The sequence below is a fragment of the Rutilus rutilus genome (assembly GCF_951802725.1).
Source record: "Rutilus rutilus genome assembly, chromosome: 10".
NCBI classification, from domain to species: domain Eukaryota; kingdom Metazoa; phylum Chordata; class Actinopteri; order Cypriniformes; family Leuciscidae; genus Rutilus; species Rutilus rutilus.
In genome coordinates this window covers 43,301,479-43,558,004 of record NC_140215.1, presented here as the reverse complement: position 1 = coordinate 43,558,004, position 256,526 = coordinate 43,301,479, and the positions used below count along the sequence as shown (strand labels likewise).

At 41.7% G+C, this 256,526-nt stretch overlaps 4 protein-coding genes and 1 long non-coding RNA gene across 11 annotated transcripts in view; 1 reads left to right on the top strand and 4 right to left on the bottom strand.

Moving 5' to 3' along the window:
* LOC311297896 (high-affinity choline transporter 1) overlaps positions 1 to 6,576 on the bottom strand; it is a gene marked incomplete at its 3' end in the record, with an annotated part of 19,632 nt that extends 13,056 nt beyond the window's left edge. The window contains exons 1-2 of the mRNA XM_084420370.1: positions 6,495 to 6,576; positions 5,354 to 5,546 (exon numbers count right to left, since the gene is read on the bottom strand). Of these exons, the coding sequence (XP_084276496.1) occupies positions 5,354 to 5,537 (184 nt within the window). The 5' untranslated portion in view covers positions 5,538 to 5,546; positions 6,495 to 6,576. The remainder of the gene's footprint in view (positions 1 to 5,353; positions 5,547 to 6,494) is intronic.
* Positions 6,577 to 30,026: 23,450 nt separating this feature from the next.
* On the bottom strand, positions 30,027 to 133,137 carry LOC311298388 (RANBP2-like and GRIP domain-containing protein 5/6). 4 transcript variants are annotated; one of them, XM_084421243.1, is made up of 26 exons: positions 132,942 to 133,137; positions 110,822 to 110,889; positions 110,624 to 110,735; positions 109,739 to 109,891; positions 109,343 to 109,573; positions 102,663 to 102,805; positions 100,302 to 100,497; positions 99,244 to 99,544; positions 73,375 to 73,556; positions 72,778 to 72,959; positions 72,574 to 72,697; positions 72,011 to 72,172; positions 71,806 to 71,943; positions 71,560 to 71,691; positions 71,161 to 71,355; positions 70,991 to 71,074; positions 70,071 to 70,209; positions 43,550 to 43,744; positions 43,202 to 43,279; positions 41,484 to 41,704; positions 41,285 to 41,402; positions 39,955 to 40,044; positions 36,136 to 36,299; positions 33,844 to 34,117; positions 32,597 to 32,931; positions 30,027 to 30,560 (listed from the first exon to the last, which is right to left on the bottom strand). In XM_084421243.1, exons 1-26 carry the CDS (start codon positions 133,011 to 133,013, stop codon positions 30,255 to 30,257), a joined length of 4,395 nt encoding a protein of 1,464 aa, XP_084277369.1. In that variant the 5' UTR covers positions 133,014 to 133,137; the 3' UTR covers positions 30,027 to 30,254. The 4 variants fall into 4 exon arrangements, with proteins under 4 accessions (XP_084277369.1, XP_084277370.1, XP_084277371.1 ...); XM_084421244.1 differs by having other exon boundaries at positions 39,955 to 40,041; XM_084421245.1 differs by having other exon boundaries at positions 41,484 to 41,677.
* Positions 133,138 to 158,719: 25,582 nt separating this feature from the next.
* On the bottom strand, positions 158,720 to 217,426 carry LOC311298386 (E3 SUMO-protein ligase RanBP2-like). 4 transcript variants are annotated; one of them, XM_084421238.1, is made up of 24 exons: positions 217,063 to 217,426; positions 208,813 to 208,880; positions 208,615 to 208,726; positions 207,681 to 207,833; positions 207,347 to 207,577; positions 206,908 to 207,050; positions 203,998 to 204,193; positions 192,567 to 192,867; positions 187,517 to 187,698; positions 186,878 to 187,059; positions 186,672 to 186,795; positions 185,840 to 186,001; positions 185,635 to 185,772; positions 183,847 to 183,978; positions 183,460 to 183,642; positions 183,290 to 183,373; positions 181,891 to 182,029; positions 181,329 to 181,423; positions 177,493 to 181,222; positions 166,185 to 166,378; positions 165,995 to 166,103; positions 165,030 to 165,119; positions 164,122 to 164,282; positions 158,720 to 160,104 (listed from the first exon to the last, which is right to left on the bottom strand). In XM_084421238.1, exons 1-23 carry the CDS (start codon positions 217,129 to 217,131, stop codon positions 164,155 to 164,157), a joined length of 6,945 nt encoding a protein of 2,314 aa, XP_084277364.1. In that variant the 5' UTR covers positions 217,132 to 217,426; the 3' UTR covers positions 158,720 to 160,104; positions 164,122 to 164,154. The 4 variants fall into 4 exon arrangements, with proteins under 4 accessions (XP_084277364.1, XP_084277367.1, XP_084277366.1 ...); XM_084421241.1 differs by having other exon boundaries at positions 166,185 to 166,351; XM_084421240.1 differs by having other exon boundaries at positions 208,813 to 208,877.
* Positions 217,427 to 225,220: 7,794 nt separating this feature from the next.
* Positions 225,221 to 226,331, bottom strand: LOC311297895 (uncharacterized protein; the record flags this gene model as incomplete). Its single annotated transcript, XM_084420369.1, has 5 exons — positions 226,200 to 226,331; positions 226,027 to 226,109; positions 225,750 to 225,926; positions 225,514 to 225,603; positions 225,221 to 225,301 (listed from the first exon to the last, which is right to left on the bottom strand). The coding sequence occupies exons 1-5, from the start codon at positions 226,207 to 226,209 to the stop codon at positions 225,221 to 225,223; spliced, it is 441 nt and encodes a 146-aa protein (XP_084276495.1). The 5' UTR covers positions 226,210 to 226,331.
* An 11,758-nt stretch (positions 226,332 to 238,089) lies between these two features.
* On the top strand, positions 238,090 to 253,998 carry LOC311298402. The gene is made up of 2 exons (XR_014628950.1): positions 238,090 to 238,191; positions 253,146 to 253,998. It is a non-coding gene; the product is annotated as an uncharacterized lncRNA (long non-coding RNA).
* Positions 253,999 to 256,526: the final 2,528 nt, after the last annotated feature.

The window sequence follows — 256,526 nt, the reverse complement described above, 5'->3', positions numbered from 1 at the left end:
AAGGTCAAGGCGGGCTTGGACTGGCCATTACCCCAAACTGTCAAAGAACTACAACGTTTCCCTGGGTTTGCAAACTTTTACAGGCATTTTATCAGAAACTTCAGTGCTGTTGCCGCTCCCTTAACCGCTATGACTAAACGTCACACTGCCCGTCTGAACTGGTCCACAGAGTCACTTCAAGCATTCAATGAGCTAATAAGTAAGAACACGATTCACGTCAGCTCCCATTCTACGACATCCAGATCCCGAACGACAATAAATTGTGGAGGTAGATGCCTCCAACACAGGGGTAGGAGCAATATTATCACAACGTCAAGGTAATCCAGCGAAGATGTACCCATGTGCTTTCTTTTCCCGAAAATGAACATCCGCTGTAACTACGACGTGGGCAATCGTGAACTGTTGGCCATGAACCTGGCCCCTAGAAGTGTGGCGACGCTGGAGGGAGCAACTCAACCATTTATCATTCTCACTGTCCACAAGACTCTCGAGTATCTCCAATCAGCCAAACGTCTGAATCCCTGTCAAGCCAGATGGGCATTGTTTTTCACAAGATTTCATTTTACTGTGACCTATCGACTGGGCACCAGGAACATTAAAGCCGACGCTCTCTCTCACCAAAGAGAAGAGACAGTTCAAACCTCCACCAAAGATAACATCATTCCAGAAAACGTACTCGGTTACCTAACGTATCCTCGGTTCTCTCTAGAAGAGGGAACGAGTATTGCGTAAGTTGGCTACGCTACGGGTAAAGTTGTCTTTTCTCGAGATCTGAAGCCAAAAAATTATCCTTAATTTTGTATTTATTGTCAACGCAGTGCGGCAGCCAGCAGACCATAGCAGGCTGTATAAGCGTGCTCATTGGCTGTCCTGCGGCAACTGCAGCAGCCTACCAGTGAGCCCTGCGTGACGTCACGCCCAATGAGGGCGTTATACTGATAACAGTTTAGCCTGCAAGGCGGGAACTTCCAGGTTAAAAAATCTCACGAATGTAGAGGGGGAGGCCCAGCCTGCCGCCATACAAATGTCGTGAATAGAAATCCCGCTGGACCAAGCCCACGATGAGGCCATGCCTCTAGTGGAATGAGCTCTGATGCCCATGGGGCACTGCAGGTGTTTGGACGCATAAGCTGCTGCAATAGCGTCCACTATCCATCTGGACAGGCTCTGTTTCGAGGTGGCGAGACCCCTGGTGCGCCCACCAAACGAAACAAAGAGCTGCTCAGAACGCCTAAAGGCGGCGGAGCGTGTGATGTAAACTCTCAGCGCCCTGATGGGGCATAAGAGGTTATCACTGTCCTCGCTATCGGATGCTGGCAGAGCCGACAGGGAGATGATCTGCGCCCTAAAGGGAGTGCCAATCGCTTTGGGGACGTAACCGTGTCTCGGTTTGAGGATGACTTTGGAGTCATTTGGTCCGAACTCGAGACATGCGGGGCTAACAGACAGTGCGTGTAGATCCCCCACGCGTTTTACTGACGACAGAGCTGTCAGAAAAACGGTTTTGAGCGAAAGGTATTTCAGATCCACGGATTCTAACGGTTCAAAGGGAAACGCTTTCAGGGCCTCTAGGACCAGAGAAAGATCCCAAATAGGAACCGAGGGGGGCCGCGGTGGGTTCATCCTCCTGGCTCCTCTAAGGAAGCGGATGATGAGCTCGTTCCTTCCTATTGCACGGCTGCGCGTCGTCTCCGCGAACGCTCCAATAGCCGCAACGTACACTTTGAGCATGGAGCGGGACCTGCCCTTGTCCAACAGCTCTTGTAGGAAGGAGAGCACCCGTGAAACCCCACATGTGCGTGGATCCAGACTCTTAGTAGCGCACCATTTAGAGAACACTGACCATTTAGACGCGTAGAGCCTTCTCGTGGAAGGAGCTCTAGACTGCGTGATCGTGTTTACGACCCCTCCTGGCAAATCAACGGGTATCCGTTGATTATCCACGCATGCAGAGACCAGCGCTCTGGATGGGGATGCCAGATTGATCCACCGGCTTGATAGAGAAGATCTTTCCTCACCGGGATCGGCCATTCCTCAGGCGCTTCCTAAGCTTGCTGGTCGCTGAATTCAACAGCGGCGGCTCTCAAGATCCAGCGATGCGAAGAGCTTCGCTGAAGACATGAAAATCAGAATTTCAGCCTGTGAGCCCCTCTTTTATACACGCTAGCCACACCCATTCTAGCATGCTGAGGCGCGTGGAGGGCGCGAATAAATACAATAAATACAAAATTAAGGATAATTTTTTGGCTTCAGATCTCGAGAAAAGACAACTTTACCCGTAGCGTAAGCAACTTACGCAATACGAGAGAACCTCTCGTAAGAGAACCTGCTGGTGGCCCCAGTACAATGGGATATCATCACAGAGATCGAACAATCCAACCTGCAAGTGACACCTCCCTCCGAATGCCCAGCAAACCTCCTTTTCATCCAACCTCCTGCGTCCACGACTCCTCAATCAGGTACACTCAACACCCAGCTCAGATCATCCCAGAATCAAGGCTACGACCCATTTACCGCTTCTGGTGGCCAACCGGCTGACCAAGCACGTTTAGAACTGCATCAACTGCAACACCTCCAAATCTCCCAGACAACTATCTGCAGACAACTCCACTGCCGACACCTCATCGACCCTGGTCTCAAATTGCCATAGACTTTATCACCGACCTACCCAAACTCACAAGGACACACTACCATACTCACTATTGATGATCAATTCTCCAAGGCTTGCCGGTTAATCCCACTGCCCAAAACGTCCCACAGCACTTGAAACAGCTGAGCTCCTCTGTAACCACGTGTTCTGCTTCTATGGCTTAACCGAGGAAATAGTGTCAGTTCACATCCAGGGTTTGGGCCACGTTCTTCAAACATCTTAACGTTAACATCAGTCTCACCTCCGGTTATCACCCCCAATCCAATGGACAAACTGAGCGTCTGAACCAGGACGTCATCTGATTTCCTTCGTTGTCAACAACAACAACAATCGGAGTGGAGCAGATACCTGTTTTGGGCCGAATACGCCCAGATCTCTCTTGTCAAACCCGCCACTGGCATGACCCCTTCAAACGTATTCTGGGCTTTCAACCTCCACTATTCCTGTGGAATAGTATTCCCAATATACTCCACTAGTCTAGGAAACCTAATGATCTACCATCCATCACTGAATGGCTGCAAAAGAGCGAGGAGGTTTGGGACCCGGCTCACACTCACTTTTTTCATGCAGTCAGATGTCAGGAACAACAAGCCAACTGTCACCGTCGTCCTGCTCCGAAGTACAACCCCGGCCAATGGGTTTGGCTTTCCACCAGAGACCTAAGACTCCGACTTCCATGCCGCAAACTCAGTCCCAGGTATATTGGCCCGTTCCAAATTATTAGACAGATTTCTCCTGTAGCATTTCGATTAGACATACCCGCCAATTACCGTATTTCTCCCACATTCCATGTTTCCCTACTGAAACCTGCCGGTGGTCCAAGAGGAGTGCCGGAGGAGGGAGCCATATCACAGACTCCCCCACCTATCCTGATTGACAAGGAGGCATATCGTGCGCACGAGTTGCTCGACTCCAGACGCCGGGGCAATATTCTCCAGTACCTGGTCGACTGGGAGGGTCGACGGGTCCGGAGGAGCGATCCTGGGTCAACTCTGGGGATATCTTAGACCTAACACTCACTGAGGAGTTTCACCGGACAATTCCGGAGAAACCGGCCCCTCGACCTCACGGAAGACCCCGGCGTCGTCTGCCTCCTCGCGTCAGGAGCCGCTCGCAGGGGGAGGGCTCTGTTACAGAGGAGTTTCCTTGTTTATCTCGTTTCTGATTGTTCTCCGCCTGCCCCGACCTGGATTGTTTATTGGACCTTGCTTCTTGCAGCCTGCCTCGACCTCTGCCTGTCATTCTGGATTGTCTCTGCATTGTCTCCATTGCCCTGTCTGCTGTTGATTATCCTGCCTGTTTGACTATTCTTAAAGGGGTGATAGAATGCAAAACCAAGTTTACCTTGGCATAGTTGAATAACAGCAGCTCGGTGGGTAAAATGGCCATACACAGAATCTCAAAATCCTATGTCACCTCCTCAATATGAAAATCTACAAACTTGAAACTGCAGCTGTTAAACGGTCGGATCTCAAATCAGCTCAGATGTTACGTAACACTTGGGGGATTTCCTTATTTGGATCTGGTCTGTACCTTTGTCATGCCCCTAAATTTGCATATACACAGCCCAAAACTCTGTCCGTGCCCCGTGGGAGCATGCACACCGTCACTTGGCTGAAGTCGCTGCCGTGCATTGCTTAAATGCGCTGCATGCTTGTCTAACCGCACTACCGGTGAGATATATAAATAATATAAAGGCCTATTCCTCCCCTCACTTAAATTTATATGTGATAATACCACACATCAATAGCACACATTGTGTTTTAAGGTGCTGATTCAGGCTCAAACATATATGGTTGCACACCTAACGTCTCCAGTGCTGCCAATCTTCATTGGGCATGTTGCGTCTTTGCTTTGGAGATTCCTCGTTGTAAACCAACCAATCAGCGTGCAGCTCATCTAAATATTCATGAGCATACCATAAAAGGGAGCTTGTTTCATTCTGGGGGTATTTCTCAGGATTGCATTAGGGCGTATAAAAGAGCCACCGGGCATTTTCAGCCCAACCAATGTTACATACCCTATAAGGAAATCTTAAGGAACAGTGTGAAATACCCTATAAAATGATTCTATCACCCCTTTAATAAAAGCTGCAAATGGATCTCGCTGAGTCTGATGATTCGCAACAGTATGAATATCTGTAACCACAGTTACAATAAATTATAATACTCATCCAATCACTGTTACAGCTTTAGAAAATAAAACGCATTAAAACACAACAAACAACCACATTCAGAATCTGCTAATATTATAATGCATTTTACCTTTGGTCATAATTATTTATGAACAGATATATTGAATTATAGAGTACATTATGAATATGATGCATAATACATAAAGGCTTTAATTAAAGTTTTATCATAATTCTAAGAAGAAACAATTTTCTTTAATAAAGTCAAATAAGAACCAAAATAACAAAAGGATTTACATTTTAATGTTGTATTCCTTGTTCAAAACAAACAACTTTAGCAACTTCCTTTTTATTACCAAAAATTAATAAACAGTTTAACACACAACAGAAACACATAACAGTTTATAATACATAATTTCAGCAGTTTTGTATCTCAGCGCTGTTTCTGTATTATTGAGTAAAACATGGCATCATATTCGCATGATCAGCAAACAGCTCTAAAGTGATGAACGACGTTGGGGTTAAGGTTAGGGTTAAAGGTTAAAGGTGAAAGGTTAGAGAGGAACCCTCACCGGTCATGGTGAATCCTCCCACGAACAGGCCGATGTCTCTTCCTCCGACCATGATGGACTCGCTGCGGTCCGTTCCCGCTGAGATCCCGGAGTTCTTGTTCTTCCACGCCGCCCAGATCCCGACCGCCAGGATCAGCAGATAGAAGATGATGATCGCTAGCAGACCGTCCACGTGAATGGCCATCGTTCACTCCTGCACACACACACACACACACACACACACACACACACACATGCACTAATCAAATATAGTCTTTATTCAGACTCCTTCAACATTTCTCACATTATCACAGTTTATTCGCTATAGTTTAGAAAATGGTAATAAAATATGAGCAGAACTCAGTTGATATTTGACTGGTTTTGTCCGTCCTTCTGTTAGACTGTCTCACACATGAATTATGTTGAATATCTGTCAGCTGTTAAATTTAACTACACAATTAGATAATACCAGTTTAGCTCAACCAATCACCAAGAAATGCTTCATTTTGGTCAGTCTGTGTGTAAAAAGAATATTAGCAATTAAAGAAAACACACTTCAGCAAAACATGGTCAGGTCAAAGAGTCTGAAATATTTTGGTCCCAAATTATTCTACATTTTACTGGTAGTCACTGTATGAAGAATATTTGGGTATAATATGTTCTTTTGCTCTCCTCACTTACATAAATGAACTATAGTGTCCTGCACACACTAGTAGAAAAATACCAAAAATTATATCTGGTGTCTGAATAATTTTTGGTTTGACTGTATATAAAGATTAATGCTGTTTATATCAGGTTAATGTTTAACTGTCTATATCAAATCAACTGTTTTAATGTTTTTACATATAAAACACACATTTTACATACACAGAAAAAAAAATACACTACATAATACCCTATAGGATGAATATTTATTTATTTATTGGAAATAATTGAATCTGTTTGCGTCTACAAAATGTTTTTGAGCTGTCATAACACTTTAGTGTAATCAATAAAATTATTTAATCTTTGCATCCAAATGCAACTTGCTTTATTTTATTAGAAAAACAATTTAATTTCAAATTAAACAACAGTAAGAAGCAACAAGTAGGGATACAGTGCACTGTATTTCGACTCTCTCTCTATAGTTAATAAACAGATAATCGTGATAATGTTTCTGTACCTGTGCAGAAGCTGGAGCTGAGCTCATCACTGGAGGATCTGATGTGCAGAAGCTGGAGCTGAGCTCATCACTGGAGGATCTGATGTGCAGAAGCTGGAGCTGAGCTCATCACTGGAGGATCTGCGTGTCTGGAGGAAACAGAAGAACTCTCCGGGAACTGCTTTATACCGGGGCGCGCGCGCGGGCGCGGGGGCGAGCGCGGAGAACAGCATCCCGATCAATAAAGATAAATAACAGATCATACTAGTTAATTTAGTGAACAGCGTTCTCTTCTTCTTGTTATAACTACAGAAACATGATCCAGTCGTTTAGTCTATCTCTTTACCCGATCTTGTCTCCACCTAAAGGCCAAAAGGTAGAAGACAGTTTCTCTCAAGCTACTCAACTTTTTTAAAATTATATTTACATAACATACAAATAGGATCACAATATAATCACAGTTATAATCATAGTAGCTCAAAGGAATAAAAAAAGAGAGCAAAGAAGAGAGAGAGAGAGAGAGAGAGAGAGAGAGAGAGAGAGAGAGAGAGAACAAACTGTAAGGGGAATAACTAAGGGAATTAAAAGAGAAAATGATTCAGAAATTCTATATTCTGTTTTGCCTTTTTGTTTCTTGCATCTTTTAGGTTCTCAATATAAAGCATTAGTTCAGTTTTCAATTATATGATGTTAGGTTTATTATTTGCCCATTTTTGTTTGTGTTTATGGTTTTTTCCATCAGAATTATTAAATTAATCACCAAATTTAGCTCTAAACTCTTATTTTTATACAATAAAAAATATCTTTAACAGATAGCCGAATCTTTTATTTTGTGTGTCTAAGTATTCAATATTTAATATCAATCCAATAAAAACTGTGTAAATACACGATCATAGAATAAATGTTTCATGGATTCTTCCTCCAAGTGACAAAAGACAAATGTATACTCCATTTCTCCAAATCTTGACTCAGGCTTCTCAACTTTGGGATCTTAACAATGACTTTATGCCACTTTATGTTATCATGTCAGCATGTCACCTTATGACGTTGAAAGGCTTGAAATACACTGATTTCTTAATGTGACGTAGGGTGAAATCAGAGACAAATAATGTTTATTAAAGATATAATAGAAGGGTCAATGACGTGACGCCTAAATTTTCTGTCCGACTGTATTTTTTCAGGCAAAAACGGGTTTAAATGCATAAAAAGATACTGTATATTTGTAGAACCTCTCCCCCTTTGTCCGATGATGTCCATTTAATGAAATATCATGTGGTGCGACCATCAAGGAACTACCATTTTGGGACTTTTATGTTGAAAACTAAGTAATAGACAGTAGGGAACTCCAGGAACAGATAAACAAAACAGAACTGAGCACACCAACATAACAGCCTGGGAAAGACAAGACCTGACAATGAGAAAAGGAAACAATGGGGTTTATATACACACAGGGTAATAGACTAACAAGACACACCTGGACACAATCAAGGAACTAATCATCAAGGAAACTACAAAGGACTACAATAGGTGGCACAGGAAACAGAAATAGAACAGGGTAGAATGGAATATATAACAGAGACCCCCCAGAGTAGAGAGTCAGGGCAGAGCCAGCAGAGTAGGGAGCCAGGACAGAGCGAAAGAGTAGAGAGCCAGGGCAAAGCTTACAGAGTAGAGAGCCAGGGCAGAGCAGACAGAGTAGGGTGCCGACAGAGTGGGGAGCCAGGGCAGAACCGGCAGAGTAGACAACTAGGACGGAGCCGACAGAGTAGAGAGCCAGGGTGAAGCCGACGGAGTAGGGAGCCAGGGGAGAGCCAGCAGAGTAGGGAGCCAGGGCAAAGCCGACAGAGAAGGGAGCCAGGGCAGATCCGGCAGAGTAGACAACCAGGACGGACTCAGGCAGAGTAGGGAGCCAGGGCAGAGCCGACAGAGTAGAGAGCCAGAGTGAAGCCGACAGAGTAGAGAGCCAGAGTGAAGCCGACAGAGTAGGGAGCCAGGGTAGACCCTGGCAGAGTAGGGAGCCTGGGCAGAGCCAACAGAGTAGAGAGCCAGGGTGAAGCCGACAGAGTAGGGAGTCAGGGCGGACCCAGGCAGAGTAGGGAGCCAGGGTAGAGCCGACAGAGTAGAGAGCCAGAGTGAAGCCGACAGAGTAGAGAGCCAGAGTGAAGCCGACAGAGTAGGGAGCCAGGGCAGACCCTGGCAGAGTAGGGAGCCTGGGCAGAGCCGACAGAGTAGAGAGCCAGGGTGAAGCCGACAGAGTAGGGAGTCAGGGCGGACCCAGGCAGAGTAGGGAGCCTAGGCAGAGCCAACAGAGTAGAGAGCCAGGGTGAAGTCGACAGAGTAGGGAGCCAGGGAAGAGCCGGCAGAGTAGGAAGCCAGGGAAGAGCCAGCAGAGTAGGGAGCCAGGGCAGAGCTGAGAGAGTAGGGAACCAGGGCAAAGCCAGCAGAGTAGGGAGCCAGGGCAGAGCCAGCAGAGTAGGGAGCCAGGGCAGAGCAGACAGAGTAGGGAGCCAGGGCAGAGCAGACAGAGTAGAGAGCCAGAGTGAAGCCGGCAGAGTAGGGAGCCAAGGTGGACACGGGCAGAGTAGGGAGCCTGGGCAAATCCAACAGAATAGAGAGCCAGGGTGGAGCCGACAGAGTAGAGAGCCAGAGTGAAGCCGACAGAGTAGGGAGCCAAGGTGGACACGGGCAGAGTAGGGAGCCTGGGCAAATCCAACAGAATAGAGAGCCAGGGTGGAGCCGACAGAGTAGTGAGCCAGGGCTGAGCCGACAGAGTAGAGCGCCAGGGCAGAACCGACAGAGTAGGGAGCCAGGGAAGAACCAGCAGAGTAGGGAGCCAGGGCAGAGCAGATAGAGTAAAGAGCCAGGGCAGAACCGACAGAGTAGGGAGCCAGGGAAGAGCCAGCAGAGTAGGAAGCCAGGGCAGAGCCAGCAGAGTAGGGAGCCAGGGTAGAGCAGACAGAATAGGGAGCCAGGGCAGAGCCAGCAGAGTAGAGAGCCAGGGAGAAGCCGACAGAGTAGGGAGTCAGGGTGGACCCGGGCAAAGTAGGGAGCCTGGGCAGAGCCAACAGAGTAGAGAGCCAGGGTGAAGCCGACAGAGTAGGGAGCCAGGGAAGAGCCGGCAGAGTAGGGAGCCAGGGAAGAGCCGGCAGAGTAGGGAGCCAGGGAAGAGCCAACAGAGTAGGGAGCCAGGGCAGAGCTGAGAGAGTAGGGAACCAGGGCAAAGCCAGCAGAGTAGGGAGCCAGGGCAGAGCCAGCAGAGTAGGGAGCCAGGGCAGAGCAGACAGAGTAGGGAGCCAGGGCAGAGCAGACAGAGTAGAGAGCCAGAGTGAAGCCGACAGAGTAGGGAGCCAAGGTGGACACGGGCAGAGTAGGGAGCCTGGGCAAATCCAACAGAATAGAGAGCCAGGGTGGAGCCGACAGAGTAGAGAGCCAGAGTGAAGCCGACAGAGTAGGGAGCCAAGGTGGACACGGGCAGAGTAGGGAGCCTGGGCAAATCCAACAGAATAGAGAGCCAGGGTGGAGCCGACAGAGTAGTGAGCCAGGGCTGAGCCGACAGAGTAGAGCGCCAGGGCAGAACCGACAGAGTAGGGAGCCAGGGAAGAACCAGCAGAGTAGGGAGCCAGGGCAGAGCAGATAGAGTAAAGAGCCAGGGCAGAACCGACAGAGTAGGGAGCCAGGGAAGAGCCAGCAGAGTAGGGAGCCAGGGCAGAGCCAGCAGAGTAGGGAGCCAGGGTAGAGCAGACAGAATAGGGAGCCAGGGCAGAGCCAGCAGAGTAGAGAGCCAGGGAGAAGCCGACAGAGTAGGGAGTCAGGGTGGACCCGGGCAAAGTAGGGAGCCTGGGCAGAGCCAACAGAGTAGAGAGCCAGGGTGAAGCCGACAGAGTAGGGAGCCAGGGAAGAGCCGGCAGAGTAGGGAGCCAGGGAAGAGCCGGCAGAGTAGGGAGCCAGGGAAGAGCCAACAGAGTAGGGAGCCAGGGCAGAGCTGAGAGAGTAGGGAACCAGGGCAAAGCCAGCAGAGTAGGGAGCCAGGGCAGAGCCAGCAGAGTAGGGAGCCAGGGCAGAGCAGACAGAGTAGAGAGCCAGAGTGAATCCGACAGAGTAGGGAGCCAGGATGGTCACGGGCAGAGTAGGGAGCCTGGGCAAAGCCAACAGAATAGAGAGCCAGGGCGGAGCCAACAGAGTAGAGAGCCAGGGCAAAGCTGACAGAGTAGTGAGCCAGGGCGGAGCCGACAGAGTAGAGAGCCAGGGCAGAACCGACAGAGTAGGGAGCCAGGGCAGAACCGACAGAGTAGGGAGCCAGGGAAGAGCCAGCAGAGTAGGGAGCCAGGGCAGAGCTGACAGAGTAGGGAACCAGGGCAAAGCCAGCAGAGTAGGGAGCCAGGGAAGAGCCAGCAGAGTAGGGAGCCAGGGCAGAGCAGACAGAGTAGGGAGCCAGGGCATAGCCAGCAAAGTAGAGAGCCAGGCCAAAGTCAGCAGAGTAGGGAGCCAGGGCAGAGCTGACAGAGTAGGGAGTCAATTACGGAGCCGACAGAGTAGAGAGTCAGGGCAGAGCTGACAGAGTAGGGAGTCAGGGCAGAGCCGACAGAGTAGGGAGCCAGGGAAGAGCCGACAGAGTAGGGAGCCAGGGCGGTGCCGACAGAGTAGGGAGTCAGGGCGGACCCGAGCAGAGTAGGAAGCCAGGGCGGAGCCAACAGAGTAGGGAGCCAGGGCGGAGCCGACAGAGTAGGGAGCCAGGGCGGAGCCGACAGAGTAGGGAGCCAGGGCGGAGCCAACAGAGTAGGGAGCCAGGGCGGAGCCGACAGAGTAGGGAGCCAGGGCGGAGCCGACAGAGTAGGAAGCCAGGGCGGAGCCAACAGAGTAGGGAGCCAGGGCGGAGCCGACAGAGTAGGGAGCCAGGGCAGAGCCGGCAGTGTAGAGAGCCAGGACGGACCTGAGCAGAGTAGGTAGCCAGGGCGGAGCTGACAGAGTAGAGAGCCAGAGTGAAGCCGACAGAGTAGGGAGCCAGGACAGAGCCGGCACAGTAGACAACCAGGGCGGACTCGGGCAGAGTAGGGAGCCAGGGCGGAGCAGGAGGAGCAGAAGGTGCAGTAGATCAACATGACAGAGCTGAAGACCACGATGGAGCCGGCAGAGCTGAGAGAGAGTGACCATTATTAAAACATTGTATGACTTGTGTCGCAGTAGACCTTCTGTTGGCTCGGATCAGACGGGATAGCCTTCATTGCCCTCATGCCTCGATGAGCACAACAGCCTGCCGCTGGGTTGTGGTGTGTTCCTCCTCGGACACCATTGGTAAATTCTCACCTCTGCAGCCTGAGAGCAACACACAAGCCTTGAGTTTCAGAGATACTCTGACCCAGTCGCAAATCAGCTCTTGTTAAAAGTCGCTCAGATCTTCATTCCTGCCCATTTCTCCTGCATCCAAACACACTGATTGATTGTTTGATTGTTTCTTCTTTTTCTTCTTTTTCTTCTTTTTTTTCTTTTTATCTGAATATCAACATTTGTGAGATTTAGTCAATTACAACAGTTTTGAGGTTAATTGATCAAATTTTTGGGGTCTCTGGAATATATTGATAGATGATGTTGTATTATGTTGAATTTCAAAGTTTTTGAAAGATTTTTAGAGTAAAAAGATACAGTTTTTATTTTTAAGTAAAACGGTAAAATTAGACCCCAGATTTGACACAGAGGTGCCCTGACGAGTGATGTGGTTGTTACTGGTGTTATTTTTATTTATTTAATACTTATTATTAATATATTTTTTTAAATCCATGAATTAGATGTATATTTCAGAAATATTCACTTTTCATTAAAACCTGTAGGCTAAGTGAATGAAACTTTAAATTGAATTTGAAATCATTAACATTTATTATTCATTAATATGCTAAAACTAATTTGAGAGTTGTCATGAGTTAAATATGTTTATATTCATATGCCTGTATATAAATATAAATACATGTACAGTTGTGGTCAGAATTAATGGCACCCCTGGTAAATATGATCAAAAATGGCTGTAAAAAATAAATCTGCATCCTTTTGATCTTTCATTAAAAAAATTCACAAAAATGTAACCTTTCATTGAAGTAAAAGAATTGAAAGTGGGGGGTAAATCACATTATAAAATAAATGCTTTTCTCCAAAACACGCTGGCCATAATTATTGGCTCCCTGTTATTAAATACTTTCTGCAACCTCCTTTTGCCAGATAACAGCTCTGAGTCTTCTCCTATAATGCCGGATGAGTTTGGAGAATAACTGACCAGAGATCAGAGACCATTCCTCCATACAGAATCTCTCCACATCCTGCAGATTCACAAGTTCATGTTGGTGCTTCTCCTCTTCAGTTCAGCCACTCCTCTCCTATAGGGTTCAGGTCAGGGAACTGGGACGGTCATGGCAGAAGCTTCATTTTGTGCTCAGTGACCCATTTGTGTGTTGATTTTGATGTTTGTTTGGACCGTTGTCCTGATGGAAGATCCAACCACGGCCCATTATAAGATTTCTAGCAGAGGCCGTCAGGTTTAGATTTTTGATCTGTTGATATTTGCTAGAATCCATAATGCCATGTTTCTGAACAAGATGTCCAGGACCTCCAGCAAATAAATGGGCCACAACATATAAGATCCAGCAGTGTATTTAACCGTAGGCATGGGGGACTCTTCATCCCTGTTTGCTCCAAACACATCTGCTGGGTTTGCTGCCGAAAAGCCCTTTTTTGTTTCATCTGACCACAGAATCCGGTCCCTTCTGAAGATCCAGTCGTGTCTGACAACTGAATATGTTGGAGTTTATCTTTGGAGGAGCGAGGAGGATTTTTCCTGAAACCCTCCTAAACATCATGACAGATTCATAACATCTTTAGTTCTTAATTATTGTCCTGATGGTCAAAATGGGGATTTTCAATTCTTTAGCTGTTTTCTTACATCCACTTTCTATTCTGTGAAGCTCAACAATCTTTTGCTGCACATCAGAACTATATTCTGTGGTTTTACTCATTGTGATGGATGATTAAGGGAATCTGGCCTTTGTGTATTCATCATATTTAAACTCCTGTGAAACAAGAAGTCATAGCTGGACAATGTCATGTTTCTAGTCACCCTGGTGTGCTAAATAAAGGTAAATATTAATGGGAATATACTTCAGAGATATTTTACTCGTAAAAAATTCTAGGGGTGCCAATAATTGTGGCCGACGTGTTTTGGAGAAAAACATTTATTTCATAATGTGATTTACCCCCCACTTCAATTCTTTTACTTCAATGAAAGGTTAGATTTTTGCCATTTTTTTGGATGAAAGATCAAAAGGATAAACAATGCAGATTTATCTTTTACAGCCATTTTTGATCATATTTACCAGGGGTGCCATTAATTCTGACCACCACATGTTTACCAGATGAATCTCTTTGACAGGGATTTTGTGACCGGTCATTCTGCTGTGTTTTGAATCATTTGTAGAGGTTTGATTGCACATGATGGAAGTCCAGCCAGAAGAGCATTTAACCCATTTGAAAGCATCACCAAATATGAAACCTTGGACACTAAATAACTGAATTAAATGTAAATCAGTTCAAATTGCATCAAATGTAGTTGTGTCCAAATCATCATATCATTCTACCACAGGTAATGTGTGTAAGAGAAATAATAGAACAATAAAACAAAAGACAACCCTATAAATAACCGACCCAAAGGTAGGTTTCACAACATCACTGTCATTTTTAAACATTTTTACATGATTGCTAATAATAATAGACCAACAAATTTATGTTTGATTACATACAGTATAATCAATGTAATCCAATGCTATTATTTCAGATGTCAGCCTGTCGTATGGTGAAGCTGCAAAGCTGACAGAAAATGATGTACATCTTAGAGACGCTTCGACATCTTTAGCTGTGACTCCTGTCCACCTGAGACACAGAAGCTGTGGACCATGAAGAGGACCTATGAAGTATTTCTCTCCTGTCCTGGAAAGGTACAGTCCTCCCTTTACTCACAGGACACAACCTGTGTGCCAAACCCAAACCACTAGGGGGCGCCGTGAGCTCAAAGATGATTTAACTAGCGTCACAGAAGCTTTAAAGCAAGCCTCCTAATGCTGCCCTGAGTAGGGAAGGAGACCCTTTTTATCTTGTTTAATGTATGTCAATAGAGGACAGACTTATGCTGAATACACTGACCTTGTGGGAAATGATCATATCTGAAATGATCATAGCTGAATCGACAGATAAACTTCAACATGCTTATATATATTATAACAGTTTTATTAATCTCATCAAAACGTCTTTCAAATCCCTTCACTGATATTTTTGTTTAGTACCTGTATATAATATTTATCTTATTTTCCACATTTATATCTCTTTACACAATTAATGTTCTGTATTGTCTATTTTAATAGGCCTACTTAAATACCATACATGTTTTGTATATGTTTTGTAAATACCATAAATGCCCAAAAATCATGCAAATAAAGCTTTGATTCTATATGACTCTATTAGGTGGCAATTAATGAATCAATTGAACATGTTGCACTGTATTATTTCATTTTGGCAAGTCATTAAAAGGCTACTGTAGAGGTTCAATAAATGGGGTGAAGGAAGAGGACGGGATAGGCAGTGCTGGGTCTCTTTATTCAGATCACGCTGATCTCCCGACAGTTCCTCCGGTTGCAGACCACGCAGACCACGCCCCCTCTGCTACAGCTATATTAGTAAGTATAATTATAAAGATGTAATTAGAGGTGCTGAAATGATAATAATAGATAATCCGAAATGTTAACCAGGTAAAGAGATGCATGAAATGAAAGGGAAAATAAAGCAAATATATAACAATGAATAGAATAATATAACCATTATTATTACTCATTTATGTTCTTATTCTTTTAACATATACTGATAAACTATTCAAACTTGATTTTCAATGCTGTCTATTAGGGCTGGGTATTGATACAGATGTCCCGATTCGATTCCGATTCACAAGATTCAATTCAATGAGTTCAATGATTACATTTGCACTGGCCCCACCACACAAAAGTAATAAATGAATAAAATAGTTGTTGTTGTTTTTGACCCATGTATCCTTGTACTGTAAATAAGGTTATGACACCGAAAATTTTAGATACCAGTGAAATTGAACAAAACCTAAACCTAGACAGAGTGAGCCTAAGCGATGGGCCACACGATGGGCTAATGAAGCCCTGGAGCTCTGCCATCTTAAGCCTTCAAAACCTGTTCTCCAGAACCGTGATGGCCCGTCTGCACTCCTTACTGGAATCCTCCTCCTCCAGATACTCCATATAGCACACACTCGTCCAGCTCCACTGTCGATCTCCAGCTGACTGAAACAGGCCTTTTCTAATTCCTAATTTAAGACATTTCAGTCGCATCATTACTGTGTTCTCTGCTCTTTCCTATAGTGATGGATGATACAGGAATTTGGCCAGTGTTACACAACAGGACATCATAGTTTACCACTTTACTGTACTAAATCACTGTTAAACTTGAATGGATAATATATATAGCACTGTATAGTTAAATTTTTACTCATATGCATTTCTAAAGGTGCCAATAAGTGACATGGTTTGCAGAAAAAAAACGATTTTCTCTTTTCTTTTCAAATATACTTAATTTAAAGATTGGATTTTTGTGAATATTTTGAATGAAAGATTAAAAGGAAAATAATTGTGCTTATTTTCAACAGCATAATTTAAAGTCGTCATGAAAGGGAAGTTGCACTGGTCTTTTCTCCTCTATTGTGTCGCTTATCCGAATGAAACGCTTCTGGAACAAGAACAAATGTGGGCGGGGCTTGATTTTGTCCATGGGGAATTGATTGGATGGTTGTGGTTTGCTCTTGGCTGATCTCATGTGAGTGACAGGTTATAGCCACACCCTCGTCATCAGAGAAGAGTTGCTGCAAGAGGAAGTTATTCTGATTCAAGATCACCAGGAACATTGCCGTACATCTGCTTGCCGTAGCTCGATTCAAAACAGTAAGTTTTGTCTGTCCACATAAAGTCACATCTATACACATAAAGTCACATCTGTCCACATAAAGTCACATCTATACACATAGTCACATCTGTCCACATAAAGTCACATCTGTACACATCTGTACACATAAAGTCACATCTGTCCACATAAAGTCACATCTGTCCACATAAAGACACATCTGTACACATAAATACACATCTGTCCACATAAAGTCACATCTGTCCACATAAAGACACATCTGTACACATAAAGTCACATCTATACACATAAAGTCACATCTGTCCACATAAAGTCACATCTATACACATAAAGTCACATCTGTCCACATAAAGTCACATCTGTACACATAAAGACACATCTGTCCACATAAAGTCACATCTGTCCACATAAAGTCACATCTGTACACATAAAGAAGAGTCTCGGCTAGTCGGCTATGAGTGTGAGGATGTTGGAGGTGGAGATTTATAGCCTTTTCTCGCAGCACTTGATATAATTAAACTTATCAATTTGATGGCAGATCCAGAAAGGTTCAAACGACAATCACCAACTGGATATTCACTCGTTGTAAAATGCAAAAGACTTCAGACTTCGGAGTGGCTACAGAAATAAAGAGACTGACACCGGTCCATGTGAAAACAAGGATAGATAATGTAGTCACGCAATGCTGATGTTTTTGAGAACAAAGTATAATTTGCACGGTTTGACATGATATGAAGCGATCGTTAGATTTAATCGGCGTGATTTACTGCAATGCTTTTTCCCCTTAGTTGGTCAGAACAAAAGTGGATGTTACTTGGTCAGAACATTTTCCAGTGAAAACTCTTATGTTGGTCATACTTCCCAAAAGTAGAATCTGTGATTGCGAATGCCAGTATCCACACCAGCGGCGACTGACAGCCACGTTCTCCTCAAAACATACAATTGAGATTTCTTATTGTAGTTCAGTCACTTCAGTGGTGTGTTCATGAATATGAAGATATGCAGTCTTATGTTCTGTTTAATTCCTCACTTGAGGTCTATAGAATTGTATTTTCTGTGTGGATGTTTATATTGTTCAGCAGCAAAAACACAATAAAAAGTTTTACTGTAAGAACTTCATTTTGTCTACTATCACACTGATAACACAAGTGCTAAATGTACAGACCTGGTTGAGTGTAGAAGAGAAGATACATCTACAGTTTACCCTTTTGATCATTCATTCCAAAAGTTCCAAAGATATATCCTTTCATTGAAGGAAAACAATTAAAAGTGGAGGGAAAATCTCATGGAATTAATGTTTTATTCAACACTTTTTTCAACCTCCTTTTGCCAAGATAACAGCTCTGAGTCTTATATAATGGCTGATGAGTTTTGAGATCAGAGACCTTTCCTTCATACAGAATCTCTCCAGATCCTTCATTCCTTCATACAGAATCTCTCCAGTTCCTTCATTCCTTCATACAGAATCTCTCCAGATTCTTCATACAGAATCCCTCCAGATCCTTCATTCCTTCATACAGAATCTCTCCAGTTCCTTCATTCCTTCATACAGAATCTCTCCAGTTCCTTCATTCCTTCATACAGAATCTCTCCAGTTCCTTCATTCCTTCATGCAGAATCTCTCCAGTTCCTTCATTCCTTCATACAGAATCTCTCCAGTTCCTTCATTCCTTCATACAGAATCCATCCAGATCCTTCATTCCTTCATGCAGAATCTCTCCAGATCCTTCATTCCTTCATACAGAATCTCTCCAGATCCTTCATTCCTTCATACAGAATCCCTCCAGATCCTTCATTCCTTCATGCTGAATCTCTCCAGTTCCTTCATTCCTTCATACAGAATCTCTCCAGATCCTTCATTCCTTCATACAGAATCTCTCCAGATCCTTCATTCCTTCATACAGAATCCCTCCAGATCCTTCATTCCTTCATGCTGAATCTCTCCAGTTCCTTCATTCCTTCATACAGAATCTCTCCAGATCCTTCATTCCTTCATGCTGAATCTCTCCAGATCCTCCATTCCTTCATACAGAATCTTCATACAGAATCTCTCCAGATCCTTCATTCCTTCATGCAGAATCTCTCCAGATCTTCCATTCCTTCATGCAGAATCTCTCCAGATCCTTCATTCCTTCACGCAGAATCTCTCCAGATCCTTCATTCCTTCATGCAGAATGATCCTTCATTCCTTCACGCAGAATCTCTCCAGATCCTTCATTCCTTCATACAGAATGATCCTTCATTCCTTCATACAGAATCTCTCCAGATCCTTCATTCCTTCATACAGAATGATCCTTCATTCCTTCATACAGAATCTCTCCAGATCCTTCATTCCTTCATGCAGAATCTCTCCAGTTCCTTCATTCCTTCACGCAGAATCTCTCCAGATCCGTCATTCCTTCATACAGAATCTCTCCAGATCCTTCATTCCTTCATACAGAATCTCTCCAGATCTTCCATTCCTTCATGCAGAATCTCTCCAGATCCTTCATTCCTTCATGCAGAATCTCTCCAGATCTTCCATTCCTTCATGCAGAATCTCTCCAGATCCTTCATTCCTTCATACAGAATCTCTCCAGATCCTTCATTCCTTCATGCAGAATCTCTCCAGATCCTTCATTCCTTCATACAGAATCTCTCCAGATCCTTCATTCCTTCATGCAGAATATCTCCAGATCTTCCATTCCTTCATGCAGAATCTCTCCAGATCCTTCATTCCTTCATGCAGAATCTCTCCAGATCCTTCATTCCTTCATACAGAATCTCTCCAGATCCTTCATTCCTTTATACAGAATCTCTCCAGATCCTTCATACAGAATCTCTCCAGATCCTTCATTCCTTCATACAGAATCTCTCCAGATCCTTCATTCCTTCATACAGAATCTCTCCAGATCCTTCATACAGAATCTCTCAAGATCCTTCATTCCTTCATACAGAATATCTCAAGATCCTTCATTCCTTCATACAGAATCTCTCAAGATCCTTCATTTCTTCATACAGAATCTCTCCAGATCCTTCATTCCTTCATACAGAATCTCTCCAGATCCTTCATTCCTTCATACAGAATCTCTCCAGATCCTTCATTCCTTCATGCAGAATCTCTCCAGATCTTCCATTCCTTCATGCAGAATCTCTCCAGATCCTTCATTCCTTCACGCAGAATCTCTCCAGATCCTTCATTCCTTCATGCAGAATGATCCTTCATTCCTTCACGCAGAATCTCTCCAGATCCTTCATTCCTTCATACAGAATCTCTCAAGATCCTTCATTCCTTCATACAGAATCTCTCCAGATCCTTCATTCCTTCATGCAGAATCTCTCCAGTTCCTTCATTCCTTCACGCAGAATCTCTCCAGATCCTTCATTCCTTCATACAGAATCTCTCCAGATCCTTCATTCCTTCATACAGAATCTCTCCAGATCTTCCATTCCTTCATGCAGAATCTCTCCAGATCCTTCATTCCTTCATGCAGAATCTCTCCAGATCTTCCATTCCTTCATGCAGAATCTCTCCAGATCCTTCATTCCTTCATACAGAATCTCTCCAGATCCTTCATTCCTTCATGCAGAATATCTCCAGATCTTCCATTCCTTCATGCAGAATCTCTCCAGATCCTTCATTCCTTCATGCAGAATCTCTCCAGATCCTTCATTCCTTCATACAGAATCTCTCCAGATCCTTCATTCCTTCATACAGAATCTCTCCAGATCCTTCATACAGAATCTCTCAAGATCCTTCATTCCTTCATACAGAATCTCTCAAGATCCTTCATTCCTTCATACAGAATCTCTCCAGATCCTTCATTCCTTCATACAGAATCTCTCAAGATCCTTCATACAGAATCTCTCAAGATCCTTCATTTCTTCATACAGAATCTCTCCAGATCCTTCATTCCTTCATACAGAATCTCTCCAGATCCTTCATTCCTTCATACAGAATCTTTCCAGATCCTTCGTTCCTTCATACAGAATCTCTCCAGTTCCTTCACTTCTTCATACAGAATCTCTCCAGATCCTTCATTCCTTCATGCAGAATCTCTCCAGATCTTCCATTCCTTCATGCAGAATCTCTCCAGATCCTTCATTCCTTCACGCAGAATCTCTCCAGATCCTTCATTCCTTCATACAGAATCTCTCCAGATCCTTCATTCCTTCATACAGAATCTCTCCAGATCCTTCATACAGAATCTCTCCAGATCCTTCATTCCTTCATACAGAATCTTTCCAGATCCTTCATTCCTTCATACAGAATCTCCCCAGATCCTCCATTCCTTCATACAGAATCTTTCCAGATCCTTCATTCCTTCATACAGAATCTCTCCAGATCCTTCATTCCTTCATACAGAATCTCTCCAGATCCTTCGTTCCTTCATACAGAATCTCTCCAGATCCTTCATTCCTTCACGCAGAATCTCTCCAGATCCTTCATTCCTTCATACAGAATCTCTCCAGATCCTTCATTCCTTCATACAGAATCTCTCCAGATCCTTCATACAGAATCTCTCCAGATCCTTCATTCCTTCATACAGAATCTCTCCAGATCCTTCATACAGAATCTCTCAAGATCATTCATTCCTTCATACAGAATCTCTCCAGATCCTTCATTCCTTCATACAGAATCTCTCAAGATCCTTCATTCCTTCATACAGAATCTCTCCAGATCCTTCATTCCTTCATACAGAATCTCTCCAGATCCTCCATTCCTTCATACAGAATCTTTCCAGATCCTTCATTCCTTCATACAGAATCTCTCCAGATCCTTCGTTCCTACATACAGAATCTCTCCAGATCCTTCATTCCTTCATACAGAATCTTTCCAGATCCTTCATTCCTTCATACAGAATCTCTCCAGATCCTTCGTTCCTTAATACAGAATCTCTCCAGTTCCTTCATTTCTTCATACACAATCTCTCCAGATCCTTCATTCCTTCATACAGAATCTCTCCAGATCCTTCATACAGAATCTCTCCAGATCCTTCATTCCTTCATACAAGAATCTCTCCAGATCCTTTGTTCCTTCATACAGAATCTCTCCAGATCCTTCGTTCCTTCATGCAGAATCTCTCCAGATCCTTCATTCCTTCATACAGGATCTCTCCAGATCCTTCATTCCTTCATACAGAATCTCTCCAGATCCTTCATTCCTTCACGCAGAATCTCTCCAGATCCTTCATTCCTTCATACAGAATCTCTCCAGATCCTTCATTCCTTCATACAGAATCTCTCCAGATCCTTCATACAGAATCTCTCAAGATCCTTCATTCCTTCATACAGAATCTCTCCAGATCCTCCATTCCTTCATACAGAATCTCTCCAGATCCTCCATTCCTTCATACAGAATCTTTCCAGATCCTTCATTCCTTCATACAGAATCTTTCCAGATCCTTCATTCCTTCATACAGAATCTCTCCAGATCCTTCGTTCCTTCATACAGAATCTCTCCAGTTCCTTCATTTCTTCATACACAATCTCTCCAGATCCTTCATTCCTTCATACAGAATCTCTCCAGATCCTTCATACAGAATCTCTCCAGATCCTTCATTCCTTCATACAAGAATCTCTCCAGATCCTTCATTCCTTCACGCAGAATCTCTCCAGATCCTTCATTCCTTCACGCAGAATCTCTCCAGATCCTTCATTCCTTCATACAGAATCTCTCCAGATCCTTCATTCCTTCATACAGAATCTCTCCAGATCCTTCATACAGAATCTCTCCAGATCCTTCATTCCTTCATACAGAATCTCTCCAGATCCTTCATACAGAATCTCTCAAGATCCTTCATTCCTTCATACAGAATCTCTCCAGATCCTTCATTCCTTCATACAGAATCTCTCCAGATCCTCCATTCCTTCATACAGAATCTTTCCAGATCCTTCATTCCTTCATACAGAATCTTTCCAGATCCTTCATTCCTTCATACAGAATCTCTCCAGTTCCTTCATTTCTTCATACACAATCTCTCCAGATCCTTCATTCCTTCATACAGAATCTCTCCAGATCCTTCATACAGAATCTCTCCAGATCCTTCATTCCTTCATACAAGAATCTCTCCAGATCCTTCGTTCCTTCATACAGAATCTCTCCAGATCCTTCGTTCCTTCATGCAGAATCTCTCCAGATCCTTCATTCCTTCATACAGGATCTCTCCAGATCCTTCATTCCTTCATACAGAATCTCTCCAGATCCTTCAAAGAGAATCTCTCCAGATCCTTCATTCCTTCATACAGAATCTCTCCAGTGCAGCCCACTCAAACTCAGAGGCCGTCAGGTTTAGATTTTTCATCTGTTGGTGTTTGCTAGAATCCATAATGCCATGTATCAGAACAAGAAGTCCAGGACCTCCAGCAGAAAAATAAGCCCACAACATTAAAGATCCAGCAGTGTATTGAACCGTGGGCATGGGCTACTCTTTATGTTCCCCATCGTGTCTGACAACTGAATATGCTGGAGTTTTGGGATTTTTTTATTTTTCTTTAAACACTCCCAAACAACATGTGATGTCAGAGCAGTTTGATATTTGTTCTGATGCTTTCTGACCCCAAGAAAAAACAATCCATCCAGACAGGTTTACAATATAAACAATTTTGATAAGCTTATCTTATGGAAGATGGATTCATGATCTCCTCGCTTATTTAAATTCACAATTGTGAAAAAAAAATGATATAGTGTACTTTGAAATTCAGTATGCTTTGATATTTAATCAATACATTTTTGGTCAATTTCATGTAGGTCTTACCTATGAAGTACAGAGAGAAAAAATGAGTGGATTTACTGAACAAATAATGACTCCTGACCTCTGCTGGTTATACAGCGGTATATTAAATACTGGTTACCAGTTTTCTTGAAACAGTGAAACTCTTCTGAATAAAGTGAAGCCAAGCTGCTCTATTTCTCCTGTAGTTGTATTCAATGTTTTATCATCAGTAATGACACTGTATAACTAGTGAAACGCAAGCTGGCAGATGTTTATTTATGTTCAAAGCCAACCTTGAGAAAGTCCCTGTAAACTCAATCCACATCGAGGTAACTCTGGGGTAAACTCAATCCACATCGAGGTAACTCTGGGGTAAACTCAATCCACATCGAGGTAAATCTGGGGTGAAAAAGTGTTCATAATAAAAGTAACTTCTTTTTTGCAAAGCATACATTTTATTGTCAACTAATGCAATCTAATATAAACAGGACAAAAGTAAACCCACTGCATGTACAAGATCTCACACATTTACACAAAAGTTCCGGGAACATAATGTCTACACTGTAAAACCCAACAAGTTAAGCTAACTCATTTCATTTGAGGAAACCGATTACCTCAATTCAATTAAGTTTATAAAAACAATAGTTATGAGTACTCTGAACTTATTTTAATCGAGTTCACTAAAACAATAATATTTCTTAATACACAATTAAACTTTACACTGCATTTAAATACTTTATATAGCTGAAAGTCAAGTCAAGTCAAGTCATTTTCATTTATATAGCGCTTTTAACAATGTAGATTGTCTCAAAGCAGCTTTACAGAGATAAATGTATAATTTAACGTAAGATTGTTTTGGCTTTATAGCGGTTCTTTAATAAAGTTATTTTCCGGCTAAAGTTAGTTTTGATTGATTCGCTTCCGTCGCAACGATCATTTGTTTTTAAATTAGGGGCCGCCAAGACGACACCATTCTCTCTACACAGACTTTAAACGCGAACCTGTGAGAAACGCTGATGGCGTTCAGATGCGCATTAAGAACGGGTTCTATAGTTATGTGCGTTTGAATATATGTGTGCAGGTTTGGAATTCCCTACAAACCAAACCTAAACAAATTACTGGTGTTTCCTTATAGTTTTGATTCAGAATTTTATTTTATTTTATCAATTCGGGGTAGATACGCAAATTGAGTTTTCCCGACGACGCGTTATCTGTAGAGTGGGAAAGGGATCCTCCATAGGGAGAGACTAGTTGGCACTTCAGCACTGCGTTGACACCGGGTCCAGGCGAAGGTCCTTCATCAGATCTGGAAACGGCCTGGATCCGGCAGGCTGCGGGAAAACCTTGGGATAAACAAAGACACTAAAATTAGCGTAGATGCCATTCTTCTCATGATGTAACAAGTACATCAGGATTTATGGGAAGTGTTCCCGGTTCCAGCTGACCTAATCTATGCAGCCTAACATTGAATTATAGAAGTCTATAATGTATTATGTGAACGCTATGTCAAAGAGATGTGTCTTTAATCTAGATTTGAACTGACAGAGTGTGTCTGCTTCCCGGACAATGGTAGGAAGGCTGTTCCAAAGTTTTGGTGCTAAATAGGAAAAGGATCTACCGCCAGCAGTCGATTTAGATATTCTAGGTATTATCAACTGGCCGGAATTTTGAGATCGCAATAGACGTGAAGGAGTATAATGCGTTAAGAGCTCGCTCAAGTACTGCGGAGCTAAACCATTTAGTGCTTTGTAAGTAATCAGCAATATTTTAAAATTGATGCGATGTTTAATAGGGAGCCAGTGCAGTTTTGACAGAACCGGGCTAATATGGTCATACTTCCTGGTTCTGGTAAGAACTCGAGCTGCTGCGTTTTGAACTAGCTGTAGTTTGTTTATTAAGCGTGCAGGGCAACCACCCAGTAGAGCATTACAATAATCTAGCCTTGAGGTCATGAACGCATGGACTAATTGTTCCGCATTTGTCAATGAGAGCATATGACGTAATTTAGATATATTTTTAAGATGGAAAAATGCGGTTTTACAGATACTAGACACGTGACTTTCAAATGAAAGATTGGTATCAAAGAGCACACCCAGGTTCCTAACCGACGACGAAGACTTAACAGAGCAGCCATCAAGTGTTAGACAGTATTCTAGGTTATTACGTGAGGAAGTTTTTTGTCCAATAATTAGAATCTCTGTTTTTTCAGAATTTAGAAGTAGGAAATTACGAGTCATCCAATTTTTTATATCAGCTATGCATTCTGTTAATTTAGTGAATTGGTAAGTTTCGTTAGGTTTTGAAGAAATATAGAGCTGAGTATCGTCGGCATAACAGTGGAAGCTAATTCCATGTTTCCTAATGATATCTCCTAATGGTAGCATGTACAGAGTGAACAGCAGCGGTCCTAGTACTGAGCCCTGTGGTACACCATACTGAACTTGTGATTGATAAGACATCTCTTCATTTACTGCTACAAACTGATAACGGTCAGATAAGTATGATTTAAACCATGCTAGTGCAATTCCACTAATGCCAACATAGTTTTCTAGTCTATTTAAAAGAATGTTGTGGTCAATGGTGTCAAACGCAGCACTAAGATCGAGTAACACTAATAGAGAGACACAACCACGATCGGATGATAAGAGCAAATCATTTGTGACTCTAATGAGAGCTGTCTCAGTACTATGGTACGGTCTAAATCCAGACTGAAAATCCTCGCAGATATCATTTCTTTCTAGAAAGGAACATAGTTGTGAAGATACTGCCTTTTCTAGTATCTTTGACAGAAAAGGTAGATTCGAGATCGGCCTGTAATTGACTAATTCTGAAGGATCAAGTTGCATTTTTTTAACAAGCGGTTTAATCATAGCCAGCTTAAAGTTTTTTGGTACGTATCCTAGAGACAAAGAGGAATTAATGATATTAAGAAGAGGATCTATGACCTCTGGAAGCATCTCTTTCAGTAGCTTAGTCGGTATAGGGTCTAACATACATGTTGTAGATTTAGATGATTTAACGAGTTTAGTAAATTCTTCCTCTCCTATAGCAATGAATGAATCAAATTTTTCCTCAGGGAGACTACAATGCACTGCCTGATGCGATACTGTAGTAGACGGTTGCATAGTTATAATTTTATCCCTGATATTATCAATCTTATAAGTGAAGAAGTTCATAAAGTCATTACTGCTGTGCTGCTTGGAACCTTCTGTGTTTGAAGCTTTCTTTTTCGTTAGTTTAGCCACTGTTTCAAATAAATACCTAGGATTATGTTTATTTTCTTCTAATAGGTTTGAAAAATAAGCAGATCTAGCAGCTTTTAAAGCCTCTCTGTAAGCAATCGAGCTCTCTTTCCATGAAATGCGAAATACCTCTAATTTTGTTTTCTTCCAGTTGCGCTCCATTTTTCTGGCTGCTCTCTTAAGGGCCCGAGTGTGCTCGTTGTACCACGGCGTTGGATTATTTTCTTTAATCTTCTTTAAGCGCAAAGGAGCAACTGTGTCTAAAGTGCTGGAAAAGAGAGAGTTAAAAGTTTCTGTTGCAATATCAAGTTTTTCTAAGCTATCCGGGATGCTGAGATGATGAAACTGATCAGGAAGATTATTAATAAAGCAATCTTTAGTAGCAGAAGTGATAGGTCTAACATATTTGTAACACGGAGTCGGCTTTGCAGCCTTGGCTAAATGTAATTTACACGAGACTAGATAATGATCTGAGATGTCATCGCTCTGCTGCAGAATTTCAACGGCATCAACATCTATTCCATGTGATAATATTAGATCTAGAGTATGATTACGACGATGAGTAGGTCCTGACACGTGTTGTCTAACTCCAATTGAGTTTACAATGTCTTTAAATGCCAAACCCAATGCATCTTTTTCATTATCGATGTGTATATTAAAATCACCAACAATTAGTACTTTATCTGCAGCCAATACTAACTCTGATAGAAAGTCCGCAAATTCTTTGATAAAGTCTGTATGGTGCCCTGGTGGCCTGTATACAGTAGCCAGCACAAATCTCAAACGTGATTTATCATTTTTACTATATATTTTTACATTAAGCACTAACACTTCAAAAGAATTATATTCGAAACTTGATTTCTTAGTGGTTTTGAAAATATTACTATAAATTACAGCAACACCACCCCCTTTGCGTTTAAGACGAGGTTCATGTTTATAACAGTAGTCTTGCGGGGTGGACTCATTTAAAGTAATGTAATCGCTTGGTTTTAGCCAGGTTTCTGTCAAACACAGCACATCTAGGTTATTATCTGAAATCATATCATTAACAATGAGTGCTTTTGAAGTAAGCGATCGAATATTCAGCAACCCAAGCTTTAGCATTTGCTCATCTGTATTATAGCTGTTTTTTATTTGTTGAACATCAATTAAATTTTTAACCTTAGATGGGTTTAAACATTTTTTGGATTTCCAAAATCGGGGAACAGACACAGTCTCTATATGATGATAGCTAGGTGAAAGAGGCTCTATGTGATAGGATTTATCTGACCTGGGTGACGCGAGGCCGCTGGCAGACGGTTGGTTTAGCCAGTCTGTCTGCTTCCTGACCTGGTGCCCAATTTGTCATGTTTGAGCTCTAAGACTATGAGCCATATTACTAGATAGAAGAGCAGCACCATCCCAGGAGGGATGAATACCATCTCTTTTCAACAGGTCAGGTTTGCCCCAAAAACTTTTCCAATTGTCTATGAATTCTATATTATTACACGGACACCACTCAGACAGCCAGCGATTCAGTGAACACAATCTACTAACTATCTCATCACTCCTGCGAACAGGAAGGGGGCCAGAGCAGATTACAGTGCCTGACATCGTACTTGCAAGTTCACACACCTCTTTAATATTAATTTTGGTGATCTCCGACTGGCGGAGTCGAACATCATTAGTGCCGACATGAATAATGATCTTAGAGAATTTACGATTAGCATTAGCCAGCACTTTTAAATTTGCTTTGATGTCAGGCGCTCTGGCTCCCGGCAAACATGTGACTATGTTCGCTGGTGTCTCTATTTTCACGTTCCGTGTGATCGAATCACCAATTACTAGGGCACAATCAACAGAATTCTCAGTGGGTGTTTCACTGAGCGGGGCAAATCGATTTGTTGTGGTAATCGGAACGGAAGAGTGGTTTTTTGATCCGCGACTAACTTTACTTTGAAACTTTACTTTATTGAGTAAAAACAGTGAAATGACAAACTTTAAATGAACTCAGAGCACTTGCAGTTACTGTTAGCTCACAATGTCACACACAAAGTCAAATTCAATAAGTTAAGCTAACTTATTACATTTGAGGAAACCGATTGCCTTAATTCTTTTAATTTTAAAAAACAATAGTTATGAGTATTCTGCAATTATTTCAGTTGAGTTTAATAAAAGTAGATTTACATTGCAGTCAAGAAATTAAGTGATTAATTAAGTGATTATTGAGCATTAGTGATTAACACCTGCTGTTAACGAGCAGAATCAATGAAGGAAAGAGAAACACAAGAACTACAACTGACTTCCAGCCACAGACTTAGATGAAATCAACTCAAAATAAAAGACGTTTAAATCTCTAAAGATCTCAGCAGAGGAGGATTAAACCACTACACAAGCAGCATTACCAGCTTCACTTATTACTAAACAGTTTGACTTTTGTCTTGTGTCTACAGAAGTTGTTATTGAGAATGAACAGAGGGTTAGATGATAATGATTTATTGAGTTTCATTTAAAGACACCATGATAGTGATCAGTGTTTGCTTTAGTTGGGCTCTTGACCCTTGACTTTATAACACCAGTTTTTCCTCTGGCTGCTGTAACTGAGTGTTTAAAAAACACATTTGTTATGGCACATACGCCAAAAGAAAATATGAGCATGTGGTTATGTTTGAATGATAAAAATCATCATTTAGTGACTTGATTCTCTGATCTTTTCCAGAGCCTAATCTCTGATTAGACAGGTGATGTATTACTTGTATTATTCATTATAATATAACTGATTCTGCTGTAAGGCCCATTGTTGTGACAATCAGATTTTAATAACCTCTATGGTATCATGCTGACTTACACAGTAATCAAGAATCAGCATATGAATCTCAACAATGGTAACCATTAAAAAAGTGATTTATGCCACAATGCATGCTGGGAGCCATGGATAAGTTTTGTATTATGGTAGTACCCAGCATGCATTGCAGCATGAATCATTTTTTAATGGTCACCATTGTTGAGATTCATATGCTGATTCTTGATGTCTGTGTGAGTCTTAGTAATGCAATACCTTTTCTGTGAAACTTTTTGTGCACAACTATTTGTAAAATCCCTCATATTATCTGACGGTCACAACATGGCTAGCTCTTATGCTGTAGAATCACAGTTTTGAGTAAAACTAATAAGTTGCCCTTTTAATCAGAGATCAGACTCTGAATGAAAGCAGTGAATCAAGTCACTAAATGATGATTGTCATCATCAGTCCTTCACCATCAACACCCAATCAGACTTTTCCTTGCCTTTTGTGCCATAACAAATATGTTTTATAAACACTCAATTATAGCAGCCAAAGAAAGTCTTACGTGTCCAATAGTCAAGGGTCAAGAGCCCAACTAAAGTAAACGCTGATCTCCATCATGGTGACCTGAAATGAAACTCAAATCATCAACTTCTAAACCTTTGTTAATTCTAATAAGAACGTCTGTAGACGAATGGCAGTAATAAAGTCAAAGTGGTTAATAATAAGTGAAGCTTGTAATGCTGTTCGTGGAGTTGTTTAATCCTCCTCTGCTGAGATCTTGAGATATGTAATGTCTTCTTTTATCTCCCGTTGATTTTGCTGTGGCTGGAAGTCAGTTGTAGTTCTTGTGTTTCTCTTTCCTTCAGTGATTCTGCTTGTTAACAGCAGGTGCTCATCACTAATGCTCAATCATCACTTAATTAATCACTTAATTATACAATTATCATTCTGGGATCTAGAAATGTTCTATAATTCATTCAGTTTGAGTTCTGTTTCAGTCATTCAAGTTTCGGTAATATTTGAGTGCTGTGAACTCAATTGTATTTAGTTAATATTACTGTTAGGTTTTACAGTGTAACATGAACAGAAGTTTGCTAAACGTAGAAGTTTACAACTGTCCACAGTCTGAGACGGTGATGGTTTTAGTGGGTTTGCCGTCCTTAGTGCCCAGCTCTGCTATTCTCTTCACCACATCCATGCCTTCTTTGACGAAGCCGAAAGCCACGTGCTTGAAGTCCAGGTGTTCTGCTTTCTTGAGTGTGATGAAGAACTGCGAGCTGTTGGTGTCTCTGCCGCGGTTGGCCATGGACAGCAGTCCCGGACCCGTGTGCCTCACGTCGAAGTTCTCGTCCTCAAACTTTCCTCCGTAGATGGACCGTCCTCCCGTCCCGTCCCCGCTGGTGATGTCGCCTCCCTGAGAGACAACAGAAGATAATTCACCTTTAATTCACCTTTGTGCGTTAACAGCCAGCCTATAATGGGAAAATCCACCCACTCATTTTGTTATATTCTCCATATAACATCCCACTACAGTTCCCACACCTGTACAACAATTCACAGATGATCATGACAGAACATGCTAATCCATAAGTGGAATTTAAGTTCACTCCACAACAACTACAGTACATAAATTCTCTCCATCAGTGACCCCGGTTCGAACATGTAAGGCTGAACATCGCTACTGACAAGTTTCTGACATTTTGGCTACTATGAGATTCTCCAGTTTTGTTATTGTGTAACCGAAGCATGAACTGTACAGGCTCCGCCCTCTCCTGGAAAGGGGGCAGGGAGCAGCACCTCATTTGCATTTATTATTGCATGTGTTTTCCCCCAAATGATCTGTGGGGTATTTAGAGCTGAAACTTCACAGACACATACTGGGGACACCCGAGTCTTATATTACATCTTGTAAAAAGAGACATAATAGGTCCCCTTTAAAATCAAATTGAATGCTTTTTTTAAGAATCTAAGAAAAAACAAATGTTTATGAAACATCCAAAACAATAAAATAACAGTAAAAACCACAATTTCAACCGTCACAGTTCAAATAACGCAATGAATGATAATGCAGACTCGCTCTCTGACAGTAGATGGCGCTTATGAAACAGCAGAAATACAGCGGTTACCCCGGTAAACACAGCATCATGATTACAGTTTTTTCGTCCCCAAATTTAAGACCTCTTGAAACGATAACTAAGACTTTTCTTTTACATTTAGTGAGAACATATGTGACCAGTCACGGAAAGTATGGACACAAGTCGGTTCTGGGGCATTTTGATTTATTCACATATTCTGAAAGTGTAGTATTCAAGCTTTCCAACGATGTGTAACATATGGAAATCTGATAATATTTGGAGAAGTTGTGGCCATTTGAAGGTAGGCACTCAAAAAAACTGAAATGGTAGAAATCTGCTTCTAAAGATTGGCAAGTTCTCACCCTTCTGGGAATGACAATAGGGCTCATTTACATCTCATTTAGATAAGTCATACCCCCTGTAAAGCTCCCCCTCCCCCTCCCCCCTGAATGTACCAATTCTACAAATTCTCTAAATAAAACATCTCCAGTTAACTGGCAGAGCATTCTTTTCGTTCGTTTTTTAAATAAGATACTAGCGCTGAAATGTGTTTTTTTTTTAATCAAGTGATCAAAGTGCTCGTTGCCGCGGCGCAGATACAGTGTTTACTCGTGTGGCTCGCGCACACACTGCATTGTCTTCACTCGACGCGCGCTTCAATCCGTTGCGTTGCGGATACTCTCTCTTCGTTCTGTTGAAATAACAAAATAATTCAAACGTTTGCGTGTCCCTGCTTGATATACAACCACTGATGAACATAATCGTTTTGATGAGAGAAAAAAAACTATACGAGAAAAAAAAAAAACCTATACAAGGGCGGATTATACACATCAATAATATAGGCGGATCTATGTATTGGCACTGACAACATGTATTAGGCTACATCTCATTAAACGACAAATTAAACCCCATGTAACCTACTATTTAAATCGATTGCTGGACATCGTAATGTTATTGGCGTCCATCTTCATTGAATTTTGAAATCAGATAGAGCGGCCAGAGCGCTGCATAATAAGTAGCCACGCCGGCTTATTCAGTATGGAAATACACACCGACAATGACACGCCCCTACTGCGTGCTAGAATCTCAGAAAAACAAGCCGATTTCAACATCAAAATGTACGCTTTTAAATATACCAATACTGCTATCTCAAACATGGAGAGGCTTCTTCGTGATCTCAACTAACAGATTCTGCAAAAAAACGAAAATCACCAATTTTGAAAAAAAAAGCTTCTTTCTCATTTTGCTCGAAAGTTGTGCTGCCGACTTGTGTCCCTGGTTTCCGTGATGGGTCACATATTTGAGGCCATAAAAAGGCTTAAATGTTATGACTTTTTAAGGAGACATGCAGTGTTTTCAGATGGTGCGGCCTCACCTGACACATGAAGTCAGGGATGATCCTGTGGAAGACGGAGCTCTGGAAACCGAAGCCCTTCTCGCCCGTGCAGAGAGCCCGGAAGTTCTCCGCCGTTTTGGGAACGATGTGAGCGAACAGCTCCATGACGATTCTCCCAGCCGGCTCGCCATCGACAGCCATGTTGAAGAACACCACAGGGTTGGAGTCTCGTGAGTGCGCCTCGGCCACGGACACCTGAGCGCAGTCGGCCCGTGACATGAGGCTCTGGCAGTCGACGAACGCTCGTCTGAAGGACTCGGCCAGCTCTGGAGTCTTGAACTTGGCCGCGAGCTGCTCCACCTTCCCGTCTCCCTCTGTTAGTGGGAACACACACATGTGAACAACACTGCCCAGCACAGTTTACACTAGGGCTGTCAAATAAAAATAAATTTTTTGAATATTCATAGAATAAAAAAAAATACTGCACATTCTAATTTTGGTGTGTCGAGAGGCCCGCGAGACATGATGACGGCGTTACTGATGCGGTTTGTGTTTGTTAGCTTATCCAGTACACAGCGCAGTGAGGCTGCGGTGTTAATCTGAAACATGGCAGGAAAAGGCTTCCTGCTGACGACAACCCACTCAGTTGGAGGGAAAAATCGTGCAACAACACACTTACACATCGGTCAGAGCTGTGTGTGTGTGTGTGTGTGTGTGTGTGTGTGTTCATCAGCTGGAAGCATTGCCAACAGAAAGCGCTCAGCACTCGCTCAGATCAAGTGGAGCGTCTGGTGTTTTTGATGAACAATATGTAGATGTAGTGAGTAGAAGTGGATTGTTTCTGAATGACAGTTTGCTATTGTGTGGTTATGTTATTCATTACGCTGTGTGTTGAAGTGTTTTCTCTCTCAGGTTACTGATGCACGAACAGTTTTATGCACTACTGTAATCTAATTTTCCTTGCATGCACATTAAGGAAATTATACTTTAAGAACAATTGTTTCAAAAGTTAATGCACTTTAAAAAGTTATTACTTTTTTACAGTAATTTAATTTCCAAAAGTTGCAATGCTCGATTTGGTTTATAATTGCTTATTGCGCTCGCTTGCGCCCTCTTGTGGGCATAGGAGACAATACAGTACTTTTTTCCTGGAACATTAATTATTGCCTAATAATAATAATAATAATAATAATAATTGCCCCATATTAAAGGAAAGAAATTCAAGTTTATCTTTTCAGCCATTCTGCCAGCCCTAGTGTCCAGCGGATGCGGTGCGAGGGCTGTACCTGAGTAGTCGGTGGCGGTCCACACCAGCGCGTTGGCCGAGGTGTTCATGGGCTTGAGCTCGATGCTCTGGCTGATGGTGTGGTTAGCACAGACCTTCAGCACCTGCTCGCGTCTCATCAGCACACGGTAACACTTCTTGACGGGGTGGAAGAGGATCTTGATGTCTCCCACGCCGCGCTCCTTCCACTGGTTGAGCTCGCGGTCCCAGCGGTAGAGTTTGGTTCTTTCTTTGAACAGGATCTCCTCATCCTCCTCGCCAGACTTCACCTCCACCTGCAGGAGTCACGTCAACACGTCAAGTCAGCTACCTGTATAATACCCATCTAAGAGGGAGGCTAGTGCCCCCTAATGGCGAGGAGAAGCATAACCTCGAAGTGTAACCGTTACTGTTGCTACAAGCTCAAACGCAGGCTCTGACAAAAACAGTTTTATGAATGTTAACCCTCTGGGGTCTGAGGTGTTTTTGGGGTCCTTGAGATGTTCTGACATGCCCTGACATTTGTGTTTTTTTTCAGTTGCTTATAAACATATTAATGGCAAAAAAAAATTACACACTATTTAGCACAAACAGGGCTACCATAATATGTGAGCAACAAGAATGTACATGTCTGCATTTTTGAGAGAATAATGTTTATGCGTGGTTATTGAAAAAACTAAAGTTTCTAAAATAATAAGGCCATAAAACACATACTAAATATGTGCCAATAAGACTTTTGTCTAATAGATGTCATTGCCTAGTGTTTTTTCTTCAAAATGATGTGAAAATCACCCTGCCTAATCATTCACATAACACAATACATTGATTTGAATTTTGCAAAGCACTTTCTGTTTGGAAAGGCAATATGCGGAGTGGGCGTCACAGATCATGCATATTTAGTGGTTCACACCTTAGGAGACAATGGGGCCTGCATACTTAATTAGCCATTCATTCAGGTGAGTCACTGAGCCACAAGAATGCAAGAGCAACAGTTGGAAGCATCTCAATTCTTTTTTATTTTTCCACATATTGTGCTTGCAATTTGGCCTATAATATCCAAGGAAAACATGTCTAGTAATTGTGCAGTTAATTCTCATACTGTATTTTCAGTTTTGGAATATTTATCCTCTCCCCAAATTTGTCACTAATAAAACACAATAAAAATTATTTAAAGAAAAGGCTTATATTTACCTTTTAAAAGTTTGTTTACATCTACCTTGTAAATATATTTTTTTATTAAAAAGGTTACAATTACAACAACAATTCAAGTGTAATCTTTCTTTGTAAAAACTAAAGTATACATTTTATCATACATATTTCAAAGTTAAGGATTTGATTGATTATTTGATTACTTTATTTTTGACAAAACATACTATATTTAACATGAGCAAATATTGGCAAACAAAAGCTTATTTGAGTTGGCAGATATTTTATGTCTTATATGTCTGTAACATAGGTCTTTCATTTTTATTATAAGAAATATAAATGTTAATTTGCAGTTTAATACGTTGCTTATACAAATACATTTTATTTCAACATATTTCAGTCGATTTTTACTCAGTATAGCAATACAGTTTGCTAAAACCGAAACATTCATTCACAAACAGAAACGCCTGACTGTACTTTTTATGAAATATTAGGGCATATAAATGTTAATTTTCAGTTTAATACGTTGCTTATACAAATAGCCTACATTTTATTTCAACATATTTCTGTCGATTTTTACTCAGCTCAGTATAGCAATACAGTTTGCTAAAACATCATCATTCATTCACACAGAGACGCAATTTAAATTTAAACTGTCTTTTTGCGAGCTGTGATAAACAGAGGGTTAAACCTTTAAGAAAAGGGATGAGACAAAATTATTAATTATATTTAGATTCATTTTAAAATGTATGCTTCAGATGTTTAGATGTTTAGAAAACTCACTCTCTTAGATGGCGCATGTGGAACAGCAGAAATACAGTGGTTAACCTGGTTAGATCTGTAAACTAAACAGCGCCGCGCTTCTTAACACGATTTACACATTATACAGAGGGAAAATGGGAAAAAATGCCATCAAAACTTTCTGAATACATCATATAACTGTGAAAGCCTGGGCCTGTAGAAGGAGCGACAGCATCATGTTTTTACTGTGAAACGTGCAGCGCTCACATTTAAGTAAATCATAGCCGTATTAAATCATAGCCTCTTCTCCTTCACTGATGTTTCATAAGCAATAACATTAAACAATGTGCTGTGCTTTAGCAAACACACTGCGCATATAAAACTCCGGTTAATCGTGCGGCCCTGGATCCACCTCACACACACTCACCTCTGGCAAGGACACGATCGGCTCAAAGTGGATCTCCTCATTACGGGGAGATTCGTCATCACTGCCCTCCTCTTCTCCTTCATTGTGTGCTTCCCCTCCTTCATTTCGCACTGGTGCGCTACCGAAGACCGTGGCACCGGCGTTTGACCACGCAAAATTAGCATCTACAGAAATAAACATGAGCATGTGAAAACACTAAAAACATTACACTGCCAAAAGATATACTGACAGCAGCATCTCCCCCATCTTGAAAGAAAAAACACATTATGAAACACATTATGAAATGTTTTTTCTCCAAAACACGCTGGCCACAATTATTGACACCCATTATTGTCTTAATGCGGTGAGGAGGAGAGTTTGAGTGGACAAAGACTCTCCAAGGGTCACAGATGGAGAATTGCAGAGATTACTGGAGTCTTGGGGGTCAGAAAGCCTAAAAATATATATCAGACAACCCCTACATCCCCACATGTTGTTCAGGAGGGTTTCAAGAAAAATATATACTGACAGCAGCAGTGTGGACATCACATATGAGTGGCTTATAAAAACACAATGAGAGAGAGAGAGAGAGAGAGAGAGAGAGAGAGAGAAAGAGAGAGAGAGAGAGAGCCTGCTCTTGCCAGCTGACCCGAAGTGTTTGAGGGCAAAAGACACTGCAAGAGCTCCAGACAATTTATCTGCATTACTTTGACTGGTTCGGCCCACGCTCCATTCACAGGGTCACTCCCCAACCCGGTCTGTGGTAACTACCCTGCAACTTGAACTCACTCCCATTATCACCCCTTCCAACAGGAATTCCCTGTGAAGAGATCGGTGCCTGTAATGGTGCCTGGGCATGCTCTGGGCAATAGTGAATCCACATCCACCATCTCGAAAGAGTCCGGATCCCCCAGGGCAAGTGCGAGAAGGTGCTCTGGACTTATACTTCATAGAAGAAGCCATGTTCAACTGGTAAGATGAGAAAACTTATTTTCTTGGTAAAGCATTGCACTATGCTTAATGTTTCATTTGGCCTGACGCCCTATGACAACTGGTAACTTGTCTTTTGGACAGTTTAATCTTGCCAAACTAACACGAAGCGTACTGAAAAGGGCTTGTAGCCTGGATGCCGCGAGTGAAGTGATGTAGGATGGGTAACACTTTAAGTTGACATAGTTACATGTTACTACATGCATTTACTCCAGTAATAACAGTAAATTATACATTGTTAGTACAGTTGTGGTCAGAATTAATGGCACTCCTGGTAAATACGATCCAAAATGGCTGTAAAAAATAAATCTGCATTGTTTATCCTTTTGATCTTTCATTAAATTTTTTTGCAAAAATCAAACCTTTCACTGCAGTAAATGAGTGAAAGTAAAAAAACAAAAAACAAAACACATTATGAAATGTTTTTTTCTCCAAAACACGTTGGCCACAATTATTGGTAGCCCTAGAGTTTTTCACAAGTAAAATAATAAATAAATATTTACATTTGTTTAGCACACCAGGGGGACTAGGAACATGAAATTGTCCAGCTATGACTTCTTGTTTCACAGGAGTTTAAATATGAGGAAACACAAAGGCCAGATTCCCTGAATCATCCGTCACAATGAGTAAAACCACAGAATATAGTTCTGATGTGCAGCAAAAGATTGTTGAGCTTCACAGAATAGAAAGTGGCTGTAAGAAAACAGCTAAAGAATTGAAAATCCACATTTTGACCATCAGGGCAATAATTAAGAAGTTATAATCAACTAAAGATGTGACGAATCTGCCAGGAAGAGGCCGTGTGTCTATATTGTCTTAATGCGGTGAGGAGGAGAGTTTGAGTGGCCAAAGACTCTTCAAGGGTCACAGATGGAGAATTGCAGAGATTACTGGAGTCTTGGGGGTCAGAAAGCCTAAAAATAATATATCAGACAACCCCTACATCCCCACATGATGTTTAGGAGGGTTTCAGGAAAAATCCTCCTCGCTCCTCCAGAGATAAAGTGGTCAGACACGACTGGATCTTCAGAAGGGACCGGATTCTGTGATCAGATGAAACACAAAAAGGGCTTTTTGGCATCAAACCCAGCAGATGTGTTTGGAGCACACAGGGATGAAGAGTCCCCCATGCCTACGGTTAAATACACTGCTGGATCTTATATGTTGTGGCCCATTTATTTGCTGGAGGTCCTGGACATCTTGTTCAGAAACATGGCATTATGGATTCTAGCAAATACCAACAGATCAAAAATCAAAACCTGACGGCCTCTGCTAGAAATCTTATAATGGGCCGTGGTTGGATCTTCCATCAGGACAACGATCCAAAACAAACATCAAAATCAACACACAAATGGGTCACTGAGCACAAAATGAAGCTTCTGCCATGACCGTCCCAGTCCCCTGACCTGAGCCCTATAGGAGAGGAGTGGCTGAACTGAAGAGGAGAAGCACCAACATGAACTTGTGAATCTGCAGGATCTGGAGAGATTCTGTATGGAGGAATGATCTCTGATCTCTGGTCAGTTATTCTCCAAACTCATCCGGCATTATAGGAGAAGACTCAGAGCTGTTATCTGGCAAAAGGAGGTTGCAGAAAGTATTTAATAACAGGGAGCCAATAATTATGGCCAGCGTGTTTTGGAGAAAAGCATTTATTTTATAATGTGATTTACCCCCCACTTTCAATTCTTTTACTTAAATTAAAGATTACATGTTTGCAAAAATGTTTTTAATGAAAGATCAAAATGATAAACAATGCAGATTTATTTTTTACAGCCATTTTTGATCAGATTTACCAGGGGTGCCATTAATTCTGACCACCACTGTAACTAACCCTAAACCAAACCCTAACTCTATATATAAGAACATGTAGTTACTGAACATTACTCAGTACCTAGAGTAAGTACAATGTAACCGTCACCTTAAACTAAAGTGTAACTGTTTAGGGCCAGCGCTGCTGTTTATACAGGAAGGGGCGGGGCTTCCCGGGAGCTCTGCCGGATAGGCCTGACTGTATAGGGCTTCATGGATGACCACACAAGAGTTTCCCATAGTGAGACGGAGCGAGTCGACCGAAAGAGAACCTGAAAAACACTGTTTCATTTGTATCTTTGTTCTATTGTTTTAATTTGTACTTGCTAGTAATTCTATTATTTGTCCTCATTTTATTACTGACTGATTACTTGTCTTTTATAATGTTTTACATTTAAATTTAATTAGGCTAGTAGTTTTTGCTGTTGTATCAAAATCGGTAAAATACAGGTATCAGTGAGCAAAAGAGAAAAAAAAAACCTTTAAGTAGGGCTGTAACGATTCCTCGATTAAAGTCGAGTCCTCAATTTAACAAAATCCTCGATTTTACCCGTGTGGAGTAACCAGCAAAATACCGGAAGAGGCGCTTTCCAGACGAGAATCCATGAACCGCATTATTACACCGTTTTCTAAGGCTCCACGATCTCTGTTAACTAATGACCCATATTGTAAAGTGTTAGCTATTTGTATTTTAAGTCATTTTATTTTAAAGGCTGTTGTTCACTTGGATCTATTTTTATTACCACAATTTTGTTATCCGATTTCTCGATGGAATAATCAGTAGACTACTCGATGACTAAAATAACCGATAGCTACAGCGCTAAACGTTAGCATCGGCATCAGTGCATCCCGAACTGAGACGTCCTGTCCATGTGTGTTGATGAGAGCAGCAGTTCACCCCTCAGACAGTACGTGTGTCCCTCTCTCTCCTGAGCTCTGGCTGGGACTACACCTTCAGGCTAGATTTCTCATTCTCAATATGGAATAGTTGGAATATGGAACTGGTTTAACACGGGTTAAGATGTAAACAGAACTCACCTTTTTTGCCAAAAGCAAATTCTCCTGAAGTCTTTGCCAGGTCTGCAAATGTAAACGCACTCTCAGATGCAAAAGCAAAAGGAAGACCTGCTGGAGAAGAGCAAAGACGTCAGACGAGAGCGAACACAATCATTCAGACTTTGAATGAACGTCCCTGAGCTTCACTCTCTGACCCCGGGCTGGACTCCCACATGTCAGAGAAGCGGTGGTTATTATATTAGCCCACTTCCCCAAATACAGCATATCCTGTCTGATTAGGGCTTACAGATGATGGTGTATTATAGAGAAGAAACTGGTTCAGCTGATATCATGGTTTCAGTGATGTTTTATCATTTCTATCCACCTTATTCTTCTCTAAACAATGGGCGCTGCCATAACGACGACTCCGGTTCGTAGCGCTTGACCTGTACTAGTAGCGAGAGAAGTTCAATTTCAACGCTAACCACTCTAAACGTTTACTTTATTGAATGTATCTGATACGGAACCGGACATGGGCATTATCTTATGCTCGAAACACTCAGTTTCTTAAAAGTTTGAAATCTTCTTTGAATTGTTAAAACAAATAACAACAGCACACGAGGAGCTTGAACTCATTCTCTCGCTGCTAGTACAGGTCAAGCGCAACGAACGGAAGTAGGAAACCGGAGTCGTCGTCATGGCAGCGCGCATTGTTTAGACTGAGCAGAAAAAGGTGGATACTGAGGAAAGAAAAAGCAGCATCCAGTTCTAATAATAAAAATGTTCCTTAGTTTTGGTTAGAAACACTTAACTTGCATTAACCTGAACCAAAGTAATAACGGTCTTATCGTCGTGTCAGTGTGTTTTCATTTAGTGAGTTCTGCTCTCTTGTTATAATCAATGACCGTCTATGCTGCAAGATGAACCTCTTATTTATATGGTGTTTGCACTGTGTTATGATTAAAGCATTCGGGAGAGTTTGCAGACATGACTGTGATTGGCTATCTTTTATACAACAAGAGATGATCTAAATCTAATGCTGTAATCAACACCGTTCACAATAGATCATCTCTGCAGCTGTAAGAGTAGAAGTTTAGTTTTCAGAAGAGCTCCACGTGTAGAACTTATGTCATATGCAAAGTTGTCAGCCAATCACAGGCGTGTCTCCTTTCAGTTATCAAACGTGTCAGCCAATCACAGGCAGTTATCAGTGTTCTGGAAATGGTTTTTCATGTCAGAATCCTTCTTTAATACGACAGATAAACGGCCCTCTGCTGCTCTGCTCTTATAGTCAGACGTTAAATGGAGTGTGTCCAGGGCAGCGCTGCTGTAGAAGTGAGCGCTGACCCGAGCATCGGAGGAACACCTGTACCTGCAGTGGAGCTGGACTCGCTCTCGCTGCTCCTCTTCGTGGAGAGGTCAATGGGGTCAATGCTGCCGTCCGCAGGAGGCTCTTCCGCTGCTGCATCATGGGAAGGCTTCGGCTTCACCTGTGTATCCAGAACAAGACACATGAGTCAAACCGGTGCTGCTAATCACGTCTCATGTCAGTGTTCAGAAAGTCCTCTGACCTGAGCGTGCTGCAGTGTGTGTAGCTCTGCGCTGAAGTCGTCGGGTCGCTCGGAGTCGGAGTCGCTGCTGACGCCGCAGAGGAAGGTGGGCGGCAGCTTCAGGCGTCTGGCTCTCTGCTCCTCGTCTGCAGTCGGCTGCTTCTCCCACACTAGTGTGACCTCAGAGTCTGCAGACACACACTCTCCATCAGTGTCTGCAAACACACACTCTCCATCAGAGTCTGCAGACACACACACTCGCTCTCAGCGCTGATAATCCATGACAATAGCTACTTATGGCACACATTCTAAAAACACACTTTGGGATTAGAAAGTAGTTGTGTTTTAACACCCTGAAGTCGACCGTAGCGCTGGCGCAATAGCCTCGCTTTTTTTCTTATCAGTGCGAATCTTTGCAGCTGTATCATACAAATAAATAGTTTAAAAAAATCATACATTGTGATTTCTGGATTTTTTTTTTTAGATTATGTCTCTCACAGTGGACATGCACCTACGATGACAATTTCAGACCCCTCCATGATTTCTAAGTGGGAGAACTTGCAAAATAGCAGGGTGTTCAAATACTTATTTTCCTCACTGTAATTCAAAACTGTTAAATGTCTACTTTTACTTGTGCACACAAAAACAAAATGTTGTGATTTTCGCAAAATAAAGAAAATAAACATGAAGCGCGTTTACCGTCTCTCTCATATTTATAATTTATTTGTGTGAATTTTAACTAGAAAAATCACAATTAGATTCTTCCCCAGATCAGGCCGTTTACAGTAGTTGTTTTATACAGGGACCAGATGCCACTGATGAGTCCTGCTGACTTCAACATTCACACGAGTCTCTGTACATGAACATGGTAAAGTGAAGCAAACACCTTGGATATGACAGGTATGGCGATCAGGAACTGTTTCAGGAAAGGCACGAAGGTGTGTGACTGTTCATGTCTCGGTTTAGATCAGCCTGTTCAATAATGGGCCTTTTTGTCCTTTGTATCTTAGGACTGTGTTGTGTTGTAAATAAATCTAAACAATCAAAAAGCCATTCTTTTAATCTCTCCACATTATTTGTGCAAGTTCCCTCACATTCCCACCTGATAGGGCCATTATGGGAGGGTCTTTGTCTTTCTCAGGTGTGAAACACATCAATATTCATGATGATTCACACCTCCTCGCATACAGCTTTCTTACTCAAAACTTACAAAACATGTCTTACAAATTTTAAATCATTATGTTTTATGTGATTGAGTGGGCACGATGATTTTCAGTTTTTAAGCAAAAATTCAAGGCTACATGATACAATTTTCAAAAGTCTTGTGAACAATCAGTAGAGAAATGTGTAACATTTTACCATTTATTTGATCCCCACTAAATAATTTTTTTCACTTAAATGCTCAGATTTTATAAAATTGTGCACTAGTGATTTTTCTAAATAACTTTTGCTGCTCTATTATCCTCTAACCTAATTTATAATAGTATTTTTTAGATTATGAATAGATTTATTATTAGATTATGAATATAGCCTTCTCTTACTGTGGCAGTTTAAATCTTTGCAAATAAACATCTTAAGAAATTTGTTTTTTCAATTCCCCTTAAGAGGCCTGTGTGTGAGTGCACGACTCTTGGGTGAGGTTTAACCACCGGGGGGCGTGGTCAACGGGAAATCACCCAGAGGTGACGCCCCCCACCCCTGTGGAAATAGGCCTGCCACCACAGCTGGAAAAAACCTACGGTGATCCGACGCCCCGTCAGCTCCGTCTGGATACAGCTTTCCTTTCAGATTCCTCACTGCGGTTTCAAAATCTTCATCTGTGCGACACAGAGAGAAAACAAACGTGAAGCACGATTAACCACACGGTCGAGGCCCAGACACCTGCACACTGATCTGACAATCATTCTTTACAGCCGTTTCAGAGTTAGTCAAACTTTAACAGTATTCACAGCTTCTAATTAAACAGAAGCACAGACCCCGATAGTTCTGGACAGATCTGTTCTCAGAGCATCTGCAGCTTCAGACATGTGCTTCACTGTTACAGGGGACAGAAACCAGACTTTACTTCAATACAGTTTAGATCTTACCATCACTGTCATCGTCACTGACGTATCCTGGGACGTTTTTGTAACAGAAGAACGCAGGAGGAAGCATCAGTCGGGCGGCCAGTTCTGCCTGCTCTCTCGTTGGCTCACATTCAAATATAATCTTAACATCATCATCATCATCATCATCTTCATCACACGCGTCCGGAGCGTTCTTCTGTTCTGACCCAGACAAAACTGTGTCAAAAAGAATACGAAAAAGAATAGTTTCAGCTAATGCAACAACAGATGTTCAAGACAAAGTTTGGAACAACACGACTGAAGCTTTCAGAAACAAGTCTTTTACAAATCTGAAACCGAAGAGCATGTAACAGACGCCACAAAACCCCTCATACGTCTCATCTAGCGTCTGCAGTGACGACATTTCACACCAAACATTAGATCAATAATAAAGACACACACACATGCAAACACTCATGCTCCTGATCAGACTGTGTGAAAAAAAGAGCATCCAGCCAGAAATGTAATCCACACATTTTTTCTTAACTGCTCAATTACATACAACTCTGAATCAAACTAAATCAAGGCATCAACAGCCACTGCTGCCATTTAACGTCATGATGTAACGGAAGCAGCATCACATCTTTTCTTCCATATTGTGATGAATGTCATATTTGCTCAGATTATTAGAAAGAAATAAAAAAAGTAGGGCGGTGCTTGGTTCTATTCACTGGTTGTTGACTGGATGTTGAGATGTGGGCGTGGCTCTCAAGTGTATGCAGATGAGCGGGAGCTGATTGGAGAAGACCTGTGTACGTCACCAGAGCTACACGTAAACTACAGCATAAGAATGAGGTAGGAAGCAACGACAGGTTTAGTGAAATCAAATCTCACTCACCATAGCATGCAGATCCACACACAATTTGTTAGCTGGTTAGAAGACTCACAACATCCAACTTGTACTTAAAGCCAAAAGAATACTTGAGTTAACCGTTTGCCATCTGAGCATGTGATGGGAACTGAGTGTGCTAACTGATAACAAGTGTGTTCAGAAGGTCCAAGTCAAGAAGCGTTTGTCCTGAACTTGATTTTGAAGGAGTATAGAAGATGACTCCTGGTCAGTGGAGTTTACTCAGGCCATGTCCACACTAATACGTTTTTGTTTGAAAACATCTTTTTCTCTCCGTTTTGGCCTTAAAGGGATACTTCACCTCTGGGAAGATGAATGTGTATTTAAAATGGGTCATTTATGTAGTAGAAATGTGAAATTATTTTTGAAGTTGGTGCCTTCTAGACTGAGAAAGACAACAACTCCCAGAATGCACTTGCTTCGCTGCCCTACAAGGCCACTCCCAAGCCATGCCTACCGGTTACAGAGGGTAGCTACTAGTTGACACGAAACTGAAAAGACGCCGTTTTATCGTGAGTCTCCGTGACGAGTCTGCCCGGGATTTCAAGATCGCCCAAAATGTCTGGGATTCGGGTTCTACAGTCACCATTCATTATGTTTACTGTGGCGAGCAGGACGAGGCTGAGGGCCGCGGGTGAACGGCGTGAGGCCGGTGGCGTGATTACTGATGAGCAGCACCTGTGAGACGCACCGGTCTCGTATCTCTCACAGAGGAGCGGGAATCTCTTAGCAATGCTAAAACGCACATCAACTTATCACTTGTTTAGCGTTCATGTAAACACTACATTCAGATTCACCAATCGTAAAGAATTCAGTTAGATTGAAACTAAAGGTGTGCATGTAAACAATGAATGGCGACTGTAGAAAGCAAAAGGTGAAAAAGAGGATGTAACCCCTACTACTCAGCTTTCTCCACAGAACAAGAGCCTGTTAGCTTAGCTTCCAAAAAAAGATGGCTGACACTATTTGTAGCGTCATCTGAGGATTTTTTCCAGACAAAAAAATACATAAATCTCTCGTCTCAGGGGGATATGAGGGAGGGAAGCACGGTAATTCAAAAATACTACAGGTTTTCTACTGATACAAAGCTTAATGCTAAATGCTGAAGTATCCCTTTAATGAAAACTAAGTTTTTTGAAAACGCACTCCAAAGTGGATAAATTTCCGTTTTCGCGTTGTAGTGTGGACTGTGAAGCCGGAGGTATTTGAAGAACGATGACGTAAGTTTAGTCACGTGACTCATATCGTACCAATAGATATTTATGTTTATACCGGCGGTTTTGTGCCTGCTATTCACTTTCACACTGTTGCTAAAATATGTTACTTTGCAAACTCTTCATATCACAGTCCTGCAAACATGACAGAATTTACTCACATTTGCTGTCCTGCGGCAAAACATGAGAGCAGTTTAGTTTTAGACCAAAACATATAATGGTGAGTGAGAGCGACCTGGACGCATCAGTGAATGGTGAGATATTTTGCTAAAATAAAATTATCCTGTAAGAAGAATTGCGCAATAACTGTTATTTATTTTTACGTCTGTATCATCTCAGTGAGGTTTTACCAAGTGGCAACCTCCCCGTCTCTCTATTGAAGCCAATACAGAAGTGACTTAAACAGCAATTCATCGACTGGCTGCTAGAGACAGGCTCCAAAAAGGAGTTAATTCCATATATCCCCCATATTAAAATGCCCAACTTTACAGCAGAAAAAAAATATATGTTTACAGCCTGCAACAAAAATTGGTTTTGGTCTATATAGCTAATTTTGCCCTTCATGAAAACTGTGAGGGGGAGATTTTTTTATAACTCACCCGTTTAAATTATATTAAGCCTTAAAGTTCTGCATAATTAAGGGCGTGGCAACTTGAGTGACAGGTGCATTGCCGCTGATGTCACTGCTAGCCGTTTGTCTGCTGTTAGCTGTCACTTCACCTCAGCTAATGTCAGCTGCTGAACTTGCAATCTCTGCAGTGTTTGTGCTTTTTTTCGGGATTATTTCATTCAATTTAATACACACATTACTTCGCCCACGGCTTTGGATTCCGTCGTTGTCGTTGAGTATCGTTCGAGAGAACACCCAGCGCTGGAATCCTCTGTGAACATGCACTAATGGATGTCAGACAATTTCGTTGCTTTTTGGAGTTTTCAGATTTAAAAACGTCTATAGATATAAAGGCTACACTCGTTCTGCAGTACCGTTGCTCTTCAGGAACATATAGACTACAATATGCTTATGTACCGTCAGATGCAATCCTGCAGGTGTCTGTGCTTTCTCAGTCCATGCAATAAATTCAAATCCTTGAATGAGCACGGACTTCTAGCACATTTACTTCAACTTCATAGGTAATATCTATGGTTTGAACCATTTGAGAGGTGGCCAAAATCAGAATTTAAAAAGGACTGAATAAAACTCTACGAACTTGACAAACGATGCCGCGCTGACGGACCATAGACTGTAAAAAAGATTGACTGGCATGTATGCACATAAATAACTGTCATTATCATTATTAATCCTCAGCTCCACTCACGCCGCGCCTCTTTGCCCAGTTTCCGTTATCCGGGAGTGACGCGGGGTGACACGAGGCCAAGATGGCGACAGCCGGCTCCGCCCACTTTAGGCTTCAAAAATACTCTTCAGAAACCTATGGGTGACGTCACGGACACTACGTCCATATTTTTTTACAGTCTGTAGATTTTATGCATGCGCAGTAAGGTAAATTTAGGGTTTTCAGCCGTTTTCAAAAACTTTCTCATCCACCTTGAAACATCGGAAAAAGCTAGTGTGGACGGAGAGAGTTTTTAAACGAAAACGTACTCAGTTACTAACGTAACCTCGGTTCTCTCTAGAAGAGGTCTCTCGTACTGCGTAATCTCTTACGCTATGGGGAAAACCTCTTTTCCGCGAGATTTTGAAGCCAAAAAATTATCCTTAATTTTGTAATAATGTATAACGCATTGCGGCAGCACGCAGACATAGGCGAGACAGCTCGCGCGCCTATTGGCTGCCCTGCGGCAACTGCAGCAGCCTATCGAGAGAGGCCCCTCGTGACATCAGATCCAATGAGGGCGCTTCGCGCCCACTGCGTCACGTCCCGCCGAAACGGGCGTGGCTTGGGCCTATAAATATAGCTCGACAGGCTGTAGAATCTGTTTTTTCATTGCTGAAGCGAACCAGAGCGTGATGCATGCACGGCAAAGATACGCAGTACTCGTTCCCTCTTCTAGAGAGAACTGGTTACGTTAGTAACCGAGTACGTTCTCTTACGAGAGGTCTCTCGTACTGCGTAATATCTTACGCTATGGGGAACACAGTGTAAAACGCCGTGCGTGCTGAGATCCAACACCAAAGTCCCAAGGGCAAGTGCCCGGGGCTCATATAGTGCATGATCATCAGGGACTCGCAGAGAGTCCGGGAAAGAGGGGCTGGAACAGCATCATTCCTGTAATAAGTAGCGTCCTGTAAGGAGCAATTATATAAATAGTGTTCCACACAGTCAGGGCGAAGACTCGGCCTGGTCTAATGAATATTACGGGTCTTACACACTGCCCATGGAGTTATTTAATCGATCAGCGAGCGGTGCTCGAGCAATTTCAGTATTCTGAGCCAATAGCATCGTGCATGATCATCAGGGACTCGCAGAGAGTCCGGGAAAGAGGGGCTGGAACAGCATCATTCCTGTAATAAGTAGCGTCCTGTAAGGAGCAATTATATAAATAGTGTTCCACACAGTCAGGGCGAAGACTCGGCCTGGTCTAATGAATATTACGGGTCTTACACACTGCCCATGGAGTTATTTAATCGATCAGCGAGCGGTGCTCGAGCAATTTCAGTATTCTGAGCCAATAGCATCGGGCAGACAGTACTGATTTTAGACCGAAAGCAGCTTAGCCTGCAAGGCAGGAACCTCTAGGTTATAAAACCTTATAAATGTAGACGGGGAGGCCCAGCCTGCCGCCATACAGATATCTTGCAAGGCAATCCCACTAGACCAAGCCCACGATGAGGCCATGCCTCTTGTGGAGTGTGCTCTGACACCTAACGGGCACTGCAGGCCCTTAGAAGCGTAAGCCAGCGCAATAGCATCAACTATCCACCTGGATAGACTCTGTTTCGACACAACAAGTCCCTTAGAACGTCCGTTGAACGAAACGAAGAGCTGCTCCGTCTGTCTGAAGACAGTCGAGCGAGACACATAAGCCCTTAATGCCCTGACCGGGCAAAGGAAGCTTGCGTCCTCCTCCTCGTTGGAGACCGGCAGGGCCGACAGGGAAATCACCTGCGCCCTAAACGGTGTGTTGAGGAATTTTGGAACATACCCGTGCCTTGGTTTGAGTATGACTTTCGAGTCATTTGGCCCAAACTCCATACACGTCGCGCTCACTGAGATCGCATGCAAGTCCCTCTACACGCTTTACTGAAGCGAGAGCCAGAAGAAACGAAGAAATTGAAAGACAAGTGTTTGATATCTATCGATCTGATTGGCTCGAATGGGGCACCTTTCATGGCTTCCAAGACCGTAGAAAGGTCCCACATGGGAACTGAGGGAGGTCTGGGAGGATTCAGCCTCTTAGCTCCTCTAAGGAAGCGGATGACCAGATCGTTCCTTCCGAGTGACTGGCCAAGCGTCGGTTTAGTGAACGCTGCTATGGCCGCCACATAGACCTTGAGCGTGGATGGGGTTCTGCCCTTATCCAGTAGCTCTTGCAGGAAGGAGAGAACATCCACAGTCTGAGGGGGAAAAGCCACGAGCTTTGCACCAGCTTGTGAAGCCCTTGGCTTGAGAGAGGAGGTCCTTCCTCACTGGTATTGGCCATGGGGCAGTGCTCGTCAGCTGCATCAGAACCGGGAACCAAGCTTGGTTCGTCCAGAACGGAGCCACAAGTAGCACTGAGCATCCGTTTTCCCTGATTCTCTCTAATACCTGAGGTAGGAGCGCAACGGGGGGAAAGCATAGAGCGGGCAGCGGGGCCAGACGTGGGCCAGCGCATCTCTGCTCTTGGAGAAAAACTCTGGACAGTGAGCGTTTTCCTGAGACGCGAACAGGTCTACCTTCGCTCTGCCGAATGTTTTCCACAGCAGTTGGACTGTCTGTGGGTGTAGAGACCATTCTGCTGCCGGAACATTGTTCCTGGACAGTCTGTCTGGTCCTGTATTCAGAAGGCTTGGCACGTGTGCTGCTCTCAGCGAGCGCAGATTGTGCTGAGCCCAGACCAGGAGGCGCTCCGCCAACCTGTGGAGGTTCCGTGACCTGATACCTCCCTGGCGATTTATATAGGCCACCACCGACGTGTTGTGTGAATGGACCAGAACGTGGTGTCCTTTTATCTGGGGACAAAAACGCCTCAGCGCGTTGTCGACTGCCATCATTTCCAAGCAGTTTATGTGTAGAAGCTTCTCCCGTTCTGACCACTGGCCGAAGAACGGTCTGCCCTCGAGCAGCGCTCCCCATCCCGAGGTGGAGGCATCTGTAGACACCACCTTCACACTCGAGGAAATCCCCAGGCTTACACCTGACCGGTACCAATCGGTCACCCTCCACGGTTTCAGAGCTGAGACGCATTTCTGATCGACCTTGAGGTGGAACAGACCGGAAGCCCATGCTCTGCGCGGTACTCACGCTTTTAGCCAGAACTGCAGTGGGCGCATGCGAAGCAGGCCCAACTGGAGTACAGATGACGCTGAGGCCATGAGACCCAGCATTTTCTGAAACTGTCTGAGCGGGACTATAGTGCTGCAGTGGAAGGATTCAGTCATGTGCTGAATGTCCAGTCTGCACTGTGGCGATAACTGTGCTGTCATAGACAGCGAGTCCAGTTCTGTGCCCAGAAAAGATATTCTCTGGCTGGGAGACAGTGAACTCTTCGCCCAATTGACTTTGAGACCTAGATTCTCAAGATGCTTGAGTAATATGGTCCTGTGTTCTATGAGCTCTGAGTGAGATTGAGCTAGAATCAGCCAATCGTCCAAGTAATTCAAAACTCGCATGCCCCGAAGTTTCAGGGGTGCGAGCGCCGCGTCCATGCACATTGTGAATGTACGGGGTGCTAGGGACAGGCCAAACGGAAGGACTGTGTATTGATATGCCTGGCCCTCGAAGGCGAATCTCAAAAATCGCCTGTGACGTGACGCTATTTGTATTTGGAAATATGCGTCCTTCAGATCTATTGACATAAACCAGTCCCCTTGGCGGATTTGCGAGAGGATTTTCCTGGTTGTGAGCATTCTGAACCGGCGTTTCGAAAGCGCTTTGTTCAGCTGTCTTAGATCTAGAATGGGTCTGAGACCCCCGTCTCTTTTCGATACCAGAAAATATCTGCTGTACAGACCCCCTTCGCTCTGAGCTTGAGATAAAGGCTCTATGGCCCCTTTGCTGAATAGTTTCGCAATTTTGGCTCAAAGTAGATGTGCTACTTCCTCTTTCACCGTAATTTCGATTCTCGCGTAACGGCGAGGGCGTCGAGCGAACTGTAGCGAACAGCCTCTCTTTATAATGTTCAGCACCCATTCTTTGCCCATGCACTGGCATGAATAGCTAGGGGTTGAATGAGATCTGTGCTCTGGTCGCGACATGGTGGCGACCGGAGAGCTTTGGTGTGCTGTAACATAGATGCCGTGCTTGCAGCGTTCGAGGCGGGGGGCGCACTGATGACAGCGGGCAGCCTGCCCGCGCTCGACTCTCCTATAGCGGTCTGCTGAGAGAGAACGAGCGAGGCGAGCCCCGTAGGGCTTGTCATGTCTGTGAGTGAATGTGGGCGCGGGACAACGGGCACATTTACTACGCTGAAAACACCGTCTGCTTGAACAGACTGTGTGCGCGTTGGTTTCGTTTTACAGAAACCATGGGACATGCAGTGTGTAGTGTTTGTGGGCACTGGGACGTGGGCACATTCACTACGTTTAATGCACAATCGACATGGGTCGATTTTATGTGTGCGAGCCCTGTGTGGCGGGCTGTGCTTGAGTATAGGAATGAGCACTGGGCTGTGGGCATTTTTACTACACTCATAACACCATCGGCCGTGGCCGGAATACCAGAAAATACACTCTTTCTGAGATTTATCTGGGTCACCGTAAGAATGGCGTTTGCGTGCAGGCAAGCGGGTTGAAGTACCGGCTTGTTTTCTGCTAAATACACTGGGACAGTCGCATTTACTGGAACTGAATGAGCGAGAAGTTTTGGTGGAAGCCTGGCCGCAGCGGGACTTGAACACGGTCGTTTTCCTAGGCGGGCTAGGAAGACTTTGAGGCCTTGGGCTTTACCTCAATCTCAACCTCAAAGGGCAAGATCCGTCGCGCTCCTCAGATCCGGCACGCTGATAGCCTCCGGTCCTTCCTCATCCAACTTACGAAGAAGGTTGGCCTGGAAGATTTGGAGGATGGCCATGGAATGCAGCACCGACACAGCCTGCCCGGCGGCGGTGTAAGCACGACCATGCATAGCTGAAGTCATGCGGCAGGCTTTAGACAGTAGCGCCGTCTTAGCACGCCGTCCAGCAGAGGGCGGGCAAAGATGGGCCGCTACGGCTTCTTCCACGGGGGGAAGAGAATGGTACCCCTTGTCTTTAGCACCGTCCACCTGGGAGAATGCCGTTGAGACAGAGGAACGCATTCTGGCTGAGGAGGGAGCTTTCCAAGACTTTGCGACTTCTTCATGAAGCTCAGGAAGAAAGGGCGCGGGTCTTGAAGACGGCGAAGCGCGGTCTCGCTGTAGAAAGCAACCCTTGTGCGCAGGCTCCTCGGGCGCAGACCACTCGAGGCCGAGGCTTGAAACGGCCGGCTCGAGCAGACGCATGAGCTCTGCCTCAATACTCGCTCTTTTTCCAGCCGCGTTTTTACGGCGCGGCGCCGCAGCGGGCAGAGGTGCAGACTCGGTGAAAGATGCCAAGCGAGTCCTCAGAGTCACCATGGGCATCAGCTCGCAGTGAGGGCAGCCGCCGTCAGTGAGCGCGAGAGCTGCGTGATCCTCACCCAGGCGGGAAACGCAGATGACATGGCAGTCCCCGTCGCTGATTGGGCTCGGCACGAGCCACAGCAAGAATGTGAGAAAGTGAACCTCACTTCTCACTGTTACGCACTCCCGCATTGACTGTGAATGGCGTTACACGCGAGAGCGATAGAGACTCTGGACATTTACACACGCACACACATACACCCACACGCTCCTTTATAAAAATTATGCCTTGCTTAGGCTAATTGTGTTATTTTGTGAAGGTATATGGATGGCTAATGAACACGGGGGGGGGGGGGGGGGGTTGTGTTTAAAGAGAAGGCTGGCGCGGGGCTATGCGCCATTAACGCATTCGCGTTGATATGTTTGTAGCGCGGTTAGTCCGCGATTTCATTCACTACACTCAAAACTAATTTGTCACTGCTTATATCTTCCTACTTTACCACCTCCATGACATGTAGTGCGGTACCCACTAGTTCATGTCCCATTTACTCCCTGTTTCTGTCTAAAATCCTAGTTAATTCATACATATTATGACTCACGCATTTCCTGCATCCCGGTCCGATTCGACTGCTCCTATGCGGATGCGCGCGCCGCTGTAGGGGCGGTATTTATCCCTGTCACAGGGCAGAGGGTGCAGAGCATTGTTCACAGGGGTGTTTGTTTGTAATAATGTTTTGTATGTATATGTGTGGTGTGAATAGGTGGAGTAAATGTTGTATTAAATGTAATGTAATGTTTATTTTCTACTTAGCTTATAACTTATTTATGGCGTTAGGCTAAAGATAATACCCTGAATGTTGGTATGGGCCAATTTGGCTTAATGCTTTGGCCTATTTAAGATGGCCTCATTCTGCATTAGAGAGAGAGAGGGTGAGTACTAGCTTGATGTGAGGCTAAGTACAAAGTGTTTGCTATACTATTGTTGGAAGCTAAAATCATTGTGCTATTTTGATTTATTTTTGATTATTTTGATTTCTTGACTTCTGAGTTAAAATATAAATAAACTTTATTTTATTTTTGGAACAATTGAGATCTGGTAGCCATCTTTTCCACCTCCACCATCGCAAGCCAGTGAGCCTACACATCCCAATACTTGGGGTGACGCTCGGTACCCCACATTTGGTGGCAGCGGTAGGATGGTACGCTGACCGACATTGGCTAATAGAGGAGGAAAACGGCGCCAGTCCCGGGGGAGAATGGCATATCGGCGGATAGCCAAAGGTGACCTGAAGGAGGTTGAGAAGGAGACAGATGAACTCCCAGATGGCGATGCTGGGGCCCAAGCATTGGGCGGAGACCAGACAGAGGGGACTGACCTAGCAACCCTGCGTCATCTCTTGAGAAGACTCTGCAGACACATGAGAGGGAGGCGTATAAGCAGGAGCAGCGCTGGAGGAGTGTGCAGATACAGCTGAACCAGTTAAGGGATGATGTGGAGGCAGAGAGGAGGCATCCGCTTACAGCTCCACCAGGGCCTCAACCAGGAGTGCCAGTTCAGCCGGCAGCACAAGCACCAGCAGCGCCGGTGGCACCAGCACTGGCACCGGCACCAGCAGCTCCAGTTCCAGCTCCGATTCAAGCTCCAGTGGCGCCGGTGGCACCAGCAGTACCTGCATCTCCAGTGGCCTGGGCCAGATTGGCCATTCCAAGGTTCGAGGAAGGGGACGACATCGAACAGTACCTCACCACGTTCGAGCGGCTGGCCACAGCTTACCGCTGGCCTAGAGAGGACTGGACAGTGTTTCTGGTGCCATACCTCACTGGGAAGGCCCGCAGCGCCTATGTGGCCATGGGTATGGACCGGTCGATGGAGTACGACAGTGTGAAGGAGGCAATACTGCACAAGTATGAAATCAACGAGGAGGTGTACCGGAGGAGGTTCCGTGAACCTGATGTCAGGCCAGGAGAGACCCCCTGTGAGCTGTACATCCGCCTCAGGGATTTATTTCAGAAGTGGATTAGGCCGGCAAATACGTCAGTTGAAGAGATCGCCGAGATGCTCATAATGGAACAGTATCTCCGCACTCTGACACCAGACATTCGAGTCTGGGTGAAGGAGCACAATCCCCAGAATGGTCAGAGGGCGGCGGAGCTGGTGGAGAACTTCATGGCGGCCCGACGGGGCCACAAACACTTCCGTCTGGAGTCACAGCCAAGACCAGCGGCCCGTGGTAGGTCTGAGGGCTTTGGTCAGGGGAGTGGTGCAAAGGCTAGTGAGCCCAGTAGAATGCCTGCCCGTAACTATTTTGTCCCAACCAAGCCCAGAGATAGCCTAGAGCCAAGAACCGGAGGTCCGGTGGTATGCTATTTTTGTGGTCAAGAAGGACATATAAAGCCTGAATGCCCGAACAGGAAGCCCAAGCACTCCAGCCATAGCTGTATTCCCCGTCCAGAAGAGGGCGAGATAGGTTTTAAGGGAAGGCTACAGACAATGCCGGTCCTAGTTAATGGGAAAGATGCTACTGCCCTGCTAGACACAGGAAGTACCCAAACACTTGTGCAGCCCCACCTAGTGGAGAAGAGGGACTTTGTGCAGGGTAGGAAGCTGAAGGGAGGCTGAGCCATCCTGTTGTAATAGGCCAGGACATTATTGTGCTACCAGAATTAGTGCAGTCCAGCAGGCCAGTGAATATGGTTGTTACTCAATCCCAGAGCCAAGCACAGGGCCCTGAGAAAGAGGAGACAGATGAGTCGACTGAGCCAAATAGCCTGTCAGAGTTGCCTTTTCCAGAGGGGGAGAATACCCCTCCAGCCAAAACATGGTGCCGAAAGACCAGAAGACAGCGGAGGCAGGCTAGGCTAGTGGGCGCCATGGAGAGAAATGAAGAGCTACAACTTACCCAGCCAGTGGATGATTGGGGTGAGGTCCCAGATAATTTTGAGCAGCTACAGAGAGAGGACCCCACTTTGCAGAAAGCGTATGACAGGGTCACACAAGTAGATGGTATGTCCACTGAGATGCCTACTTCACTGTCTGGAAAAGGCTATGTAGTGAAGGAGGGATTGCTTTACCATGAGCCAGGAGAGGGCAGAGCAGAGCAACTGGTGGTTCCTAGGCAGTTGAGGGAAACGGTGTTAGCCATGGGGCATACCATCCCTTGGGCAGGTCACTTGAGCAACACCAAAAGCTATGAGCGTATTGCAGCCAGGTTCTATTGGCCAGGGCTTTATAGTGAGGTGCAGCAATACTGTAAATCCTGTCCCAAGTGCCAGTTTACCAGCAAGAGGAAAACTAGCCCTTACCCCCTTCAGCCACTGCCGATCATAGAAGTTCCCTTCTCTCGCATAGCCATGGACATTGTAGGGCCCCTGGAAAGAACCCAAACAGGGTTCAAATACATATTAGTCATTTGCGACTATGCCACCCGCTACCCTGAGGCGTTTCCTTTGCGCAAGGTTACGGCTGGTCCAATTGCGCAGGCCCTGTTGCAGCTATTTTCCAGGGTAGGCATTCCCCAGGAAGTTCTAACCGATCAGGGCACCGCCTTCCTGTCAAAGACATTAAAACAGGTATATAGCTTGCTAGGCATCAAAGGCATCCGGACCACCCCATACCACCCTCAGACAGACGGGCTGGTTGAACGCTATAACCAGACTTTAAAGGGCATGTTGAGGAAGTTTGTAGCGGCCAATGGTAAAGACTGGGACCGCTGGTTGCCTTACTTGCTCTTTGCCTACCGGGAGGTACCCCAGGCCTCCACCGGCTTCTCGCCGTTTGAACTTCTGTATGGGAGACAGGTGAGGGGGCCTTTGGATGTCCTGAGAGAAGCCTGGGAGGGACCTCAGACCCCCAAGTCCCACAGTGTCCTCATGCATATCCTCAAAATGAGGGACAAGATGGAGGAAATGACCGAGCTGGTGCGGGCTAACCTGGAGCAGGCCCAAATGCTCCAGAAGGCCTGGTATGACAAGACTGCCAGGCAGAGGCACCTCAACCCAGGCCAGAAAGTTTTGCTTTTTCTGCCCACCTCGGAAAACAAACTGCTTGCTAGGTGGCAGGGTCCGTACGAGGTGGTGCGGAAAATGGGTCCGGCCACCTATGAAATTGACCTTCCTGGGAGAAGAAAACCCAGACAGACCTTTCATGTCAACCTCCTGAAAGAAAGGCATGAGAGGGCCGTACAGCCATCATTACAACTCCGGGTGCAGGCAGTGATGGAGGAAGAGGAGAGTCCTGAGCAATTTTTCCCCACCAGTCAGCCAGCATCTACCCTGGAGGTATCCCACTTGACCTCCCAACAGCAGAGGGAGCTACAGATGGTGGACAACCAAAATGCCTATTACCGCCGCGCCAGCTGCCGCGGCGAAATCACCGCGGCGAAAATAAACCAGCCGCATTTCAAAGTCGTTCCCGAAATGACCGCCAGGTGGCGCAAAGGGACATTGTGCAAAACAGCAGCAATTGCCGTATTTTAAAATGTAAGTGGGTTAAATATAAAACCCTAAGCCTAATATGCATATTTTTCATATATAAATAGGCCTATTAGGCTACAACAGAATAGAACCAAAGATAGAATAAATTTTAGAACTGAAAAAATAGAATCAAAAGTTAAAAATAGAGACGATATTAGGAGCAATGACACGGAATATTTTTACTATTCTATTGAGGAATTAGATAAATGAAGAGCTCTCGTGAGTGATACAATTACATAGTAATTTATAGTGATTTCAAAAGCAGTCCTTAAAAAAAAAAAAATAATAATACATGGAGTAGTGTGGCATAATTTTTGAGAGATTACTCGGAACGCGTTTTAGTTAAGATCCTGGTTTCAATGCCCTTAATGTATATAGGCTAGGCTACTGCTTTAAAAAAATGTCACAACGCGTTTTGAGATTGTTTTGGATTAAACATTGAAGTTTAAAATGTAGTGTTTTGGCACACCAGGCCGAGTGGCGTTATGCATTGTTCAAAAATCAGGTTTTATTCTGGCATGTTGAATTGGCGTTAGATTATTATTATTATTATTTTTTTTTATTTATTAGATTTAGATTTTAGATTTCGTTAGATTTATTTTTCTCATAACTAAAATAGCTAAAATAACTAATATATGCCTTGTCTTAATATGACCTACTTAATATAGGCAATAGGCATATAATAGCCTATATAATAAATTAGCAAAACTTGGCCACTAAATATTTAATTTTCAATTATTTTAATTATCACAATTAAGTTTTAATTTTATTAAATTGAACAAGCGCAACAATCAGCATTTAATCAAATATTATAAAAGATGTATTATTAATAATAATGTTATTTCAACATAATATTTCGTTTTTTCGACATAATGTGTGCCTGCAACAAGCAAGATGTGTATTTGTAAATCCGGTGATGCGTGCATTGATTTTTATCAATAAACTAGTGTTTTCTGACAGTGTCGTCGACTGCAAAGATGAAGTTGACGATCGCCATATTTGTAGTGAACGCACCTAGAGAGAAATGCACATAAAGACATAATCAGAGAGTAGCCTTTTTCTTTTCGTTTTGAATTATTTCGTTTGAAGACATTTCAAGCTTTGTGTATTTGATGTATTTATCGTGTCTGTGTGAGGCATACGCTGAGTTTCGTTAAGTTAGGAGGATGAGATGCGCTCCAGCTGACGTGCAATGCAAGTGACCGTGCGGGCGCCTCCATGATTAGTGTCTGTTATATTTGCTTCTCTTACTTATTAAATCCAGGCAATTTTGATGATTTTTTTTTTTAAATTAAGATACAATTTATAGAAAACGAAATTCACTTTAAAGAAAGGTTTTCTACTAAACAAAACTTAATGAAGTGGTCAAAATCATGTCTGACCCACTCCATATCCATCTCTCGATATAATGCATCCTATCTTACTCGTGCTGTTCACTTTTCATATTCAACATAGATGGAAAAAAATAACATTATAATATTTTAACAAATATGATACTAAATTAGATTATTTAATGGCTACAACAGTATAGTAGGCCTATAGACTCTATTTGTACAAATTGCTGCACATTAATTTAATTAAATGAAACCTTGTAACGAATTCACATTGTAGGGTAGACTGTGTACAGTTGAGACACCTTAAATAACTTGCGTTCGCAGCAAGCACAAGTTGTGATTTTTGCTGTGCACTTGCATATTAGTGTCAGCTGGGAAGGAAATATAGAGACTAGACCTCTTGGAACTTTAATTGAATACATAGCGTTGGTAAAGCATACTGAAATTACATCCCTACAAATTTATTAGGCCCTACTGAAAATAAATGTATCGAATTTAAGCAAAGTAGCCTAAATGTTAAGACTGTAAGCCCTTTGCTTTTTTACGTATAGCCTATAAAGGACTCTTATAGCCGACTTTGTGTTAATTTAATTTGTAAAGGATTTTTTAACTCAAACATTAACACTGAAATAAATGAAACTAAATTATTGTAAAAAAATTTGGCACACCACGACGAGTGGCGCTATGCATTGTTCTAAAGCCAGGTTTTATTCTGGCATGTTGAATTAGTGTTGGACAAACGCGGCGGCACGTTCATTTGAATGAAGAGCGCTTCTCGCTCGTGTGAGCGAACACACACTGGAACGTTAGGCCATGAAGCAACGAGTGAATCGTGGCCGAGTGGTTGAATTTACGATACGATCATTTAGATGACACGGGTTCGAATCCCGAACTAACTTGGACTACTGATATTTTTATATTAGCCTATTAATGCATTTTATAGTCTATTGTTGATGCAGAGAGATTTGTCTAGTTCTAAAACATAGTTTTTTTGCTTATAGCCTATTTACAAAATAAAATCACCATGCATTTCCATTTTATACTAAGGAACAAATATTATACAATGACTTTACTTCTGTAGCCTATAATAATTCCAATCGTAATTTCAAAAGCAGTTCCGTTAAAAAAAAAAAAAAAAATATATATATATATATATATATATATATATATATATTAGTGCTGTCAATCGATTAAAAACTTTAACTAGATTAATCACAAATTTTTTCTGTGATTAATCGCAATTAATCGCAATAAAAAAAGAAATGTTTTTGTACGTTTTTAATATATTTTATAATGTAATAATTTCACAGTTAATCAAATTAATGTAGAAACAACATAAAGACAGTATATTTTAAATACTTGTTTAATGGCATCTTTTTATGAATGAAGGCCAGTATTACTGATATTAATACAGCTAATGATTTTTTTTTCTTTTTCACATTTATTAGGCTTCAAAAATATAACAGTTTTTAATTTAAGTGAACTTAAAACAATGCTAACATAAACCCATAATAAATGTCATATTTATTCGTGCCCTTCCTGTCTTAACAGTTAGGAAATATACAGAAATTTAATAAAGTTATCAAAGTTATATGCAGTCTGCACTGCATAAACTATAAATTAAATAGTTAATCCTTATTAAAGCTACAAAAGTTATTTAGTCAACAGCAGTGAGTCATTTTCTCTGTTCCCTTTGTTCTTTAACTTTACTGACAGGAAGCTTTATTGGCTGCTGTCCCTTTAAGAGCAGACACACACACACACACACGCGGATCTCACCGTTTATATACTGTCTATGGATCTCACACGCGCGCCTCATTCTCTCGCAACTCTTTGTTCATTTTAGACTTTATATAAATCATTTAAGACTGCTCTTATGAGGATAATCGACAAAACGGACATTTTGGGATTGTTATTGTTATTGTTAGTTCAAGCGCGAAAGAGAACTGGATTCTGGCGCCCTGTCTATGTGTGTGTGTGTGTGTGTGTGTGTCACATAAGGACATTCACAGACAGCGCATTCTCTTTTGTCTTGCCGCGCTTGAAATGTTTAAAAGCATTTAAATGAATAAGAGCGTGATCATAAAATGTAAAGCTAGCCAACGGATGGCAGAAAAGACGGATGCTGCGTTAATTGCGTTAAATATTTTAACACGTTAAACCAGACAAAAATTAATCGCATGCGTTAACGCGTTAACGTTGACAGCACTAATATATATATATATATATATATATATATATATATATATATATATATATATATATATATATATATATATATATATATACATATATATATATGACGTTTAAACGACAAACAATAAAATCAGAACCAGTATTCTTTTTCGTTCATGGTTCCAGTGGCAGTAATGCATCCACGGCTTTTCAAAATGTCACAAAGCCTTTTGAGATTGTTTTGTATGAAATATTTAAGTTTATAATGAAGTGTTTTGGCACACCACGACGAGTGGCAAACTCTTTGTTTTGTTTTGCAAACTCAGCTAGCCTGTGGGGGGTTTGGAGAAGGCAATAGTTGCTTTATCGTGGGGGTGCAGGACAGAGGTGTTAATGTTCCGTCTTTCATATGGAGAGTGTCGGAGCCAGCCTGATGAGCAGGCAAAGGCTAAATTCTTTTAAGGATTAATTAATCTCAAAATCTCCAAAAGTCCATAGCCTATGTACAGTAGGCCCTATATCTTATTAAATTATATATTGTAGTTTTATTGATTGTATTTAAAGATTTTCCACACACAATTTCAATTTAGCAGATAGAGCTCTTTAATTCGCGACCCACCTCGTTTTATTGTAAGGTGAATTCAGCAAGGCATGTTGTATCTTTGAAGGAACAAAAGCTATTTGTTACAGTTTTTTCTTTCGTGATTTGTGTGGATGACACACAGCGACATATACAGTATTATCAGCTGTATGGTGTTTTTTACGCTGAAATGCTTAATTTCGAGAAAGACCCGCCGTGCGCAGTGAGGGAGACCAAACTTACTAAAAAAATACCCAGCGCGAGAGAGGCAAAGAAAAACGCCTGTTCTTAATTTGTTGCTTTGAACTTTTTTCGTTTTGTACCGTTTTAATTTTATAATTTAGCTGCAATTTCTTTGACAATAGAAATTTAAAATGTTGCAAGAATAAGATTCTGTGTTTCTTATTTTGCATCACAAAGGGAATAAACTCTATCGATGCAACCCTGTTTAAATAAATAAACTGTCCCGACACTTTATTCATACCTTGAAATGTGCGATGGGTTTTCAAACTTAATTAATTTTCTTTTTCTTTTACATTTCCATTGTTTATTTTTTAATTGAAAACAATACTGTATTGAAAGTATTTTTCTGATTTGTTCGATCTGTTTTGAAAAATGTCTTCCGTTGCTTTGGCCGGGTATTACTGTCAGTCATCTCAATCTCGTGAATGATTCACACACACAAAAAAATAATTTAGCAGATTAAAGACGAGCTTCATCATCTTCATTTTCTGGTGCAATCGGCTGACAGTCTTCCTTCATCAGATTCATCAGTGTCGTCTTTGCAGCGGCTCTGGAATGCAGCAAATTTATGTTGTAATGTACAATTGATAATTAAACAAGACGATTGACTTTAATAAACAGATGCATATTTAAGCATCAAGAACGGAAAAACATCAACACTGTCGGCTACACTGAGATTCGATCTCAGATCGTTAGAAGCTCCGAGAGGCTATTGTTAATGCATTGACCACAGAGCTATCGTCTGAATAGCCTAGATCAACTACTGTTTGTTCGGGATTTGAACCGATTTGAATTCGGCCACGAAACACTAATGTATTTTTACATATTTTGCTTTCGTTAATGTTAACCAATTCTGTTGTAGCATAATAGGCCTATATATTTTCCCTAAAAGTTTGTTTTATTCTCTGCTTTGTTTGTTTATATTTTTACATATTCAATCAGTCTGATTTTTGTTCAAATAATGAAAAAAGTTTTTTTTTTTTTTTTTTTTTTTTTTTTTAAATAAACAGATAGGAAACTTACCTTTTAAAATGCCGCAGTTGCTGCTGTTTTGCCCTGTCACTTGCGCCACCCGGTATAGCCTAGTCATTTCGCGAACGACTTTGAAATTCGACTGGTTTATTTTTGCCGCGGCAGTAATAGGCATTGTGGTTGATTCTTTATTAATTAATTCAATTGATAATCATAACAACATGTAAGCCTATTTAATTCTGAATATAACAAAGAATGCTTAAACCGACTAACATCGGTTAGTAACTGCAAGTCCTGAAAATGTTTTAATTTTACGGTAAATTATTTTAATTTATTTCACTGTTATGTTTCAGTTAATAAATCTACAAACACATTAAAATAACACGAAGTAAATGACAAGTAACCTATTGACATAGCCTTTCTAAATTATAGAAAAACTGGGCACACAATGTTAACGTGTGTCTACTTTGTTTAAATTTAATGAATTTGAATTCGTTTAACCACAATATTTATCTTGAATTTATCTGTGACCTCAGCTCAGATTACTGCCGCGGCAGATTACGTCATAAAGAGAATAAACTGACACTTTTCAAAGTCTGTGATTACAGCGCCACTCAGCGGTAAAAGGCAGCAAATACACATCCCAATTTTGCCGCCGCGGGAACGGCGGCGGTAAAAGTCTCATTCTGGTTGTCCACCATCTGTAGAAGGAATTATCCCTCCTGACCTATTTCCAGAGGTGGGTAGTAACGAAGTACATTTACTTCGTTACATTTACTTGAGTAGTTTTTTGGAAAAATTGTACTTTTAAGAGTAGATTTGAATGTGGGTACTTATTACTTTTACTCGAGTACATTTCTAATGAAAAAAATGTACTTTTACTTCGTTACGTTGGGCGATGTTCCTCTCGTTACTTTATTTTAATGCAATATGTGTTGTTAAATGCGTAAGTGCAATGTATCTTTTTTCTGGGCTTGAGCGATGCTCAATTCACAAATGAATCACTCTTTTGAGTCGATTCTGTTCAAAGACTTCATCAAACAAGTTGGCAGAACTGTCTAAATCGGTTCGCGAATCAGTTTGAATGAACTGTTCAGTTCCTGCACGCACTGAATCGTCTGAAGCGATTTCAATTCACACTCGACTCTGAGTCGTAACAGGAAGATTTAAGGACATCAAGAGCGTTGGATGAAGTGGCCGTGGACCTACAGTACAGTCAAGTGAGAGCAAATCTGCAAATGCATCATATATTTGCCAGCGATGAAGATCTTTATTAGTTGAACATCTTCGTAAGCTGTCTGTGAATGAATGATTCCACAGGACGATATATTCGATTTCATTTCACTCAGGTAATACATTTTACAACCAAACAGATTATTACGCCATGATAGCACTACTAGAAAGTATGACATTACCCGTTTTTTGGACATATACATTAATTTATACATTAAATAAGATACCATTGCCCACCGTTTATGAACACCCGCCATCCCGCGGTAGTTTGTGTGTATTGTTGCGCAGTGGCGTGCGAACTCGACTTGAAAACGAATGCCTTTAATTGCCTGCCGTAGACACAGGTAACCAGTTTAAACATGCTTGCAGAAATATACATTTGATTATATTTTGGAGAACCGACAGAAGAAGATTCGTCGATGTACTTTTTTTATTTTTTTATTTTTGTGTTCAGATATTCAGTAGCAGTCATGAGCGCGAGCACATGTGAAGAGTTTTATCTCTTTCTTCTCTGTGTCAATTGCATGCCTTTGAATGCAACACTCTGCAGATTCACTTTATTTCGACATTGTCTAATAATCCAAATGTAGTTGTATAGTTATATTACTATTATACAAACCAAAGGACAGGCAATGATTTTCTTTTTCGGGCTACAGATGGGAGAAAATGCTTTTTGTTGCAAAGAGAGCCAATCTACTTATGAAAATAATAGCCTAGTCATTTAAATAAAAATAAATAATCGAAATAATATAATTTTATATATATGACGACTTCAAATGCAAAAGCCTCTAAGTACCATCTGAAATTTTCTTCTAAAAGAGCATTTTTATCAAGCTTGTACGTTTATGTTCAGTTATTTCACTTAAATGGCAATGAAAAGTACCTATTAATTGTCATTAAAGTGAAATTACTGAACTTAAATATACAAGCTTGATAAAAATGCTTGTTTTAGAAGAAAGTTTCAGATGGCACTCAGAGGCTTTTGCATCTGAAGTCTTCTTCATATATATATATATATATATATATATAAAATCCGAAGTAAGTTACTCGCTACTTGAGTAGTTTTTTCATTGGATACTTTTTTACTCTTACTCAAGTAACTATTAAGATTATTACTTTTACTTTTACTTTGAGTAAATATTTCTATAAGTACTTGTACTTTTACTTGAGTACAGTTTTTGGGTACTCTACCCACCTCTGCCTATTTCAGGAAAAGCTGGGATTTACTTCTGTGGTGGAACACTCCATTCCACAAAAAAAAACACTACCCCAATACGCCAAAGGATGTACCGGGTTCCTGAGCGTCTTCTGCCGTCTCTCAAAGCCGAGGTGGAGGAGATGCTGGCCTTGGGGGTAATTGAGCGCTCTTCCAGTGAGTGGAGTAATCCTGTGGTGCTAGTGCCCAAAAAGGATGGCACTATGCGCTTTTGTATTGACTTTCGGCGGGTGAATGCCCAGTCTCACTTTGACGCTTACCCCATGCCTAGGCTCGAGGACTTGATCGAGCGCCTCGGCAAAGCATCCTTCATCACTACCTTGGATTTATGCAAGGGATACTGGCAGGTACCTTTGGCCAGGACAGACCGCCCGTACACTGCATTCCGGACCCCGCAGGGTCTGTTTCAGTTTGTGGTGATGCCATTTGGCCTGCAGGGGGCGCCAGCCACTTTTCAAAGACTTATGGATATTGTGTTGGCATGGACAGACTCTTTTGCTGCTGCATACCTGGATGACATAGTGGTGTACAGCGCCACCTGGAGGGAGCATCAGCATCATCTAGGTGAGGTGTTGCAGCGCATTCAGCGAGCAGGACTGACCATCCACCCAAAAAAGTGTACCATAGCCAGTTCGTGAACGGATCATTGTTTTGAACCGGTTCTTTTTAGTGAACCAGTCGAACCAGTTCACCAAATCAGACTGAATCGAACGTATAGGTACAGCGGTTCTCGAGTCAACAGTTTTTGAGTCAACAGTGCACAAACGGTTTCTTTTGGACACATTCGATACTGAGAACAGATGAGCTGCAGATACTGATCATGCGCGATAGCACCATCTGAACCGAACGGTTTCTTTCGTACAACTGATGCTGTGCTGATACTATAAGCTAGTGTTGTAGTCAAGACCACCTAAACCAAGATCAAGTCATGACCAAGACCAAGACCGATCTCAAATATTACAACACTACTATAAGCACGGGTGAACCAAGGTCTTGAATGAGCGGGCGAATTTGGCGAAATGTACGTTTATTTAGTTTTAACTAGTTTTATTAACCCTCTATTAACCCTCGCCCGCGCGTTTTGCTCGTTTTTTTTTTTTTTGCAATGAAAAATAAACACAAAATGCTCTGTTAATTTTGATCTTTAATTTTCGTGTTATACATCAATCAATCCTGTTCAGTTTCTATTTTTTTTCTGTATACTCACAATAAAAACAAAGTGTTTTGCTTTTTGACAAATAAAGAAACTTTAACATGATGCGATTTCTGCCTTCTCTCTGTCAGTAAACTCCCATTTGAAACGCGTTCGAAAATGATCTATAACTCCGCGAAAATTCAGTCATACAGGCAAACAGACCCACGGGCATAAAGCTTGAGATCGCAGCTTTTAAATGAAGTCATTTATATAAAAAACAAATATTATCAGCTTCTGTAATCTGTATAAAAAGAGAGCGATTCCAGTCGAGCTCATTACGAGCTCATTGACTTTAATTCGTTCACGCCTACTCACGGAGCGCGCTATTCACAAGATAATGTGCTAAGCCATCTATGCAAAACAGGTAAACGCCCCCAAGCAAATGCATTAAACGCTTCAAGTTTCATCATTCAGTCACCTGCGCGTTGGGAAGATGACACGATACACCGGTGCGGAAGCCCTTCAGCTCGTCCTGGATACTAGCGACGAAGAGTCCAGATTTTCATCAGAAGAGGAGCGCGACTACTCTGATGACGACCGTTTGTATTTTGAAGAGCGAATTGATCCAGCCGTGGATAGAATTTCGGATGAGTAAGTATTTATTCTTACTTGCATTAGTTGACAAGCTATTCAAAACATGAGCTTACATATTATACTGGGTGGACTTGCCATCCAGAGTATTAACATTTGATATCTACCTATATTCAACACGATCTAATGAAAGTGCATATCTATACCATGAATTTAATATATCGTACCATTTCAACGTCAAAAATGTTTTGTTTTGTTTTTTTTGTGTACATATGCTACACCCCTTGGTTAGGAAATTTGTATTTGTATGTGTAGCCTAAATGATATGTTTAGATCATTATGTATGAAAGATAGAATTTAGAAATTATTTTAGAAAGTAGGCCTAGTAGGTGTTTAGATTATATTTTGACTATATAAATGCTGAATCATTATCATTAACGATGCATGCTCGCAAATATCAGTTGTAAATGTGTGTAAATGTGCTGAAATGTGTAAATATACCCAGTTAATGAAGTGCACAAATGTGTTAGGCTAATGTTTGCGGTGTGCCTCTCCGGTAATGGCCCATTGACACGCATATAGGCTTATTGCACGCGTCTAAAATTATTTACATCAGTTATTCATTATAGACTAATGCTACTATAGTTATATTTATGTAATAATATTTTTCAACTTTTTTAAAAGGAATGTAGCTTCATCACTACCTCCGCCTGCAACTCGGAGTGCGCTTAGCAACACAGTCAGAAATCAGAAAGAGTAAGTACATATTTACCTACTATTTTACAGATGTTAGTTACATTTTGTTTATATACTTAGTGATGATACAAATGTAGCCTATATGTGCCTGTGTGGCTTTGCAACAAATGTGTTGTTATATGCACAATATAACAATTATAAAAGAGCTTATATTGTGTTGCTTTATCAGCATTGCTAAATGTCCATCAGTTATGCATGTGCTGGAATAGTACTCTGTAAAATATATGATAAAAATAGTTTTCAACTTTAAACAAAATTACAATAAAACAGATTGAAAAACAAAACATTTGAATCTCCTCATTCTTTGTTAAGGCTGCCTCACTTGATGGCCCATTAGCACTTGGGGGAGCGTCTATGTCACACCCCTGGTCTGAATCTCATTAATATTGATGACCCATTACCACTCCCACGCATAAACCTCTTCTGACAAAAAAACTGTTTTACAATGTTTAAATCAATGTAGTGTTTTATGTGAACAATTAGGCAGGATGATTTTCACATAATTTTGAAGCTAGAACTCAAAGGGACAACATCAATTAGTCAAAAGTCTTGTGGACACATATTTAATATGTGTTTTGTGTTCTTAAATCAGCAACTTTCATTTTATTTTTTTCCAATAACCACGCATAAACATTATTCTCTTAAAAATACAAACATCTACATACACGTTGCTCGCATATTATGGTAGCCCTGTTTGTGCTATATAGAGTGAATTTACACCTTTGCCATTAACATGTTTATAAATAACTGAAAAAAAAGCACAAATATCAAGGCATGTCAGAACATCTCAAGGACCCCAAAAACAGCTTGGTCCCCAGAGGGTTAAATCTCCTCATTCTTTGTGCAAGGTTGCTCAGAATGATAGGGCCTGATAGCTCCTAATAGGGCCGTTAGGGGAGGGTCTTTGTCTTTCTCAGGTGTGAAAGCCATACATATTAATGATGTGTTCACGCCTCCCGCATAAAGCTTTCTTACACAAAACATGTCTTGCAAATTTTAAATCAATATATTGTCTTATCTGAATGAGCAGTCAGGGTGATTTTCACATAGTTTTGGAGCAAATATTCTAGGCTACGTGATACAATTTTCAAAAGTCTTGTGAAGAAATAATCAGTATGGGTTTCATGGCCTTATTTCAGTGACAATTTTTTTTTGTGTTTTCACAAACCACGCAGAAATGTAATTATCTCAAAACTACAAACTTTTACATACATGCTGCTGATATATTATTGTAGCAGAGTTTGTGCTGAATACAGTGTAATCAGACTTTAGCCATGAAAATGTCACAAGTAACAGAAATAAGCACAAATGTCAGAGCATGTCAGAACACCTCCAGGGCCAGAAAACACCTCAGACCCCAGAGGGTTAATTATGTCTTAAATATTGTATACACAAGTGGTTCTAATTTTTTTGGTGATGTCACCATTTAGAAGTGGAACTTTTTTTTTTTTGCAGTAAACCAGAGGGTCTACCATGCGCATAGTAAATCGATCACCAACAATCTTTTTGGGTGGAAATTAATGTAAACACAGATATCAGATACCAGTTGTGTCTAAAGGGAATATAAAAAGGCGGGCCAAAACAATGTAATAGGAATTAACGAGAATGACCCTTCATTGGTTCTCGCACGTCAAGGGAACATGGTTGAGCTTCCATTTACCACAACTGATGTGAGAGTTGATGAATATTTATGTGAGAATAAAAGCCTAAATTAAATCTCTTCATCATAAAAAGTGATCAAGTCTCTTCATATAATTTGGACTAAACCACACAATTCATATGGATTAGTTTTACAATCTCTTTATGAACTTTTTGAAGCATCACAGTGGTAGTTGCATAGCTGTCATTGAGGGATAGAAAGCTCTCAGATTTCATTTAAAACATCTTTAATCTTACATTATCCATGAAACCCAAAGATGAGAGGATGAGGATTGTAAACTTCAAGCTCAAATGGCACATAAAAGCACCATAAAATGATTTAATTTTAAAATTAAAAATTGAGTCTTTTGTATTCAGTTGGTTGCTTTGTGGAAACATCGCAATTTGAAGTCGTTTTCACTCAAATTCTTATCCTCTCTCTTCAAATCTGGTGTGCCAGCAAGAACATTTGTTTGGTTGAATAAGCACACTGAAAAAAACTGCACAAACCTCATTGGTTCGCATGTGTCGTAGAAAATTTAAACTGTATATTAAACTAACCATGTTTCTAACATCTAACCTTATTTAACATCTAACAATGGAATAGGATGTACTGTACGAAACCAATGGAAAACTTGTGTCTTTGACTATGTGCGTATGTATGTAAAAATAACACAGTTTTGGGAAATTAAACTAGACAGTCTGTTAGAATCTTGTGATTACAGATGAAGTCACCGCAAGATCAGAGTTTGCTTTACCTAGTAACAGAGGGGTTTGCATATGAAGAACCAATCAAATAGTGGGGATATTATGTAATGCAGCCTGACATTATGTCATACCTCTATACTATAAAAACTGTTGTATATGTGTTTTACGGTGGGATGTCTCAATGGAATTTGTCTGAGATCCTCCGGCCTTGATTCTTCTTGGGAGAGTTTCTCTGAGAACTGCTCGAAGACTCTCCCGGCCGTTATTAAAGCATTTAGAGGACATTTGCTGAAAGTCTGTCTGTTCATTTCTGCTGCGCAGCAGGTCAGTTTAGGGAATCAAGTAAGTTAGAGTAAGAAACTCGGCCAGATGTCGACTGAAGACGCAAGAGCTGGAGTATAAAGGTTATTAAGTGTCGATTGTAGACGCTCTGTGTCGATGAGTAGACGCAACAGTTTTATTATTTATTAAGTGTCGATTAGTAGACGCTCTGTGTCGACAGTAGACGCAACAGTTTTATTTCAGATAGTCAGGATAGAGGAAATTCCTTTAAACATGTCTATTGCTGTGAGATTGTTGGTATATGTGAATGTTGAAAGTGAACAAGATTTGAGATGTGTTGGGGGGGCACACATTGAGAATCACTGGTATACACAAATTTAAAAGACGGCAGATTTGGGGAATAAAGCAACTAATTGAACTGACCAGTAAGAGGAGCACCATGGAATGCCTGTGCTCCAGGAAATCCATCCTGAAGTCCTTCTGCAGGATAACTATCTCTGTACGTCCTATATGAGGATGCTGTCGCTTCAGGGGAATTAAGGCGCAGGTCATGAACCTCATTCTGTGAGACGGAAAACAAAACAGAATGTTACAAACCCTAAAATCTGAAACTTGTCTGTACCAATTTCACAAAGAGCTGCTGACCAGTTTCACATGGCTGAATTTAAAACCACCAGAAAAATAATCAAAAACTAATTTCTAAAACAACACTTGCTTACAGTATTTATTAGACAGGACCGCATAGATGAAACAGGAAACAATGGGGAGCACAGAGAAGGGAACAGGAAAGACAAACAACCTCGAGCCGGGTCTCAAAGTTGGGTCGTCTGAGGCACAGCTGCACTATATATACCAGAGTGCCACTTACTTAATACTCAGCAATATTATTTATCTGACTGCACTGACACTATTGGATGAGAGCTGAACTCAGCTGGACGATAACATTACTGCTTTCTGCAGAGATGCTTTATAGATGAATTGAACTCATTTCATAATTGATGCACTTTCACAGTTATTGAACTGAATCAACACTGAACTGATTTCATCTCAATAATGAACGTGCACTTAATTCTTCTTAAAGCTGCTTTACAGTAGAATTTAATTCTGTTTGCATCTTTGATCATTATTTTTCTGTTTATCACTTTAAAGCAGCTTTGAAACAATATGTATTGTGTAAAGTGTTATAAAATAAAGGTGACTTGACTTTGATTCTCATTCTGACTTTGGAGATACACAGAGCACAAGTAATGTTCACAGTATAGAAGATAAATTCCCATTAGTCAGTGGCAAAGCAAAAGCAAACACAGACTGATTTTGCTACAAGCGGTGGATGTGCGACTGACCTTCAAGGACTCGACCTGCTGGCACAGGATCTGCAAGAGGGACTTTTGGTCCTCGGCCCAGTGTGGAGTCGTTTTGGGCGAGAACTAGAGAAGGAAACAACAGTCAGGAACCGAAACGCCATGTAAACAGCAAGCAAAGCTTCTGCAGAAGCACCAGTGCCATGACATACCATGGATCTTTTAGAAGGAGACGTGGCACTTTTGGATGGAGACGGAGTGGAGAACTTCACATGTGGCTCAGTGGGCTGACCGGGGCTGGACGTCAGCGGATAGTCCACCTGATCTTCATCCCGCTCGTCATCTTCTGAAAGCTGCTGGTTGACCTCGTTCAGCAAATCCATCACATCCTCCATAGATATAGGCAACTTAAAACACGAAGAGACGGGATTAAAGGACTAGTTCATTCAAAACTCAAGCTTTCCAGCAATCCTGAAGACCTTGATTAACTTCTTCAGCTGTGTTTGTTTAATACTAGAGCTGAACTCTGCAGGACAGTGGCCCTCCAGCATCAGATCTGAGGAACCCTGGAGTAAAGTGAGCAGCACGGACATCAGAGGTGTTTAACATACCTTGTCCATGTCCTCTGGACTGGCCTGATAAATCTTTGTCAGGTATTTCCTGAACTGCAGGAGGAAGTTGATGCTCCTGTCCTGCGTCTCCTCCATCCCGTTTCCCGCCTCCTCCGACAGCCTCTGATAGATCTGACAACACACATCCACAAACTCATCAGGTCAGGGTCATTCGCAGACCGATGTTGCTCACTTCACTTCTGAAGCTGAGCCAGTGTGACTGTCATCCAGAGAAAGCACTGTTACCTTAGCAAGATGCCAGTTAGACGAGATGCTGTTGAGCTTTTCCAGCTTTGCGATGGCCACGTCGGTGTTGCCCTCGATGTCAAGCAGTGTGGCAGAGCTTATGGCGGCCTCTTCCTCATATACTCGTACTTGAGAAGGCTGAAGACAAAGAGACCATTAGAGACAAAACCACCATATGAAACAGAAGCAGGAAGAGAGTACATACCTGTATGTCTCTACTGTGAAAGTGCATGAACATCGGCTCCAGAGGTTCAGGAATGCTGCGTTTGTTTCGGATTTTCTCAAGCAAGGGAAGCACAACTTTCCAGTAGTGCACACTGCGGCCTGCATAGTCCTTCTGGTCATAGTAAGAGTTCACCCGTTCCCCCTGTCAAACACACATCGACATCAAGACACACCTACTCAGTACTCTCACACTTACGAAGTCATCAACACTACGAACAAAGCATGGGAATCAAACAGATGAAAACGCTCTAATTCATCCAGCTCTGCTCATTCCCTCGACCGACTGCATGAGCTGCTTCCTGATGTTTACAGACATACTATCTGAGAAACAATGTGCGCTTTATTACTGAGACACAGCATAATAACTGGCCTAATCAGAGGCATATTTACACATGCATGACATCAGGTAAGAACAGAGGTATGACAGTGAACTCGCTTTCCTATCACGTCTTTACTTAATTGATAAATGACACTTTTGTCTGGAGCATCCCATAATTCCTGGCTCAGAACGAGCATCATGAGGACGGCTGTGAGCAGACGTACCACGTCAGTGAGATGCTGAGCCCAGTGGATGAGCAGCGCCGGCTGAAGGCCGTGTTTCTCTCCGGCACGCAGCGTGCTGAGACCGTGCTGAACCAGAATCTGCAGTTTAGCCGACGTCCCCGACCTGTCACACACACACACCAGAAAACACTGTCAGACAGAGCCGTGCGTCAGGCCTTCACTCACAGCAGAGCGATCACTCACAGCGCTCTCTTGTGGATCAGGCGGTAGACGGCATCCCACCACTCGCGCTGCTTGGTCGAGGACAGGAGCCTGATGATGTGCAGAGGCAAACACCGGGGCTGATGCGGCGAGGAGCACGAGGCCATCCGTGCCGTCTCCTGCAGCTGCGTCTGACTGCTGAACACAACGCCGCACAAGAACACCTGCAACACATCACATATACACAGAGTTACAGCTGAGGTGCTTCATCAGGTCCGCTGAGATCCTTCTACTTCCAGTCCTTTACCGACAGTATGACAGTCAGGATTTTAATCCCAAACGTGCTGTGCTTATGAACTACAGCCTTAAGAAATACATTTGATTTCCTAAATTTCATTAATACATCAATCTTCAAAAAATGCCATCAGCCAAACTGTAGAGCCAAACATGTATGTTATAACAGCTTTACAGCATTATATAATCACAGGCATTAAATTACTGCGTTAACTAAAACACAGCATTTTAGAGGCTACATCACCTATAATAGCATCTAAAACAATCATCAGACATGAATGCATGTGCAAATGTGGGTGCATGTTTCCCCCGTGCCTCATTGAGGATGAGGAGGGGTGGACGCACCTCCAGGTCGAGCAGGCAGATGGACTCGGGTGAGTTGGTGTCTAGTTTGGAGGTCTCGAGCGTGAGGCGAGGGAAGAGCTGCTTGAGCCAGCGCTGCAGGCTGACACTCTGCTCCATCAGCGCCCACTGCAGGCCGAGCCACGCCAGGTGCTGAAGATCGCCCGCGTGCAGCAGCACCGCACCTGTGTGAACACACACACACACACCCCGCCATCAGCACTAGTGCTGTTATGGATCACAGTTCTGTATGCATCAGGCCCCACGTTTCGACAGGCATATGACCCGTGGATTATTGCAAAATGTAACCATCATAGAACAAAAGTTTATTATTTGCGTGTTTGTAAATCTTGTCAATTTAAACCAAGTAGACACGAAAAACAACTCAATTTGACAATATGTAATCTGTGCACACACCCGAGAGAGGCACATTTCAGACAGCATAGCTTCTGTACTCATAAAACGAGGCATTGGAAAGTTTGTAGGTACATAAGGAGTTTATTTAAATAACACTTTCCTGATGGCTTATGCTACCACTAACTCGGACGTCGAGGTCACTTCCGTGATTTGGGAATCCTAGGTTCCATTAGCACTTGAACTAAGCCAGTGGTTCCCAAACCTGTCCTGACGTACCCCCAACACAGCACATTTTCTTTGTCTCCCTAATCAAACACACCTGATTTAACTCATCAGCTCATTAACCCATGTGATAATGAGCTGATGAGTTGCGCCCCCCAGGTCCCACCAACCCACTATTTGTCCACTTACCCATTAGAGTGACCAAATGACCGCTTGACTCCAGGGCTGACCATTGCCCCGCCCCGGGGCCCCATCCCACAAACCTAATATTTTTCTACTTTCCCACTGGAGTGACCAATTGACCCCGCTGATCAATGCTGACCATTTCTTCACCCTAGGCCCGCTCCCAAATCCCCCAAATCCACTATTTGTCCGCTTACCCATTAAACCGATCCCATTCAATGAGATGCAAATGGCATATGGGTCCAGTTGCAATGTATTGAATGGGGATTGCTTTAATGAGTTAGTGGGATGATTGTGCTCGACATGGCTCTGCAGAGATTAACCCACTGGGGTCTAAGGTGTTTTTGGGGTCCTTGAGATGTTTTGACATGCCCTGACATTTTATGGAATTATTTTTGTGCCAATAATAATGAACGTAACTTTTCAAGAAACTAATGAAAATATAAATTGAAACTGAATAAAATATCTTTGAAACTGAAAAAGAATAAATCGCAGGCAAATTTTTGGACTTCGTTTTTAATACACTGTATGTTTTGCTAACTATTTCTCATATTTCAATCGCTGATCTGAACTTGCAAATGCGCTTCCAGAGTTTTCATTTACGCTTCTGAAGTTTTCGCTTACGCTTCTGGAGGTTTCGTTTACGCTTCCTGAGTTTTCGTTTGCTGTTCTGACACATTTATCTCGTGGGGGCGGGGCTAGGGACAGTGTGTTCTCATTGGCTACTGAGTTTTTGATTGACAGCTTCTTCACCTGGAAGTGAAGACGTCAGTGGTGTGTTTATGTGTGGATTTGAGCATCTGTAATCGCAGCTTTCTATTTCATTTGAGTGATATTAAGTTTATATCTGTATTTATTTGCTGCTACACTATATTGTTGAGATGATTTCTTATAGAAGGAATAGTACAGACGAATGATATCATTATCATTAGTCATCGTCGCTATACTGGATAACGTTAGCCTACTCGTGGGAAGTCTTTTTTTTTATTTTTTTTTTTTAAACACATTTTATTGTTTTTAAACATACAGAAACGATAATAATGATAATATGTCCCTCTTTCTAAGTTGCACTTTGTACATAAAGGGGAAATGGAGACATCAATTTTGTTTAAAATAACGGGAGTAATATGCAGCCTATGAAGTATTTTGTACTGAGTTTCTCTCAGCCGGTTACAGGTAAAAGTAGACCTGATCAGGCGTATAGTCGCCAGCCAGTCATCCTCAATATATTCGTTATTCAGGTCTTTTTCCCATTTATGAGATATATCTGGTAAGTGGTACATGACGGCAGAACCAAGGAGCAAGTAAAATTTAGCTACAAGATGTTTTCTGTTTTTGCACTTTAGAAGAAGACTCTCCACCTCACTGAAAGAAAAGTTAGCAAGGAAAGAGGGTGATTGTGATGACACAAAATGCCTAATCTGTAAATACCCCAAAAAATGGTGCTTGGGGATGTTGAATGTCTCCTGTAACTGCTGGAAGGATAGCAAAGTGCCATCTTTGAGTAAATTGCCGAATATATGAATTCCCATGTCCCTCCAAGAGAGGAACATGGGTGAACTAACACCAGCGGGAAAGTCAGGGTTTTGAGTTATGGGAGACAGTAAAGATTTTACATTTCTCCTTCCTAGGTATTTAGATATATCATGCCATATCCTGATACTGTTGTAAATAATAGGATTGCGTTTTATTTCCGAGTTTATCTTCTTTGCCTCACATGTAATTAAGCTCCATGGGGAATGTGGGTGGCAGGGCCAGGAGTCAATACAGGTCTCTCTGTTAATATATGAGTGTAACCAGAGCCAAAAGTGACGTGCGTGACAGGCCCAATTGTAAAACAGAATATTAGGCATAGAGAGACCACCCATGTCTGTAGGTAATTGTAATATCTTAAGCTTCTGCCTTGGTTTTCTGCCTTGCCAAATAAATTTGGAGAGCGTCTTTTCTAAATCTAGGTTTATTTTCTTTGTTATATATAAAGGGAGGATTTGCAAAGGGTATAAAAGTCGAGGGAGCACATTCATCTTAATTAGACTGATTCGACCAAACAGTGAGAGAGGTAAGTTCTGCCATCGCTCCAGGTCTCTTTTGACTGAAGTGCAGATTGGGGCAAAATTGAATTTTCGGAGATCCTTTAAGTCTGAGGACACTTTAATTCCCAAATAAGTAAAGCCCGATCTCGACCATTTAAAAGGAAAACTCTCCTGAACATCCGCAGTATTTAGGGCTCCAAGTGGCATAGCTTCAGATTTATAAAAAATTATAGCCTGATATAGTACTGAACTCATTGAGAATATCCATAATTGCATAAATTGATCGCTGAGGGGAAGACAGAAATATAAGGATATCATCTGCGTATAAGGCAATTTTGTGTTGTTTACTTCCTATTGTTATTCCCTTTACATCAGTGTGAAGTCGGATGGTTTCAGCTAACGGTTCCAATGCTAAGGCAAAGAGAAGCGGACTAAGAGGGCACCCCTGACGGACACCCCTTGCTATTGGGAAGGGTTCGGAACGCCGCCCATTAGTTATGACAACAGCTGTAGGTGAATGATATATGGTTTTGATCCATTTAAGAAAGTCCCCCCCTAAGCCAAATCTTCCCAGAACATTGAATAAATAGCCCCACTCAACCCTGTCAAAGGCTTTTTCCGCGTCTAAGGAGACAGCCAGTGCCTTCTGTTTGTACTGTGAGGTAAATTGTATAATATTCAAGAGCCTTCTCACATTACTGGATGAATAGCGTCCATAAACAAAGCCAGTCTGATCAGAATTTATAAGTGTGGGGAGTAATTTCTCCAGTCGCCTGGCAAGGAGTTTTGATAGCAGCTTGCAGTCCACAGAAATTAGACTAATCGGTCTGTAAGAACCACACATATCAGGGGCTTTATTCTTCTTCAGAATAACCGATATATTAGCAGTGCTTAGAGTAGGGGGGAGAAAACCACTATTAAAGGAGTCCAAGTACATATCTGTAAGAGGGCCGACTAGTTCCTGACTGAAAGTTTTGTAAAATTCAGGGCCAAAACCATCCGGCCCTGGAGCCTTACCTCCCTTAAGTGCGTGTATGGCTTGTAAGACTTCTTCTTTACTAACTGGTTTGTATAAGTCTGCTTTCTGTACATCTGAAAGAGATGGTAGTTTTATCTTGTTTAGAAATGTTGCCATGTTCTCGGAGGAGGCTGTGCTTCCAGAGCTATAGAGGTCTTTATAATACAATTTCATTTCTTTATTTATGTCAGATGAGGTGAAGCGCCTGACTCCATTTCTGTCCATAAGAGACGGGATTACATTCGGCTCAGTTTTACCGCGAGCAAGGCGAGCTAGTAACCTGCCTGGTTTATTGCCCGATTCAAACAGTCTATGTTTAGCAAAAAAAAACGTTGTCTCTGCTTTTCTGGTTAGGAGCTGATTTAAAGCAGAGCGAGCTGCATCCAACTGTTTTGCCAATGAGTTACTATAGGATTTCTTGAACTGAGCTTCCAGAGTAGCAATAGTCTTCTCTAAATCCAGTTGTTTTTTAAGGGCATCTTTCCTTTGTGCTGACGTATAGGACATAATAGCCCCACGTATATATGCTTTGCCAGCTTCCCACAGCGTAGAAGGGCTAATATCTGGGGTTTTATTTATAGAAATAAACTGCCGCCACTCAGATGTGATATGCTCAGTAAAAGAATGATTACTTAATAGGGTAGGGTCAAGCCTCCAATGTCTGCAGTTTGGATCTCTGTAAGGAGGAGAGATAGTCACGCTGATAGGGGAGTGATCAGAAAGAACTTTGGTAGCAATTGTACAATCCATTATTCTGCCCAAAACTGTCCTTGAAGACAGAAAGTAATCTATTCTGGAAAAAACCTGGTGGGGGATTGAGAAGAATGTGTAGTCCTTATCTAGGGGGTGTAGGACCCGCCAAACATCATATAAATCTAAATCTTTACAAAATTCACCCGTTTTTATACTTTTCTTGGAACGAGTAGATTGAGGGGGGGACACATCAATATTTGGGTCAGATGTACAATTAAAGTCACCTCCTAAAAGTAAATATGGAGAAGAAAATGGTGCCAAATCTGAGATAAGCTGTGGAATAAAAGAGGCTTCATATATTGTTGGAGCATAGATACACCCAAAAACGACATGTTCCCCATATAGGTAGCCAGACAAAAGTACATAACGTCCTTCCTTATCCGATATTGTTTTATTAAGGGTAAAAGGCAGGGAGCGATGCAGAAGAATTGCAACCCCTCTACTTTTCGAGTTGTAAGAAGAATAGAATACCTGGCCTACCCAGCTTCTCCTCAATTTTATATGTTCCAGATCTGAGAGATGGGTTTCTTGGAGAAAGGCAATTTGGCATCTCTCTTTTTTAAGGAAGGACAGGATTTTCTGTCGTTTAATGACATGGTTAATGCCCTTCACATTAAGTGAAACAACCTTAAGGTCACTCATGTAAAGCTAAACCCTTCATATAGTTGGAAACATTCTATACAGTCATTAATGAAACACAGAAGAGAAAAGGCAGCAATCGATCTGGTAGTCAATAAAAGACTGGAGATAAACATACATTGTAAAATCAAAAACACAAGAAACACAGAAAATGAAGCTGTCTGTGGGAACCGCTCCCGGAACAGTGGCTCAGAACCTTGAACAAAATAGAGCCCCCCAAATAAGAAAACAAGAAAAAAAAACAACCCTACAAGGGCGTTAAAAGTCTCAGGGTAGGTGAGGCAGAGAGGTATCCTCCCACCTGTGGGAGAAACCACACCAGCAGCAGGAATGGCCACTAGCATCCCACCGCCAATACCCGTTCCCCGCAACCCTCCCACACCCTCAGCCAAACAGCCGGTATGATTAAACCGTAAACTCTAAGTGGTTAAATATCATCAGGAAACAAAACGCGGACACATTACCTGCGCATGTGTCTATCACAGCAATGAGTGAGCAAGTGAGTATGACAGTAATAACAACAACAATGAATAATAATAATACTAATACTACTACTACTAATAATAATAATAATATTAAATATAATAATAATAATAAAAAAAATAAATAAAAAAAAGGGTAAGCTGCACCGGTATATGTAGCAGGGCCGGTCAGAGCCAAAATATCAATAGATTGTGTATATCCAGAATATCTAAATAAAAATAAAATCAAAACAGAAAATATAAGTTAACAATTAGGGACAGATACCTGTAACAAATCAGGAGAGAGGTCTACGTTCACATCTTGTAGCTCTGAAGATAAACTCCCAAAAGATAAGGCTCGTATAAGTGGACCAATTAGCAAACCAGTTAAATAAGAAAAAATAATCGCCCAGTATCCATCTCTTCTGATGCAGTCCCCATGTCAGTCACAGACGGTATAGCCTTTCATTCCTCATCTTCCGTTCGGCAAAAATTCAGTCACTGTCTACTGTATAAATCAGGTGAAAGAAGATTGAATAAAATAAAATAAGATAAAACAAAGATATTTAAAGTTATCCATATGTTCCACGTGCGGAATTAACCATTCTTGCTCAGGAATTCCTCTGCTTCTCGTGGGCTTTTAAAGGAGCGTTCCTCTCCGTTGAAGATGAAGCATAAGCTGGTCGGGTAGCGCATCTGGAAACGTAGTCCTCTCTGGATGAGGCGTTCGCAGACTCCGTTGAACTGACGCCGGGATTCCCTCACCTGGGTTGATAGGTCCTGACGGATGTTAATCTTGTCGCCTTGGTAAATGATCTCACCTTTCTTTCGGACTGCGGCGAGGATTTGTTGTTTGTCACTGAAATTCTGCAGCTTGATGATAACTGGTCGATTATAGTTTTTCTTCGGCGGGCCCAAGGCTCTATGTGCCCGGTCAATTTTAATCGAGCCTCGCTTGGTTTCCAGACCCAGCACATCTGGAAGCCAGGACCCAAAGAACCTGACGGCCTGATTCACAGCCATGGATATACAGTATGTTTATATATAGGGCTATACAGCCATCTACTGGTTACACAACAGTATTACAAATGATAAATGCTGCATGACTCCAAGGTAAATATTTAGTACTGTAAAATCCCTTAAATATATAATATTTTAAGTCTGCAACTTGTTACTGTATGTGGGAGTTCAAAGCAGTTTGTGTTGTTACATTATAATACATTTCCTCTCTCATTTTCCAGGGAGTGGAGCAACTTTTCCATAAACAAAATTCTGATGCTGACACAGGATGGAGTGATAGTACCAGAGATCCACTGTCCCTATCAGACAATAATCTTACTTTGTTCAGACACATCATCTTTGAATGATCTTGATCTTCAGACACCTGATTTATTTTATTTTAATAAAAAATAGCAAATATTTTAATTTCCTATAGATTAAAACAAACACAGTTCACAAGTACACAAGAGGTTGCACTTTATTCTTATTAATCTATGCTGATCTTGGATTAGCATACCAACAGCATATGAATGTTGAGGGGATAGTTCACCCAAAAATAAAATTATCTCTTATTTTACTCACCCTCATGCTGTCCCAGATGCATTTTACTTTCTTTCTACAGATAAACACGAATTAAGATTGTAAGGAAAGTAATCCATCTCTGCGAGTCCTAAAGACGCTTTAAACCACACATAGTGAGTGTGACGGTAATCCATGCGACCTCAGTGGATGAATCAATGCCTTCTGAAGTCAAACAATAGGCTAGATAAAAGAAATACTAATAATATGATTGTTTTAACTATTAAAAATCACTTCCGACCAACTGTCTTACTTACATGGGTTACAATCCACTTGTATTATGGACTCACAGAGATGGATTATTTCCTTAAAAATCATTGTCTATGTTTACGTGAAGAAGAAAGTCATATACATCTGGGATGGCATGAAGGAGAGTAAATGATGAGAGAATCCTCATGTTTTGGGTGGATTATCCTTGTACTGCTTTTGTCCAGTCACTGCTTTGCTATTGTACTGCAACAGGAACTGCTCAAAGAGTCATTGCATCATTTAAAATGTATATGAATTTTAAATATGTATTCTGTATTTGTAATTGTGCATTTTGTATAGTAATGTATATCATGAGAATACTTTGCATTACATGTATAGTATGCAGTTAATGTTTTGTGGATTCTGGTCTTTCCGGTCACAACATAATTCCATCCAAGACTTTCACTCTGATACTTGTGTAAATGCTTTAGTGACAATAAAGAATGTACATTTATTTGAATTTATATTTTCAATTACATTCATTTAACTGGTTGTATAAGGCACAATTGAAACGGTTGATGATTGTTAAAATATATTTACAATTTTAAATTTTAGAAGATAGTATTAATTAAATGAAATAACTAAATACAATTATCAATAAAAAAATGGCAACAAGAACATTCTTTGTGTGACATATGTAGTGAAATGCCCTTTGAGGTCTGTATCTGACAGCAGGCCATGACTGTAATTTTCATATTATTTAAATTCCTCTTATTTAATTGATCATTCATTTTGATGGTGTAAATGTATATCATGCTAACAATGAGTAGTGTGATGGCCATGGTTGCCAACCTTGATGACCTGGTTGAAGTTTGACTTTCTTGACGGCTGAATATATCACACACGTTTGCTAGTATTCTCTTTAAATTATAACAGCTGAACCTAATCAGAGCCTAACATGCAAAAGAATCATCATAAATAATCAAATATTCTCCGAAAACATTGGACACTACAATATTTTAAGTATTATACAATACTTTAACGTAGGCCTACAATTACACCTGAATAGACTGAATAGATCTCTTGTGGTCCTAAAAGCTTCTGTCGACTAAGTAGTAGCAGCAGGTAAATACAGATCAAATTAAAAAACAAACATAACTTAATATCACTAAAATGAACTGGAAACCTGCGCTTACAGACGCTCAAATCCACACATCCACACAAATAACACACACCACTGACGTCTTCACTTCCTGGTCAAGAAGCTGTCAATCAAAAACTCAGTAGCCAATGAGAACACACTGCTACTAGCCCCGCCCTCACGAGAGAAATGTGTCAGAACAGCAAACAAAAACTCCAGAAGCGTAAGCGAAAACTTCAGAAGTGCATTTGTAAGTTCAGATCAGTGATTGAAATATGAGAAATAGTTAGCAAAACATGCAGTGTATTAAAAACGAAGTAAAAAAATTTGCCTGCGATTTATTCTTTTTCAGTTTCAAAGATATTTAATTTAGTTTCAATTTATATTTTCATTAGTTTCTTGAAAAGATACGTTCATTATTATTGGCACAAGAATAATTTAATAACATTTGAACTTTTTTCAGTTGCTAATAAACATATTAATGGCAAAGGTGTAATTACACTCTATTTAGCACAAACAGGGCTACCATAATATGTGAGCAACATGTATGTACATGTTTGTATTTTTGAGAGAATAATGTTTTGCATGGTTATTGAAAAAACTAAGAATGAAAGTTTCTGAAATAAGGCCACAAACACATACCAAATATGTGTCCACAAGACTTTTGACTAATGGATGTCGTCGCCTAGAGTTTTTTCTTCAAAATGATCTGAAAATCATCCTGCCTAATCATCCACATAAAACGATACATTGATTTAAATTTAGTAAGACACTTTTTGTTTGGAAAGGCAATATGAATGGGGGTGTGAATGATCATGAATAATGCTATGACTCACACCTGAGAAGACAATGACCCGCATAATGAGCTGCATAATGAGCTGCATAATGAGCCTTTCATTCAGGTGTGTCACTGAGCCACAAGAAAGAATGTGAGGACAAAAGGAGTATATACATACATACATATATTCTACAGAATTGGTTCAAAGTTAGAGTTGGAAACATCTTGAAAAAGGTTTGTCTTTTTTCCACAAATTTTGTATGCATGCAAATTGTATAATATCCAAGGTAAACATTTCTAGTAATTGTGCAACAATAAAATTAATTTAATGAGAAGGCTTGTACCTATTAAGATTTTGTTTACATTTACCTTGTAAATATATATGTTGCTATTTTATTAAAAAGGTTACAATTACAACAATAATTATTCACAATCCTCAGCTGGATCTGTTGCATCCTCGAAGTGAAACTAGACCAGCACTTCTGAGGTATATTTCCCAGGATTATTATTACGATAGTATTATTCCTCACAGCGTAGAAAGACGATGTAAAGTACATGATTCTTATTAAACTTTATTATGTTTTATCGAGCTGATGTGGGCATTGATACGTTTCCATGGATTGCCTCAGATTATTTAAGCTTGAATAGCGCGAGCTGATAATGAGCTGAAATGAGAACGACTGACATCTCTCTTTTTTCATACAGATTACATAAACAGAGAATATTTGTTTTCTTATTGAATTAGATCATTTAAAAGTACACACTTAAATGATTATAAAGATATATAGCTCATGCCTGGGTGAACAGTATTTGCTGAGTTTTGTGTAAGTTTAGAGACAAGCTCCAGAAAAAAGTTCACGGAGACGCAGAAAACACACCCTATTTATTTTCTGTATTTTACAAAAGCACGTTTTGTTTCGATTGTAAGTGGACACATACAAAATTTGACATTTTACAGTTCCCTTTCGAGGACGGTCACTTCGTATTGCGCAGCTAATACGCAGTGGGGAAACTCCTTTCCTCGAGAAATATTGAGGCTAATAATTTAAAACGCAATGCAGCTGCACAGCGAACACAGCAGATCGCCCATTGGCTGTGCTGCGGCAACTGCACATTCTATGGCCAAGCGCCTCTGACGCGTGACCCAATCAAGTGATGTAGCGAATTATCTCAAATGAGGGGAATATATAATTAATCATACTGGTTATGATCAATTATTACCTACACATTTTAAATCACCCAAAAAGGGAATACATAGCCCATGTGTTGGTATCTATATATAGATAATTAACAACAACGAATTACAATCAATTATGAATATACAGATAGGCTATTGATCAAATTTCAGAATAACTTTTTACATAATTAATTTCACATCGAATAATCCATTCGCTTAGTGGGAGAGGGGAGTTAGGGTGATTACGATCTGTTCGAAGCTCACGAAGGAGCTTGGAGGCGTTTCTGTTTAATTTCTACCATGACACTAACATGTCAATGGAGCAATTTGATCCAGACTCATTGGCGCTAGACCAGTGAGTTACATGAAGGAGTCCAATAGGTTAAAAGCTTTCTGAAGCTTAGAATGAAAAGGCCATCATGATTTCGTCCAGACGCTACAGTGACTTGGCGCCAAGTACGTCAGAGCACGCCCAAATGAGCGTGGCATAAGCCTATAAAGAGAGCCCATTCTGGCCATATAGCAGATTTTCTCTCCTTCAGCGACTCTTCACGTCTCTGACTCCTCTGAAGCCTTCGCCGTCGAAACAAGCCAAAACAGCTAGAGCAAGCCTTTGCATGCAGCGGACAGCGCCTTCAACTTACCTCGAAACCACTTCTCTTCTATCGCTGCTCTCCTGACGCCATATGGCGAGAAAATGCTTATATCCTTTACAGCTACTGTTGTGTTCACCGCTGCAACACTCAGTTTCATAAAAGAGCAAAATTAGCAAGATCTGTTCCAAATGCCTCACTCCTGCACCTCATGCGGATCACGTCTACATAAGGAAGATGGGCACACGGAGTGCGCCACGTGCCTGGGACCCGCCCACGCTGAAGCTGCACTCTCTGCCGCGGGTTGCTCTCACTGCAAGAGCCTGCCCATCTCGACACTGCGAACGCGCCTAGCTCTCTTTCGAGATGGCAACACCTCTCCTCCTGTACTTCCCTTTCCGGCACTACTTCAGCCACCAAAGAAGAAGCACCGTAGCCAACGGCAGCCCGAGTACATGGAAAAAAGCGAGCCCACGCCACAAGCGGCGGGTCTCATCTCCTTCGGCGGAATGGACGAAGAACACAACGACAGCCTCTCCATTGCTGCGTCTGAGGAAGAGTGATCGGGCTCGGTTGACACCGCCCTCTCACAGTCTGGTGCTAACGCTGCTGCTACCAGAACTAATTTGGACGCCGATATGCTGCGCATCCTCACTACGGCCGTTTCAGACCTCGGTCTCGAATGGACCTCGCCTGAGGAGCCAACTAGGAGCCGGCTGGATGGATGGTTTTTGCCAGGGTGCCAGCAGGCCCCCCGTCACAAGCCAGCTCCTTTCTTCCCTGAGGTCCACGATGAACTCACGAAGTCATGGTTCAGTACAGAGTACTTCTACTTCCGCTACGCTCTCCTCTGTTGACGGCGCAGCGGAAAAAGGTTATGAGAAGCTGCCACCGCTTGAGGAAGCAGTCACCGCCCATCTATGCCTGCCCACTGCTGTTGGCTGGAGATCTAGAGCGGTACACCTCTCAAAGCCCTGCCGAAACACTTTAGTCCTCGCAGGATGCACCTTCTCTGCTTCCGGTCAGGCTGCATCGGCTCTGCACACCATGGCGGTGTTGCAGGTGTTTCAGGCCAAGCTTCTCCAGACAATAGACGAGTCTGGCCTGAACCCTGAGGCGTTCCGTGACCTGCGCAGCACCACGGACCTACCGCTGCGCACTACAAAGGCTACTGCCCAAGCGATCGGCAGAGGTATGGCGACCCTTGTCGTGCTCGAGCGCCACCTTTGGCTGAACCTCACGGACATCAAAGAGGCAGATAAAACGGCTTTCCTCGACTCACCTATCTCCAGCACCGGCCTCTTTGGCCCGGCTGTGAGGGGTTTTCACTGAGGCACAGAAGTCTTTACAAGCTATGAAACACTTCCTGCCTAAGCGCTCCAGCTCTGCCTCAAGCTGCCACAAGACCACGCCGCCTCCTCAGCCAGCGGCTGATACCTGTCATCTCTCAAGATCAGCAAAGCGCTACCCGCTGCCCCAGCGCCAGGGCCCCCGACCCCGCGTTGTGTTGGACCCTGAGCCGCCGAAGCCTTCCTAGCCACAGGAGGAAAGATAGAGGGTCTGAGTCTCGCTCTAGCCAGACCGCCCTCGAAAAGAGCTAATCTAAATCTCACAGCTCCCTGTTCAGCTCAGGCGGCTGGAGATTTTCATACTGTAGTCAATGGGTCCGTTGCTCTACATGCACCCCTACAAACAAACGCTGTTTTCACAGCGACCCAAATAAACCACAAAATGAGTATGTTTCACCACACAACACCCGGGTAATCAGTCCCCCTTCACTAAAATGTGCACAAAACACAACACAAGGGTATTAGGTCCCCCTATGCTAGTCGGCCCAGCCCTAATGTATATTCAAACCCTAGCCACAAGGGTCCAGGCCTGGCAAGCCATCCCCGGAGTGTCGAACTGGGTTTTAAACATTATAAAGCGTGTCTACTCGCTCCAATTTGCTCCAATTCGCTCGCAGACCCCTGAGGTTTCAGGCAGTCGTCAAGACCTCGGTGAGAAGCAACGTGGCTCACCAGCTTCGCACCGAAGTGCAAAATCTGCTAACAAAAGGGGCAATAGATTTAGTCAAATCCTCGCGCAGGTTCGCCCGGGGGATTGTTTTTTTACTGTGGATCTGAAAGATGCTTACTTTCACATTCAGATAATGCACAATCACAGGCCATTCTTGAGATTTGCCTTCAAGGGGCAGGTTTATCAATACATGGTCCTACCTTTCAGTTGGTCCCTAGCACCTCGTACTTTCACGAAGTGCATGGACGCAGCACTTTCTCCCCTGAGGCAACAGGGAGTGAGCGTTAGAGACCTGCATGGGTTCGGGTGACCCGCAAATTTTGCGCAAACGGGTGAGAAATATCCAACTGTGTCGGATACGGGTGCGGGTCGGGTCGGACACGGAGGAAACACGGGTTTAAAACAATCACGTGCAAACGTAAAAAATATATATATGCATATTTTTAGGAACACACTTACAAAAATATGCCTGTATTTCAAGTTGATAAAATAATTTAAAATCCACATCAGTTTATTTGTGCCCACGCCCTCTCAGGAGTCTGTCTCTATACCTACTTTCACTTTGGAAAAAAAGACGTCATAACCGCGCGCGCGATCTGCTTGCAGTCGGCGAGATGGATGCTGAAGAGTTGGAGAAAAGAGTTGGAGAAAAGAATAGCTAGGACTAGGAGATTGTAAAGTTGTCGACAATACGTTATCAAAAATCAAGTCCATTGTGTGGAAGAAATTTGGAGATATCTGAAGAAAACAATATTGTGAAAGGATTTGCTGCATGCATTTTCGTGTTGGATAGCCGCAAATGTGGATTCATCGCCGAGGAAGCACGCAGTAAGCAGTTCTATCGAACAGTATTTTTCACATTTAACACTGTTAAATATGTGTTGTGTGCTGGCAGGGCGTGTTTGAACCCAAAATTGTCAGATGTAAGCTAGACAAAATTGCGTGGCAGAAAATGGTGTTGTAGCCGCGTCTGTTATTAGGCTACTCGAGTTTTGTGGTAACGTTGGCTATGTTCTTCATGTACCGGCCATTTGACAGATTCGGCTGAAGTTGTCCTTGTGTTAATGGTTGTGTAATAACTTCTGTATGACCGGACAATAAACATTTTTGTAAGTGTGTCTATAATGTGATTGTCTAAACTGATTTTATTTCGGGTGCGGGTCGGGTGTCGGTTCTATTTTAAGCGGGTCGGGTCGGGTGCTGATTTGAATTAGTGCTGCTGTCGGAAAATGGGTCGGATTTGGTTTTAAGCACTGCGGGTACGGGCGGGTGCGGATTTTAAAAATTGGACCCGTGCAGGACTCTTGTGAGCGTGCTGAACTATCTCGACGATTGGCTCATTATGCCTCAGTCGAAGACCGAATTACTGACACACAGATCCATGCTCCTCAACCATTTGGAATGTCTGGGGTCAATTTCTCCAAGAGCAAACTGTTACCCATCCAGAACGTAATCTTTCTGGACACAGTTATCGACTCAATGATGAGAGCGCGGCTCACACCAGAGCGCGCTCTCTCTATCCAACAGCTGATAGCCTCCTTCAGGGTAGGTGCGTGCATGCCCCTCAGGAAGTTTCTGAGGCTTCTCGGTCTCATGGCCGCTGCATCGTCAGTACTCCAGCTAGGTTTACTGCATATGCGCCCCCTTCAGCACTGGCTAAAGCACCGTGTGCCAGCCCATGCGTGGCGGTCAGGACACCTGCATATTACGGTGAACCAGCGCTGCAACAGAGCTCTGGTTCCCTGGAAAGCCCAGAACTGGTACCAGTCGGGCGTACTCATGGGTGTGGCCTCCAAGAGGAGAGTAATTTTTACAGACGCCTCCAACCAGGGTTGGGAGCGCTGTGCGAGGGCAAATCTGTCTCCAGCCTCTGGCTGAGCCCGGAGAAGAGCTTACATATCATCTGCCTGGAAATAAGAGCAGTTTGGTTGGCCCTGAACGCATTTCTGCCAGACCTCAGGGGACACCACATCTTAATCCACATGGACAACATGTCTGTAGGGTCCTATATAAATCGCCAGGGTGGCCTCAGATCAGGCAACCTGTATGTCATGGCCAGAAATCTCCTCTGGTCGCATGCCAACCTGCGCTCTCTGAGAGCTGCTCATGTCCCGGGAGTCCACAATTTGGGCGCGGACATAGGGCTGTGTATTGGCAAGAATCTGGCGATACGATACGTATCACGATACATGGGTCACGATTCAATATATTGCAATATATTTCGATACTGTGCATAAGGCGATATATTGGGATTTTTTTTAAGTAGGACTATAATTTTAGAAAAAGCAATATTTAAAAAAAGACATGATGTGCATAAAAGTCAAAGAAGTTTACTTTAGGTAAACAATTGAGTTGCCTACACAGAAAATCAAACTGCCAGTTTGGGATTGTGGTTCACAGGTTCTTAGTGAGCAAATTTTTATATGCTCAAGTAGGCCATAATAAAAGAAAATACATAGCCCCGTCATAATACAAAACAACAACGTGAACTGGACGAAAATGAATAAAAGTGGATGAATGTGAACAAAATGAATGTGTCAAATATTGAAGTCAAGTTTTATGTGATAAAGATTTTAAAAGAACTGGACGCGCGAATGAGGTGAGCCGCGCTAAAACGCCTCATTCGCGCCGCAGGACCTCCAGACGCGCGTAAACGCGTCTTTGCATTGACTTAACATTGAAACCAGCATAAACTCCTGCAGAGTTTAGATAGGCCTATGTTTAAACTCTCAAGACAGACCTCACATCCCGAACCTCACAGCAATTGGCTGCCGACCGCGTTTTTCGCTTGATATTTGCATAAAGTCGAGAACTGCCCAACTTTTTGACTCTCTCTGTCGCTCTCTACGCTTTCTCCGGACCGCTGTCAATCCCAAAATGTCCAGTGGACACGCACCGTTCGGCGAGCCTGGCGAGGACACTAGTGGTGCGTCTCAGCATAGCCATCTAGTGGTAGGGATTTAAACAACATAAACGTGAACCACTGTCTTATGCCGGGCGTACACCAAAGGATTTTCACAGTCCCAGACTAAAGACCGGCATTTTTTAGGAATCTTACTGGAGTCTCGGCGCGCTCCCGTCGTCTCGATCGTTAAATGTGAGGTGATAATCTGCAGTCGGCGACCCGATTTATGCCCGTCTTTCTCTAGTCTTTCATATCAAACATGTTTGATATTATCGCAAGTCGTAGCGTAGTCATAGTGACGTAAAACAATCAACAGCCAATAAATTCGTTCTCAGAAAACCGGAAACAGGACTTTCTAAAGCCATTTGTCACCCCCCGCAATGCTGAGACTACCCTTGCTGTGAGTATTGTCCATTCTCTGTATTCTACAGTAGATATGTATCTTTTCTTGTATTATGTACCCTCGAATATTCACTGTGAAACACTTGTTCATAATTTCAACACAGCATTTAAAATTATACCCTTTCAAGATATTTAGTTCAAACTATTGTTCTCATCATATAATGATATAGATTCATAACCCCCATATACAGTCATGTGAAAAAGTTAGGTCATCCCATTAAATAGTCAACTCTTTATTAAGAAATGTTCACATAACAATGTCTAATTTGATTTTTTTCATTCCTGGAAAAGAAAGTGATTTATTGTAATTAAACAATATAAATTAACATTTTTACTCATCAAACAAAAAAATATGCATAAAAATGCCTATTTTAATGGAGGAAAAAATTAGGACCCCTAATAACTAGTGATACCCCCCTTTATTGAAATTACTTCAGTGAGGTAAAATGGTGGAATGGCTGATGTCAAAGTCCTTTGATATCTTTTTAAATCCTTTTCCACACTCATAAGCAGTGTGGGGGAAATATATGGGGGGGGGGTCCTAATTTATTCCTCCTCAAATATTGCATTCTTTTAAAATTACATTTCACAGAGAGTCTTAAAAAGGCCTTCCTTATTTTTAAATAGTTTAGTTAAATCACTGGGTCCTTCAGTATTGTTCAAATTGTTATTACATGTCCATATGTTGAAAAATAGACAGGCTTTCATGGTGTCCTATTTTTTTCACATGACTGTATGGTTGCCTTTATATAATTTAATAATAATGATAATTTATTAATTATTTTAATTATTATTTAATGATGATAATAACATAATTTGGACAGTGACTCCCACCCCCTGCAGAACACCATCACTGCACTGAGCAGCTCCTTTAGCGATAGACTCCTTCACCCCAAATGTGTGAAGGAGAGATATCGCAGGTCCTTCCTTCCTGCTGCAGTCAGACTGTTTCACACTAGCACTGCTCCTTGTAGACCACTCACACACCAAGGACTCAGTTTAATATTGTTCATATATTGTTTATTTATTGTATATATTGTTTATATTATTATTATAATTATTTATTGTTTTTTTAACTATCCACTGTGCTGCTGCAACACTGAGAATTTCCCAATTGTGGGAATGTAAGGTCTATCTTATCTTATCTTATCTTATCTTATCTTATCTTATCTTATCTTATCTTATCTTATCTTATCTTATCTACCACCACTGTAGGCCTACCTTCAGAAATATTTTGGATCATGCAACATAATGTGATACATGTTGATATCTAACTGTAGCTGCTTCTCCTCCATTTGTTAAATCACTGCTGAGCATGATAGGAGGAATTTGGTGGGAATAAAAAGCTAAAATAATCTAGTTGTAGTCTTGTAAAAAGTGTCACTACAAGATTCAGTGTTTGTAAAATCTTTAGTCTGAGACTAAAAACTGTGAACCCAAGTCTTTAGATGTGAGCTGATAATCTTATAAAGTCTTTTCTAAATCTTTTCAAAGTCTTTAGGTATACAGAAAGCATTACCATGAATATTTTTGGACGTAAAAAAAAAAAATTTAAAAAGAAAATCGATATTGCGTTTTTGAAAATCGATACAGTATTGCAAAATAAAATATCGCGATACTCAAGTGTATCGATTTTTTCTTACACCCCTACGCGGACATGCTATCAAGAAACAACACTCCCCCAGGTGAGTGGTCTCTCAACCCACAGACGGTTCGTCTGATATGGAGTATATTCGGCAGGGCAGAGGTCGACCTCTTTGCCTTCGGAAAACAACACTCATTGCACAACTCTCAAGGCCTTCTGAAGTGAAGCGATGCGTTCGTGTAAGAAAAATATCCATATTTAAAATTTTTCGACTAAAATAACTAGCTTCCGGCATACAGCCGCATGCATTGATTTACGCCAAAAGAGTAACCCTTGAACTTGACGCACAACGTAATGATGTTAATTGACGCCTCTCGCGGTTCAGACAAACAGGGCTGGGCAACCACGTTCGTCATTATGTTGTGCGCCAAGTTCAAGGGTTACTCTTTTGGCGTTAATCGATGCGTACAGCCTTCTGCTGGAAGCTAGTTATTTTAGTTCAGAAAGTTTTAAATATGGATAGTTTTCTTAAACAAATGCATTGCTTCACTTCAGATGGCCTTTATTAACCCCCGCAGACCTGTCGAGCACTTTAATAATGAATAGATGTGCTTTAATGGACTTCTAAGGTCAAACAGCCATTCACTTCCATTATCAGGCTTGGAAGAGTCAGGACATTTTTTAATATAACTCCGATTGTATTCGTCTGAAAGAAGAATGTCATATACACCTAGGATGGCTTCAGGGTGAGTAAATCATGGGCTAATTTTCATTTTTGGGTGAACTCCCTTTAATCCATTCCCATTCAATCCATTGCAACTGGCTTTGTGTACATTTTAATTCAAGTTCCTGTCATGATAAAAACTATATTACTGCACTCAGCAGGCCTCCCTGAGTCCATAACACCAAGTTTCGTCGCAAAATTCCACTGTCCACGAACCCAGTATTTTACATAATGGGATAAATCTCCATATATCCATATCTAAGCTCTGGAGAGGTCTGGAGAGCCAGGGCTTGTGGTTCTGTCTACGTGTAGGTGCCCTCTATAAGAACGTAGAGTTTCAAGAAGATCTAAAAAAAAAAAAAAAAAAAAAAACGAACATTTTCAACTGAAAAACTCATACCCCTTGCAGATTTTTTGGGTTAAAAAAAACATTTCTCCAATCTTCTTGAAACACTGGATTCTGATATAGGGCACTGAGACATAGACATGAGTGCAGGTTTGGTGGCTCTAGAGCCTCCCAGAGCTGAGATAGGTTTCATCTGAATATCTCGACAGGAAAGCTTAAAAACCACAGTCTCTACGAAGCCACTATCTGAGCCTCATTAAATAAGTTGGAATTGACACATTCCACTAACTTTCAAGTCATTTAGGACCTTCCTGTATGACGATGCAGAAAACAAAAAAACGTCCTAGTTCCAATCTATTTAGTGGCCACCAAATAGTGGGTCAATGAACACTGCATTTATAGATGATATTTCACATTTAATATATTTTTTTATTCATTAAACCACATCTACTGTACTAAGCACACTCAACTGGACACATTCCACTAACTTTCAAGTCATTTGGGATCTTCTTGTACGACTTGGAGCAGAAAACACAAAAACGTCCCAGTTCCAATCTATTTAGTGGCCGCAAAATAATGGGTCTGTGAATACTGCATTCATTGATAATATTTAACATAATTTTTATTGATTAAACCACCTTTAGAGTACTAACTATACACCATTCAACACATTCATCAGACTTTCAAGTAATTTCAGTGCTTAATTTGCATAAAAAAATGCAGTGTCCACACAACCACTATTTGGCAGCCACTGAAAACATTGCAGCTGGGAGCTCCCTTCTGTTTCAGTGAATAAAAATCTTAAATTTGGGGTTAATACCTAGGGGTGTCGAATGCTTGTTCATGGGGCCCTCAGTTACAACATATTAAAAATGGGGGGTTGGATTGGGGAGGTGCAGGTGAGCATCCGTAGGTTGTGTGCACCTGCCCCTTGCCTTAAGACCATGTAGGCGTGCTTTTTGTAATCTTAGTAGGTAAGCAGACAAATAGTGGGTTTGTGGAACGATTGCTGATCATCACATTGCTGATCGATTGCTCCTGCTGCAGCTGTTTGTGTTGGTGTGTGTCTGACAGCTTCGTATATCTTTCTGTTTTGAATCATTATTTACCATCATTCCTTGCTGTTTATACTGCTAAATATAACTTACTCAACATCACACATTAACCTGACATCGCTAGCTTCAATCTAAATCGTTACTGCTAGCACAACATGCTAGTAATTCGCTAGCCTGTTAGCGTGCCATCTGTGCGCACTTTATTTATTTATTTATTTATTTATTTTTCTCTCGCGCCTTTTACGACTCCATCAAACAACTTAGGTGAGTAAGATCTGTCAACAAACATGGTAAGTCATGTCATCTTCTCCTTTTATTGTTACTTGCATTTCATGTAACATGTTAAGCATATCCTTCTCTGTCAGCACAGGATTTACATGTGATAAATGCAGGGAGATAGTAAAGCTGACAGGGAAGATTTCAGAACTAGAGACACGCATCCAAGCTTTAATTGAGGTTAATTGTAAGAGTGCAAGGGTTTTAGATACTGCTTTGGATGTGAATAGCTTAGTGAACTCTTTACATTGTTCGGTTCCGGCTGTAGTAGAGCCCGTGCAGCAGGGCAACTGGGTGACGGTGAGGCGCTGTAGTCAGGGACAAAACACCGCTCTTCCGTTCTGATTACAACTTCAAATAGATTCTCCCCTCTCAGTGAAGCCCCCATTGAGAATCCTGTTGAATGTGCCCTAGTTATTGGCGATTCTATTACACGGGCCGTGAAAATAGGGACACCAGCCACCATAGTCACATGTTTGCTGGGAGCCAGAGCGCCTGACATCAAAGCAAATTTAAAAGTGCTGACTAATGCTAATCGTAAATTCTCTAAGATTATTATTCACGTCGGCACTAATGATGTTCGACTCTGCCAGTCGGAGATCACCAAAATTAACTTTACAGAGATGTGTGAACTCGCAAGTATGATGTCAGGCACTGTAATTTGCTCTGGCCCCCTTCCTCTTCGCAAGAGTGATGAGATAGATAGATGAGCAGACTGTCATCACTCAATGGCTGGTTGTCTAAGTGGTGTCCGCAAAATAATATAGAATTCATAGACAACTGGAAAAGTTTTTGGGGCAAACCTGACCTGTTGAAAAGAGATAGTATTCATCCATCCTGGGATGGAGCTGCTCTTCTCTCTAGTAATATGGCACATTGTCTTAGAGCTCAAACATGACAATCTGGGGCTCAGGTCAGGAAGCAGACAGACTGGTTAAACCGAACTTCTGCTAGCGGCCTCGCGTCACCAAGGTCAGATAAATCCCATCACATAGAGCCTCTTTCACCTAGATATCATCATATAGAGACTGTGTCTGTTCCCCGAATTAGGACATACAAAAAACTTCCAAACCCATCTAAGGTTAAAAATTGAATTGATGTTCAACAAAAATGATGCTCGCCTGAAAGGCAAAGGGGGAGGTGTTGCTGTAATTTAAAGAAATATTTTTAGTTTTGCTAATAAGTATAGTTTCAAATATAATTATTTTGTTTAATATAGCAATATATAGTGTAAATGATAAATCATGTTTGAGATTTGTGCTGGCTACTGTATACAGGCCACCAGGGCACCATACAGACTTTATCAAATAATTTGCTGACTTTCTATCAGAGTTAGTACTGGCTGCAGATAAAGTCATAATTTTTGGTGATTTTAATATACATGTAGATAACGAAAAAGATGCATTGGGATTGGCATTTAAAGACATTCTGAACTCTATTGGAAATAGACAACATGTGTCAGGACCTACTCATTGTCGTAATCATACTCTAGATCTAATATTATCACACGGAATAGATGTTGATGCCGTTGAAATTCTGCAGCAGAGCGATGAAATCTCAGATCATTATCTAGTCTCGTGTAAACTTCATTTAGCCAAGGCTGCAAAGCCGACTCCGTGTTATAAATATGTCAGACCTATCACTTCTGCCACTAAAGATTGCTTTATCAATAATCTTCCTCATCAGTTTCATCATCTCAGCATCCCGGATAGCTTAGAAGAACTCGATATTGCGACAGAAACTTTTAACTCTCTCTTTTCCAGCACTTTATGACACAGTTGCTCCGTTGCGCTTAAAGAAGATTAAAGAAAATAGTCCAACGCCGTGGTACAACGAGCACACTCGGGCCCTTAACCCTCTGGGGACCAAAAACGCGCCTGCGTGTTTTGCTCGTTTTTTTTTTTTAGCAATGAAAAATAAACACTAAATGCTCTGTTAATTTTGATCTTTCATTTTCGTGTAATACATCAATCGATCCTGTTCAGTTTCTATTTTTTTTCTGTATACTCACAATAAAAATAAAGTGTTTTGCTTTTTGACAAATAAAGAAAAATGAACATGATGCGATTTCTGCCTTCTCTCTGTCAGTAAACTCCCATTTGAAACGCGTTCGAAAATGATCTATAACTCCGCGAAAATTCAGTCAAACAGGCAAACAGACCCACGAGCATAAAGCTTGAGATCGCATCTTTTAAATGAAGTAATTTTTATAAAAAACAAATATTCTCAGCTTCTGTAATCTGTATAAAAAGAGAGCGACTCCAGTCGAGCTCATTACGAGATCATTCAAAAGTAATTCGACCACGCCCCGGAGAGCGCGTGCTATTCAAACGCAAATTCTGAGAACGCCCACATCAGCTGTAAACAGCGCGTCGCGAGTGAAGCATAATATAGCCTACCTTATGGAGAAAAGTTTCCTCAGAACAGTGCTGATATGAGGAGCAATATCTCCTGATATGAGGAGCAGATCCTGCTGAGGAGTGAGGTAGGCTGTTATCTTTTCTCAAGTGTTAATGTGGAATAACGTTAGTGTAGGCCTATGTAAACCGCAAAAAGATGAATCGCATTTCTATAATATGACTCGCCTTTTCTGTGAGATGAATGAAGGGTACATATTTGTAAAGACTGTTTAGCCTAAATATGAATCGCGCGTCTGTGTGTGAAAGAATAAACTGCTTTGCTATAGCCTACTGAGATGAGTAAAAATCGACTGAAATATGTTGAAATAAAATATCTAACGTCATATATATATATATATATATATATATATATATATAAAAAATACTATTTTTGTCAAAAATAAAGTCATAGACTAAGATGTTAGATGTTCCAATGTTGGCTATATTCAAACTAATGAATACATATGATAAAATGTAGGCAAATAATCTTTTTTTTTTTTTTGACAAAGAAAGAGTACACTTGAAATATTGTTGAAATTGTAATTGTTGTAATTGTAACATTTTTAATAAAATAGCAAAACATATTTACAAGAGAGATGTAAGCGAAATCTTACATGGTCAATATAAGTCTAAATACATCTTTTGTCCTTGCATTGTGGCTCAGTCAATGTCACACCTGAATGAATGGCTCATTATGCAGAGTGGGTGGGACATTGTAATCTAAGGTGTAAACTACTCCTCCCCCTCGCATATTGGCTTTCCAAGCAAAACCTGTTTTACACCATTTAAATCAATGTAATTTTTTTTTTGTGAACGATAAAGCAAGACTATTTTCACATCATTCTGAAGCTAGAACTCAAAGGGACAACATCCATTAGTCACTTGTGGACACATATTTAATATGTGTTTTGTGGTCTTAATTCAGCAACTTTCATTTTATTTTTTTCCAATAACCACGCATAAACATTATTCTCTTAAAAATACAAACATGCTCGCATATTATGGTAGCCCTGTTTGTGCTATATAGAGTGAATTTACACCTTCGCCATTAACATGTTTATAAATAACTGAAAAAAGCACAAATGTCAGAGCATGTCAGAACATCTCAAGGACCCCAAAAACAGCTTGGTCCCCAGAGGGTTAAGAGAGCAGCCAGAAAAATGGAGCGAAACTGGAAGAAAACAAAACTAGAGATATTTCACATTTCATGGAAGGAGAGCTCGATTGCTTACAGAGAGGCTTTAAAAGCTGCTAGATCTGCTTATTTCTCAAACCTATTAGAAGAAAATAAACAAAACCCTAGGTATTTATTTGAAACAGTGGCTAAACTAACGAAAAAGAAAGCTTCAACCCCAGAAGTTTCCAAGCAACACAGCAGTAATGACTTTATGAACTTCTTCACTTACAAGATTAATAATATCAGGGAGAAAATTATAACTATGCAACCGTCTACTACAGTATCGCATAAGGCAGTGCATTGTAGTCTCCCTGAGGAAAATTTTGATTCATTCAATGCTATAGGAGAAGAAGAATTTACTAAACTCGTTAAATCATCTAAATCGACAACATGTATGTTAGACCCTATGTTACACCCCTAGGGGTGTAACGATACATCGATATGGATCGATGCATCGATATAACGTCTAACGATACGATGCATCGATTCCACACTTAAAATATCGATATACACCTTTATTTTGACACTCTCCACATTCTCACGTAACATCCTTCCACCAAAGCACATTTTCGTTTACTCACCAACCAAAAATAATAATAACAATAACCTATAGCAGGCGGCCTATAGATCGTTAAAAAAGGAACAGTTTTTTTTTCTTTCAGTAACACTACACTAGAGAAAAATATATAGATTATCATATGTCACTTCAAATGTTTCCATTCATTATGATGTTATGAAATGAGATTGGAATAAAAACATGAAGCCTAATGTTTGGTCCAGCGAAGCGATCGAGCAAACTATGAAACATTATGGTTACGGTATTATACATATCTACGTTTGAGCAGATATTGAGCTGTTTATCCTGAGGTTTACCGCAGTCCGCCGGATCCAGGCCGTATCCAGATCTGATGAAGGATCTGCGACTGGACGCGACGACAGCGCAGTCCTGAAGTGTCAACTAGTCTCTTCCCTGTGAAGGCCTCCCTCCCCTTCCCTCAAAGGGTCATTCAGCCACTTTAACCCACTAAATGTGCTTCCTCAAGAACCAATGAGGTTCATTCTCATGTTATGCAGCACGCTTGAGCTTTGGCAAAAAACAATGAGGTTCAGTCTTGTATGTTACGCAGCCCGTTTGAGCTTATTGGCTCTTGCTGAAGAACCAATGAGGTTCATTCTTGTGTGTTGCGCAGCACACAAGAATGAACCTCATTGGTTCTTCAGAAGCTCAAACGTGCTGCATAACATGAGAATGAACCTCATTGGTTCTTCAGAAGCTCAAACGTGCTGCATAACATGAGAATGAACCTCATGGGTTCGTCAAAGTGGTACTTGCATGGACTGTCAATGGAGGGACAAAAATCTCTGATTTAATTTAAAACATCTTAATTTGTGTTTAGAAGAGAAATTAAAGTCTTACAGGTTTGAAAAGACATGAGGGTGAGTAAATGATGAATTTTCATTTTTGGTTGAACTAAACCTTTAAAGTAACAGCAGCAAATAAATACCTGCTTCTGTCTGTGTCAATGTTAATCAAACAACAAAACACAGCTTTAACAAAAATCTACATTTTACTAAATACTAAGTTTCAGTAAACCTTTATTTCTCCTATCTTTGGTCTATTGTATTGATCTATGGTTGTAATTGGTTTACTTTTTTATTATTGACTGTTCACTTGCTTTAATAATGTTCTAACATTAAAGTTTTTGCTATCAAATAACCTAAAGTGCTCTTTACATAATAAACAGAAAGCAAAGTTTTCTCCCCCTTTTTTCTGATCTGAAAAATTCTCTGATCTGAGACTCAAAAAACATAAAATGATTGCAGAACTAGACCGGACTGGATCTAGAGTGTGTGACACTCACCGCTGTCCCACTTGGCCAGATCGTCGGTGCTGGGCACGTGTGTGCTGACCATGTGCATCTCGTCGTTGTAGATGAAGGAGAGCTGGTCGTGCGCCTGTGAGTCGAAGAGCTTGTCGAACAGAAGACTCGGCCCTTTCCGGTTCCCGAACGCCTTCTCCACCTCCTTCAGCAGCTGCTCCACGTCCCCGCTCAGATTCAACAGCATGTGACCCGCCTGGCTCTGGCGGTCCGAAGCCAGCAGCTCCAAAGGCTCACGGGACGCATGCTCACTTTTCAAGCTCTTGACTTTGGGTCTCGGGGCCTGAGGAGAGCATGAACATTACACTGTACAGTGGCTGATCACATGAGCTTGTCGTGGAAATTTTAAACTGTATATTAAACTAACCATGTTTCTAACATCTAACCTTATTTAACATCTAACAATGGAATAGGATGTACTGTATGAAACCAATGGAAAACTTGTGTCTTTGACTGTGTGCGTATGTATGTAAAAATAACTTAGTTTTGGGAAATGAAACTAGACAGTCTGTTAGAATCTTGTGATTACAGATGAAGTCACCGCAAGATCAGAGTTTGCTTTACCTAGTAACAGAGGGGTTTGCATATGAAGAACCAATCAAATAGTGGGGATATTATGTAATGCAGCCTGACATTTATGCCATACCTCTATACTATAAAAACTGTTGTATATGTGTTTTACGGTGGGATGTCTCAATGAAATTTGTCTGAGATCCTCCGGCCTTGATTCTTCTTGGGAGAGTTTCTCTGAGAACTGCTCGAAGACTCTCCCGGCCGTTATTAAAGCATTTAGAGGACATTTGCTGAAAGTCTGTCTGTTCATTTCTGCTGCGCAGCAGGTCAGTTTAGGGAATCAAGTAAGTTAGAGTAAGAAACTCGGCCAGATGTCGACTGAAGACGCAAGAGCTGGAGTATAAAGGTTATTAAGTGTCGATTGTAGACGCTCTGTGTCGACAGTAGACGCAACAGTTTTATTTTAGATAGTCAGGATAGAGGAAATTCCTTTACAAGCTGCATGAAGCAGAGGAAACACATCATACCTGATAGGCCACTAGATAACAGAGCGCGGCTAAATCCTGCACGGCCCTCCACGTCTGCTGCTCATCCTGCGCCGTCTTCAGCAGCTGCGTCCCGGCGTACAGGTACAGCTGAGCCCTCGTCTCCGTGAACACCTCCGACAGCTCGTCCAGAGTGTTCGTGGCCGTGTTCTTCAGAGACTGCATCGCACAGTCCAAGCTGCAGCAGAAACATGGCATGAACATTTCATGAACGTGTGAGTCTGCTGACTGAAGCAGTGATGTTATCTAGCAGGCTAACATTGAAGAAAAGACATCTAGGAGTCTGGGTGAAAACTGCTACCTTCATTTCCCAGCCAAAGTGGCTTTATGAACTTATTTCTGTCAATTAAAAACCGAGCAAAAAACCCCAAAAAAACTAAAACAGAAAGACTAGAAGTGGTAGCGCAGACAAGCGTTACTGATACTGCTACAATATAGTGATGCTCGTTAGGGTTAGGCCTGAGCCGTAGTTCACTGACAAGCTGAGCCATATCGCATTAATTATCGCAGGCGATACGTCCGTGATCATCTAAGATCACCGTGAATCATCTTACCCAAACATTGGAGTGTCCGTGCTCAACTAAAGCAGAGGCGGCATCTATGCCGGTGAACCGAACAATGGTGTAATGATTCAGTTCGACTCCCCAGACAAGACGATGCTCACCCGACTGGCCAATAGGAACGTGGCCCCGCCCATGACAGTTTTCACAGAGAAAGCAAAATCCTGACACGAGAGCAAGAAATTGCATCGAGAGCAAAGAAAAGCGTTTTGAGAGAAACACTTTTTTTTTAGAGAAAATGTTTTCACACTGATAGCAAAAAATATATATATTTAAGAGTTTTTTTTCAAAGTATTTTGAGAGAGATTTTTTTTCTCAGAAATAATTTTTAAAAATTCGAATTTATATCTTTTTATGTTCTATGAGAAAATACTTTCTCTCAAAACTTTTTTTAGTCTCAAATATTATTTTTTGCTATTGGTATGAAAACTTTTTCTCAAATATTTTTTTCTCTCATGAAATGCTTTTTTGCTATCAGTGTGAAAACTTTTTCTCTCAAACTTTTTTTTCTCTCTCAGATCATTTATTTTTCTCGCATGTAATAAAGACACAATTCTAGCTCCATATAAATCCAGGGCTGCATAATCGATGGAGATTACAGATTCAGTCTACCTGTCCATGTGTGGAAAATGTTTGTTTATCTATTTCTTAGCCAAAGAGAATCACTCAACCTGAAGCGATGACATAGCTTAGACCTTGAAGGGTATAACTGCTGTCTGTCTGTCTGTGTGTCTGTGTCTGTGTGTGTGTGTGTGTGTGTGTGTGTGTGTGTGTGTGTGTGTGTGTGTGTGTGTGTGTGTGTGTGTGTGTATAACTGCTGTGATCTTTGTAACTGTAAGAGGAGCCTACAAACACCTTGAGAGTCTTGAAGCTGACTTCTGCTGATGAAACTGCAAACTATCTATCTATCTATGCAAACTCTTAAAAATCTTCAATTTATTATAATTCTGAATCTTGTCTTAAATTGGCTGCACTTCTAACTCCTGGTCTTCATTAATCATATCTGGTCCTTTAAAGGAGAACTCCGGTCAATTTTAACATTGAGCTCATTTTTTTGTACATTTGGAGTGCTGTCAGTACAGAGAACAACGACAAAAATCGGTGTTGCCTACACCGTGTTATCCTCTTTTTAAAATTTGCACCCTCTTGACTTCAATGGGGCAAGTTTTAAACCTGCTTTTAGGCTCTTAACATCCTTGATGTGTCATTACAAGTGCACAGGTCATGTGAGTGATTCCTTCGGAGTGAACGCGGGTGAATCTGACTGCAGTAGATGTGAAAGAAATATATAAAAAATGATGTTTATTCAGCCAGCGCGCATACCTGTATTTACATCCTGTTTTCGGTCGAAGTCCATAGTAATCGGTTGTCGAGTTCATGCGCGTGATCACCAATGCCACAAATGTACAAAATGTACCACCAAATGTACAAAAAATTTAGCTCAATGTTAAAATTGACCGGAGTTCTCCTTTAACTGTATTATCTCCTTACAGTGGCATTATTGTTCTCTAGTTGTTTTATTGGCGTCTTTCCGTGGTTGAAACACTGATTGATTGATTACATGAGGCATGATTGATTTCAGTAAGTTGTTCCTTCTGATGTTCACTGATGTTTGTTTGCTGCTGTAAATAGTAGTATAGAGGAAGAGATGATCGGTCCCACAGTGATCTGTCTCCACACATTAAATGGATAATACGATTTGTGCAAATACGTTGAGCTGGTGAAATCTTGGCGCATGTGTGCTGTGTTGTGGTAGTGTCCAGACAGGCTGGTGTTGCCGTACCTCCAGAGAGCATCAGCGCTCTCCTCGCAGCTCTTCTCCTTCAGCGTCAGTCGGACGCGGCTGCAGAGCGCTAACAGCAACTCTTTGTGAAACTTGCGCGACGCCTGCTCGTTCGGCGCCACGCTCGGCCGGCAGAGATGCTCCTGAAACACAGAAGACTGATCACTCTCTCGATATCACCAACTTCCCCATATCTGCTCAAACCTTTCATGGTCACATCAAAACAGACAGAACGCAAAACATCCTTCTCTGTCCCAGAAGAGCAAGTACTGACACTAGAGCTGCATGATTACATCGTCAAAAGATTTGTTTTTTATTTAATATTTTATAATTTCAGGGGATTGTATGGTACTAAATTAAATTTATTTAAATTAAAAAATTTTCTAAAGTTATAATAATTTATTCACTTCTTTTTTTAGCACAGACCTAAAAATATAATTTCCAACTTAAACTGTTGTAAATGTCACATTAGAGCACAGACTTAAGTTTGATCTCTTTTCAAAGACAAAAAAAAGTTACAGAATTTAAAATGTATTGTAATGAAAATGGCACAAAAATCCTGTTCCCTTTCAAGGGAACTCACATTGCGTCAAGATTGACGCTATGGGAACGCTTCGCGTGATGACGTTTTGAAGCACATGTAAAATCAGTCCAATGGTGTGACGGAACGTCAGATGCGGGTGACGTCACGAACCAGAAAGCTATGAAGCCTGCTTGAAAAAAGAGAGCATCAGCTTCTGTGTCTTTTGTAGCACTCTTTGTGAAATCTGTCCAGTCTTATTTGGTGTTGTCTGTCTTTATATCATATTAAGTTATGGCGAGAAAGCAGCAGTTTAGATCATGTGTGCACCCCTGCCCACGTTATATAACGGGTAGGGACACACACGTTCTTTGTGTAGCTTGTTTGGGTGAGGAGCATGCCCAGTCAGCATTCGAGGGTGCTAGCTTTGAGCATTGCGATCTGCTTCCCATGCGGATGCTCCGATCCCACCTGGCGTTCTATCGCGAGGACGCTCAGGCTTGCATTCCCCAGGGCTCTGGTCCCGCTGCTGCCGAGGCACAGCGGCGATCGCTGTCTTGGGGTTCGCAAATGGATCTATCAGAGGGGTTTGAGACGGGCCCAGCCTTATCTCTACTTTCACCTGATAGATCCAGTGCCTTCTCTCAGGGTTTGGAAGCACACGTTGCAGTTCCTTCCGCCCCAATGGAGGCACCAACATTGCAATTATCCAGGTCTGAGGAGCTGGATGTTGTCAGTGTTGATGTTGAGGCTGAGGATTCACCACCTCTGTCTCATGCATTCGAAGAGCTGATAGAGGTTGTGACCAGAGCTGTAGAAAGATTGAGTATTGACTGGCCAGCTGATAAACAGGACGTTCGCTCAAATAGCAAATTCGACGAACGTTTCCTGCCATCCAGATCACAACCTCAACGCCGGAGCCTACAGTTTTACCCTGATCTCCACACTGAGGTGTCGAGATCGTGGGAGAAACCGGTCTCCTATTGAGTATTTAGTTCACAGACATCAAACTATTTCTCTATATCGAACTACAGAGAGCACGGTTATGGGGAGATGCCAGAGGTGGAAGAGATGATTGCGAGCTATCTCTCTCCAGCGGCGGGATCTTCCCTAAAGGCTCCGGCACTGCCCACCAAGCCAGTCAGGGGTGCATTTCCCAAAAGCATCGTTGGCCAACTATGGTCGCAAGTTCATCGCAATGTCCATTGAACTCTATTGGTAACGACGGAACTTGCAACCATAGTTGGCCAACGATGCTTTCGGGAAACGCACCCCTGAACTACATATTCGCTGGTGGGCAAACCTTATTCAGGCCTGCAGGCCTACCAGGCTGAATTATTAGGAGATCTAGATGAGGGCGGGGGAAATCGGACCTGAGGTAGTTTGCGAACTAAGTAGAGCCACAGATTTATCCCTCATGGCCACCAAGGAGACGGCAAAATCTATCGGCCGGTCTATGGCAGCCCTGGTGGCCACTGAGAGGCATTTGTGGCTCAACCCCAGCAATATAAAAGAAAAAGACAAATATTTTCTTATGGATGCACCTCTGTCAACTTCTGGCCTCTTCAGTGCCACCTTTAATTCAGTTGTCGAGAGGTTTCAGGAGGCATCGAAACAGACAGCCGCCTTTCAGAAACTCCTCCCCCGTCGCTCTCATTCTGGGGCTGCTGAGCGGGAGCAGCCCAAATCTTCTAAAGCTAGCTCTTCCCACCGTGCCACCCAAAAGCAGAGCATTGCCTCCCGTGCTCCCCCACCATAGTCCTGGGGACACGGAGAGCGCTCTCAGCCACAGCCTTCGAAGGGTAAAGCAGATTTGAGGACCGTTATTATTGCTAAGAAGGCTGCGGGGAAAAGGTCCTGATGCCCGAGGGCTCAGGCCAGTAAGGGCAGATCAGATCCGAGGACTGGTTTGTCACGATAGAGCTCAAGGACGCATACTTCCATATTTCCATCCTTCCATGTCACAGGAAGTTCCTGAGATTCGCTTTTGGGGGCAAAGCTTACCAATATCAAGTTCTTTCATTCGGCCTAGCATTATCACCCCGCGCTTTCACCAAATGCGTGGATGCAGCTCTGGTGCCCCTGCCCCTTCAGAGTATTCGCATTATGAACTACATCAACGTTTGGTTGATTCTAGTTCAGTCGCATCAGTTGGTGGTTCGGCATCAAGATGTTGTTCTCGCCCACATGAAAGAGTTGGGGTTACGGCTAAACGCCTAAAAGAGTGTGCTTTCTCCACTTCAGAGGACCACTTTTCTAGGCGTGGTTTGGGACTCAATGTCAATGCAGGCACGCCTGTCACCGGAACGTATAGAAACCATCCTTTCAGCTGTGCAAAGTATAAAGCTAGGCCAGTCACTCACTGTCAAACAGTTTCAGAGACTGTTGGGTCTGATGGCAGGAGTTTCCAACGTGATACCTTTTGGACTGCTGTACATGAGGCCCCTGCAGTGGTGGCTCAGGACCAGGGGGTTTTCCACGAGGGGCAACCCCTTTCATACCATCAAGGTCACGCGGCGATGCTTACGTGCCCTGGTTATGTGGAAGAAACCGTGGTTCCTGTCCCAAGGTCCCGTGTTGGGAGCTTCTTGTCGTTGCAAGTTGCTAACAGCGGAAGCCTTTCTCACGGGCTGGGGAGCAATCCTAGAGCAATCTGTGGAAGGACCATTATCTTTCATGGCACATCAACCGTCTGGAGATGTTGGCTGTATTTCTTGCTCTAAAGAATTTCCTCACACATCTCAGGGGACACTATGTTCTTGTCTACACATCGGTAGTCGTCTATTTAACCCTCTGGGGACCAAGGTGTTTTTGGGGCCCTTGAGATGTTCTGACATGCCCTGACATTTGTGCTTTTTTCAGTTATTTATAAACATGTTAATGGTAAAGGTGTAAATTCACTCCATATAGCACAAACAGGGCTACCATAATATGTGAGCAACATGAATGTAGATGTTTGTATTTTTAAGAGAATAATGTTTATGCATGGTTATTGAAAAAAATTTAAATGAAAGTTGCTGAAATAAGACCACAAAACACATACTAAATATGTGTCCACAAGACTTTCGACTAATGGATGTTGTCGCTTCGAGTTCTGGCTTCAAAATTATGTGAAAATAGTCTTGCTTTATCGTTCACGTAAAACAATACATTGATTTAAATTGTGTAAAACAGGTTTTGCTTGGAAAGCCAATATGCGAGGGGGGCGTGAATGAGGAGTGGTTTACACCTGAGAATACAATGTCCCACCCACTCTGCATAATGAGCCATTCATTCAGGTGTGACATTGACTGAGCCACAATGCAAGGACAAACGATATATTTAGAAGAAGACTTATATTGACCATGTAAGATTTTGCTTACATCTATCTTGTAAATATGTTTTGCTATTTTATTAAAAAGGTTACAATTACAACAATAATTAAAATTTCAACAATATTTCAAGTGTACACTTTCTTTGTAAAAAAAAAAGATTATAGGCCTACATTTTATCATATGTATTCATTAGTTTGAATATAGCCAACATTGGAACATCTAACATCTTAGTCTATGACTTTATTTTTGACAAAAATAGTATTTTATATTTAGATAGATAGATAGATAGATAGATAGATAGATAGATAGATAGATAGATAGATAGATAGATAGATAGATAGAAAGAACATATGAGCAGAAATTGCAAAACAAAAGCTTATTTGATGTGGCAGTATATTCTACAGTAAAAACTGTACCCAAATCTAGTCAACAAAATGTTGTCTTTCTTATTTCGCCTGACTGTAACGTTGTTTTTTTTAAATATTAGGGCATATAAATGTTAATTTGCAGTTTAATACGTTGCTTATACAAAGACATTTTATTTCAACATATTTCAGTCGATTTTTACTCATCTCAGTAGGCTATAGCAAAGCAGTTTATTCTTTCACACACAGACACGCGATTCATATTTAGGCTAAACAGTCTTTACAAATATGTACCCTTCATTCATCTCACAGAAACGCAATTCATATTATAGAAATGCGATTCATCTTTTTGCGGTTTACATAGGCCTACACTAACGTTATTCCATAACGTTATTCCATAACGTTATTCCATAACGTTATTCCACATTAACACTTGAGAAAAGATAACAGCCTACCTCACTCCTCAGCGGGATCTATTGCTCCTCATATCGGCACTGTTCTGAGGAAACTTTTCTCCAGGATTATTAGGTAGGCTATATTATGTCTCAGCCTCACTTGCGGCGCGCTGTGTTTACAGCGTTTCACAGGTCTGAATGGAAGCTCCACCCCGAGGTGGTGGAGCAGATATGAAGTGAGATCCATTCCCTGGGCCTCAGTCCCTGTCTCGACAATTTTTGAGTCTCGAGAGACGTCTCACTGTCCACTTTGGTTCTCCCTCACACATCCACCTCTGGGACTGGATGCTATGGTACAGACGTGGCCGAGTTCTGGAGAGAGTTCGCAGGGACCAGGTTCGCACTTTCGACAGATTTTACTCTCTGGGCTTGGACTCTACACCAGGGTCTCAGGTGCTGTCGTCCTAGTGCTGCTAGCTGGATTTCATACTGGACAGACACTCGTAGCTATGGTGCCATTGGTATAGACTTCCCATAGCTTCAATCTCACACAATGCAAGTTCCCTTGAAAGGGAACACCTAGGTTACAACTGTAACCTCGGTTCCCTGAAGAGGGAACGAGTGTTGCGTCACCTTGCCATATCTCCTTCATGCCTGTCAGCGACAACTTCAGACTGTACGAAGCTGACGCTCTGTTTTCGAGCAGGCTTTATAGCTTCCTGGTTTGTGACGACACCCGCATCTGACGTTCCGTCACACCATTGGACTGATTTTACATGTGCTTTAAGACGTCATCACGCGAAGTGTTCCCATAGCGTCAATCTCGAGGCAACGCTCGTTCCCTCTTCAGGAAACCGAGTATGGCTGAACGATTAATATCAATTTACATGTAATCGCACTTAAATCCAGATGGCTTATCGCGATTTTAAAACCGCAAAGGCTGCGATTATTTTTTTAAGTGCAGCTTGTCATTCATGTACGGCTCTGTAAACGCTGCTCCATCTGAAAGCACTGTGAGTTTGAGTCATTTATAACGTGCATTTGAATAAACAACATGCGTCAAACATCCTTCCAAAACATGAGAAGCATTTATGAACCTCTTGTCCAACAACAGACAACATTTAATAACATGCATTTACTCCAAACTCACTTAATAACGACAGTTCAGTGTCCTTCTGTGAGATGATTACACAGAATAAGGCAGTCATGTATTTTTAAGTCATGTTTAATCAAACCGTTTCAATTTTCTGTTTATTCAGCTACAGCGATAGGGATTTCCTGGAATGATGCTCACTACTGTACTTCTGCGGCGGGGCATATTTATCGTGTTTGCATGAAAGCGCCCTCTGGCGTTCAAATGGGGCAGTATTTACTACCAGTCAGCCGCACTCCACTGACAAGCTGCGCATAAAATAATCGCAGCCTTTGCCAAATCGCTTGCGGTTTTATTGCGATTAATCGTGCAGCCCTAGAACCGAGGTTACAGTCGTAACCTAGGCGTTTTCAATTTTTAGACGTTTAGCTCTAAAACTGCAAAAAAAGAACAAAAATAAGATGAGATAAGCCTTTATTGTCTCCAATTGAAGAAATTCGTCTTGGGCCACATTCTTTCAAAAATCTAAATAAGTTGTGTTACAAATTGAGCTTGACATCTAAAAAAATTAGCTTTCAGCAAGATTTTGTTTTGCAGCAGTGCCAAATGTTTTCACTAGATAAAATTAGTCTCCCATTAATTTCCAATACACTCATTTTTGACCGCGAGGAACACAAGTGTGATGATTTTTTCAGGACCATTTAGCCTTTTCGTATCATATCCATGATTTATTTTTTGTGTTCACATAGCAAGTGCCAAAACCTTTACCAAGTTTCAAACCATTCCACAAAAGTAAAAATTCTAAATAAACTAAGCGTAATATTTTTCTGTCATAAATGACTGTAGAGCACAAGATGAAGTACAGTTTTGTGGATTTAATGAATGAAGGGGAATAAATTAGCAAATTGTCAAGTTTTGGGTAAACTCTCCCAAAAAGCAACCTAGTTAAGAGTCAGCTCGTCTAACATAAGAGGAGATGAGATGATCACTGACCTGAAGGGTGCTGACCAGAAGCTCGTACCACTCCAGACGGTCCCTCAGAAGGCCCGTCTTCTCCACCTCCAGACAGTGCTTCACCGCCTCCTCGTGCCGGCCGTCTGCGCTGTACAGACGCACCAGCCGCTCATTGATGTAGGAGTCGTCGGGCCGCAGCTTGAGCTCAGACTGAAGCAGCTCGTACAGCTGGATGGAGCCGTTCTGTCCTCGTGTGCTCAGAAGCTTCTCCTGCATCAGAGAGAGAGAGGGTGAACTCGAGGACAGCTGGTGTGTTCAGAGCAGGTGATGTGATGTGAATGTGATGTGATGGGATGGGAATGAGATGTGATGGGATGGGAATGAGATGTAATGGGATGGGAATGAGATGTAATGGGATGGGATGTGTGAACTGACCCTCAGGTTGAAGACGTTGGGATGTCCCGGCAGCAGCTTGGCAGCTTTCTCCACCCAGAACTCGGCCCGGTTGTCAGGCTCTGGTTTCCCACACAGCAGCTCCGCCAGCTTCAGAACCAGGTCTGGCTGAGCCGGATTCAGATCCACTGAACGCTGGAGTTCAGAAACAAACATCAGTATTACATGCTTAAACTTTAAAAGTGCATTAGAAGTTCAACAATACAACAACCTTGGAAAGAAAGGGCAGAATAATCTTGATGTGCTTCTCCTGGACTAACTGTGTTATAACTGAATGTGAGAAACTGATTCCCACGAGATAAACCAACACGGGTTATGATCAACAAACTTCCATTTCTGTACAACAGGTCACATCGCTTCCGGATCAGGTGTTTAGTAAGCGCTTCAATATAGAGCAGTTTCACTCAAGATAGAGTTACTAAAGATGAGCATAACCGATGTTTATCACATACGCAGAATGATATCTAAAAGGTTTTTTATTTTTCTTACTATTATTTGGTTATTAAAAGGTAATAACAGCTTGAGCTGATGAACCAGAGCAGGCTTGGACTGGCAGCTCACGTACAGATGGAGTTCACTGCATTCACTCGCTGCTCCGAGATGCTAAAAACACACTGTATCATGAGATGATGGCGTGTAAATGAACACAGAGCCGTGCTTCACTCACAGACTGCAGTGTGTGTGAGAGAGGAAACGCAGGAGTTACCGGTGTATCGACACTGCGGAAAACCAGCATTGAAAACCTCTCAGATATATTTGTATGTATATTTTTCCAGCACTATTATCGTTAAACTCCACAGCTGAAGTGTGTATTCAAAGACCACTGCCGTAGGGAAACATGTCAGAGTAAGTGAAGGGAATTCAAACCTTGTAACATCCCACAGCTTTGTCCGTTTCCCCGTCCCGTTCCAACAGCTGCCCGAGGAACTTGTGCGCTTTAGGATCCTTCGGCTGAACAGTCAAATACTCCGAAACATGCCTATGACCCAATGGTGTGAGAGAAACACATCACTTCACAGAGAAACCAGGCATTAGACAGAAGACAGAGCAAAGGAGTTAGCCTACCTTTTAGCAAGCTCATATTCTTTAGCCTCAAAGTATAGTTTGGCAAACAGAAACCCTTTCGCTGACTTCTGCAAGACACAAGACAGGTTAGTGTCACAATTAAACAATATCTGTGTAATAATGTATATATGAACTGTATACCATATAATATTCAGCTTAAATCTTTAACACTGTAAACCCTAAAGCTGAAAGTTATTAACTGTACAGAGCAGAGGAAACTATTATACTTCAATTAAATTGAAATGAATGAATCTCAATGAGTATTTAGTACAGAGTTCATGAATCTGGCACATCTGATGAACAGAGTTTCTGGAAAAGCTGCTGAACTCAAGGTTCAGTGCACAATGAGAAATACTGAGCGAGATCACTCATACTATTTGATTGCATTCAACACAGTCTAGGTGGGGCTCAGTTCCCATCATGCACTGCGACTCAACTGGATAATTCAGGGTTCGTACACATTTATACCAATACATTTCCATGACTTTTGCATGACGTTTGAGGCAAATATTCATGACCTAATGTTCCATGAAACATCTCTGTATGTAAAATAATATCGATAAAATAAATAGATAAAATCCATGTTCAAACAGCATATCTTAATTAATTAATGATAAGCTATGTGGTTTAATAGAAAAACGCTGACACACCAGTAAGAACTTCACTTTGTAGCAATCGATAAACATACATCAATGGGAGACAACAATGTTAAATAAGGAAATAAAAGTGTCCAGTAACACTGACAGTAACTTTACAAGGTGGCATTGGAATTGGCAATAACAAAATAGAGTAACTAATAACGTTAGTGCGATATGTACAAACACTACCACTACGCAACTACCACTTTGACAAAAAGTTCATAAAGAGATCGTAAAACTAATCCAAATAAATTGAGTGGTTTAGTCAAAATTTTCTGAAGAGACTTGATCACTTTATATGATGAACATATTTAATTTAAACTTTTACTCACATATAAACACTGATCAGCAAACATAAACAGAAGCTCAATGATTCTGCTTGACGCTCTGCGTAACACGAGGATGAACCTCATTGGTTCTTGCTGAAGCTCAAACGTGATGCATAACACGAGAATGAACCTCATTGGTTCATGCTGAAGCTCAAACGTGATGCATAACACGAGAATGAACCTCATTGGTTCTTGCTTAAGCTCAAACGTGATGCGTAACACGGGAATGAACCTCATTGGTTCTTGCTGAAGCTCAAACGTGATGCATAACACGAGAATGAACCTCATTGGTTCTTGCTGAAGCTCAAACGTGATGCATAACACGAGAATGAACCTCATTGGTTCTTGCTGAAGCTCAAACGTGATGCATAACACGAGAATGAACCTCATTGGTTCTTGCTGAAGCTCAAACGTGCTGCGTAACACGAGAATGAACCTCACTGGTTCTTGCTGAAGCTCAAACGTGATGCGTAACACGAGAATGAACCTCACTGGTTCTTGCTGAAGCTCAAACGTGATGCGTAACACGGGAATGAACCTCATTGGTTCTCGCTGAAGCTCAAACGTGCTGCGTAACACGAGAATGAACCTCATTGGCTCTTGCTGAAGCTCAAACGTGCTGCGTAACACGAGAATGATCCTCATTGGCTCTTGCCGAAGCTCAAACGTGCTGCGTAACACGAGAATGATCCTCATTGGTTCTCGCTGAAGCTCAAACGTGCTGCGTAACACGAGAATGAACCTCATTGGCTCTTGCCGAAGCTCAAATGTGCTGCGTAACACGAGAATGATCCTCATTGGCTCTTGCTGAAGCTCAAACGTGCTGCGTAACACGAGAATGATCCTCATTGGTTCTCGCTCAAGCTCAAACGTGCTGCGTAACACGAGAATGAACCTCATTGGTTCTCGCTGAAGCTCAAACGTGCTGCGTAACACGAGAATGAACCTCATTGGCTCTCGCTGAAGCTCAAACGTGCTGCGTAACACGAGAATGAACCTCATTGGTTCTCGCTGAAGCTCAAACGTGCTGCGTAACACGAGAATGAACCTCATTGGCTCTCGCTGAAGCTCAAACGTGCTGCGTAACACGGGAATGATCCTCATTGGTTCTTGCTGAAGCTCAAACGTGCTGCGTAATACGAGAATGATCCTCATTGGTTCTCGCTGAAGCTCAAACGTGCTGCGTAACACGGGAATGATCCTCATTGGTTCTCGCTGAAGCTCAAACGTGCTGCGTAACACGGGAATGATCCTCATTGGTTCTCGCTGAAGCTCAAACGTGCTGCGTAACACGGGAATGATCCTCATTGGTTCTCGCTGAAGCTCAAACGTGCTGCGTAACACGGGAATGATCCTCATTGGTTCTCGCTGAAGCTCAAACGTGCTGCGTAACACGAGAATGATCCTCATTGGTTCTCGCTGAAGCTCAAACGTGCTGCGTAACACGAGAATGAACCTCATTGGTTCTTGCTGAAGCTCAAACGTGCTGCGTAACACGAGAATGAACCTCATTGGTTCTTGCTTAAGCTCAAACGTGCCGCGTAACACGAGAATGATCCTCATTGGTTCTCGCTGAAGCTCAAACGTGCCGCGTAACACGGGAATGATCCTCATTGGTTCTCGCTGAAGCTCAAACGTGCTGCGTAACACGGGAATGATCCTCATTGGTTCTCGCTGAAGCTCAAACGTGCTGCGTAACACGAGAATGAACCTCATTGGTTCTTGCTGAAGCTCAAACGTGCCGCGTAACACGAGAATGATCCTCATTGGTTCTCGCTGAAGCTCAAACGTGCTGCGTAACACAGGAATGAACCTCATTGGTTCTCGCTGAAGCTCAAACGTGCCGCGTAACACGGGAATGAACCTCATTGGTTCTTGCTGAAGCTCAAACGTGCCGCGTAACACGAGAATGATCCTCATTGGTTCTCGCTGAAGCTCAAACGTGCCGCGTAACACGAGAATGAACCTCATTGGTTCTTGCTGAAGCTCAAACGTGCTGCGTAACACGAGAATGAACCTCATTGGTTCTCGCTGAAGCTCAAACGTGCCGCGTAACACGAGAATGAACCTCATTGGTTCTCGCTGAAGCTCAAACGTGCTGCGTAACACGGGAATGAACCTCATTGGTTCTTGCTGAAGCTCAAACGTGCTGCGTAACACGAGAATGAACCTCATTGGTTCTCGCTGAAGCTCAAACGTGCTGCGTAACACGGGAATGAACCTCATTGGTTCTTGCTGAAGCTCAAACGTGCTGCGTAACACGAGAATGAACCTCATTGGTTCTCGCTGAAGCTCAAACGTGCTGCGTAACACGAGAATGATCCTCATTGGTTCTCGCTGAAGCTCAAACGTGCTGCGTAACACGGGAATGAACCTCATTGGTTCTCGCTGAAGCTCAAACGTGCTGCGTAACACGGGAATGAACCTCATTGGTTCTTGCTGAAGCTCAAACGTGCCGCGTAACACGAGAATGATCCTCATTGGTTCTCGCTGAAGCTCAAACGTGCTGCGTAACACGGGAATGAACCTCATTGGTTCTCGCTGAAGCTCAAACGTGCTGCGTAACACGAGAATGAACCTCATTGGTTCTTGCTGAAGCTCAAACGTGCCGCGTAACACGAGAATGATCCTCATTGGTTCTCGCTGAAGCTCAAACGTGCCGCGTAACACGAGAATGAACCTCATTGGTTCTCGCTGAAGCTCAAACGTGCTGCGTAACACGGGAATGAACCTCATTGGTTCTCGCTGAAGCTCAAACGTGCTGCGTAACACGGGAATGAACCTCATTGGTTCTCGCTGAAGCTCAAACGTGCTGCGTAACACGAGAATGATCCTCATTGGCTCTCGCTGAAGCTCAAACGTGCTGCGTAACACGAGAATGATCCTCATTGGTTCTCGCTGAAGCTCAAACGTGCTGCGTAACACGAGAATGATCCTCATTGGCTCTCGCTGAAGCTCAAACGTGCTGCGTAACACGAGAATGATCCTCATTGGTTCTCGCTGAAGCTCAAACATGCTGCGTAACACGAGAATGATCCTCATTGGCTCTCGCTGAAGCTCAAACGTGCTGCGTAACACGAGAATGATCCTCATTGGCTCTCGCTGAAGCTCAAACATGCTGCGTAACACGAGAATGATCCTCATTGGTTCTCGCTGAAGCTCAAACGTGCTGCGTAACACGAGAATGATCCTCATTGGCTCTCGCTGAAGCTCAAACGTGCTGCGTAACACGGGAATGAACCTCATTGGTTCTCGCTGAAGCTCAAACGTGCTGCGTAACACGAGAATGATCCTCATTGGTTCTCGCTGAAGCTCAAACGTGCTGCGTAACACGAGAATGAACCTCATTGGTTCTCGCTGAAGCTCAAACGTGCTGCGTAACACGAGAATGAACCTCATTGGTTCTTGCTGAAGCTCAAACGTGCTGCGTAACTTGAGTTTATCACAACTGATCTGCGAGTTGATCAAACTTATATGTGAATAAAAGCCTAAATTCAATGTTCTTCATGTAACGTGATCGTGTCTCTTCAGAAAGAAATTGGACTAAACCACTCAATTCATGAACAGTTATGAACAGATTTATTGTTTTGTGAGCTCTTAATGAACTTTTTGAAGAGTCAAAGTTTCAGTTGTGTAGCTGTCAATACAGGGATAGAAATCTCTCAGATTTCATCAAAAAAATCTTTGTGTTCTGAAGATGAACGAAAGTCATATGGGTTTCGAACGACATGAGGGAGAGTAAATGATAACAGAATTTTCATTTTTGGGTGTCTTGCTTGGTACCATTGCGTGTTTCTGTTCATAACTTGATTGAAATCTGTGTAAGATGTGTCATTCTTATTTTAAGAAATCATGTCTGAACTGTACTCTCTGCTTAGAGCTGGAGACCACAGATAACGCATGATTACAGAGAGGGGAAGAACCACCCACCTCTGAACTAAAGACAGTGTCTAATTGGTCAGAACTCATCCAGGAGGCTGGACAAACATTTGAGTTTAAAATCTTAGACGAGACATGTAGATGGTTAGACGAGCCGATGAAGAGGCAGATCAAGATCAGAAGAACATGAGTTAAACAATTTCATTCAAGCCATCTAGCTACTCGTTTCACTTTTTTTTTTCTCTTACGTAGAACCGAGACTCTCAGCGTAAAAGAAAATAAACTAGGTTTTGCTGCAAAGTTTCGGTCAACGATTCAACAGCAAAGCCTGCTTCCAGCTTCCAACTTCATTCACAAGACTTTCCATCCATCCGCAAACACACCACGTGATTGGCTGCCCAACACATCAATCCAGACACAACAACACCACCAGCCAATTAACACACCCGGGAAACCCCCTTTTCAAGCAACACTGACAAAGGGAATCCTTAAAGGAATGCAAAGATAAAAGCAAGTAGCCTCCAGACTCTAACTGAACTGGTGCATTTAATAACCCACCCAAGAAACGATAGGGTTAAATTAATTGTTGATGGTTCGTTCAGGTCTGGGGCCTGTACCATGAAGGTAGTTGAACAAACTCGGGGTTACAGGATTGGTTTTGAGTCGACAAAACCAAACCGATGCAATCAGGCTTTATTGGTACCATGATGCAGCTCATCAACTTTCTCTGTCAACTCAGGCTTTGATCCTCAAGCTATGATTACTCCACGCGCGCGTGCACATAAAAGAGTGACGTCGACACTGAACAACCAATCGCGGGTAGAGCGAGAGCGATATATTTTTCCGCGGAGGAGCAAGAGATAATCATTCATAATTACGATGAATTTAAATATGTATTTCAAGCTCGAAACAATACAGTCTCTGCTGCCAAAGCAAGAGAAGACTGTTGGAGAAAGATTGCTGATTGTTAATTTGTAAGTTAAACAAATACGTTCTATATGTACAATTTATGTGTATATACACATAATATAATATAATATAATATAATATAATATAATATAATATAATATAATATAATATAATATAATATAATATAATATAATATAATATATGTGTGTAGCCTGTGTAATATAGCCTATAGCCTATTTTTATAATATATATAAAATGTGCATGTACTAAGAAAGATTAATATTCATTGATTTTTAGATGCAACCCAAACTCCAAATGTTCTTGGCAGCAGATAAAGACAAAATATAAAAATATAATTCAAAGCGGTGAGTATTTACCACAACCTTTTATTACTTTTGTGAACATTTTATCACAAACACTTGTTTGCAGCAAACAGAAATAAAGAGTTAAATTCAGAAAACCAGAATACACTGTGGCGGAGGAGTTGGCTCTGAGTAGCAATAAGGGACGGCCGATTATGGATGTGATTACAGGTGCTGTACAGTCTGACCCTGATGCTGGCTCCTCTTAGCAAGTAACACTGGGTACGTGTGCAATACATTACTACTTTAAGTTGTAAATATGGCTGACTGTATGTTCTGCAGTAGAGTTAATACAGTGTCCCTGTTGAAGCCAGCACACACACACACAGTCTCCCACACAGAGGTCAGTATGCAGCAGATAGAACACCAAACATAACAGTTATGCTTTACATTAGCCTTTTATTTATTAGGGTGGAGGAAATGAAGACACTCTGTCTGTGTGTTCTCAGACAGTTGCTGATGTGAATGCACTGGGCTTTTTATTATGGCAAACATTTGAATGTGTGGCATAAAAAAGGGACTGGCCCTTACACATCTCTTTTATTGTAGGATTGTTCACAACCTGCCACAGAAACTGAAGCCTCTACCTCAATGGGCTTCAGAAGAAATGTGAACAAAGATTTAAAACCCTTGACATAAATTACAGTCAGTCCTGTGTTTGTAGGAAGTCAAGGAACTTTTTGTGATTTGATGAGCCTCCAGAAAACTTGTAATGATCATGTTTGTGGTGGAATTATGTTTCAGGTGGAAACGTATGGGATTAATATCCTGCCATGATTCAAAACTGAAAATAAAGTTCTGAAAGGTTGAAACTAAGTGTTCGAAAACTCAAAATCTTACAAAAAAAGTTTTGCAAGATCGAAAAATAAGATTTGCAAGTTTGCAAAATGTAAAAAAATAAAAATATCTCTGCAAACATTATGATGTTTTTGAGATTTCCTTCTTCAGAACTGCAAAAAAAAAAACGTCTTTGCGCAAACAATTTTTCAGAGTTTCAAATTTGTCAGTGTTCTCCCACTGTATTAGTTTGTTTTCCAGGTTTGAAACCTTGTAAATGGTGATCTGAAAACTGGTGTGCGAATGTGTGAAAAAAAGTTTTGAAACTCTGAAAACATAGTTTTGCAGGCTTGCAAAGTGGTAAAAAAAAAAAAAATCTGTGCAAACATAATTTTGTTTTTGAGTTTTCCTCCTTCAGAAGTGCAACCCTCTTTTTTACAGTGTTGTGCAATCATTTTTTCAGAGTTTCGAATTTGTCAGTGTTCTCCCAGTGTATTAGTTTGTTTTCCAGATTTGAAACCTTGTAAATGGTGATCTGAAAACTGGTGTGCAAATAGGTGAAAAAAAGTTTTGAAACTCTGAAAACTGAGGTTCGAAAGGGCGAAACTTATTACATTACATTACATTTGCACTCCCATTGCAGACTATTTTTTCAGAGCTGAGTTTACAACACCCACTTTGCGGAGATACGCACACACAGTTGCGAGTTTGCGACTCACGTGATTTGTGGCAGCGTTGTCACGCAGCTCTGCTCTGAAACTCTGAAACTCAGACTGAGCGAAAATGAAGCTTCGCAACTTCGCAACTTAAAAAAAGCCTGGAGGGAGGGCCTTCTGCTCTTGGCCAATGCTTTGCTGTCTGCTGACGTACAGTCCAATCACAAGTCGTATTTACTGGAAAGGTGGGATTTGACCGACTGCTCCGCCAATGACGAAAGAGCACAGGATACACAAACAGGATGCACAGCTTTTTTAAAAGTTTATTTTATAAATCATCTTTAAAATAGAATATTCTGAAAATGTGACTTTTTGCTGATTCACATTGGTATCAAAATAGGTAAAACACATTTCAATGTTTTATTATAATATTAGGCCAATGTACATGACTGAGTCGCTCGCTGCGTGAGGAGAATGAGTCGCTCGCTGAGGAAAGTGAGTCGCTCGCTGTGTGAGGAGAGTGAGTCGCCATCTGAGGAGAGTGAGTCGCCAGCTGATGAAAGTGAGTCGCTCGCTATGTGAGAAGAGTGAGTCGCCATCAGAGGAGAGTGAGTCGCCAGCTGATGAATGTGAGTCGCTCGCTGTGTGAGGAGAGTGAGTCGCCAGCTGATGAAAGTGAGTCGCTCGCTGTGTGAGGAGAGTGAGTCGCCAGCTGATGAAAGTGAGTCGCTCGCTATGTGAGAAGAGTGAGTCGCCATCAGAGGAGAGTGAGTCGCCAGCTGATGAAAGTGAGTCGCTCGCTGTGTGAGGAGAGTGAGTCGCCATCAGAGGAGAGTGAGTCGCCAGCTGATGAAAGTGAGTTGCTCGCTGTGTGAGGTGAGTGAGAGTGAGTCGCCAGCTTAGGAAAGTGAGTCGCTCGCTGTGTGAGGAGAGCGAGTATGAGAATTTCGAGAGTGAGAATTTCGTCATTGGCGGAGCAGTCGGTCAATCCCACCTTTCCAGTAAATACGACTTGTGATTGGACTGTACGTCAGCAGACAGCAAAGCATTGGCCAAGAGCAGAAGGCCCTCCCTCCAGGCTTTTTTTAAGTTGCGAAGTTGCGAAGCTTCATTTTCGCTCAGTCTGAGTTTCAGAGTTTCAGAGCAGAGCTGCGTGACAACGCTGCCACAAATCACGTGAGTCGCAAGCTCGCAACTGTGTGTGCGTATCTCCGCAAAGTGGGTGTTGTAAACTCAGCTCTGAAAAAATAGTCTGCAATGGGAGTGCAAATGTAATGTAATGTAATAAGTTTCGCCCTTTCGAACCTCAGTTTTCAGAGTTTCAAAACTTTTTTTCACCTATTCGCACACCAGGTTTCAGATCACCATTTACAAGGTTTCAAATCTGGAAAGTAAACTAATACACTGGGAGAACACTGACAAATTCGAAACTCTGAAAAAATGATTGCACAACACCGTAAAAAAGAGGGTTGCACTTCTGAAGGAGGAAAACTCAAAAACAAAATTATGTTTGCAGAATTTTTTTTTTTTTTACCACTTTGCAAGCCTGCAAAACTATGTTTTCAGAGTTTCAAAACTTTTTTTCACACATTCGCACACCAGTTTTCAGATCACCATTTACAAGGTTTCAAACCTGGAAGACAAACTAATACAGTGGGAGAACACTGACAAATTTGAAACTCTGAAAAATTGTTTCCGCAACATCGTAAAAAAAGCGTTGCAGTTCTGAAGAAAGAAATCTCAAAAATAACATAATGTTTGCAGAGATATTTTTATTTTTTTTACATTTTGCAAACTTGCAAATCTTATTTTTCGATCTTGCAAAACTTTTTTTTGTAAGATTTTGAGTTTTCGAACACTTAGTTTCAACCTTTCAGAACTTTATTTTCAGTTTTGAATCATGGCAGGATATTAATCCCATAGAAACGGACTCAGTCAGGGCCCTGTACAAAAGGAGTCTTGAGCTAGACTGCACACTAAAAGAGTCTTGAACTAGACTGCACAATAAAGGAGTCTTGAACTAGACTGCACACTAAAGGAGTCTGGAACTAGACTGCACACTAAAAGAGACTTGAACTAGACTGCACACTAAAGGAGTCTTGAACTAGACTGCACACTAAAGGAGTCTGGAACTAGACCGCACACTAAAGGAGTCTAGAACTAGACTGCACACTAAAGGAGACTTGACTAGACTGCACACTAAAGGAGACTTGAACTAGACTGCACACTAAAGGAGTCTAGAACTAGACCGCACACTAAAGGAGTCTCGAACTAGACCGCACACTAAAGGAGTCTGGAACTAGACTGCTCACTAAAGGAGTCTGGAACTAGACCGCACACTAAAGGAGTCTGGAACTAGACTGCACACTAAAGGAGTCTGGAACTAGACCGCACACTAAAGGAGACTGGAACTAGACCGCACACTAAAGGAGTCTGGAACTAGACCGCACACTAAAGGAGTCTGGAACTAGACCGCTCACTAAAGGAGCCTAGAACTAGACCGCACACTAAAGGAGTCTCGAACTAGACCGCACACTAAAGGAGTCTCGAACTAGACCGCACACTAAAGGAGTCTGGAACTAGACCGCACACTGAAGGAGTCTTGAACTAGACCGCACACTAAAGGAGTCTGGGAGTCTAGAACTAGACCGCACACTAAAGGAGTCTGGAACTAGACTGCTCACTAAAGGAGTCTAGAACTAGACCGCACACTAAAGGAGTCTAGAACTAGACCGCACACTAAAGGAGTCTGGGAGTCTAGAACTAGACCGCACACTAAAGGAGTCTAGAACTAGACCGCACACTTAAGGAGTCTGGAACTAGACTGCACACTAAAGGAGTCTAGAACTAGACCGCACACTAAAGGAGTCTAGAACTAGACCGCACACTTAAGGAGTCTGGAACTAGACTGCACACTAAAGGAGTCTGGAACTAGACTGCACACTAAAGGAGTCTTGAACTAGACCGCACACTAAAGGAGTCTGGGAGTCTAGAACTAGACCGCACACTAAAGGAGTCTAGAACTAGACCGCACACTTAAGGAGTCTGGAACTAGACTGCACACTAAAGGAGTCTGGAACTAGACCGCACACTAAAGGAGTCTGGAACTAGACTGCACACTAAAGGAGTCTAGAACTAGACCGCACACTAAAGGAGTCTGGAACTAGACTGCACACTAAAGGAGTCTGGAACTAGACTGCACACTAAAGGAGTCTAGAACTAGACCGCACACTAAAGGAGTCTGGAACTAGACTGCACACTAAAGGAGTCTGGAACTAGACTGCACACTAAAGGAGTCTGGAACTAGACTGCACACTAAAGGAGTCTGGAGTCTGGAACTAGACCGCACACTAAAGGAGTCTGGAACTAGACTGCACACTGAAGGAGTCTTGAACTAGACCGCACACTAAAGGAGTCTGGGAGTCTAGAACTAGACCGCACACTAAAGGAGTCTAGAACTAGACCGCACACTAAAGGAGTCTAGAACTAGACCGCACACTAAAGGAGTCTGGAACTAGACCGCACACTAAAGGAGTCTGGAACTAGACTGCACACTAAAGGAGTCTGGAACTAGACTGCACACTAAAGGAGTCTGGAACTAGACCGCACACTAAAGGAGTCTGGAACTAGACTGCACACTAAAGGAGTCTGGAACTAGACTGCACACTAAAGGAGTCTTGAACTAGACCGTACACTAAAGGAGTCTGGAACTAGACCGCACACTAAAGGAGTCTGGAACTAGACTGCACACTGAAGGAGTCTTGAACTAGACCGCACACTAAAGGAGTCTGGGAGTCTAGAACTAGACCGCACACTAAAGGAGTCTGGAACTAGACCGTACACTAAAGGAGTCTGGAACTAGACTGCACACTAAAGGAGTCTCGAACTAGACCGCACACTAAAGGAGTCTAGAACTAGACCGCACACTAAAGGAGTCTGGAACTAGACTGCACACTAAAGGAGTCTGGAACTAGACTGCACACTAAAGGAGTCTGGAACTAGACTGCACACTAAAGGAGTCTGGAACTAGACTGCACACTAAAGGAGTCTGGAACTAGACTGCACACTAAAGGAGTCTTGAACTAGACCGTACACTAAAGGAGTCTGGAACTAGACCGCACACTAAAGGAGTCTGGAACTAGACTGCACACTGAAGGAGTCTTGAACTAGACCGCACACTAAAGGAGTCTGGGAGTCTAGAACTAGACCGCACACTAAAGGAGTCTGGAACTAGACCGTACACTAAAGGAGTCTGGAACTAGACTGCACACTAAAGGAGTCTCGAACTAGACCGCACACTAAAGGAGTCTAGAACTAGACCGCACACTAAAGGAGTCTGGAACTAGACTGCACACTAAAGGAGTCTGGAACTAGACTGCACACTAAAGGAGTCTGGAACTAGACTGCACACTAAAGGAGTCTGGAACTAGACTGCACACTAAAGGAGTCTAGAACTAGACCGCACACTAAAGGAGTCTGGACCTAGACCGCACACTAAAGGAGTCTGGAACTAGACCGCACACTAAAGGAGTCTGGAACTAGACCGCACACTAAAGGAGTCTTGAACTAGACCGTACACTAAAGGAGTCTGGAACTAGACCGCACACTAAAGGAGTCTGGAACTAGACTGCACACTGAAGGAGTCTTGAACTAGACCGCACACTAAAGGAGTCTGGGAGTCTAGAACTAGACCGCACACTAAAGGAGTCTAGAACTAGACCGCACACTAAAGGAGTCTGGAACTAGACCGCACACTAAAGGAGTCTGGAACTAGACTGCACACTAAAGGAGTCTCGAACTAGACCGCACACTAAAGGAGTCTAGAACTAGACCGCACACTAAAGGAGTCTGGAACTAGACTGCACACTAAAGGAGTCTGGAACTAGACTGCACACTAAAGGAGTCTGGAACTAGACTGCACACTAAAGGAGTCTAGAACTAGACCGCACACTAAAGGAGTCTGGAACTAGACCGCACACTAAAGGAGTCTGGAACTAGACCGCACACTAAAGGAGTCTTGAACTAGACCGCACACTAAAGGAGTCTGGAACTAGACCGCACACTAAAGGAGTCTGGAACTAGACCGCACACTGAAGGAGTCTTGAACTAGACCGCACACTAAAGGAGTCTGGGAGTCTAGAACTAGACCGCACACTAAAGGAGTCTAGAACTAGACCGCACACTAAAGGAGTCTAGAACTAGACCGCACACTAAAGGAGTCTGGAACTAGACCGCACACTAAAGGAGTCTTGAACTAGACCGCACACTAAAGGAGTCTTGAACTAGACCGCACACTAAAGGAGTCTGGAACTAGACTGCACACTAAAGGAGTCTAGAACTAGACCGCACACTAAAGGAGTCTGGGAGTCTAGAACTAGACCGCACACTAAAGGAGTCTAGAACTAGACCGCACACTTAAGGAGTCTGGAACTAGACTGCACACTAAAGGAGTCTGGAACTAGACCGCACACTAAAGGAGTCTGGAACTAGACCGCACACTAAAGGAGTCTAGAACTAGACCGCACACTAAAGGAGTCTGGAACTAGACCGCACACTAAAGGAGTCTGGAACTAGACTGCACACTAAAGGAGTCTAGAACTAGACTGCACACTAAAGGAGTCTGGAACTAGACTGCACACTAAAGGAGTCTGGAACTAGACTGCACACTAAAGGAGTCTGGAACTAGACTGCACACTAAAGGAGTCTTGAACTAGACCGCACACTAAAGGAGTCTGGAACTAGACCGCACACTAAAGGAGTCTGGAACTAGACTGCACACTGAAGGAGTCTAGAACTAGACCGCACACTAAAGGAGTCTGGGAGTCTAGAACTAGACCGCACACTAAAGGAGTCTAGAACTAGACCGCACACTAAAGGAGTCTAGAACTAGACCGCACACTAAAGGAGTCTAGAACTAGACCGCACACTAAAGGAGTCTGGAACTAGACCGCACACTAAAGGAGTCTGGAACTAGACTGCACACTAAAGGAGTCTGGAACTAGACTGCACACTGAAGGAGTCTTGAACTAGACCGCACACTAAAGGAGTCTGGGAGTCTAGAACTAGACCGCACACTAAAGGAGTCTAGAACTAGACCGCACACTAAAGGAGTCTAGAACTAGACCGCACACTAAAGGAGTCTGGAACTAGACCGCACACTAAAGGAGTCTTGAACTAGACCGCACACTAAAGGAGTCTTGAACTAGACAGCACACTAAAGGAGTCTGGAACTAGACTGCACACTAAAGGAGTCTAGAACTAGACCGCACACTAAAGGAGTCTGGAACTAGACTGCACACTAAAGGAGTCTTGAACTAGACCGCACACTAAAGGAGTCTGGGAGTCTAGAACTAGACCGCACACTAAAGGAGTCTAGAACTAGACCGCACACTTAAGGAGTCTGGAACTAGACTGCACACTAAAGGAGTCTGGAACTAGACCGCACACTAAAGGAGTCTGGAAGTAGACCGCACACTAAAGGAGTCTAGAACTAGACCGCACACTAAAGGAGTCTGGAACTAGACTGCACACTAAAGGAGTCTGGAACTAGACTGCACACTAAAGGAGTCTAGAACTAGACCGCACACTAAAGGAGTCTGGAACTAGACTGCACACTAAAGGAGTCTGGAACTAGACTGCACACTAAAGGAGTCTGGAACTAGACTGCACACTAAAGGAGTCTTGAACTAGACCGCACACTAAAGGAGTCTGGAACTAGACCGCACACTAAAGGAGTCTGGAACTAGACTGCACACTGAAGGAGTCTAGAACTAGACCGCACACTAAAGGAGTCTGGGAGTCTAGAACTAGACCGCACACTAAAGGAGTCTAGAACTAGACCGCACACTAAAGGAGTCTGGAACTAGACCGCACACTAAAGGAGTCTGGAACTAGACCGCACACTAAAGGAGTCTGGAACTAGACCGCACACTAAAGGAGTCTGGAACTAGACTGCACACTAAAGGAGTCTGGAACTAGACTGCACACTAAAGGAGTCTAGAACTAGACCGCACACTAAAGGAGTCTGGAACTAGACCGCACACTAAAGGAGTCTGGAACTAGACCGCACACTAAAGGAGTCTGGAACTAGACTGCACACTAAAGGAGTCTGGAACTAGACTGCACACTAAAGGAGTCTAGAACTAGACCGCACACTAAAGGAGTCTGGAACTAGACTGCACACTGAAGGAGTCTTGAACTAGACCGCACACTAAAGGAGTCTGGGAGTCTAGAACTAGACCGCACACTAAAGGAGTCTAGAACTAGACCGCACACTAAAGGAGTCTGGAACTAGACTGCTCACTAAAGGAGTCTAGAACTAGACTGCACACTAAAGGAGTCTGGAACTAGACCGCACACTAAAGGAGTCTGGAACTAGACTGCACACTAAAGGAGTCTGGAACTAGACTGCACACTAAAGGAGTCTGGAACTAGACTGCACACTAAAGGAGTCTTGAACTAGACTGCACACTAAAGGAGACTTGAACTAGACCGCACACTAAAGGAGACTTGAACTAGACTGCTCACTAAAGGAGTCTGGAACTAGACCGCACACTGAAGGAGTCTGGAACTAGACCGGGAGTCTTGAACTAGACTGCACACTAAAGGAGACTTGAACTAGACCGCACACTAAAGGAGACTTGAACTAGACTGCTCACTAAAGGAGTCTGGAACTAGACTGCACACTAAAGGAGTCTTGAACTAGACCGCACACTAAAGGAGACTTGAACTAGACTGCTCACTAAAGGAGTCTGGAACTAGACCGCACACTGAAGGAGTCTGGAACTAGACCGGGAGTCTTGAACTAGACTGCACACTAAAGGAGACTTGAACTAGACCGCACACTAAAGGAGACTTGAACTAGACTGCTCACTAAAGGAGTCTGGAACTAGACTGCACACTAAAGGAGCTGGACTGTGAGCTGAGGAGCGTCCAAAAAAAAAAAAAACTGGAGATCAAACAGCTGGATTAAACTGATCTCAGTATGTGAACTTATTTAACCAAGTAACACTTTAGTATGAATATTTATTAATGCAACTTTCTCTTGCTCTCTTTCTCCCTCCCATCCCACAAAACCAATAAAACAGTGTGAGACCTATCTGCAGTTTCAATGTGCTTTTATTAAGTGTAATATTGTATGGTGATTGCATCTACATCTGCATCAGCTGAGTGGTCAAGTGTGATCGGGTCAGTTTCATCGGGGGGGGAGAAGCTGGTTTTGTGGTGTTTCTCGCTCCTTTTTACTGGTGGCTATATTGTGCAGAATGGCACATGCAGCCACTATCTGTGATGCCCGCTCTGGTGACTCTTAAGGGCTGAACACAGTTGAAACGTGCCTTTAGGAGGCCAAAGGTCATCTCGATCTTCACTCTAGTTTTACTGAGGGCCACACTGAAGCGGTGCTGTGGCCCTGTCTGAGGGTCATGATAGGGGGATATTGTGTAGGTTTTTCTAGCTCCGTTCAAATTAACAGTGTTTTGCACTGTACCAAATTTAACTTGCTTTCCTCAAAGCGCTGATACAACACAGACTCACGGAAAATTTGTGAGACAAGCACTGGAGCCAGGCCATTTGGCATCCAAACTTAACGTGATCATACGTTCATGTGACCACTAGTCGTCTGCAGATGAAATGTTTAGTAGATCATTGTTATATATGTTAATGTTACTATTAATTTAAAGATTCATCTCACAGAAAATAATCATCTCACATATTCACATCATCTCTACCTGAACATTAAGGCTGTGAACATAATCTGCCTCATGTTCCCCTAGAGCAGTGGGGATTGGAGCAATAGACTGCATACATGTTGCAATAACTCTTGGGAATCCTATCATAAGATTAACAGAATAATAATAAAAAAGATTTAAAATAATTCTTAACATGTATTATATTGTATAGTACATTTGTGAAATTTGCTTAAAAAAAAAAAAAAAAAGGTGTTCATGTGATGTTACCCTATCAATATCTCTTACTGGCAATTTTATGAAAGCCCTCTTTTATGGACATGGTCGATAAATGTCCGGGGAACACTATGAAACTATTAATGCACTCCTGCAGAGCGAGGACCCTTGCGTTCGACAAACCGTGTTTTCCCTATAGCTTCTGTGTGTCACCCACCATCACCGTGCAAGTAGGCTATCACTTGGAAAAAAACGCAACGCAATACCATTTGCGGTACAGTAAGTGCATGAATTCGACGTGTTAAATTCTTTATGTGCGGCTCAAGAAGTTCGCAAAGATAAGACATTCCTTCCGCGGAAAGAAAAAAAACTATCAGGAAAGGCAATTGGGATTTTGTCTGGCTAAAAACTCTTTCTCTACGAAGTGCTCGTCAAACAATTTGCGCTGAGATGTCCAACAGAACAGACACTGGGAATAAGTTACGTCACTGGGAATAAGTTACGTCACCTATATGTTTCTTTGCTCACAGCTGATTGGTCTAACTTCAGTCTGAGATCTTGAATCCAGAACATAACCAGCCCTGGAGCAGGTTAGCCGTGCAGCGTAAGATACCATGGCGACGAACACCGATTAAAGCCGAGCTACTTTCATAGTACCTAAAACCCAGGGTTGGTGGAAACTAAACTGAAACATAGCTGGCTAGCCACCTAATCCGGCTTCATGGTACAGGCCCCAGGTCTTATAAGCGCATATATTGCTAGAAACCTTTTAGTTTATTTTAATATATTTTATTTACTTCAATATTTATTCATATAAATTAGTAATATTTAGTAATATTCATATTTATTAATATATAATTAATATATTTATATATTGATTTCATGTAGCACATTTTCATGATTCAGCAATATTTTTTATGTTTTTTTTGTAATAAAGTTCAGCACTGTTTACTGTGGAGTGTAATGTTAGTTTTTTTATCCAGTATCTTTAAAAAAAAACTATCGGTTGATTAATCATTATTGGCATGTACGGTCCAACCCAGTTATCGGTATCGGTAAAATCCACTATTGGTAGACCTCCAATGAAAACATTTTACCAACATGAGGTCTCGTGTCACAGTCAGTCTTTTTACATCAGTGCAAAACTAGGGTACGCAGATTAAGACAACTATTCATCAGCATGCACTGATTAATACCATGTTGAGAAATCTATTATTTTTCCCCAGCCCTACAGGTACATCATCCGTAAGTGTTCAGAGAGAGGACATTACAATAACACAATCAATCAGTTCATCAACATTCATCATTTCTCCATTTATTAGAGACGCGCTCCAAAACTGTACGAGTTATGATCTTATTAAACACTTCAAATCGTGCAATTAACAAAATCTAAATCTGAAAATAATCTAAGTTTATAAACTTGATAATTGATGTAACTTATTACCTTAAATGTTGAGTTCTGCTCAATTATATGGGTTTACAGTGAACAAGTAGACATCTACAGTACATTTATTAACTTAGCAGACACTTTTATCCAAAGCGAGGAACAAGAGATTGATCTGAAATAATAAACACGTGCTAGTAATAAAGTTTTAAACATGGTTCAGAATATGATGAGCTAGAACAGGCAAGGATTAAACGTTTTGTTCTAGTTAAAGATCAACTTCAGCTAAAGCAGTAAAAGAGAGTTTCTCTTCAGGACAGGATAAAGTACAGGACAGAACAAACACCGAGTGAAAGGGCCTGTTACACCTGGTCACACCATGAGTTGTCTGTGATCTGATAGCAATCCGATCGTGAAAAGATCAGGTGTAAATGCCCTCTGAAACACATTCGAGAAGGATTCACTCAAACCACATCAGTAAAAACTCTAAGGCTGTGTTTACACTGGCACTAAAAATCAGATTTTTTACTCGCATCTGACACAGATCGGAATTTGTTGCACACGTGTGAACGCAAATATACGCACGAGATCCGGGTTTTTTTCCACATTTGATCTGAGCAACTTCCAAATGTGTTTTTAAATCAGATACATGTCCGATATCTGGACATCCAACCTACATCTAAACACGCATAATCGAAAGCCCACGGATATCTCCAGACGTCTCAGCAGGACGACTAAATCAAATGCAGCACTCAAATCTAATAAAACTAAAGCCATTGATTTCCCAGAATCAGTTTCTGTGAAAATATCGCTTGAAACTCTTAAAAGGGCAGATTCAGTACTGTGTAAAGCTTTAAAACCAGATTGAAACGTTTCGTGGAGAGAATTTACAGACAAGTATGATTGTAATTGAGTCAGTGCAACTCTCTCAAGGATCTTCGAAATAAAAGGTAAATTAGAAATAGGACGGAATTTAGAGAGAGAGGAAGGATCCAAATTAGTTTTTTTTAAGATATGGCGTCACCTCAGCAACTTTAAGACTGTTAGGGAAGGAACCAGTAGACAGGCATTAGTTAAAGGGGGGGTGAAACACTCAGTTTCAGTCAATCTCATATTAATCTTGAGTACCTATAGAGATTGCATCCTTCATATCTCCAAAAAATAGTTTTAGTTTTATTATATTTATAAAAGAAAGATAGGCTGTACCGAGTCTTTCCGGAAAAAAACGTGAGACGGGCAGTGAAATGGGGGAAAAACACAAGGTCTCGAGAGTTTTTTAAAAGTAGAAATGATTTTAACTTGAGCGCAGTGTTTTTAGAACACCATGTCATGCGCGGGTTTTACAACATTTGTGTGTGTTTACCGGTACTCGTGGTTTATGAGGACATGGATTATTGTATGTGACTTAGCAGTAGCAAGCGGAACAGGTTTGCACATCAGACTAGTATTTTCATAGAAAAACAATGGAATAGTAGCGCATTTCAATGAAGAAGCGCGCTTTGTGTGAACGGCCCAGGTTTATTATGAAATAATTCATTTATTTCAACATATTTTCACACTCTTTGTGTATTGTTGTTTGGAGTGGTTTTACAATAAACAAACAGACACCTACAGTGGCCAGCTAAACAAATGTATTTAAACACACACACACACGTAAAAAATAAATAAAATAAAAAAGTATGTTTTTCACAAGAAGTGTATGTTGTAAGAGCTTAAGGGGGGAAGAATGTGGTATATGGGGAAGGTTGTCTCTGTCATATTAGAATTGTCCCCTAGGTGGCAATAGCAGTTCAGCAGTTAAAACGGGATGTGTAGAGCTAGCTGAAGAAGAGTCTGTCAGCCTGTTATGCTCTGTGTTTGCTCAGTCATGCCAGTGTGAAGTAAAGCTATCTGATAAACCTCGCTGTCCATCTTCCTTTTATGAGGATACTACAAGGACGCAAATGAAAATGAAATTTGATATTTGTGATATTTAAACTGTGTATTATTAATAAATAGTTTCATATCTTGTTTCTGCTTTATAAATTTTAACCAGTGCTAATTTAAATAAAATGAATGAATATAAATGGATGAATTAACAAAAATGTTATGAAACCACATATGGGTACAGCTGAGACAAAAAGCACCTTATTTTTATGAGCTAATTGTGGAAAATATAAACTACTTGTGGGTATTATTGATTGATAATATCTTAGTCTACAAGCTAATGAAATGTCCTGTGGAAATTCACTTCTTTTCAGTATCTATTTTTGTGTGAAAAATCAACACGCAAAAAGTGTCTCAACTGTACTCCGTCTACCCAGTACAGTAAATGTAGTCTACTTTATTACTGTCCACCTCTGGAGGCGACATTGAGAGTTGGTTATTTAATGGTAATGAAATTACGGTCATGCGACGTCGTAGTTAGGTTGTCAATTCGCAAAGTCATGAGGATTGAATGTTTTGGATTTTAAGACCTCTAATATGATATTTAAAATAAAATGGCTTCAAAATTATTTAAAATATAAGCAAAAGTATATGGTATACGGTACCTAATTTTATCTTTCAAAAAGTAGGTGGTATAGAATTTATACTAAAATGTGATTATGATGTTAACAAAATACCCATTAAACTTGCAAGTTTCCACAAACAAGCATTACTTTCATGGACTCTTATGTATAGTCATAATCCCCCCCCCCCCCCCCCCCCATAAATGTACCATATGGAACAACAGATGTATAAGGGTTAGAAACAAATCAATATTTTTTTGAAAATTGGTTTGAAAAGGGAATTATTTGGGTTAAGCAGTTGATCAAAAATGATGGTGTTTTATACAATTATAATGAGTTTGTTCATATTTATAACTTTTCAGTTGATCCTGTCCAATATTTTTTGGTTTTACATGCAATTCCCAAGGACATTTTGAGATTATTAGAAGGTCATAATAATTGTTATCTACAAACAACAGTAGAAGAATTTACCTCTTGTATTAAGTTGCAGGGTAAGGATTTCACAAGTTCTGGATGTAATAATATTTTTTTGCGGTCCCTTCTTCAATCTAAATGTTTACTTGCAGTTACTACTCACTGGAATTCTTTATTTAAGAAACATATTGAGTGGGGCAAAGTTTGGATGACACCTCATAAGTATTGCATTACAAACAAAGTAAAATTTTACAAATACAAATACAATTTTTTGTAAAATTACCCCTGAGACTATTAAGCATTTATTTTGGGAGTGTCCCAAGACCCAAATGTTTTGGAAAGAACTTAGTAATTACTTGCAAAGTAAAGTTATGATTCTTGTTAACTTTGAAGAAATTGATGTTATGTTAAAATGTTTTTCATTTGAGGGTGATAAAAATCTTTTGTTTATATTTGATTTAATTGTAATAATTTCCCGTTACTATATTCATAAGGTCAAATGGAATGGAAAGATACCAAATTTTGAACATTTTAAAATTGATGTTAAGATATATTTAGAAACTATATCCAAAAGTAAAAACCTGAAAGCTATGAAAACTACACAGCTGTTTGACAAGTAGGCCTACAAGCTTTTTTTGTAAAAAAAAACAAAAAATCTATTTCTTTTTTTCTCCCCTCTTATTTATTCTCTACCCCTGACATGTATGGTTATGTGTACTCTTGTATATAAAATGTTTTGTTATTATTGTAATTCATTAAAAATAATAATAATAATAATATTCGCAAAGTCATGATATGACCAAAAAGTACGAATACATTACGTAACTGTTACGTCGTGTGTTACCCGTAGGTTTCTTAAGCGAACTCGCAAATGAAAGTGAAAGTAAGTTACAATAAGTCGCAGTTGTTCAATACACAATCATCATCATTAAAAGTAAAGAAACTAAATGATTTAAGCAGTGCTGTTGCCGCTCTCTCCTATTACAGTTTTTGATTTTTAAATTAGCTGTTGAAAAATACATTCCAGCTCTTATTTGTTTCTTTCGGTGAACTCCATTAAATCTGCATATCCTAAAGCGCAGGAATTGAAGGTCGGATTTATATCCATTTTGCGGAGACACATTTAAATGTGACCAAGTGTAAATAAAATATTTTTGATAAATCAGCAAAAAACGCATGAAGTGAACAGGTGTACTGTAAACAGAACCGAAGACAACAGCTCTCTGAAAGCCACTTCACTGAGGCGTTTCTGACAACATTTGCGTGGAAAAGAGAAAAGCGAAGCTGAGTGACTTTGAAACAATGACCTACTAAAGGAAAGTTCATACGAGATAACACTGAAGACATCGTCGTCTTATTCCTGACATCGTCATCACTTACCGCTATCTGAGAGGGAGAGGCGCTTTGAACTACAGAAATGTATCTCTCCACCTCCGCTTTATTCCTCTTCATGTCTGCTGTCACACTCTCTCCTTCTCCGTCGCTGTTTTAGCTGAGTAACATTAAAACACGGAGCAGCGTCTGTGATGATTGACACACTATTGCGCAATGGCACAACTTAGGGAAAATTCCAAGCGGAAGTGATAATCCCTATGCCCTCCTCCTTTCCAAGGGAGTCCTTGGAGTGGGCACTTTGTAGTGAGCATGACATGTATAGCCGTTCGAAACGCACTTGGCGAAGGCAGCGATGAAAGACAACGTGATTCCTCATTATCTTCACCTGGGAATGTTCCGATGAAAACGCAGCACGGTGTCCATCAGCTGTCCTTACGACAGGAATTTCTTTATATTGCCTTTAACCTAACTGTTGCAAATTAATATAGATTTTATATTAAAAAAAGTTTTTTTTAAATATGCGATATTATATTATATAGCCTATATATAGGGCGTTTCTTCAACTAGGGCCTCGTGAAGTTGAATAAAAAAAAACTTGTTCAAAAGTCACGTAACACAGTCTCATAAGTTTAATAATTTGTCTAGTTTTAAGGTCTAGCTGTTAGAGGACAAACTTAGATTACAAGAGAAATTGTTAATATAAAAAATAAAAAATCCGACCTGCAATGAACAAATGTCATTTCCACCACAGCTCAATATACTGTTATTTAAAAATAGAATAACTTATGCCACTCAAGAATTGTCTAAGATCGTTTTTGTAATCAGGGTTTTTCCACAATGTACAATAATTATACATTTGTCAATGAGATAAATTAACTGCCCTAAGGACAAAATGCTGAACTGTACATCTGTCACACTCTGACATTTTATATTGGTCTGGGCAAGAGCTTATTACAAAATACATAACTTGAATTTTTATATTAAGTAGAGCATGATCTCATAAATTGTGGATACATTTTTAATGTGTGATGAGATCTTTTAAAATATTTTTTTAAAATGTGTGTGGTGATGGAAATGACAGGGTGGTGGTGGAAATGACAATGAATTAATGTGAATGTATAAAAACAGTATAGATATTTATTAGAAAAATAAAAATTAGAAATTTAAACTCATCACACTCATTAAACTCAATTCACAAAGTCATTAAACATAACCACCAGATTTTAGTGTACTGCTGAGTTTGATGTATAAAACTGATTTGTCTCACAGATGAACGGTTACAGTGCATACTTAAATAAAAATAGATACAAATGAAATCAATTAATATTAAAGTAATATAATTTAGCAATAAAAATAGTATCATAATCCATCCATCCATCTTCCGCTAATCCAGGTCCGGGTCGCGGGGACAGCAGTCTAAGCAGAGACGCCCAACTTCCCTCTCCCCAGACACTTCCTCCAGCTCTTCCGGGGGATTACCGATGCGTTCGCAGGCCAGCCAGGAGACATAATCCCTCCAGCGTGTCCTAGGTCTTCCCCGGGGTCTCCTCCCGGTGGGACATGCCCGGAACACCTTGCCGGGAAGGTGTCAAGGAGTCACCTGGAACAGATGCCCGAGCCACCTCAGCTGACCCCTCTCGATGTGGAGGAGCAGCGGCTCTACTCCGAGCTGCTCCCGAGTGTCCTCATCCTATCTCTAAGGGATCGCCCAGCCACCGGGGCCGGACAGCCCTTAGCAAAGGGCCCCGGACCCCATACTCCCAGAGCACCTTCCACAGGCCGCCGCGAGGGACACAGTCGAATGCCTTCTCCAAATCCACAAAGCACATGTGGACTGGTTGGGCAAACTCCCATGAACCCTCCAGCACCCTGTAGAGGGTATAGAGCTGGTCCAGTGTTCCACGGCCGGGACGGAAACCGCACTGTTCCTCCTGAATCCGAGGTTCTACTATCGGCCGGATTCTCCTCTCCAGTACCCTGGCATACTTTCCCAGGGAGGCTGGATAGTTGGAGCACACTCTCCGATCCCCCTTCTTAAAAAGAGGGACCACCACCCCGGTCTGCCAGTCCAAAGGCACTGTCCCCGACCGGCACACGATGCTGCAGAGGCGTGTCAGCCAAGACAGCCCCACAACATCCAGAGACTTGAGGTACTCAGGGCGGATCTCATCAACCCCCGGTGCCTTGCCATCCGAGGAGCTTCTTGACTCCCTCTGTGACTTCAGCCCGGGTGATGGACGAGTCCGCCTCCGAGCCCTCAGCCTCTGCTTCCTCAATGGAAGACGTGACGGCGGGATTGAGGAGATCCTCAAAGTATTCCTTCCACCGTCCGACGACATCCCCAGTCGAGGTCAACAGCTGCCCACCTCTACTGTAGAAAGCGTTGGTAGGGCACTGCTTCCCCCTCCTGAGGCACCGGACGGTTTGCCAGAATCTCTTCGAGGCCAGCCGATAGTCCTTCTCCATGGCCTCACCGAACTCCTCCCAGGGGCATTTAGCCCCGGACAACATAGCTCCTAGGATCATTCGGGTACTCAAACCCCTCCGCCACAATAAGGTGGCAGCTCAAGGAGGAGGGGGATATATATACATAATATCATAATATAAATATAAATATAAAAAGTATTGTAATACATTATAATATAATCAATCAATTGTACTTTATAACCATAAATGTAATTTCCACCACATGCTGTCATTTCCACCACAGAGGGCAGTGTGCTGGAAATGACTCTTATTTAACTTAAAATGTGTAACTTTTTAAAGAAACCCTTGAAGGTACAGCATGTTTGGAAATGACGTAGAATAAATATATTAACTGATCAGGCAATATTTACCTTGATTTTCTTTCCTTTGTTCTTGATGAAAATTTAAATTGCCTCCATGTCCAACATGTGCTCTGATGTCACTGAACATTTCCATAGAAACCACCTAAACAATCTTTCACACAAACTTTTTAAAGGGACATTACAGTGTTGTGGTGGAAATGACATCAATACTGTGCGACAGCTATATTTTGTATAAATTGAGCTTTCCTTGCAACGCTTGCAACATCAAGGTCATGGGTTCAATTCCCAGGGAAAGCAAGAACTGATAAGAATGTAAATGTGTAGCTTGAAATGCAATGTAAGTCGCTTTGGATAAAAGTGTCTGCCAAATGCATAAATGTAAAAAGTAATATTGATAGTGGTCTCACATTAAATACTATCATCTATTTTAATTATTTTACTAGTGCTTAATTTAGGTATATTCATAGTTACCAGATAAGTCATATTTTTAAACTGTATTTTCATTGTTGAAGTTAAAAGTCTGGGTCTGGGACAAGGAGAAAACAGTGATTTTGACACCTATAAGGAGGTTGAAAAGTATGAAAAAATCATAATAGAAAGGTGGTGAAAAGGTTTTAAGGTGGTTTTATTGTTAGTTTGACAAAGAAAGTGGAACTTGTCCAAAATTATATGTATTTTTTAAAATATGACCAAAGTACATAAAAGTGCCCATAGTCTAAGAATCACCCATATATATATATATATATATAGGGGGAGAGCAGGGCACAACATAACGCTTTTTGAATTCCTCAGTTTGTGTAAATCTACTTTGGATCTTCAGAGTAGCCTATTCATTTTTTGCCACATTAATTTCACACATCTAGTACAATTAAGTGGTTTTGTTTTATTAATACAGTATTTACTTTTTTCTTGATGTACCCCTAAAAAATGGAAGTGAAATGTGACAACATGCCCCATAGGTTGGGCACATTGTGACATGACCATATGACAGATTAAAATGTTATCTGATCTAAGTCCAAAATGTGTAATTTTGAACTCCCCCGGAGAAGCATGTTTTTTCAATGTTTTTTTAAATCCTCCTGACTCTAGGCATCTAATTTCTAAATGTGTTTGTTTATTTGAAAGCTGTCTTTCAGCTACTGTAAGATTACTGTAAGAAAGAGGCCTGAGAGTTGAGCTCTCCGTGGGACAAGTGCTTGGCTACGAGACAGTCAACAGCAGACTCCAACTGATCCAAGTTAAAGTTATTCACCGCTTACACTACTCTAAAGCCAAACTGCATAAACGTATCCCCACTGTTTCATCAATGTGTGACCGGTGTAAGGTGGCAGAGGATACAGCTTCTCATGCTTTCTGGTTTTGCCCTTTATTGTCTGGATTTTGGTCAAGCATTTTTGACTGGTACTCCAAGGCTCACAATAATACTCTCTTTCACCGGATGCTGAACTCGCCATCTTTCAGGAGCATTACAACAGGCTCTAATGATGGGTATGGTCATGGCTTAAAAACTGGAAATCACCCTCACCCCCTTCCTTCCAGATGTGGATTTCGTTGTTTGAACGAAAACAACGACAGTGTTGTTTGTTCTGTTTTAACTTGAAAAATCCTTAAAATAAACTAGTAAAACAAAAGGTGATCTAATAAAAAAATATATATACGAGACAAACTAAAATATTTCCTCAATAAAATACAATTATTAACTTTTTTATATAAAATAATGGCATTTTTTTATAATTAAAAATAAACTAACCACAACAAACACACCACAAACCAGCTATACAGCATAGTTCAAAACATAATAATAATGAATCATTCATTTCTGTGTGTATTAAATTAGACGAATTCAAGTGTTTTCATGCAAAGAATAAAATTGTCATTACACTGATTGTTGTTGATTGTTGGTGTATTAAAACTTCAGAATTATATTCGTGTAGACCTGCAACAGTGATAAGGTAAAGCTAAGAGTGGTTCAGAGCAACCTTCCAAACGCATGACTTACAGAAGGTATCCTTAACTAAGAACGTTTCGGGAAACACGTATTAACGATAAGGTACAGCTTAAAGTCTAACTTAAGAACGACGTAGCGTTAAGAAGGTTTCAGGAAACCCAGCCCTTATCACTGTCTCACAGTGTGAGTGTGTGTGTGTGTGTGTGTGTGTGTGTGTGTGTGTGTGAGAGTGAGTGTGAGTGCATATGCGTGTGTGTGAGTGTGTCTGTGTGTCAGTGTGTGTGTGTGAGTGTGTATGTGTGTGTGTATGTGTGAGTGTGTGTGTGTGTGTGTGTGTGTGTGTGTGTGTGTGAGTGTGTGTGTGTGTGTGTGTGTGTGTGTGTGTGAGAGTGTGTGAGTGTGTGAGTGTGTGTGTGTGTGTGTGTGTGTGTGTGTGTGAGTGTGTGTGTGTGTGTGTGTGTGTGTGTGTGTGTGTGTGTGTGTTGATGATTGTATCAGTGTATGTGTGTGTGTTGATGATTGTGTGTGAGTGTGTGTGTGTGTGTGTGTGTGTGTGTGTGTGTGTGTGTGTGTGTGTGTGTGTGCAAGTCCGCGTCTTTACATGCATCGTTAACCCGCGTCTTTACCCGCTTTGTGTTTTATGGTGCTTAATTTAACCCCTTGTTTGGGTATTAAATATAGACACCTTCTACCTTATTTTGTTTATTCTCAGGTTAGGTAAAGTCAGTCGAATTCGTTCTAAACAGTAAGTATATACATTTCCATACTCACAATCCAGTCGAAAGACTGCTCCGTGGTTTAGTTCAGCTCAATATTTGGTAAGACAGAGACTAAAGGCAGGCGAGCTTCTTAATTTCAATTAAATGTAATTTTTATTAAATACAGGTTAACTAGTTTACATAAACGGTACTAATATATAAAATAAAAATAAAAGTAAATCAAAACCAAATAATTTACAAGCTTTCATCTTCATGAGGCGCAATGGCAAGGCATCTAACACCGGAGAGGCCGTCCTTGGTGAATCAGCGTCTGACTGGACATGTCATTCCAGCTCTTTTAAAGTCCATCAACTTTTGGACATCTTCAGAAATCTCCTCCTGGAAACTCCCTAAAACTTGTTCATTGGTCATCCTCTCCTGGAAACCCCCTAGGACTTGGTTATAAAGCCTTTGTCTCTCCGTCCTCCTTCTTCTGGACCTCCTCTCCATCGCTGCATCCCCCGTGTCCCGTCCGCAACACATAGACGGTAATGATTGCATTTTTCTTCTTTCTTTGGCAAAGCTCTTTCTAATACATTTTCAATTTCTCTCTACTCTTCCATATGTTTAAGAAATGCTTACAACATTCAGTGTGATCTGTTTTTCTTTATAAACCATCTTCTCAATAAATGACTTTACAAACAACAGTTGTTGTGTCTTTTCTTTTTAACCAATCAATAAAACAATTTTTAAATGAAACATGTCTCAGTGTCTTTTCTATAAACCAATAAAACAATTTCAAATAAAAACTCTTTACAGTGTTTTTCTTAATATAAGGTTTCTTATAAAAACCTTTTACAGTGTTTCCTTATAATAAGGTTTCTTATAAAAACCTTTTACAGTGTTTCCTTATAATAAGGTTTCGGTAACCCTTTATTTTACAGTCCCCTAATTACTAGGTATTTACCTAGTAAATACATGGTAAGTTATAGTTGTTTATTGGTAATTACCACAGGTAACAAGTATGTAAATGCAGAGAAACTACAAACTAATTACTAGGTATTTACCTGGTAAGCATATGGTAAATTATAGTATTTTAGTGTGTAATTACTTAAGGTGATTAGTATGCAATTACAGAGAAACTACCAGGGAAAAAAACACCACTGTTAAATATCAACTCAACAAAGTACTGTGTACTTGTTACCTGTTTAGGTTGGTAATAACTCCGATTTAATTGTGTACTTCCTCAGAATGTAGGCAGCCAATTTTTAGAAACACCTCCAGTATTACTCATCAATTCAAGTTAGGTTTGTAGTTATCCTAGGGTTATGTTGGTAACAGTCCATGTTTATTTATTACTATCTTGAAATTAAGACGTAGTTTCCAATAAATTACCTTGTCTTACATAGTTGTTGTTCATTGCTACACCCATTTATAGAGGGTTTATCAAATAATTTACCTTACACTTACCTGGTAACTACCCCGCAGGAACAGTTTTTCATAATGTCATGGCACATCTTAAATACTGGGTATGTTCTTGCAGATGTTTTCACAATTTACTCAGTAAGTAAAGTGCAACAAATGAAGCCTTGTTTATTTCCATGGTATTACCGGAATTGTACCATATAACTTGATCATTCCCTTTTCCATATAGTCAAATTTTTTTACCTCGTATGTCCTGCAACGTTACCAAGGAAAACATGACAATTTACTCAGTAAGTAAAGTGAAACTGTACTGTAAAATGAAGCCTTGTTTATTTCCATGGTATTACCGGAATTGTACCATATCATTCCCTTTTCCATATAGTCAAAAAATTTTACCTCATATGTCCTGCAACGTTACCAAGGAAAACATGACAATTTACTCAGTAAGTAAAGTGAAACTGTACTGTAAAAGGAAGCCTTGTTTATTTCCATGGTATTACCGGAATTGTACCATATCATTCCCTTTTCCATAGTCACATCTTTTTTTTTTTTTTACCTCATATGTCCTGCAACGTTACCAAGGAAAACATGACAATTTACTCAGTAAGTAAAGTGCAACTGTAGTGTAAAAGGAAGCCTTTTTATTTCCATGGTATTACCAGACTCTTACCACATCCTTTGCTACTGCTTAAACATTTTTGAAATCACAAACTTTTACCGTGTGTTCTGCAACTTAACTAAAACATTCCAGCCTGGTCTCATTGTTAATACGTAGTATTAACACGTAATTTTCAAAGATAGAAAACTACATAGGCTACAGTTATGAAGAAAAACAACATACGTGTAATCACAATAATTTATTTATTGCGAAAATGTCAAAACCGGTACCAAAAGTCGTTCACATGACGATGTGTTGCAGTCACAGTCCTCTCTTTCAGTATATAATAATTTTGAATGAGGTAATTTACAGAGCAGAATTTAAATGATTAATCCATGAAAATGTTAATCCGGCTTCGCTCTGTGTGAAGGCGCGCGCGGCGTGCTTCTCCATTTCAAATATAGTTTACCGACTGAAATACGACATGTCGCAATCTGTGACGAACATAGACGAACAGACGAGAGCCAATGAGCGTTTGATATCACTGCCGTAAAACATGTCGTAACGCTTCTTGAGGGCGCAATTTTTGAATTTGAATTCATCAACGAGCGCGGGTCCGCGGGATTTGACAGTTACAGACTGCGCTGTTGTTAAAGCCTGTGGAATGGAGATGAAGATCACTCACTGGATAAAGGGCTGAATTTGGATCTCTTTCTTGCAAACGTATGGATTCTAAAGATTTGGATTATATCAAGTAGGCTATAATAAAATTGATGTCTTTTGTGAATTTATGTTGGGTTTTGGTGTATTATTGTTCTATTGGAAAAAAACGCATTTTGTGTCTCACTGTAAATAAACTAAATATTAAAATGGTTAAACGATTAAATAAGGTACTTTTAAGGTTTTAAAGTGTATTCTTGTTTAACTGCATGTATGCTAATCCTCCGAAACGAGTTTGCAGCAGAAGGCACGAACAGAGCGAAATGTTATTAGTCTATTTCTTGAGTAAACTGCATAAATGCGACTGAAAACGTAATTGATAAGACATTTGAATGCAATAGAGTCAAAACATTAATGCCACGATTTTAATATGCATAAATAAGAATGCGTACAAATACGTCGGTATAGAGTTGTTCATACGTAAATAATTTATGTTTTTGTGCTGTTAATGTAAACATTTTACGTTTTAGTGCTGTAAATACTATACGTTTCTGTGTGTATAAAACGTAAGTAAATGTACGTATGGTAGAATTACACTTTACGTAAAAATACACACGTATTCTCATGAGATCACGTTGAACATTCTCAGTAAGTAAAGTGAAACTAGAACGTTACTGTAAAAGGAAGCCTTTTTATTTCCATGGAATTACTGGGATCTTACCCTATAATCTGTAATAGGTACAGTTACGTAGCTATAACAGATTATAGGGTAAGATCCCAGTAATTCCATGGAAATAAAAAGGCTTCCTTTTACAGTACAGTTTCACTTTACTTACTGAGTAAATTGTCATGTTTTCCTTGGTAACGTTGCAGGACATACGAGGTAAAAAATTGTGACTATATGGAAAAGGGGAATGATCAGGTTATATGGTACAATTCTGGTAATACCATGGAAATAAACAAGGCTTCATTTTACAGTACAGTTACACTTTACTTACCAAGAAAATTGTCATGTTTTCCTTGGTAACGTTGCAGGACATACTAGGAAACCAAATAAATAAAAATGTGACTATGGAAAAGGGAATGATATGGTACAATTCTGGTAATACCATGGAAATAAACAAGGCTTCATTTTACAGTACAGCTGCACTTTACTTACTGAGTAAATTGTCATGTTTTCCTTGGTAACGTTGCAGGACATACTAGGAAAACAAATAAATAAAAATGTGACTATGGAAAAGGGAATGATATGGTACAATTCCGGTAATACCATGGAAATAAACAAGGCTTCATTTTACAGTACAGTTTCACTTTACTTACTGAGTAAATTGTCATGTTTTCCTTGGTAACGTTGCAGGACATACGAGGTAAAAAATTGTGACTATATGGAAAAGGGGAATGATCAGGTTATATGGTACAATTCTGGTAATACCATGGAAATAAACAAGGCTTCATTTTACAGTACAGTTACACTTTACTTACCAAGAAAATTGTCATGTTTTCCTTGGTAACGTTGCAGGACATACTAGGAAAACAAATAAATAAAAATGTGACTATGGAAAAGGGAATGATATGGTACAATTCCGGTAATACCATGGAAATAAACAAGGCTTCATTTTACAGTACAGTTTCACTTTACTTACTGAGTAAATTGTCATGTTTTCCTTGGTAACGTTGCAGGACATATGAGGTAAAAAAGTGTGACTATATGGAAAAGGGAATGATCAAGTTATATGGTACAATTCCGGTAATACCATGGAAATAAACAAGGCTTCATTTTACAGTACAGTTGCACTTTACTTACTGAGTAAATTGTAAAAACATTTGCAAGAACATACCCAGTATTTAAGATGTGCCATGACATTAGGGAAAACTGTTCCTGCGGGGTAGTTACCAGGTAAGTGTAAGGTAAATTATTTGATAAACCCTCTATAAATGGGTGTAGCAATGAACAACAACTATGTAAGACAAGGTAATTTATTGGAAACTACATCTTAATTTCAAGATAGTAATAAATAAACATGGACTGTTACCAACATAACCCTAGGATAACTACAAACCTAACTTGAATTGATGAGTAATACTGGAGGTGTTTCTAAAAATAGTCTGCCTACATTCTGAGGAAGTACACAATTAAATCGGAGTTATTACCAACCTAAACAGGTAACAAGTACACAGTACTTTGTTGAGTTGATATTTAACAGTGGTGTTTTTTTCCCTGGTAGTTTCTCTGTAATTGCATACTAATCACCTTAAGTAATTACACACTAAAATACTATAATTTACCATATGCTTACCAGGTAAATACTTAGTAGTTAGTTTGTAGTTTCTCTGCATTTACATACTTGTTACCTGTGGTAATTACCAATAAACAACTATAACTTACCATGTATTTACCAGGTAAATACCTAGTAATTAGTTTGTAGTTTCTCTGCATTTACATACTTGTTACCTGTGGTAATTACCAATAACCAACTATAACTTACCATGTATTTACTAGGTAAATACCTAGTAATTAGGGGACTGTAAAATAAAGGGTTACCAAGGTGGCTTATAAAAACCTTTTACAGTGTTTCCTTATAAAAACCCTATACAGTGTTTCCATATAAGGTTTCTTATAAAACAGTGTTTTTCTTATACAACACTTTTCTTACACAAAGTTACAGTTACTACCCTATTATAAGCCTATACATATGAGTCATAAAAGAACAAATTGCATGTTTCACACAACAGTTGTTACCTGTGTCATTACCCGCGTTGTTACATGCATCGTTATCCGCGTCTTTAACCGCGTTGTTACCCGTGTCGTTACCTGTGTCATTACCTGCGTTGTTACCCGTGTCTTTACCCGCGTTGTTACATGCATCGTTATCCGCGTCTTTAACCGCGTTGTTACCCGTGTCGTTACCTGTGTCATTACCCGCGTTGTTACCTGTAGCGTCCTTACCCGCGTTGTTACCCGTGTCGTTACCCGTGTCTTTACCTGGCACTCTCTCTCTAGTTAATAAACAGATAATCGTGATAATGTTTCTGTACCTGTGCAGAAGCTGGAGCTGAGCTCATCACTGAGCTCATCACAAAAGACAGATGTATACTCTCCAAATCTTGACTCAGGCTACTCAACTTTGGGATCTTAATAATGACCTTAAGCCACTGTTATCATGTCAGCATGTCACATTATGACGTTGCAAGGCTTGAATTAGAGCCGTAGGCAGAGTTTATAACCACAGAGGTCCCACATTTCAGCTAGTTATGAAGAAAATGTAGATTTCTCTGATCTACATGATGTGCATTTCAAGACGTTTGAAGGCCAAAACAAGTGGATAACAATTTTTCAAACCATGTCAGTGGGCAGTAGATTATTTGTTAATAATACCTGCTCTTTTCTCATCTACTGTATATCACTCGTTCATCTCTCAGTCTCCTTTCTTGCCCTGTCTCTTCCCCTCCTAAAGCTGAGCTTTTTCCTCTATGTCAATGAAGAAAGAAAACATGGAGCCAACTAATATTTATATGTTTATTAATTATTTTCTAAGACAAGTTAATGTACTGAAGGATACCAGGAAAGCTAGGTAACTAAGTTTATTAAATTAATTCATAATATGTACAGTACACATTCATTATTTATCTTATGAAAACGGCTTTGTTAATGTTACTTGTCCCCACCCTCACATAGACACTTACTAATTATTGCATTACATAAATCATGTAAATTATAGGCCTATTTTCAATTCAAAATGGCGAAAGTGTATTAGTTTTTTGACGTGCCTGTTGTGTTTTCGGAGGTGGACAGGAGTCAGCATAGGCACTCTGAAGAGTCAGAGACAATTATTTCTCAGTAACATTAAGAGTACGTCTCAGGTTACGAATGTAACCTATGTTCCCTGAGAACAGGGAACGAGACAATACGTCATAACGACGCTATGGGGAACGCCTCAGGCGTGACAGGTGTCTGAAATCAAGTATCAACTCACAGCAATCATGTTGACCGGCGACAGCCCGTGCATCATCAGCTTGAATGATGAGCGCGCAACCTGTATGTATAAAAAGGGCGCCTTGAAACCGTAACAACATCCTATCATCTGAAGGGACTGTTGCAGGCAGGCCCCGAGGCATGGCAGGGAGACGTATTGTCTCGTTCCCTGTTCTCAGGGAACATAGGTTACATTCGTAACCTGAGACGTTCCCTTTCGAAGGGAACTCAACAATACGTCATAACGACGCTATGGGGAATGATATACCAACGTCACCATGCTGAGGGGAGTGCATGCCCAAAGGCAGTGACAACTGTCAGAACCAGCAATTCAATGAACGCTAGAACCACTCACCCCTAGGTCACATCGGGCTGTCAGTGACAGCACTCCCTACCGGTCATAGCCCAAGCTAATGAACCAAGAAAACCGCCAGAACATAGTTAATGGAGGGTATATCTGGGCCAGCTCAAAGGCTTTGGACCACAACTTCCAAAAGAAGGGGTCCCTTCTAGGGAGTGTGGCTAGGGGACCCAAGGGACTCCCAGCCAGTCACTATTCAGGGGAGCATGCCTCCTGAAATACCACCAGGCTGGCCTGGTGATGTATACTAAGACACACAGTCTGGCCATTGCCTGTCTGTCCGAGACAGAACCTCTGGAAGTTGCCTTGGATAAGACATCAAAAAACCGAAGGCCTGCAAAGCTGGCAGAAACCATTCAGTTCCGGATCACAGAGACGGGATCTCCCGGAGAGTGTGACTCAACCTCAAGAAATGACGGAAATCGTCCACTCAATCCACGGGTCTACCCAGTGCTCGCTCCGAACACTGGGGAAGTAAGAGAGGGTTCAAAACCAGGAAGGTCTACTGAGACCTAAGACCTGATGACCCCCTCATGTGGGGAGCTCCAGTACATGAGGGCTCATATCAGGAAGGCCGGTGAGGCCTGTAACCTGGCGACCACAGTATGTGGGAGCTCATACTCAGGAAGGCCTGTGAGGCCTGAAACCTGGTGACCACAGTTTAAGTGGGAGCTCGTATTCAGGAAGGCCGGAGAGGCCTGTAACCTGACAGCCACACAATGTGGGGCTACCTTCAGAAAGGCCTAACGAGGCCTGTTACCACAAAATGTGGGAGATAGCTTGAAAGGGAGGCGCTTGTTGTAAAACATTGCGACAGAAGACGCATCTAGAGTGGGACCCAAGGTGAAGAACCGGATTCTGAGCCACGTAAAAAAAGGGAACGAAGCGGAAGCGTATAACCCTTACCACAAATATGGATTTTAAAAAGTACACGAAACGAAAGTGCGTATACTTATGCTAGTCCGAATCCAGGAAGGCCTGATGAGGCCTCTAACCTGGCGACCACAGTATGTGGGAGCTCATACTCAGGAAGGCCTGTGAGGCCTGAAACCTGGCAACCACAGTAAGTGGGAGCTCGTATTCAGGAAGGCCGAAGAGGCCTGTAACCTGACAGCCACACAATGTGGGGCTACCTTCAGAAAGGCCTAACGAGGCCTGTTACCACAAAATGTGGGAGATAGCTTAAAAGGGAGGCGCCTGTCGTAAAACATTGCGACAGAAGACGCATCTAAAGTGGGACCCGAGGTGAAAGACCGGGGTCAGAGCCACATAAAAAGGGACCGAAGCGTACAACGCATGACCCTTACCATAAAAAAGGATTTTAGAAAGTACACAAGACGCTCAGTCGTGTGACTTAACATAACATAAGAAGGTTTAAGAAGGTACAGAGCATACGTACCAAAAAGAAAAATAGATGAAGTAAAGGTGCATGTACTTCATCACTCTATATTCAGGAAGGCCTAGTGAGACCTATAACCTGACGACCACAGTAGGTGGGAGCTTATCATCAGGAAGGCCGCTGAGGCCTGTGACCTGACGACCACAGAATGTGGGAGCTCGTATCCAGGAAGGCCGGTGAGGTCTGTAACCTGGCAACCACAGCATGTGGGAACCCATGATCAGGAAGGCCAAACGAGGCCTGTAACCTGATAGTCACAATGCATGGGAGCTCACATTCAGGAAGGCCTGATGAGGCCTGCAACCTGACATGTGGAAGCTCAAAACCAGTGAGGCCTATACCCTAGCGACCACAGTGAGTGGGAGTTCACATTCAGGAAGGCCTGACGAGGCCTGTAACCTGACATATGAAAACTCATAACCAGGGAGGCCTGAAGCCTGGTGACCACTGAATGTGGGAGCTTAACACTCAGGAAGGCAGTAAAGCCTGTAACCTAGCGACCACAGCGTGTGGGAGCTCATATTCAGCCACTGTATGTGGGAGCTCTCAATCAGGAAGGCCTAGTGAGGCCTATGACCTGATAACCACAGTATGTGGGAGCTTATAACCGGGAAGGCCAGTGAGGCCTGTAACCTGGCGACCACAATAGGTGGGAGCTCATAACCAGGAAGGCCGGTGAGGCCTGTAACCTGATCACCACAGTAAGTGGGAGCTCACATTCAGGAAGGCCGGGTGAGGCCTGTAGCCAGGCGACCACAGAATGTGGGAGCTCATAACCAGGAAGGCCGGTGAGGCCTGTAACCTGATAACCACAGTATGTGGCAGCTCATAACCAGGAAGGACGGTGAGGCCTGAAACCTCCTCAACCACAGTATGTGGGAGCTCATAACCAGGAAGGCCAGTGAGGCCTGTAACCTGGCGACCACAATAGGTGAGAGTTCATAACCAGGAAGGCCGGTGAGGCCTGTAACCTGGCAACCACAATAGGTGGGAGCTCATATCAGGAAGGCCAGGTGAGGCCTGTAACCTGATCACCACAGTAAGTGGGAGCTCACATTCAGGAAGGCCGGGTGAGGCCTGTAACCTGGCGACCACAGTATGTGGGAGCTCATAACCAGGAAGGCCGGTGAGGCCTGTAACCTGATAACCACAGTATGTGTGAGCTCATAACGAGGAAGGCCGGTGAGGCCTGTGACCTCTCAACCACAGTATGTGGGAGCTCATAACCAGGAAGGCAGGTGAGGCCTGTAACCTGGCGACCACAATAGGTGGGAGCTCATAACCAGGAAGGCCGGTGAGGCCTGTAACCTGGCAACCACCATAGGTGGGAGCTCATATCAGGAAGGCCAGGTGAGGCCAGTAACCTGACATGCGGCTGCTCACTTTTACAATACATTACCTGCTTACCAACATATCCCAGGCTCTGTACAGGAGACGAATTCTGAAAAAGAAGAGAAAAATGTTATTTGCGCACAAAACATTTTTACTCAACATAAAACCTGCGGCGTGCGGAATGAAGCACGCCAGGACTCAGAAACTCAGAAGCCTGAATATTACTAAGCCTAATTGGAGGCGCTCCTATCAACCAAGCTGAAGCGGGCCATCAGAGAATTCATGAACTCATCATGGGCCTTGCCCCAGGCCTGATGTAGGAGGAGCCTGGGAGCGATGGTGATTAGGAGGCACGACCCAGGGAGGTGATGTCTAACGTTTGGTTTGAGAACGTTTACTCTGGATCACCTCCCTGAGATCCTGCCTCCCGCGGGAGTTACGCCTCCTGCGCGCCCTGCTCCCTCTATTAGAAGGAGGGGGTGCACGGGAGGCGACACTGGCCTTCTGGGTCTGTCTGTGATCCTCGGACCAGGCCCTCCCGCCTGCCTGGGCTGGGCCGAGGACCTCCGCGGAATGCAGCTCTTAAATGCCGCAGAGCGCGCCCTCGCCTCCCTGAACTTATCGACCACCGTCTCAACGGAAGGTCCGAAAAGCTCGGAAGGCGAAACCGGCGAATCGAGGAGAAAGGTTTTTTCTTTCTCCCCGATGTCAGCCTGGTTAAGCCACAGATGCCTCTCCGTGGCCACCATAGCCGCCATCGCACGACCGATGGAAGCAGCTGACTGTTTGGTGGCCCGGAGAGCCAAATCCGTGGTGCGGCGCAGCTCTGCTACCGCGTCAGGGGGCAGACCGGCCCCCTGATCGAGGTCCCGCAGCAGGTCGGTGTGGTAGGCCTGAAGGACCGCGAGGGTGTGCAGAACCGCCCCTGCCTGACCTGCTGCCGTGTACGCTCTGCCATTCAAGCGTGATGTTGTCTTCAACGGCTTGGATGGCAGGGTTGGAGCTCCCAGTGACGATGCCCGACCAGAGGCGAGATAGTTGGCCAACGTCTCGTCTACTGGCGGCATCGACACATACCCATGCTCTGCGGCCCCCTCCACAGCAGCGAAACTAGCCCGCTGATGCAGATGAAGACGCGCAGAGAACGGGTTCTTCCATGCCTTCTCGATCTCAGAGTGGAGATCAGGAAGGAATGGAAGGCTCATCCGAGCCGGTGGCTTACGGGTGGGGAGGAACCGATCGTCCAAAATACCACGAACAGGTTCCTTCCGGACGCGCCTCCACTGCAGCTGCAGTCTGTTGGTGGCGCGCCCCATAACGTCCACCAGCTCAGCGTACACTGGACAGGAGGGCTGAGATGGTTCAGTCTCAACTAGACTGACATCATCGGCAGCCAACTCCTGCCCGGCCCGAAGAGAACCAGTTACAGATCCATCAGAAAGAGACAAAACATCCTCTACATCGACCTGTAACTCACCCGCGTCAGCTGGCAGATCATCCGCGAGGTTAACGCCCCTCTCCAGCTGATCTGCCAGCTCCATCTGAGAGCCCCATGAACTCAAGCGCCGCCGAGCCTCAGCCCGAGCGGGACCGAAACCGCGGGGTTCAGATGCCGCGCCCACTTCCCTCGAGAAGTGGGACAGACGAGAGCGGAGCGTTCTCAAAGAAAAACGCTCACAGTTTGCGCAGGAAGCTCCCTCGAGAACTTCCCGTGCGTGCTCTTCTCCCAAGCAGAACACGCACAGATCGTGTGAATCCTCCGGTGTCAGATATCTGGGACACGGGTCGGCACACTTGCGGAAGGAATTACTCTTCTTTTCTGTACGCTTCATTTTTAATTGCACTCGAGAAAATACCCTCAAACAAACAGAGCAGTCCCTGAAGACGAAAAGATGTTGTTACGGTTTCAAGGCGCCCTTTTTATACATACAGGTTGCGCGCTCATCATTCAAGCTGATGATGCACGGGCTGTCGCCGGTCAACATGATTGCTGTGAGTTGATGCTTGATTTCAGACACCTGTCACGCCTGAGGCGTTCCCCAAAGCGTCAATGACGTAGTGTCGAGTTCCCTTCGAAAGGGAACCATTAATAAATGGCACACCGGCTGTGGTGTGTGTGTTCCTCCTATCAGCGTCGGCTGTGGTGTGTGTGTTCCTCCTCTCAGCGTCGGCTGTGGTGTGTGTGTTCCTCCTCTCAGCGTCGGCTGTGGTGTGTGTGTTCCTCCTCTCAGCGTCGGCTGTGGTGTGTGTGTTCCTCCTCTCAGCGTCGGCTGTGGTGTGTGTGTTCCTCCTCTCAGCGTCGGCTGTGGTGTGTGTGTTCCTCCTCTCAGCGTCGGCTGTGTGTTCCTCCTCTCAGTGCCGGCTGTGTGTTCCTCCTATCAGCGTCGGCTGTGGTGTGTGTGTTCCCCCTCTCAGCGTCGGCTGTGGTGTGTGTGTGTTCCTCCTCTCAGCGTCGGCTGTGGTGTGTGTGTTCCTCCTATCAGCGTCGGCTGTGGTGTGTGTGTTCCTCCTCTCAGCGTCGGCTGTGTGTTCCTCCTCTCAGTGCCGGCTGTGTGTTCCTCCTATCAGCGTCGGCTGTGGTGTGTGTGTTCCCCCTCTCAGCGTCGGCTGTGGTGTGTGTGTTCCTCCTCTCAGCGTCGGCTGTGTGTTCCTCCTATCAGCGCCGGCTGTGGTGTGTGTGTTCCTCCTCTCAGCGCCGGCTGTGGTGTGTGTGTTCCTCCTCTCAGCGCCGGCTGTGGTGTGTGTGTGTTCCTCCTATCAGCGCCGGCTGTGGTGTGTGTGTTCCCCCTCTCAGCGTCGGCTGTGGTGTGTGTGTGTTCCTCCTCTCAGCGCCGGCTGTGTGTTCCTCCTATCAGCGCCGGCTGTGGTGTGTGTGTTCCTCCTCTCAGCGCCGGCTGTGTGTTCCTCCTATCAGCGCCGGCTGTGGTGTGTGTGTTCCTCCTATCAGCGTCGGCTGTGGTGTGTGTGTGTTCCTCCTATCAGCGCCGGCTGTGGTGTGTGTGTTCCTCCTCTCAGCGCCGGCTGTGTGTTCCTCCTATCAGCGCCGGCTGTGGTGTGTGTGTGTTCCTCCTATCAGCGTCGGCTGTGGTGTGTGTGTTCCTCCTCTCAGCGCCGGCTGTGTGTTCCTCCTATCAGCGCCGGCTGTGGTGTGTGTGTGTTCCTCCTATCAGCGTCGGCTGTGGTGTGTGTGTTCCTCCTATCAGCGTCGGCTGTGGTGTGTGTGTTCCCCCTCTCAGCATCGGCTGTGGTGTGTTCCTCCTCTCAGCGTCGGCTGTGGTGTGTGTGTGTTCCTCCTATCAGCGTCGGCTGTGGTGTGTGTGTTCCTCCTCTCAGCGTCGGCTGTGTGTTCCTCCTCTCAGCGCCGGCTGTGTGTTCCTCCTATCAGCGTCGGCTGTGGTGTGTGTGTTCCCCCTCTCAGCGTCGGCTGTGGTGTGTGTGTGTTCCTCCTCTCAGCGCCGGCTGTGTGTTCCTCCTATCAGCGCCGGCTGTGGTGTGTGTGTTCCTCCTCTCAGCGTCGGCTGTGGTGTGTGTGTGTTCCTCCTCTCAGCGCCGGCTGTGTGTTCCTCCTATCAGCGCCGGCTGTGGTGTGTGTGTTCCCCCTCTCAGCGTCGGCTGTGGTGTGTGTGTGTTCCTCCTCTCAGCGCCGGCTGTGTGTTCCTCCTATCAGCGCCGGCTGTGGTGTGTGTGTTCCTCCTCTCAGCGCCGGCTGTGGTGTGTGTGTTCCTCCTCTCAGCGCCGGCTGTGGTGTGTGTGTGTTCCCCCTCTCAGCGTCGGCTGTGGTGTGTGTGTGTTCCTCCTCTCAGCGCCGGCTGTGTGTTCCTCCTATCAGCGCCGGCTGTGGTGTGTGTGTTCCTCCTATCAGCGTCGGCTGTGGTGTGTGTGTGTTCCTCCTATCAGCGCCGGCTGTGGTGTGTGTGTTCCTCCTCTCAGCGCCGGCTGTGTGTTCCTCCTATCAGCGCCGGCTGTGGTGTGTGTGTTCCTCCTCTCAGCGTCGGCTGTGGTGTGTGTGTGTTCCTCCTATCAGCGCCGGCTGTGGTGTGTGTGTTCCTCCTCTCAGCGCCGGCTGTGTGTTCCTCCTATCAGCGCCGGCTGTGGTGTGTGTGTTCCTCCTATCAGCGTCGGCTGTGGTGTGTGTGTGTTCCTCCTATCAGCGCCGGCTGTGGTGTGTGTGTGTTCCTCCTCTCAGCGCCGGCTGTGTGTTCCTCCTATCAGCGTCGGCTGTGGTGTGTGTGTTCCTCCTCTCAGCGTCGGCTGTGTGTTCCTCCTCTCAGCGCCGGCTGTGTGTTCCTCCTATCAGCGCCGGCTGTGGTGTGTGTGTTCCTCCTCTCAGCGCCGGCTGTGGTGTGTGTGTGTTCCTCCTATCAGCGCCGGCTGTGGTGTGTGTGTTCCTCCTATCAGCGCCGGCTGTGGTGTGTGTGTTCCTCCTCTCAGCGCCGGCTGTGTGTTCCTCCTATCAGCGCCGGCTGTGGTGTGTGTGTGTTCCTCCTATCAGCGTCGGCTGTGGTGTGTGTGTGTTCCTCCTATCAGCGTCGGCTGTGGTGTGTGTGTGTTCCTCCTATCAGCGTCGGCTGTGGTGTGTGTGTGTTCCTCCTATCAGCGCCGGCTGTGGTGTGTGTGTGTTCCTCCTATCAGCGTCGGCTGTGGTGTGTGTGTGTTCCTCCTATCAGCGTCGGCTGTGGTGTGTGTGTGTTCCTCCTATCAGCGTCGGCTGTGGTGTGTGTGTGTTCCTCCTATCAGCGCCGGCTGTGGTGTGTGTGTGTTCCTCCTATCAGCGCCGGCTGTGGTGTGTGTGTGTTCCTCCTATCAGCGTCGGCTGTGGTGTGTGTGTTCCTCCTCTCAGCGCCGGCTGTGTGTTCCTCCTATCAGCGCCGGCTGTGGTGTGTGTGTGTTCCTCCTATCAGCGTCGGCTGTGGTGTGTGTGTTCCTCCTATCAGCGCCGGCTGTGGTGTGTGTGTGTTCCTCCTATCAGCGCCGGCTGTGGTGTGTGTGTGTTCCTCCTATCAGCGTCGGCTGTGGTGTGTGTGTTCCTCCTATCAGCGCCGGCTGTGGTGTGTGTGTGTTCCTCCTATCAGCGTCGGCTGTGGTGTGTGTGTGTTCCTCCTATCAGCGTCGGCTGTGGTGTGTGTGTTCCTCCTCTCAGCGCCGGCTGTGTGTTCCTCCTATCAGCGCCGGCTGTGGTGTGTGTGTGTTCCTCCTATCAGCGTCGGCTGTGGTGTGTGTGTTCCTCCTCTCAGCGCCGGCTGTGTGTTCCTCCTATCAGCGCCGGCTGTGGTGTGTGTGTGTTCCTCCTCTCAGCGCCGGCTGTGGTGTGTGTGTGTTCCTCCTATCAGCGTCGGCTGTGGTGTGTGTGTTCCTCCTCTCAGCGCCGGCTGTGTGTTCCTCCTATCAGCGCCGGCTGTGGTGTGTGTGTGTTCCTCCTATCAGCGTCGGCTGTGGTGTGTGTGTTCCTCCTCTCAGCGTCGGCTGTGTGTTCCTCCTCTCAGCGCCGGCTGTGTGTTCCTCCTATCAGCGTCGGCTGTGGTGTGTGTGTTCCTCCTATCAGCGTCGGCTGTGGTGTGTGTGTTCCCCCTCTCAGCATCGGCTGTGGTGTGTGTGTGTTCCTCCTCTCAGCGCCGGCTGTGGTGTGTGTGTTCCTCCTCTCAGCGCCGGCTGTGGTGTGTGTGTGTTCCTCCTATCAGCGCCGGCTGTGGTGTGTGTGTTCCCCCTCTCAGCGTCGGCTGTGGTGTGTGTGTGTTCCTCCTCTCAGCGCCGGCTGTGTGTTCCTCCTATCAGCGCCGGCTGTGGTGTGTGTGTTCCTCCTCTCAGCGCCGGCTGTGTGTTCCTCCTATCAGCGCCGGCTGTGGTGTGTGTGTTCCTCCTATCAGCGTCGGCTGTGGTGTGTGTGTGTTCCTCCTATCAGCGCCGGCTGTGGTGTGTGTGTTCCTCCTCTCAGCGCCGGCTGTGTGTTCCTCCTATCAGCGCCGGCTGTGGTGTGTGTGTGTTCCTCCTATCAGCGTCGGCTGTGGTGTGTGTGTTCCTCCTCTCAGCGCCGGCTGTGTGTTCCTCCTATCAGCGCCGGCTGTGGTGTGTGTGTGTTCCTCCTATCAGCGTCGGCTGTGGTGTGTGTGTTCCTCCTATCAGCGTCGGCTGTGGTGTGTGTGTTCCCCCTCTCAGCATCGGCTGTGGTGTGTTCCTCCTCTCAGCGTCGGCTGTGGTGTGTGTGTGTTCCTCCTATCAGCGTCGGCTGTGGTGTGTGTGTTCCTCCTCTCAGCGTCGGCTGTGTGTTCCTCCTCTCAGCGCCGGCTGTGTGTTCCTCCTATCAGCGTCGGCTGTGGTGTGTGTGTTCCCCCTCTCAGCGTCGGCTGTGGTGTGTGTGTGTTCCTCCTCTCAGCGCCGGCTGTGTGTTCCTCCTATCAGCGCCGGCTGTGGTGTGTGTGTTCCTCCTCTCAGCGTCGGCTGTGGTGTGTGTGTGTTCCTCCTCTCAGCGCCGGCTGTGTGTTCCTCCTATCAGCGCCGGCTGTGGTGTGTGTGTTCCCCCTCTCAGCGTCGGCTGTGGTGTGTGTGTGTTCCTCCTCTCAGCGCCGGCTGTGTGTTCCTCCTATCAGCGCCGGCTGTGGTGTGTGTGTTCCTCCTCTCAGCGCCGGCTGTGGTGTGTGTGTTCCTCCTCTCAGCGCCGGCTGTGGTGTGTGTGTGTTCCCCCTCTCAGCGTCGGCTGTGGTGTGTGTGTGTTCCTCCTCTCAGCGCCGGCTGTGTGTTCCTCCTATCAGCGCCGGCTGTGGTGTGTGTGTTCCTCCTATCAGCGTCGGCTGTGGTGTGTGTGTGTTCCTCCTATCAGCGCCGGCTGTGGTGTGTGTGTTCCTCCTCTCAGCGCCGGCTGTGTGTTCCTCCTATCAGCGCCGGCTGTGGTGTGTGTGTTCCTCCTCTCAGCGTCGGCTGTGGTGTGTGTGTGTTCCTCCTATCAGCGCCGGCTGTGGTGTGTGTGTTCCTCCTCTCAGCGCCGGCTGTGTGTTCCTCCTATCAGCGCCGGCTGTGGTGTGTGTGTTCCTCCTATCAGCGTCGGCTGTGGTGTGTGTGTGTTCCTCCTATCAGCGCCGGCTGTGGTGTGTGTGTGTTCCTCCTCTCAGCGCCGGCTGTGTGTTCCTCCTATCAGCGTCGGCTGTGGTGTGTGTGTTCCTCCTCTCAGCGTCGGCTGTGTGTTCCTCCTCTCAGCGCCGGCTGTGTGTTCCTCCTATCAGCGCCGGCTGTGGTGTGTGTGTTCCTCCTCTCAGCGCCGGCTGTGGTGTGTGTGTTCCTCCTCTCAGCGCCGGCTGTGGTGTGTGTGTGTTCCTCCTATCAGCGCCGGCTGTGGTGTGTGTGTTCCTCCTATCAGCGCCGGCTGTGGTGTGTGTGTTCCTCCTCTCAGCGCCGGCTGTGTGTTCCTCCTATCAGCGCCGGCTGTGGTGTGTGTGTGTTCCTCCTATCAGCGTCGGCTGTGGTGTGTGTGTGTTCCTCCTATCAGCGTCGGCTGTGGTGTGTGTGTGTTCCTCCTATCAGCGTCGGCTGTGGTGTGTGTGTGTTCCTCCTATCAGCGCCGGCTGTGGTGTGTGTGTGTTCCTCCTATCAGCGTCGGCTGTGGTGTGTGTGTGTTCCTCCTATCAGCGTCGGCTGTGGTGTGTGTGTGTTCCTCCTATCAGCGTTGGCTGTGGTGTGTGTGTGTTCCTCCTATCAGCGCCGGCTGTGGTGTGTGTGTGTTCCTCCTATCAGCGCCGGCTGTGGTGTGTGTGTGTTCCTCCTATCAGCGTCGGCTGTGGTGTGTGTGTTCCTCCTCTCAGCGCCGGCTGTGTGTTCCTCCTATCAGCGCCGGCTGTGGTGTGTGTGTGTTCCTCCTATCAGCGTCGGCTGTGGTGTGTGTGTTCCTCCTATCAGCGCCGGCTGTGGTGTGTGTGTGTTCCTCCTATCAGCGCCGGCTGTGGTGTGGGTGTGTTCCTCCTATCAGCGTCGGCTGTGGTGTGTGTGTTCCTCCTATCAGCGCCGGCTGTGGTGTGTGTGTGTTCCTCCTATCAGCGTCGGCTGTGGTGTGTGTGTGTTCCTCCTATCAGCGTCGGCTGTGGTGTGTGTGTTCCCCCTCTCAGCGCCGGCTGTGTGTTCCTCCTATCAGCGCCGGCTGTGGTGTGTGTGTGTTCCCCCTCTCAGCGCCGGCTGTGTGTTCCTCCTATCAGCGTCGGCTGTGGTGTGTGTGTTCCTCCTCTCAGCGCCGGCTGTGTGTTCCTCCTATCAGCGCCGGCTGTGGTGTGTGTGTGTTCCTCCTCTCAGCGCCGGCTGTGGTGTGTGTGTGTTCCTCCTATCAGCGTCGGCTGTGGTGTGTGTGTTCCTCCTCTCAGCGCCGGCTGTGTGTTCCTCCTATCAGCGCCGGCTGTGGTGTGTGTGTGTTCCTCCTATCAGCGTCGGCTGTGGTGTGTGTGTTCCTCCTCTCAGCGTCGGCTGTGTGTTCCTCCTCTCAGCGCCGGCTGTGTGTTCCTCCTATCAGCGTCGGCTGTGGTGTGTGTGTTCCTCCTATCAGCGTCGGCTGTGGTGTGTGTGTTCCCCCTCTCAGCATCGGCTGTGGTGTGTGTGTGTTCCTCCTCTCAGCGCCGGCTGTGGTGTGTGTATGTCCCAGAAAACCTATACATTTTAAGGCCCCTGTCCGGCGTAGCCTCAAGCCGGACACTCATTTGTCCTCCTTTTTGGAGTTGCGCTGAATCGGCCTAAAAAACCCGCTCTAGAATCTTTATTGGGACGCAACAGCATAACATCTAATGCCGTAAGATCCAGCCCGACCTCATGAAAGCGTGTATCTATACCACGAACGGGGTGGTGGTGGCGCAATGGATAAGACACATGCCTTTGGTGTGAGAGACCCGGGTTCGAATCCACTGTGAGACACCCTGAGCAAGACACTTAACCCCTAGTTGCTCCAGAGGCGTGCGACCTCTGACATATAGAGCAATTGTAAGTCGCTTTGGATAAAAGCGTCAGCTAAATGAATTAATGTAAAAAAAATTTATTTCTCGTGCCATTTATATGGCAAAAATGTTTTTTCGCATGCATATGATACGCACTTTATGGCGTGTAATAGACACGCACTCCGCACCCCTAATCCTAACCAAGGGGTTTACAGTGCGTAGCATATGGTTCATCTCAGTGGTCAGTGTTTGAAACAGACATCACAATGTCTTGAATAAATACAAATACTATGAACAAACACTTTTTGCCTCTTCTGTTACACATACTGTAGGTCTACATCAAGATATATCATAGATCACATTGTCTGGCAATGAATAGAGGCTATTTCAGAATCACTGTATCATGACACCATCGACATGATGGACAAAATTAGTAGTTGCGAGTACACCAGAGTCTATGCAATTATTCTTGCCTCACTAAATGCCTTAAAGTGTCCTCCTTTTAGGTGTTCTGGAAATGGCCACCCTAGGGGTCTCTGGAATATATTGATAGATGATGTTGTATTATGTTGAATATCAAAGTTTTTTAGAGAGTTCTAGAGTAAAAACAGTCAAATTAGACCCCAGATTTGACACAGAAGTGCCCTGACGAGTGATGTGTTGTTACTGGTGTTATTTTTTATAAATTAATACTTATTATTAATTACTTATTATATATTGGATGTGTATTTCAGAAATATTCACTTTTCATTATAACCTATACGCTAAGTGAATGAAAATCACTGTGAATTCAATTTGAATTCATTAACATTTATTATTCATTAATATGCTAAAACTAATGTGAGAGTTGTCATAATTTAAATATGTTTATATTCATATGCCTGTATATAAATATAAATACCAGATGAATGTCTTTGACAGGATTGTGTGACCGGTCGTTCTGCGGTGTTTTGAATCATGTGTAGAGGTTTGATGTCCAGAAGAGCAATGAACACATTTCAAAGCATCATCAATATATGAAACCTTGGACACTAAAGAACCGCATTAAATGTAAATCAGTTCAAATGTAGTTCAGTGTCCTTCTTCAGAGAAATATATCATTCTACCACAGGTAATGTGTGTAAGATAAATAATAGAGCAATAAAACATGAAACAACCCTATAAATAACCGACCCAAAGGTAGGGTTCACAACATCATTGAACAGGGGATTGAAGTGTGTTCAGGTGATTATCACAATATCATGTCGTTTCTAAACATTTGAACATGTTTGCTAATAATAATAGAACAAAAAAGTTATTGTTTGATTACATACAGTATAATCAATGTAATCCAATGCTATTATTTCAATATGTCAGCCTTTTGTATGGTGAAGAAGCTGACAGAAAATGATATTGATATACATCTTTAACTGCGAGTCCACCTGAGACACAGAACCGCTGAACTTCTCAAACATGATCACAGACGCTGTAAAGCTCCTAATCTCATCCCAAAACGTCTTTTCAAATCCCTTCACTGATATTTTTGTTTAGAACCTGTTTATAATATTTATCTTATTTTCCACATTTACACAATCTCTTTACACAATTAATGTTCTGTATTGTCTATTTTAAAAGGCCTACTTCAATTCCACACGTTTTGTATATGTTTTGTAAATACCGTAAATGCCCAAAAATCATGTAAATAAAGCTTTGATTCTATATGACTCTATTAGGTGTCAATTAATGAATCAAATGAACATGTCGCACAATATTATTTATTTATGATTTACTATATTAATAATTTCAATTCAATTCAATTCATTCAATAATTACATTTTCACTGGCCCCACAAAAAAAAAGTAATAAATGAATAAAATAGTTATTGTTTTTGACCCATGTGTTCTTGTACTGTAAATACGGTTATGACACACAACATTTTAGATACCAGTGAAATTTAACAATTCTCGATTACAATTTTGATTCCACAGCTAAAACTACTAACTAAAATACATTTCAAAGATTATTAAAGACAAGTAAACAATCAGTAATCAAATAAGAACAAATACTTAAACTACAAGCAATAGCACAAGTAAATAAATGCAATAGAACAGGTTTAGGGACATCGTTCGCTGGTAAAGCCTTCATTCTCAAGGCGGTGGAGATCTTTTACACTGGTACTGGTTCTACTGGTGTCCTGCTGGAGTTCTGATTCAAGATTAACAACAATCCGTCCAGACAGGGACGGAAATATACACACTTTTAATTACCTTATGGAAGATGGATTTATGATGTACTCGCTTATTAAAATTGAAACTTCTGTCATTAATTACTCAACGTAACCCGAAAGACCTTCGCTCATCTTCGGAACACAAATGCAGATATTGTTGATGAAATCTGATGCCGTCGTGATGCTCTCGTGAACGCGCCTCAAGACTGACACAGAAGAGAAGAAATGACTGAATAAAGCACACAAAAGTATTCTCGTAACTTCATAACATTAAGGTTGAACCAATGTAGTCACATGGACTATTTTAACGATGTCATTACTAACTTTTTGGGCCTTCAAAGTGTTAATTAAATATCTGTCAATGGAGCCCGCCCTGAGCCGTCAGATTTCATCAAAAATATCTTCATTTGTGTTCTGAAGATGAACGAAAGTCTTATGGTGAATAATTGTGACAGAATTGATATTTTTGGGTGAACAAACCCTTTAATCAATACATTTATGGTCAATTTCATGTAGGTCATTCCTACGAAGTAGAGAGAAAAAAAGGAGTGACACAAAAGTTCCTGGAACATAATGTCTAACATGAACAGAAGTTTGCCAAACGTAGAAAAGTTTACAACTGTCCACAGTCTGAGACGGTGATGGCTTTAGTGGGTTTGCCGTCCTTAGTGCCCAGCTCTGCTATTCTCTTCACCACATCCATGCCTTCTTTGACGAAGCCGAAAGCCACGTGCTTGAAGTCCAGGTGTTCTGCTTTCTTGAGTGTGATGAAGAACTGCGAGCTGTTGGTGTCTCTGCCGCGGTTGGCCATGGACAGCAGTCCCGGGCCCGTGTGCCTCACGTCGAAGTTCTCGTCCTCAAACTTCCCTCCGTAGATGGACCGTCCTCCCGTCCCGTCCCCGCTGGTGATGTCGCCGCCCTGAGAGATAACAGGAGATAATTCACCTTTACTGGTGTTTAACACTGGTGTGTGTTCATAACAGACCAAACAATCACCTTTACTGGTGTTTAACACTGGAGTGTGTTCATAACAGACCAAACAATCACCTTTACTGGTGTTTAACACTGGTGTGTGTTCATAACAGACCAAACAATCACCTTTACTGGTGTTTAACACTGGTGTGTGTTCATAACAGACCAAACAATCACCTTTACTGGTGTTCAACACTGGTGTGTGTTCATTGGTTAAAGGTGTTATGAAACAATCACCTTTACTAGCAATCGGACATGGCCCTGCGAGCAACAAAGACCACCACTCAGGCGATTGGAAGGAACATGGCTGTCCTAACTGTAATGGAGTGTCATCTGTGGCTGATGCTGATGGATATGAAGGACACGGATAAGTCCACCTTCTTGGATTCTCCGATCTCTTCGACCGGCCTGTTCGGTCCATCAGTGAAGGGCTTTGCTGAGCACTTTACCGAGGCACAGAAAGCGTCACAAGCAATGCGACACTTTCTCCCAAAGCACTTTAAGAAACCTCCGCCTTCACAGACTTCTAAGCCACTGCCTTTTCAACCTCGCCCAGCGGCTGAAGCTCGCCACCGCTCACGCTTATCTAACCGTCGCAGACCACCTCCACCACAGGGACCTTGGCCCAAGATTGTACTGAACCCTGAGCCGCCTAAGCCCTCCTGACCACAAGGGGGAAACGACGATGGTTAAGTCCCGCCGCAGCCGGACCACCATCGAAGCGCGTGCGCACACTTCTCTCAGTTCCCTCATCTCAGGTGACAGGAGATGTAAATATTGCGGCACACAAGCCTGTTCTAACCAAGCGTGCCGCACAAGCCCTGAAAAGTGAAGCCAAAACGTCTCGATCGCCCCCCGGTGACTGGTCCTAGTATAGGTCATAAGCCCCGCCTCCCCGTGTTATTCAACGGGACGTGAGACCAACTAAACAATTCAATTACACTTCAAATATCTCTTTTCCAAAGGTGGTTTCTTTCATTTGCTGTCGTTTTTATCACGCTGATGTAAGTTCAAGTGTCTGTTTCAAAAATAAGTTGGTTTTTAGTTAGTTACGTGATGCGGTGGTGTAACGTCATGATTGACAGCTGTGATTGACAGGTTCTCTGAGCAAAGTAGTCACTGAAGCACCAACGGACATTTTTTCGGGATCTTCGGAGGACTGAGGAGATTGTATTTACTTTATTTTAATAAGCCTCTTGTCGTACTGCAATAAAAAAATTTTTAAAAGTGAGCAGAATGCACTCTCCCTGCGAGAGTGAGGGGGGAGCGTTGATTACGCGGCTTTACTTCCTGCTCACTACTGCGCAGGTCTGGTCCCGAGATCGCTACTGCGCAGGTCTGGTCCCGAGATCGCTACTGCGCAGACTCAAGTTCCAATATGTCAGCGCCATATCGGGACTCTGGCGGCTTCAGTTCTCATCAATGGAAGACAGCGAAGGGGCGTCGTCCATCTTTTTTTACAGTCTATGGTTCTAACACACACACGCCTGCACACAAAACGCTGTTTTACGGCGACACAAACAAAACTCAAAAAGAGCAAATTGTCTGTTGTTTCTCCGGCTGACGCCAACCGTGTTTTAAATGTAGGATATGTGCCCACTACATAGTGCTCACCCCCCCTACACCCCCTAGTGCTCACCCCCCCTACACCCCCTAGTGCTCACCCCACACCCCTACATAAACACTGCCCACTCAGTGTCACAAACACACTCAGGACTCCCCTTATCCCCCCACATATGTAGACCAGGTGCCCACAACAGCTACTTGGGTTCTTCCCTGCATACTTCCTACTAGGCTCACTAATGTGTTGGCCTGGGGTAATTATTACTTTACTCTTCTTTAGGGGTGTAACGATATTCAAACCGAACCGAGTTACATATCGCGATACTCTCATGGCGTACCGAGGACGCCCCGCCCCCTGCCCAGCCCCGGCTCAATGGACCTCATGTCTTATGTGTACACAACGAATACAGCCTTATAACCTAACCACCATTAACACCCTATAATAGCAAGCTCCGTATTTTGTTACTTTGGATAATAAGCAAGGTGTAATCTTTCAAATTCTGTCTATTTGATCACAAAATTCAAACATTAAATGTCGTGTTGGCGCTCTTTGATGTGGCGTGACAGATCACCGTACTAGCGCCTCATTTAAAGCGGCAGCGCAGAGCGCGAGTAAACGCGATTCTCTTCCTCAGGTACAGAATAAACATGAATGGACACCCCATACACAAAAGAATTATATTTGAAATATATTTTGTTGGATATGTTTTGGAATATATGCAAATATTTGAAATTGGCCCAATAAATATATTTCATACTTATATTTCATATATTTTTGTTATATTTCAGAATATATTTCAATGTATTTGGAATATATGCCACATATATTTTTGACACTTTTGGGGACACGTACAGAAAAAAATACATTGAAATATATTCTGAAATATAACAAAAATATATGAAATATAAGTATGAAATATATTTATTGGGCCAATTTCAAATATGTGCATATATTCCAAAACATATCCAGAAAATATATTTCTTTTGTGTATGGGACCTGAAGGTATGTTAAAGGATACAGTATACTTACTGAAAGGCATCATAACTCGTGTAATCAATCGATCAGTGTTTCAGCAGCGGAAAGACGCCAATAAAACGCTTAGTTTGTCTTAGTTAGTCACCTTATATTTACCTCAGGCAAGTCGTTCAGTGCCCACAGCTTGTTGGTTCCTAAATCAACTCTTACACTAAATAAATGCACTATATTAGCCTATATAATATATTTTACTTAACATGTTAATGACTGATATCTTGATTATTTAATGTAGCCTATGTTTTAAATATCTGTCATGAAAATAACAGCAACTGTGTAAATATTTATATTTCAATAACAAATTAGAGTAGAAAACATAAGTTAATGAGAAAACTGCCTTATGTGTAGTTTACATGTTTTCATACAATGTGTTGAATGTTGATTATTATATATCTAAAAATAAATAATATCTGAAATTAGGCTAAAAGTCTAGGCTCTGTTGGTAACCTTTAAGGTTAAAGTTAGTATGTGTGGGCTCCCTATATAGTTTACAGCATTTACAACATACAGAATTTGTTCATAAAAAAAAAAAAAAGAAGCAGCAATTTTAGCTTTCTAAACCCCCCACCCCACTGAACCGAACCGAACCGAGATGTCAAAACCGTGGGGCGTACCGAACCGTCAGTTTTGTGTATCGTTACACCCCTACTCTTCTTATAAGCCCGGGCCCTGGGTTGGTGGTTAAGAAAGTTGTTTTACATTGGGTTCCCGTAGCATAAGCTATGTTACGCAATACGAGAGTACTCTCGAAAGGGAACGTCTCAGCTACTAGCGTAACCTCGGTTCCCTGAGATAAGGGAACGAGTATTGCATAACCTGTCGTGCATTGTGCTCTGATCTGGGGATCGCTTCAGTCGATGAAACCAGATAACCTATGGTGAAGCGGGACTTATATAGCTATAAGCCACTCTCCTTTTGGCGGGCTGTGATGCGTGATGGGCGCCAAGCGACCTCATTGGTTCGTATGTCTCAGCTGCCTCTCCATAGGGTGCAGCAGCTGCCGCAGAGCAGCCAATAAGCACGAGCTGTTTCGCTCAGGTCTGCTTGCTGCAGCACTGCGTTTCACATTAAAGGAAATTAAAGGATAATTTTTGGCTTCAATATCCTCGAGAAAAGGAGTTTTCCAATAGAGTAAGCTAGCTTACGCAATGCTCGTTCCCTCATCTCAGGGAACCGAAGTTACGCTACAAAACCGAGACGTTCATTCATACTCATAGCCGGATGGGCCCTCGTGCTGAAAGTCCAATAAATCTAAATAAATCCCTTATATGAGATATAAAACTTTGTGATTTCATAACTGCACTTAGTCAAATCGCAAGGTTTATTTACGGTATCGTGCGGCCCTGGATTAACCTCACACACACTCACCTCTGGCAAAGACACGATCGGCTCAAAGTGGATCTACTCATTACGGGGAGATTCTTCATCACGGCCCTCCTCTTCTCCTTCGTTGTGTGCTTCACCTCCATTTCGCTCTGGTGCACTTCCAAAGACCATGGCTCCAGCGTTTGGCCATTCAAAATGATCATCTACAGAAATAAACGTGTGTGTGTGAAAAACACTAAAAACATCACACTGCCAGCAGCAGTATGTACAAACACTTCTGTTGCATGCTGATCGCTCTCAGCACACATGCGTCATTTGGTTTACCAAATGAACCAAATCCTATATACAAGTACAAACATGAAATGTTACAAGATTTATGTAAAACAAGTAATTCCCTACATTGCAGGACGCGCGCAAACATCAGAAGAGCATGCTCAGAAAGCTCAGACAGTGAACGAATACTGAATTTAGTTTTTCATGTTTCATGAGATGGAGCGAGTCGACCGAAAGAGAACCTGAAAAACAATGTTTATTTCATTTGTATCTTTGTTCTATTGTATTTATTTGTAATTGCTTGTAATTGGATTAGTTGTCAATTTTTTATTACGGATTACTTGTCTTTTATCATGTTTTAAATTTACATTAATTAGGCTAATAGTTTTTGCTAGAGAATTGTGAATTGTGAACGAGAATTGTGATATTTCACTGGTAACTAAACATTTGAACACAAGCAGGCTAGTCGAAAATATCCTCAAAAAATATCAAAATATCATGTGCTATTAAATTAAAGATAACATGATAGGAGCAATAGATATGAACAGTGAAATTAACAGAAGCTCCTTTAAATACATTTTAAAAGGCATAATTAGATGTGAAAATAACTGAAGATAGAAATATTTGCTAAATGAATTAAGCTAACTAATCTGATTCACAGTAAACAGAACACTCACCTTTTGGGGCAAGAGCAAATTCTCCTGAAGTCTTTGCCAAGTCTGCAAATGTACACACACTCTCGGATGCAAAAGCAAAAGGAAGACCTGCTGGAGAAGAGCAAAGACGTCAGACGAGAGCGAACAGAAGCATTCAGAAGGAAATGCTGCTCGAGTTTGAATGAATGTCCCTGAGCTTCACTCTCTGACCCCGGGCTGGACTTCATTCCCACATATTAGAGAAGCGGTGGTTATTATATTAGCCCACCTCCCCATATAAAACATATCCTGTCTGATTAGGGCTTACAGATGATGGTGTATTATAGAGAAGAAACTGGTTCAACTGGTATAATGGTTTCAGAGATGTTTTATCATTTCTATACTGGGGAAAGAAACTGCAGCATCCAATTCACATAATAAAAATGTTCCTTATTTTTGGTTAGAAACACTTAACTTGCATTAACCTGAACCAAAGTAATAACGGTCTTATCGTCGTGTCAGTGTGTGTTCATTCAGTGAGTTGTTATAATCAATGACCGTCTATGCTGCAAGATGAATCTCTTATTTATATTGTGTTTGCACTGTGTAATGATGAAAGCATTCATCAGACGTCACTGTGATTGACTCTCTTTAATGCAACGAGATGATCTAAATCTAATGCTGTAATCAACACCGTTCACAATAGATCATCTCTGCAGCTGTAAGAGTAGAAGTTTAGTTTTCAGAAGAGCTCCACGTGTGGTACTTATTTCATATGCAAAGTTGTCAGCCAATCACAGGCATGTCTCCTTTCAGTTATCAAACGTGTCAGCCAATCACAGGCAGTTATCGGTGTTCTGGAAATGGCCAGAATCCTTCTTTAACACGACAGATAAACGTCCCTCTGCTGCTCTGCTCTTAGTCTCTAGCCGTTAAACTGGAGTGTGTCCAGGGCAGCGCTGCTGTAGGAGTGTAGCGCTGACCCGAGCATCGGAGGACACCTGTACCTGCAGTGGAGCTGGACTCGCTCTCGCTGCTCCTCTTCGTGGAGAGGTCAATGGGGTCAGTGCTGCCGTCCGCAGGAGGCTCTTCCGCTGCTGCATCATGGGAAGGCCTCTGTCCAGAACAAGACACACGAGTCCACATGAGTCCGACTGCTTATCACGTCTCATGTCACTGTTCAGAAAGTCCTCTGACCTGAGCGTGCTGCAGTGTGTGTAGCTCTGCGCTGAAGTCGTCGGGTCGCTCGGAGTCGGAGTCGCTGCTGACGCCGCAGAGGAAGGTGGGCGGCAGCTTCAGGCGTCTGGCTCTCTGCTCCTCGTCTGCAGTCGGCTGCTTCTCCCACACTAGTGTGACCTCAGAGTCTGCAAACACACACTCTCCATCAGAGTCTGCAAACACACACTCTCCATCAGAGTCTGCAGACACACACACTCTCCATCAGAGTCTGCAAACACACACTCTCCATCAGAGTCTGCACACACACACTCTCCATCAGAGTCTGCACACACACACACTCTCCATCAGAGTCTGCAAACACACACTCTCCATCAGAGTCTGCAAACACACACTCTCCATCAGAGTTCGCAAACACACACTCTCCATCAGAGTCTGCACACACACACACTCTCCATCAGAGTTCGCAAACACACACTCTCCATCAGAGTCTGCAAACACACACTTTCCATCAGAGTCTGCAGACACACACACACACACACACACACACACTCTCCATCAGAGTTCGCTAACACACATACTCTCCATCAGAGTTCGCAAACACACATACTCTCCATCAGAGTCTGCAGACACACACACACACACACACACACACACTCTCCATCAGAGTTCGCTAACACACATACTCTCCATCAGAGTCTGCAGACACACACACACACACACACACACACTCTCCATCAGAGTCTGCAGACACACACACACACACACACACACACACTCTCCATCAGAGTCTGCAGACACACACACACACACACACACACACTCTCCATCAGAGTCTGCAGACACACACACACACACACACACACACACTCTCCATCAGAGTTCGCTAACACACATACTCTCCATCAGAGTCTGCAAACACACACTCTCCATCAGAGTCTGCAGACACACACACACACACACACACACACACACACACACACACTCTCCATCAGAATCTGCAAACACACATACTCTCCATCAGAGTTCGCAAACACACACACTCTCCATCAGAATCTGCAAAAACACACACTCTCCATCAGAGTTCGCAAACAGGTCTTACTTCCGGGCGCTGCTCTGTGGCGACCTGCTGTGTTTCACGTGCGCTGTCTGAGTTGTTTGTTTGTTGAGTGACTGACTGCCGTTGTTTATTTTATTTTTATTATTATTTTTTTGGCTGCTGCTGCGTGGTGCACAATTCGCAACAATGGAGTTTCATGGATGGATTTTGGGAATTGTCATCTGGATTCTAAGTATTAATTTAATTTGTGCACTAAGTGCCGAAAACGCCGCTGGCGGGGTTGTTCGGTATAGCCGTGAATTCTTACTACAGTATAGTAAATTTGCGGAGACATCATCTTATCATCGCATACCAAGTTATTTACAACCTCCACAAGATAAGACTACTCAATCAAAAAGAAACCGGAGACGAGGAAAGAGAGGTGGGATCCACCAGAGACTAAAAAGAATGGGAAGTAAATTACCCCTGCCCACAACCTTACTAATGAATGCCCAGTCCCTGAGGGGTAAAATGGATGAACTAACAGCAAATCTACGGTACCTAAATGAATATAGAAATGCTTGTGTGTTAGCAATCACAGAAACGTGGCTGAATGAGAGTACCCCGTCAAGAGAGGTTGAACCAACTGGCTTCACGGTGTATCGAACGGATCGCGATCCGGATATCACAGCTAAGTCACGCGGCGGAGGAGTTTGCTTTCTCGTTAGGGACAACTGGTGCAGACAAGTGGTGGTAAGAGAATCTCTCTGTACTCCTGATATCGAACTACTGAGTGTATCACTCAGACCATTCTATCTCCCTCGGGAGTTCCCACAGCTGTTTTTTACTGTTGTTTACATACATCCGCTGGCAAACTCAGCAAAAGTCTCTGATGTGTTATATCAACTCTCACAAAGACTCGATACTCTGTCTCCTGATGCTCCCAAATTTATCTTAGGAGATTTTAATAATTGCTCCTTAAAAAACTGTCTGAGAACTTATTATCAGTATGTGAACTGTTGCACCAGGAAAAATAAGACACTGGACAAATGTTATGGCAACGTCAAAGATGCCTTTTCTGCCTCGACGCTACCTCCCTTGGGCAAATCCGACCATGCCGTTGTTAATCTTCGACCAAAGTATCAAAGGCTCCTTGGAAGAGAAAAGCCTCAGATTAAGACTGTAAAAATTTGGGATGAAGAGAGTATTATGTGCCTTCAAGGATGTTTCGATTGCACTATGTGGGACATATTTGAATCCCCTGATCTGGACATTCACACAGATGTGGTATCTGATTACATACATTTTTGTGTGGAGTCAGTTTTACCCACGAAAACGTATAAAGTATTTCCAAATAATAAACCGTGGGTATCAAAGAAACTTAAACAACTGTTAAATAAGAAGAAGGTAGCATATTATAATAATGATGTTTTAGTTAAAAGGGATATTCAAAGGGAAATTAAAAGACAAATTAAGGTAGATAAGGCCCTATATAAACAAAAAATTGAGGCTAAAATGTCACAAGGTAATTCAAAACAGGCATGGCAAGGTGTCAGGACGATGATTAGTGTACCACATAAAGGACAAGGAACATATAATACAAATATAACGATCACAGATAGCAAAAGTAGGGATCTGGAGTTAGCAAATAAGTTAAATAATTTTTTTTCACGTTTTGAAGGAAATAGTGAGAATATTAACAGGGATGAGGAAACTTTATTTACATCAACTAATAACTTTATCATCAAAGAGGCAGATGTAAAGAAAATGTTTCATAGTTGCAATATTCATAAGAGTCCTGGGCCTGACAGCATCTGTGGACGAGTATTAAAAAACTGTGCTGAGCAATTATCCACGGTTTTTACTTCCCTATTCCAAAGATCTTTAGATCGATGCATAGTACCAACTATTTGGAAAACTTCACTAATTATACCCTTGCCTAAAATCAATAAACCACTAGAGCTCAGTGATTATCGACCAATTGCACTGACCTCTTTGGTGTTTAAAAGCTTTGAAAGGCTTGTTAAAAGGTATGTAGTGTCAAAAACTCAGCATCTATTGGACCCTTTACAATTTGCCTATCAGTCAAATAGGGGAGTAGATGATGCAATTTTAACATTGTTGCATATTGTATATTCACACCTTGAAGATTCCAAAAACCACGTGAGAATCCTATTTGCGGATTTTTCATCGGCTTTCAACACAATATTGCCAACTGTGTTGGTCGAAAGATTAACCACAGAGTTTAACCTGGATGGGGGACTGATTATGTGGTTGCGGGATTTTTTAAGGAATAGAGTACAGAGAGTGAGTGTGGGTGGATCAATGTCGGAGAAACAAATTACTAATGTCGGATCCCCACAAGGCTGTGTCCTCTCACCCCTATTGTTCATATTGTATACAAATAACTGTATAAGTGCACACTCAGGCAGATTTTTTATCAAATTTGCAGATGATACTGCACTAGTCAGTCTCCTAAAGGGGGACGAGGACAGTCACGGACCTGTTTTAAATGAATTTATTTCTTGGTGTGACATGTCAAACCTCAAGTTAAATATTTTAAAAACAAAGGAGATGTGCATTGATTTTAGGAAGGAGTCCTCAGTGAGTGTAACCACTATCAAAGGAGAGCCAATACAAAGTGTTGAAGAGTATCTTGGGGTCATCTTTGATTATAAACTGAGGTGGGATAAATGGACAGAGGCTGTGAACAAAAAAGGACAGCAAAGACTCTATTTCCTTAGAAAGATGTTGTCATTTAATATAAATGTCTCAGTCCTCAGACTTTTTTATAATTCTTTTATTGAAAGTGTTTTTACATTCTGTATCACTTGCTGGTTTGGAAATGCCACAGTGAAACAAAAGAGTTCAATTAGGAAAGTTTTAAGTACAGCGAGCAAACTAATTGGTATCCCTTTGAGAGGGTTGGAACAAATTTATCTAAACAGATGCCTCAGTAAAGCAACAGAAATCACAGCAGACAGTAGACACTTTCTGTTTGATAAATTTGAGAGATTACCTTCCGGGCGAAGGTTTAGGATGCCAGCGATTTTTAAAAACAGGGGGAAAAACTCCTTCCTGCCACAGGCAGTAAAATTGTTGAACAAAGGTAATGCAGCTGCATACTGAGCGGGTCTCAGTGATGATTTTGTTTATTTTATTATTATTGTCTTTCATTCTCTTTTTTCGTATTATGTGACGTGTATTGCTGGTGTTGTATGTGTATGCGAGTATGTGAAACGCAAGCAACAAAATTTCCCTAAGGGGATAATAAAAGTACTCAACTCAACTCAACACACACACTCTCCATCAGAATCTGCAAACACACACACTCTCCATCAGAATCTGCAAACACACACACTCTCCATCAGAATCTGCAAACACACACACTCTCCATCAGAGTTCGCAAACACACACACTCTCCCATCAGAGTCCGCAAACATCCAGTGCAAACATCTGGGGCTGCTGAGCGGGAGCAGCCCAAAACTTTACACCGTGCCACCCAGAAGCAGAGCGTTGCCTCCCATGCTCCCCCACAGCAGAAAGGCTGGGGACAGGGAGGGCGCTCTCACCCGCAGTCTTCGAAGGGTAAGACTGATCTGAGGACCGTCATTATCTCTAAGAAGGCTGCGGGGTAGAGGTCCTGATGCCCGAGGACTCAGGCCAATGAGGGCAGTCCCCCCCGGAGCGGAGCGGTCAACACCTCATTATACGGTGCCCGTCTTCCTTCGTGCCCTCAGTGGACCGTTCTGCCAACCCAGCCACCTCGTGTGCTTCAGGGCGCAGCCGGAAACGTAGTGGTCTTGGGATGCCCACCCCCTCCGAGGAGGGCTCCAGAGCAGTCAGTTCGGTCGTTCCCTGCCGGTTCGCCGTTACAGGGCGTCGTGCTGATTGCACAACAAAAACCAGAAGCCAGTCACGAGAGGCTGGTACCACTAGTAGAATATTTGGCAGCGTGGAAGCTACTGCCAAATGTTTCTCGTTGGGTTGTGCAGACCATAGAACATGGGTATCAAATACAGTCCGGGTCTCACCCGCCCAGGTTTATGGGGGTCCTATCCACCGTTGTGGGCCCCGAGCAGGTTCTGGTGATGGAACAAGAAGTGAAAACCCTGTCAGAGAAAGGGGCCATAGAATATGTACCTCCCTCCAACAGAGAGACCGGGTTCTACAGCCGGTATTTCATAGTTCCAAAGAAGGATGGGGGGTTGCGTCCCATTTTGGATCTTCGAGTGCTACACGAGTTAGTCATGCAACTAGAGTTCAAAATGTTAACACTGAGACACGATAGATCTCAAGGATGCATACTTCCATATATCCATCCTTCCATATCACAGGAAGTTCCTGAGGTTCTCTTTTGGGAGCAAAGCATACCAATATCGAGTTCTTCCATTCGGCCTAGCACTTTCACAAAATGCATAGATGCAGCTCTGGCACCTCTGTGCCTGCAGGGTATTCGCATCATGAACTACATCGATGATTGGTTGATTCTGGCTCAGTCGCATCAGTTGGTGGTTCTGCATCGAGATGTCGTCCTCGCTAACATGAAAGAGTTGGGGTTATGGCTAAATGCCAAAAAGAGTGTGCTTTCTCCACTACAGAGGACCACTATTCTAGGTGTGGTGTGGGACTCAATGTTGATGCAGGCATGCCTGTCACCGGGATGCATAGAGTCCATCCTTTTAGCTGTGAAAAGTATAAAGCTAGGCCAGTCACTCACTGTCAAACAGTTTCAGAGACTGTTGGGTCTGATGGCAGCAGCATCCAGCGTGATACCTTTTGGACTGCTGTACATGAGGCCCCTGCAGTGGTGGCTCAGGATCAAAGGGTTTGTCCCGAGGGGCAACCCCTTTCGCATGAACAGGGTTACGTGGCGATGCTTACGTGCCCTGGTTATGTGGAAGAAACCTTGGTTCCTGTCCCAGGGTCCCGTGTTGGGAGCTACTTGTCATCGCAAGATGCTAACGACAGATGCCTCTCTCACGGGAGATGATCCCGTCTGGAGATGTTGGCTGTATTTCTTGCTCTAAAGAATTTCCTCGCAGATCTCAGGGGCCTATAAAAATCACCAGGGGGGTTTGCGCTCGCGTCCGCTATGCAAACTGAAGCACCAACTCCTCCTGTGGTCTCAGGGGAAGCTGCTGTCACTCAGAGCAGCTTATATCCCTGGGGCCCAGAATATAGGAGCAGATATCCAGTCGAGACAGGGGCTAAGGCCCGGGGAATCGAGGCTCCACCCCGAGGTGGTGGAGCAGATATGGAGGGTGTTTGGCCAGGCACAAGTGGATCTGTTTGCGTCTCGAGAGACGTCTCACTGTCAACTTTGGCTCTCCCTCACGCATCCAGCTCCTCTCGGACTGGATGCGATGGTACAGACGTGGCCGAGGCTACGTTTGTATGCATTTCCCTGGATCGCTCTGCTCCCGAGAGTTCTGGAGAGAGTTCGCAGGGACCGGGTTCGCCTACTTCTTACCGGTCGAACCAGTTCACCAAATGTAACAGGTACAACAATTCTCGAGTCAACAGTGCACGAACAGTTTCTTTCGGACATGTTCAACATACTAAGAACAGATGAGCTGCAGACACTGAGCATGCGTGATAGCACCGTCTGGAACCAAACTTTCTTTCGGACAACTGATGCTGTGCTGATATATGAGCACGGGTGAACCAAGGATGTGAATGAGGGGGCGAATTTGCCGGAATGTACGTTTATTTAATAACAAATAAAATGTACTAGAGAATGCGAATACAACTAGTTTTATTAACATGCAACAACTGTTCAGTCAAAACATGTCAATGAAAATGAAAAATGAAAATATGTTTTTCTATTTACTATTGTGTATGCACGTTATATTTTAAGCTTTATGAGCTGGATCATGGTTTCTGTAAAAAAGTTTATGATGACTATATTTCCTTTAAATCTTTAAGGCGTGTGAAAGATCCACGTTTGCACGTTGCCTATATTGGGTGCTTTTGCAAAATGTAAATGTAAGAAATGTGAAATTTGTGTCAATAGCCAGCCCTACCGAACAATATTTGGTCGTCATTGAAAAAGCAATTCTACAAATGTTATCTGCAAAAGGCAACTAAGTCAAAACCTAATGATTACATGATTTCTTCTTTATTTCCAACTGTTTATTTGTTCTGAACATTCGTTTCAAATTACGTTGATGTATTAAGCTGCATAAATCGAAATAACTATAAAACAGTGGTGTTCTAAATCTTTTGACACCCTTCAAAATATACATGTGAACACTCTTAACATTTAAAAGCAGACATTCACATGTCATGAATATGAAGGAGGTTTTATGCATGTTTATGACAACTGTCATTAAGGGTAGTGTTGAAAACTTTTATTCCTTCATCAAAGCAAAACCAGGAGACGTTTGGGATCTCGTTCAAGTAGAAGTTATTCTTTATTGAGCGTGCTGCAGGTCTTCCAAAACAGTCTGTCTAATGTAACTTTACATATTGTCTTATAGGCATTTCAGTGGGCTGTCCTTAAAGGTGCTGACCTTACACACAGCCTTAGAGATGATCACTAAATCTAATCATCTAAAGACAATAGAGGCAATTACCCCCAACTGACTTCCCCAAATGGTATAAACACAAATGGTCACGGGAACTAGGACTAGGTAAACATTCACACACAGTTCAACTCTTAGTTGGAAGATCAAAGGCTAACAAAACCCCTGACTATTACAATGTTTAGACAGCTGACTTCTAATCAGTAAATTGATGCCATCATGTACACCTTGAATGCCCAATACAGTGTAGTTCACCTTAGTTTTTCATGTGAAATTATGTAAGGAAGTAGGATCAGCAGATCTTAAACATATTCTTAAATTTGTAACCCTTCAGTAGTTAATGACAGTTCTCATTTTAATGCAAATATGACATTGTGTGAGATGTCTTTGTTATGACACCTTGACATAAACCTATACATCATAACCTGTCAGTGTCTTTGTCATGACAACTTGACATTACTAAGACAACATAACCGGTCATAAATATGTCATAAACATGCATAGTCCTGTCATGATTATGAAGGTGTCATGTCAGTCTTATGCACACCCCTTCAAGTAAAGTGTTACCCAAGTGGTATTAATCAACATAATTTATTGCGATATTTTAAGAGAAATGTTTTGATGTTGTCATAATTGTGCAGGGCTAACTCATGTTTTGTGTACTCTATACCGAGTCTTCTCTCAATAGACCGTCAGAAAAACGTGCCACATCTGTTTTAATGCAAATTCTATTAATACAATGCAGTGGTCAAGATACATGATAGGGCTGCATTATTTCTCTCTAAATTGTAATCATATTCATTTTTAAGACTGAGGGCCCTATTTTGACGATCTGATATGCAAGTATCAAACGCAAAACGCAATAGCTTTGTGGGCGGATCTCGCTGTTGCTATTATACTGGCGGGATAAATGACTCTTGCGACGCAAATCTAAAATGTGTTGGTCTGAAGTCGCTACATTACTCATAGGTGTGGTTTGGGAATAACGTGCAATAAACCAATCAGAGCATCCGCGCACATTCCCTTTAAAAGCAGGCGCGCTTGTTCCATGGCGGATTGATATTTTAATGGCAGAATTGCCGGCGCACAATTACTACATTATTACTACAATCAGCCTGAATAATTTGGGTAAATGTGTAAGCTAGATTTATGCCTATTTTTTCACATCTTTTCATAAGAGAAATCCTCTTCTCCTGAAAACGGTCTGAGAGGTCCGTTTAAAAGCATGTCCCCTCTGAGAAATAAGTCTAATTTCACCACAATATCATCTGAATGTCTCGAATAACGCGCCACTGACTTTAGACTCGTTTATTTCTGGTCAGTGGAGGAATTATTTTGTGAAACTGCAAAATAGCACCAGTGAACGTTTGCGCCGGAACACGCTCCACTTTCCGATGAACCGTCCCGGGAGCGCAAGTTCATTCCCTAATATACCGACGTGCGTCTGTGGAGGGAAAAGCCCGCCGTGCGGGCAAAAAATCTTGCAACAGCCTATTCCTATAACGACACTTGTTGGTGTCACAATTCTAGATGGGAAAACAACCTTACAAGACATTCACTGCTGAAAAATGTAAGGACTTTGAAGCCACTGGTCCACTTTAATTGTAAATTCTACTGAAGTTTCAGACAAACATCTAAAGGTTAGCCAGTTTTAGAACATGCAAACATTTTGATTGAGGAAACAATGTTTAAGTTATCACATCATTCAGCCAAGGTCAGGTCTCCCGGCTCATGCCAGAACTCTGTGTGCCACAGTAAACTGTGACCTGAAATACCTGGGGCTTCAAACTGGGTGGCTGATGTGCAGCTCCAAAATGCCATTGGGATTATTTTTTAAAAGCCTAAAATCCAAACCCCCCAAAAAGTTACAAAGTTAGTAAGATTTAAAGATTATTCTTGTCAAGGACTTGAATTTATCTCAGTTACTGAGTGGATGGTGAAAATCAGTCTCTATACGACAGAAACATGGGCTTAATGACATCAGCTGTAAAGGAGACATTTCAGAGGCGACAGATTGCAAAGACATTTTTTTCTTCCTTGGGAAAGCATACACCAATGAACAATGCCCAATAATATCATGAACTTGCAAATAAACCATGAAACCGAACAACTAGAATATAAACTAGGGATGCGTTTAGCTCCAACCTTTATTAAACACACCTAAATCAACTAATCATTATCTTTAGGACTACTTGAATTCCAGGCAGGTGTGTTTGCCCTTACGAAAAGAAAATATATTTCCCAATATATGAATGATCAATATATTTAATGATATAACAGTATATTTGAAAATATACAGAATAATATATTGTTAATAATTAATAATATAATTAATATAATATTAATATAATTAATAATATGTAACGCAAAGCAGATGATCAGTTCTGCATGTGATTAAATCACTCAAAATCCTCCCGTGATCAACCCCCTTTTAGTCTCTGGGACTTGATTAAATTACAGGAATCCTCATTCACAAACACCCTCTATTCTCTTGAACTGCGACATTCAGAGCAAATGGCATCCCCCGAGAGACAGAGACACTCTCATCCCTGGACATTGTGGTCAAAAATCACCCTTGCCAATGTATTTTGAAATGTATTTGTGTTGTGTTTCATGGTCCCTATACGGCAGACCGCTATAACTAAGTTTTATGGTATAATCAAAAGTGAAATGCTTAATAGTACGAAGAATCATGTAACTCTTTGTTATTAACTGCCAGGATCACGATCCGTGGTATCATTGTGTCCAAGAAAAACCAACGGTGTTGAATTCTTAACTCAAAGTATAAAATTATGCATTCTGTTATTTATATCGTTTATAACAGATTTAAATCCCCGCTGTACCTCTATCCAGAGGGCTTGGCTTAAGTGAACAAAGAAGAGTTTGGCGCCACACATCCGCCCAAATGATTGGTCTAGGTACGTGAGGAAGGCGTGGCTGGGTTCCTTCATAACACGGAAGGTTATTTGTCGGTGTTACAGACCGTTAGGTTTCTATACAGAAATTATGCACAGTCTGCCGGACGGACACTTGCGTAATCACTGAATAGTGAATTATATCCAAATTCCCCCTGATTAAAGATATAATTTCATCTACCTATATTAATGGTTGATACGAGTAATCGTGTTAATTATTAATATAAGGTGAGGTTTGATCTATTCCTTATTTGGGATAATATAATGTGTATGCGATATTAATATTCATCATATTATAAATATTTTCCTCAGTTGAGTATTAATTCCCCATAACAAAAGCCATTGTCGCTACAAATATATTACAATATATTGATTAATACATAAGGAATTGGTGCTTTTCATATATTGAAAAATATGTGACAATATATTTACTAATCTATCATAATGTATATAATTGTATATTCAATAATACATAGATGTATGTGTGTGTGTGTGTGTGTGTGTGTACGTACAATACATTAACATTTATATAGGTACATGTATGTGCAATATGTACACAATAAAGGATACAACTTTGTGAAAATTACATGTAATGCTATTTATGTATTCATTTATAAATATTTTATATGAATCAATATACATGGTCCAAATATTGTAGTATATTGAAAAATATCAGCACTAGTTTCCCACATATATATTCCCGTGTATTTTTGTTCCGTAAGGGTGGAGCAGGGTTGGAACTAAAACTGGACGGTAACCTCCTGAGAACAGGGTTGGACATCCCTGATCTAAACTAAGGGGTCTAAACAGTTTTGTTCATAAACTATGGGCCACAGAATATAGCTTACCTGTTGGGATGCTGAAAGGATTCCCAATGGATGGCTGACTGGTCACTTCCTGTCCAGAGGTTTTCAGTCTTGAGGCACTCGTTTCCTCATCTTTTGGACTGGGAATTTTAACAGGAGATTTCTCTTTTGATGACAAAGGGCTCCCAAAGATCTTCTGCACAGAGTCTGACCCACTGACAAACCCTGTAACAAGGTCAACGTTCTCAGGCATCTGAACAACTGACTCAAACTGAATATCGTCATTATCCTCTGTTTTGTACATTTCATCTTCTTGATCGGCAGATGTGTCTGTCTTGGAGCTGGAATTCATTTCTGTAAACAGCTGCTGGCCAGCTCCTGGAAAGCCTTTGAAAGTGGGATCCTTCTGGCCGAACTGAAAACTACCCTGTGAAGAATTTGCCAATTCTGCGAAACCAAAGGAGTTAGGCTTAACGGTAAGGAGGGGATTATTATCGTGACTACCAGTGTCTACGGGCTCATCTGAGGAATTTGGGATTGCCTCTTTTTCCTTCTCTCTGTTAAGTTCAGCAATATCCTTCTGGCCAAACTGAAAACTACCCTGTGAAGAAATTGCCAATTCTGCGAAACCAAAGGAGTTAGGCTTAACGGTAAGGAGGGGATTATTATCGTGACTACCAGTGTCTACGGGCTCATTTGAGGAACTTGGGATTGCCTCTTTTTCCTTCTCTCTGTGAAGTTCAGCAATATCCTTCTGGCCAAACTGAAAACTACCCTGTGAAGAAATTGGCAATTCTGCGAAACCAAAGGAGTTAGGCTTACTGGTAAGGAGGGGATTATTATCGTGACTACCAGTGTCTATGGGCTCATCTGAGGAACTTGGGATTGCCTCTTTTTCCTTCTCTCTGTGAAGTTCAGCAATATCCTTCTGGCCAAACTGAAAACTACCCTGTGAAGAAATTGGCAATTCTGCGAAACCAAAGGAGTTAGGCTTACTGGTAAGGAGGGGATTATTATCGTGACTACCAGTGTCTATGGGCTCATCTGAGGAACTTGGGATTGCCTCTTTTTCCTTCTCTCTGTGAAGTTCAGCAATATCCTTCTGGCCAAACTGAAAACTACCCTGTGAAGAAATTGCCAATTCTGCGAAACCAAAGGAGTTAGGCTTAACGGTAAGGAGGGGATTTTTATTGTGACTACCAGTGTCTACGGGCTCATCTGAGGAACTTGGGATTGCCTCTTTTTCCTTCTCTCTGTGAAGTTCAGCAATATCCTTCTGGCCAAACTGAAAACTACCCTGTGAGGAAATTGCCAATTCTGCGAAACCAAAGGAGTTAGGCTTACTGGTATGGAGGGGATTATTATCATGACTACCAGTGTCTATGGGCTCATCTGAGGAACTTGGGATTGCCTCTTTTTCCTTCTCTCTGTGAAGTTCAGCAATATCCTTCTGGCCGAACTGAAAACTACCCTGTGAAGAATTTGCCAATTCTGTGAAACCAAAGGAGTTAGGCTTAACGGTAAGGAGGGGATTTTTATTGTGACTACCAGTGTCTACGGGCTCATTTGAGGAACTTGGGATTGCCTCTTTTTCCTTCTCTCTGTGAAGTTCAGGAATATCCTTCTGGCTGAACTGAAAACTACCCTGTGAAAAATTTGCCAATTCTGCGAAACCAAAGGAGTTAGGCTTACCGGTAAGGAGGGGATTATTATAGTGACTATCAGTGTCTAAGAGCTCATCTGAGGAATTTGGGATTGCCTCTTTTTCCTTCTCTCTGTGAAGTTCAGCAATATCCTTCTGGCCAAACTGAAAACTACCCTGTGAAGAATTTTCCAATTCTGCGAAACTGAATGAAAAAGAGGAACTTGATGGTGCAGTAGAGGTCTTGCCTTTTATATTTGGGTTTGCTGCCTGACATGCGAGACACTGCCTAGCTGTACCTTCATTTCTTACCAGGCAAGTGTCACAATCCCACTGTCCCTCTTTTTTACCAAACATGGCAGCTAACTCAGTGCTGCAGGGGGCTTTGCAAGAAACGCATTCAGTTGCTGAAGCCTCATTCCTCACTAAGAAGGTGTCACAGTCCCACTGACCCTCTTTCTTGACAAATTGAGAGCCAAAACCAGAGCCAAAAGGGAGTGCTGGAGTTGCTGACACTTTTGCATGTTGTGGTGCATCAGCCTGAATAGTTTTCTTATCAGCCTGAGCTGCAAGGTCAACAGATGTTACTGCAGCATCATTTGATCCAAATTGAAAAGAAACTGGTATTTGAGACCCAAATGCTAAGCCCATTGAGCTGACACCAGTGTCTCCAGTAAGTCCAAAAGAAAAAGATTTGGCAGGAGGAGCCACAGGCGCAGAGCCTTTGAGTTCCTCTACAGGTTTGTTCTTTGCTGTAGAAGGAGCTGCACTGTTGCAGGCAACACACACTGCAGATGTGGGAGCGTTTCTTGCACCGCACACATCGCAGTCCCATTCACCCTGCTTCTTGGAAAACAGTGTTTTAAGATCCATTTCTTTGGATGAAACCTGAGGCTTCGGAGTTTCACATTTACTTTCCAACTGTTGGCCTTGTGGGGACTCTAGAATGAATTTTTGAGCCTCCTCAAATTTGAATTTAAACAGTGCGGCCTCATCCGCAGTTTTAAAACGAATGGCCAACTGCTCAGTCTTGGGCATTTCATCTGCATAGTCCATAGCATACCACACCCAGGACTTGTCAGATCCAGCATTTGGTTTGAGGACCATATCTGCAGTGATATAATGATTAGCACAGATTTTGAGAACCTGTTCCCTCCTCATCAACAGACGAACTTTCCCGGATGTTCTGTGTTTTAGAATTTTGAAACTTCCAATGCCCCTCTCCTTCCATTCTTTAGTCTCAGGGTCAAACCGGAAGAGTTTTGCTCTCTTGCAGAACATCTCCTCTTCCTCCTCCTCACCAGTTTTCACATCAACCTTATCAGGAAGAGGCACAATGGGCTCAAAATGAGGTCCATCCTCTTCCTCTTCCACGTGGGTGCTATCATTATCACTTTTCTCTTCCTGAGCCTCTGGATTTCCTAATACTGGTTTGGTTCCACTTGCAAAGCTAAATCTTTGGTCAGTGTTGCCAAAAATATTAATTTTGCTCTGAGCAGCATCTGTGAATAAAACCCCTGTGGCACTTTTACTCCCAAAAGTAAAGACTCCACTCTGGCTAGGCGGATGCACTTGGGTCTGATGTTTCGGTTCTGATGGTCCGTCCGCTTTGGGAGGAATATCTGACGTCAGAAGTCCCAAGAGGCTCTCACTATTTTTCATCTGAGCAGAGGAAAAGGTGAAATCACCATCATTGGACTTGAAAGTGGAGTTGAACTTGAATGCAGATATTGCTGATGTTGATGGGGCACTGTCAACCCCCCCAAAGTTTGGAACCTTAGGAGGTTCACCTGTGAACTGCGACCCAAGACTCATCTTGGGGTCAACAGTCTTGTTTTCACTGCTCTTGGATGGCTGCGTAGATGTATCAACACATGGCTTAGTGAAATATCCAGGCTCTGGCAATGTTGGATTGACTGTAGGTTGAGGAAAATTGTGACTATAACACTCTTCACTGTATGGAGAGAGTAAGGATGTAGCTGGTGACTCAAACCGGATGGGAGCACCAAAGACCTGCTCTTGAGGATATATGCATGCAGGAGTTGACTGAAGAGGTGGTGTGTGTGTTGATTGCTGGTAGGCATACATATGCTGCTGTGGAGGAAGACGATTCATCCCGTATACTGGGCCCTGCAGAGGTAAACACTTTGTAAATACTTTGATATTGATTCTGTGCTTTTTCTTGGTAAAAAAAAAGATGAAATATATTGCATTTACATGAAAATCACTCCACTACCTTTGTTGGTGTAGCATTTGCAGCAGGGCTTAGAAGATACTGTGAATTACATGCTGGAGACTTGTTGTAGTACGCAGAGGGACCTGTAGTGGCAACTGAGGAAAAAAAAGGAATGGGTTTTAATTATGTGTTAAATATTGTATACGCAATTTTTTTGGTGATGCCCCCATTTAGAAGCAAAAAAACACACATTTGCGGTACACTCATAAATGAATGAAAAATTGTTTACATTATTAAATCTGACACTTACGAATAAACCAAAAAAGAACCCAACAATATAATTTTTTGGGGTTGAAAAACTGCTGTGCATTTTTTTCCCAGCTTTATATTTTTCTTTTATTCTGATAAATCCCTCTTATTTGGTTGAATAAGCACATTGGAAAAAACTGCACAAACCTCATTGGTTCGCATGTCTATTGCTGTGAGATTGTTGATATATTTTAATGTTGAAATTGAACAAGATTTGATATGTGCTGGGGGGGCACACATTGAGAATCACTGGTATACACACAAAATTTCAAAGACGGCAGATTTGGGGAATAAAGCAACTCATTGAACTGACCAGTAAGAGGAGCACCATGGAATGCCTGCGCTCCAGGAAATCCTTCCTGAAGTCCTTCTGCAGGATAACTATCTCTGTACGTCCTATATGAGGATGCTGTCGCTTCAGGGGAATTAAGGCGCATGTCATAAACATCATTCTGTGTGAGACGGAAAACAAAACATGATATTACAAACCCTAAAATCTGAAACTTGTCTGTACCAATTTCACAAAGAGCTCCTGACCAGTTTCACATGGTTGAATATTAACCCACTAGAAAAATCATACCGCTTTGTCAAAAACTAACTTCTAAAACAACACTTTTAACATAATAGCTTTTATAAGTTATTTTTTTTTATTTTTTTTAAGTATTTATTAGATAGGACAGTGTAGATGAAACAGTAAACAATGGGGAGGACAGAGAAGGGAACAGGGTTATCACTGTAAAGCTACTTTGAAGCAATATGTATTGTATAAAGTGCTATATAAATAAAGGTGACTTGACTTTAGTGCCCTGCAGATACACAGAACACAAGGTGGCGCTAACATACAGAAAACTGCATTCAAGACCTGTACTGCACATTTGAGAAGACAACGAAAATTAATGGTCAAGTCAGCTTTATTTCTATAGCGCTTTCCGACAATATACAGTTATTAGTGGAAGGGTTACACATATAGAAATGACTGATCAATAGCATACCACAACTGATGTGTGGCCAAACATGCTGAAAGGGTCATGAAAGCCTGAAACACATTTCTGTAACATTATTGAAAATTTTATCACACACCATTTGATGCCACAGAAGATGACACAATGTGTAAAACCGGAATAGTGACTGGCACGAAGAGCAGCGGCGTATGCAAACGTCATTCATGAGAGGTACTGCAGTCATGAGATCGCCCGGTTCAACAACACGTGTGGAGCGGCGCACCATGTCTTCTCCAAATGAAACTCACTGATGCAAATAATGGCAGTGATATAGAGGTATGTTTGTAAGTGATGAAAGGATGGATTATTCAATAGAAGACATGACGATAAACACCAAAAAACATTCCATAGTAAAGTAACTATACCTTTTAAGGCTTTAAATCGTGCTGTCAAATGTACTGGTATATTTGTTAGTATAAGTGTTCACAAGGTGAATAAGAGATTGAGTGCAGTTAGCTTTGATTATAACAGCTCTTGTTCAGAGTGAATGTTTGCACGCTCAAACTGCATTACCCAGTCTCCACGCACTCCTGCTCTATGAATACCTTATGCTCAAGGGTTTATTGCTGTCTGGAGTTGTATAGAAAAAATTAAAATGTCAATAGGCTTTCTTGACAAAACCTCAAAATAATGTTCACAGTATTGAAGGTAAAGCAAAAGCAAACACTAACACAGACTGATTTTGCTACAAGCGGTGGATGTGTGACTGACCTTTAAGGACTTGACCTGCTGGCACAGCATCTGCAAGAGGGACTTTTGGTCCTCGGCCCAGTGTGGAGTCGTTTTGGGCGAGAACTGGAGAAGGAAACAACAGTCAGGAACCGTAACGCCATGTAAACAGCAAGCAAAGCTTCTGCAGAAGCACCAGTGCCATGACATACCATGGATCTTTTAGAAGGAGACGTGGCACTTTTGGATGGAGACGGAGTGGAGAACTTGGAGAACGTGGGCTGACCGGGGCTGGACGTCAGCGGATAGTCCACCTGATCTTCATCCCGCTCGTGTGAAAGCTGCTGGTTGACCTCGTTCAGCAAATCCATCACATCCTCCATAGATACAGGCAACTTAAAACACGAAGAGACAGGATTAAAGGACTAGTTCATTCAAAACTCAAGCTTTCCAGCAATCCTGAAGACCTTGATTAACTTCTTCAGGTGTGTTTGTTTAATGCTAGAGCTGAACTCAGCAGGACAGTGGCCCTCCAGCATCAGATCTGAGGAACCCTGGAGTAAAGTGAGCAGCACGAACATCAGAGGTGTTTAACATACCTTGTCCATGTCCTCTGGACTGGCCTGATAAATCTTTGTCAGGTATTTCCTGAACTGCAGGAGGAAGTTGGTGAACCTGCCCTGCATCTCCTCCATCCCGTTTCCCGCCTCCTCCGACAGCCTCTGATAGATCTGACAACACACATCCACAAACTCATCAGGAGAGCGTCATTCACAGACCGATGTTGATCACTTCACTTCTGAATAGGGTTGGGTATCGTTTCATTTTTAGCGATTCCGATTCTGCTTATCGAATCCGGTTCTTATCGATTCTTGTTTCCGATTCCAATATTTTTTGGAGGGAGAAAAAAGGGCAAATACTTGAAGAATAAATATTTCTACCTTTTATTCTTGCCAATTTTAAGCAATAACCAATAAAATGGCTAAAGTGAAAGGAGTCTCTTCATAAAGGTGTTGATTACATTATTACTTAATTTTATTGCAAAAATAAAAAAAGGTGAATCATTCATTCATTAAAGGAGAACTCGGTAACTCTAGCGAACTCTACTCACTTCTTCGCTGATTTTCCCTTTTGTTGTCGCATGTTTTCCCCACGAGCTCCCCCTACAGCTGTGGGGCGTATATTTCACAACACGGTCGTAAAAAACTCACTTGCGGCGCCTCCTCCCCCTCTCTACCGCTGCTCATGAGCGTTTGTTTTGATCGGAGCAAGCCAACTGTATCGTGTGGAGCTAGGTCTACCGAGGTGGGTAATCTGGTAATACATCATACATGCGTGTGTGTTTATGTCGAATTGCCGTAAAGCAATTCGTGTTTCGCGCTCGTTCTCGTTCTCGTTCTCGCTTCTCACGAGACTTCCGATTTCTGTCTTACCGGGACGGTAGTCCCCAAGTTGCAAGGTTGGTTTTCCGCCTGGGAACGCTGGGGGGAGCGGGGAAAGTCACCAATATCACCAGAACAGGTTGTTTAACCATCCAAATGATTTCTAGACAGTTTTATTACGTTAAAAAAGTTACCAAGTTCTCCTTTAAACAAATATTTATGAGACACTGAATTAATTAGTGTTTGAATTAATTATTCAAACTAGTTGTTTTTTTTAAATAGACTATTAGACTGTTAATGTTAGCCTATTCTGAGTAGTTGTCTGATGTATGTAATCGTGATCACAAAACAAAAATGATTTTAAGCCACATAAGACCGTTCACATATCGAGTCTAAAAATGCATGGAAAAGCACGGCCGCGCCGCTTTCTCCTTCTTTCCACAAGCGCTTGCGCTCCCGTGGCATCTGTCGTTGCTATGCAACCATGAACTGCGCTCTCCATGATGACGACGAGGAAGTATCAGCAAAGGATTAATTGATTTATAGCCCTTGCATTAGCTTTACTAGGCTACTAGATATATTTATGGAGATGAGAAATAAAAACCCACCCTGTTCAGCTATGATCAGCTGTTCGGCCAAGCTTTTGATTTTACAGAAAGGTCGGTTGTTTTTTGTCACATGACCTGCACACCGCTTGCGGCATTCTGAAAAGTTGAGATGTTTTCATCTCGCCGAGGCATAGGCGCACCTGCAAAAACGAGCGCCCACGGCCCACGTCGCTTCTATTATGAACGTGCTTGCCGCGCGCCTACAATTGAAATAATAACGAATTTGCAACTGTCCCAAAGTCAGGAATCGATAAGAGGAATCATAATGCGTGCGTCTTATTGAATACCCGGTTTTTGGAAATTTGTTACCGGTTCTAAAATGGAACCGGTTCTCAATACCCAACCCTACTTCTGAAGCTGAGCCAGTGTGACTGTCATCCAGAGAAAGCACTGTTACCTTAGCAAGATGCCAGTTAGACGAGATGCTGTTGAGCTTTTCCAGCTTTGCGATGGCCTCGTCGGTGTTGCCCTCGATGTCAAACAGTGTGGCAGAGCTTATGGCGGCCTCTTCCTCATATACTCGCACTTGAGAAGGCTGAAGACAAAGAGACCATTAGAGACAAAACCACCATATGAAACAGAAGCAGGAAGAGAGTACATACCTGTATGTCTCTACTTTGAAAGTGCATGAACATCGGCACTAGAGGTTCAGGAATGCTGTGTTTGTTTCGGATTTTCTCAAGCAAGGGAAGCACAACTTTCCAGTAGTGCACACTGCGGCCTGCATAGTGCTTCTGGTCATGGGAAGAGTTCACCCGTTCCCCCTGTCAAACACACACATCGCCATCAGGACACACCTGCTCAGTCTGTACTAGTAACACACATACTATCATACATACATGCATACTATCACACACTGACGAAGTCATCAACACTACGAACAAAGCATGAGAATCATGTGCTGATCAAATACATGAAAATGCTAATTCATCTAGCTCTGCTCATTCCCTCGACCGACTGCATGAGCTGCTTCCTGATGCTTACAGATGTACTATCTGAGAAACAATGTGCGCTTTATTACTGAGACACAGCATAATAACTGGCCTAATCAGAGGCATATTTACACATGCATGACATCAGGTAAGAACAGAGTGGGTTATGAAGTGCTCAGAGTATGAAAGTGAACTCACTTTCCTGTCACATCTTTACCTTAATGATGGTGACACTATTGACTTCTGCAGAGATGCTTTTTTCAGAGTGAATACGTGCATATTTTAAAATAAAATAGTTTCTGCAAATTGTTTCAATGGATTATCTTACAATAAATTATTTAGCCGTTTTGTTACTTTTTCTATATTCCCTTTAATCCTTTTAAATCCATTATTTCCTAAATGAAAACAATCGTTATCCCCCTAAAAACACTCATCAGAGCGGAGCATCCCATAATTCCTGGCTCAGAACGAGCATCATGAGCATGGTTGTGAGCAGACGTACCACGTCAGTGAGATGCTGAGCCCAGTGGATGAGCAGCGCCGGCTGAAGGCCGTGTTTCTCTCCGGCACGCAGCGTGCCGAGACCGCGCTGAACCAGCATCCGCAGTTTAGCCAACGTCCCCGGCCTGTCACACACACACCAGAAAACACTCAGTCAGTCTCAGAGCCGTGCGTCAGGCCTTCACTCAGAGCAGAGCAGTCACTCACAGCGCTCTCTTGTGGATCAGGCGGTAGACGGCGTCCCACCACTCGCGCTGCTTGGCGGAGGACAGGAGCCTGATGATGTGCAGAGGCAAACACCGGGGCTGATGCGGCGAGGAGCACAAGCCCATCCGTGCCGTCTCCTGCAGCTGCGTCTGACTGCTGAACACAACGCCACACAAGAACACCTGCAACACATCACATATACAGAGCTGAGGTGCTTCATCAGGTCCGCTGAGATCCTTCCACTTCCAGTCCTTTACGACAGTATGACAGTCAAGACTTCAGTCCCAAACGTGCTGTGCTTATGGACAACAGCCTTAAGAAATACATTTTGATTTATTAAATTCATCAATAGGCCTACGTCAATCTTGTGAAAATGCCATCAGCCAAACTGTAGAGCCAAATAGTATGTTAGGAAGAGCTTTACAGCATTATACAATCACAGGCATTAAATTACTGAAACTAAAACAGCATTTTAGAGAGGCTACATTACCTATAACAGCACCTAAAACAATCATCAGACATGAATGAATACTTGCATTATGCTAAAAAAAAATAAAACAATTTAAGAGATTGTGCATGTGCAAATGTGGGTTAATGTTTCCCCCGTGCCTCATTGAGGATGAGGAGGGGTGGACGCACCTCCAGGTCGAGCAGGCAGATGGACTCGGGTGAGTTGGTGTCTAGTTTGGAGGTCTCGAGTGTGAGGCGAGGGAAGAGCTGCTTGAGCCAGCGCTGCAGGCTAACACTCTGCTCCATCAGCGCCCACTGCAGGCCGAGCCACGCCAGGTGCTGAAGATCGCCCGCGTGCAGCAGCACCGCACCTGTGTGAACACATACACACACACCCCGCCGTCAGCACTAGTGCTGTTATGGATCGCAGTTCTGTACGCATCACGGCCCCACGTTTCGACAGGCATATGACCCGTGGATTATTGCAAAGTTTAACCATCATAGAACAAAAGTTTATCATTTGCGTGTTTTTGTAAATCTTGTCAATTTAAACATTCAAGCACAAGGAGACGCGAAAGAGAACTTAATTCGGCACTCGCGCTGTAATCTGTGCACACACCCGAGAGAGGTGCGTTTCAGACCTCGGCTATCCTCAAACACAGTCGATCTTAACTGAATGTTAAAAGTAGAGAAAGAAATTCAGATGTGTATCATTGTATTGGATCCATGCATTCTGTCTTAAAGGTTTAGTTCACCCAAACATTTCTTCAATTCTGTGATCATTTACTCACCCTCATGTTGTTTCAAACCAATAAAACTTTCGTTCATCCTTGATATCTTCAGCGTAACATGAGAATGAAGCTCAAACATGCTGCATAAAGCTCGAGAATGAACCTCATTGGCTCTTGCTGAAGCTCAAACGTGCTGCGTAACACGAGAATGAACCTCATTGGCTCTTGCTGAAGCTCAAACGTGCTGCGTAACACGAGAATGAACCTCATTGGTTCTTGCCGAAGCTCAAACGTGCTGCGTAATACGAGAATGAACCTCATTGGTTCTTGCCGAAGCTCAAACGTGCTGCGTAACACGAGAATGATCCTCATTGGCTCTTGCAGAAGCTCAAACGTGCTGCGTAACACGAGAATGATCCTCATTGGCTCTTGCTGAAGCTCAAACGTGCTGCGTAACACGAGAATGAACCTCATTGGTTCTTGCTGAAGCTCAAACGTGCTGCGTAACACGAGAATGAACCTCATTGGTTCTTGCCGAAGCTCAAACGTGCTGCGTAACACGAGAATGATCCTCATTGGTTCTTGCCGAAGCTCAAACGTGCTGCGTAACACGAGAATGAACCTCATTGGTTCTTGCCGAAGCTCAAACGTGCTGCGTAACACGAGAATGAACCTCATTGGTTCTTGCCGAAGCTCAAACGTGCTGCGTAACACGAGAATGATCCTCATTGGTTCTTGCCGAAGCTCAAACGTGCTGCGTAACACGAGAATGAACCTCATTGGTTCTTGCCGAAGCTCAAACGTGCTGCGTAATACGAGAATGAACCTCATTGGTTCTTGCTGAAGCTCAAACGTGCTGCGTAATACGAGAATGAACCTCATTGGTTCTTGCCGAAGCTCAAACGTGCTGCGTAACACGAGAATGAACCTCATTGGTTCTTGCTGAAGCTCAAACGTGCTGCGTAATACGAGAATGAACCTCATTGGTTCTTGCCGAAGCTCAAACGTGCTGCGTAACACGAGAATGAACCTCATTGGTTCTTGCTGAAGCTCAAACGTGCTGCGTAATACGAGAATGAACCTCATTGGTTCTTGCCGAAGCTCAAACGTGCTGCGTAACACGAGAATGAACCTCATTGGTTCTTGCCGAAGCTCAAACGTGCTGCGTAACACGAGAATGATCCTCATTGGTTCTTGCCGAAGCTCAAACGTGCTGCGTAACACGAGAATGAACCTCATTGGTTCTTGCCGAAGCTCAAACGTGCTGCGTAATACGAGAATGAACCTCATTGGTTCTTGCTGAAGCTCAAACGTGCTGCGTAATACGAGAATGAACCTCATTGGTTCTTGCCGAAGCTCAAACGTGCTGCGTAACACGAGAATGAACCTCATTGGTTCTTGCTGAAGCTCAAACGTGCTGCGTAATACGAGAATGAACCTCATTGGTTCTTGCCGAAGCTCAAACGTGCTGCGTAACACGAGAATGAACCTCATTGGTTCTTGCTGAAGCTCAAACGTGCTGCGTAATACGAGAATGAACCTCATTGGTTCTTGCCGAAGCTCAAACGTGCTGCGTAATACGAGAATGAACCTCATTGGTTCTTGCTGAAGCTCAAACGTGCTGCGTAATACGAGAATGAACCTCATTGGTTCTTGCCGAAGCTCAAACGTGCTGCGTAACACGAGAATGAACCTCATTGGTTCTTGCTGAAGCTCAAACGTGATGCGTAACACGAGAATGAACCTCATTGGCTCTTGCTGAAGCTCAAACGTGCTGCGTAACACGAGAATGATCCTCATTGGCTCTTGCTGAAGCTCAAACGTGCTGCGTAACACGAGAATGAACCTCATTGGTTCTTGCTGAAGCTCAAACGTGCTGCGTAACACGAGAATGAACCTCATTGGTTCTTGCCGAAGCTCAAACATGCTGCGTAACACGAGAATGAACCTCATTGGTTCTTGCCGAAGCTCAAACGTGCTGCGTAACACGAGAATGATCCTCATTGGCTCTTGCTGAAGCTCAAACGTGCTGCGTAACACGAGAATGAACCTCATTGGTTCTTGCCGAAGCTCAAACGTGCTGCGTAACACGAGAATGAACCTCATTGGTTCTTGCCGAAGCTCAAACATGCTGCGTAACACGAGAATGAACCTCATTGGTTCTTGCCGAAGCTCAAACGTGCTGCGTAATACGAGAATGAACCTCATTGGTTCTTGCTGAAGCTCAAAGGTGCTGCGTAATACGAGAATGAACCTCATTGGTTCTTGCCGAAGCTCAAACGTGCTGCGTAATACGAGAATGAACCTCATTGGTTCTTGCCGAAGCTCAAACGTGCTGCGTAATACGAGAATGAACCTCATTGGTTCTTGCCGAAGCACAAACGTGCTGCGTAACACGAGAATGAACCTCATTGGTTCTTGCCGAAGCTCAAACGTGCTGCGTAACACGAGAATGAACCTCATTGGTTCTTGCCGAAGCTCAAACGTGCTGCGTAACACGAGAATGAACCTCATTGGTTCTTGCCGAAGCTCAAACATGCTGCGTAACACGAGAATGAACCTCATTGGTTCTTGCCGAAGCTCAAACGTGCTGCGTAATACGAGAATGAACCTCATTGGTTCTTGCTGAAGCTCAAAGGTGCTGCGTAACACGAGAATGAACCTCATTGGTTCTTGCCGAAGCTCAAACATGCTGCGTAACACGAGAATGAACCTCATTGGTTCTTGCCGAAGCTCAAACGTGCTGCGTAATACGAGAATGAACCTCATTGGTTCTTGCCGAAGCTCAAACGTGCTGCGTAATACGAGAATGAACCTCATTGGTTCTTGCCGAAGCTCAAACGTGCTGCGTAATACGAGAATGAACCTCATTGGTTCTTGCCGAAGCTCAAACGTGCTGCGTAACACGAGAATGAACCTCATTGGTTCTTGCCGAAGCTCAAACGTGCTGCGTAACACGAGAATGAACCTCATTGGTTCTTGCTGAAGCTCAAACGTGCTGCGTAACACGAGAATGAACCTCATTGGTTCTTGCCGAAGCTCAAACGTGCTGCGTAATACGAGAATGAACCTCATTGGTTCTTGCTGAAGCTCAAAGGTGGTGCGTAATACGAGAATGAACCTCATTGGTTCTTGCCGAAGCTCAAACGTGCTGCGTAATACGAGAATGAACCTCATTGGTTCTTGCCGAAGCTCAAACGTGCTGCGTAATACGAGAATGAACCTCATTGGTTCTTGCCGAAGCACAAACGTGCTGCGTAACACGAGAATGAACCTCATTGGTTCTTGCCGAAGCTCAAACGTGCTGCGTAATACGAGAATGAACCTCATTGGTTCTTGCCGAAGCTCAAACGTGCTGCGTAATACGAGAATGAACCTCATTGGTTCTTGCCGAAGCTCAAACGTGCTGCGTAATACGAGAATGAACCTCATTGGTTCTTGCTGAAGCACAAACGTGCTGCGTAATACGAGAATGAACCTCATTGGTTCTCAAGGAAGCACAAGACATTTCCATGGTGTACATTTCAGTACAAGTTTGATGGGTCGTGGAAGTGGCTTTGTGAACGCTGTGCCTCGACCCGACCGACCCTGAACCGCAAAACCCCAAAAGTAGTCCAGCCTACTTCAATTTTATTTTTTTCTTAAGACCATGTAGGCGTGCTTTTTGAAAACTTAATAGGTAAGCGGATAAATAATGGGTTTGTGGGACTGGGGGGGTGGGGGTGGGGGGGTCAGTCCAGTCATCGGGGTCGATGGGCCATTCTGTTCCTATAGTAGGGAAGGGGGCAAATAGTGGGTTAGTGGGACAGGGCCCAAACCCCAAGTGTCCCCCATGTGCCCAGTAGAGAAAGACGGACAAATAGTAGTTTGTAGGAACTAGAGGCCTTCAGTTAAGAGCCCCATCCCTTTACAAATAGTGCTGTTTTGTGAGCAACTACCACATTTTATACGCAAAAATTATAGGAAGTGGACATGGAAAGGCCCGCGTATGGAAGGGTGTGATCAACAGGTGAGTGTTGGACACCCCATAGGTGTCCAAAACCCCCCTATTCAGGGGACAGCAAATTGGGGGGCACGGAGGGTGGGGTAAGCAGAATCATCCCAATCCTCTTTTAGATAACAGGTCAACGGGATCCAAATTCACCCTACGATCCATTCGGGGGACTATGTGTCCAATGGTAATTTATTTGTCCACAAACCCATTAAATGTGCTTCAAGAAGCACTTGTTCATTCTCGTTTTCGCAAGGAAGCTCAAACGTGCTGCTTAACATGAGAATGAACCTCATTTGGAATGACATAAGTGTGAGTAAAGGATGACAATTAAAATGTTTGGGTGAACTAACCCTTTAAAGTGACACTGTGTCAATGTTAATCAAACAACAATGTTTATCTCCCCCCTTTTTTTGCTGATTTGAAAAATTATCCCATCTGTGACAAAAAAAAGGTGAGTTTTGTGATTGGTTGCAGCACTACACCGGACCGAATATACAGTTGGTCTGACACTCACCACTGTCCCACTTGGCCAGATCGTCGGTGCTGGGCGTGTGCACGCTGACCATGTGTATCTCGTCGTTGTAGATGAAGGAGAGCTGGTCGTGTGCCTGTGAGCCGAAGAGCTTGTCGAACAGAAGACTCGGCCCGTTCCGGTTCCCGAACGCCTCCACCACCTCCTTCAGCAGCTGCTCCACGTCCCGGCTTAGGTTCAACAGCATGTGACCCGCCTGACTCTGGCGGTCCGAGGCCAGCAGCTCCAAAGGCTCATTGGACGCCTGTTCACTTTTCAAACTCTTGGCTTTGGGTCTTGGAGCCTGAGGAAAACATGGATATAACACTGAACAGTGGCCTTTCTAAGTTAATTTTTCAAGCTGACTAACAAGTTTTTGGACAATTAATGGCTTTTCTGAGGTAAATATAACATTACATGACATCTTTCTCAAGCTGTTTTATTGACTGATTGATGGATTACATGAGACATGATTGATAGATGAGACATGATTGATTGAAAGGTGGATGACAAATCCCTGTTCAGCATCGCAGGTGCAACAATCCCGACCATCACTGAGAAGCCTGTCAAGAGCTTAGGCAAGGGGTTTGACAACACCCTGAGGGACTCCGCATCAATCCAGTCAACCTGCACTGAGCTGGACAGATGGCTCAAGTCAGTGGACTGGTCTGGATTGCCAGGGAAATTTAAAGCTTGGCTAAACCAGCATGGCATTCTTCCCAGGATCCTGTGGCTATTACTCGTCTATGAAATGCCAATCTCGACTGTGGAAACCTTAGAGAGGAAGGTCAGCAGCCACCTCAGAAGATGGCTGGGGCTTCCGAAAAATCTAAGCAGCATCGCACTCTTCGGGAACCGCAACGAACTGCAACTGCCGCTCAAGTCCTTGGAAGAGGAGTTCAAGGTAACGAGAGATAGGGAAGTGTTGCTATACAGAGACTCTACTCTACAGAGACAAACTCTTTTTAAATGAGTTTGCAGATTTTCTGGGGGGTATAGTAACAAAGTTTGAAAAGATTTTGTTATTAGGTGATTTTAATATTCATATTTGTTGCCCTACAAAGTCATGCTCCAGCGATTCCTGTAACCTTACTGACTCACTCAATCTTATGCAGTGGGTGCAGGGATCCACGCACATCAAAGGTCACACTCTGGATCTGGTTCTGACTCATGGCTTTTTATTTCAGACACTGAAATTTGTGAAAATGGCTTTTCTGATCACAAATCTGTTTTATTTAATGCCATCTTTCCTGGTCGATCTGATATTACTGCTCCACCAGTCCGATGGACTCGTCACTTCGTAGCGAATGCTGCTGAGGAGTTCGCTTCATCTTATGCAGCAGCTCATCTCCCTGGCTTAACGGATTCACCGCCCAGAATGAAAAATGCTGATGAGTACCTTTGCTTTTTTAACAATATCTGTCTGAACATCTTGAATTCCATTGCTCCTATGAAGGCCAAGCGGCCGAGAAAAAAAACATCAACCATGGTTAAATGACTCGATTCGCTCACTTAGAAAAACTTGAAGGAGGTATGAACACAAATGGCATAAGGATAGGTTGCAGGTTTCCTATGAACTTATGAGGGAATCTCTATCAGTATTTCAGAAAGCGGTCAAGGTTGCAAACACTAAATATTTGTCAGAGATTATAAATAACAATTAAAGCTGCAAGCAGCGATGAAAGGGCCCTCGCACCCGTGCCATCAACACTTGGTGGCTTTAGGAAGACAGAGCATGGTTGGGAAATGTACATTTAAGGAGGTATATATAGTAAGAGTATGTCAAAGTCAGTTACAAAATGTTTTGTATAATGGTGATAATAGCATGCTTCATGGCTCAGCTAAGTGTTGCTAGCATGTTTAGTATGTTTCTAGCATGCTCAGTACACAATAATTATGTGGTTAGTAATGCATTACTGTGTTAACCATGTCAGTTTCTGTTGCCAGTAGGTGGCGTTATGACTATAACTGAATATGAGCATGGATGTGTGTTCAGGACAGAACTCTTATCAAACGTGTCAAGTTTGGTGCAAATTGGACATTGCCTTCTTGAGTAACAACAAAGTCATGTTTCATTGAATTAGCATTCTTTAGCACTTAGCTAAGCATTGTTAGCATGTTTTAACATGTTTCTAGCATGTTTAGAACTCAATGGCATTTTTAACATGTTGCTAGAACGGCATCAACGTGTTAAACATGTCACTTCCTGTTGCCAGTAGGTGGCGCTATTACTATAACTGAACATTCTCATGTAGATGTGTTCAGGCCATGACTCTTATCAAAAGTGTGAAGTTTGGGGCAGATTGGACATTCCATGCCTGAGTTACAGCAAATTCCTATTTAATTGCAATAATAGCATGCTTTAGCACTTAGCTAAGAGTCTGCTAGCATGTTTTAACATGTTTCTAGTATGTTGTTAACATGTTTAACACTTGCTGGCACTTTTTTATATGTTATTAGGAGTCCATAACAGTGTTAAACATGTCACTTCCTGTTGCCAGCAGGTGGCGCTATGACTGTAACTGAATATAAGCATGGTCATGTGTTCAGGACAGAACGCTTATCAAAAGTGTGAAGTTTGGGGCAGATTGGACATTCCATGCCTGAGTTACAGCAAATTCATATTTAATTGCAGTAATATCATTCTTTAGCACTTAGCTAAGTGTTTGCTAGTATGTTTTAGCATGTCTCTAGTATGTTGGTAGGATGTTTAGCACCTACTGGCATTTTTTTATATGTTATTAGGAGTCAAGAACAGTGTAAACGTCACTTCCTGTTGCCAGCAGGTGGCACTATGACTATAACTAAATATGAGCATGGACATGTGTTCAAGAGATAACTCTTATCTAACGTGTGAAGTTTGGGGTAGATTGTACATTGCCTTCTTGAGTAACAACAAAGTCCTGTTTCATTGAATTAGCATGCTTTAGCACTTAGCTAAGTATTGCTAGCATGTTTTAATATGTTTCTAGCATGTTTAGAACTCAATGGCATTTTTAACATGTTGCTAGAACGGCATCAACGTGTTAAACATGTCACTTCCTGTTGCCAGTAGGTGGCGCTATTACTATAACTGAATTTGAGCATAGACATGTGTTCAGGCCATGATTCTTAACAAACGTGTGAAGTTTGGGGCAGATTGGACATTCCATGCCTGAGTTACAGCAAATTCCTATTTAATTGCAGTAATAGCATGCTTTAGCACTTAGCTAAGTGTTTGCTAGCATGTTTCTAGTATGTTGCTAACCTGTTTAGCACTTGCTGGCTCTTTTTTATATGTTATTAGGAGACCACAACAGTGTTAAACATGTCACTTCCTGTTGACAGCAGGTGGCGCTATTACTATAACTGAATATTCTCATGTAGATGTGTTCAGGCCATGACTCTTATCAAACGTGTGAAGTTTGGGGCAGATTGGACATTCCATGCCTGAGTTACAGCAAATTCCTATTTATTTGCAATAATAGCATGCTTTAGCACTTAGCTAAGAGTTTGCTAGCATGTTTTAACATGCTTCTAGTATGTTGTTAGCATGTTTAGCACTTGCTGGCACTTTTTTATATGTTATTAGGAGTCCATAACAGTGTTAAACATGTCACTTCCTGTTGCCAGCAGGTGGCGCTATGACTGTAACTGAATATGAGCATGGCCATGTGTTCAGGACAGAACGCTTATCAAAAGTGTGAAGTTTGGGGCAGATTGGACATTCCATGCCTGAGTTACAGCAACTTCCTGTTTCATGGCGAAACATCGAAATTTGTCAGGCCGCCGAGGACCCGCCCTTCGACGAAAACTCAAGATCTTCGCAATTTAACGTCGCAAAGGCCTTAAGATTACACTCACCAAATTTGAAGATGATCAGATTAAAACTCTAGGAGGAGTTCGTTAAAGTACGAGGCCTGAAAATGGCAAAAACTGCACAAAAATCAGAGAGGAAGTTCAAAATGGCTGACTTCCTGTTGTGTTTAGGGCTATGCTCCAAGAGACTTTTTTGTAGGTATTAGGTCGTTACATGTATGTACCGAATTTCGTGCACGTACGTGGAACGTTGCAGGAGGCGCACTCCGTTGAACTTTTATAGGTGGCGCTATCGAGCCATTTTGCCCCGTCCAATTTTGAAACCTATATCAGATGTAAATTTTCGCCAGTTCTGACGCGTGTGCAAAGTTTTGTGAGTTTTCGAGCATGTTTAGGCCCTCAAAAATGCAATTAAATGCGGAGAAGAATAATAATAATAATTAAAGCTGCAAGCAGCGATGAAAGGGCCCTCGCACCCGTGCCATCAACACTTGGTGGCTTTAGGAAGACAGAGCATGGTTGGGAAATGTACATTTAAGGAGGTATATATAGTAAGAGTATGTCAAAGTCAGTTACAAAATGTTTTGTATAATGGTGATAATAGCATGCTTCATGACTCAGCTAAGTGTTGCTAGCATGTTTAGTATGTTTCTAGCATGCTCAGTACACAATAATTATGTGGTTAGTACTGCATTACTGTGTTAACCATGTCAGTTTCTGTTGCCAGTAGGTGGCGTTATGACTATAACTGAATATGAGCATGGATGTGTGTTCAGGACAGAACTCTAATCAAACGTGTCAAGTTTGGTGCAAATTGGACATTGCCTTCTTGAGTAACAACAAAGTAATGTTTCATTGAATTAGCATTCTTTAGCACTTAGCTAAGCACTGTTAGCATGTTTTAACATGTTTCTAGCATGTTTAGAACTCAATGGCATTTTTAACATGTTGCTAGAACGGCATCAACGTGTTAAACATGTCACTTCCTGTTGCCAGTAGGTGGCGCTATTACTATAACTGAACATTCTCATGTAGATGTGTTCAGGCCATGACTCTTATCAAAAGTGTGAAGTTTGGGGCAGATTGGACATTCCATGCCTGAGTTACAGCAAATTCCTATTTAATTGCAATAATAGCATGCTTTAGCACTTAGCTAAAAGTCTGCTAGCATGTTTTAGCATGTTTCTAGTATGTTGTTAACATGTTTAACACTTGCTGGCACTTTTTTATATGTTATTAGGAGTCCATAACAGTGTTAAACATGTCACTTCCTGTTGCCAGCAGGTGGCGCTATGACTGTAACTGAATATAAGCATGGTCATGTGTTCAGGACAGAACGCTTATCAAAAGTGTGAAGTTTGGGGCAGATTGGACATTCCATGCCTGAGTTACAGCAAATTCATATTTAGTTGCAGTAATATCATTCTTTAGCACTTAGCTAAGTGTTTGCTAGTATGTTTTAGCATGTCTCTAGTATGTTGGTAGGATGTTTAGCACCTACTGGCATTTTTTTATATGTTATTAGGAGTCAAGAACAGTGTAAACGTCACTTCCTGTTGCCAGCAGGTGGCGCTATGACTATAACTAAATATGAGCATGGACATGTGTTCAAGAGATAACTCTTATCAAACGTGTGAAGTTTGGGGTAGATTGTACATTGCCTTCTTGAGTAACAACAAAGTCCTGTTTCATTGAATTAGCATGCTTTAGCACTTAGCTAAGTATTGCTAGCATGTTTTAATATGTTTCTAGCATGTTTAGAACTCAATGGCATTTTTAACATGTTGCTAGAACGGCATCAACGTGTTAAACATGTCACTTCCTGTTGCCAGTAGGTGGCGCTATTACTATAACTGAATTTGAGCATAGACATGTGTTCAGGCCATGATTCTTAACAAACGTGTGAAGTTTGGGGCAGATTGGACATTCCATGCCTGAGTTACAGCAAATTCCTATTTAATTGCAGTAATAGCATGCTTTAGCACTTAGCTAAGTGTTTGCTAGCATGTCTCTAGTATGTTGCTAACCTGTTTAGCACTTGCTGGCTCTTTTTTATATGTTATTAGGAGACCACAACAGTGTTAAACATGTCACTTCCTGTTGACAGCAGGTGGCGCTATTACTATAACTGAATATTCTCATGTAGATGTGTTCAGGCCATGACTCTTATCAAACGTGTGAAGTTTGGGGCAGATTGGACATTCCATGCCTGAGTTACAGCAAATTCCTATTTATTTGCAATAATAGCATGCTTTAGCACTTAGCTAAGAGTTTGCTAGCATGTTTTAGCATGCTTCTAGTATGTTGTTAGCATGTTTAGCACTTGCTGGCACTTTTTTATATGTTATTAGGAGTCCATAACAGTGTTAAACATGTCACTTCCTGTTGCCAGCAGGTGGCGCTATGACTATAACTGAATATGAGCATGGTCATGTGTTCAGGACAGAACGCTTATCAAAAGTGTGAAGTTTGGGGCAGATTGGACATTCCATGCCTGAGTTACAGCAACTTCCTGTTTCATGGCGAAACATCGAAATTTGTCAGGCCGCCGAGGACCCGCCCTTCGACGAAAACTCAAGATCTTCGCAATTTAACGTCGCAAAGGCCTTAAGATTACACTCACCAAATTTGAAGATGATCAGATTAAAACTCTAGGAGGAGTTCGTTAAAGTACGAGGCCTGAAAATGGCAAAAACTGCACAAAAATCTGAGAGGAAGTTCAAAATGGCTGACTTCCTGTTGTGTTTAGGGCTATGCTCCAAGAGACTTTTTTGTAGGTATTAGGTCATTACATGTATGTACCGAATTTCGTGCACGTACGTGGAACGTTGCAGGAGGCGCACTCCGTTGAACTTTTATAGGTGGCGCTATCGAGCCATTTTGCCCCGTCCAATTCTGAAACCTATATCAGATGTAAATTTTCGCCAGTTCTGACGCGTGTGCAAAGTTTTGTGACTTTTCGAGCATGTTTAGGCCCTCAAAAATGCAATTAAATGCGGAGAAGAAGAAGAATAATAATAATAATAATAATAATAATAATAATAAACAGAGCAATTCCAAGAGGGTCCTCACACCATCGGTGCTCGGGCCCTAATTAAAGCTGCAAGCAGCGATGAAAAGGGCCCTCGCACCCCTGCCGCCGCCACCCGGCGCCTTTAGGAAAGGCCTTAAGATTACACTCACCAAATTTGAAGCGGATCAGATCAAAACTGTAGGAGGAGTTCGTTAAAGTACAACATCAGGAAATTACGAAAAATGCCCAAAATCTAGGAGGAAGTTCAAAATAGCTCACTTCCTGTTGTGTTTAGGGCTATGCTCCAAGAGACTTTTCTGTAGGTATTGGGTCAATACATGTATGCACCAAATTTCATACCTGTACGTGAAACCAGGAGCCGGGGCAAAATGTGGGGGCAATAATTTTCCGAATTTGCCCCCCCCCAATTCTGAAAACCATATCACACGTAAATTTTCACCACTTCTGAAGCGTGTGCAAAGTTTCATGATTTTTCGAGCATGTTTTGTATTTGCCACACTTCCTGCTACCAGCAGGTGGCGCTATTGCTATAACCAAATATGAGCATGGTCATGTGTTCAGGACAGGACTCTTATCAAACATGTGAAGTTTGGGACAGATTGGAAATTGTATGGCTGAGTTACTGCAGGCTGTCTGTGGTTGCCTAGCAACATCGGATCTGCAAGCAACATTAATATTGAACTTATCTGATCATGCATATATCACCAGAAGGCCGAAATTGGGTGAACATTTGTCAGGCCGCCGAGGGCACACCCTTCGACGAAAACTCTAGATCTTCGCAATTTAACGTCACAACGGCCTTAAGATTACACTCACCAAATTTGAAGAGGATCAGATCAAATCTGTAGGAGGAGTTCGTTAAAGTACAACATCAGGAAATTACGAAAAATGCCCAAAATCTAGGAGGAAGTTCAAAATAGCTCACTTCCTGTTGTGTTTAGGGCTATGCTCGAAGAGACTTTTCTGTAGGTATTGGGTCATTACATGTATGTACCAAATTTCATACCTGTACGTGAAACCAGGAGCCGGGGCAAAATGTGGGGGCAATAATTTACCGAATTTGCCCCCCCCAATTCTGAAAACCATATCACACGTAAATTTTCACCACTTCTGAAGCGTGTGCAAAGTTTCATGAGTTTTCGAGCATGTTTAGGCCCTCTAAAAAGCGATTCATTTTGGAGAAGAAGAAGAATAATAATAAACGGAGCAAAAACAATAGGGTCCTCTCACCATCGGTGCTCGGGCCCTAATAATAATAATAATAAACAGAGCAATTCCAAGAGGGTCCTCACACCATCGGTGCTCGGGCCCTAATTATCATAGTCCGAAAATACTATATTCTACTGTTGATTCTGTTTTAAATCCAGTGGTAAATGTTTGTATAGATGAGTCTGAAACTACATGTGAGTTATTAGGCTGAGACCACAAAATTTCCATTCTAATTCTGACATTTATGACATACCATGGAGCCCTGCTACTTGGTCCTCCTTCGATCCTATTACTCTTCCTATTTGCAAAAATATCATTGCACATTTAAGACCCACTGTCTGTCCTCTTGATGTCATGCCTTCTCACTTTTTTAAGCAAGTTGTAAATATTGTTGGTACAGATGTGCTATTCTTTGTAATCTTGAGTTTGAGCACTGGAATGGTCCCCGATAGTCTTAAACATGCAACAATTACCCCAATGTTAAAGGCCCCAAATTCAGACATATCTGTCTTGGCACATTTTAGACCAATCTCTAATCTACCATTTATGGCCAAAATTTCGGAGAAAGTGGTGTTATTTCAACTACAGGCCTTTCTTAGTACAAACCATATTTATGAAACTTTTCAATTTGGTTTCAGAAAATTACATAGTACTGAATCTGCTCTACTAAAGGTTTCAAATGACATTCTATTGGCTACTGATGCTGGAAATGCTGTTGCTTTGGTTTTACTAGATCTCAGCTCTGCCTTTGATATTGTAAACTCATCTCTCGTTTAAAAAATTGCATTGGCCTTACAGGTACCACTCTTGAATGGTTCTGGGCCTATTTAAGTGATCGTAAGATTTCTGTTCGTATTGGACAACATACATCCTCTACTGTTCCTTTGACTTGTGGTGTCCCTCAGGATTCCATTCTTGCTCCTATTTTATTCATGATATATTTGCTGCCCCTGGGTTCAATCTTTCATAAATATAGGATTTCTTTTCATTTATATGCTGATGATGCCCAGCTGTATCTCCCTTTAAAATCTAATGATAAACATGCAATGGGAGCTCTGATTGATTGTATTCAGGAACTTAAATTATGGTTAACAAATAATTTCTTGACATTAAATGAAGACAAAACCGAAGTGATTCTGTTTGGGCCTAGTGATGCCTTTCATGCCAGCACCTATGACCTTGGTTATTTAACCCAATGGGTCACCACGTGTGCAAAAAATGTAGGTTTTCGTTTTGATTCTGGTCTTAAGTTTGATAAGCAGATCAATGTGGTAGTCAAGTCATGTTTTTTCCATCTTCGTCGTCTAGCTAAAGTCAAATCGTTTTTATCTCAATTGTTTTACTATTGCAATTCGCTCTATTTTGGGATTAATCGGTCATCCATGGAGCGATTGCAAATGGTCCAAAATGCAGCGGCCAGGCTTCTGACTAGCTCACGTAAGCTTCAGCACATCACTACAATTTTGATCTCCTTGAAATGGTTGCCGGTTAAATTCAGAGTAGAATTCAAAATATTAACCCTAGTTTTTAAATCTTTACATAATCTTGCACCAGTCTATCTTCATTCACACAACTCTTCGCGCCCACTTAGATCGGGACACTTAGGAATGTTGTCCATCCCTAGGTCTAGATTGAAACACCGTGGTGATCGAGCTTTTTCTATTGCTGGTCCAACACTCTGGAACAAGCTTCCTGTAGCCATCCGAACAGCAACATCTTTTTTTGTTTTTAAATCTATGCTTCGATCCTATTTTACAGCATGTACAGCACTTTGGTCAACCTAGGGTTGTTTTTAAATGTGCTTTATAAATAAAGAAAAGAAAGAAAGAAGAAAGACCCAAGTGGCAACGGCTGGGATTGAAGTGAGGACTGGTCAGAAATGGAAGGCTGAGGAAGCTGTTCGACAAGCAGAGGCTAGATTACATCACAAAAGGCTGGTGGGGGTTGTAACAAGAGGTAGGGCTGGACTGGGTTCCTTTTCAACTCCCCACATAGACACCATCAAAGGGAAGGAAAAGCGCCGTTTAGTCCAGGAGGAGTTGAGAGCAGTGGTCGAGGAGGAGAGAACCTGCAGGACAGTAGGAATGAGGCAACAGGGTACCTGGATAAGATGGGAGAGCGTGATCCAGAGGAAGGTGACATGGGCGGAGCTGTGGAAGGCAGAGCCACAGCAGATCAAGTTTCTCATCCAGGCGGTATACGATGTGCTTCCCAGCCCATCAAACATTCACATATGGGGCAAGGTGGAGTCACCAGCATGCCCACTGTGCTATAAGCGTGGAACCCAAGAGCACATTCCGAGTTGCTGCACAAAGGCACTGGGAGAGGGAAGGTACAGGTGGAGGCATGACCAGGTGCTGAAGGCCATTGCTATAGGAGTCGAGTGGGCCAAGCGCTCCTGCCCCTCCAAGCAAGCCATTGCATACCATCTGCAGGCACCCTGGCCACTGCGTGGGACTGGAAGCTATTAGTGGACTTGGAGAGGCAACTCAAGTTCCCCAACCACGTTGTGACCACCACCTTAAGACCAGATGTCGTTCTTTTGTCTGATTCCACCAAACAAGTAGTTCTGTTGGAGCTTACAGTCCCTTGGGAAGACCGCCTGGAAGACGCTTTTGAGAGGAAGCTCTCCAAGAACGAGGGACTGGTCAGCGAGTGTCGACAAGCCGGATGGAGAGCAAGGTGATGTAGGATGCAGGAGCTTTGTAGCCCAATCCCTGTCCAGATTCTTCAGTCTGATGGCATTGATGGAGTGAGGAGAAGAAGAGCCATCCGCAATACCACTGAAGCAGCAGAGAAAGCCTCAAGATGGCTATGGCTCAAGAGAGGATATCCATGGGGGCAGTTTAGCTAGATTTGCCAACTGGACACAAGCTGGGGTCTGACAGCTGGGTCGCCTGTATGAGGGTGTATGATGTTGAAAGACGCCAAAACACCCAATGATTCCAGGAACATCACTGAAGATGTGTCCAGTAGCATCAGTAGATGTATTTGCACAGCCATTTCAGTAAGTTGTTCTGTATCTTTCAACATTCCTTATGATGTTCGTTCATGTTTATTTGCTGCTGTAACTAGTAGTAAAGAGGAAAAGATGATGGTGTCATCTGTAACCACACACTAAAGAGCGCTAAAACGGTATTTATCGTTTGAATTTCGTAAAATGGACAGAATTTGATAGAGGAGACTTTGTTTCAAATCAGAAGTAACAAATCTTATTGCAATTTATTGGATGGGAAGTGCTACAAAGCTTTGTTCATTCATCAACTGATCAGTACATACTGAAAGATCGATTCTTGGTATTTATGAATCCATATCGGTTCTTCAAAATGAGAATTGGTTGAAATCGAGAAATCAATATTTTTTCCCCAGCCCTAGAGGAAGCGCACATCATACCTGATAGGCCACGAGATAACAGAGCGCGGCTAAATCCCGCACGGCCCTCCACTGCTGCAGCCCGTCCTGCGCCGTCTTCAGCAGCTGCGTCCCGGCGTACAGGTACAGCTGAGCCCTCGTCTCCGTGAACACCTCCGACAGCTCGTCCAGAGTGTTCGTGGCCGTGTTCTTCAGAGACTGCATCGCACGGTCCAAGCTGCAGCAGAAACATGGCGTGAACATTTCATGAACGCATGAACCTGAAGTCTGCTGACCGAAGCACTGACGTTATCTAGCAGGCTAACATTGAAGAAAAGACATCTATGAGTCTGGGTGAAAACTGCTACCATCATTTACCAGCCAAAGTGGCTTTATGAACTTATTACTGTCAATTAAAAACCTGATTAATTTGTTGTAACTAAGAAAGAAAATTAAGGAAAATATTTTCTTTTTGACATATAGAACCTGTTGAGCAAAAACCCCCAAAAACTGAAAGACTAGTAGTGATAGTGCAGGCAAGCGTCACTGTTACTGCTACAAACTAGTGATGCTCTGAAGTGAATAAAGTTTATTTAATGATAAATTAATCAAATTCATTTAATAATCAACACTCAAAGTTCACTACAAACATTTAAATTGCCCTTAAGGCAGTTTTTATATCAACCTTTAATGATATGTTGAAATATAAACATTTAAACGTGGCTGTCATAACTTGTTTTCATGATAATTTATTCAAGCATACATTAAGTTAAAATATAATGAATATGTAGTATAAAATGTTATAATAAATGTTCACCTAACCCTATTTTAACATTTCTGTTCATGCATTCCTTTTGTAACATTAGCTTTCCGAAAACGGTTTGATTAGAAAAAATACTGCTTAATAAGGTAAAAAAAAAAAAAAAAGGCCTATATTTTATAACAGAGCTTGAATGAAACTTTATACAAAGAGCTTGTGGCTAAACCGAGTGGATCCTCAAACTGTCGGCAAAACCTCATACAGAAGCTCAATCCGCCTCAATCGTGAATGTCCTGCACGCATTTTGGAGACTGTCTTTGCTTGTTTGCAGTGCAAGGGTAAACAAAGAACTGGTTCTATGAATAAGTACAGCTTTTTCTTCATTCGAAACACAATGTGTGTAAAGGCTAATGTTTTATGTATTTATGGAGTGGAGAAGAGTGTCTTAGTCAGGTATTTGCCTGGGCATAGCACTTCATCTTTTATAACACAAGCTTTTTGCCAAATATATAGCTACATAGCTACAATAACTTTGTAACCTGTAAGTTAATAAAACTTAATGCGAGGCACTCAGATCTAACTCAGATGCGGCCGTTCTAATGACGGATAAAACACAAATCTTAGACTTTCACTGGTGAAACACATCAAAACTCTATTTGAGCTTGATTTTGGAAAATACAATATAACGAAATGCAAGAGTCTGACTATACATAAAGCCACAATACTAACTTTGACAACAAGGTGTTTAATAATTTAAACATACATTTTATTTTAAATATCCTGAATAGTAGCAGTTCTACACTAGTTCTACACTAACCTGTAATTAGTCACCTGTAATCATCCCAGTGGATGCTCACACTGGTGGTGGTTGAGGAGAGATTCCCTGATATGATTGTAAAGTGCCAAAGCACACCCAAAGGTGTACAGTAGTACATGTGAAAGCACTATATAAATGCCTCATTCATTCATTCATTCATTCAACCTGCAATTTTCACTGGTTTTAAAGCACACCACGCTGGATATAACCTGCCATGGTGACAAGGGGATGGATTCTGGAATCCACTGCTGCTTCACTGTATATCTAATATTAATAAATATCAAATGAGTTGAATGACTTCTCTAAGCTTATGTGATTTTACTAAGTTACAGAAGTTACCAGTATGATTACTGAAATCATGTGAAATGTTCTTTTCATGTATTCTCTAATGTCTGTATTTGATATCTGAATGCAGTAACAGTGCTTGCTTATTTAGCCCGGCTTCCAGAGATGAAATATGGACTCGGTTTGTTTGAGAAAGGTCTTCAACATGTTAAAACTGTTATATCTGTTCTTCTAGCTCACCATGACAGCTATAGGTCACAGGGGTCATTGGAACCAATAGTTTAAGTGAACATTTCTTAGTTAAAGTCTTTACTTTACTATGTTAGATTAAAGTGTCCTCTCACTGAGAGAAAGAACATGTTATATGGATGTTTTGAGAAAACTCTCCTGTTTATTGTTAAAGCCCGACCAAATCCAACCTTGAAGAAGCTGTGTGTGTGTGTGTGTGTGTGTGTGGTAGTATTCTTGGTTACAGGTTAAGGAACCACTGGCATTATTGGAGATGGACTGAGTTGTTGTTGTTCTGGACATGCTGGCTCCCAAAAACCCAAATCTGCGACCCGGAAGGTCACGACGTGCCTAACTTCAGGGTCCGAGTATCAGCCGCATAATCAATGGAGATATGCTTCCGTCTATCTGTATCTGTGCGGAAAATTACTATGTTTATCTATTTCTTAGCCAATCAGAATCATTCAACCTGAAGCGATGACGTAGCGTAGACCTTGGTGAAGGGAATAACTGTTGATCTTTGTAACTGTAAACGGGGCGGCCTACAAACTCCTGTGAGTCGTGAAGCTGAACTTCTGCTGATGAAACTGCAAACTATCTTCAGTAAAAAAAAAAAATCTTCAATTTATTATAATTCTGACCCTTCTTTTAAATTGACTGCACTTCTAACTCCTGGTCTTCATGAATCATATCTGGTCCTTTGGTCTTTAACTGTATTATCCCCTTACAGTGGCATTATTGTTCTCCAGCTGTTTTATTGATGCCTTTTATGTGGTTGAAACACTGATTGATTGATTACACGAGACATGATTAATTTCAGCAAGTGTTGTGGTAGTGTCCAGACAGGCTGGTGTTGCCGTACCTCCTGAGAGCATCAGCGCTCTCCTCGCAGCTCTTCTCCTTCAGCGTCAGTCGGACGCGGCTGCAGAGCGCTAACAGCAACTCTTTGTGAAACTTGCGCGACGCCTGCTCGTTCAACGCCACGCTCGGCCGGCAGAGATGCTCCTGAAACACAGAAGACTGATCACTCTCTCGATATCACCAACTTCCCCTGATCTGCTCAAACCTTTCATGGTCACATCAAAACAGACAGAACGCAAAACATCCTTCTCTATCCCAGAAGAGCAAGTACTGACACTAGAGCTGCACGATTACATCGTCAAAAGATGGTATTTACAATAGAATCCAACACCTATTGAAAGTAACTTGATGCTTCAAATAAAGATTGTAAAATCTCCCAAAAAGCAACCTAGTTAAGAGTCAGCTCGTCTAACATAAGAGGAGATGAGACGATCACTGACCTGAAGGGTGCTGACAAGAAGCTCATACCACTCCAGACGGTCCCTCAGAAGCCCAGTCTTCTCCACCTCCAGACAGTGCTTCACCGCCTCCTCGTGCCGGCCGTCTGCGCTGTACAGACGCACCAGCCGCTCATTGATGTAGGAGTCGTCGGGCCGCAGCTTGAGCTCAGACTGAAGCAGCTCGTACAGCTGGATGGAGCCGTTCTGTCCTCGTGTGCTCAGAAGCTTCTCCTGCATCAGAGAGAGAGAGGGTGAACTCAGAGGACAGCTGGTGTGTTCAGAGCAGGTGATGGGATGGGAATGAGATGGGATGGGATGGGATGTGCGCACTGACCCTCAGGTTGAAGATGTTGGGATGTCCCGGCAGTAGCTTGGCAGCTTTCTCCACCCATAACTCAGCCCGGTTGTCAGGCTCCGGTTTCCCGCACAGCAGCTCCGCCAGCTTCAGAACCAGGTCTGGCTGAGCCGGATTCAGATCCACTGAGCGCTGGAGTTCAGAAACAAACATCAGCATTACATGCTTAAACTTTAAACGTGCATTAGAAGTTCAACAATACAACAACCTTGGAAACAAAGGGAAGAATAATCCTGATGTGCTTCTCCTGGACTAACTGTGTTATAACTGAATGTGAGGAGAGAGAAACTGATACCCACGAGATAAACCAACACGGGTTACGATCAACAAACTTCCATTTCTGTAAAACAGGTCTCATCGCTTCTGGTTCAGGTGTGTGTAAGCGCTTCAATATAGAGCTGTTTTACTCAAGACAGAGTTACCAAAGATGAGCATAACCGATGTTTATCGTATACGCAGATTGATATCTATACGTTTTTTTTTTTCTTCTTACTATTATTTGGTTATTAAAAGGTAATAACAGCTTGAGCTGATGAACCAGAGCAGATTTGTACAGGCAGCTCATGTACAGATAGAGTTCACTGCATTCACTCACTGTGAAGCCGCTCTGAGACGCTGAAAACACCGGATCATGAGCTGACGGCGTATTAATGAACACAGAGCCGCGCTTCACTCTGAAACATGCAGCGCAACACACTATATCACTGAATATCAACACACAGACTGCAGTGTGTCCGAGAGAGAGAGGAAACGCAGGAGTTACCCGTGTATCAACACTGCAGAAACGTTTCAGATAATTTTGTATGCATGTATATTGTCCAGCACTATTATCGTTAAACTCCACAGCTGAAGTGTGTATTCAAAGACCACTGCCGTAGAGAAACATGTCAGAGTAAATGAAGGGAATCCGAACCTTGTAACATCCCACAGCTTTGTCCGTTTCCCCGTCCCGTTCGAACAGCTGCCCGAGGAACTTGTGCGCTTTAGGATCCTTCGGCTTTACAGTCAAATACTCCCAAACATGCCTATGACCCAATGGTGTGAGAGAAACACATCACTTCACAGAGAAACCAGGCATTAGACAGAAGACAGAGCAAAGGAGTTAGCCTACCTTTTAGCAAGCTCATATTCTTTAGCCTCAAAGTATAGTTTGGCAAACAGAAACCCTTGCATTGACTTCTGCAAGACACAAAACAGGTTAGTGTCACAATTAAACAATATCTGTGTGATAATGTATATATGAACTGTATACCATATAATATTCAGCTTAAATCTTTAACTCTGTAAACCCTAAAGTTGAAAGTTATTAACTGTACAGAGCAGAGGAAACTATTATACTTCAATGCAATTGAAATGAATGAATCTCAATGAGTATTTAGAACAGAGTTGATGAATCTGGCACATCTGATGAACGGAGTTTCTGGAAAAGCTGCTGGAACTCAAGGTTCGGTGAACTCAATGAGAAATACTGTGCGAGATCACTCATACTATTTGATTGCATTCAACACGGTCTAGGTGGTGCTCAGTTCCCATCATGCACTGCGACTCAAATGGATAATCCAGGGTTCGTACACATTTCTACCAATACATTTCCATGACTTTTGAAAAATAATCGTGACCCAACGTTCCATGAAACATCTGTGTATGTAAAATAATATAGATAAAATGAATAAATAAATAAATGGATAAAATCCATGTTTAAACAGCATATGTGTAACGATCACCAGTGAGAGTGCCCGGGAATACCATCAAGATAATGAGACACAGTTCTGACCTATCATCCATTATCACATTCACATTCATAAGGACTTGACGAGCGATGCTGCACTGGCGGACCAGACAGTAAAAAAAGAGTGACTGACATGTATGCACATAAATCACAGTCACACAGACACTCTCAGAGTAATATTGTAAGTTACTGCATAATACATTTTCAATTAGTAGAATAGTACAGCATCACGATACACAGTCTCACTTGTAGCCATGTCTTTCAACTATTATAATATTTTGAAGGGCAAAAACAGGACCTTTTAATTGGCATTCTGATTTTAATCACCAACTGTCGCTTTAGCGCGAGGCCCTGTCCAGTCACAGACTTGGTACTGTCAGTAGCATATAGCATTAGCTCCCCAGCCTGAGCTAACTCGATCACGTCGAGCTAGGTGGGTGTGGTTTCAGATAGCCAGGCTCCTCAGCCCCGCCCACGCCCCGCCTCTTTGCACATATTCTGTTATCCGGGAGTGACACGAGGTGACGCGAGGCCAAGATGGCGATGGCCAGCTCCGCCCACTTTAGGCTTCAAAAATGCTCTTCAGAAACCTATGGGTGACGTCACGCACACTACGTCCATTTTTTTTTTACAGTCTATGGAAGCAACGCAGATCTGTGAACACCTTCATTACCTCAAAAACAAAGACTCAGAGACTTCAGTATTCCTCTGATTTTGATCGGGTTTGGAAGACATGTTGTCCTGTTTACCTTGGATTTACCGCAGAAGAACACGATTTGAAGATGAGAGATTTTTAGGTAAGGAATTTACACTCATAATAGTAAGCATGTTATTGTTGCATAAACTTTACATTGTAGCAACTAGTCAAAATGGTGCCAGACTAAAATGTATATAGACATAAACATGTAGAAATATGAACTATAGACAGGTAGGCAACCTTTCGATGCTAAATTTATATACATGTACAACACAAGGATGTTTTTTAGATAATAAAACACAGCATGATATACAAGTAGGCTAGTATGAGTGTTTATACTCTAATATGGTGAATATTATAATGTTTAGACCCGTGTTTAATGTTAAATCTGCTCAAAAGTAGATATGTATAATGTGGTAGGTTAACAATAATGTTTCATAGTTTGAAGCGGCTCGATCGCTTCAGTAAGTGTTCTCTGCTCGCGCTGTGCGTTTGAAAAGCAAAACGTGCCAAAGATTAGGCTTCATGTTTTTACTCCATCTCATTTCATAACGAGTGGAAACATTTGAAGTAACATTTGATAATCTATATATTTTTCTCTAGTGTAGTGTTACTGAAGTGTTCCTTAGGCCGCCAGGCTATTGTTGTTGTTATTTTATGCAGCCCTACACGTATATGTCAGCACAACAACATATACATACCCAACAAATCTGGTGTTCAATTATATAATATAGTCTTTTATATATATATATACAGTATATATATTTTTTTTTTTTGGTAAATTTTAAATCACAATTTTAACACATGGTCACTATTTCAGGTTTTTAAAATTCTTTTTACAGGGACCAGATACCACTGATGAGTCCTTCTGACTTCAACATTCACATCAGTCTCTGTACATGAACATGGTAAAGTGAAAAATCAAACACCTTGAAAATTACAGGTATGTACTATGTTTCAGGAATGGCACAAATGTGTGTGACTGCTCAAGTCTCTGTCTTTACATCAGTGTGTTCAATAATGTGCTTTTTTTGTCCTTTATGATGTATCTTTGGATTATGTTTTGTTGTAAATAAATCCAAACAATCAAAAAGCCATTCTTTTTTAAATCTCTCTTCATTCTTTATGCAAGTTCCCTCACAGTCCCACGTCTAATTGGGCCATTAGGGGAGGGTCTTTGTCTTTCTCAGGTGTGAAATACATCAATATTCATGATTCATGCCCTCCTCGCATACAGCTTTCTCACACAAAACATGTCTTACAAATTTTAAATCAATATTTTGTTTTATCTGAGTACTCAGGATGATTTTCACATAGTTTTGGAGCAAATATTCTAGGCTACGTGATACAATTTTCAAAAGTCTCGTGAAGAAATAATCAGTATGGGTTTCATAACCAGCTCCTCAACACCACCAAAACGAAGGAGCTCATCGTGGACTTCAGGAAAGTGTCAAGAGGCACACACGACACCATCCACATCAATGGAATGGCTGTTGAGCGTGTCTCCAGTTTCAAGTTCCTGGGGACCCACATCTCGGCGGACATGACCTGGACAACCAACACCTCCAGCCTGGTCAAGAAGGCTCACCAGCGCCTTTTCTTCCTGAGGACACTGAGGAAGAATCAGCTTTCCTCCACTATCCTGGTGAACTTCTATCGCTGTGCAATAGAAAGCATCCTGACCAACTGTGCTACAGTGTGGTATGGGAGCTGTTCTGTTGCAGAGCGCAAGGCACTGCAGCGGGTGGTGAAAACCGCCCAGCGCATCACTGGGACTCCACTACCTGCCATCGAGCACATCCAGAGGAAACGCTGTCTGCATCGAGCTCGCAGCATCCTTAAGGACTCCTCTCACCCAGCCCACAGACTGTTTTCTCTCCTGCCCTCCGGCAGGCGTTTCAGGTGCCTCCGGACCAGGACCAGCAGACTAAAGAACAGTTTTTTCCCCAGAGCTGTCTCTTTATTAAACTCTAACCCTCATTGATCCCACTCCCCTCATATACTGACTGACTCTCCTCTCCCTCCTCACACCTGCCTCCATTTTGTTATTTGCAATACTATAATGTTCATTTGCACTGCTGACTGTTATTACAGTAACAACTGTTTACATATGCATCTTGCACTACTACCTTGACTGGAATATGCTCAATTTGCACTGCCGACTGTTTATTTACAGTACCGACTGTTATATATACATTGCAATATCGTACCTTAACTGTAATATGCAATTACTTTCCACTGCACTTTCACTCGGATAGCTTCTGTCCAAACTTTATTTGCACTACTTTAAATCCATTGTTATACTGCTCATTAGCCTAACTATACATATATCTATTTGTTAAATTCTGTTTATAGTAATAGCCATCTGTATATTATGCTCACATTCTGTTTATAGTAACAGCCATCTGTATATATATTCATAGTACATATCTATCTGTAAAATTCTGTTTATAGTAACAGCCATCTGTATATTATATTCAGTACATATCTATCTGTAAACATTCTGTTTATAGTAATAGCCATCTGTATATTATTATATTCAGTACATATCTAGCTGTAAACTCTGTTCACAGTAATAGTTATCTGTATATTATATTCATAGGACAATCTATCTGTAAATTTTTGTTTATAATAGTATTCAACTCTATATTTATTCAGTACATATCCATGTTCTGCACTTATGGAACCACTGTATATCCTGCACTTGCTGCTATTGCACTTCTGGTTAGACCTAAACTGCATTTCGTTGCCTTGTACCTGTACTTGTGTAATGACAATAAAGTTGAATCTAATCTAATCTAATCTAATGACCTTATTTCAGTGACAATTATTTTTATTTTTTTGGTATTTTCACAAACCACGCATAAATGTCATTATCTCAAAACTACAAGCTTTTACATACATGCTGCTGATATATTATTGTAGCAGAGTTTGTGCTGAATACAGTGTAATCAGACTTTAGCCATGAAAATGTCACAAGTAACAGAAATAAGCACAAATGTCAGAGCATGTCAGAACACCTCCAGGGCCAGAAAACAGCTCAGACCCCAGAGGGTTAAAGTCCTTTTAAACCGGAGTGACTCGAGTCCTATTTCTCTGAGAGGAGCTTCTCTGTGGAGATGGCCAGGTTCACCCATCGCCGGCTTCTGTCACGGCTGGAGTGCAACAGAGATATATTTTGGGCCCGATTTTCTTCTTTTTATATATGCTTATATTATGCGGATGATACCCAGTTATACATGTCAACCTAGTAAGTCTACGTCCTCATCTGATTTGTTAGCCTGTGTAAATGACATTAAAAGTTGGATGGGCGATAATTTTCTTCAGTTAAATGAAAACAAGACTAAAGTCCTTTTATTTGGTTCCCCTCATTTGGTAGACGTCCTGAGCTCTAGTTTAGAGGACCTCTGCAAGCCAATATCCGCACTCATGTAAAGAACTTGGGTGTTGTTGTTGATTCTGAGTTAAAATTCGACAAACAAATAAACTCTGTTGTCAGAGCCAGTTTTTTCCAATTTATTTCAACAAGACTTGATTATTGCAATGCTCTGTATGCCATACCTGTCAACATTTGGGTACCAAAATACGGGAGACCACATGCGGTTTCATGTCATCTACATTACACACCCCATCGCCAAATCATAGAGAAATTCAGTTAAAACAGTTGTATTCATCAAAACAGATTTCTAAAATAAGGTATATGCCACAAATCTGGCTACAGTTTTCAAAACTGAACAGGTGATGTTGTGTAATATTCAGTTACTGTAAGAAACTGTTCCAGCGGGTGGAGTTTACTGTACTGGATATTACACAACATCACCTGTGTATACTCCCATTAACTGGAACAGGTTTTCACAGGAACTGAATATTACATCCAAATATTGTTATGTAATCAGTCAGCATATTGTTGTGTAACTTCACCTATTGGAACAGTATTTCACAATTTTTCACAGGAACTGAATATTACAAACAACGATTGCGAAAGCGTGCACGGATTATGAATTTGTTCACGGTTACCGTTATACGTAGTTTTTTTTTTTTTTCTGTATAGTTCTATTTTGTTAATAAATTTTGCATTCTATTTTGGCTTTCTCGGGTGTCCCTATTTTTGTTGTGTCCTATTTGAGCGAAATGGGTACGGATTGAAAAACCAAAGCAACTGTACGGTTTACAGATCTGAGCACAGCTGAGACTCTTTCTCTGGTAGCCTACTTTTGGCATAGGATATTTATTTCCGTCAAGGTCAGGCTGCGATGTCAAATGTATTCCCAGGAGTGAGTGATGCGCTTTCCGCTTTTAAAGTTTTATAAAATAAATAAGATATGGCTTGAATGGTTTAAAAGCATTAGAAAGAATAAAAGCGCATCATATAATGTAACGCCACGCAGCCAAAGGATGACAGACAAAAAGCGGATGCTGCGTTAATTGTGTTAAATATTTACTCACCACTGAGTCTTTTCCCATTTCTACCAGTAACGCTTATTCAACTTCCCGCCTCTACTACCTGCGCAGATATCAACAGCACAACTGGGCTGTAGGTTGCCAGGTTGAGCTCACAAATGGGTTGGAATGTGTATGATGTGTTGATTGCGCGAGTAGGATGGGTTTCATACAAGATCTGGCAACTGGACAACCTTGGAATAATACATTGATGTGATTATTCATATATAACGACGTTTGGGCCATACAAATAATGGGAGTTTCACGGGAGAAATAACAAAACGGGAGGGGGGCGGGAGATGGGTGTGAAATACGGGAGACTCCTGGGGAAAACGGGAGTGTTGACAGGTATGCTGTGTGCTGGTATTAACCAGTTTTCCCTATCACGTCTGCAACTGGTTCAAAATGCTGTAGTTCGCTTTTTAATGGGGAAGAAAAAGCCTGAGCATATCAACCCTATTTTGTTACATTTACATTGTCTACCTGTCAGATACAGAATTGATTACAAGCTTTTAACATTGGCATTTAAAGCTTTGCACGGTCTGGCTCCAGTTTACATCTCAGACCTTATTTGTCCATACTCTGCCCAAAGATCTCTCATCCTCTGACAAACTATGAACCATCCCATTGTCTCGCTTGAAATCTAAAGGAGACAGAGCCTTCTCCATATGTTCCTCTAAGCTGTGGAATTCACTACCTCAATCTGCTAAGTCATCTCTAAAAAAAAAAAAAAAACTATCTTTTTTCTCAGGCCTATTCAGAACTTTGGATGTGTTAGTCTTAGTGAGTAAAGTTATTAAGTCTTGATTATTATAATTTTTTTTATGGTTGCTAATTAAAATTTACAAGTATACTCTGTATTTTTGTGTGACTTAATTTAATTGTGTTTTTGTGAAGCACCTTGGTCAGCAGAAATGTTGTTTTAAGGTGCTATATAAATTAGTGACCTTGACCTATCTGGAACGTTCTTGGTAATCTTATAATGTTAGGAGAATAGTGGCAATGTTGAGAGTTGGTTATTTGATGGTAATGAAATTACGGGCATGCGACGTCGTAGTTACTTTGTCAATGCGTCAAGTCATTAGGCTTGTTTGAGATGAGCAAAATCTGCACAGAACCGATCACCGGTGATCAGCGCGAGATGCATGCCGGTTAGAGATGTGTTGAGTGCGGTCCGCCTGGCTCTGATGTCAGGCTGACGTATGTCTGAGACTCTCGCGAGCGCGAGGCGCACGTGTCGGATTCTGCAGTCGAGCGCAGTTGCTCTCCAAACGACTTACTGACGACACAGCTTAATGCTCATTGGTTTAAACAACCGTGATATATTGATCTCTTTTCAAATGTTTGATTTCAAAGTTTTATGTGTATAAATTATGTGTGAATATTCCCAAATCTCTGACAGTGCAATCTCTATATGGGTTATGTGATGCCATATATATATATATATATATATATATCACATGTCCGTATTAAAGAAAGAATTATTGATAAACACGTATTTGTAATGGAATTAAATGGAATGGAATTTAATAAAATGGAATTAAAGTACTTTGGGTGTCTTGTTCATTATATTTATTTTCATCATATAAAAGCAACATAACTTAAATTACATCCAGTTTAGCACCGTACACGAGCGTGAATCCTGCGATATCCATCTCTGATCTCACAGGTGTGTGACTCTGATCCACTAGAGAAGAGAGAGATCTGTCCATCTCTGATCTCACAGGTGTGTGACTCTGATCCACTAGAGAAGAGAGAGATCTGTCCATCTCTGATCTCACAGGTGTGTGACTCTGATCCACTAGAGAAGAGAGAGCTGTACATCTTGCCTGCACTTTCTTCACTCCTCCTCTACTCTAGTCTAGACTACACTTCAGGCGAGGCGCATCTCAAACAAGCCTATTATATGACCAAAAAGTACGGATTACGTAACTGTTACGTAATGTGTTAGCTGGGTTTCGCTTCAGCAAACTGTCGGAAATGAAAGTGAAAGTAAGCTACAAGAAGTTGCAGATGTTTAATACACAATCACCATCATTAAAAGTAAAGAAACTGAATGATTTTAGCAGTGCTGTTGCCGCTCTCTCCCATTAGCCTACAGTTTTTGATTTTTAAATTACCTGTTGAAAAATATCTCAATAGCTCCAGCTCATATTTGTTGCTTTCGGTGACGTGAACTCAATTACATTTGCATATAGTCTACAGCGCAGGAATTGACGGTCGGATTTATATCCGTTTTGCGGAGACACATTTATGTGACCAAGTGTAAATAAAATATTTTTGATAATAGCTATCTGCTCAGTAAAAACGCGTGAAGTGAACCGGTGTGTGTAATCAGCTCTGAAACTCCACTGAGGCGTTTCTGTCAGCATTTGCGAGGAGAAGAGAAGCGAGGCTGAGTGACTTTGAAACAGTGAAGTACTTAAGGAAAGTTCATGCGATATAAATAACACTGAAGACATCGTCGTCTTATTCCTGACATTATCATAACTTACCGGTTTCTGAGAGGGAGAGTCTTGAGCTACAGAAATATATCTCTCCACCTCAGCTTTATTCCTCCTCATGGCTGCTGTGCTGTCTCACTCTCTCCTTCTCCGCTGTTTTAGAGGATCATTAAACACAGAGGAGCGTCTGAGGTGATCTATGGCTGCTCAACACACGATCACAATGACATAACTCAGGTAAACTTCCAAGCGGAAGTGATCATCCCTATGCCCTCCTCCCTTCGAAGGGAGCCCTTGAGGTGGATACTGAAGGGAGCAACGAAAGACAATGCAATTCCCTCTTTTTTTTTTTCTTTTTTTTTTTATTGCTCAAGAACAAAATAACATTATCAAGGAACTACACATACATAAAAAACAAGACATTAAAAAACAAGAAAACATACATATACAAGGAAGTGCATGTATTTACTTTAAATATTTCTTCATAATATTGTATAAATCGTAGGGATTTTTTATTATTTATATAACGAAGAGAATGAAGAAGTGAGTTTAATTCAGAGTCAAAATAAGGATAAGACAGATGTTATTTGCAATTTTTTGTTTATGAATAAAGAATTTTCCGTAGGCTATAGAATAAAGAAATTAACAACGTAGCCTACTCTAGGGGTTTATTTTTATCGTCATTATAATAAAAAATAATGTCTTTTAAACTGAAAGAAAGTGTCACACTGGCAGATAGGCCTATGTAAGAACCAGGTCAGACCAATTTTTTGGGGGGGATATCGGGCAATCATAAAACAAATGTTCAAATGTCTCTTCTACTGTACAAACAGTATTTACCAGGTAAAAGCCAGGCCCTTTTCCAATTTATATCTTCTACCAAAGGTCTCCTATAGAATTTTCCTCTTGGAGAACTTTTTTCATAAATTGAAAGATTTGGCGTATATGTCTATTTGTACATTTCTTGTCCAAAAGATCAAAGTAAGAGTAAAGTAGACTGTATTGTGACTGTTCTTCTTGGATTATATATGGAGTGGCTTTTAACCAGATGAATTAACCCAGGCGAGATTGCTTTAACCACTTTGTTAAACTCTTTTGGATGAATCGGGAAATTGTGGTAAGTCATAAAATTCTCATAAGTAAAAAGGTTACCCGAATCATCAAATAAGGAGAGGATACAGTTAATATCATTTTGGAACCACCTGGGGAAAAATAAAGATTTATTTCTGACAGTGATATCACCCATAATAATGTTTTGTGAGGTGCAAAACTGTGAACGTAACAGCTTCCAAGCAAGGAGACATTGACTACGTTTACATGCAGCCAATATTCGGGTTATGGTCGGGTTAAGGTCACTATTTGGGTTTCTGAAACATTCGGAATAACCCGTTTACATGCGTGAGCAGAGAGAGTTACTCCTGTATACATGGAATTTGTAATCAGTTGGGAATATCCCGATGTAAATGGCGATGCACGGTTAGCGTCAGGACGTGCGGACAACCTTAAGACGCAATATGCGTCATTTCCGATTCTTCTTCCTGTATCCAAAGACAACAACAACAGCAGCAGCAGCCGGATAATGAATAGTTCGGGGCAGATAGCGATCGCCTTTGTTTGCGCTTTCCTTCTCGCTCCAAAAGTGTGTTGCTGTGCTGCGTCTCGCCATGTTTACCTCTACTTCTTGTTTACTTCCGGTATACTGCACGCGGGTTTCTGTATGCGCCGTCTCTACTCAAAAGACCAAGATTCCTTGTGAATAGAACATGCGCAGAACACAAATCAATGTTCCTTTTGATGGGGATATGCCGATACGCGTTTACATGACCAAATATTCGGGTTAGAAAAGGGGTACCCCAGGGGTAATATCCGGGTTTTTAAAAACCGGGATATGAGCATATCCGGGTTTTTGCCGGTGTTTACATGGCCGTGCGCGACCGGGTTATTGCTAATATCCCGGTTTTGAACGGGTTATTGGCTGCATGTAAACGTAGTCACTGATGAAATCTGGACAAGGCGATTGTAACGGTCACCAGCTGGAGTGCCTTTGATAGCCAGAAGAGGGCACTCCACACCAGACTATCATATTCACTCACAGACTGCATTTCCCATCCTGCATCTACCTAGACTGATTACTCCATACACCTGCACTGCATTACACACCTGCACCCAGGGACGGACTGACAATCTGTGCGTTCTGGAAAAGTCCAGAACGGCCGTCGGCACAAGAAAAAGTCTAATAAAGCAATATGAACAGCCAACATCAGGGGCACTAATACGATCACTTATACACTACGTGTAAAAAAAAAAAAAAAAAAAAGCTGAAGAAGAAGAGTCGACCTACTAGCCACTGACAGAAAGTTAGTTTTATAAGGCTACCTATACTGCACTTTTAAATTTGCTTACATTATATTTGAATAGTTAAGTTATAGTATAGCAGTGGTCTCCAACGTGGTGCATGTGAGTTGCCCGCTAAACACATTCTATAAATAGCCCCAACTTGCCGATCCACTGTAAATCGGGGCTCCAGACTTCGACTAAATGGTAGCATTTTGCCACCTTTTCAACTAAACTTTTCAATTTGCACTTTTGCCTCTACAAAATGACCCAACTCTCTTTGATTATGCGCTGTCATTTGCGTTGCGTATGAGAAACATCAAATGGCAAACGCTCAAAAAGCGGAACAAAACTTGTTTGATCTGAGCAGCGCAGAGCATTATCAGCTCAGCCCAAATAACAGCGATCGCGGCCAAAGCTGATCTCGATCACGCAAACATTATTACACAGAGCTGCACGATCCACTGAGAAGCTCAATTCAGCGCAGAATTCTCTATTTCTCTTATAAACCCACAGATGACATTGTGATTTAAGCTTGTTAAAGGACCGCGGTCAAGTGAGCCGTCATCTGGAAACGCTCGGTCAAGCCAGCCGCCGCCTAGATGTTGATGTTCGTCTATTTGTGGAATTACGGTACGGAAACATGCAGGTGCCAAAAAGCTGAGAAAGATCTGTATTTCAGCGGTTATTCTCCGAAATGACCGAACATCAAGTGCAACCTATTGAACTATTTTCAGTTTAACTATTTTCGCAGATATTTTACTGTGGAGTTTTAAAGAAAATAAGGGCAAAGTCTGTCAAAATACATTATTACATTTGCTCATTTCTTGCATTTTGTACTGCTGTTATTAAAATTCCTATATTGACATGCCATTTTCCATGGTTTCTTTTTCTGGATGACCATCACTCTGTCCACATCAAATTTTAAAAAGGGTTTCACTGTGGAGTTTTAGAGAAAAATAAAGGCAAAGAGTCAAAATAATTTATTATATTTCTCTTTTCTTGCATTTTGTATTTCAATTATTAAAATTCCTACAGAGTTGACATGCCATTTTCAATAGTTTCTTTTTCTGGATGACCATCACTCTGTCCACATCAATTTTCAAAGGGTTTTACTGTGGACTTTTAGAGAAAAATAAAAACTTATTTTCGGTCCATATCAATATTTACTGTAGAGTTTGAGGAAATTACAGAAAGAACATAAAATTAAATACAAAAACAGTCTACAATATTGATATCTACAGGCTGTTACAAGAAAAGTTTAAATGGTTGAGGTTATTATGGTCAGTGATTGTAATGATGTTCAACGGATTTCATTGTTTAATATAGTTGGACAAGTTGGAAAAAGTGCAATTTGTAATAGTCAAAAAAGACAAAAATGAGAAGTGCTTATGAAAGTTTATTAGAAAAAAAAAACTAATTGTCACACAAACAGCAGTCCCAGGATGTGTTTTTGCTTCTTCTAGTTGTACTGGGTTCATCTGCACACACTGTGCATGGCACCACCTTGTACAGCTGTCACACTGTATCTGGAGAGGGACAAATAGAACACTTAACTTGCAAAATATAAAGACTTTCATTCAAACAGATTTTCTGCACAAAAGCTATTTTCAACTCTCCCAAGTTTACTAATAGTTCACCAACTGTTACACTACTGTCACACAGTTTTCCATTTATTATTTAGATTACTTGGCAATCTGCAATATAATAGTTCTTAAAATGAGCTTGACAGCTGCCAGAGGGCAAGTGCAAGGAAAAGAGCAAGGTGTAGAGATAGATGCATCATTTTGGCTTTTGTAGATGATTTCAAAGACTGCAATGTACTGTGAAGCACTGATAAAAATCAATTACATTTATGAACACTAACTCCATTGACAACTCTAGCAAATCAACATAATCCCTGAAATCTCTGAACTGTGCTATTATGTTTGTATATGCACATCATTACCAATCTCTCTATACCCTTTTTTCCTAGCTAATGTCCACTTTCTGTTCAAGCCACAATATGCAAATACAAAACAACCAATTATAAACACCTTACCCAGTCAGTCATGGAAGGCCCCGGACTTGGTGCTTTAGACGCCGAACACATGGAGCAGTTTCTCTGTGCATTGAACACTATTGGAAATGGAAATGCAAATTTTAAACTAAGTATGTAAATATGGCAATCGGAACACGTATGAAAAAACCTGCTACCTGATGCTTGAAGTATTTGCAGTGCCAAAGCCTTGCGTTCCCGGACCATGTCTTTTTTAGAGGTCCCAAAATCCATGTTTGGCAATTGAGGAAATGCTTCCATGACTGCCTTTGCCATCTAAAAAAAAAGGGAAAAAAGAAAATAAAGACTGGATAAATATGTTGGCTAATCATTTAAATATTGTAAATAGCTCTTAACCAAATATGGGGATAGGCTATGCACACCAAATATAAATGCTAATTGATTCATATCATTGTCAGAATACAAGTATTTCACTAAAATAATTATTGTACCATTAAGACGATCACACCACAGCTAAATCCATCCTGTTGAAATGGGTGTTTCATAACAGCTCCTTTGAACTGAATATTCACCCAGTCTCTTGTTCGGTGGTGGATCGTCCTGGTTTGAAAGTATTCACTGTGTGACAATAAGATGTAACATTATAAATGTTAATTATACAATTATTCATAAATCTACATTGTATAGTTTTTTTAAATACTGCCAACTACCCATACCATTTCTGAACAGGATGTCCATTTCATAAATTGTATGAAAATGATATGGTTCAGATGATCACACAGCATTTTGAAATGGAAGAGTCTGTATGGTCACCAATGGAGCCTGGATATGTTATCTAGTGGAAAGTTTGGTACTGTGCCCAAACAAAAGCTTACTGAAAGCTTATTTTTTATCAACCTAAAATGTGGATTACAAATTTTCTTGAATAGAATAAAGATTTAAGAAGATGTTTTTTTAGCTGGTCCTAAATATTACACAAGGAGGAGAAGAGGAGGGATGCTGAAAGAGTTTATATGCTGTTGGAATGTGATAGGTTGGATTACATGACTCCTCCTGAACTTTGTGCAGTCGCTACCACTGCTACCAGTATCTATCCAGTGTTTAGGGCTGGTTTTCAATAATTGTAACTCTGTTTTGACCATTGTCTCTATAGTTAAACTTTTACTGCACACTCTGCCCATCTCTCTACAGCCCTTTAACGCCTGCACTGGAATTTAGACAATCATATAGTGCATTCCATCTCGGTTTATGGATAATAGCTGAAATTGCATAAGTACCAGAACTTATGGGCAGCAAGTTCTGAATCCGACTGCTCTGCAGAGTTTGGCATTGGATCAATAAAATAGACACAGCTTTCTGCTGCATTGATGTACTGTAACCACAAGAAAAATTACATTATTTAACACATACACAACAACAGAAACAATGTGAATGTACATAAATATAAATTGTTAAATAAACAAACCAGAAACTTCCAGTGCAATTCTCCAACATTAACAAACGATACAACAGCCTTGTAATCATCAAAGTTAACCTGTTGCACATAAAAATTACTTCAATAATATATCACAGAAATGACTTAAATATTTATTCACATTTACAGTGCTATGCATAAGTTTAGACACCCATGCTAAAGTTGACTAAAAAGAGGAATAAAAAATCATCTTTTGGAAATTGAACTTAATGCCTTAATTTGAAAAATTAGGAAAAATCCAACCTTAAAGGACACCAATTTTCTTTGTGAATAAATAATGTATCGTAAATAAATAAATGTTCTTCCTTAAAATACAGGGTGCATAAGTTTGGACACCCCTATGTTAAATTCCCATAGAGGCAGGCAGATTTTTATTTTTAAGTATTTTTTTAAATTTTTTTTTAGGATACTAGCATCCTGATAAAGTTCCCTTGGCCTTTGGAATTAAAATAGCCCCACATCATCACATAGCCTTCACCATACCTAGAGATTGGCATGGTTTTATTTCAGTTAGCCTAATAGCTGGTTTGATTTGCATTGAGAGATGATCTTATGGAAAGTACCCCATGCCAATCTCTAGGTATGGTGAAGGCTATGTGATGATGTGGGGCTATTTTAATTCCAAAGGCCAAGGGAACTTTATCAGGATGCATAGTATCCTGGATCCATGAAGTAACTGGCCTTTAAAAATAAAAATCTGCCTGCCTCTATGGGAATTTAACATAGGGGTGTCCAGACTTATGCACCCTGTATTTTAAGGAAGAACATTTATTTATTTACGATACATTATTCATTCACAAAGAAAATTGGTGTCCTTAAAGGTTGGATTTTTCCAAATTTTTTTAATTAAGGCATTAAGTTCAGTTTCAAAAAGATGATTTTTTATTCCTCTTTTTAGTCAACTTTAGTATGGGTGTCTAAACTTATGCATAGCACTGTAAATTAGTATGAAACGCGTCCCCATTTGAACCTCTCCCAAATAGAAACAAGATGTACCTTTGACAAACTTTGTCGTCTTACTTCTGTTCTCTCCCCAGTGAGGATCACATTGGCTGTGTAGTGGTTCATCATGTATATGGTTTTATCCAAACCAAGTTCATTAATAGCGTGATGCATGAGACATTCGATGATCTAACATGTTTCAAATTCAATCAGAGAGAAACATCAGAATTCATTACATAAGCCTATTTTAAATAAAACATTTGTTTTAGCTTGGACTGAGAGCTTGAGTCGGGCTGCAAGGACAACCCTTTCATGCTCAAGTGACATTATTTTGTAATGGCTCATCCTGGCTTAGACCAATTTTATAATTGTTGGCATTTGCATTAAAACTTTCCCAGTTGACAAATATTTAATGATTTAAATTATTTATATTAGGGCAGCATAAGTCAAGTCAAGTTTATTTATATAGCGCTTTTCACAATACAGATTGTATCAAAGCAGCTTCACAGTATTAAATTAAAATTATACATCAATGTTTGTTTCTAGTGGAAAACGTCCACGTTTGGTAATGCTGATCAATAGTATTGTTGATTGATTAATTAAATTAAATATCCCCAAATATCACACGCATAACACTTCTATTACATCAATGTGTTAAGTTAATTAGAAATAACTGCAACTGTTTTCAATGGAACTACATTTGTCCATGTTAAGTGTATTTTAATGATAATGCTGCTGTACTGTTTGGCCTACATACCTCGCCTGTGAGCCATCTGTGAGGTTTAAGTGACCCGAACTCACTGTGGTGGACTATATAGATGTTCCCTCTTATTTGAGAGGGAATCACAGAAATTACCACTTCCGTGTCTTTTTTTCTCCACAAGGCTTTTATCTGAAGGTCAAGAAGACAATACATTTATTTACTCTAGATGTGTGCATGTATCTGACAATTACGGTTACATAAACAGCTAATGTGCTGTGATGTAATGTTGGATTTACTGTCACACAAACCTGCAATAATGTATTTGATGTAAAAAGTCTCTTCTAAAAGTTTACAGTTTAAATAAACTTATCTAAAAGTTTACAAACTTTTAGAAGCTGACAATACATTTATTTGATTAACATCACCTGTGATGGAGGATCATTGTTGGTACCCTTTGTGTCCTCCTGATGTTCCGTCATAGTGGATGTGGATGGAGCATCACATGTGACCATGTCTTGTGAATTCTATTAATAAAAATGGAAAGATTAATGTGCCCTTTCTATTGCATATTTTCACATCACAGAAAAATAAATGATAAAATAATGTACTATAGATCTTGAATGCAAAACTTGAATGTAAAATACGGAAGAATGAAACCATTTAAGAGTGTATATAACAATATAATGACTATATCTAATTTGACCATAATAAACCATGCATATAATACTTATATTAATATTATATTTTATTAAAGAGTTTAACTAAAATAACCTGTGTTTGGATTATCAGGTTGTCCATGAAGTAATGGAGTGGAGAGTGGTGAGTTCTCTCTTCTTTTCTGTTAAAAAAAAAAGATTTGAGGTGAAATTAACTAAGCATGACTGCAAACAAAATACTGTGTGACAACATCTGCTGAGGCTATTGTTGTCTGACCGTTACTTCAGTCATTTTATATTCTAAAAAGAATGCAAGACAAAATTAGAATGTAGAGGTGCCTAAAATCATAATGTGTTTGTGTATGTCAGCATCATTACAGCTTTTAATAATTACCTTAAATGACAGGTCCATCACTAATGGTGAAACGTACACCCCTTTACGCTTCCGGCTTTTCTTCCACACCTCCATTTCCACTTTATGTGACTGGGAAAATAGATATTTTGTCAAACACAAACCCACATAATTGCACATTTTCAATATATCTGTAATCAAGCATATCGTTTTTAAATTGTGATCAGGGTAAACTGCAAAGTTAAGTGCTTTCACTGAACTAACGTTAAGTAGCATACTTTCTTTCTGCATCTTTCCACATCTGCATACTCGAGGAGCAGTGCATCATGCATCTTTTTGTAGATGGTCACAAAGTCATCCAGTCTTTTTAACCTCCTCCTCTGGAAACGGATTTTCTTCAGGTCCCATTGACTCTTCTCCATTATGCCTTGTGTACGGTTGTCTTGAGTGAAGTTCTGAAAATTTAAGGTACACCTCTTATCTGTTCACAATTTGAGTCCAAAAATAAAGCTATGGCTTTGATACACATTTCAGATGTTTCTTTCAGCAATTTACCTGTTTTTTTGACTGGCTAACTTTGTTATAGACCTTACTGAGTTGCTGGTACACAGGGCCTGTCCCGTGACGTCCTAGATCCCCTAAAACCATTTAAACCTTGTAAAGAACTTGACAAAAATGCTATATTGAATAAATAGTTGTCTTAACTCAAAGACTTAAACCAAACCTACCTAGCATCATTCCAGACCAAAGGGTGGCATGTGGCAGAAAATATTTGGCCAAACTGGAAATGAAAGTTGGTGCATAATAAATGTTGCATTTACCATTAAGGTCTAGCAATGCACCATTTATTGTTCCCCGGAAATGAGTCATGAGGGGTGTGGTACCGACATCATGCTGAAAAGCAATATTCATATGTCAGAAAAATGTCAAATGTTTATATCAGAATGCATTATTAATAATTTATTCTGTTTAACACCAATCTGACTCAGCTCTGCCTGTCTGACCTGAATTGAGATGCATGATATGTCCTGGAGAGGTGTTGAGTTTAGTTTATCGATAGTTCATATACAGAAATCAAACTTTAACCCTTTTGTCCACTCTGCTGCAGCCAGAAGATTTTTCAGCCAGAAGGTTCACTGCACTAACCAATAATACCAAGCAGGTCTGGTTGGTTTTTTATTATACAGTATACTAAATTATTTACAAATGTGAGGCCATGTGCTGATTTATTTCTAATATTAACATTTAATACCTTGTAGTCTTCAGCAATGATGTTTTCCTCATCCAGATCAAATGTCTGCCTTTGCTGCAAAAGCAACTGCAGATGTTTGTAATGCTTTGCAACATTTGGTCCATTGCAGGGACTGCAAAAGAGGACTGCTGAACTATGAAGCACCTCATCCATCTCTCTCAGCGTTGTTTTTAAGCTTGTGAGCTCATCAGAATGACGTCGGGTTTTTTTCCTTTCACTCCACGCAGTGTTCTTAAGGACTTCTTTGGATGGAGCATCATCCCTGCAGCCTGAATCAATGACCATTGGTGGAATTTTTTGTATTGACTCCAAATACAAACTTGGTTGCAAGGACTTCTGCTGCTGACTGTCGTGCACCTGCACGCACTGGTCTTCTGCGCAGTTCCTTGGTGTTATGGTACACATCACCTCCAGAAAAAAACACTACTGCTTTAAGGGTGTGTTCATCTGCAACTTCCACATGTACAGTGACTGGGCAATCTTTGAATCGACAGTAGGCCATACATGTAAAAACTGGTGCCAGTGTCTGTGACCGCAGGGTTTTCACACTGTGTCTCTTAAAACCAAAGCTGCAGTAGGGATGAACAGACTTGATGCCCTTGGCAATGACATTAGTCCACTGAAGACCTTGAAAACGTCTGCCTTTCTGGTCTTGTCTTAATTTTTGCCACTCTTTTTGTTCAATAAAAAAGAAACAAGGCTGACATGGCAAAGAACATGTGAAGATTCTTCCTCACTGCTGTTAGTAGAGCTACGAAGTGATTTGTCTGATCCCTCACAAATCTGTAATACAGGAATATTCATTAAAAAGAGGTTACAAAATGGTAGATATAATTTTAATATATTAAGCTTACTTCTTCACTAGCTTACAAATATGTTCACATGACAAACAACTTAAGTTCATGTGTGGAAATTTATAATCAATTTAGAAAATGAATAAACATTTCACCATGTTAAAAACGCAAAAACATTCCCCTGGGAATCACCAAATAATTATTTTTCTAAAATACCATTTAGCTTTATAATGATTATTACTGTTCTTTAGATATTTTTCATTTAGCAAATTACTTTTAAAGGGACAGGAACATGAAAGTGAATTGTTTTATATTTCTCACATTACAATTAATCTGCAATGGATAAATAACTTCGATCTGGCATGTCAAAGTATTTATTTAATTACATTTGTCATTGTATAATGATTGAATATTAGGGCCCTTTCACACCTACCTTGTTTGGTCCGGACTTTCGGACTTTTCAGTTTGGTCCGAATCAAAATTACAGGTGTGAAACCTCCTCCGGACCAAACAGACGAAATTTGGTCCGACGAAAAGAGGTGGTCTCGGTCCGGATCAAACTGAGCAAAGGTTTGGTTCGTCTCTAGTGTGAAAGCATTTTCTGTATGGTTCGGACTTTCAGACTATTTACAGGAAGTTCCGGTGGTTCCCGCATAGCCTAAACAACTGAAGAAGAATATTTATGTGCAGATCTGTCAGTCGATCCTGCCCAACGCATTTCTTCCAGCTGATTCAAACAGCTCGCGTACACACACACACACACATTTTTCCTGCGTCCTGCCGGCGACGATAAAATGTTCGCAAACCGAGGATGTTCGTTTGGCGAATTTGAACTCGCCTCGAGTATAGTCGGTGCTGCAGGGAGTGCCGTAATAATAACAGTATAGTGGCAACGATATGCGTCTGTTCATTCATTCTTGTCAAAGTTACCCGCCGAATTGACAACACACTGACGTCAGACGCACGTCCGTTTACAAACCAATCAATGTCAAGATGCAGCCCATATAGATGATGACGACAGGACGCAAGTACGTAATGTAAAGTTCTTTAGTGCGCTCGCATAATTGCAATGTGAAACCAAACCAAAACTAACCAAATGTATACAATGTATCAAAACATGACCTTTGGTTCGGTCCTTGGTGCGGACTTTCAGGTGTGAAAACGCCCTTAGTTACATTTAATAGAAAAAGTACCATTAACCTTTTCACTTGTGGTAGCACAATTTGATGCCAAGTCACTGTCTGAAGAACTATCAGCCTTAGTCTCCCACAGGTCCTGAAAAGAGTGAGAGGGATTTATTTCTAAAACAATATCTCTGTTAGACAAAATACACAATATGGAAAACAAATTAAAGATAAAAAGTCACCAGTTCAAGAGATGCACATTCAGCCTCTTCAATAGGGTATGGAGGCAAATGATGATTTCCAACATCCTGGGCACCCTACACATTTTCCACAAAAAAAAAAAAAATACAAACCAAATACTCAAAAGAATATCAATATAACTAAAACAACCTGTGTAGGGTGGACCGCAGGGTGGACCTCAGGGTGGACCGCAGCCTCAGGGTGGACCGCAGGGTGGACCTCAGGGTGGACCTCAGGGTGGACCTCAGGGTGGACCTCAGCCTCAGGGTGGACCGCAGGGTGGACCTCAGGGTGGACCGCAGCCTCAGGGTGGACCGCAGGGTGGACCTCAGGGTGGACCTCAGCCTCAGGGTGGACCGCAGGGTGGACCTCAGGGTGGACCTCAGCCTCAGGGTGGACCGCAGGGTGGACCTCAGGGTGGACCTCAGCCTCAGGGTGGACCTCAGGGTGGACCTCAGCCTCAGGGTGGACCGCAGGGTGGACCTCAGGGTGGACCTCAGCCTCAGGGTGGACCTCAGGGTGGACCTCAGGGTGGACCTCAGCCTCAGGGTGGACCGCAGGGTGGACCGCAGGGTGGACCGCAGGGTGGACCTCAGGGTGGACCTCAGGGTGGACCGCAGGGTGGACCTCAGGGTGGACCGCAGCCTCAGGGTGGACCGCAGGGTGGACCTCAGGGTGGACCTCAGGGTGGACCTCAGGGTGGACCGCAGGGTGGACCGCAGGGTGGACCTCAGGGTGGACCGCAGGGTGGACCTCAGGGTGGACCGCAGGGTGGACCTCAGGGTGGACCTCGTGGACCGCAGGGTGGACCTCAGGGTGGACCGCAGGGTGGACCGCAGGGTGGACCTCAGGGTGGACCGCAGGGTGGACCTCAGGGTGGACCTCAGGGTGGACCGCAGGGTGGACCGCAGGGTGGACCGCAGGGTGGACCGCAGCCTCAGGGTGGACCGCAGGGTGGACCTCAGGGTGGACCGCAGGGTGGACCTCAGGGTGGACCTCAGGGTGGACCGCAGGGTGGACCGCAGGGTGGACCGCAGGGTGGACCGCAGGGTGGACCGCAGGGTGGACCGCAGGGTGGACCGCGACCTCAGGGTGGACCTCAGGGTGGACCTCAGCCTCAGGGTGGACCTCAGGGTGGACCTCAGCCTCAGGGTGGACCGCAGGGTGGACCGCAGGGTGGACCGCAGGGTGGACCTCAGGGTGGACCGCAGGGTGGACCTCAGGGTGGACCGCAGGGTGGACCTCAGGGTGGACCGCAGGGTGGACCGCAGGGTGGACCGCAGCCTCAGGGTGGACCTCAGGGTGGACCTCAGGGTGGACCTCAGGGTGGACCGCAGCCTCAGGGTGGACCGCAGCCTCAGGGTGGACCGCAGCCGCAGGGTGGACCTCAGGGTGGACCTCAGGGTGGACCGCAGGGTGGACCGCAGGGTGGACCGCAGGGTGGACCTCAGGGTGGACCGCAGGGTGGACCTCAGGGTGGACCGCAGCCTCAGGGTGGACCGCAGGGTGGACCGCAGGGTGGACCTCAGGGTGGACCGCAGGGTGGACCGCAGGGTGGACCGCAGGGTGGACCGCAGGGTGGACCGCAGGTGGACCTCAGGGTGGACCGCAGGGTGGACCTCAGGGTGGACCGCAGGGTGGACCGCAGGGTGGACCGCAGGGTGGACCGCAGGGTGGACCGCAGGGTGGACCTCAGGGTGGACCTCAGGGTGGACCGCAGGGTGGACCGCAGGGTGGACCTCAGGGTGGACCGCAGGGTGGACCGCAGGGTGGACCTCAGGGTGGACCGCAGGGTGGACCTCAGGGTGGACCGCAGGGTGAACCGCAGGGTGGACCTCAGGGTTGACCGAGCTCTCTCTTTTCTGTTTAAGAAAAAAAAAATAGTGTGAACATTTTTTTTTTACTAAGAATGACTACAAAATAGACTCCTACAATTATAATACGAGATCAGACAAAAGAAAAGCAAACTAAAGATAAAAAGTCACCAATTCAAGAGATGCACATTCCGTCTCTTTGTTTTGCCTTTGAGACAAATTTGTTTTGCCTTTGTCTCCAACATCCTGGGCACCCTACATATTTAGGGGAAAAGGATATCAATACATCTATCATTTCCAGAAACTGAAAAATGCACAGGCAATACCATTAACAACTGCAAGGTTAAACAATGCTATTAAAACCAAAACTCAAGAGAGGATAAATGAAAATGAATCAACACCAGAGTGTCAGCAAATAAGTATAAGTCAAAAGTTACAATCGGTGTTAGCATGTAAACTTGCACTCTCCCGTCTAACATTTTTAATATTAACCATTATTTTCAAAACGAAAATTACTTTTTATATTTAATCTGACATTTCCAAAGTAATCACTTTTCATAAATGTAAAAAAAAGTCAAATGTCTTTTAAACGAATGGCTAAATATGGATTTGTGGAGTTGTGATCTGATGGCATTCTATTACTTCTGTTTTAATAACAGTACAATTGTAAACTGCACAACTAAAGACTCATATTTCAACCTGGCATATATGTAGGCCTAAATGTATAATATAAAAAAAAAGAAAAGAAAGAAAAGAAAATGGACATAGAAAAGTGTTCTCTCGCCAATATGTGACAATAGTGATGCTTCACAAGAACCAATAATAATGCTGAAATGCTTAGCAGGTTGATTCTAGTCAACCTAATGACAAATTACCTTCAGAAGAAGCAGGGATGCCTGAATTTTTTTGCGATTTGCAAGTGTATTTGGCACTTGCAAATCTTTGCATACATTGTCCCAAAAGCCAGCAGCTTTGTGAACACTGTAGTTCTTAATAGTAGTCCCAGGTACTGCAAATTTATCTACGCTTGTTGCAATTTCCTGTAGATTTTTAGAAGTTCTCCTTGCCTTTGAAATCAAACAAAATAATTATTATATGACTCTATGCCTTTAAGCAACAAATGTATGTGTGACAAACAGTTGATACAATGTTTAAGGGAAAATGCACATTTTGTGTGAGTTTACTGTAACACTTGCCTTTCCAAATGTGGTGAAAGTGCAGAATCTGGAATCAAAATATATGCACATTTAAATAAATTATAAATATACTTTCAGTTAGAAAGTTTGCCTCCAAGTGCAGTTTTACCTTTGTGCTGTCCAAAACTAATAGTTTAAATTCACAGTAAACAGCAGAATACGTTATAGGCTAAATAATAATGTATCACGATTAGGTTCATAATTCTACAATTCTTACATTTTCGAATTGTATCATTCTTTTCTAAACGAAAATGACAGGGAAATTTACAGCGAAAATGTTGTAGCCTATTTTTTTTGTGAAGTGAAGTCAAGTGAACTCCAAAAAGCCATTACATTTAAGGAAATAAGGCAGTTTTGTGTCGCTTATTTTAGTTTTAGTCTTAATTAACAGCTTATTTCACCTACTTATTAACTGAGATACTGTAATACATATGAAAGGTTATACAGATTTAAATTATATGTATATTATTTACATATTAAATACAACATGCTCACATCAATGCATTTAATTATTAAAGGGACAAACATATTTAGATAAATCAATTTTCAACGCGAATGTGCATTTTTCATCCGTTGGTTATCACTGTCAGTCTTAAATTTCGTGAGTGATAATTTAGCAGAATCAAGGAACAAATAACAAAAAAAAGATTTATGAAAATCATAAATGGATTGCAGGCTACAGAGAAAAACGTTTCTTTTTAAATCACTGAAGTTGTCAATCATTTAAATACAACCACTGAGGATGGCTACACAATGAAAGTCTTATTTACATAATGTGTCCATAATATTTTGTTGCTTGAGAAAATCTGAGTTTAATGTCGTTCTAATAATCCCCACTTTAAAAAAGTAATTCTATCAACTTAAAAAAGCCGTAACACGGCGGTTTTGCTTGACTACCATCTGTAAAATGACAATTTATTCATAATAATGAATATCTATAAATAATTATATTTAAATTATTTAACACCCATGAAAAATGTGTATATAAAATATATAATTATAAAAATGTTTTATTTACAATTATTATACAGTTATTGTTTTAGTATGATAAAATATATATTATAAATACAATCATTCCAATAATTAAAATTCATTGTGTTATGTAGTGTCTTATCTTATAGATATAAATTGATAAAACGGTTCAAAAAAGTGTCTTTTATACCACACATCAGCCTATCATTGTCCGACTTGTACATTGGTTCATCACAGCATTTTAGATTGTTTGGTTGATTGATTGAATGCTGACCTGTGTGCACTCATCCTTGAAAATCAAGTGAAAACTGGAATGGGCCTATCGAAAACAAATCCTGCAAAACAATGAATGAATAAATCAAGACACTAAAAAAACATTAACTGTGTGGAGTTGTGTATAAATAACCTACACAACTCCACACACTGCTGCATAAATAATTACTTTTTTTCTCTATCAAAAGAACATTCAGTTTTTTCCCCCTAATCCTTAGCTTAAACTGGATTTAAAACATTGTCTGATCATTGTGAAAGCACTGCAATTGCACATAATCATAAAATTATGAAAGTAGGTAAAGGAGTTAAACTTGCAATTAGGCCTACCAGAGATCCTGAACACAAGCAAACACTGCTTAAAAATTAGCCTACATTGTGTGCTATTTATAAAGCCTGTTCAGAATGAACTAATTACACTGTAATAGAGCATGTAATTGACAACAGCAATGATTACAGCAATCATCAGTAGCCAATGACAGAAGTTTTGCCTCAGCTAATGATGATTGATTGTCAGCCCCTCCTTATTTGCATGTTGCCCAACTTTAAGTTATGTCCTTTGCTATATTTGCATTTTCCACAATCATTCATGTTATGTGATATAATACTTTATTAAAATGTATTTACACATTTATGCATTTCTAGTCTTTGTATTAAGGCAAGGATAAGTATTCACATATTTACTTAAGCTGTTTATTTGTGTATATTTTTCTATTTTTTTTGTTGTGAAATATATTGTTTTTTCAAGCGTTATTATAGACATTTTTGTTTTAGAGCTCTTAAACATTAATACAAAGTTTTTGCCTTTTTTTTGTTTGTTTTTTTGCCTTATAAAAATAGAAATAGTAGTTTCTATTAAGTTTACCCATCTTCTCCATACAAATCTCAAATTTAATTAATTAACATTTACAATTAAACATCTTTAACATTGACTGACCTCCTTAATTTAAATTTGATTAACACATTGAAGAGAAATGTTGTGAATGTGGCTATATCCTAGTTTTTATTTATAAAAATTATAATTTGTTAACAGACTTTGCCTTTATTTTTCTCTAAAACTCCACAGTAAAATCCTTTGAAAATTGATGTGGACAGAGTGATGGTCATCCAGAAAAAGAAACTATTGAAAATGGCATGTCAATATAGGAATTTTAATAACAGCAGTACAAAATGCAAGAAATGAGCAAATGTAATAATGTATTTTGACAGACTTTGCCTTTATTTTCTTTAAAACTCCACAGTAAAACCCTTTGAAAATTGATGTGGACAGAGTGATGGTCATCCAGAAAAAGAAACGATGGAAAATGGCATGTCAACTCTGTAGGAATTTTAATAATTGCAGTACAAAATACAAAAAATGAGCAATGTAATAATATATTTTGGCCAAACCATGACAAGTAGGAGGGGGTCATAACCCTTCCTGCTACATTAGTATGAAACAAAAATGAGATTTTAACTGTCGGGCTCGGACATAAATATCTTAATGCTTGTCGGGCTCGGGTTGGTTCGGTTACTGCTCTGTCGGACAGAAAAATTAGGCCCGATCGGCACTCTAATTCATTTCACATGTCAGTTAATGTACAGACAGTGGCGGCTTGTCAATAGAGGGCACTGGGGCGCCGCCCCCATCAAAATTCCAGAAATATACATGTACAAAAATGATATAAAAATACAAAAATAAAATAGTTTACTCATACGATGTGCCGGCTGGTAGTAAGAAGAGTCTCAGCATTTAATAAAAACTGGCTTTAATCGTTTTCCCAGGAGGTCTCCCATCCAGGTACTGACCAGGCTCAGCCCTGCTTAGCTTCAGTGGGCAACCAGTCTTGGGCTACAGGGTGATATGGCTGCTGCTACAGGGTGATATGGCTGCTGACTACAAAATAATTATAACCAGCCGCCACTGTGTACAGATGAAGGTTTTTTTTGTATGAAATGCTCAAGAAATGCTTAGTTACTAAAAAGTTGAATGATCTCAGAAGTAAACAGACGCGCCAGGGAACGACTCTCATCTCTTTTATAGTTTCACAGTGTTTTCATAGGTATACAGTGCTTCACTGCCTGTGTGTGCTTTGCTGCCAGCCCAGATATCCCTTAGGTCTGAGGCCGGTAACACAGGCCCTTACATTAGGTCACGTGAGATCAAACAACTACTTTTTTTAGTTTGACAATTTGACAATATCAACTAATAGTTTCAGCCCTATTTCCCGCCTCTTGGAATAAGGACCATTTCTTTTTCATTTCACACACTCACCAAGAACTTGCTTTATTAAAAAGTTGACTCTGTTTGATACGAGTAGGTTGGCCACTGTTTTTTGTGGTTGTTTTAACATGTGCATAGGTTTTTTGGTTAAAACTATTGGTTAAAAGGACACTCCACCCAGAAATTAAGGGGGGAAGCTTTGGACTACTCAATACTCGTCATTACTGTTCACATTTCCACAACATGTTTGACTGTGTCTTGTCTTTTACTTAAAGTGATACGAGTATAACTGATATGCTGTCATTGTTTATTGACATTTGTTCATGGAATTTAAGCTATTTTTAACTTTTAACACACACAAAAAGCTTAAAGCTTGTACTGTTAAAAATAATTGTGATTTTTGCTTGTCTTACTGCTTTTAAAACTAAAAACAAAAATGTCAAAGGAAGATTTGGACTAGTTGGTACTTATTACTGTTCCCCGTTTTCAGTACCCCTTTTTTTTAGCATCTTTTACTAATGTTTTTGTCACATTTTACTGGATCTGAATGGTCTAAGATATGTTGCATTGTTCATGGAATTGTACGCTATTTTAACTTCACAAATCCCCACACAGAAAGCTTACTTCTATAGCACTTTTTGTGTGAAAAATTGATTGTAACTTAAAAAAGAATACAGCGATTTGATTCAAGAAATGTGTTTGCTTGTCTTACTGCTTTTTAAACTGTACAGTAATGTTGTAAATGTACTTAAAACTAGTGGACGTTTAAATACATTTATTGACTAAAGTCAGCTTATAGTATTCTAAAACTTAAGAACTAATCAGGTTAGTTTTATTTATTGAAACCACAGCATATATGAAAGGAAAAACACTAAAATCATGTTTATTTAACAAACATAAATTATGTAGCTTTAATATAAATCATGTTTATTTAACAAACATTATTATGTGCAACCGATTTTTTTTTTTTATGTTAATCCAACAGTTTTTTTTTTTTCAGTGACACAAACTGACACTTTTCAAAGTCTGTGATTATAGCGCCACCTATCGGTATTCATAGCTTAGCTGCGCACTGCATTTGACTCAGAGCTAGAGGGCGTATGCTTCCCCGACCGGACTACACTAGTTTTAATACTAGTCCTATGGTTATACAAACATGCTTGTTTTATCAGTTGTTGCCGCTAGTCGGAGCTGTTGCTGTAGGGTGTATGCTTCCCCTGCCAAACTACATGCTTGTTGTATCAGATTTAGCTGCCGCTAGGGGTGTAAGCTTCCCACAATAGATCCCATACACTGTTAAATTGGCTACAGCAACACGCTTGTTGCCATGTGTCCTTGCTTTCTCCAGCTTGGGGTGATGCTTCCCCCATAAGATTGGATCTATAGTGCTAAACATATGATGCTAACATCAGAATGTAACCATTCTAACAGCCTCAGTCGTGGTGGGGGTAGTGTGTAAAAAAAACAAAAAACATATATATATATTTTCTTGGTTTCTACAGAAGTAACTACAACCAACTATAACAAGCTATGACGTCACTGACAGGTGACAGTGTACATAAACTTGTCTAGTGATTGGAATTTATGCAAACCTACATATTTGTGCCTAAATATATCCAAGTATCAGCATCACGCTGTATTAATGACAAGTGTTGCTAATTATGTGTGAAATGGTAGTTTCCACCAGCATTACTTCAGGATTGTGATGTATTTCCAATGAAAAAAATTGAAAAGGAAATCTCTATCTCTAGCTCACAGTCGTCAAGTCAAGTCATCTTCATTTATATAGCGCTTTTAACAATGTAGATTGTTTCAAAGCAGCTTTACAGAGATAAACGTGTAATTTAAGGTAACAGAGATTGTTTTGGATCCTCCATAGGGAGAGACTAGTTGGCACTTCAGCACTGCGTTGTCATCGGGTCCAGGCGAAGGTCCTTCGTCAGATCTGGATACGGCCTGGATCCGGCAGGCTGCGGGAAAACCTCGGGATAAACACAGACACTAAAATTAGCGTAGATGCCATTCTTCTCATGATGTAACGAGTACATCAGGATTTATGGGAAGTGTTCCCGGTTCCGGCTGACCTAATCTATGCAGCCTAACATTGAATTATAGAAGTCTATAATGTATTATGTGAACGCTATGTCAAAGAGATGTGTCTTTAATCTGGCTTTGAACTGACAGAGTGTGTCTGCTTCCCGGACAATGGTAGGAAGGCTGTTCCAAAGTTTTGGTGCTAAATAGGAAAAGGATCTACCGCCAGCAGTCGATTTTGATATTCTAGGTATTATCAACTGGCTGGAATTTTGAGATCGCAATAGACGTGAAGGAGTATAATGCGTTAAGAGCTAGCTCAAGTACTGCGGAGCTAAACCATTTAATGTCTTGTAAGTAATCAGCAATATTTTAAAATGTATGCGATGTTTAATAGGCAGCCAATGCAGTGTTGACAGAACCGGGCTAATATGGTCATACCTCCTGGTTCTGGTAAGAACTCGAGCTGCTGCGTTTTGAACCAGCTGTAGTTTGTATATTAAGCGTGCAGGGCAACCACTCGTCACTCAAAGAAACTGGAACTGGACTGCGGATATACAACCACAAGCAATCAGCTGATTCATTTTGATATCTCAATTTTCAATTCCTCATTTCAGAGAAAACTGGAACAGGGCCAAACACCTTTTCACATCAGTGAAGTTGCCAATTGCACTGTCTGCTGGTAACTCCTGTTTCTAACTGGTCTGTGTGTCCGTGGGTGTTTGTCCAGCCTTTATATAAGACAGAAATCTGTCAGACAAACATCTCTAAGACTCGATCGAGGAGAAGCTGCTCTTCTGACTCCAGCTACAGTCCAACAGGTTAGTGTGTTTCTAATACTGAGCACTTGTGGGGTAGTCAAGATATATATATATTTTATTACAGACATAATAAATATGCTAACTAATAATTAACCAAATACATAAAAATTGAATATTAAAATCAAATATAATATTATAATATTAAAGAATATTCTGTCAATTTTGTTACGAAATTCAAACAATAAAATACTGTTTTGGCGCTAGTAATCCATGTGTCGTGACAGATCGCTGGTGCCTCAGTTCAAGTAAACCGATCATCTCTAGTTAAATAAACACGAATGAACAATAGGTGTGTTGAAAGATACAGTACAACTTACTGAAATGTATATCCCTCATATATAATATCAATCAATCAGTGTTTTTCAACCGAGGTAAGAGGTCAATAAAACAGCTGGAGAACAATATCACATAACGTTACATTTATCTCAGGAAAGCCATTTAATGACCATAACACGTTAGTTGGCTAAAAATGAACTATAGAGAGGAGTATTTTGCTAAATATGTCCACTATATTACATATTTATTATATTTTTACTTGTATTGTTAAAATAGCCCATTATAATGTTGTTATTATAATAAAAAGTTGTTTTTAATGATGAGATTTTTTTTCTTGAGAAAAATGTACATGTATTTACTGTACCTAATATTTATTCAAAAGAATTGACATTGAAACGAGATCAGAATCAAATCACAAAAAAACACATTTTTAATTTTTAGTTAACATGAACAGTAGAGTAACTACTCAAACAGTAGAGCGCTGGCGCTTGCAACGCCAAGGTCATGGGTTCGATTCCCAGGGAAAGCAAGAACTGATAAGAATGTAAATGTGTACACTTGTAATGCAATGTTAGTTGCTTTGAATAAAAGTGTCTGCCAAATGCATAAATGTAAATGCAGTTAACAAAATGTATAGTTAATAGTTATAGAACTTTAATACCGTGCCGAGGAATCTAGCTGGCTCTTTGACAGAAGTCTTGTGGCTCGTCTGTTCTCTCACTCTTTACCAACAAATGATCGATGAAGAAAGAAGACACATCAACAGAGAACAGGTTTCTGCAGAAAAAACTGTGTTGTCCAGCCTACCGAAGTAAATGAAAAGTTTAGAATTATAATATATTTCAAGTTGTACCGGCCAAAGTGTGTGTTCTGTGCTATTCACGAGCGTCACGACAGCAATCAATGGCAAACCACTTACGTTTCTGTGGTAACTTAGAGCTCCTGATTTAAGCAGCTATAGCTTGTTTGTGGTAATGGCAAAAACTATTTTTAGAGCAGCAGCGAAAATGTAAAAGTAAAAAAGTTACCAGACTAAAACACACACTTATTAAAACTGCTGCTCTGCTGTGCCAAGAGACGTTTCACCGGGTACTTTCAGTCTTGCCGCAGAGACCAGTTGTGCCCTAAATATGTGTCGTATAATAATCAGCGCAGTTTTCAGTTGACAAAACTGTTTGAAGTTATTAATAACGAAACATGAATGAATGAGAAAGTGTGCTTGATATTAAAAAGAGAGAGAGAACTAAATCTGTTTCTGACAGGATGCTTTCTGTTCAAGCATAGTAGCCGTTGTCTTCAGTTGCACACCTAAATGGTCAAATACAAACAGAAATATGTCTCTCTCTCTCACACACACACACACACACACACACACCTCAGGATTTATACTCCTCAGGTAACAAACTCACAATGAACTCATTATTGCAACTTAATTATTATTTTTTTGTCTATGGACCTAATAAAGATACTACTATTGAAATTTTATTGATTTGTTTTATTTTATTAAATACTATATCATTTTTTTCTGTGGCTGTTTTGAAAAAATGCATGAACCAAAAAATTAAAGAATGTCTCTTTGGTCAAATAAGGTTCCCCAAACCTGTGCTATAGGCTTTTGCTCTGCTAATTAGAAAGGCATGTATAGCGACCGTTTAAACTGCTGACCGCTCCAGACTCAGGAGAAGCCATTATTCAGTGGCAGACCTTGTGATTGCAAATGATTCATTTGTGTCTCAGCTGTCTCCTGTTGACATTTCTTTCTGACCGTTTGGCAATCTTTTAATGTGGAACTGCCTCCTCTTCATACATCTTCACATACTGTTCATTTTTCGCCAGAGGTGGGAGCAAGTCACACATGTTCAAGTCACAAGTAAGTCTCAAGTCTATGAGAATATAATAAATGATATGATCAAACTCAGTAAACACCATACTAATAATGCATACTACAGAAAAGCAGATGAGCACATACCGTAATATGACGAAAGAAAGCAAATTTGTGTTCGGTGCAAATAAACCTGCTGCTTTTATTTTATTAATAATGTATAACGTAATATTTTCTTTTTTTTGGCATCTACTGTTTTTTGAGGCAAGTTAAGAAACAATTGTATATTGTTTGTTTTGTTCATTAATTATTTCATTACATTAACAGGTAAGCTGACTGAATTCCAACTAACTAACTAAATAAATAAATAAGTGGGACCCTCCTTTCAATTAAATAAAATGTTCAGTAAATGTAACGTTTTTACAAAAATGTAAAAAAGCAACATATGATGGCAGAGCTTTCAGCTTATAGATTCCCCTATCCTAGAGAGTGAATTGCTACTAAGTGCTAATCTGTCTAGATATGTAATAAACATTTTGCAAAAGAAAACCTCAAAAAGGTTAATTATAGATGAAGCAAGACAGAAACACGCCTGTTCACCGGCCATTTTCCTCAGCTGTAGAAGGCAAGTTTCAAATCAGTGCTTCTCCCGGGAGACTAGCGCTAAATTAATCCCCTAGTTTAGCGCCATCTACTGTTCTAGAAGAGGAAGTTGCTCAACTGCATTTGTGAGAAAATCGAGCCGAGAGATCTCATAAAAAGCCAAGTGTCTCACACTAGACAGATATGCATTTGTATGCACTAGATTTGGTATTTGTTCAAAGGTTACATGCAATTTGTAGGATGGTTTGTATTTATTTGTGAAGTATTATCTAGGCTCATTTATTTATATTTGTAAAACACAATACATATTTGTTACTCCACTGCATTATCGCTCAGATTGACCTTTGTCCTGCACATTGCTTTGTTTGTTTGCGAGTCGAGTTTTCCTTTGTAAAGCAGATCGAGTTTGTTTGCAAAATGCTGGATTTGTTTAATTATGGCACAATATTAACTCCATACCCTTTCTCTCTCGCCGCCACTGATTTGCAAGTGCACAAGTTAGTTTTGCACCTAATATATCGCGAAAAGAGTAGCAAAAGTCAAGGCGCAAAATTTGAAATTGCAGTGACAGATTTGAGAAGTTGCAAGAGCCTAATTGAGGTTGTACTGCGAATGTAAGAATAAGTGCAACTATGTACTACAAGTTTGTGTCTGTCATTGTATTTTTATGAATGGCATTTTACACATTTCTGACTACTTGTCTGCAGCTTCAAGATTTTTCAGATTTTTATTTTACAGGTTTTCACATTGGAGCTGTGAGTGTACATTTTAGCGTACAAGTACAAATATTTGTTGTACAAGTTCTCAAATTCACATCTACTCGAGTTTTGCTACTCTTTTACCTTCATACAAGTCCCTACCATCGAGTCTCAAGCAAGTCTAAGTCGCAGTACACACTAACCAAGTCAAGTCAGTGGTTGACTTCAAGCAAGTCAAGGCGAGTCCTGCTAAGGGTCAAAGTCAAGTCGAAGTCAAGTTACAAAACCAAACAGAAAAAAAAAAGAGTTTATATCTCAACCTTATTCACTTTCCCTTAGAAATGGTTACTTTTTTTATAGCTAAATTTATATCATAATATTAATAATATTTAAATAATTTATTATAGCAAGCATTTATGATTATCAAAATTATTCTGATTGTTATAATTATTATAACAATTATATGAAAAATGTTGAAGATAAAATATTTGAAGGTAAATTCACAAGTGTGATGCATTAATTATATTGGTTTTATAGTAAATGCCATATGTTTAACTTTGCTTATATATATATATATATATATATATATATACATATATTTTTTTTTTTTTATGGAATATCACCGGCAGACATTAACTTTCCCATTAAGAGCCAATATTTGACCCCTTAAATTGATTTCCAGGGGCATTTTTTTTTCTCACTATGCATTTACACTGCAATTCCAACAGCATAAATAATGTTATGAGATTAATTATTTTAATATAATAATTTTAATATAGAAAAAAATATATGCAAAAAAATAATAAATTATATTTTTAAGTATTCGCCAGTAGATGGCGCCAAATCACCGTCTTTATGAAATAATCATAGAAGCATTTGTTCAACTGATTTGTTCAAAACTTTCATTCTGGAACTAAGAAACTTGGTCACTGAATCACAAACCCCCGGATTTGTTCAGATAGGCATAACTCTTCTTCTGTGGCTTGTTTGGAACTATTGTCATTCAAAAACAAGAGAATATTTACAATATTACATCTAAAATGTCACATCACAATATTCACTCTTGAACTGTTGTATAAAATCATTATCAAATTTGCAATTGCACCAATATTCTGAAAATATTGTTAAATATCAGATAAATATTGTTAAATAAAATATTGTTAAATAAAAATTAGAATTTTTAATTTTGGGTGATCTATCCCCTTAACATTCATATGCTGTTGGTATGCTAATCCAAGATCAGCGTTAGCCTGGCTAACGTCAGACCTCTTTCTCTTTGAGACGTGGTCTGGGAACCACATGTTCATTTTCTCGTATTTGAGGCGTGGTTTACGAATGCCCAGAGCCGTTTATTGGGCGCTACAAATGTCTATCAAATGCGCCTGTACGTAGCTCATAGCCAATCGCTTCAATTATACCAGATGACGTATGTAGAGCGACAGATATTCAACGAAGAAGACGACGATGGGTCAGAGATTTATGTGTACACCAGAGTCCTCCACGGGTCCGATTTTGTAAATCCGCACCCGCCCCGTACCCGCAGTGCTTAAAACAGCACCCGACCCGTTTCCCGACAGCAGCACTAAGTAAAATCTGCACCCGACCCGCACCCGAAATAAAATCAGTTTAGACTATCGCATTATAGACACACTTACAAAAATGTTTATTGCCAGGTCATACAGAAGTTATTACACGACAACTTCAGCCGAAGCTGTCAAAAGGCCGGTACATGAAGAACATGGCTAACGTTACCACAAAACTGAATAGCCTTTTAACATTTTACCAGTCGAACAGACGCGGCTACACCACTATATGCCACGCAATTTCGTCTAGCCTACATCTGACTATTTTGGGATCAAACACGCCCTGCACACCACACATACTTTACAGCGTTAAATATGAAAAATACCGTTCGATAGAACTGCTTTGTTACCACAGTTTCTGTGTGCTTCCTCAGGGATGAAGTTCCACATCTGCGGCTATCCAACACGAAAATGTTTGCAGCAAAGCCTTTCACAATATTGTTTTCTTCAGATAACTCCAAATTTCTCCCACACACTGGACTTGATTTTTGATGACGTATTGTCGACAACTTTATAATCTCCACTAGCTATTCTTTTCTTCAACTCCTCAGCATCCATCTCGACGACTGTAAGCAGATCGTGCGCGTGGTTATGATGAATTTTTAAAAGTGAAAGTAGCCTAGGTAACGTTATAGATCCTGGGAGGGTGTGGCGCGTCGGCACAAATAAACTGATGTGGATTTTAAATTATTTTATCAACTTGAAATACAGACATATTTTTGTAGATGTGTTCCTAAAAATATGCATATATTTTTACGTCTGTCACGTTGGATCCATAGATATAAACAAACTGCTTCCGTGTGTCGCATAGATGTCGTCATCGTCTTGCTGCTCCCTCCCCGTTCTGTGATTGGTTCCCTAGCTGAGGCGAAAATCTGGTCCATAGAATCCAGGCTGACTAGCAGCGTGAATAAAATTGCGCTGCGCTCAAGGCAGCATGGGGAAACCCAGGCTAGATCGGCGTAGTAGACTAATAAGAATAAAGTGCAACCTCTTGTGGACTTGTGTGTACTTGTGAACTGTCTTTGTTTTAATCTAGAGCTCCAAAGAAATATTTGCATAATATCAGGTGTCTGAATATCAAGATCCCAGTCATTCAAAGGTGATGTGTCTGAACAAAGTAAGATTATTGTCTGATGGGGACAGTGGATCTCTGCTACTATCACTCCATCCTCTGTGTCAGCATCACAATTTAGTTGATGGAAAAGTTTCTCCACTCCCTGGAAAATGAATAGGGAAATGTATTATAATCTAACAACTCAAACTGCTTTGAACTCCCACATAACAAATTGCAGACTTAAAATAAATCATATAATTTTTTTAAGGGATTTTACAGTACTAAATAAATATGCCTCATGCACCATTTATTATTTGTAATACTGTTGTGTAACCAGTAGATGGCTGTATAGCCCTATATATACAGCGGGGGAAATAAGTATTGACCACGTCACCATTTTTCTCAGTAAATATATTTCCAAAGGTGCTATTGACATGAAATTTTCACCAGATGTTGATAACAACCCAAGGAATCAGTACATACAAAGAAACCCAAAGGCATGGAAAGCCAAGACAACAGCTTAAACCTATTAGTAATTAAAAAGCAATCCAGCCCCCTGTCCGTGCAAATTAATAACAACTGGTTCAGTCCCAACGGATGGCCTACAAAAAGGTCTCATTGCCAAGGTGTCACACAAGACACATCTCATGATGGGTAAAAGCGAAGAGCTGTCTCCAGACCTTCGCAACCTAATTGTTGCAACACATAATGATGGCATTGGTTATAGGCACCATTCTAAGCTTCTGAATGGTCCAGTGAGCACTTTTGGGGCAATAATACGGAAGTGGAAAGACAATAATTTCACCATAAATTTGCCTCGACCGGTGCTCCTCGCAAGATTTCTGACAGAGGAGTGAAAAGAATAATCAGAAGAGTTGTCCAAGAGGCAACACCAAGTTGTATGGTGTTTTTAGGGTAATGTGCACTGCCATTTCTCCTCCAAATATGGTGTGTATTATGGCATCCAAACAGTTCAATTTTGCTCTCATGTGACCACACTATATTCTCCCAGTATTTCACTGGCTTTTCCAAATGTTGTGCAGCAAACTTTAAATGAGCTTCAACATGCTTTTTCTTCAGTAATGGAGTCTTGTGTGGTGAGCGTGCATACAGGCCATGGCGGTGGAGTGCATTACTTACTGTTTTCTTTGAGACAACAGTACCTGCTATCTGCAGGTCTTTCTGAAGCTCTCCACAAGTGATCCTTGGCTCTTGGACAACTCTTCTGATTATTCTTTTCACTCCTCTATCAGAGATCTTGCGAGGAGCACTGGTCGAGGCAAATTTATGGTGAAATGATTGTCTTTCCACTTCCGTATCATGGCCCCAAAAGTGCTCACTGGACCATTCAGAAGCTTAGAATGGCGCCTATAACCAATGCCATCATTATGTTTTGCAACAATTAGGTTGCGAAGGTCTGGAGACAGCTCTTCGCTTTTACCCATCATGAGATGTGTCTTGTATGACACCTTGGCAATGAGACCTTTTTGTAGGCCATCATTTGGGACTGAACCAGCTGTTATTAATTTGCACGGACAGGGGGCTGGATTGCTTTTTAATTACTGTAAGTTTTCAGCAGTTGTCTTGGCTTTCCATGCCTTTTTGCGCCTCCCTTTCTTCATGTGTTCAATACTTTTTCCCTGTGTCATTTCACATTATTACACATAACTTAATTTCTGAGCTTATTTGTTTTGGTGTCTTTGTATGTACTGATTCATTGGGTTGTTATCAACATCTGGTGAAAATGTCATGTCAATAGCACCTCTGGAAATATATTTACTGAGAAAAATGGTGACGTGTTCAATACTTATTTCCCCCGCTGTAAATATATTATCCATGGCTGTGTATTCCTAGCCTGGCTAACGTCAGACCTCTTTCTCATTGAGACGTGGTCTGGGAACCACATGTTCATTCTCTCGTATTTGAGGCGTGGTTTATGAATGCCCAGAGCCGTTTATTGGACTCTACGAATGTCTATCAAATGCGCCTGTGCGTAGCTCATAGCCAATCGTTTCAATTTTACCAGATGACGTATGTAGAGCGACAGAAATTCGACGAGGAGGAAGACGAAATAAACTTGCGTTCTAAACTACTTCGAACACTATCTAAGGCTGCATCGAAAGGTAACTTCGCATCTGATGCCATGTTACATCCATAGATATAAACAAACTGCTTCGGTGTGTCGCATAGACGTCGTCATCGTCTTGCTGCTCCCTCCCCGTTCTGTGATTGGTTCCCTTTTTGAGGGGAAAATCTGGTCCATGGTGTCCAGACTGCCTAGCAGCGTGAATAAAATCGCGCTGCGCTCAAGGCAGCATGGGGAAACCCAGGCTAGTGTATTCCCTGGTTGCTGGATGTTTTCAGTCACAATCACTTGCATGTATTAGGTTTTGCATTTGGACATATATTTATTATTAAAGACAACTAAAGGTTAAACATTTTTCTCCGAAATGTTCATTTGAATTGAGCACTTTTAAATGATTAATATTCAAATATGGACACAAAAAGATTTTTTTTTACTCATACTATATATACTCATAATAGCTTGATCAGTCACACAAAAGTAATCCGAATAGATATTGACTCACTGCAACCAGGGCTATATTTCAAAATAATTGAGTGTTTACTTATCATGAACAGAGACGTGGTCTGTGGTCTAGTCGTGTCTCTCCTCTTTCAAAAACTCTGCATCGCAAATTAAGCAGCGATTAGAAAATGCAGGTTTAAATAGCTTTAGTGGCATGGTAAAAAGGCTTTACATTGCCAAAGTTGAATCAGGCAGTGATTGACAGCGCTCTGCACTGTAAAAAAGAATACATTGATTTTATTAATATCTAATTAATAAAAATGAGGCAACAGATTACAAGCAATATTATTAATTAAATTTTAACAAATTAGAATTGAGTAATAATTAATCAAATGAATTCCTTAAAAGGTAACCATTTAAAATGAGTAAAATGTACAAAATATCTTTTATTGCCAACATTGAAGACACCTGGTGTTAACAAGCAGAATCACTGAAGGAGAAAACCATAATTAAAGTCACCATTATGGAGATCAGTGTGTGTTTTAGTTGGGCTCTTGACCTTAAATTATTAACTTTAAGTTTTGTTCGGCTGCTGTACATGAGTTATAACAGCCAGATGAACAAATAGAAAAGATGATCTGATGGTGTTGGTTGTGATTTAACATAATCATTATTTCACAATCATTAGACCTGAATCACTGAACCTCATATAGAGTCCAATTTATGAGTTAAGTTAACTTTATTAATTACAGCAGTATAATATTTTTAGCCTTTTCAATGAAATCCAAATGATCAAATCAATAATAAAAAAAAAATATATATATATGTTTTTTTTTTTTTTTTTGGCACAAACACAGATCAAGATTTTGCGTATGAATCTCAGCAATGGTGACGAACAGATCACCTCTGAACATAAGCTCATTATTTATTCATGCAGCAATGCATGATGGGAGCCATGAATGAGTTTTGATTTGTGGAACCCAGAATGCACTGCAACATGCTTTATAAATGTCACCATTGTTGAGATTCACAGGCTGATTATTGATGTCTGTGTGTCTCCTTTTTATGTAAGAGAAACTTTTTAGAAATTATTTGCCTTACACTGTAAAAGTTAAAAAATATTATGCCGTACAAGGCCAGTGCTGCTATAATTAATATAGTTCACCTAACTCATAAATTGGACTCTATGAGTTCAGTGATTCAGGTCTAATGATTGTGAAATAATGATTATGTTAAAACACAACCAACGCCATTACATCACCTTTTCTCTTTGTTCATCTGGCTGTTATAACTCATGTACAGCAGCCAAACAAAACTTAAAGTTAATAATTTAAGGTCAAGAGCCCAACTAAAACACACACTGATCTCCACAATGGTGACTTTAATTATGGTTTTCTCCTTCAGTGATTCTGCTTGTTAACACCAGGTGTCTTCAATGTTGGCAATAAAATATATTTTGTAAATTTTACTCATTTTAAATGGTTACCTTTAAAGGAATTCATTTGATTAATTATTACTCAATTCTAATTTGTTAAATTTAATTAATAATATTGCTTGTAATCTGTTGCCTCATTTTTATTAATTAGATATCAATAAAATCAATGTATTCTTTTTTACAGTCTGGCCCAATAGCATCGGTTGTCAGATACAGAGTACAGATAAATACTCAAACCTGATAAGTTGTGTGGCTCCCTGTTTTCATTTCATTATCGCTGTACACCTGGCGGCTTAGTTGTAACACTGTGCTAAAACTAACCCCGCTGTGTAAAAAGGAGGAGTTGCTAGGAGTTGCTGATATGTTTTAAAAATGGTGCTATCTAGCCAACACGACAGTGCTTAAGGTAATATAAAGTTAGATTTGGTGACGTACACACCCGACTCAGAAACTGATAAAAACATATGATGAAAAAATGTACTTGCATGATGTCAAAACACTTGTCCCGTATCTTCACGAAATCTTATCAAAACTTTCCACAAATCCGCGGGAGATCGTCTTCTGGCAGCGAGAGAAAATAAGCGCAAACAAAACCTGCTTGACCCTGACTATATGTGATTAGTGTGATTTGTGTTACATTTAACCCGTGTTGGGTTGTGCCCCGCGCTCCCCTATATGGGTTGATCGGTGAATTGAGCCACGGATACAAGATGATTTTATATATTTACTTATATCTTCTAAAGGTCTTGACATATTAACATTCATTTGCAATCTTTTTTTCTTGTGTCTCTAGATATATGCAAAATTTCACGTGAGTCTGTCAAGTGGTTTAGGAGAAGATTAAAAAAGATTTTTTTTCGCAAACTCAAAATAGATCAGACTCAAACACAGAATGTTCACTTGATGTTACTCTATGCTTGTCATTTGATTATTTCATTTTCTGCCTTAAATGCCAAAGCGATAAGTTCTAGAAACACTAAATTTGGCAGGTTTGTCACAAATCCTCCCACTACTCTATGATAAACACTTGTGTATTTCCCTCAAATCTCCACAACTGTACAGGTTTGAATCAAATTCAGAACAAAACATATCTCCCATTTTATTGACTTCTATTAAATTATTTGGTTATTGTTAGTATCACGGCTGGTTGACAGAGAATGAAAATAAAGGCTGGATATATACGCAAGCAGTATACTTCAATAAAAACAAACTCTAAATAACACTTTTCAGAATAACAGAATACTAAAAACACGTCGAACAGAACAACATCTTTGTAATGACGAGATCAGACAAGGAACAGAACAAACACAGGGCTAAATATACAAAGGCAGACTAATGAATGGAAACGAGAAGCAGGTGCATGTCATAATCAAGCAATGAGTAACCAATGAAACAAATGCCAACACAGGAAACAGATCAGAGGGTTGTTCCATAAAAGACGCTTAGAAAAGCGGGGATTAAACTCCAAAACCGGACTTGAATGAGCCTAACAAATAAGTTGGGGCTAAAGTGGTTCCATAAAAGGTAATTGAAGTTCACGCAATCTCACTAATTTGATCCAGGTTTATCAAGTCTAGATAATTGCGTGCACGCGTTTCTTAAGCAGCCCTAGAGGTCGATCGTGGATCAAATCGATCCACCGTCAAACAGCGCATATTTTGTGCTGTTTTATGCGTTTGTGATGTTTTTTTCCCCCTCAGTGCAAAACTTACATTTTACAGTTATATTCTCCATCTGTAAATGTTAGAAAGTCATGCAAATGTATCCATTTTGCTGCTAATCTTCATATTGAACGAGCGCTGCTGCGCGCAATATAGGAGTGCAATAATTCTGACTAAAATATACATTTTGCTTGGAAAATTAATATGCGATATTTTATAACACTAGAAATATCTTCTAATTATAATAATTTATCTTTAGGATGTTGGATAAGTTGCAGTGAACTTCTAGCGAACAGAAGTACTTCAGTGAACAGAGGTAGCCTAATTCAGGGACGTTTTTTTTAAGAAACTAAATATATAAAGATACAAAATATAGTTTTGGGTGTAGGACCTATGTTACTTAATAAAGATGATGTATGCTTATTTAGAATGCTGAGAATTACAGCTTTTAATGCAATACTTTTTTGGAGAAAGCAAGAATCCCCAGTTTTAAATGAGTAGATTTAGTTTCTAAAGTACATTATGGAGAGGATAACATGAAAATAAGAGCAAATGTATACATTTTGAAAAGATATGTGCAACTCTAAAATCAAAGAATATTCCATTAAATAAAGGAATATATATTAGCCTACATTAACTACATTTTCATATAACCCTCCCTCCCTTTTATTTCTAGTTATTTGTTATTTTATTTATTGAATTATTTAATATTGAATATTTGATATTCAAATAATATTACTTGAATAACTATTAGGAATTATGTGTCATTATAAGAGTTTGATATAAATATGTGAATGTTAAATTTTTATTAATATTTATTTATTATTTTTTGTCTTTTCCCCCTTAAATCATATGTAAAAGTGTCTAACTATGTACTTTTTGGTTATTGTTCTAATCATGTGTTTTTTTAGGCTATGTGTTGGTGGGTATTATCACAAAAGAAAAAAAAAATAATAAATGAATATTTATTGGGGGAAAATATGATGTCTTTAAAGGAACTGTCCATTTGTATAATTGTGTTAAATGTGTTTGAATTGAAAGCCACAATAAAGTACATTATATATATATATATATATATATATATATATATATATATATATATATGCTAAAATATTTGTTATTTGGACATTAGATGTGCCTTATTTAGAATTTTAAACCTACAATTGTATTTTTATGATAGCAATAACTGTAAAGGGACTATTGTAATGGGGTAAATCAAATGTAGGCTAATATACTGTCAATTACTAAGCTCAGATTCATCTTACCAGTTCAAATTTATACTGTGCTTTTCTAATTATTTATTTTTAATTTTGTGGTTTTTAACTTCTGCTTTAAAAAGCTTTTTTTTTTTAGATTGTGTTCTAATGTTCTTCTAATAATCATAAACATGTACTACAGCTGCCAAACAAAACCAGAGAGAAATGTATTCATAAATCTTTAAAACAATCTAATTAAATCTTGGGCACAAAACATTCAGCCAGTAAAAAAAGAAAACCTGTAGTATATATATTGTATTTATCTATCTATCTATCTATCTATCTATGTATGTATATAGATATAGATATAGATAGATAGATAGATAGATAGATAGATAGATTGTCTAATTTATCATTGTAGCCTTATTTAAGTTGATTTTCTGTATACTGTGTATTTATTTTTGGACTAATAGTGGTTAATAAAGTCCAATAATGGTATGAGAGAGTGTCAGTGGTAATATCATTGTGTTCTTGTCGGTCAGTGTTAGAGGATCTGTGTAACAGCTGAGGCTTAGCCTGACAGTTAGCCTGCCCTAGACCAGGCTAGTTTCCCAGCATAAGTTGCCAGGGTAACTGAGTTTGAACTATTTTAAGTTTGCTTTATGAAACAGAATCCACCGACAATAAGTCTGACTAACCAAAATAAGCCTGGCTTATATTCTAATCTTGTTTTATGGAACAACTCAAAGTCCAAATCAAACATAGACTTTTTTTAAGGTGAGACACGGCAGGCAAAAACATAGATTTTTCATGCAGTGGTCAGTTTCGAGATTTTGGGCTAGTTTACTCCCTCAATATGTGTTCTTTCAAGCTGCTATAAAGAAAACGTTGAAAATATACATTAAGATGTTTATTTTGTTACATTTTCTTTATTTGCGGCAGTAAGTTTCTCCCAAATTTACCAAGAAGTTAGCAATCCAACGCTACATGCCGAGTTTCCGTCTGTTTCCTGAAAACTTATCTCGTTATTTCGACATAAGTCGTTATTACGACATAATATCTTGTTATTTCGACATAATAAGTCGTTATTTCGAAATAAGTCGTTATTTCGACATAATATCTCGTTATTTCGTCATAAGTCGTTATTTTGACATAATATCTCGTTATTTCGACATAACTCGTTATATGTCGAAATAACGAGATAAATATGTCGAAATAACGAGATATTATGTTGAAATAACAAGATGTGTCGAAATAACGACTTATGTCGAAATAACGAGATATTCATGTCGAAATAAAAAGATAGTATGTCGAAATAAGATATTATGTCGAAATAACGAGTTATAATGCCGAAATAACGACTTAATATGTCAAAATAACGAGAAGTTTTCTTTTTTTTTCTCACCTTGCGGTTCAGGGCTTCCGTACATATATCCTGAAATCCCTCTGAATTTTTTTTTTTCATCTTGTGTGTAAACAAAATGAAAAAAGAATTTTGCACCTGGCTTTATCATATGTTCAGATCTATCTACCGAAAATATAAGCAAAATCGAACAAATAAAACAGCCATTCTACGTAAGCCTGCAAGATGGCGCCCTTAGCGCATTTACGGTGACTGAACACATTTAAATCAATGATAACATGTACTCATAAGTCACGAAATAATCTAACACATTGTCATATTTTACTGTAAATTGCGTGTATTACTTGCAGTACCTATTTTGGATATTGAGGAAGGGATAACAGGACGGCAGTATTACTTAGATAATGCAGATAACACAGATTCCTATGGCGCAATGGCGCTAGATACATCTGATTCGCGGCATGTACGATCGGCGCATTCTGAGGAATAACTGACAAAATACACTTACTTTCTATTCACGCATACTATATTACATCAGTAATACTCAGATGCTGCCAACAAACGTGCGATAAAGTGGAGTCATCTTGGAACAGCTCTCGTTCACTGCGTCTGCTCGGTGCACCTGCTTTTCCTCCTTGGCACGTGATCGGTGTTGACATTGAAGGGTGCGATTGGTCAAATAACAGAGGAGCCTTTTGAACAGATTGAATGTTTGGTTTATTCTGTGTTGCAGGTTCAGGCACGATGAACGGTATTATTCCCAAGAGCAAAGCAAAGGGCACTGACCTCTGTGGAATGAATGGCTACTGTTATATAGTCCGCTCTGATCTCGGCTGCTATATGCAGTCAGGTGATTTCAAAGAAGGTTATGACATCTCTATTTTCAGTCTGCACCCTTCCTGCCAAAATGGAGACCATTACCTTGGAGATTGGAATAGCTACTTTTACATCATCAAGGGCAATTCCTACCGTAGAGTCACCAACCTGGAGGCAGACAGCGGTGCTGAAGTTTTCAGCCTTCATCCCAACTGCCAGGGTGGAGACCACTACCTCTCAGCCACTAACTATTTTTACATCATCTTCCAAAAAAAAGGGACTTACCGAAGAACAACAAACATGAATCACGACTCGGAAGGTGTAGAATACAAGCTCCATCCCGACTACAGAAACGGCCTCTATTAGTGGGGCCTGCCAGACCACTTCTCCTTCCTCAAGCCAGTCTCAGAGTCGGGAGTCGAGTACTACAAAGGTACCGACCTCAGCAAAGATGAGCGCGTTGGTGTCTTTTCTGTTCATCCCGATGTTCTTAACTTCCTTCCTGGTGGGCTGTCCGTAACTAAAGGCCCATCCTTTGGCATTTGGGAGAATATTAAAACTATAACTAATGACAGCAATACACCAGTGACATGGCAAAAGAAAATCAATAAAAAGGTTGGATTCAATAAGGAGAAGATGACGTCTCAGATCACACGCAACTGGAAGATAGGCGTGTTAGTCTCGACTGAAACTGGAGATCTTTCAGGGTTAATTGCGAAGTTGCAGTTCTCCTTTTCTGCAGAGTATGGAGGTTCACACGTCAGCACTGAGAGCGAAAGCTGGAACGAAGCGACTGAAGAGGAAGAACAACTCACATTTGAGCTGAAGCCAAACGAGTCTTTATATCTGTGGCAGTACAGACTGGGTCTCGGTAAAGAACCAGTGTTGTTCTGCTGTTATTTAAAGATAACAAATGATCCAAACCCTCCAACTAAAGTCCCACTGCCACCCGCTCAATCATGAAAACATATCAGGATGATTTAACTTCAAGAATAATCAAGTGCTACAGATACATACCTTAATTAAAGCTGCAAGCAGCGATGAAAGGGCCCTCGCACCCGTGCCGCCGCCACCCGGTGGCTTTAGGAAGACAGAGCATGGTTGGACAATGTGCATTTAAGGAGGTATATATAGTAGTTGCTAGCATGTTTAGTATGTTTTTAGCATGCTTAGTACACAATAGTTATGTGGTTAGTACTGCATTACTGTGTTAACCATGTCAGTTTCTGTTGCCAGTAGGTGGGGCTATGTCTATATCTGAATATCGCTATGTAGATGTGTTCAGTGCAGGACTTTTATCAAACATGTGGAGTTTGGGGCAGATTGGACATTGTATGCTTGAGTTACAACAACTTCCTTTAGCATTTCTAGCATGTTTTATGATGTTTCTAGCATATTACATATTAATTTTGGGGTAGATTGGACATTGAATGCCCGAGTTACAGCAAATTCATATTTAATTGCAGTAATAGGATGCTTTAACACTTAGCTAAGTATTTGATTGCATGTTTCTAGTATGTTGCTAACATGTTTAGCAGTTGGTGACACTTTTTTATATGTTATTAGGAGTCCAGAATAGTGTTAAACGTCACTTCCTGTTGCCAGCAGGCGGCGCTATGACTATATCTGAATATGAGCATGGACTTGTGTTCAGGAGATAACTATTATCAAACGTGTGAAGTTTGGGGTAGATTGGACATTGTATGCCTAAGTTACAACAACTTCCTTTAGAATTTCTAGCATGCTTTAGAACTTAGCTATGTGTTGCTAGCATGTTTCTTGCATGTTACATATTAAGTTTGGGGCAGATTGGACATTCCATGCCTGTGTTACAGCAAATTCATATTTAATTGCAGCAATAGCATGCTTTAGCACTTAGCTAAGTGTTTGCTAATATGTTTCTAGTATGTTGTTAGCATGTTTAGCACTTGCTGGCACTTTTTTATATGTTATCAGGAGTCCACAACAGTGTTTAACATGTCACTTCCTGTTGCCAGCAGGCGGTGCTATGACTGTAACTGAATGAGCATGGTCATGTGTTCAGGACAGAACGCTTATCAAAAGTGTGAAGTTTGGGGCAGATTGGACATTGCCTTCTTGAGTAACAACAACATCCTGTTTCATTGAATTAGCTAAGTATTGCTAGCATGTTTTAACATGTTTCTAGCATTTTTAGAAGTCAATGGCATTTTTAACATGTTGCTAGAACGGCATCAACGTGTTAAACATGACACTTCCTGTTACCAGTAGGTGGCGCTATTACTATAACTGAATATTCTCATGTAGATGTGTTCAGGCCATGACTCTTATCAAACGTGTGAAGTCTGGGGCAGATTGGACATTCTGTGCCTGAGTTACAACAAATTTCTATTTAATTGCAGTAATAGCATGCTTTAGCACTTAGCTAAGTGTTTGCTAGCATGTTTTAGCATGTTTCTAGTATGTTGTTAGCATGTTTAGCACTTGCTGGCACTTTTTTATATGTTATCAGGAGTCCACAAGAGTGTTAAACATGTCACTTCCTGTTGCCAGCAGGTGGCGCTATGACTATAACTGAATATGAGCATGGTCATGTGTTCAGGACAGAACGCTTATCAAAAGTGTGAAGTTTGGGGCAGATTGGACATTCCATGCCTTAGTTACAGCAACTTCCTATTTATTTGCAGCAATAGCATGCTTTAGCACTTAGCTAAGTGTTTGCTAACATGTTTCTAGTATGTTGTTAGCATGTTTAGCACTTGCTGGCACTTTTTTATATGTTATCAGGAGTCCACAACAGTGTTTAACATGTCACTTCCTGTTGCCAGCAGGTGGCGCTATGACTGTAACTGAATATGAGCATGGTCATGTGTTCAGGACAGAACGCTTATCAAAAGTGTGAAGTTTGGCGCAGATTGGACATTGCCTTCTTGAGTAACAACAACATCCTGTTTCATTGAATTAGCATGCTTTAGCACTTAGCTAAGTATTGCTTGCATGTTTTAACATGTTTCTAGCATTTTTAGAAGTCAATGGCATTTTTAACATGTTGCTAGAACGGCATCAACGTGTTAAACATGACACTTCCTGTTACCAGTAGGTGGCGCTATTACTATAACTGAATATTCTCATGTAGATGTGTTCAGGCCATGACTCTTATCAAACGTGTGAAGTTTGGGGCAGATTGGACATTCCGTGCCTGAGTTACAGCAAATTCCTATTTAATTGCAGTAATAGCATGCTTTAGCACTTAGCTAAGTGTTTGCTAGCATGTTTTAGCATGTTTCTAGTAAGTTGTTAGCATGTTTAGCACTTGCTG

Coding starts and splice junctions, on each gene's coding strand:
- LOC311298388 (XM_084421243.1), bottom strand. CDS start 133,013: ATGAAGAGGAATAAAGCGGAGGTGGAGAGATACATTTCTGTAGTTCAA. Junction 72,960..73,374: donor TCTGCCTGCTCGACCTGGAG/GTGCGTCCACCC, acceptor GATGTGTTGCAG/GTGTTCTTGTGCGGCGTTGT. Junction 71,944..72,010: donor TTCACAGTAGAGACATACAG/GTATGTACTCTC, acceptor CTTTGTCTTCAG/CCTTCTCAAGTACGAGTATA.
- LOC311298386 (XM_084421238.1), bottom strand. CDS start 217,131: ATGAGGAGGAATAAAGCTGAGGTGGAGAGATATATTTCTGTAGCTCAA. Junction 207,051..207,346: donor TTCTTGTCAGCACCCTTCAG/GTCAGTGATCGT, acceptor TCTGTGTTTCAG/GAGCATCTCTGCCGGCCGAG. Junction 183,979..185,634: donor CTAACTGGCATCTTGCTAAG/GTAACAGTGCTT, acceptor GTGTGTTGTCAG/ATCTATCAGAGGCTGTCGGA.